Genomic DNA, 243,793 nt, shown 5'->3' with positions numbered 1-243,793 from the left:
CTTGTGTTTTTGGAAAGCATTACAAGCTTGGTGCTATTTCTTGCTTTCTGAGGCTTTGGAAAATCTTATTTACTTTACACTGTTCAGGATTCTCTTTACATTTACAAATGCTATGAAGGGAGTCTGGGTTTTTTCACTGTTCTGAATTCCTTTACCATGTTGAGGTCTGAATTGTTTCCACGCTACATTTCTTGAAACCAAGCTGATCTTTGTCCGTTACATCTTACAGATTTTTTTTTTTTTTCTGTTGCATTAATCTAGTCGGTAGTCAGATGTAGGTAGGTAGATTTTTAAATTTATTTGCTCATATCTTTATTAGTGTGATGATAAAGGTTCCCTCGACATTTAGCCCTTGTCGATTCCATTGATACTTTACACTACTTTAAATAACTTTGAAGTTTCAGTGGCTGGCCGCGGTTCTAGGTGTTTCACTCTGGAACCAAGCAGCTGCTACGGTCGCAGGTTCAAATCCTGCCTCGGGCATGGATGTGTGTGATGTCCTTAGGTTCATCTACATCTACATTTATACTCCGCAAGCCACCCAACGGTGTGTGGCGGAGGGCACTTTACGTGCCACCGTCATTACCTCACTTTCCTGTTCCAGTCGCGTGTGTGTGTGTGTGTGTGTGTGTGTGTGTGTGTGTGTGTGTCTATATATATATATATATATATATATATATATATATATATATATATATATATATATTTTTTTTTTTTTTGTGAAAAGCAATGGTCCCATAACACTCCCCTGTGGCACGCCAGAGGTTACTTTAACGTCTGTAGACGTCTCTCCATTGATAACAACATGCTGTGTTCTGTTTGCTAAAAACTCTTCAATCCAGCCACACAGCTGATATTCCGTAGGCTCTTACTTTGTTTATCAGGCGACAGTGCGGAACTGTATCGAACGCCTTCCGGAAGTCAAGAAAAATAGCACCTACCTGGGAGCCTGTATCTAATATTTTCTGGGTCTCATGAACAAATAAAGCGAGTTGGGTCTCACACGATCGCTGTTTCCGGAATCCATGTTGATTCCTACTTAGTAGATTCTGGGTTTCCAAAAACGAACATGATACTCGAGCAAAAAACATGTTCTAAAATTCTACAACAGATCGACGTCAGAGATATAGGTCTCTAGTTTTGCACATCTGCTCGACGACCCTTCTTGAAGACCGGGACTACCTGTCCTCTTTTCCAATCATTTGGAACCTTCCGTTCCTCTAGACTTGCGGTACACGGCTGTTAGAGAAGGGGGGCAAGTTCTTTCGCGTACTCTGTGTAGAATCGAATTGGTATCCTGTCAGGTCCAGCGGACTTTCCTCTGTTGAGTGATTCTAGTTGCTTTTCTATTCCTTGGACACTTATTTCAATGTCAGCCATTTTTTCGTTTGTGCGAGGATTTAGAGAAGGAACTGCAGTGCGGTCTTCGTCTGTGAAACAGCTTTGGAAAAAGGTGTTTAGTATTTCAGCTTTACGCGTGTCATCCTCTGTGTCAATGCCATCATCATCCCGGAGTGTCTGGATATGCTGTTTCGAGCCACTTACTGATTTAACGTAAGACCAGAACTTCCTAGGATTTTCTGTCAAGTCGGTACATAGAATTTTACTTTCAAATTCACTGAACGCTTCACGCATAGCCCTCTTTATGCTAACTTTGACATCGTTTAGCTTCTGTTTGTCTGAGAGGTTTTGGCTGCGTTTAAACTTAGAGTGAAGCTCTCTTTGCTTTCGCAGTAGTTTCCTAACTTTGTTGTTGTACCATGGTGGGTTTTTCCCGTCCCTCACAGTTTTACTCGGCACATACCTGTCTAAAACGCATTTAGTTAGGTTTAAGTAGTTCTAAGTTCTAGGGGACTGATGACCTCAGAAGGTAAGTCCCATAGTGGTTAGAGCCATTTTTTTGAAGTTTCACTAACTAAAGTTATGCCTCAACTTCATATTTTTGAGCATATATTCTGTGTACCATCCCCTGTGGCATTATTATATCTAATGTTCTCTCATCACATCTGGCCTCTTGTTCCATCTGTTTGCCTTTCAAATTCCTCAAAGATAAAATTTAATTGTTCTTTATACAGGATGTACATTTCCATTACCTGTGGCTGTTTACCAATTTGCATTTTGCTGCTTTGCAATTCCTTTTAATTTCTTCTTTAAGCAACTACCAGTTTCACGTGCGCGTGCACGCGCCCTTGAGTATTTTACACTGAGTTGATTGTATCTATGTACACTCCTCCCCCCCCCCCCCCCCCCTCCAATATTTGTTATTTCCAAGTTTAGTATATTCCACACTTCTACTGAATTACCGCTCATACTTTCATTTGGCCCAGTGATTACTGACAAAGGGAAAAAGGTCTGCGTGAAATCTTTTCTTATTATATGAGTATTCCAGTTCTTCATATGATAACCCGAAATTCAGTTGAAATCTATACAATATACACATCTAATACTTAACTCACTGTGAAAACCTCACATTTTCAAGGTACACCTTTACTTTCAATTTTTTTATTTAGCTAAAAACTCATTTCTTTCCCTACTCAAGTAGTCCTGTCATTGGGTCTTTTCTGTTCTGTAGCACTCCACTGACTGAAGACTATCATATTTAATGAAGTATAATTTTCTAGTATATTCTGTGTGTTTTGTAATCACACACTTGTGACATGCATACATGCAGTCCAGAAGTAGGATATCCTATAACAATGCAAAAAGTGGTAAAAGATTTTTTCATAATTTCGGCTTCCCATTCTTTAGTATAGCTCTAATGAAAATTTATGCTGGTACAGGCTAATAGTCTCCATGCTGGAGATTTTTGTTACTATCTGTCATCTTAAAATAACACATGCAGAACATATACCATACATCAGAAGGTGGCTTTACAACCTGAAAAGTGCCATTATTATGACCATATCGTTGTGGGAAAAAAATATATTTTTGCCCCCATTCTCGTAACCATATGAGCCTAACATAACAGGTTATTCTGCTGTTGCACCTTAAGGTTTAATTGTCACTGATGACAAAAATTAAGATCTAGGTTTTTGTATTGAAGTATAATCCATACACCATCTACACAAGCTAGTTTGCATGGCTGTTTAAGTATTGTTGCTTCCAACAATGTGTTAACATCTCCAAAAGCACATAGTACATAGCCTCAGGAGGCATCTTTTTGGTGCAGGGAGAAATTTGCTCAGTTTCAAAATCTTAAACCTTTTCATCTTTCTTTATACATTTCAATAATAGTTTGTTAAATCTGCTAAAAAAGCAAGAAAAAATGTGCTTCGAAAACAGCTCACCTTCCTTCTTGACATTGTCTCCTTTGAGGGACATACACTTGGTCCAGTGATCCTCCAGCTTTTCCAACCCAACAGAAAAATAGGTTCTGTCAAACTCTGCAACTATCACTTACTTACTTGATGAAAATTTCTTCCCAGTAAGCCAAAGTTTCTAGTTAGGGAACAGGAAGTTCTTGGAGGTAAGTGTGGTTAAAGAGTAGATGAGGTATCTATTCAAAGCCCAATTCATGCACTTTCACCTTTGTTATTGCTGATATGTGAGAGAGAAGATAGTGCAGTACTTTGATGCAAACAGTTTGATTATAAATCTGGAAAAAGCTGTTGCAATTGATATTTTCACCACCCACAATAGGACACTAGCTAATCCACCTGTAGAAATAAGTGGACAAAAAATTGAAAAACAGAGAGAACAAAATTTTTCAGTATGTAGATTCAACAAAACAAGAAATGAGACACACACGTGGACTATATGAACAAAAAACTGAGCAAAAGATGCTTTGTAATGAGAGTAATAAGAAACTGTACATCACATGATAATATCAGGACCATAAATTTTGCTTATTTTCAGTCAATATTGAAATCTGGTGTAGTGTTTTGGGGAAATTGTGGAGCTAGTCAAAAATCACTTAGATTGCAGTAAAAGATCATTAGATTAATAGAAGGGTTAGATCAAAGATCATTACGCAAACCACTATTTAGGAACAATAAAATACTACCACTTTCATGTATTTATGTACTTGAAAATGTAATAATTATAAAAGAAAAACTGAACAGTGGCAGTCCAAGCAACATCCATAATAGATATACACAGCTACCACACAAGACAGATAAATGATGTACATGTACAACAGACAAACAGTGCTGTTACAGAACGGCACTCTTCCCCCTGGCATCAAATTGTACAAATGCGCTACCCAAACCTACAAAAATAATGAACTTAAACAAGTTCAGATCAACTGTGGAGTATTTATTGGCCCAGCACTGTTTCTATACAGTAAGGGAGTACCTAAAAAAAAACTGCTTTACCAATTAAGACTGTTTTTATAAAATGTGTAATGTTTTGTTAAATTTATGTCCGGGGGGGGGGGGGGGGGGATAAAAAAAAATAAATCAAGGAATGTGTATTGTAATTAATGAATGGTCCAGTATCTTTTGTACACTGTACAGTCCTAGATTCACAGGACCAATAAATAAATAATCCTGGTTAAAGGGCACTTTTGGTGTGGAAACCTTGGTCTTTTTTCAGCCAATGCAAGTTTCAAACAATCCAACAAAGAAGTATAACAGCCAACAGTTATGGTTCTGCCATTTTCCAAGAAATCTATGACGAGTATTCCTTTGAAATCACTAAAAATAGAGGGCATCACCTTACCAGATGACAAAACTGTCTTTGGTGCACTTTCACCAGCCTCAGTCCATTGTTCTGACACTTGTGTGTAATGATGGATCCAGGTTTCATCAACTGTCACAAAGCAGCACGAAAAGCATTGTGGATTGTGATTAATCATTGTTAGACATTTGGTTGGAATGTTACACCAGATGCAGTTCCACTTGATTGAGCAATCGTGGCACCCACCTCACACACAGCTTTTTCATATCCAGTTCTCTGGGCAGGATATTATGCACTTCCTCAGTTGAGATGACTACAGGCTCAGCAGTCTCATTACCATATCGTGGATTCTGTCAAACGTTTCCTTTGTGGTGACCTCAGTCGGATGGCCGGAGCACACTTAATCTTCAGTGCTTGTCCAACCATGTTTAAATGCATTAATCCAAATGTAAATGATCTTGAATGATGTTGCAGAGTCCACATGAACTAGAATTCCATTTGTATTTGTGTGGTAGACCAACCCTTCAAAAGAAAATGTTTAATAACAGCACAGAAATCTGTTTTCTCCATTTTCAGTCACAATCGACATACTGATCAATTCAGATGTCTGTCAACAATGAACTGTACACTGTAAATTGATGAAATTCTTTATATGGTCCTTGGAATAATCACGCTTACCAACTATGAAGGGGTGGGAGGAGGGGGGGGGGGGGGGAGAGGAGAAGAAACCTCACGGAAATTTACCAGGCTTATCAAACCACCCATGTATCTATGAGGTTTAGGACATTAAGAAACCAGTTTGTAACTTGTTAAGTGGTGTAGAAGAAAAAATTGTCTCAAAAATCCAAATTTCATATAGGATAATGTACTCTCATCTTGTGCAACATGTTCCATGAAATAATACACTAACTGGCAAAAGGTCAAACTGCACCCTATGAGATCTCCACATACAATGTATGTCTACATTTTGTTGTCCATAATGTTCAATTGAACTGAAGCTTTCATTTTGATCTACATCAAAAACAGCTGATGCAAGTGGGTCCACATAATACGACCTCTGAAGCAGCTCATGAAGAAAATCCGGATTGCTTAAATTGATGCCCAACTGTCACATGATCCAAGGACATCGGTCAAATCAGAGGGCTCCTTGCACAGCAGTTAACAGATATGCAAATTAAGTTTCCATAAATGAAGAAGCTTCTCCATTTGCTCTGTCCTATTTCCTTTTACCTGTTAATCCATCTCCAAGTCTGAAGTACTACATTAGACATCATTTGCAGCTCTCTGCAATACCCAGCCCTTAAACTCCACTGTTGTTTCCTTGAAATGACATCAGACTTGTTACGTGGAACTGTGTGTGTTCCATATTAGAGATCAGAAACAGAGTGAATACAACACAACTAATGTTAAGGGTTGCATATATTAGAAATAAAAAAAAAAATGGCTCTGAGCACTATGGGACATAACTTCTAAGGTCATCAGTCCCCTATAACTTAGAACTACTTAAGACTAACTAACCTAAGGACATCACACACATCCATGCCCGAGGCAGGATTCGAACCTGCGACCGTAGCAGTCGCGCAGTTCCAGACTGTAGCGCCTTTAACCGCTTGGCCACCCCGGCCGGCTTAGAAATCAATGTTTTGCTTTTAAGTCAGTGCTATACTAGATTCTTTCCTTCTCACTACAGTTCTGCAATTACGACAAGCCCAAACGGTTGCACTGTGGCTGGTTCCTGCTCCTTTACTCACTCTCTCTTATCGAAGCATGCAGGAGAGAGAGGCTAGTTCTGACTTCGTACACAACTTGAGCACCCGATCTTGCCACTGACACTCACTCAGAGAATCAGATAGCCTCGAAGGAAGCTAATTTTGTGAGACTGATTGGTGCGAGAAAAATACCCTTCAAAAGTGTAAGAGAGATGCCTGAAGAAAGTTCAATGCTACAGTACGTCCTTCACACAAATACAAAGTTTCTCAGAGAGAGGGAGGGAGGGGGGGGGGGGGGGGAGAGAGAGAGAGAGAGAGAGAGAGAGAGAGAGAGAGAGAGAGAGAGAGAGCGCACAGAGCCAACCTCTTATTGAATTGCTAATTATCTCTTATAGACAACTGGCCAATTGTGGGATTGCACTGTTACCTTGGAATCTGGGTCATTTTCTTGCACAGACTGTAAATTTTTCTTTACTTAGATTGGTGTGGGTGATTTCATCTCAAATCATACAACTCAAGAGTGAATGTGTCATCACTATTTCAAAGTTTTCTGAAAAAAATATATGTTGAAGATCCACATGATACCTCTCCAAAACCACAATATTCTGATTTTCTTATGATTTGTTGAAACACTACAGACCTCTCTAAATGAGAGTATTTTTGAAAATGCCATAACAAAAGGGAAAATTGAAACATTGTAACAAAGAAAGCAAAAGTGAGTGACATCTGAATTTATTTTCAATAAATACTTTGTTCTGAATACTATGATATTAAAACACACACTCAGATAAAAAAAAAAAAAAAAAAAAAAAAAACGAACACACACACACACACACACACACACACACACACACACACACCGAGCTGTTCTCATTTTTCTGGAAAAATAAATATGAAAATTTGTAACTTTTTATGAATTTCAAAATTATGTTTTGAAATATGAATAGTCACAGGATGTTAACTGTCTTAGAAAATGATGATGTGAAGGATGAAGGACTGCTGACTCTCAGCTAGGACATTAATGGATGGAATTCTTAGACTCAAAATATTTGTACATAAAAATGGAAGAATCTGAAATTTTTTGGTTATTTATAAAATTATTTTCTCCAGAACCCCCATCCTAAATGTTCTAAAAATTTCCTAGTATGTTAATAGGTCATGGTACACAGGGTACATACAGCATGTGCAATATTTGTCTGTACAATACGTGAGAAATTTTTTAGCTGGACCTAGCTCCACTCTCAAGATCAAAAGTTCATGGACACTTAGATATTTAAATAGATCGCTGATTTTAACTAAATGTCATGCAAAACTTGTGTGTGTGTGTGTGTGTCACATTTTCTTTTTACAATATTATTCACAAATTATTGTATTCTGCCATGATTTTATTTCATGACTTTCTATGAATTAGAATTGCCTACTGTGAAAACAGTTCATTTGTTTCTTTCATCTGCTGGAGATTAAATCTTGTTGCAAGATGTTTACAGACACATCCTACCCCATCACATGCAGTTTTTCCATGACATGTTGCTGAAAATATCCTTTTTTTATGTTAATTCCTGTACTACAGTATTGACCAAGCTAAAAAGCAGAAAATAGTTTTTAAAATGAGATGCTGCATCCTCAGCCACACACACGTTTAGGAAATGCATGGCCACTAGAAGTTATGTCATCAATTATCGTGCTGACGGCATAGCATGCATGTGCACTGTCATGAATGAGATCATCACTGACAATAGCAAAACAGTGTGATGTTCCAAGGGAGTGAAACCTGTGATGTGTGCCAGTGGTAACTTTGAATTTCGTTCTGCAAAGCAATAGACCAGTGTTCAGCAAAGTCAAAATGAATAGTGTCACTATTCTGGGATGTGGCCAATTTTACTTCTACTATGGCATGTCTCTGAATCCTCCGGCTATGATGGTGAGCTATTCCTTTCATGACCCAATGCCTAACCTCTGTAACATACTTCTCTGGCTCTACTGTCTTCTTTACCAACTTTCCTCCCTTCCACAATGCATAGGTATGGTGTCATTGTCAGTATTGCGAAAGTGTAATGCTTCGACCATCATCACTTCAGCACCAGAACACACTGCACACTCCTGCAACCAACATTTATCTTGCAGCTCTTGACTCTTAAGCAAAAGCATCAGGTCCATCTCTGTGTACTTCTTTCCTACGACACTGCTTATGGCAAAACAAACAAGTTTCAAATTAGTGGAGTAAAGGGCTGGCACTTTACCAGTTTTGGTAGTAAGGAGTAGAATTTTGGGAGACCAATATTAAAATTTGAATTCTTTTTCATTAGGAAATATGCTTCTCTTATTGATCGTCATATATCTTTTTACTTTTTTTACTAACAGAGATGACATCAGCCTGGTTAGGACATCGCCTGTTGCAATCTTAGTCATCACTTGGGTAATATTTCAGAGCAACAATAAGTGTATCATCTTGCAATGGATATCCACATTAAGAATCTAGGCAAGCCAAAATACCATTCTCACACTCTATTTTACGAGCTTTTTAAATTAAATAAAGTGAGGAAGTGGGAAAGTATTTTTGTATCTGCTGTTTTAGAGTAGCTACCTGGTATCAGTGTCAGTAAATGTACCTGTTCCATATACACTCCTGGAAATGGAAAAAAGAACACATTGACACCGGTGTGTCAGACCCACCATACTTGCTCCGGACACTGCGAGAGGGCTGTACAAGCAATGATCACACGCACGGCACAGCGGACACACCAGGAACCGCGGTGTTGGCCGTCGAATGGCGCTAGCTGCGCAGCATTTGTGCACCGCCGCCGTCAGTGTCAGCCAGTTTGCCGTGGCATACGGAGCTCCATCGCAGTCTTTAACACTGGTAGCATGCCGCGACAGCGTGGACGTGAACCGTATGTGCAGTTGACGGACTTTGAGCGAGGGCGTATAGGGGGCATGCGGGAGGCCGGGTGGACGTACCGCCGAATTGCTCAACACGTGGGGCGTGAGGTCTCCACAGTACATCGATGTTGTCGCCAGTGGTCGGCGGAAGGTGCACGTGCCCGTCGACCTGGGACCGGACCGCAGCGACGCACGGATGCACGCCAAGACCGTAGGATCCTACGCAGTGCCGTAGGGGACCGCACCGCCACTTCCCAGCAAATTAGGGACACTGTTGCTCCTGGGGTATCGGCGAGGACCATTCGCAACCATCTCCATGAAGCTGGGCTACGGTCCCGCACACCGTTAGGCCGTCTTCCGCTCACGCCCCAACATCGTGCAGCCCGCCTCCAGTGGTGTCGCGACAGGCGTGAATGGAGGGACGAATGGAGACGTGTCGTCTTCAGCGATGAGAGTCGCTTCTGCCTTGGTGCCAATGATGGTCGTATGCGTGTTTGGCGCTGTGCAGGTGAGCTCCACAATCAGGACTGCATACGACCGAGGCACACAGGGCCAACACCCGGCATCATGGTGTGGGGAGCGATCTCCTACACTGGCCGTACACCACTGGTGATCGTCGAGGGGACACTGAATAGTGCACGGTACATCCAAGCAGTCATCGAACCCATCGTTCTACCATTCCTAGACTGGCAAGGGAACTTGCTGTTGCAACAGGACAATGCACGTCCGCATGTATCCCGTGCCACCCAACGTGCTCTAGAAGGTGTAAGTCAACTACCCTGGCCAGCAAGATCTCCGGATCTGTCCCCCATTGAGCATGTTTGGGACTGGATGAAGCGTCGTCTCACGCGGTCTGCACGTCCAGCACGAACGCTGGTCCAACTGAGGCGCCAGGTGGAAATGGCATGGCAAGCCGTTCCACAGGACTACATCCAGCATCTCTACGATCGTCTCCATGGGAGAATAGCAGCCTGCATTGCTGCGAAAGGTGGATATACACTGTACTAGTGCCGACATTGTGCATGCTCTGTTGCCTGTGTCTATGTGCCTGTGGTTCTGTCAGTGTGATAATGTGATGTATCTGACCCCAGGAATGTGTCAATAAAGTTTCCCCTTCCTGGGACAATGAATTCACGGTGTTCTTATTTCAATTTCCAGGAGTGTAGGAAGCAGCTGAGATAGCAGTATTTAGGTTTTGAAACCTCGCACAACATTTCATGCAAATATCACTATTTTCAGGTTCTGCACTAAGTGCATCTACATTACAAACTTCACAAACTTTTGAAGATGTTGCTTTTATAAAACTTGTTTCAATTTCTTCCACTTTTCTTTTTCCATACTGTTTTCTTCTAGTGCTTATTACTTTTCCTGGACATTTAAGAGGGGATATAGTAGGGAGTACAGCAGAAATGCTAATATTCAATATATTAACAGCTTCTCATTCAGTAATATGAACATCTGCACTGACTACTTCAGTTTCGTATTTGGGTGATGGTGATCTTTCAGGTGGGTTGTCACTCAATTTCTTCTTGTAGTGAGTGTAGCAATTCCTGCACAGTCGATGTGATATTAATAACGTTAATTGAGGACCAAGATATTTCTGCAATACCTCTGATTTCCAACAACTGCGAAGATTTTTTCACTTTTCTTAAACACCATCCTCTTGTCTTTTTACATAGTCCACACACCTCACTCTTTCATTACTGTATTTCCCCACTGACGTCGTTTCTAATACAGATCAAACCAAATGTAAAACTTTATGCGAAATGGTTTACGTGCAAGTTCTCACTCATTTGTTATAAACAGAAGAGTGCTGGAAACAGTGTTGCCAACATGCACATTTTTCACTAGAAATTCACGGATGAGAAGTATGCAGAATGTTGAAACTGACCACTGTGATTGCACCAACTACTAATATATTAACGAAACAATATTTTGTGTAAGTGTCGAAAGTTTTCGGACGTAGGTATTCGAGTATATAATTCGTAGACTCATGAAAGTGCAATTTTTTACATTTTTAGTAATAAATATTTACATAATACAGATAGCTGGAGCAGAAAAGATACTGTTTATAACTGCATCGGTAATACCTGGTAATACGACAAAATATAGCGTTCTGTGACTTTCCAAAATATAGAAAAGAAATTTTTTAAGTAGAAAAATTAACTTAAATTTCGTGTTTTTGTCTTACATTTGTAAGTTAAAGAAAGCCCATTAGCACACAAGAGTCAACTAAATTTCAACACACTAAGAGGGAACTTTAATGCAATACATTCTCCAGGTCTACAGTACTTTTGGTTTATTAAGTTACATTCTTTTGTACCCTACTGTTTTAAGAGTTATTTACGAAATATGTATTTTTCAAAGTGCTGTACCATTTACAAAAATTAAGATAAAACGAAAATATTTTACTTTTTAACACTTATGATATAGACGTCTAATATATATTTTTTCCAGAGAAATTCATGACCACAAGTTGACACAACCTATATGATTTGAGATGAAATCACCTGCGTGTATTTTATACAGGATGGGGCAAATAAATGTGTCCCAGACAACAGAGTTCCAGGGTACAAAGAAACACAGCAGAGGAAAGAAAATACAGTACTAACCTGACCACAGCAGATGCTGAAAGTGCCCACCATTCGTCTCTTGTCACTTTTGGGCCCCAGTCAACAAGTTGTTGTAGGCAGATTGAAGATGGACTGCTGGAATTATGAGTCTCATCCGAAACGTTTTGCTGCAGTTCTTTAAGACTATGAGGGTGGTAGTGGTACACCCTAGACTTGAGGGCTCCCCACACAGTAATCACAAACTGACAAATCACCTGCCCTGGGTGGCCATCTAGGACTGCGACCAAACTGACCTCTTGTCAGGTGTGAAGATTGTTAAAATGTGCTCCAACATTTGGCCAGCTGTATGGGCAGATGCCTCATTTTGTTGGAAGTACCTGTAGATCTATTCCTCCTCTGTTAATACTGCCACAAATGAGTTCAAAATGTTTGCAATGTAACGTGCCAAAGTCGGCACCCAGTGAAAGAGGGTGTGAACAATAATGTGGTGTGCAGACACTGCACACCAAAAGCCAACCTTCTGACCTGCAATGGCGTTTCATGTAAGCAATGGCTTTTCATGTAAGTTATGTGGATTCTCTGCAGCCCAGAACCTGTGATTCTGTGAACTGACATTACCACTCACGTCCAAGCCATTCATTGTTATCTCATTGACCAGCCACTCACAAAACTGGAGGTGCTGAGGAGCATCTGCTAGTTTTAATGTATGAACACCAGACACTCAGTAGGGATACATGTGCAGGTCCAGGTGTAGTACTTGTCCACATGATCGCTGGGATATGACTGTCTCTTGCGACAGGCGTCGGGTATATTTGGAAGGACTCTGAAGAATTTTCTGGTGTGTGTGTGTGTGTGTGTGTGTGTGTGTGTGTGTGTGTGTGTGTGTGTGTGTGTTTTTAGAATGTTTTTTTGTCTTGTTCGGATCAGGTCCTGTCCGATGCCCTTTTCGGACTAAGCGTTGTCTGGCACTCTTTACTGGCACTTTGAAACCATAAAACTTCTCAGCAAACAACAGATTACATCATTTCCATGACTTATCATGTAACTCTCCACAAAAAACATTGACTGCTCCACTCACACTGACACAGCTCGCACTACGCTCTCAACTGGTGTGGCTTATGTGGCAGGCATACATGTGGTGTGCGCATCATAGGGTGCGGTTACATGCAAACATTCACATCTAATTGTATCCACTTGTCCAGACCACTTTAATTTGTCCCATCCTGTATTACTGCCGCTTACTTGGACGTATGACAGCACAGCTTATCACTGCATTAACTGAAGAAATAATAGGTAGAGGCTTGCCAGTGTGAAACAACGGAATGGTGAAAGACAATGTTTTTGTGGCTGGTTTACACAAGTGTGCCTGCTCAAGGGTTGAATGATATGCTGAAAATTATGACTGATGAACTAGCAGTATGAATGAGTTAACATTTAGCTGACCTTACAAGACCACCATAGAGTTACTTGCACCTAAACTGTAACATTAAATAAGTGTGACTTTTAGAGAGCAAAGAGACAAGAAGAAATTCGAACACTTAAGGGCGCAGTACAAGAAAAATTATTATAAATACAAGTTAACACATGGAGAAAAACACCAAATCCAAGCAGAGTGCATGTGTGCAACTCAAGTAGATGAAGTTTATAGGAATCTTAATGAGTAAAAGTCTATGGATGTGTCGGTGAAACACTATTTGGAGATGACATATTTCTACTAATAAAGTTTCATACTCAGCAAATTTATATTTCACCTCCATACTCTTAAAACAAGAATGTCATAAGCAACTTCAAAATTTCTTTTGCAACAGTTTAAGTAACAGGAGAGGTGGACATTCAAAACACTGCAATGGAATGTAAAGAAATTTGATTATTTCCACTTGTACCCACAACAATGACAAAATACAAAACATATTTATATACAATTTCTCGCAGTTCACAGTTGTACAGTATCTTTTCATCTCTGAGCAAGGGTTTATGTATTTCACCAGGCACTTCTACAGCCAGCAGCAAAGTACCAATAAATAATGAATTTTTGATGTTAAATAAAAACTTTAAATTTGTACCAATCAGACTTTTATCCCTAATGTAATGGATCTGAGGTAGTCTTTCAAGAATATTGCTATGCGTAATTTTGTTATAGCATTTTGACTAGTCACATATAGGACCTCAGTCACTTCCATATTTAATGTGAAGGAAGTCATTAATACCACAATATTTTTTATGTGAACTGACTGAAAACACACAACTCACAATAAGATATATTAACAAAATCCTATTAAAAATAACATCTACACACAGTTTGCTAAAAGCTACAGCTCTCAACACATTTTTACTACAAATTCCATTGGATATGCACACTTCCATTCAATATTCTTTAATATCATATTTACTCAATATACAATATGAAAATGATACTTTACACATATCAAGATGCAGGTATCAAAAACAAGTAACCTTTTTTACAAATAATGATCCCACTGTTTTATACACTGATGAATGAGGCGCCTATAAACGATACTGCGTTTTGTATATAAAAGCACTCACTGCATTTTTCTCTTTATCTCTCCCTCTCTGAAACAAAAAACAAACCAACCCCACACACACACACACACACACACACACACACACACACACACACACACACACACAAACTAAGCCACATACATACCAAGGTACAGTGAACAAACAATACATTTATGTATTTTAAAAACAATGTTAACAACAAATATTTGAGATTGCCTTTTTAAGCCTTTTCACAAACAATTACTACCAATGTGGAATATACACTGTAATTCTATATGCCTGTTGCACACTGACATACAGGCAATGAACTCTGTAGCACCACTAAGAGAAATCCTACAGTCTGCTATGTGCAGTTCATGTACCTCTCTATGTACACTTAGGCATGGCAATAATATCAAAGGCATAAATATTCCAATTTTTGGTATCTGCTCAAATTCTTCCACTGCACTGTAACTGAGAACTGGTAGAATTTCTGTTTTCAATATGTGATATTAGCTAATGTATGCACTACTCATAAAACTTCAAATTAAGTATGTTGGCAACACATTCAATGAATTTCACCACAACAGACGGACGCAACTGACTGCTGCTTGCACACTTACAAGGCAACAATATCAACTTTTTATACACAATATAATCCAAACATTGCTTCTGTCTCCATGCTTATGCACCGATTGCTTAATGGTCCCAACTTTGCTTGTTCCTGTGTGTTGTGGACAGGCTATCAAACAATGATTATTGAAACTCATTACATGCAGAACAACACAAAAGTAGAGTTCAACTGAAGCTGAGAAGCTGTTTGTAGTAAATATTGCAGAAAGCAATAGAAATTAAAGATTATAAAATCTCACGCTTTACAATACTCCGTGATTTTGTGTAGTTTCACAGCAACAAATCTACCTCCCTATCAAGTACTATATTTTACACAATCAAATTCATATAATTCTATTGCCATAAATTAGTTGCCAATGTATGTCCAGGATTCGCTGGCTGGCCGAAAGTACTGATGCCCATTGCTGGTGTAGTAGTTGCTGTCATCCCTATTGCAGGTACACCCATTGTAGGTATACTCATGGCTGAAACTGGTTGCATGGGCATGCCCATCATACCTGGAACCTGGGCAGTAACCACTGGAGCACCCAAGTTAAGACGAGCCATCTGTTGTGGAAGCTGTCACCAAAAGCACCTTACATTATTGAACAAGATCAAGACTATTGCTAGATATACATATTAACAGTAATTAGAAACAAAAGCAATACAATTGCTTTGTTATGTGGCCACATTATTTCTCTTCTGACTTAATAACACATTACATCACTTGCATGCTTCTGCAGTATTCATTGACAATGCCTGATTTATGAACACACATTACAAGCTAACACAAGAAACAAAACAGCTGATAAACCTTGTATAATGTTGCAGGTTTCAACCAAATCTATTTGTAATCTCAATAGTGAGTCCATAGTACTTTGTTGCAAAAATAAACATATTATGACAATGTGTGTTTCACATGATTTACTTTAAACTGCATTCTCAACAAACACAAACATCATTAACCCAACAGACAGGGACAGAAGAAAACTATTTTACGAGTTATCCCGGTAATATTTTTATGTGGCTTAATTTTCTTTGTATTTACTTTTGTGTTGTTTTACTGCTTTTTACTGGCATGTTGAAAAGTGTAAGAGACCCAAGTTTAACAGTATATTTACTGTACAATAGGCATCACATTTGTTTACATGAACAAAGGGCATGTAAGTATGGCTACGACCAAGACTTAGCAAAAAGGTCATCTAACCACGAATTGGTTGTCATTTGACAGTAAGAATTTTTCATGTGCCTAACTTTTATTTCTACTACAGAAATTGGAAATATTGTCATTTAAGTTATAGCAGAGATGATTTGATGTTGGTATTTCCATCTTACTGAAGTTCTGCGGAATGTGAACTGACATTCACACTTCTTTTACTGACTGTTATTAATAAGCAAAACTAGAGTACAATCACTTCTGATCAGTGCTCAAATAATTTTTTTCCTTTTTCTAAGAGGAACTAAGGGTCTAACATTTCCTTTCCTCTGAGGTATTAACAGTGTAATTAATAATACAGTGTGCCACAGTTTTATGTTCCCTATTGTGTGAAATTATTGAGTACTTTTTCAACATCAACTACATTCACCACATTTTACAACAAATTTTGAAAACTGCAGCTGACAAAGTAAAACGCCTAAACCAGATTCATAGGAGTTTTAACTGAGAACAGAGTATACGCAAAAATCTTAACACTAAATTGAAAATCACCCTCTTTGCATTGTCATCATTGTCATATTCAGTCAAGCAACTGGTTGGATGAGACTCCTCGTCTCTGTAACCAAGTAACTACTACAACCTACATCCATTTGAAGCTATCTACTATATTGACTTCTTGGTCTCCCTCTACAGTCTTTACCCCTCCACTCTAATACAAAAGTGACATTTCAGAATGTGTCTTATCAACAGATCCCTTCTTTTAGTAAAGTTGTGCCAATAATTTCTGTTCTCCCCTAGTCTATTCAGTACCACCTCATAAGTTATGCAATCCATGTACCTAATTATGGACAGTCTTTTATAGTACCACACTTCAAAAGCTTCTATTCTCTTCCTGTCTTCCTGTCTTAACTGCTTACTATCCATTTTTAACTCCTGAATTGGCTACACTCTAGACAAATACTGTCAAAGCCTTCCTAACACTTAAATCTAAATTCAGTGTTAGCAAATTTATCTTTTCCAGGAACAATTATCTTGCCATTGCCAGTCTATACTTTATGTCCTATCTACTTTAGCCACCATCAGTAAATTTTCTGTCTAAATAACTGAACTCCTACATGAATGAAAATAGTTTCCGAATGAAAATAATCAATTTTGTCTATCACTTACATTATAGTTACAAAACTCATATGCTATTATTAGTGTGCCATTTTTAAATCTAATTCCCTCAATCACCTGATTTAATTTGACTACATTCCACTATCCTTGACTATCTTACATTCCACTTTTAAGAGACTGTCCACTCTATTCAAGCGCACTTCTATGTCCTTTACCACCTCTAACGGTATTACAATGTCACTGGCAAACTTCAAAGTTTTAATTTCTCTACCCTGAACTTTAATTCCCTTTCCAAATTGTTCTTTCCTTCCCTTCACAGACTGCTCAATGTACAGACTGAGCAACGCTGGGGATGTCTCTCACTCTTCTCATCCACTGTTTCCCTTTCGTCGTCTGATCCTTCTAACTGCCGTCTGGTTTCTGTACAAGTTGTAAATAACCTTTTGCTCTTTGTATTTTACTCTTGCTACCTTTAAAATTTTGAAGAGTGTGCTCCACTCAGGAACACCAGACGCTTTCCTCCATGTCTACAAATACTATAAATGTGTTCTTGCCTTTCCTTAAACTATCTTTGATTAGTATTGCCCCTCACATTTCTACATTTCTCTGGAACCCAAACCGATCTTCCCAAGGTTGGCTTCCAACAGTTTTTCCATTTTTCTCTGTAAATAATTTGATTCAGTATTCTGCAAGAATGACTTATGAAACTGATAGACAGGTAATATTCACACCTATCAGCTCCTCCTTTCTGAACGGGAACTGTTCCTTTCTTCTTTGAAGTCCGAGGATATTTCAACTGTCTTGTACAACTTGCACACCATGTGGGATAGTTTGGCCATGGCTGGCTATCCCATGAAATTCAATAGTTCTGAGGCAATGTCTTCTACTCCAAGGGCCTTGTTTCAACTTAAGGCTGTAGTGATACATCCCATTCCTTGAATGAGAGGCATCACGTCCTTAAATACTTATCTCAGAGAAAAGAGGTTTGTGACAGAGTGGTCAGTAAGTGGTGAGCACCCCGCTGTTGGGAGGTGTTTTAAATCATAGGTGCTGATACCAGAGCTAATGGTCCAGTGACTGTATGGAAGTGGATAGCAGTCAGAGCCTACCTGCTGAGGTGAAGATGAGTTCCACAGAGCAGGTGGTGTGGAAGAAAGAGCTCAATGAACTCTAAGAATGTAAAAGTCAAAGATAATAAATGTATTTTAAGTGTTAATCATCAAGTTGAATATCAGGTCTGTTTTGTACATAGTAGAGAGGCAGTATACACGATAGTAGCTGTCCTCATTTATCGTGTAATGAGTTGCAATATTGAAGATAATATAATAATTCCAATCCCAAAGAAAGCAGGTGTTGACAGATGTGAAAATTACCCAACTATCATTTTAATAAGTCACAGCCGCAAAATACTAACACGAATTCTTTACAGATGAATGGAAAAACTAGTAGAAGCCAACCTCGGGGAAGATCAGTTTCGATTCCGTAGAAACACTGGAACACGTGAGGCAATACTGACCTTACGACTTATCTTAGAAGAAAGATTAAGGAAAGGCAAACCTACGTTTCTAGCATTTGTAGACTTAGAGAAAGCTTTTGACAATGTTGACTGGAATACTCTCTTTCAAATTCTAAAGGTGGCAGGGGTAAAATACAGGGAGCGAAAGGCTATTTACAATTTGTACAGAAACCAGATGGCAGTTATAAGAGTCGAGGGGTATGAAAGGGAAGCAGCAGTTGGGAAGGGAGTGAGACAGGGTTGTAGCCTATCCCCAATGTTATTCAATCTGTATATTGAGCAAGCAGTAAAGGAAACAAAAGAAAAATTCGGAGTAGGTATTAAAATTCATGGAGAAGAAATAAAAACTTTGAGGTTCGCCGATGACATTGTAGTTCTGTCAGAGACAGCAAAGGACTTTGAAGAGCAGTTGAATGGAAGTGTCTTGAAAGGTGGTGATGGTTGTTGTTGGGATGTTTAAGGGGGACTAAACAGCTAAGGTCATCAGTCCCCCATTCCAAAAACAGGCGAGACATAAATGCACGAAGCAGGTAAAACCCCAAGGGGAAGGAGACTCCCCCCAGGCCCTAAAAGAACACAAATGCGGTAACGAACACTACAGACACGAAGAGTACAGATGAACACCAGACAAAAGGAAACAGAAGAAAAGAAGATGGCCGGAGACTGGTTGACTGACCACGACAACAAAAAAGGGAAAGAGTCAACCAACCGACTACACACTAAAATCTGCAACCAAATATGAGAGACTCGAGGACAAGAGACACACAAAGGGAAAGGAGCAAAACCTCCCTAAATGGAACCATAAAAAGGACTACCACGAATAAAATTTAAAATGTCATCAGCCATGGAGGCATTGTCGCTTAAAACCAAAGGCAAAGTGTCCGGGAGATTAAAAGACTGCCGGAGGATGCGCAGTCGGGGACACTCCAATAAAATGTGGGCGACCGTCAGCTGGGACCCACACCAACACGGGGGGGGGGGGCGGGGGGGGGGGGGGGGGGAGGGGGGGGGGGGGATCCTCCTGACGCAAAAGATGGCCGTGCATCAGGTATGTATGGCCGATGCGGAGCCGACACAGGATAACAGAGTCCCTGCGAGAAGGCCGCAGGGAGGAGCGCCACACATCGGTCGTCTCCTCAACAGCCCACAGTTTAATCGGGGATGTCATGCCACGCCACTCAGCAGTCCACATCCCAAGCACCTTACGGCGCAACACCAGCTACTGATTGCGAGCCGTGAGGCCGATTTCCAAAGCTGGGGCGTCGATCGCCCCTTTGGCCAGCCTGTCGACACGTTCGTTCCCCGGGATGCCAACGTGACCTGGCGTCCAAATAAAGACCACCGAACGACCAGAGCGGGTAATGGCAGAAACAGACTCCTGAATAGAGGACACCAGAGGAGAAGAGGTATAGCAGCGGTCGATGGCCTGGAGGCCGCTCAGGGAGTCACTGCAGATGACTATGGACGTACCCGAGCAGGAACGCATATGCTAAAGAGCGCGCAATATGACCACCAGCTCTGCAGTAAAAATACTGCAGCCAGCCGGCAAGGAGCGCTGTTCAACATGGGCAGCGCGTGAGCAAAAGTGTAGGCAGTGCGACCATCAACCAGGGAACCATCAGTGAAGACAGTCTCACAGCCCGAAAATGAGGCGAGGAGCGCAAGAAAACGGCGACGGAGGGCCACAGGCGGAACCGAGTCCTTGGGTCCCTGTGCCAAGTCCAGACGGACGGACGGCTGGGGCAAACACCAGGGAAGCGTAGGTGCACGGACCCGGAAGGGAGGCAGAAGAGGGAATGACCCCAGTTCCGACAGCAGGGACTGGACGCGGACAGCTATGGAAAGCCCAGACCTAGGTCGCCGTTCGGGCAGATGGAGGACCACGGCAGGGAAAAGCAGGCGATGATTGGGATGGCCGGGCGAGCAATGCACGTGGACAGCACAGTCGGCGAGCAGTCGATGGCGGCGAATCCGCAGCGGGGGAACCCCGGCCTCCACCAGTAGACTATCCACGGGGCTCGTACGGAAAGCGCCAGTTGCAAGCCGAACCCCATAGTGGTGTATGGGGTCTAACAACTTCAACGCTGACGGTGATGCAGACCCATAGGCCAGGCTCCCATAATCAAGCCGGGACTGCACAAGGGCTCTGTACAATTGCAGCAGCGTGCAGCGATCTGCACCCCAAGACGTGTGGCTAAGGCAGCGGAGGGCGTTGAGGTGCCGCCAGCATTTTTGCTTCAGCTGAGTAAGATGAGGAACCCACGTGAGCCGGGCATCAAACATGAGGCCTAAGAAACAGGAAGTCTCCACCACTTCAAGCAGGTGGCCGTCGAGGTAAAGTTCAGGATGAGGGTGGACCGTCCAACGCCTGCAAAAGTGCATAACTCGAGTCTTGGCTGCAGAGAACTGAAAACCGCGAGTCAGAGCCCATGATGCTGCCTTGCGAACGGCTACCCGCAGATCAAAAAATACAGCAACGAGATGCTGACGTCGGGCAAAGGCCGTACGGACGGCAGATTCCAGCCACACCAAATTGTCCACTGCAGACCGGCCCCGACGGAAGCCACCCTGGGATGGAGCGAGGAAACTGCGCGACTCAAGGACCCAACACAAACGCCGCCGCACAATACGTTCGAGCAATTTGCACAAAACGTTGGTGAGGGTGATGGGACGATAGCTGTCCACCGCCAGTGGGTCCGCACCGGGCTTCAAGACGGGGACAATAACACCCTCTCGCCATGGCGACGGGAACACGTCTTCGCTCCAAATACGGTTAAATATCGCGAGAATGTGTCTCTGGCAGTCCCTGGAGAGATGCGTCAGCATGTGCGCGTGGATGCAGTCTGGTCCTGGTGCTGTATCAGGGCAATCGGCGAGGGCAGTGAGGAATTCCCTCTCGCTGAAAGGAGCCTTGTATTTTTCAGAACGACGCGTGTGGAATGAGAAAGGCGTCCGCTCGGCTCGCTCCTTTAGAGAGCGAAAGGCGGGGGGATAAGATGCAGTCACAGAACTCTTAGCAAAGTGCGCGGCCAAGGATGAGACATACCTCTCCCAGCACTCCTGCTTACGCCGGGCAATAAGACGACGGGCCAAGGCACGGAGCCTCTTAAAGGCGACGAGGGTCTCCAGAGACGGGTGCCGCCTATGACGCTGGAGAGCCCGCCTACGGTTGCGAATAGCCTCAGCAATCTCCGGCGACCACCAGGGAACAGCCTTCCTCTGAGGGAGTCCAGAAGAGCGGGGGATGGCAGCCTCGGCCGCCGAAATGATGGATGTGGTTAAAACACGGGCCACCTCGTCAATGTCACCCTGTGGGGGAGACTCAATGGTTGCAGCAGAAGTAAAAGCTGGCCAGTCAGCCCTGTGGAGAGCCGAACGGGGCAGGCGCGCAGAAGAATGACACTGGGGCAGTGATAAATAGATGGGAAAATGGTCACTACCATACAGGTCAGGATGCACTCTCCAGTGGAGGGATGGGACAAGTCTGGGGCTGCAAAGAGAGATCGATGGCCGAGAAAGAGCCACGGGCCACACTGAAATGCGTGGGAGCACCGGTATTCAAGAGGCTAAGGTCGAGCTGAGCCAACACATGCTCCACGGCCCGACCGCAGTCATCGGAGACAGTCCCACCCCATAGAGGGTTGTGGGCATTGAAATCGCCCAGAAGCAGCAAAGGTGGCGGGAGTTGAGCCAGCAGCGCAGCCAAGACATGTCGGGGGAGCTCCCCATCCGGAGGAATGTAAACAGAGCGAACAGTAATAGCCGGCGAGAGCTCAACCCTGGCAGCGACTGCCTCTAAAGGCGTCAGAAGGGGTACTGGCGAGCTACAGACTGAGTGGTGAACAAAAAGGCAAACCCTACCTGACGCTCGCTGACAGGCAGCGCGGTTCTTACAGTATCCCCGATAACCGCGAAGGGCGGGGGTCCGCATTGCCGGAAACCAAGTTTCCTGCAGAGCAATGCAGAGAACAGGGGAAACACTCAGAAGCACCCGGAGCTCAGGCAGGTGGTGGAAATAACCGCCACAGTTCCACTGGAGAATGGAAGCAGGAAGGGACTGGGAGGGCGTGAATGCGACTAAGAGGCAGACGGCGCCTCAGAGCCAACTGCCGCCACTGGGGGAGAGTCAGCTGAGTCCATAGGAAAGGGCCCCAAGGGTTCCGTGAGGGCGAGATCCGTGGCAGAGGCGAGGATCTCCACCTCATTCCCGGTGCTTCCAGTGCTGGAAGTTGGGGCATATGTCCTCCCGTTGCCCATCCAGCGCTCCCGGAGCCTTGGACTCATTCCGTTCCTTCTTCTCACTTTGGCCCTTAGGGTGAGAGGGCTGGGAGAGCTTCTCTGAAGGAGTGTCGGAGGCTGACGACGGCGCAGAAGCCCTACGACCAGCAGGTGGCGGAACCTTCAGCCACTGGCCGACGTCCGGCTGGGTAGGAGAAGAAACGGAGGAAGGGAGAGCCCCGAGGGACCCCTTCCGCGAGAGAGGAACCGGCAGAGGCAACGCCGGCGGAGAAGGAGGGGGAGGGATCGAGCCCCCCCCCCCCCGGTTTTGGAGGAGATTTCACTCCAGAAGTAAGCGTGGGGGGAGCGACAGAAGAGGGTTTGCCCCCAACTGCTAAGGGGGCAACAGATAAAGGCTTGCCCCCAGGCACGAGGGGGGCAGACAGAGATGCACAGCCCCGAGGGCCCACTGAAGGCGGCACAGATGAGGCGACAACCGTCGCTCGTGTGGGCGACGATAACGTGGCTGCAGCAAAAGATGTTCGAATGGAAGCAGGATACAACCTTTCATATTTCAGTTTTGCCTCTCAATAACTAAGCCGGTTCAGGGTCTTAAATTCCATGATCTTCCGCTCCTTATGAAGAACGGGGAAATCCGGCGAGCATGGAGAGTGGTGCTCCCCACAGTTGACACATACAGGCGGAGGCGCACATGGAGAATCGGGATGAGAGGGGCGTCCGCAATCTCGACATGTAGCGCTGGATGGGCAACGGGAGGACATATGCCCCAACTTCCTACACTGGAAGCACCGCATGGGGGGAGGGACGTATGGCTTGACGTCGCAACGGTAAACCATCACCTTGACTTTCTCGGGCAAGACATCACCCTCGAAGGCCAAGATAAAGGCACCGGTGGCCACCCTGTTAGTCTTGGGTCCTCTATGTACACGACGGAGAAAATGTACACCACGTCGGTCCAAGTCGGCTCTCAGCTCGTCATCGGATTGTAACAAGAGGTCACGATGGTAAATAATCCCCTGGACCATATTTAAGCTACTGTGGGGAGTGACGGTAACAGGGACGCCCCCAGCTTATCACAGAAGAGCAACGCTCATGACTGGGCTGGGGAGGACGTCTTGAGGAGGATGGACCCATTCCTCATTTTAGACAACCACGCCAATTCCCCAAACTTATCCTCCAGGTGTTCCACAAAAAACAGAGGCTTCGTCGTAAGAAAGGAGTCACCATCAGTCCTGCTGCAGACAAGGTATTGCGGTACGTAAGGCTCCCCCTTGGCACTAGATCGGCGTCCCTCCCATTGCGCAGCCAACGAGGGGAACGACTGAGGGTCATATTGCGCAGCATCAAAGTCTACTCTACCTCGCTTAGAGACGCTGGTGGCCGTGCAACCACCAGCTTGGTGTGATTTATTGCGCTTCATTGCGCCACATCCGCCCAGATGCCACCTACTCCGAACGAGGGCTCTCCCCAAGGGCGCCACCCAGCCAAAGCAACGGGTACCTGGCCGATATCCCGTTGCCCGGAGTCCCCGTGCCCCAGACAAGATGGGCACATACTCCTTGGCATGCATGGGGAGGAAACAGCTCTGGCATCTGTAGTGCGACCCCTGCGTGGTAGGGGGCTACCACCAAGAGGGTACATGACGACCCCACCACAACGGACTGGCTACCGTGCTGGATTTTAGGTGTTGAAAGGGTCCACAGTGGTCGTGGGTGCTAAGAATGAGACTGCGCACAAGGCGAGGAGGAGGCAACCCAAAAGACGTTGGGTGTAAATCCCGCCACACGACAATAGGTAACATGCAAGATGGTGGTGCATGATGGACCAATAGAAAAACACCATGTAAGGCGTCCTTCCCCAAATGGCACGCACTAACAACGGAAAAAAAAAGCAGGTCAAACCTAAGAGGGGACCATCACAGAAGGCCGAAACGTTTGAGACTCCTTTTAGTCGCCTCTTACGACAGGCAGGAATAGCGTGGGCCTATTCTTACCCCCGAACCTGCAGGGGGTGTCTTGAAAGGAGGATATAAGATGAACATCAACAAAAGCAAAACAAGGATAATGGAATGTAGTCTAAGTCGGGTGGTGCTGAGGGAATTAGATTAGGAAATGAGGCACTTAAAGTAGTAAAGGAGTTTTGCTATTTGGGGAGCAAAATAACTGATGATGATCGAAGTAGAGAGGATATAAAATGTAGGCTGGCAATGTCAAGGATAGCGTTTCTGAAGAAGAGAAATTTGTTAACATCCAGTATTGATCTAAGTGTCAAGAAGTCGTTTCTGAAAGTATTCGTATGCAGTGTAGCCATGTATGGAAGTGAAACATGGACGATAACTAGTTTGGACAAGAAGAGAATAGAAGCTTTCAAAATGTGGTGCTACAGAAGAATGCTGAAGATTAGATGGGTAGACCACGTAACTAATGAGGAGGTATTGAATAGGATTGGGGAGAAGAGAAGTTTGTGGCACAACTTGACCAGAAGAAGGGATCGGTTGGTAGGACATGTTCTGAGGTATCAAGGAATCACCAATTTAGTATTGGAGGGCAGCGTGGAGGGTAAAAATCGTAGAGGGAGACCAAGAGATGAATACACTAAGCAGATTCAGAAGGATGTAGGTTGCAGTAGGTACTGGGAGATGATTAAGCTTGCACAGGATAGAGTAGCATGGAGAGCTGCATCAAACCAGTCTCAGGACTGAAGACCACAACAACAACATAAGCAGATGAATTGAATCCCACTTCTTATGAGGTGGAATGAATGTGAGGTTAATTTTCAGCAGTTTTATTTGCAGTCTGTATGGAGGCGAAGTCTGAATCAAGTTGGAGGAAGAGGGCACACGGATTCAGGGCACAGACTAGCTGAACCCTGATAAGTAATATTTAATGGCAATGAAGTATTCACTAAGCAACATTCATTGTATATAAATGGAAAGTTCAGGTGGTAATTTACACAAGTGTTTTGTGCATTAGATGAAGTATAAAAAAACCACCACACAGCCAAGCCAGCCTAAAACACTTCAAGGGCTTTCAGTGCTCTGCCAGATTCTTGTTGTAGTGTTTTATCTCCCATCTCATCTTCATCTATCTCCTCACCCATCTCTATAATATAGTAATTTCCTTTGTATAGCCCCTTTAGATACCCATTCCACCTTTCAGCTTTTCCTCCTTTGTTTAGAGCTGTCTTTCCATTTGCACTCCTTGATATTCATATAGCTGCTTCTCTTTTCTCCGAAGGGGTCTAACTTTCTTACCAGCATTATCTATCTTTCCACTACTTACACATGCTCCTATAGCCTTGCCTTTGTCTTCTAGTCATTTCTGCTCAGCCATTTTGCAGTTTCTGTGAATCTCATTTTTTAAATGCCTGTATTCTATTTTGCCTGATTAACTTTTATATTTTGTCCCTTCATCAATTAAATTCAGTATCTCCTGTGATATATGCTGATTTCTACACCACCTTGTCCTTTTATCTGTATGATCCTCTGCTGTCTTCAGTATTTCATATTGCAGAAACATCAAATTATCTTGTATTATATTCCTTTCCTGTGTTTCAATTAATCATTGCTTAATGCTTCCTTAAACTCTGTACAGCCTCTTTCTTTCCACTTTATCCAGGTTCCATCTCAGTAATTTCCTTTTTTTGCAATTTCTTCAATTTTGATCTATGGCTCATAACCATTAAATTGTGGTTCAAGTCCACATCTGCCCCCAGGAGATGTCTTACAGTTTATAATCTGATTCCAAAATCTGCCTCGACAGTAAGTACCAAATCAAACTTTTCAGTGATCCATGCCTCTTCCTCAAATACAACCTTCTTTCACAATTCTTATACTAAATGTTAGTAATACCCCGTGCCAAATTCTACCAAATGGCTTCGTCTTTCACTCCTTTCCTCAGTTTATATTCTCCTACCATTTTTCATTGTCTTTTCTTTTCTACTGTCAAGTTCCAGTTCTCCATCATTAATTTTCCTCTTCCTGTACTATCTGAGTGATTTCTTTTGTCTTATCATACTTACTGTCTCTCTCTCTCTCTCTCTCTCTCTCTCTCTCTCTCTCTCTCTCTCTCTCTCTCTCCCCCCCCCCCCCCCCCCCCCCATAATCTATTGAGTTAGTGGTGGGGGTCGGCTTTGTGTATCTTTGCAAACTAGGGCATGGTTCCAGAAGTGGGGCAGCAGCCTTGCATGGAATTGTCTGACTAATCTGGGCTTGTAACATCAATCGAAATGTCCTTGCTGTGCTGGTACTGTGAACGGCTGAAAGCAAGAGGAAACTACAGCCGTTACATATTCTGAAGACAGGCACCTGTATTGTATAACTTAATTATGAAATCAACTTGGGTAAAATTTTCAGGAAGTGAAATAGTCCCACATTCGGATCCCCATGCAGGGGCTACTGAGGATGATATCATCAGGAAAAACAAATCTTGTCTTCTACAGGTCAGTGTGAGGAATGCTAGAGACCTTAATTGGATAGGTTGGCAGCAAATGTAGAAAGGAAAAATGGAAATGAGCGTTTGGTGTCTTTGGCCGGGAGGCCCCTTGTGTGCCAGGTCCGGCTGCCTTGATGCAGGTCTTATTACACTCGACGCCACATTGGGGGACCTGTGTATTGGATGGGGATGAAATAATTATGAAGACAACACAACACCCAGTCCCTGAGTGGAGAAAATCTCTGACCCAGCCGGGAATCGAACCCAGGTCCGTAGGACGGCAATCCGTCACGCTGACCACTCGGATATCGGGGCGGACATTTAGAAAGGGAAATGGATAGAGTGAAGTTAGATATAGTGGAAATTACTGAAGTTCAGTGGCAGGAAGAACAGGACTATTCGTCAGGTGAGTACAGGTTTATGAATACCAAGCCAAATAGAGGTAATACACAAGTAGCTCTAATAATGAAAAAGAAAATAGGAATGCGGAATGAATAAGAAAACAGACATATGGGTAAGGCACTATGAACAGCACAGTGAACGCATTATGTTGCAAACCACGGATGAAGGGCAACAGGCAGATTCATTTTCCCTAGATTTCCAGAAAGTGTTTTACACACTGCCCCACTGCAGACTGTTAAAAGTACAAGCATACAGAATAGGCTTCAAGAAAAAGTGACTCGAAAAAGTAATAGAACACGATATGTTTTCCTCAAAGGCAAGAACGTGTTCAAGAGTGTCCCAGGGAAGAGTGATAGGACCGCTCTCATTCTCTATACACATACAGGGACACAATTATTAAACTACATGAAATCAAATCATCATAACTTCTGAATATTCACACTGAACCTCTGGCTGCAGGTCATAATGGGAACTAGTATGTGCATGCACGTTTTGATTTAGCAATGAAGCTCACTTTCATTTGGATGAATGGGTTCATCAATAAGCAAAATTGGCACATCTGGCGGACTGAGAATCCGCATTTCATGCTCAAGAAGTCACTTCACTCTGAACGGGTGACTGTGGTGTGCAATGTTCAGTCACGGTGTGATATTCGTTGATGGCACGGTTATTACCGAATGGTACATGAAGGTTTTGAAAGATGCTTTCAGGTCCATTATCCAAAGTGACCCTGATTTCAATAAGATGTGGTTTGTGCAAGACTGAGCTCGACCCCATCGAAGCAGTAGAGTGTTTGATGCCCTGGAGGGGCATTTTGGGGACTGCATTCTGGTTCGGATACCGAGAGGCCAGTTGCATGGGCCTCGATTGGCCGCCATATTCTCCGGATCTGAACAAATGCGACTTTTTTTTGGGGCTATATTAAAGACAAGGTGTACAGCAATAACTTAAAACCATTGCTGAGCTGAAAACAGCCATTCAGGTGGTCATTGACACCATCGTTGTTCCGACACTTCAGCAGTTCGTGCAGAATTTCACTATTCTGTCTGTGCCACATCACTGCCAGGCATACTGAACATGTCATAACCTAAATCCGAATATCTGTAGTAACATTAACATGGTGAATAAAGTGTGTGTATGCCATAGTTTGTAACTAATTTACATTTTATCCATATATTTCCAATAACTGTCACCATGTATATGACGTGATGCACAGCATGAGTAGCAATCTGTGGCCATTTGATGATTATTCCGTGTGTATGGGAAGATATCGTCACTGAGTGGCAGTAAGAGGATACAGGATGACAGACAAAATTTCTAGTTGGCATGATGAACAGCAGCTTGCTTTTAATGTAGGAAAATGTAAGTTAATGCAGGTGAGTAGGAAAAATAATCCTGTAATGTTTAAGTGTGCTGCTCAACACAGTCATGTCGCTTAAATATCTAGATGTAATGCTGGAAAGCAATATGAAAGGGAAGAAGCACGTCAGGATGTTAGTAGTGAAGGCAAATTGTCGATTTCAGTTCAAAGGGAGAATTTTTGGGAAGTGTAGCTCATCTATAAAGGAGACTACATATAAAACAATAGCGCACAACTGATTGAAAATTGATTTTACTGCCACCTACATTTTGCATAAGCACCAAGAAGGTAGTCATATATATATATATATATATATATATATATATATATATATATATATATATATATATATATATATATATATCTCTCTCTCTCTCTCTCTCTCTCTCTCTCTCTCTCTCTCTCTCTCTCTCTCTCTCCCTCTCCCCCCCCCCCCCCATTTTCCCTGATTATTTGTGAGTACATAGAAAAGAAAATGACTAGGAGTGGTAAATGGTACCTACTACCATGCAGTTGTCTGTTGAACATGTATGTAGAAGCAGACCTTCATAGCGATAATAGACCCAAAGCAAACACCCATCACAGTAATGCAAGTTTACATGCCTGCTAGCACATTTTTGCATTATGTTATTAAAAAAACTAACATGTTGTGTTATTTTACATTGGTTTACACATGATATTTTCATTTGTGTGTTAGTAAATTAGAATGTGTCTAAAATTGTCAACGGATTTTTTTTTGTATGTGCACACGCCTGATGTCTCATGATCAATTTTAGTATGCAAGTTGCTGTACACCAGCTGAATGATTCTTCTTTGTTTAGATCATTCACTGGCTCCCCCCCCCCCCCCCCCAAATCCCTTCTAGTACCCCTCCTTTTCTTTCTGTTCATCTTCACTTTCACCCCTCCCTCTTCCTACATCTCTTTTTGCTGTACCCTTTTTGTCTTGCTGTGCAGTCATGAGGTCATGTATCTAAAGACTTGCCTCTTTCTCACTACCACCTCTATGTATCCTTTCCACTCCCCCCTCTCCTCCTCCAATCTCCATCAGCTCAGGCAACAGCCCTCAGTAACCGAGTATCAATAATTAGTCTTCTTGTGGTCCTGCGAGTGCGTCTTTCATTGATTGTTAGTGAATGGGTGGACTTTTGGTAGAAAAAGAGCTAGTGCTCAAAAGTTAGTGTGAATGCAGTTTCCTGTTATGGGTTTTTGTGCTCCATGCATTAATCCATTCTACATTGAGTGGTTGTCTTTCCCTTATTTTATGTATTGCTACATCCAGGAATTTCCATTACTTATAATTTCTCACTATGTACGTGGCGGCCAACGAAATATTTTCACATTACAAAGAGAAAGTTGGTGATCGAGATTTCTTTCATTGCGTGTGAGTGCTTATATATAATTCCCAAGTGTGGAGTTCTTGTATCAGCTTACTCAAAAAGTAAACTAACTGATACACAATCTGACCAGAGGTCTTGCCTTTAATAAGTGACTCTTCAGTTTCCCTACATGGAGGACATTTACTTACAAGTCTGGATTAGAGTTGTGTGTGTGGGCGCGTATACAAAAGAACACAGACACTCTGTTAAAACTAAGTCAAAAGCTGGATGAGGATAGTGAAAAATACAGATGTCTGAAAAGGAAATGACAGGCTGGATTACTTGGGTACATCTCTGTCAATGACTATGTGACTATCATTAAGTAGCATAGCGAAATGCACACTTCTCTCTCTCTCTCCCCCTCTCCCTCAACACACACACACACACACACACACACACACACACACACACACACACACACTTATTATAGCTTTCTCCTCTGTCGTGTCACTCTCACTGCAAAAATTGACAAAATTCTACATTAGTTTTAGTAAGAACCACTTTCATATTTCTAAAAATTTCAGTTTAGCCCTAAATTTCACATCTCACTTACAGACTTGGAAGGTAAGTTGAGGGAATTGATAGTGCCTTGAAAAGATGATTTAAGATGAGCACTGTCAACAGAAGTAAATCAAGGGTAATGATGTGTACCTGAGTAAGGTGATGTTGAGGAAATTCAATTAGGGAATGGGTTACTGAATAAGTAGATGAATTTTGCTGTTTGCATAGTGAAGTAAGGGATGAAGGATGACTGTAAAAGCAGAGGATATAAAATGGAGACTGTCAATAGCAAAGAAAGACTTAGTAAAAGATAGAAATATGATGATAACTTAAGACAAATTTAACTGTTAGCAAGTCTTTTCTGAGTGTATGTCTAAGGTGTAGCTTTAAACGTAAGTGAAATGTGAACATTAAAAAGTATTCATGAGAAGAAAACAGTAGCTTTTGAAATGTGGTGTTACAGATTAGTGCTGAAGATTATATCGGTATTTTGGATAACCAATGAGAGCAACTTGTTTTTTAACAGTCTAGAATATGACAGAGACTTAGCCAGAAAATTTATGATTAATATCAAAATTAAGTTGCAGAGTTCTCACTACTGTTTGTGAAAAAATGAGACTTAACATTAAACTCTGCACACAAACTGTATTCAGCACGAGATTAACACATACTGAACTGGAACTAAACCCTGCACTCCATCTGTTTCTCTCCCCCCCCCCCCCCCCCAATAAACAAAGATCAATTAACCTATGAGAATGGGTGACATAATTCTCAGGTGAGAATTACAGCTCACCATCCATTGAAAACATTCAATCATAACATATGGTTCAGTTTCTTACATACTATTCTGTAAAAATCACCACTAGTAAACTGATGAAAACAGTAAGGTCTGAAACAAAACTTTGGCTTAAATAGAAAGCTCTTTGACTTTAAACAGAATAAAACTAAAGATAGTTGGGAATATGATTCAAACAGACCACAAGCAATGGTACTCATACCAAGAGTCCAATGATTAATATGTTACCTGAACATAATAAGCTAATAATCAGGAGAGAACAACTGTAGATTGGAAAATAACAAAATCTTGTTAGCAGCACATTGGATTACTAATCAGGGTAACTGAAGTAACTGAGAAAGCTGAGGTATAAAATGACACAAAGATCTGCAGTAGACACAAACTGCATTATGCTGTACTGATGGTACTGTATTCCACAACAGCTATGAACAAAAACTACATCAGTAGATATTTCACACATTAAATTTTGTGGCTTGCAATCATGAAACATATATACATCAGTTCCCTCATTAATTACAAATCAGTGAAAAGTGAAGCTCCCATTTGCATAATATTTTGAAACAATAGTAAGGAGTAACTGAATGAAACACCTTCCTAGTAGTGTGTAGCACTCTCTTGTGCCCTGACTGCAATAATTTGATATGGTATGGACCACACCTGGAGCACGTAAGAATGCAATTCTCATATGCGTGTCTCTCGCAGCTTAAAGTTGTGAACTTTTGCACTATAAGAAGCAGTATGTAGGTGCTTTTCTTTTATTGTTTTAGTTCTCATTTCTACCTTTGGCAGCTTGAGATTGAGTAGGAAAGCTCCGTCACAAGAATGTAAGGATTGCACATGAAAAGACAGTGGAATGAATTATTGGAAACTTTAATAGAACAAGAATTTATATGACAAACCATACTGCGCTGATGTCTTAACTGTACTCTTGCAAAAATGTGAAAGAATACGCATGAACTTTGGAACATGTTCACTCATAAAAAGTTAAATGGAAATTTCAGTTTCATGCAGCCACCTACTGAGACTAAGTGAAGACACTACTTTGAAATTCTTGTCTTCTCTTACCTTTGATGATAATATTTCAAAGTCCTATGACTATGAATACAGTAATGGTATCAAACTGAAAATTCACATAAGGAATTATGAGACAGAATGGTTGGCCAGTTCTTATCCTGCCATCCTTGTCAGCTTAACTCAAGTTTTCCACATTGGTTCAATGTCCCTTTTTGTTCTATTACTATTTTGTCTTCATCTTTCTCCCTCTCTCTTTCACATTTGAACCCATTGGACTATTCTTTAATCCATTCCTCTCACTTCTCATTTTTATTACACTTCCTCCATCTTTACATCTCATTCTCTCCTTTCATCACCTTTAGACTTAAGCTGGCACAATGTGTACCAGTGGACATTTCTCACTTCATCTTTGTGACTCCATTTCCTCACAACAGATGGGACACTCATTCTCAGTTTGGGTACAATTTAAAAAAAAAAATGAGTTTATAAACAGCATTTGGAATTTCATTTTTGTAAGATAAGTACTGGCAAGCATAATGTCTCCTAGTAATTTTATTGTAAGCAGTAACTTGATTAAAATCAATACTGCTGCTCTTACAGAATATTATTAAGCAATTTACGATCAACCCATACCTGTACTGGAACAAAAGAGACTGCTGCATTAGGGCTTGCAAAATCTAACATCAAATCAACACCAGAAGATGGAGGCACATTCTCCTACAAAAATATAACAAATTCTACAAAGTGCATAACAAAATGTTTTGTCTACAAACTTCATAATGTTATATTAAAGCTGTGGTGTTTTGCAACTGTTAGCCTGTTAACATTAGAAAAAAGTAACTTACATGCAAGAGACTAATAATTAAAGATGGTTAAGAAATGTGTTATAACTATACAATAAGAAGAGTGAAAGTTTTATGGCAGATATTGAGACTGTTTTTATAGGACATAATGGGAGCGGGTAAAGTGCACCAGCATCACTTCTGGGAGTCCAACAGCTTCCTGAATATCTCTAAATTACAGGCACTGAATGCACAAGACCAAACAAATTTGTAGTGTACGGTACGTCCACTATAAGCAAGAATACAACTGTCTATGAAGTGATATTAAAAATGAACTTAATGATACAAACAAATACATAAGAAAACTACCTGCATACTATATCTAAAAGAACAATATGTACGAACACTCTTGCAGCTACATCCACCAAAAGACAACTATTGTCAATAAGAAATTACAGACAAGTAGCAAACTACTACTGATTGTATTAAATACATACTACACTGCTCTGCAGAACTTCAGGACCAGATAGATAAAGTAACACAACATATTAACTAGGGTGTAAATGAGTGAAAATGCGGGACCATGTTGCCAGGTGTCTCACAGTCATACACAGAAAGCTGGAAGTCACACGGCAAGAGTTCAGCATGACTATGGCACAAAATAGGGCCGACCCCACAGCACAAGGCAGCTGAAAGAACAGGAAAGGATAGTTGTGTTTATCAGTGAGCAGTTATGGTGCACTTTGATGGTGTTCTTTGCTACCAATGCCCGAGAGACAACTCTTAAATGACTTCACAGTGCAAGAATCAATGGGAAACCGTAAGAAGGATGGAGTGCGATGAGTGTAGGCCACGACATACCCTCATTTGCTGAGAGGTGGGAACACACACTGCACCCCGGAACATTCTCTTAATTATTTTGGTGGTCCTTGTGATATGGTGCGGGGAGGCTTGGGTGTAATGACCTCCAGATCTTTTAACACAGTACACTCACTAGTCAACACTATTACACGGTAGTTCCTCATGTGTGTCTTCTCAGATGTCCGTTCAGCCCTTGCTTCATTTTTGTGGAACGGATAAAATGTGCGACCACATAGAACAGCGCAGGTTGAGGAGCTACTAAGAAGATATTTGGTGAATGTATTGACCTGCGTCTCCCCCTCCCCCCAACCTCGCATCTCATGGAACATGTCTGGGATGCACTGGGGAGATGTCCACATGCACAACAGATCATCCCACAGTTGTCAAGCATGATTGTGGAGGAACGGAATGCCCTACCACAAGAACTCCTTACGAACCTTGTGGCGAGCATGGGAGCACGTTACAGAGCGTGCACTGTCACCCATACTATCACACGTCCTGTTAAGAACCACACCCCTCCTTCCGTTATGCCCAGGGGACCATCATATGTTGCAGTGACTTCAGTGTAATTATTTCCTTTGAATAAAAGTGTTATTTCTGTTTGTCTCACTGCTTATTTCTTTCAGTTACCTTCTTCATTATAGTGTAGCAGTGCTTTCTATGTGTGGTCAAAGCTCCATCCAACTATGTTACTTGGTAGTAACACCACGCAAAAGTTCCTTTTGTCCTTGAATTTTGTACACCAGTATATTTACTGTAGAACAAATCTTTTATAACTTTTTAGGAAATCAGGTCTCAAGCACACGAGTACACACCAAATTACAGTCATATTACTGCAATGGCCGATCCTGGATCAAAATTTCAACAGAAAAACTATGTTTTCTGAAAGATTGGTACAAATGGTATTATAGTGTATAACAAGTCTCACTCCTATATTTTTAATATGTTCAAGTTATACAGTACCTGAATTGCTTTAACCTAAATTTTAAACAAAACCCCAGTTTTTGAAGAAAGGAACAAACAAAGAGGACATCAAAAGATCATTTCAACCAACAAAACAAGATTTCTGCATTATTAGAAAGTCCTAAAGCCTTCAGATAATGAGAACTGGCAGAAATGAACAGCAATAGGGCTGAAACTGAATACATGGCAAAAGCAAATTAGAACATAAGAGAAGGTAAACTTTCAAAATGTGGCACAATATGCCACCCACAAAAAGGAGGATTGGGTGGGGTGGGGGTTTGCAACACAGAATGTCTGGGAAGGTAGCAGCTAACGGTAAATTACTAAACTACTCAGGTTCTGTGAATGTGAATGGAATTATTGGAACCTTATTGTTCCATGTCCAATTCATAACTGCTATTGGGAAATTAAATAATCAAACTCACAAAAAAAAACTTTTTACATTTATTTATCTCTATCTTTGTGGAAAGAAGTTTACACAAGGAACTACTTTCAATATAGAAACTGACATGAGCTGCTACACAACAGCACATACAATCAAAGAAATATGTTATTTCCATCCTACACTGGCTTACACGAAGCTATCTAAATCTGAAGAGATAGGTAGGTTAATGTTTAATATTCCATTAATGACTGGCTCATTAGAAATTTATCACATGCTCAGATCAGAAAAGAATGGTAAAGAAACCAGGCTGTGTTCTTTTTGAATGAACCACCCCAGCATCCAGCTTCTGCAATACAGAAATATTGTGAAAAATTAAAATCTGGATGGCTAAACAGGGATTTGAACCAAGAATCTGTTCCCTGTGTGTCACTTGATTTTGTTACATGGCAATACTGAGGGAATATAAAGTCTACATTAAGTTCAATAGCTACTTACTCATAAAAAGTGTTCAGTAGAAGTGTAACTAATACATATTATGACAGTAATATATTATGAATTATACCTGAGATTGAGCACATCTCTTTCTTACTATGATGTTACATATGACAATCTAGAGCCCTGTCCAGAGAGAGGAAGGGACTCAAAAATTGGATATTGAAGTGTGAACAGTGCACAACATTTCTGTGAAGTGGCAAAATTAATATGTACTCGCAGCTGTGATATGAACCACCTTTAGCTGTGTATTAGAAAGACAATGCTATTTTGTGCCGGACTGGGACTTGAACCCAGATTTCTCACTTTTTCGCGAGCGGTCACCTTAACCACTCCGGCTATCCATGCCCAAATCACGGCCAGATTCAAACTTCCATACGTCATTGCCTTTGTGTCACAAACTGCTCTCGTACATTACATATATTCCTGTCGAAGGAGGGCATATTTATTGGGAGCAGAGGTCTCAGTATTGGTGAATAAATATGAAAAAGTAGTGTCTGTGTTGTTAGGTAGTCTGATGTGAGGCTTCTTTGGACATGCACTCACAATAAATAAGCCGTCCCTGGATGGGAATACAGGTAACACTGAGTGCAGATTGTGACAAGGATGATGACATAGGGAAGTTTGGGTCTGCTTGTGATTTGGGCACAGCTGGCCGAAGTAGTTATGGCAACCACGCGCATAAAGCAGAAAATTGGGTTTGAGTCCCAATCCAGCACAAATTTTCATTGCAGTCAGTCTGATATACAGCTGAAGACAATTCATATTCACAAGTGTGAATACATTTCCTGTATTACTCGATGGCTGTACTCACAGCAGTGCCTGTTCCTTTAAACATGCCTGTATGTCCAAATGAACATTGCTTCATATTTTTTAATAACAGCAGCCCTGCTATTTTGTAATATTTAAATATTATACTGTGCAGTGCATTTATATCATTACAAGGGAATAGGTTTGAGAAGTATGTTACTAAGGAAAACCTACCATAAAGGGAGCAAAATAAATACAAATATACACACTTATTCCTTCCTACCAAAAATCTGAAGTAATGAAAAATCAACTAGAGCACAGTAACATTAATACACATCATATTTATTTATCGAAGTACGGAATGTGCAACAGATGATAAATGAGGCAGTTCAACCACTTACAGAGTTGCAAGAATATTGTTAACACATGGCTGTCACTGTTCTCTGGCCATATATCTCCAGCACTCAAATGATGTGAATTCTATGTTATGCAATTAATTCTAATTACATATTTTTGAACTACATGAATTTACTTAAGTTTGTTGAATACAATGCATAGATCTTCTAGAATATTAGACTTGATTATTCCATAATAAGAGGATGCTGTTTTTGGTCTGGCACAAACCTTTACAAAAACGAAGCCAAATATTCGCCTTCCAAATGCAATCCCTTAACTTACCTGCTTGTGAACGCTCTATGCCCTGACTACAGTACGAACTGCCACTGATTATCCTTGGGGTTCCTAATTTCACACAGGTTCTTTAGCTGGCATTTACACGAATATTACCTAACTGGCTCTAGCCTTGACCTACCCTTTTGCAGCCAACAGGTAGGTCAAAATTACTTACCTCTATAATAGGTTTCTCACACCAGTTCTCATACACAGTCATTTTCCACCAATTTCCTTGGTTTCTCCTGAAGGGCATGCTATAGTCATAACAACCTTATTTAAATTCCCACTCAGGCAATTTAAGTGACAGAAAATATATGTTCCTCTCTCCAGCATCATTCAAGTTCCTTTACAATGATTGCAAACTACTGTTAATATTAATTACTTTAAATACAAACAGAGTAACACAGGATTTCAAACCACAGAATCATTCTGTAATCACCAGACAAACTGGAGGAAAAGACCACCCCCCCCCCCCCCCTCAGTAAATGTGTGTTATTAAATACTGTACTCCAAAGGGTAATAGTTTTAGTCTACATAAATATTGCCATGCACATTTTATGAATATCTAAAAACTTTCAAATACCTGTGCAACTGGATAGCCAAGGGTAGCAGCAGGGGCCACATTTGGTGTTGCCATATTGAAGAAAGGATTGGATGCTGCTAAACTTGCTGTAGTAGCCTGAGGTGCCACATTTGGTATGCCACCAAATACTCCATTCTGTTTAAAACAACAACAGCTCAAGAATGGCATGTAAATGCCCCACAGCAAGCTCAATAATATATGATAGTAAAGAACTATAATGATTAATCTATGCTGTTCAATAATTAGTTCGATCATTCTTTTATAAAATGGGTATTGTCTTCAAGCAACCTATTACACACAAGGTTCTCTCACTTCCTGGGTGCACACTACATGAGAATTTGTGTGGTAGTGAAGCATCATTTGAAAGGTGAGTGCACGATACTGTTCTTGTGTTGGGCCGTGTTGCGTGTCAGTGTCCAAACAATGTGGCTGTGGGATATATACTATTTTACACTTAACACTTTCTTGTTCGAATTTTACATATGCCTCCTCCTTTCTCTGGTACACACATTTCATTTGCCAATACATTTTAAAAACTAAAACACATTCAAATTTAAATGTCAACAAAATTACACTCACAGAATATAACTAAGGAATTAAGACACACATCTGATGGGGAACAACAGCAGGAGACAGTGGGCGTTTGTCAAATACGTCAAAATACATTTAACCCAATGGAAGTAGTGAAATGGCGTGATTAATGATGTACACAAAGGAAGTAGTACTTTGTAATCAATAGTATTGGGCATATTTCCTGACACACTGAAATATATTGTAGTAACACTTGTCTATAAACCTGAATATAAACAAACTACTTTTAAGTTGATGCAAAAATGGCCTGTGATATGCCTCTGATTGTGTGGGCCACAAAATTCTACAGACAAGTTAATGACACCTGTCTTGCAAGGACAGAGTCTTACCTACATAACAGAAAACAGAGGGTCTTACTGACAAAATGTGCCATAGGAGCGAAACTAACCTCAAAATGGAGGACCATAAAATGTAAGGTTCCTTAAAGATTAACACCGTGTCTGCTCTTTCTTAATTCACAAAAATGTTTCAATGACTGAAAGAGAGTTCAAGAAATGCAACATCTGCAGATCACAAGCATGTTAATCAAAGATCTCAACTGAACTTTAGCTGATACCTCTCTTAACTGAAAGGGCTCACAACTGGTTCACAGGGAACAGTTAAGAGTTTTACTCTAACAAGTACTAGTATTATGTGACTTCAACAAGCAAAGATGATCTGCTAGCACCACAAACAAGCACAGTAATAAGCTGTATGAAACAGTGCATGTAAAATTCTTTGGGATCCAAAAAGGTATCATGTTAAAATACAGTCAACAAAAAATAATCCAGATCCCCAGTTCACCATGACCTACACACATCTTTACTTCTTGTTGTCTTGTCTTATGGAATAACTGTACTTGCACAAATATAAGCTGCGTGTGAATATAGACTACACCTAAACTTTTGACACGAGAACTGAGTAAAAAGTATATCTCTATATAGGCCGTACAACTAAATTTACCCCCAATTACTAAGTAATACTGCTGCTGTGTGCATGATGCAGACACTAAATTGTTACTAAATAAAAATTGAGAAACTTCAAATTATCAGCTACGTATTAAACAAAGGAACATGGGAATGCTGGACACAGATTTCACATAGTGGAAAAGAATTATCATCAGTAGGTGCAAGTTAAGGGTTGGTTGGTTGGTTTGTTTAAAGGTGGGAGAAGTGACCAAACTAAGAGGTCATCAGTCCTTTGTTCCTAATAAAACAATGCCACAAGTGTGAGAATAAAACGGACGAAAACATTTAACACAAAATGGAAAGAAAGGAAAAGCCACAAGAACGAAGAGAAGGCAATGAACACTAAGAGGAACAAGAAAACAACAGAGATATGCTAGAAACAGAAGAGAGTAAAACATGAAAGCAGGTTACAGTGGCTGGCCAACCATGAGAATATAAAGGGAAAGCCAGCCACTCAGCAAAACATTAAAACCTCCACCCTAAAAGCACTAGGGTGGAGGACACAGAGGGACAAAGGACATGCGCTAAAACCTAAATAGAAGTATAAAACCCACTCTCACAGATAAAACATAAAACTAAAGCTGCTGTTGAGGCATTGTCGCCCAACACCGAAGGTGCTGGTAAAGTTGAAAGTCCGCCACAGAGTGACTAAAGGTGGACAGTCCAGCAAGAGGTGGACGACTGTCATTTGGGAGCCACAGTGATACTGAGGTGGGTCATTGTGACGGAGTAGGTAACCACGCATTAGCCATGTATGGCCAATGTGGAGCCGGCAGAGGACAACTGATTCCCTGCGAGAGGCCTGCATGGAAGACTTCCACACATTCATAGCTTCCTTAATGACACGCAGTTTGTTGTGCGGGCTGTTACGCCATTTCGCCTCCCAAAGCCAAGAAAACCCTACGGTGTAAGACAGAACACAGGTCAGCTTCGGAAATGCCTATCTCCAGAAGCGGTTTCCGTGTCGCCTGTTTGGCCAGCCTGTCGGCAAGTTCATTGCCGGGGATTCCGACGTGTCCTGAGGTCCACACAAACACCATGGAATGGCGGGACTGTTCCAGGGCATAGATGGACTCCTGAATGGACACTACCAGAAGGTGGAGAGGGTAGCACTGGTCAATGGCTTGTAGGCTGCTCAATGAGTTCATACACAGGAGAAATGACTCGCCAGGGCATGATCGGATGTACTCAAAAGCATGAGATATGGCCGCCAACTCTGCAGTGAAAACACTGCAGCCAACTGGCAAGGAGTGCTACTCAATATGTCCTCCATGAACATATGCAAAACCTAAGTGACCGTCAGCCATTGAGCCATCGGTGTAAACCACTTCAGAGCCCTGGAACGAGTCAAGAATCAAGAGGAAGTGACAGCAGAGAGCGGCGGGGTTAACGGAGTCCTTGGGGCCATGCAAAAGGTCCAGACGAAGCTGCGGCCGAGGCGTACACCATGGAGGCGTATGTGAATGGACCACAAGTAGAGGTGGTTAAGGGAAAGACTCCAGTTTGAAGAGAAGGGACCGCACACGAACCCCAATCTGGGCCACTGATGCGGGTGATGGACTGCCGTGGGCGGGAAAAGAACTATGAATGTATGCTGAGTAACTGGCGAGCAGTTGCTCACGTCTGATCTGCAGTGGAGGGACATTAGCCTCCACCAGTATGCTGGTCACCGGACTCGCCCTAAAAGCTCCTGTTGCTAATCGAACCCCACAGTGGTGGATTGGACAAGGGCTCTGTAGAGCTCCAGCAGCGTACAGTGATCTGCACCCCAATTGGTGTTGCTAAGGCAATGGAGGACATTGAGGTGCTGCCAGTACTTCTGCTTAAGCTGACGAATCTGAGGGAGCCAAGTCAATCGAGAGTCGAAAACCAGTCCTAGGAACTGATATGTCTCCACTATAGTGAGTGGATCGTCATTAAGGTAAAGTGCAGGTTCCGGATGAACAGTACAACACCAAAAGAAGTGCACGACGCATGACTGCAGCTGAAAACTGGAAGCCCTGGGCTGGAGCCCATGACTGTGCCTTATTGACGGTTCCTTGGAGGTGCCGCTCAGCAACAACAGTACTGGAGCAGCAGTACCAAATGCAGAAGTCGCCTGCATACACAGGAGGTGAGACGGAGGGCCCAACAACTGCTGCTAGACCGTTTATGGCCACTAAAAATAGAGACACGGAAAGTACGGAGCAAAAGGAAGTTTTTGATAAAAATCGGGAGTGGTCCCCAGAGACCCCACTCATACAATGTGGCAAGGACATGTCGTCAGGTTGTGTCGTATGCTTTACGTAAGTAAAAAAAAAGACAGCAATCAGATGTTGCCGTCTGGAAAATGCTGTTTGGATGGCAGACTCTATAGAGACAAGATTATCAGTGGTAGAGCGACCCTGGCAGAAGTGGCCCTGACATGGAGCCAGCAAGCCACGTGACTCCAGGATCCAGCCCAACCGCCGACATACCATACGTTCCAGCACCTTACAAAGAACGTTCGTGATGCTGATGGGCCGATAGCTATCCACATCAAGCGGGTTTTTACCAGGTCTGAGCACCAGAATGATGGTGCTCTCCCACCATTGCAATGGAAAGATGCCATCGCACCAGACCCAGTTGAAGACGATGAGAAGATGTCACTTGTAAGTAGATGAGAGATGTTTAATCATCTGGCTGTGAATGCGATCAGGCCCAGGAGCTGTGTTGGGACAATGTGCAAGGACACTGAGGAGCTCCCACTCTGAAAATGGGGTGTTATAGGATTCACTGCAGTGTGTAGTGAATTAGAGGATGTTCCCTTCCAGCTGCCGTTTGAGTGTGCGAAAGGCTGGGGGTAATTCTCAGACTCAGAGACTCAAGCAGAGGCTCGAGGAAAGTGCTCAGCAATCGCGTTTGCATCGGTACATAACTTGCCATTTATGGTAACACCGGGGACAGCTGTTGGGGCCAGGTACCCGAGAAGACATTGGATCTTTGCCCAGACTTGGGAAGGTGATGTGCGGCACCCAATGGTGGAGACCTATCTCTCCCAACACTCCTCCTTCCATCGTTTGATAAGGTAGCGAACACGGGCATGGAGCCATTTAAAGGCTATGAGGAGCTCCAGGGAAGGGTGTCACGTATGTCGCAGTAGAGCTCGCCGACACTCCTTAATTGCTTTAGCGACTTCCAGCGACCACCATGGAACTGCCTTACACCTCAGGCACCCTAAAGAGTGAGGGATTGCATTTTCTGCCTCAAAAACAATTGTGCTAGTCACCTGCTCAACCACCACATCGATGTTATCGTGTGGGGGAGATTAAGCGATGACAGCAGAGGTGAAAGTTCCACAGTCCGCCTTGTTCAAAGCCCACCTGGGTAGGCACCTATGTGCCTGACACTGGGCAGTGACAGGAAGAAGGGGAAGTGGTCACCACCACACAGGTCATGTGCTCTCCAGTGGATAGATGGGAGAAGTCCTGGGCTGGGAACTGATAAATCAATGGCTGAGTAACTACCATGAGCCACACTGAAATGTGTGGCAGCCCCAGTATTTAAGAGGCAGAGGTCGAATTGCGGCATTAAAGTTTTTACATCTCTGCCTCGGCCAGTAAGCATGGTACCACCCCGCAAGGGGTTATGGGCATTAAAATCTTCCAGAAGTAAGAAGGGTTTAGGGCTCCAGTTTAGGGAGTTCATCAATCAGTGCAGCTAATACATTCAGTGGTACTGCACCATCTGGAGGGAGATATACATTGCAGACAGTTATTTCCTGCGTTGTCCTTATTCTGACAGCCACAGCTTCAAGAGGGCACATGCTCACTACAAACTGAGTTTAGGACATAAAAGCAAACTCCACCTGACACTCAATTATAGTTGCTACGGTTCCTGTAATACCCCTTATAGCCGCGGAGGGCAGGGGTCCGCATTGCTCTGGGAACCAGGTTTCCTGGAGGGCAATGCAGATAGCAGGTGTAAAGCTTAACAGTTGCCTTACCTCAGCCAGGTGGTGGAAAGAACTGCTGCAATTCCACTGGAGGATATCATGAGTCTGGGAAGACATTGAACATTCAATGAGGCAGTTTACGCCTCAGAGTCACCTGCTGCCACCGAATTTTTGCCTGAGCAGTCTATATCCATTGCGTCTGAGGGTCTGGCGAGATCTAGGTCCTCAGCGAATGCCAAAATCTCCACCCCATCCTCAGCCGCAGAGCTTGTAGGTAGCGATGGTGTGGGTGCCACTGCAATTTCCTTGGTCTTAGGGGTTTTCTTACTTACGCTTTTCTGGCTTAGAAGTTGGGACAGACGTCCCCAATGGTTGGGGGGAGGGGGGGGGGGGTGTTTGCTCCTGAAGTAGGTGGTTCAGGAGCAACAAGCAACACGGAGGGAAATGCCCCTCACCATCAAGGGGGCAGGTGTAGTCTCCCAGCTCTGAGAGGTGATCTGTGTTGGCGGAGCTGATGGTGCCAGAACTGTTGTAGCAGTGCCCTAAGATGATGTCATATGCACAGGATGCAGGCGTTCAAATTTTCTCTTAGCCTCAGTGTAGGTCAGTCGGTCCAGGGTCTTTTACACCATGATTTTCCTTTCTTTCTGGAGAATCCTGCAGTCAGATGAACAAGGCGAATAGTGCTCCCCGCTGCTCAGACAGATGGGAGGCGGGACACATGGAGTATTGGGATGTGATGGGCATCCACAATCTCGGCATGTGACGCTGGAAGTACAGCGGGAAGACATGTGGCCGAACTTCCAGCACTTAAAGCACCGCATCGGGGGAGGGATATAGGGCTTCACATCACATAGGTAGACCATCACCTTGACCTTCTCTGGCAATGTATCACACTCAAAGGCAAAGATGAAGGCACAGGTGGCAACCTGATTACCTTACCCCTCTGACCCCGGTGGACACGCCGGACAAAATGTGGTCTTTGCCACTCTAAATTGGCGCGCAGATAATTGTCGGACTGCAGAAGGAGGTTTCCGTTAAATAAGATACCCTGGACCATATTTAAGGTCTTATGGGGCGTGATGGTTACAGAAACATCCCCCAGCTTGTCACAAGCGAATAACTCCCATGACTGGGCAGAGAATGCTGTTTTGATGAAGACTGACCCAGATCTCATTTTGGGCAAGTTCTCCACCTCCCCGAACTCGTCCTCTAAATGCTAAACAAAAAACTGAGGCTTCGTCATGAAAGAGTCCCCATCAGCTCTCTAACATACAAGGTACTGGGGCGAATAAGATCCGCTGCCATCCTTAGCCTGATGTTCCTTGAGCTCGTGATCGCTTAGAGACTGCTGGTGTTTCACTACCAGTAAGAGATGATGGACTAGGCTGCATCGCGTGTCATCCGCCCTGATGCCACCCACTCCGACCAGGGGTCCTCCCCACGGGCGCCACCCAGACGCAGCAAAGGCCACCTGGCAGTATGGCCATTGCCGAGAGTCTTTATGCCCCAGGGGGATGGGCATCTGCCAATTGGCATATGTGGGGAGTTAACGGCGCAGGCATCAGCAGAGTGATCCCTGTGTGGTCAGGGGGCTACAACCAACAGGGTACATGGCGGCCCCACCACAATGGACTGGCTACAGGGCTGGATATCAGGTGCAAAGAAGTCCATGGTTATCATCGACGCAGAAATCGACACCGCATAGTGCATGGTGGAAAATGCACCCAGGAAGGTGTCCTCGCCCAAGAGATGGAGAATGGGCAGGACTGAAATGCGACGACAAGAAAGTGGGCTAAGATCTCAATGCATGACGGACATGATGCACCTTGCAAGGTGTCTTTGCCCAATTGGCTCGTTCTTCGGGAAAATTTTGAAGAATGGAGGTCAAACCCTACAGGGGACCATCACGTAAAGGCCGAAATGTGTGAAACTTCTTTTAGTTGCCTCGTACAACAGGCAGGAATACCTCGGGCCTATTCTAACCCCGGACCTGTAGGTGGCAAGTTAAGAGGAACTCTTAAATAGTTCAAAAACTTTGTTAATTTCAATGGTAAAGTGCAAGTATCCAGACGGGGAAGAAGACTTGGCTGACTTTTTAGTTCTAAACAGGAAATGTGGATGTGCCACTACAACTGAAATGATTCACATGGAGGCCGCAGATTCCCGGCGGGGTCAGGGATTTTCTCTGCCTCGTGATGACTGGGTGTTGTGTGCTGTCCTTAGGTTAGTTAGGTTTAAGTAGTTCTAAATTCTAGGGGACTGATGACCATAGATGTTAAGTCCCATAGTGCTCAGAGCAATTTGAACCATTTTTGAGGCCGCAAAACAGCACGTAAAATAAACATTTCACCAAAGGAATTTAAAGTTTTGTACAGATAATTTCAGCGATTTATGGAACAAAATCGTGTGTGTGTGTGTGTGTGTGTGTGTGTGTGTGTGTGTGTGTGTGTGTGTGTGTGTGTGTGCGTGTGTGCGTTTTGTGTAACCACAATCACGCTTACAGAACAGTTTGATATTTCTCCAGCATTATGTGATCCGGCTTGGACACAAAAACTTTTATTTACATCCCCAAACAGAAAATGCAGACCATACACTGGTCTATTTTATTATGCTGATCGGCACTACAGTAAATGTTGTAGGAGAACATAATGTGCAAATCTGTACGTGTCATGCTGAAAAGCAGCAGTACAGTTTTTTTTCCTTTTTTCTTTTTTTCCAAGAACAGCTGCTGTATTTGGGTACAAGTACAAATTTTTCCAATATTTTCTACTTACACCTTTGATTTCAGGTTTGTCACAAGTTTCGTCATGGGAAATTCCCTAATTTCCAGGCAAGTTTTAGCATTTTTCCCAACAAATTCTGAGATTGACTGATTGGGTTATAGAGCCAAACAGTGAGATCATCAGTCCCGCAATTGCAAAGTTACTCACAGAAGAAAGAGGGTCAGCTAAAAGTGAACAGAGCCAGTCAGGGGAGTCAAACTATGAAACAAGAAAGTTAAAACACACACAGACCAAATCTAAAAATGGGAAAGTGATCTTTCCATGGAGGACTGGTCATGGGGTTCCAGAGAGAGAGAATGTGAAGAGAGGCCACAACCATCCTGCCTCTGCTCCAGGAGTAAAGCAAAATCTTATATGTGGAAATAACCACTTTCACAGAGGAAACTGAGGACCAATTCAATCATCCATGAATTGTCCGCTAATATTAAAATTAAAAAAAATATATCTAAAAACAAAGATGATGTGACTTACCAAACGAAAGCGCTGGCACGTCGATAGACACACAAACAAACACAAACATACACACAAAATTCTAGCTTTTGCAACCAACGGTTGCCTCGTCAGGAAAGAGGGAAGGAGAGGGAAAGACTAAAGGATTTGGGTTTTAAGGGAGAGGGTAAAGAGTCATTCCAATCCCGGGAGGAAAAAAGGACGGGTATACACTCGCGCGCGCACACACACACATATCCATCCACACATATACAGACACAAGCAGACATATACAGAGACAAAGAGTTTGGGCAGAGATGTCAGTCGAGGCGGAAGTGCAGAGGCAAAGATGTTGTTGAATGACAGGTGAGGTATGAGTGGCGGCAACTTGAAATTAGCGGAGATTGAGGCCTGGTGGATAACGGGAAGTAGAATATTAAAATTAAGGAAGACTATACTTAGCACGAAGGTGACATTCTACCAATATGTGGGATATCATCCGTCTCACTCCACAACTGTATTGTGGCGGTGGTTTGTTACACAGGAGGACACAGTGGGTAAGCCTGGTATGACCAACACGTAGACAGCATAAAGCAGTGGATGACTACCGAGAGGAGCAGAAGGAAGAGCACTGAAGTGCAGCAGTCTCCTTGACTGTGTGGAGTTTATTACTGAGAGCAGTAGCACACCAGATGTCATTCCAGTTTCAGGCAAAGAGAGATTTGACATAGATCTGCATGTCTGGAGCTGGAGTCACAAAAGGGAATGGAGTGCGAGTATTAGCTTATCTAGACAGTCAGCGCGTTCAATCCCTGGGATACCCACATGACTTAGGACTCTGAAAACTGAGCAGGCAGCACGGCCAAGGAAGGAGAGAAGATCATGGAAAGAAGAGACCAAAAGATGACGAGAGTAGCAGGCTACTCAATGAGTCGTTGCATATTAAAAACTGTGGAGGGAGGCCTGAGTAACAAAAAGGAGGGCCTCGGTAACAGCTAGCAGCTCTGCTGTGAACACATTATATGATTCCAGCAATAAACAGTGTTCCAAGCCAGTAAGAGATGTGAAAGTGTATCCCACTTTATCTATCGTCATAGCAGCATCAGTGTAGAAGATCGTAGCACCCTGAAACTCTGCAAGGATGGAATGTACAAGATGCCGAAAGACCATAGGGGAGACACAGTCCTTAGGACACTGGAATAGGTCGGTCCTAATCCATGGTCTAGGCACCATCCAATGGGGTGTGGGAGAGGAAATACACAGCGCACATTTCAGTGAATGGAGAAGGAGATCCCGATGGGGGGAAGTGAGACGCATTGCAACTGGCAATCCCACCTATGGGATCAGGAGGGAGATGTCCCTCACTCACAAATAGGACAGGGTACATGGGATGTTCAGGGAATCTGCAAATGGCAATTGCGTAAGAAACCAGGAGTTGGCTTTATCGTATTTGTAGAGGGAGGGAATCCTCGCTTCTGTGAGGAGACTCAATGGGACTAGCGCAAAAGGCACCGATAGCCAGACAGACCCCACAATAGTGAACAGAATCAAGTATTTTCAGAGTGGAAGGACAGTCTGAGCCATAAACCTGACTTCCATAATCTAGCATGGACAAGACCAGAGCACTGTAAAGATGGAGAGTAGCAGCATGGCCCACACCCCAAGATGTGCAGGCTAGGAGGCAGAGAGCATTAAGCTTCTGCATGCATGTAGTCTCCAGGCAGCAAATATCGGTTAGCCACGTCAGCTTTTTGTCAAAAAACAGACCCAAGAAATGGGACTGTGCTGTAACATCTATAAGCAGGTTGGGTATATAAAGTTCTGGATTAGGGTGTACTATGAATTGACGACAAAAATGCATAATTCACATTTTGGAGGGAGAAAATTGGAAGCCACGGGATACAGCCCATGCAGAGGTCCGTCGGATGGTGCCTTGGAGCCGGCAGCAGAAGCAATTGAGTGGGAGCCACACCAGATGCTAAAATCGTCGGCATACAACGCTGGAGTAACCTGAGAGCCAACACAAGTTACAAGCCCTTTGATGGCTATGAGGAAGATTGTGACACTTAATACAGAACCCCCTGGGATACCATTCTCCTTAATCTGAGGGGTGCTGAGTGAAGTGGCAACTGGAACCTGGAAGAGCTGGTGGGATAAAAAATTATGAATAAAAATCTGAAGGGGGCCGCAAAAGCCCCAGTCACAGAGGGAAACTAAAATGTGATGGCAACAAGCCATGTCACACGCCTTATGTAGGTCAAAGAAGACCATGACAAGGTGCAGACTGTAGGTAAAAGCCAGTCGGATTGCAGTGTCGAATTTGAGTAAATGGTCAACTGGAGATCATCCTTCCCGGAAGTCACATTGATATGGGGAAAAAAGGCCTCTAGATTCGAGTACTCAACATAATCTGAAGCTAACCATCCTCTCAACCAATTTACAAAGTATGTTAATCAGGCTAATTGGGCAGTAGCCGTCAAGAGACGTTTGCTTCTTCCCAGGCTTAAGGGTGGGTATAAATATACTGTCTCGCCACTGTGAGGGGAAGGCATCTGTGAGTCAAATGCGAGTTTATATTGCTTCTGTGTAATGTCCAAGTGTTGGCTCATCTGGTTGTGGATGGAATCTGGGCTTGGGGCTGTCATGTGAAGAGGTAAGAGACAGCAAGAATTCCCATTGAGTGAAGGGTTCATTACAGGGTTCAGCTTGGTGAGGGTTGAAACAGAAGGGGATCTGTTCAACTCTTTCTGCTGGAGGAAGGTGGCAGGATAGGAAGAGGACGCCAATACTGGCACAAAGTGTGTCACGAGGCGTTCAGCAAGGACCAATAGATCAGTACACAGAGCACCTTCGAGGATAATCCCCTGGACAGTTGACTGTCACTGGTGGCCCAGAAGTCTACAGAGCTTGGACCAAACTTGCAATGAAGAGCCATATGTCCCCAGAGAGGAAACATAGTTCTCCTGGCACTCCTTTTTACTCCACTTAATAAGGTAACAAGCCTTAGCACAGAGATGCTTAAAAGCGAGGAGGCTGGTCTGTGAAGGGTGTTGTTTAAATCACTGCAGCACCTGTCGGTGGTCCTGGGCAGCAACTGCTACATTCGTGGTCCACCATGGTACTGGTTGACGATGAGGGGGACCGGTTGATAGGGGGACAGCAGTGCCAGCCGCATGAAGAATAGTGGCAGAAATAACCTGCACAACCACATCAATGCAGATCGAAGGAGAGGTGTTTAAGTGCACAGCAGACTTCTTTAAAGGCCAATTGGCCCTGCAGTACACCCAACGTGGGGCCTATCTGCCTGGCAGCAACAGGGGAATGACAATCACTGGAGAGGGGTCACTGCCACAAAGATCAACAGGGGAATGACAATCACTGGAGAGGGGTCACTGCCACAAAGATCATCACGAGTGACCAATGTAGGCAAGCCATGACAGCAGGGGAGGAGATTGTGATATCAAGAACAGTAAATGTTCCACGAGCACCACTGAAGTAGGTAGGGAAACTGTCACTGAGGAGAGAAACCAAAGTCTGGAGTAAGCTGGTGAAGTAGAAGACACCTACCCAACGAAGTGGTACTCCCCACAGGGGTGGTGTGCATTGGAGTCCACAAGGAGGAAATATGGGGCAGGAATTGCTGTATTAAGGTAGACAGCTCAGCATAAGGAAGTGGCTTACCTGGAGGAAGGTAGACATTGCAAATGGTGATTGCTGCAGTCGCCTGCACTCTTAACTACTATCACATCCAGTTGGTATGAAGGGGGATCCAGTCACTAATGACATCAGTGCAAACCAAAGTGCAGACACCTCCAGAAGCTATCCCAGAGCTGGCACGGTTCCGACAGAATGCTCAATAACACGAAACTTTAGAGAGTGGTCATCACAAAAGCTAGTTTCTTGAAGAGCAAGACAACGAAGAAGAGGAGGAAACAAGGCACTGTATTTCCGGGAGGTCGCAATAATATCCGTTGCAATTCCACTGGATTATCATTTGGTGAGAGTCCAGGTGAGACAAAAAGAAGATGAGGGGAGCTCAAGTCACTGTCGGTGGTCTTCATCAATGAGGATGGGATGACATCCCTAGAAACTGGGTCTGATTTAGGAGGAGGTGGCGGGGTGAAGCACTCTGGGTTGCCGGGGAAGCCTCGTCCTTTGACTTGCGCTACTACTACTTCTCCCTTGGAGGGACAGAGGAGGCGTTATCAGCAAGGGAATAGGTGGCAGTGATGTCAGGATCAGACAGATAGTCAGTGGCTTTGGGGTCCTACAAGTGCAGGTCTCTCCTCTGGCCCGACTAAGGGTGCAAGCTTCCTGTCCTGAGAACACCTAAGAGGAGTGTTCCGAGATGGAGCCCCTTCCCTACAAGGAGCCAGAGGAGAGGACATTTTCCCTGGCTGAGGAAGAGGAGGAGGAGTGGTTCCAGGAGGGGAAGAGACGGGAGCTGCCGAGGGTGAGGAAATGGAAAGGGGACAGTATGGTGGAAAGGGGGAGGGGTGAGGAGGGAAAGGCATAACTGAGGCATAGGTAGAGCAGAGATTTACAGGGTGAAGTCCGAAGAAATTTCTTCGGGGCCTCAAAGTAGCTGAGATGGTCGAGGGTCTTTATTTCCTGAATTATTTCTTGCTTCATGTACAATTAACACTCCGGTGAATGGAGACCAGAGCAGTTTACACAGTTAAGCAGTGGGGTTCAAGGGCTCCCCACAGCAAGAGGGCGACCACAGATGGGAGTGGCATTGCATCACTAAGACATGTGGCCGAAATTGTGGCAATGGAAGCAATGCATGGGAGGTGGAACGTATGGTTTCACATCACATCTGTACACCATTAACTTGACCTACTCAGGCAGGGTGTCTCGTGCAAATGCCATGGTGAAAGCGACAGTGTTTACATGATGGTGCTTAGGACCTTTCTGGACATGTCAGATGAAATGAACGTCGTGTCACTCCAGATTAGCCACAAGTTCTGGAACTTGAGGAAAAGGCCTGTATTGAAAATTATATCCTGTGTCATACTGCGTGACTTGTGAGACGCAATAGCATTGGGATTGTCTCCTAAATGGTCGGATGCACAGAGGGAGGCTGGCTGACTGGCAGAAGTTGTCTTTATAAGGAGAGAGCCAGGGTTCATCTTGCTAAATGACTCAACTTCACGGAACTTTTCTTCAGTATGCTCCACAAAGAAAAGGGGTTTGGCTGTGACAAAAGTCTCCCTGTCAGTCCTGTTACAGACTAGGAACTGTGGAAAGGGTCTCACCCCAAGCCAGCATATCTGGCCCTCATCCCAGGTTGTATCCAAGGAGTATAAGGCTGGAAAGGCAGAAACAGGAACTGAGACAGAGACTGAACTACATTAAGGAAGAGTCATGGCCGCAGTATAGTGGCCAGATAGTTTAACATATTTCATGTGCCAGGATGGGTACTCAGCAGCCCCACCACATGGACTGACTACCAAGCTGGTGACCTAGCAAGGTGGCAAAAGGGCTTTGGAGGGGAAGAGGAAGAGCAGAGGGATCCACACCAAGGACACTATGGAGGGAGTTCTCCCCCGTCTGGCTCACACTACAGATTTCAAATTTAGAGATGGAGGTCAAACACCCGAGGGGGACCAATAAAGAAAAGCCAAAAAGGAGGAGGGAAAGCAACCAACCAAAGTCGCAAGAGAAAGCAAAGTCATGAGGATAGCCAGGCCGACACAAAGATGAACACAAAGAGAAGGCATGGAAGGGGCAAAGGGAAAGCAGCCCAGAAAAGAATAAAGGCTGCAATAGCTCAGAGACCCATGCACACCCCTCACATAACCACGAAAGAGCTGTTGGCCCCTTGGGGGACAAATTGAGATTTCAAGTGTAAGCAAAGACAGAAGTTATGATTAAAAAAAATAAAAATGGAAGGACTTCTGTATCTCTGAACATGTGAGCAAAAATCTTAAGCACTAACAATGACATCTTTTGAAGTGAACTGTTTTTAGATGGAGAAAACAAGTCAAATGTTGTGTGTTTCATGAAGACCGCATATGATTTTTTACTTTGATGAAAACTAAACATTTGGTGACAAAAATACGTATTCCATTGGAATAGCAAGACAGATTTAAGATATCTTCACCAATTTCAGAAATAACCTCTTGAAAGAAGTGTATAAGGCAAGGAAGAACTGCATAAACCAACACGATAAGTGACTCCCCAATGTTGTTCAATCTGTATATTGAGCAAGCGGTAAAGGAAACGAAAGAAAAATTCGGAGTAGGTATTAAAATCCATGGAGAAAAAATAAAAACTTTGAGGTTTGCTGATGACATTGTAATTCTGTCAGAGACAGCAAAGGAACTGGAAGAGCAGTTGAACAGAATGGACAGTGTCTTGAAAGGAGGATATAATAAAGATGAACATCAACAAAAGCAAAACGAGGATAATGGAATGTAGGCGAATTAAATTGGGTGATTCTGAGGGTATTGGATTAGGAAATGAGATGCTTAAAGTAGTAAATGAGTTTTGCTATTTGGGGAGCAAAATAACTAATGATGGTCGAAGTAGAGAGGATATAAAATGTAGACTGGCAATGGCAAGGAAAGCATTCCTGAAGAAGAGAAATTTGTTAACACTGAGTATAGATTTAAGTGTCAGGAAGTTTTTTCTGAAAATATTTGTATGGAGTGTAGCCGTGTATGGAACTGAAATGTGGACGATAAATAGTTTAGACAAAAAGAGAATAGAAGCTTTCGAAATGTGGTGCTACAGAAGGATGCTGAAGATTAGGTGGGTAGATCACATAACTAATGAGGAGGTACTGAACAGAATTGGGGAGAAGAGAAATTTGTGGCATAACTTGACTGGAAGAAGTGATCGATTGATACGACATATTCTGAGGCATCATCAAGGGATCACCAATTTAGTATTGGAGGGCAGAGCGGAGGGTAAAAATCTTAGAGGGAGACCAAGAGATGAATACACTAAACTGATTCAGAAGGATGTAGGTGGCAGTAGGTACTGGGAGATGATGAAGCTTGCACAGGATGGAGTAGCATGGAGAGCTGCATCAAACCAGTCTCTGGACTGAAGACCACCACCACCACCACCACCACCACCACCACAACAACAACAACAAAAACAAAAACACAAAAAAAAAAAAAACTAGTGACTCCAATAAAATGTTTATTCTACTATGTTATTGTCAGTTACTGCTCACTGTGGTATGTCTTATTTTACAGGTATTGTGTGGTTTTTCCTTCAAGAAATATTTGAGTACATAGTGTACAAACTGCCAGTACTTCCACTATTTTCTTTATCTTATCAACCATACTTTCAAATGTATAAACTACTTTCAAAGTGCCAAAATGTACTACAATAAATAAAATGTCTATAAAATGCTGCACTGTACAATGTACTTGCGGTGAGACCGTTGCAATTCCTGAAATCCATTGCCCGTGGCCTCTGGCCTGCGAAGGAGCACCACAGTCCTGAATCCACGGATAAACCACGAAAATCTGCCAGATTACAACACACACAGACAGACCTGGCCTGCAGGCGAATCAGTGGGACTAGATCCGACAGGCAGGGCCTGCACATTAGTGGGAAACAATCGGCTTCAGATTGGCAGGCCTGATCCATTAGATATACCCACAGAAATGGCCTGCAGTTTTGGCCCGTCATGGAAGTACACTGGTGTGGCCAGCTATTTACTTGTCACAGACACCACATTGACGAAATGAGAATGCATTGATCAATTCAGCCAACAGATAACTTGCATGAATACTTTGAAAATCAATACTAATGAGGATAGGTAACAACTCACTGTGAAGATGATCACTGAGTCGCTGACAGGTATGTAGAAAAGACAATCACACTCTCAACAAAATTTTTGGCCAAAGCCTTTGTCAGAACACGAGCGCACACACATTCACACAACCATTCAGACAACTCATGCACACATGACCACTGTGTCTGGCCACTGCATCAACAGTCTCCAGCAGTAAACAAACCATTTCATCTACTCAGACCAAAACTAGATTTTTCCTTGTGTTTATTCAGATTTCTCTGATATTTCCCTGATATGTATGAAATTCCCTGATTTCCAGAACTTGTGGCAACCCTGGGTTTAAAAAAGTAACTGCAGTAACCTGCAACAGTATTAATTTCATAGCACAAGGTAAGTGTGTACCTGTCATTTTGAAATGGATGATTCATGATCTGAGGGGATGAAATCTCTATCATAGGCCACACCATGATTTTTCAAGCCAAAATCTACGAAAAAAGTGTAACCTATATTAGCAAAAATAGGGTATCTCCTGGGTAATGCACCTAAAGTCAATGCTGTAGTTATTAAGCAGAATCTAGCAGTAAGAATATTGTGTGAAGTAAACAGTTCATCTTATAGAGGCCTCTTTAATGATATTTTAATTCTTACACCTACTTCTCAGTACCTTATTCCTTCTTGGTTTTAGTTACTGATAGTAAAAATTAGTTTGAAGTACACAAAAAATGACAAAAATAGTTTTCATGGACACATTGCCTGCTGGTGTGGAGTTCTAAGTGGAGTAGCATACCCTGTTGTAAAAATATTGAACAAGCTACTACTAAACAAAGCATGAAACTAGGACTCCCTACCAATTAAAAAGAAAATTAACACTTAGCATGTGGGTGACATAGAATTACGGCCCATGCAGAAAATGGAAATGGGTGGCAGACACAATGCTATGTCACCCCATTTATGATGATTTTCCACAGTGTCAAACATATTCTTTACAGCTCCTGGAATCTTACGAGTACTGCAGGCTTCGTAGTTTCTGCTATGACCTCTAGATGTTGATAGTGATATCACTGGAAAAATTTATCATTTCTGAAACCTTTATTATCGTGTCTTGCTTCAGAGGTGTTAGGTGACATTTGGGTTCTCTCCATTTAGTGCCTTTGTGTTCAAAATGTGCAGTGAAGAGGTGAGGAGAAACCTTTGGAGAAAATGATTTACAAAAACCTTGAGTCTACGTACGATTACAACCTGGTGTGTGATGACAATTCAGATTAGATGTCTCTGAGAGTTTTAGACTTTTGTTTTAAGATGAGTTGCTGTATACGTTTCTCACATTACTTTCAGAGACTATTGTTATGAACCATTCAGCTGCAGGTACATCATGAAATGAATCTGAACGCATGAGTCTACTGAATGTAATGTTGGAGAGTGTATTTCTCCATTTTTCAATTTTTATCACACTATAATCTACTATGAATGTTAAATTTTGCTTTGTTCTTGTGTTTTGTGTGTTTGTTTACATATAAACTGGCTGCAAAAGAAATTAAAACAGAATGATCATATGTCTGCTGATACATTTGAATGATTCCTTTTCAACTTTTTTCTCTTCCTATAATGATTACTACTGAACTGAATTTTCATATGTGTATTCAGATTCACTACTAGCAATAACAGATTATGTCTTATTTAAATTAAGTATAATAAAACTAAAAAGTCTTGAAATTCCAACTACGTACTTGTACAAATGAGTTATAACTTAAGAAAATTAGCCATCCACAGGTAATGGCAGCTACCTGTGAGACCAGCCCTAGAAGTGCTAAGACCTTTCTCATTTCATATGTCTACGTATTTGATAGCATGCTGAAAAGTAATGCCTCCAAATTAATGTGAAAACAGTTTCTTAAATAAAACAAATGTTAACATCCTACATGTCTAAAAATTTGTGGTTCTCTCCCACTAGAGGGCTCTGAACTTTGTGGCTGAGAAACAGTGTGCTGTAAATGAATTTGTAACTGCAGAAGACTTCGTCCACACAATGAACACCCTGTCCTTCAGCATGACACACGAGCACTGTGACATCTGCAACAACATGGCACCTCTGTTTCACTGTCATCGATCATCCTCCACATAGTCCTGACATCTACATCTACACCATACTCCACAAGCCACCTAATGGTGTGTGTCGGATGGTACTTTTTGTACCACTAACTGAGCCCTCCAATACTATTCCACTTGCAATTGAGTGTGGGAAGAATGACTATTGGTAATCCTCTGTATTCGCTCTAATTTCTTGAATTTTTCTCCTTATGGTCATTATGCCAGACTTGTGGAGGGAAGTAATAAGTTGTCCAACTCCTCCCGGAAAGTGCTATCTTGAAATTTCAATAGTAAATCTCTTTGTGATGCACAATGCCTCCCTTGTAATGTCTGCCAATGCAGTTTGTTGAACACCTCCATAACACCCCCGTGGCAACTAAATGAACCCGTAACAAAACTTACTTTCTCTCTCTCTCTCTCTCTCTCTCTCTCTCTCGCTCTCTCTCTCTCGCTCTCTCTCTCTCTCTCTCGCTCTCTCTCTCTCGCTCTCTCTCTCTCTCTCTCTCGCTCTCTCTCTCTCTCTCTCTCTCGCTCTCTCTCTCTCTCCCCTGATCAGTCCTATCTGGTAGGGATTCAAGGTAGATGAACAATACTGAAGAATCAGTCAAACGAGAGACTCTAGCCATTTCTTTCATGGACGAGTTACATTCCTTAAGGTTCTTCCCATGAATCCGAGTATGTCATCTGCTTTTCCCACTATTTGTTATGCAGTAATTCCTCTTACAATCGCTATGGATAATTGTTCCTAGATATTTTACGGCAGATGCTGTTGCCAGCTGTTTGTCGGCAATAGTTTTGCTATACAGTAGTGGATTTCCTTATTGTATGTATTGCAATATGCTTCATCTATTTATGTTCAGGGTCAACTGCCAGAGCTGGCACCAGTCATCAACTCTCTGGAGGTCATTCAGCAGATTGTTACCATCTTCTGGTGTTGCTACTTTGTTATAGACAAGTGCATCATCTAGGAACAACCTTACAGAGCATTTGACACTTTCTACAAAATCATTTATATATATTGTAAATTGTAACAGTCCAATCACACTTCCTTGGGATATACCAGAAATTGCCTTTACATCTGTTGATTTTGTTCCGTTAAGAGCCACATGTTGAGTTCTGTCTGCAAGGAAGTCTTTAATCCGGTCGCAAATCTGCTCCAATACTCTATCAGCTTTTTTTTTTTTTTTTTCTTTCCACTAAATGTCAGTGCGGGGCAGTGCCAAATGCCTTCCTGAAGTCGAGGAACACAGCACCAACATGAGTGCCATTGTCTTATGGTGCTGTGGATCTCATGAAGGAACAGAGCGAGCTGAGTTTTGCAGGATCTCTGTTCATTGAATCTACATTGATTTTTATAGAGGGGATTCTCCTCCTACAAGAATGTCAATTCTTGAGCATAAAACGTGTTCCATAATTTTACAACAGGTTTATAGGTGTGTGCATCTGTCCTATGGCCCTTCTCAAAAACCGGTATGCCTGTGCTTTCTTCCAGTCACTAGGTACCCATGGTTGCCCAAGTAATATACAATAAATTACTGCTATAATGGGAGCAAGTTCTTTTGTGTAATCTTTGTAGAATCGTATAGGTATTTCATGTGGTCCCAATGCCTTGCCATCACTATGCGATTGTAGGTGTTTTTGTATTCTGAGATTGGTTATCTCAATATCTGCCTCCTAGACTTTCATATGATGACAAAGGAGGGACTCTTATGATCTGTGGCGAAACAATTTCGGAAGACTTAATTCAGTATTTCAGACCTTTCACTGTTAACTTATGTTTCGGTGCCAGTACGGTCACTGAGTAAATGACTAGATGATTTGGACCCACTTACTAATTTTACATACAACCAAAACCTCTTAGGGTTTTTACTCAGATAGGTTGACAAAGTTCTATGTTTAAAGTCACTGAATGCTTCTCTCATTTCTCTCCTTATATCCATTTTCACTTTGTATGGCTTTTGTTTGTCAGCGAGGGTTTTACTCGTCAGCGAGGTTTCTACTTCTCCTGAATATGAGATATAATTCTCTTTGTTTAAGTAGTAATATCCACACGGCTATTAAACCATGGTGAGTCTTTCCCATCTCTTAAGACTTTATTTGGAACATACTTTTCTAGGGCATATTACACGATTCCTTTGAATTTTTTCCATTCGTATTTCCAAATCATTGTCCTTATCACTGAATACTTGATGCTGACTGCTCAGACACTCAGGTTTGTATAATGTCATTCATGCTAAACAAAAATATTCTCCTACTTTCCTTAACATATTTTGTCAGACCCTTTGTCGTAGACACTATAACAGCATTATGATCACTGATACCTTCCTCTGTGTTAACCGATTCGATAAGTTCGGGTCTGTCAGTCACCAGGATGTCTAAGACATTACTCTTTTGAGTTGATTCTTTAACTACCTGCTCTGAGTAATTTTTGGACAAGACATCCAGAACAATGTCACCCGAATCCCTATCTCTACCACCAGTTTTGACAGCATGACACTCCCAATCTATATCTGGCACATTGAAGCACCCCTATTACAACAGTATTTTTAACAATATTCTGCAAGTCCTGTCTGAGGCGTTCTACCACTAGGGCTCCAGATTCAGGTGGTCTATAGAATCATCCATACTATTTTTGACCATCTTTGATACCTAACTTCACCCAGATTAATTCACAATCTGAAACTGTGATAACCTCAGTAGATTTTATCGAATTCTTTACTGTATAAACATGCCACCACCACTGGTGACTAATCTATCCTTACAATAAATATTCCAATCTGAACTTAGTATTGGGAATGGAAAGTTGGTTGAAACCAGACGTTAATGACAATGAAATCCTATCTGTGCATTATGACCTTCAGAGAGCAATATGAATTCTGGGACCTTTCCCTGGATGCTACAGCACTTTAATAAAATCATATTAACCTCTTCTGCCTCTGCTCTGTGACAATGCAAGTTCTCTGAGCACATTGTGGCTAATTTATCAGGCAAATCATCTTTGATCCAAGGGAAGGTTTCTATAACCTAAAAAAGCCCCATGTGCAGACCATGTGTACTCCACTACCTCAGTAGCCACTTCCTGCGTGTAGTGCACACCTGACCTGTGAGGGGGAACACTGCGATTCTGTAATCGATAGTGGTGGTCAAGAAATTCACATCCAATACCATCGCAGAGTCGTCCAAACCTCTGGTTTAGACTTTCCACTATTCTTCAAAGCAAAGGACTGTGATAAACCCTGGGTACGATGCTACAAATAAACAGCTGGCCTGCACCTTGCATGCGATTCTAGTTTAGTAGTAATTTACAGGCAGCTGTATTTATATTACTAAGTATAGATTTAATTTTCTTGTGTCTTACAGTAAGTGACACCGACAGCAAAAAGATGATTCACCTGCATTGGTGCTGCTGGTATGGCTGCTCCTGGCATCATACCATTTGGGACAGCAGCTGCAGCAGGAACCGCATAAGGCACAGCTGCTGCAACTTGCGGGAATGCTGTAGTGGGCTGAGTAAATGCACCACCTGTGAGCAAAAAGTAGTCTTACTCTTTATGAACGATATGTTTTATCGGTATTAAAATATTTGCAGTAGTTTCTCTGATAAGTATGAATACCAGTTTTACATTTCCAAGTAAGTTGGTTTGAGTTATCAGTGAAATATGCTGTGAAATTCTGCTTCTTATAAAGAATAAACATTTCAGATAATATTTTTTCACATATTATCTCATCCACGAAAAACCTGCAAAGCTTTTACGATTCTAGAAATTTTACATTGTTTAAATTACAGTTAAATTTTGTAATTCTGACTGGTAAGAACTAATAATTTTATTTTAGTCCAATACCGCAGAGTAACACTGCAGCAATGAAACATAAATGAGATACCACCACCAAGATAAAACTTTAGTTGAAAGAAAATGCGCCATTTACAGCAAAAATGCACAGTGCACACGTGTCTGCCGACAGCAAAATGTGTCAAAGGTCTTAGGACAAAGACTAAGCAAACAATGAACTGCTCTTCATAACCGTGACGTCACAACTGTTCACATTTCTAACTGGCATAAAAATATAAATATTGTAAATGACATTCTGAGAAGTGTTACTTTCAAAGTACACTTCCTTTTATGCAAGATGAATTGAGCTACTTGTGAGAATGTGCAATGAGTTTTTAAATCACAGAGCATATGACTCATCGAGAACTTAACACCTTGAGGACCAGCCACTTCGAAAAATTTTGGGGCCACAAGACCAGCCACCTATGTGATTATTTACAATTTTATTAGCCCATTTGTGTACGATGAATCTTAAAGGGTAACACATGAAGAAAGACCAAGCTTCATGGTTAGTTTTTCATATTGATTTTAGTTCCTTCATAGATGACAAATTATACATTAACAATGGCAAGAAATATGAGTATTCCTGAAAAAAGTACAAAATGAGTTCTTTGGTCGTTTCACACATAATTGGTTTATCTATGGAAAAGTCCAAGTATTCTGGCATTCAAAGAGGTATATTGGGATCAGAGCATTACCAGTTTGCTTCTTTTCTGCTTGTTTTGCCAGTAAATTGCTTCACTTTGTCCAAACCACACTGCAAAGAGAATGCACTTTTTTTTTTGTTGGTTTCAGTTTCCTGAAGTGCTGGGAAGTTCTACACCAATGCATAAAGCTTTGCCATTCAAAGGACTGGTAAGATTTACAACTCCAAGGAGAAGCACAAGGGCTATTCAGAAAGTAGGGAACGTTCTGGCATTAAAAAAACTAAGTATAAGAAATACATTTTATTATATACATCTGAAAGGGCAATTCACATACTTCTTTTCCACATAGTCACCAAACACATAGAGGAACTTATAGCGGTGGACAAGCTTTGAAAGACCTTCGTCGTAAAATTCTGCCGCCTGAGACTTCAGCCAGTGAGTCACATCCGCCTGGAGTTCTGCATCGTTATCGAAGTGCTGCATTGCAAGCCAGTTCTTCATCTTGGGAAGCAAGTGAAAGTCGCTTGGTGTAAGATCGGGGCTGTAGGGTGGATGAGGGAAAAAATTCCCATTTGAATGAATTAAGGAGTTCTTATGTGTGATTTGCCATATGAGGTCGAGTGTTGTCATGCAAAAACAAAATTTTTGACGTCAGCTTTCCTAGGCGTTTGTTTTGAACTGTTCTTCTAAGGCTGTGCAAAGTATGACAGTAGCGGGCAGAATTTATGGTTGCTCCACGTTTGAGAAAATCAATAAGAAGCACACCCTGCCTATCCCAAAACACTGTCGCCATCAACTTCCTTGATCACAAGGTTTGCAATCATCACCTTGGTTTTTTTTTTTTTTTTTTTTTTTTTTTTTTTTTTTTTTTTTTTTTTTTTTTTTTTTTTTTTTTGGGGGGGGGGGAGAACCTCATGTGCCGCCCCCCCCCCCCCCCCCCACTCCATGGACTGTAATTATGACTCCCAATTGACGTGTTTCACCCAAGTATCGTCACCGGTTACAATTCGATCCAGTAACGAACCACCACGTTTGTGGTAGGCCTCCAGAAATATCAACATTGTCCCCATTTGTTGTTTACGGTGCTCTGTAAGCATTTTGGGCACCCATCGTGCACAAAACTTGTGGTAGCCTAGCTTTTGAGTGACAATTTCAAACAACAAAGTCCATGAAACTTGTGGAAAAGAAAGCACAAGCTCCGTTATTGTGAAGCGAGGGTTTTCACGAATCGTTTCATCAACTTTGGCAACAAGATCATCAGTCACAATGCTCAGGTGTCCACTTCTTTTCTTCATGAATGTTGGTCCAGCCAGTTTTAAACTGAATGCACCATTTCTGGAAGGAACAGTCACTCATTATGTTGTTTCCGTATACTCCACACAGTTCACGTTAAATTTCTATAGGTTTTAGATTTTTTGCCAACAAAAACTTTATCACAGACTGCACCTCACAACTGGCAGGATTTTCAATTGCAGTGCACATTTCAAATTCGAACATCGACAAAAACCAGACTCTCAGAGACGTTCCTGCTGTCACAAATGGATACCGAATGAGCTGCCAAGTATGCACATACCAAAATATACACGATCGGCACGCACCTAGGGGTGTCAGACGGAAATGTTCCCTACTTTCTAAATAACCCTTGTATGTTGTCACTTAACACTGAAAAAATGTACTTTCACTGAGAGGAAAAGTGAATTTTCACCCAATCCACCCAGGGAAAAGCGAATTTTTCACCAGGGAAATTCGAAGGATTTTTTCCCCTTTGGCCACATATACACCCTGGATAATGTAAATATTTCCGGCAGTGTGCATATAAAATGATTACTGAAAGCATGTAAAATGGCGAAAACCGTTTATCCACACACTTACAATGTGACAGGCATATTATTCACTCATTTTTGGTTGATTCTTATAGTTAAGGTTAACATACTGATATTTGAGATTATTATTTTTAGATCTTTATTGAAGTGTCATTGTTCCACAACATATGAAACTCTGGCTGGGAATGTAATAAACTGCTGGGAAGAGACGGTGTAAGAGAACACAGATGATTCAGAATTTGGAGGAGACTCAGAAGTGCAGATGCAGCACGTAAGGCAGACTGTTTACCTGTGCTTTAAGTGTTTCATGAACATTGTGCAACTGACAGATACTGATGTGGCTGCAAATTGAATTTACATGCATAGTCTGAAGTTTGAGATCTGAAGTGGTTGTGAACCCCAGTCCTCTGTGAAATTTCTTCCTCCTGAGGGGATATGTTGACTAACAGAAGTTGACTTTGCACATTTCCTGCAGACATTGAGCATTTTATTGATTACGACTTACAAAGAGATCACACTGACATGTATTTCATTATTGCACTGGATAAAACCATTTTTGACTCTTATAGGGTTCAAATAAATCTTACACTTAGTCACAATATTATAAAAAGGACAGTTGCTAATCACCACACAGTGGAGATGCTGAGTCACAGATAGGCACAACAAAAAGATTGTCACGAATAAGCTTTTGGTCAACAAGGCCTTTGTCAAAAAATAGATGACACACACATGCGGCTGTGGTCTCTGGCAGCTGAAGCCACACTTATACTTAGGGATATGCTTACACACACTCTCACTCTCAGTGGAGGAGAAAGGGAAAAATCCCACAAAAAATGTGCTTGGACATCTGTTTATTTAATAATTGTGAGAATGTCTTGGAAACGTGCATGCAACTCCTGCGACAGACACTGCAATGATGACATGTAATGATAGTGGCGATTAAGCAATTTTTGCAATGAACTGGAAGGTCACTTGTATAGTATAGATATAGATGTCCCTGCTTTGTTTCCTATAGGAATGACATGGAGCTGAAGAGATGCAACATGGGGAAAACAAGTTTCAAAATGAGCATTATGCAACTATTGAAAAAAGTGGAAAGGAATGCAATTAAAGATGACTGGGTAGCTATGTGAAATGAAACTGTGATGGCAGCAGAGGATCAAACAGGCAAAAAGACAAGGCCCAGTAGAAACCTTTGGTTACACATGGGAGACTGTATTTAACAGACAGAAGCAAAAAAATGCAACAAATGAAGCAGGCAAAAAGGAATATCAGCTTCTATACAATGAGATGGGCAAGAAGTCCAAAACATCAAAGCAGGAAGAAATGCAAAGCTGTGGAAGTGTGTATGCCACTGGGAAAGATAGATGCTGCATACAGAAAAATAAAAATTTGGAGGAAAGGAAAGCAGCTTTCTAAACATCACGCTCAGACTTAGTACAAGCTAGTACTAAGTGAAAAGGGAATGCTGAAAGGAGGAAGGAATTTTTAGATACCTACACAAGGGAAATAAACTACAAGGCAACATTATAGACAGGGAAGAGAAAGTAAATAAAGTTAAAATATGACACTGCAAGAAAAATTTGATAGTTGACTGGAAAAAACTCTAGTCCAAACAAGGTATTTGGAATACCTATTTAGTCTGCTAAGATTATGTGTAGACTCAACATGCCTGCTTGTGTCACTTGCAGGTTGTATTCCAATTTTTACATAAAACTGCTACAATTTTATTATTACACACTGCCTGTACTGTATTTATATATGTTGGTTTGATGCTGTTGTAAAAATGTTATACATCCATGTTTTGAAGATGGTCATAATCACAGACCAAAATTAATTACCTAGCATGAAATATTGTGATCTATTACCAGAATATACATAAAAGAAACTACCTTGAGTAAAAAAACACTTCCTAAGAATTATTGTGATCCTTGAGAAAATCTGCCTTGACATATCTAATCCGCTTGGTATGTAGGGTATATGATAGACAAAATACCCTCAGACTTCAAGAGGAATGTGGTAATCCAAATACTACAGGACACAGATGGCTGACAGGTCTGAATACTATCAAACAATCATTTCAGCAAGTCATGGTTGCAAAATAACAATACAAATTATTCACAGAAGAATTGAAAATCTGTAGAAGCTGGCCGTGGGGATAAATAAGATTGTGTTCTGAAGAAATGTACGAACACTGGAGGCAAAAGTGGAGCCTAAGCCTTCTCTTAAAGCACACACTGAAGAAAGGCAAACCTACATTTATAGCAATTTCAGATTTGAAAAAGGCACTTGGCAACATTAACTGGAACACACTTTGAAATTCTGAAGTTAGAGGGAATAAACTACACTAGAAAAAAATTACCCACAACTTTTACAGTAATGGGACTATAATTATTTAAGTTTAATGATACGAAAGGGAGGCAAAAGTAGCTAACAGTGAGGTGAGGCTGCAGCCTTGCCCCATGTCTTTCCACGAGTACACATGAACATGCAATAAGGTAAACAAGAAGTAGTTCAGACACAGAATTAAAGTTTGGAACATACAATGTCTTTAAGAGGATATAATATGAACATCAATGAAACTAAAATAAGGATATAATTAATTCAGGTGATGTTGAAGGCAGTGGTTTAGGAAATGAGACATTAGGAGTAGAAGTTGTTTGTTGTTTCTGCAGCGAGATTAGAATGGAAAATGCAGGCTGGCAATAGAAGTAACATAATTTATAAAGAAGATAAATAACTGTAACAAAAAATAAGAACTTAAGTGTTGTGGTTGTCTGAAGTGTAGCCTTATATGGAAGTGAAACATGGACTATAAGCATTACAGACAAAAATTATGACAGTTTTTGAGCTGAATTACCAGGAAAAATGCTGAAGATTACTGCTGACGGGTATACTAAATAACTAATGATGGATTAAACAGAGTTGGGGAGAAAATAACTTTGGGGTACAATTTGACAAAAAGAAGGGGTCTGTTGATAGGACACAGCCTGACACACATCAACGACTAGTCAATGTTGTTATAGGCGAAAACCCAGGAATTGAAAATTGCAGAGGAAGACCACAACTCAACTACAGTAAGTTAATTTCCCATTGATATAGTCTGACATACTTATGCAGAGATTAAGAGGCTGGCATAAGACAGATTAGCAAGTGGAACTTCTTCACACCAGTCTTCAGACTGAAGAACCACCATCGCCACCAAAAGTGTAAACATTTGTCACTTTTCTGGGTATATCTATATTACATCTAAGTCAGCCACTACAGAATGTGAATGAAGTGAATTTAGTTACATATCATACAAAAGAAACTGGACGAGTTTAGGATACACTTGCATTCAGAAAAAAAGAGCACGCCTTGAACAACTAGAGATAGGACGTTCATATTAACAGTATATGTACATTAGCATATTCTGCAGAAATGAGTCGCATTTCAACCATGTAGGCCTGTAGGTTCAAGGTCAACATTGATATCATGGTTTAACAGCACCTATCAGTATTAATTGCTATAAACCGGAGGCAATGGATCAGTGTGACTTTAGCAGACATGCAGGATGCCTTCTGGACACATGAGCGAACTGTACCGTCAAATCAGAGTTTGAAAGAAGGCGCATTGTTGGCATGAGAGAATGTGATGCATCCATCTAGGAAGTTGCTGCCTATGTGGGATGAAGTGTTTTGGCAGTGAAGTGGGTGTTTGCAGATTGGTTCATGGAAGGCCGTAGAACACAATGAGATGGGAGAGGTCACACCACCCAGACCACTTCCCGAGAAGATTGACACTTCATCCAAATGACAAGGACAGATCTGCATCTTCATAGGCTCTGGTGCAATGGGCCATGAAGCATGGAACTAGTTATAAGGGCCCATGTTGGACCCTGTGCCTACTGGGCAACAGGACACACACTGAACTGAGAAGACTGATATGCTAATCATTTCTGCAGAAAATACTAATGTACACATCCTGTGAATATGAACGTCCTATCTCTAGTCATTCAAAGTGTTCTGTTTCTTTTTTTCTGAACATGAGCGTCTTTTACTGTATTTTCTGAACAGCTAAAACATGCTGATTGCTGTTTTTATCTACCTGTTGAGTTCAGCAACTCACTTTCCCAGTCCCAGATAGTGGCACCTTGCAAACTCAACAGGTCAGCTTGCCCAGTATAATCTGCACCCCTACTGGAAATTTTGTAATCTCGGGCACACGTAACAGAGGCTTCCAGGTTCTTTGTGCATGCAAGTACTGCTGAGCGGCTGCAGAGAATGGATACAGCAGGCAGACACAGTAACGTTTAAAGTATGTAGGTGAGAATCAGCTGCCTGGAATTGCTATGATGTATGGTGAATTTGATGTACGACTGAATGCTAGTGGGCCTGGGGCTCAGCGCATGCTGCAGCATCCGCTCCATACCTGCAAGGGATGAAGACTAACAGTGTAGCTGGATATGGGAAAATCCCAAGAGGGGAGAAGGACAATAGTAGCTTGCTTAGCAGAATGTGGAACTATCAAGCAATGGTGGACTTTGAGACAAGCTGAAAGATGGCTTCTTACAGCTCTTTGGGAGTCTCTAATAATTTACAACCAAATATTAAAGCAAATCTGAGTACATCTGCAGTCTTAGAAAAATGAGGCACATGCAATGACAACAATATTTCAATATTTTTAAAACAACAAAAGTTAATAATGTACAGTGACTACATACTTTCACAATGAAACTCTGCACTAAAAATTTTTAAATATTGTACACAATTTCAACATATAATATCTCACATGACATCATTGCATTTCAGCTATCTGCACTGAAAGCTACATATCTATCTATTTCGTGTGTGGCTTCAGCTGCTAGAAACTGCACTTGTGTGTGTGCGTGCGTGCGTGTGCGCACTGTTTTTGATGAAGGCCTTACTGGCCGGAAGCTTATTTGTGACGGTCTTTTTGTTGTGCCTACCTGCGACTCAGCATCTCTGCTATATGTTGAATGGCAGATTTCCTTTTCATAATACTGTTACATTCCATCCTGGATTTTCCACTGTTTGATCTATTTTATTTCTTTATTTATTACATTTGTTATATCTTTCCATCATGTAAAAGTATATCAGAACATCGTATTCTCCGAATTTACACAGCAAATGAACATAGCATCAATACTTCATATTGCGCCATAATTTTTGTCTTATTTAGTGAACAGTTTACTATTTTGCCAGTTAACTTAAATGTTGACTTGCAAGTGCTTTGAAAAAAATTTTGCCAATTTAAATGTGGTTTGGTTTTGATTTTGTTTTGCTACAGGGCACAAAAAACAAGTGCCATCATAAGCGCCCAAGTCAAAACTATAGAACACGAAGACAGAGGAGTTAAAAAACGACTGTGTGTCAGTCCCAATTGACATAATAGAAGACTGCTAAGACAAAAATGTGGAAAAAGGGCTAAAATAGGCACCATAAAAAAAACGAAGGTACAAAACTAAAAATTAAATGGCCTTCGCCATATTGCTTTGGCAGATGAAAAGTAAAATGTTGCCGACAGCCTGCGCTTCATTTGCTAAAATGACCGATAACTCAGACAGCAAACCCAACCAGGAACGTAAATGGTAAATAAATGGACTTCCCGTCAGGAAGTGGTGGACAGTTAAAACTTGGGCACAATGTGTACAAAGTGGTGGGGTAGTGCCACTTATCAAATGAAGATGGCTAAAAAGGTGGTGGTGGTGGTTGGGATGTTTAAGGGGGACTAAACAGCAAAGGTCATCAGTCCCCCAGGCTAAGAAGGCAGTGCCCAATACGCAGCGTAGTTAAAATGACCTCCTCCCAGTGGGAGGGCTGAGAGGAGGTCGTCCAAGCCGCTGGGAGAAGCTTAATAAGCCAGAGCTTATTCCCGTGAAGGGAGGACCATTGGTGATGACAAAGGGACACCACTTCTTGACAGACAGCAACACAGACATCATCAGAAGGAATATAGGACCTGGCCGGCTGAGGTACGATGACTGCAGCCTTGGCAGCAGCGCCAGCAGCCTCGTTTCCCGGCAGACCCACGTGACCAAAAATACCACATGAACATCACAGTGGTTCCACCAAGACTGAGCAAGTGACAGTTTTCCTAGATCCGCTGCACTAAGGGATGGGCGCTGTACAGGGCATTGAGCGAGTCTGAGCAGAGGACACAGTTGAAAAGGTTGTGTTGCTGAATGTACTCCTTGGCCTGGTACAGGGCGAAGAGCTCTGCTATAAATACTGAGCAGTGTGCCAGAAGCCAATACCGTAAGTCATGGGTGCCAACGATTAAGGCACACCCGACCCCATGATCAGTCTGAGTAATCAGTGTATACAAAGATACTACTGCGAAGTTCCATGCAAAGGTCATGAAACTGAAGGCGATAGGCGAAGGATGGAGTAGTGTCCTTATGAAGCAAATGAAGGCAAAGATTAACAAGGGCCACTTCATGAACCCACAGTGAGGGTTCACGCAAACTGGGAAAGCTGCAGGTAGAGTGAAGTTAAGCCGGCCTGGCCGGCTGAGGTACGATGACTGCAGCCTTGGCAGCAGCACCAGCAGCCTCGTTTCCCGGCAGACCCACGTGACCAAAAATACCACATGAACATCACAGTGGTTCCACCAAGACTGAGCAAGTGACAGTTTTCCTAGATCCGCTGCACTAAGGGATGGGCGCTGTACAGGGCATTGAGCGAGTCTGAGCAGAGGACACAGTTGAAAAGGTTGTGTTGCTGAATGTACTCCTTGGCCTGGTACAGGGCGAAGAGCTCTGCTATAAATACTGAGCAGTGTGCCAGAAGCCAATACCGTAAGTCATGGGTGCCAACGATTAAGGCACACCCGACCCCATGATAAGTCTGAGTAATCAGTGTATACAAAGATACTACTGCGAAGTTCCATGCAAAGGTCATGAAACTGAAGGCGATAGGCGAAGGATGGAGTAGTGTCCTTATGAAGCAAATGAAGGCAAAGATTAACAAGGGCCACTTCATGAACCCACAGTGAGGGTTCACGCAAACTGGGAAAGCTGCAGGTAGAGTGAAGTTAAGCCGCTGCATCAAGTGCCAAAAGCAGACTCCAGGAGGTAACACAAGAGGGACACACCCCATACTGGTGATCAAAGGAATCAACGAAGAAGGTGGCATAGGACGGGTGGCCGTGCATTGCAGACAAACGGCACGCATACCTGCTGAGGAGAAAGTCACGGCAGTATGACAGTGATAGTTCAGCAGCTTCAGCATACAGACTCTCAGCTGGGCTCGTGTAAAAGGCACCAGTGGGCAAACAGATACCACAATGGTGGATAGTGTTGAGACGGCTTAAGAGGGATGGGTGTGCAGACGCATGAACACAGCACCCATAGTCAAGTTTCAAGCTGATAAGGGACCGGTACAAATGGAGGAGGGTAGTTCGATTGGCACCCCAGAAAGTACCATCGAGGACACGTAAGATGCTGAGGAACCGAGTACAGCAGGCTGCAAGGTGAGACTCATGGGAGGACCAAGCGTGTTTCCTATCAAGCTTAAGCCCCAGGAATTTCGTAGTTTCAACTAGCGGAAGGGCAACTGGCCCAAGATGGTGGCAGAAAACTATTAAGTCACCAGAAATTCATACAGACAGTTTTGTCAGTCGAAAAATGAAAGCCATTGTCGATGCTCCAGGAGTAAAGACGATCACGACATCGCTCAAGATGCCGCTCAGTGAGACAGGTCTGTGGAGAACAGCAATACACGGCAAAATCAACAACAAAAAGGGAGCCGAAGATGCCCAGTGGGAGAGAGGCTATTATAGGGTTAATGGCGATAGCAAAGAGGACAATACTCAGGACGGAACCCTGAGGCACACCGTTTTCCTGGATAAATGTGTCCTACAATGCAGAACCCACACACATCTCGAAAACTTAGTCTTTTAAAAATGGCTGAAGGAAACAGGGCAGGCGACCACAGAAGCCCCACGTGTAAAGAGTATGGAGGATAATAGTTCTCCAATAGGTATCTTAAGCCTTCTCCAAATCGAAAAACACAGCCACAGTCTGGGAATTCCACACAAAACTATTCATGATGTGAGTGGACAAAGTAACGAGATGATCAACTGCAGAAAGCCGCACTCTAAATCCACACTGTGCATCCGTCAGTAAATTGCGAGGCTCTAGCCACCATACCAGAAGGACATGAATCATACATTCCATCACCTTGCAAACACCGCTGGTAAGAGAGATGGCGCAGTAGCTAGAAGGAATGTTTTTGTCCTTACAGGGCTTAGGTATGGGTATGATGGTGAGTTCATGCCAGGATTTGGGAAATGTGCCCTCTGCCCAAATGCGGTTGTACGTGTTAAGCAGGAAGTGCTTGCCCGCAGGAGAAAGGTGCAGCAACATATGAATGTGGATGGCATCTGGCCTTGGGGTGGAAGAATGGGATGAACTACTGAAAGCACGATCTAGCTCCCTCATAGTAAAGGCAGCATTGTATCGCACATGATTCGGGGAAGAGAAGGGTATCGCCCGAGCCTCCTCTGCTTGTTTCCGATGGAGGAAGGTAAAGTAATAGTGGGAAGAGCTCTAAATGGTGACCCAAGGTGTTGGAGATAGCAATTGGGACCACGATGCCATCGTCTGCTACTGTCAGGCTGGAAATTGGGGAATGGATCTTGGTCCCAAAGAGCCGTCAGAGGTTGGCCTACATTACATAAGAACGGGTGGAACTGATGAAACAACTAATGAACGAAATCCTGCTAGGACTTTTGCTATCCCTAAGAACACTTTGCACGCATCTGTTTATAATGAATGCAGTTTGCCATTGTAGGATGACTGTTGAAAATGCGAAGTCATGTCTGTTTGTGAAATGCGTCGTGGCATGCCTCAGTCCACCAAGGGACTGGGACATGACGTGGTAAAGATGAGGTGCAAGGAATGGAATGTTCTGTGGCAGTAAGGATAACGCTTGTGAGATATTCCACCTGGTCATCACAACTGGAGAAATCTTGTTCTTTGAAGGTCGCCAGGGAGAAGTAAAGCTGCTAGTCAGCCTTAGTAAACTGCCATTTGGGTGTGCATGCAGGTGGGCTAGGAGTCAGGAAATGGATAGCACATGGGAAATAGTCGCTCGAGCAGGTGTCGGAAAGAATGGACCACTCAAGATGATGGGCAAGCTGGGCAGTGCAGAAGGTTGGTTGGTTGGTTTATGTGATTGAACGGACCAGACTGCTAGGGCCGTTGGTCCCTTTTTCCAAAAACTTCAAACACCCACAAAGAATAAAAACCAAAAATGGAGATTACAAGAGAAGACACAGGACAAGAAAGACTCAGACTGAGACCAGACAAAAGGAATTAAAAATCTCAGAGTGGCCGGCCGGAGTGGGCGAGTGGTTCTAGCCACTACAGTCTGGAACCCCGCACCCGCTACGGTCGCAGGTTCGAATCCTGCCTTGGGCATGGTTGTGTGTGATGTTCTTAGGTTAGTTAGGTTTAAGTAGTTCTAAGTTCTAGGGGACTGATGACCTCAGCAGTTAAGTCCCATAGTGCTCAGAGCCATTTGAACCACACAGAGTGTGACAGTGGTTGGCCGACCAGAGAGACAAAAAAGGAAAAGCCAACCACCAAGAAACACACTAAAATCCCAGTCTAAAATCGTAGGCTAAAGCACAGACTTAAAAAAAAAAGGGGACAAACACTTAGATCAAGTGATAAAGGCCCCCTGCCCAAATAAAACGCAAAATTAAGCCTGCCATGGCAGTGTCATCTGTTAAAAGGGCAGGGGGCATATCTTGCAGTGCAAACGTTTACCTGAGTGCAGTTAAAAGGGGACAGGCCAACAGAATATGGACCACCGTCAAAACGGATCCGCGGCGACATAGAGGTGGGTCCTCATGGCGCGATAAGTGGGTGTGCGTCATCCGGGTGTGCCCAATGTGCAGCCGGCAGTTATGTCATCAAGGAGCAGCGCCATGCACCAGTAGCCTCCTTGATGACCCGAAGTTGGTTGGGTGAAGGCATGGAGCACCATTCTTCACCCCAGGTGCGAAGTAACTTTTGCTACAAATCGGATCTGAGGTCACTCGTCAAAAGGCCAATCGATAAGGCTGGTGCACTGACAGCCTGTTTGGCCAGCACATCAACATGTTCATTTCCTGGGATGCCGATATGACCTGGTGTCCACACAAAGACCACAGAGCAGCCGCAACGGGCAGGAGTAAGGACTGACTCCCGGATAGCCATCACCAGGTGAGAGCGAGGGAAACACTGGTCGATAGCTTGTAAACCGCTCAGGGAGTCACTAAAGATAATGGAGGACTCACCCGAGCAGGAACGGATGTACTCTAGGGCACGAAAGATGGCGACCAGCTCGGCAGTGAAATACTGCAGCCAGCCAGCAATGAGTATTGTTCGTAATGATCCTCTAGAGTGAGAGCATAACCGACATGACCAGCAACCATCGAACTGTCAGTACAGACCACGTCATGCCATGAAATGTGGCAAGGACTGAAAAAAGGGAGACCGCAGGAGGGACCGAGTCCTCCGGGCCCTGTACCAAATCGAGCCGAAGGCATGGGTAGGGCACACACCACGGTGGTGTACGTAGAGGGGCCCGGAAAAGAAGTGGAAGAGGGAAAAACCCAACCCCAGGGAGAAGAGCTCTGACGTGAACTGTGATCATACAACCCGACCGAGGCTGGCATTCTGAGAGATGGACGACAGACTGAGGGAACAGGAGATGATAACTGGAATGCCCAAGCAAGCTACAAACGAGTGTAGTATAAGCAGCCAGTAAACGTTGGCACCGGAACCGCAGTGGAGGGACACCTGCCCCCACAAGTATGCTGTTCACAGGGCTTGTCTGAAAAGCTCCTGTGGCAAGTCAGGTCCCACTGTGAACGATAAGGTCCAGCACCCGCAACGCGGAAGGGGATGCTGAACCATAAGCCAGGCTTCCATAATCCAGACGGGACTGAATTAACACCTGGTAGAGCCGTAAGAGGGTAGACCGATCGGCTCCCCAGCTGGTGTGGCTCAAGCAACGCAGAGCATTAAGATGCCGCCCACACATCTGTTTAAGCAGCCGAATATGAGGGAGCCAAGTCAACCGGGCATCAAAAACCACACCCAAAAACTGGTGTCTCCACCACAGCAAGAGGTTTGCCATCAAGATAAAGCTGTGGCTAAGAGTGAACAGTGCATCACCGGCAGAAATGCATAATGCAGGTCTTGGCAGCCGAAAACTGGAAGCCATGTGCTACAGCTCAAGACTGCACCTTGCGGATAGCGCCCTGCAGCTGCCGTTCAGCAGCCACAATGCCAGTGGAGCTATATTATAGGCAGAAGTCGTCAGCATACAAGGAAACAGACAGACACTCCCACCGCCGCAGCAAGCCCATTGATTGCAATTAAAAAGAGGCACACACTTAAGACAGATCCTTGTGGGACCCCATTCTCCTGAACTCTGGAGGAGCTATAGGAGGCCGCAACTTGCACTCGGAAGGAACGAAGCCACAAAAAATTGTGAATGAAAATTGGGAGTGGACCCCGAAGACCCCAACCATGAAGCATAGAGAGGATGTGATGTCGCCATGTTGTATCATACGCCTTCCTCATGTCGAAGAAGACAGCGACCAGGTGATGACGGCGCGCAAAGGCCATACGGATGGCAGACTCCAGGCACACAAGATTATCGGGGGCAGAGTGGCCCTTACGGAACTCACCCTGAGACAGAGCCAGAAGGCCCCGAGACTCAAGTAGCCAACTCAACCACCGGCTCATCATGCGTTCGAGCTACTTGCGAAGAACATTGGTGAGGCTAATGGGGCGTTAGCTGTCCTCCTCCAGTGGGTTCTTGCCAGGTTGCATAACGGGGATTACAGTGCTGTCCTGCCATTGCGACGGGAACTCACCCCCAACCCAGATACGGTTGTAAAAGTCTAGGAAGCGTCACTGGTAGTCCGAGAGGTGTTTGAGCATCTGACAGTGGACGCAATCTGGCCTGGGAGCCGTATCAGGGCAAGTGGCTAGGGCACTTTGGAATTCTCACTCACTGAACGGAGCACTGTACGATTCAGGGTGGCGCACGTGAAATAAAAGGCGCCGAGGTTCCAACCGCTCTCTCATGGAGCGGAAGGCCAATGGATAATTCGCAGAAGCGGAACTCTGAGCAAAATGCTCTGCTAAGTGGTTTGCAATTGTGTCAGAGTTACTACAAACTGCTCCATTTAGTGAAAGCGCAGAGACGCTGACGCGGGACCGATACCCGTAGAGTTGCCTAATCTTGGCCCAAACCTGTGATGTAGAGATATGGAGGCCAATGGTGGAGACTACCTTTCCCAGCACTCCTGCTTATGTTGGCGAATGATGCGGCGGGCCCGCGCATGATGCCGTTTAAAGGCGATGAGGTGTTCCAATGAGGGATGCCGCTTGTGACACTGGAGATCCTGCCTGCCATCTTTAAATGCCTCAGTGATCTCAGGTGACCACCAAGGCACAGTACTCTGCCGAGGGGCCCCAGAAGAACAGGGAATGGCAGATTTTGTGGCAGTGATGATGCCGGTGGTGACCGAGTGAACCACCGCTTCAATGGCGTCATTGGAAAGAGGCTCAAAAGTGACAATGGAGGAGAACAAGTCCCAGTCAGCCTTATTCATAGCCCACCTGCAGGTGCACCCAGAAGAGCGACGCTGTGGCAGCGGCAGAGAGATCGGAAAGTGGTCACTACTACACAAGTCGTCATGCACACTCCATTGGACAGATGCGAAGAGGCTAGCGCTGCAGATCGAAAGGTCGATGACTGAGTACGTGCCATGCGCCACACTGAAATGTGTGAAGGCACCATCATTTAAAAGGGAAAGGTCGAGCTGTGCCACTACATGCTCAACGGTGGCGCCTCTGCCTGTAGCCACTGATCCACCCCACAGAGGGTTATGGGCGTTGAAGTCGCCCAGTAGCAGAAAAGGTGGTGGCAATTGGGCTATCAGCGAAGCCAGGACATGCTGTGGGACATCACCATCCGGTGGAAGATAGATCCTGCAGACAGTAACAGCCTGAGGCGTCCACACCTGAACAGCAACAGCCTCTAAAGGTGTTTGTAGAGGGACAGACTTGCTATGAAGGGAGTGAAGGACGTAAATGCAGACACCACCAAATACCCTTTCATAAGCTGCCCGGTTCCTATAATAACCCCGATAGCCACGGAGGGTGGGGGTTCAAATTGCCGGAAACCAAGTTTCTTGAAGAGCAATGCAGAGGAAAGGGTGAAGGCTGAGAAGTTGTCGGAGCTCAGCAAGGTGGAGGAAGAAACCACTGCCGTTCCACTGGAGGAGGACATTGTCCATGGCTGAGAAAGGCGTGAAGGGACTGGGGAGGCAGATTACACCGCTGGATCACCTGCTGCCACTGACTGAGTACCTGCGCGAGTAACATCCATGGTGTCCGAGGGTCCGGCGAGATCTAGGTCCTCAGCGGATGCCAGTATATCTACCTCCTCCTCAGACTCTGAGCTTGTAGGAAGCAGTGGGATGGGTGCCACCGCATTGTCTGGATTCTCGGGAGCCTTCTTTTTCTGGTTTTCATGCTGTGCCTTCAGTGGTTCTGGCTGGGAGGGCATCACTGGGTAAGTCTCAGGGACGCACGAGGACCGTGAAGCCCTATGACCAGCGACCTGTGGTTGCTTCGGCCACTGGCGGGTGTCTGCTTTTCCACTGGTCAGAACCTGGGAAGGGAGGGCCCCAAGGGACCCCTTCCTGGTGAGAGGAGCCGACGAAGACTTACGCTTCTCCGGCTGGGAAGTGGGAACTGACATCCCCAATGGTTGTGGGGGTGTTGCTCCTGAAGTAGATGGAGCAGGAGCGACAGGGAGAGAAGTGCCCCCACCATCAAGGGAGCAGGTGGATTCTGATGGATCAGAGGGCCAACTGTACGCGACGAAGCAGGAGACTGTAGAACCATTGCCGCAGCAGCGGTGTAGGTGGATGTCATTGGCACAGGATGGAGTGTCTCATATTTCAGTTTAGCCTCAGTGTAGGTCAGGAGGTCCAGGGTCTAATATTCCATTATCTTCTGTTCTTTCTGGAAAATCCTACAGTCCGGAGAGCAATGGGAATGGTGTTCTCTGCAGTTAACACAGATGGGATGCGGCGCACGTGGAGTATTGGGATGCAAAAGACGCCCACAATCTCAACACTTGACACCGGAAGTACAGCGGGATGATATATGCCCAAACTTCCAGCATTTAAAAACTGCATTGGAGGTAAACCATCACCTTGACTTTTACGGGTAAGGCGTCACCCTTGAAGGCCAAGATGAAGGCACCGGTGACTACCTGATTATCCCTCGGACCCCGATGGATGCACCGGACGAAGTGAACACCTTGTCGTTCTAGGTTGGTGCGCAGTTCATCGTCTGACTGCAAAAGAAGATCCCTGAGGAGTATAATACCCTGGACCATGTTTAAACTCTTATGGGGCGTGATGGTAACTGAAACATCCCCCAACTTGTCGCAAGCGAGCAAATTCCATGATTGGGCAGAGGAGTCTGTTTTGATTAGAAATGACCCAGAGCGCATTTTGGACAAGCCCTCCACCTTCCCGAACTTGTCCTCTAAATGCTCCACAAAAAACTGAGGCTTCGTCGACATAAATCATTCACCATCAACTTGCGTACACACGAGGTACTGGGGGGAATAAACTTCACTGCCTTATTTAGCCATACATTCCTTCCATGGAGTGGCCAGGGAGGGAAATGCTCTCTGATCGTATTTCTTGCCATTGAGGATAGACCTCGGTCGCTTAGAGACTGCTGGTGAAGGCCCACCAGTGAGAGATGATGTACCATGCTTCACTGCGGGTCATCCGCCCTGATGCCACCCACTCCGACCAGGGGCTCTCCCCATGGGCGCCACCCAGCCACAGCAAAGAGCACCTGGCAGGATGGCCTTTGCCGGGAGTCCTGATGCCCCAGAGAGATAGGCATCTACTTCTCGGCATACATGGGGAGGTAGCAACTCAGGCACAGTGCAGAAGGATAGGTCCAAATGGGAACAGGCGAGCAAGGAGTCTGAAAGGAAAGTTGGTGCCTTAGTGTTATGGCAGAAGAGGTTGAGTTTGTTAAGGCCAGCCAAGAGGGTACCTCCGACAGGTCCTGGGAGAACCTGAAAGGGGAAGATGCACATTAAAGTCACCGAGTAGCAAAAATGGGGGAGGTAGCTTTCCAATAAGCTGAAGGAAGTCTGCCCTGGTGACATCAAACGATGGAGAGACATTAATGGTACAGAGAGAAAAAGTCAAGTGGGGAAGGAAAAGGGGAGGTGCAACAGCTTGAAGATGAGTAGTCAGGGAGATGGGTTGACTATGAAAGTCACCCCGTATGAGCAGCATGAGGCCCCCACGAGATGGAATGCCAACCTCAGGGGGGAGGTCAAAATGAACCGGGAAGAAATGTGGATGCTCAAACTGGTCGTGAGGGCGCAATTTCGTTTTCTGAAGGCAGAGTACAAGGGGACGTTGCGATGCTAAAAGCTGTCGTAACTCCTCTATGTGGGACCAAAGGCCATAAACGTTCCATTGCAGGAGACTAGCCAGTAACTTGCGAGCGACTGGGTAAAGCACTTTTTCCTCTACCTGGATCTCTTTGACAACTCGCTCATCAAGATACATGGGACAATCCCGAGAGGTGGCAGCAGGGCCACCATCGCAGTTGATACAGTGGGTAGAAGGAGGTGGACAATGTCCTCGTGCGCATCCCCACTACAGATTACACATTAGGCTGGGTGTCGACAAGACATTCTAGCATTGTTGAAACAATGCCACTGGTAGCAGTGCATCGGGTTCAGAATGTACGGCCAGACTGTGAATTTCATGAACTGCTTTGATCTTGGACAGAAGAACCACTCTACCAAAGGTGAGACAAAGAGTGTGGGTGGGCACTAAGGAGGCATCTACCTTTTTCATTACATGATGGATGGCAACGTCACCCTGATCAGAGGGTAAGATTTGATTTTGGACTTGGGCAGACTGTCAAGCAGCCTACCGTAAATAACACCACGGGAAGAACTCAACAGTTTTATGGGTCTAGACACGAACAGGGTAGCCATGGAGAAGCGGGGCAGCAAGCAGTAGTTGTGTTTGAGAATCAGAAGTATTCTCCAAAAGCAAAGTGCCATTCTGTAAATGAGAGCAGGATTTCACAGAGCCGGCAACTGCAACAACACCTTTCTGAATAATGAACAGATTTACCGTGGGGAAGGACTGACCGTCTTCAGTATGTGAGACCACGAGGAACCATGGCGCAGTGTGAAGGGTCTTTCAATCAGCCTCATGACGTTTATGTTTTGTAGACGTTGACTATGAAGGAGATTGGCTCATTGCGAGAAAATCCCCCATGTTTGCCAGCATCTCCGATGGTGCACTCCTTCCAACTGGGCGGGGAGGGGGGGTGGGGGTTCACAAGGGGGTGATTGTTCACACCACCCGAACACCTGACAGAGGGACCAATGAGCGATTTGGGAAGGTTGCAGCTCAGGCAATTACCCCTTCCTGGTCCTGGCCTGTACCAGGAGGTACGTGCGAACCCTACCTGTCGACCTGGGGCTGGGAATTGCGTGTTACTCAGTCACCTGCCACTCGTCAGACGCCAAAGTGGAGGAACGAGAGGAGGACGAAAACAGAAAGGAAGAGAGAGCAAAAAACAAAGGTGACACTGTTCTTGCATCAGCAACAGACAATGCAGAACATTCCCAGTAACACCCCTAACATGTTCCCCAAGGGAGGGGAGAAATATCAAGACAACAGACATGCAGAACGGAAGGGAAAAAATGCTGCAAAGGCTGGGGCCCTGTGGTAGCCAAGCACGAGCCTGCCAAAGAGTGGCAGCCCCCTGGGGGGAATTTGAATGTGGTCAAGGTAAATGTATGAATGCAGTGCGAGAGGCCTGAAAGTGGATTGGGTACACCATCCTTCACATAATAACATTCAGTAATTGCAGCCCTATGGTAATGAAAGGTTCAGTATATCACTTGCAAATGTAGAAACCCACCTTAAAGAGAAGACAGACAAATATACAGTGTACAATGAGTAACACCAAATGGCAATTTTTACCTTAACATATGATGGTCGAGTAACTTCCATGTACAATTACTTTACTTGGTTCTACAGAACAGAGTATAACTGGTAGAGGCCAACCTCAAGGAAGATCAGTTTGGTTTCCTGAGAAATGTACGACAACGAGCGGCAATACTGACCCTGCAACGTCTTTTAGAACATAGGTTAAAGAAAAGCAAACCTACACTTACAGCGTTTGTAGAGTTGGAGAAAGTTTTTGACTATGTTGACTGGAATACATCTTTGGAATTCTGAAGGTAGCAAGGATAAAACAGATGGAGTGAAAGGTTATCTAGAACCTGTACAGAAACCTTCTGGGAGTTAGAGTCGAAGGACATGAAAGGAAAGCAGTGGTTGAGAAGGGAGTGAGGCAGGGTTGGAGCCTATCCCCAATGTTATTTGACCTGTCCATTGAAAATACAGTAAAGGAGACCATAGGAAATTCTGGAGAAGAAACCAACTTTCAGGGACAAAAATAGAAACAGATCTGCCGATGACACTATAAATTTTCCCTGAGACATGTGATTCTTATTTTTATCTATGATAATGATGGAAACAAGAAATGAATCAAAATTTGTGCCACAGCCAAGACTTGAACCCGGGTCTCCTTGCTTACTAGCCATTACGACACCACAGCAGTATAGTGAACACAGCTGCATGGACTACCGTAGTCCAATGCCCTTCCTAACACAAACTTCAAATAACACCTTCAGCTTGTTTTTTCCCTCCTTAGATCGTCACTAAGAAGCTGAAGAGGGGAACTGAAGTTTGTGTTAGAGATGGCGTTGGACTAGGGTAGTCTACGCAGCTGTGTCACCTATACTGCTGCAGTGGTGAAATGGCTAGCACATCTGTCTAGTAAGCAAGGAGAGCTGGATTGAAGTCCCAGCTGTGGCTCAAATTTTAATTAATTTCTTCAGCTTCCATCATTATTGTAGACATTGTAATTGTGTCAGAGACACCAAATAACTTGAAAAAGCAGTTGAATAGAAAGAGCAATGTCTTGGAAGGAGGATGTATGATAAACATCAACAAAAGCAAAACAAAGATAATGGAATGTAATGAAATCAAACCATGCAATGCTGAGGAAATTAGATTAGGAAATGAGAAACTTATCTATACTATTGCATAAAGACAAATTTTAGTTTAAAGTTGTTACTAAGAATCTCGAGAAGTTCTTGACCAGTTTACTTCAAATTTTCAAATGATACTCTAACACTCAGACAAAGGCTATATATTTTTTTAATCAACAATGAACATGTTTCCAGTTAGAACCAACTGTGAGAAAGAAAACTGATGCTGTGAAAAATGTGTAGTTTTGTTTTCTTTCTTCCAAATATATTCTTCCTTTTTATATGTATCTAAAAATAATTGCAGGTCGATAGACACACAAACAAACACAAACATACACACAAAATTCAAGCTTTCGCAACAAACTGTTGCCTCATCAGGAAAGAGGGAAGGAGAGGGGAAGACGAAAGGAAGTGGGTTTTAAGGGAGAGGGTAAGGAGTCATTCCAATCCCGGGATTGGATTTTAGTCAGTTTTTAAATAACACAGAAGTTGTATTTATGGCTTATGAGAAGAATACTACCATGGAATATGACGCTGCAACAACAATAAATGAGACTCATGTTTCGAGGGGGGGGGGGGGGGGAGAGGAGTTGGACAGAGGTGGTGTGGAGACACACACACACACACACACACACACACACACACACACACACACACACACAGACAGACAGACAGAGAGAGAGAGAGAGAGAGAGAGAGAGAGAGAGAGAGAGAGAGAGAGAGAGAGAGTGTTACAGGTAGGTAGGTAGGAGGAGACAGAAGGCAGAAGAGGTGATGGACAGAGAGTGGGGGGAGGATGAAGAGCAGGTGTGGAGGAGATGGACAGAGAAGGGGAAGAAGTAGAAACCCAATATACCACTGTTTGTGTTCTTTTTAGCATGTCACAGAAACAGAAAGTATCTTCTTTCTCATGTGACTGTGGAGTACCTAAAGGATCAATCAGGGGATGGATGATAACAGAGAATAAACTTAGAAGTTTTGTAAGTGTAGCTGAATGTGCTGTGGGAATGGACAGAAAAAGGATTAAACTAGGAAAAGAGTGAAGTTAAAAGCATTCATGTGTGTTTTTTAATAAAGAGAATTAAAGGTGTGCCTATTTCCAAGCAAATTGAAAAATTTAACTGATTTACATGGCTGTTTACTTGCAAAGATCTTGATCAAAGTGGCAAAGTCTGCAAAATTGGGAGAGAATAATTTTCGATGTTACCATTTGCAGAAAATAATTCTTTTCTTTTATTGGACTCTTGGCCTGAACATAATGGCCCCTCGATCTTTATAATGACAAAAAGATTTAATGTAATTCATATTTCACACAGAACTAATGCACAATGCTTGACAACAGTGCAAATGATTTCACCAGTGTAAATGGTACCACATTCATGGTACATGATACACGCTAGAAACACTTAAGACCCATGTTGCCTTCAATGGGCGGTAACCTTTCTCGTCTTCGAGATGGGCTGTAACATTGGTCTCAGTCTACGCCTCTTCAGCACGCGTCCTCTCTTGCTAATACTTGCTTCACAGTATGGAAAGAATGCAGCTGGCTTTGTCTCTTCTGCCAATTTAGGAGGCGTCTTCTGCAGGGGCACTTTAATACTTAAGCAACTTCTCTTTTACTGTAACAGTTTTCTCTGAACATACACTTCAAACACGGAAATTCAGACTCCAGACAGTTGTCAGCAATAATCTTTGCACTCTGTTCTAATGTGTTCAGTACCACTTTCTTGTGTACAGGGTTGTGAAAACAGTTGGCATTTAAGTGCCAGCCAGTGTGCATAGATTTTCTATACACTGAATGACCAAGCCGGCCTCCTGTCTTCTGTTCAACTAAAACATCCAAGAATGGAAACTACGCACCCCTCTCTGCCTCGACAGTAAATTTAATGTCGGGATGATCACAGTTGATGTGGCCAATGAACTACTGCAGTGCATTTTCACCATGAGGCCATACTGAGAAGGTGTTATCAACATACTGTAGGAAGCAAGATGGTTGCAGAGTTCTGAGCTTGCTACTCAAAGTGCTCCATGAAAAAGTTCATGATGGCCAGAGACAGGGGAGATACCACGGCTGTGCCATCCATCGTCTCATAAAATCCATTGCAGTACAGAAAGGTATAGCGGAACAGCTTGATGATCTCAGATGGAAACTGTTGGGCCAAAAGATTGATCATCATGCCTTTAGCTCACACTCTCATAAAAAGTGATAATGTCCAGATAGCCATTAGGCCATTTTGGCCTCCTTTTTTTCCTGTGGGTCTAGATGAATCACTGTGCATTAACAATGTGATGTTTGCAGTGTCCCAGTTTGGCTGATAATGACCCTGGCAGATGTTTTGCCAGTCTGTACGTGGGTGAACTGTTGCACTAATTATAGGCCCCAGAGGAACTTTTTTCTTATGTATCTTCAGCAATCCATAGAGACTGGGAGGTCTGACAGCAAATGGCATTAATTTCTTTGTCACTTCTTCTGGCATACTGGATTCCTTTGTTCACTTCCTTGTCTTTCTAATGATGGTCCGTGTTGGATCACGACTAAGATTCTGATATGAATCGTCATCTGATAAATGCAGCACCTTCAGGTGGTAATCTGCAGTGTACAAGATTGCATTGGCACAGCTGGCAAGACAACCAAGTCCTCTAAATGCAAGCCATGTAGTTCCTCCTGGCTAATATTGGATTTCAGTGCCTTAGTTTTCGTTAGAATACAGCTAGCAGTTAGTCTCACATCCTCAGCTGTGTCATATGAGATGCCTAACGCACTGCTTTATTCCTCTAACAATATCCAGTATCGACAGATGTGGTGCTGGAGAAAAGTTAAGGCCTTTACTCAGTACTGCCACAGTGCCATCATCTGATTCTTGGCTGGAGAGATTAACAAAAGTTCTGTGGGTCTCCACACTGTCAGTTTGCATTACCACATTTTACAAATTTGATCAACTATGTCGTGTAAACAGCAGAATCTGCTGAACAAAGACCATGAACGTTTCTTACTCCATTCTAGTTTAGTCTAAATAAATCAAGTACTTATTGTAAAGTGCCAACATATATTGTTTCTTTTGTCAGGTAAGCATGGTGTAAGGAAAAGGTTTGTTTGTCATCCAATAGGCATTTAGCATTTTTATGATGACTACAGGGAACAAACAAGGAACTGTTTCACTGTCAGAAAAATGTATATTATTCAAAAATTATCATAAGAACTGCACTACAGGAAGTATTACAAAATATTTCTTGTCAGTAAGTTGAAGTCCCAATTGATGGAGGTCCTCTGTAATGCAAGATAATGCACTGCCTTGATTTTTTTCTCAGCTAGTCACTTATGTAACAATTGAATCTGCAGTGGTTTAAGTTATTCAAAAAGCTAATGACATGAGAACATTTATGGTATGGTTTAAGTGCTTAAAATTGCAATGTGTGCACTCTGGACTTGGCTCTACATCCCCTTGTTCCTGCTGTGTCTGCTTATTTGTTGGCACGATGGGTTGTGTATGTCACTGTTATAAGTGGTTCTTTATGTAACAGTTTTTTTTTTTTTTTTAATATATTGGTGTCCAAAATTAGAGTAACAAATGGAAAATTGCAAAATTATGATTATTTTGTCACCAAACAGCATAACCAGGCGATACTAAAGAACAAACAATGTGAAAAATGCAGAATGCATTCGACTACAATATGCACAATGGTAGACAAAAATGTTCTTTATTTTTTCCAACTTAACGGATTACACACACATTCTGACAACTTGTTAATGTGCTCAGTATGGGGTGTGACCAAATCTGGCATCAAACAGGCCTGACTATGATGGGACATGCTGTGAATGAGGTCTTCAATTTAATGTTGAGGCAATAAGGCCCGTTCTTCCTGCAGAGCTGCTCACAAGTCTTTGAGAGTAGTTGGTGGATGCTTACCTGATGCAACCTGTCTCCTTAATGCATCCCTGACATGCTTTATGGGATTCAAATTGGGAGAGCAAGCAGGCCATGCCACGCATGCAATATTTTCTGTTTCCAAAAAGCATCAACCACCCATGCTCTAAGAGGTCGAGCTTTATAGTCCATCAATACTAAGTCTGGGCCCACAGCACCTCGCAACAACCGCGCATGAAATCCCAAGATCTTCTCACAGTACCTAACAGCACTTAAATCTCGCCAACTCATCTGTACCATTTCATGAAGAGCTGTTCAAATGGTCAACATAGTCCCTGCCCACACCATTAGGACTGGTCTCTCTTCACAATGTTTGGGTCCTGAAATCGTGTTCCATGTGCCCTCCAGATGCGAATCCATCGAGAATCACTCTCCCAGACCAAATCACGACTCATCTCCAAAAAGAACATGGGCCCACTGGTTGACAGTCTGGCATGTTGAATGCTCCAGTCTAGATGTTTCTTCAGTGAAGACATGCCAGAGGTAAACAGACAGCAGGTCTCCAACAATAAAAGCCATTCAGCTGAAGCCTTCTTTACACTGTTTACCTCGATACAACATGGCCAGGGGATGCTGCGAGCTCAGTTGCTAGTTGCAGTGCAGTAATAAGACGGTACCATCGTGCCCTTACAGCCAAATAATGGTCCAATCATTCTGATGTGACAAGTGGTTGGTCCTGTCCTGGTCTCCGGGATACTGTTTTCGTCTCTCTAAACTGTCGCTTCATTCGAGAAACACCACAAAGATTCACATTAAACCATCAGGCTACATCAGTTTGTGACTCTCCTACTTCCTTTCTTCCTATGACCCACCATAGCAGATAGTCTGTAGGTGTCTTCTCTATGCCATACTTCGCCCACTGTGACTGTGTACACAGTGACTGAATGTGAAGGTGGACTACCCTGCAAACACTACTCTGTTTGATAGGTGCCCTGACATCATTGCTGGTGTCGTCCATTGATCAGAATGCCATCTTACATGCAGAACACGATCTTAAGGACATCTGTTGACAGTTTGTATTTTTATATCATGAATTAGAGACAGGACAGGGAAATAGTTCGCTGCTTTAATTTTACAGCAGTGTACTTTCAGTATACCTTAGCAGCTAAAATTTGACAGTGCATTTCTTCTAGTGTATTTTACCTACTTGAAAAATTACAGGGAAAGTTTTGATGTATCGGATTGGACAACTCCTTAGACAGTTATGACATTTCCACCTATAATTTGTTTCTACTGTTTTATTTTTTCCTGTCCCACTGCCTCTCCAGTTACCTAAGAGTCCTGTCTAATCACTGAACAAGTCTTTCCTCCTCTCCTCTTTCATTCTTTTTATTGGCCAAAAAAGCTGCTCGATTCTGAAAGACACCAGGAAATTCATGACAGAAGTAGAAAGGAATCTTTTTCCTGTCTGTCTTCACTATGCTGGGGGTGGGGATCTTTTCCTACGCAGACTTAAGCAAGCTACACGCTGATATGCAACACCCAGTAAACATGGCAAAACCGAAGAAGTAATGTAACATAAGCCTAGTATCAACTCACCAGGAATGGAAAATTGTTGAGAAGGAACTGTTCCATAGAGTGCTAAAATAGAGTCCTTCGTGAGTTGCCGTTTCTCCTGTGTTCCTGCAGCAGGCTGATTGAAGAAGCTCTCTTCTTCAGCTGAGCGACCACCCTCTTGCCGTGACACTGCAGGTTTTGATGCATCAGAGTTATCAACTGTGGAGCTGCTAGCCACTGTTGTTGGTGGTGGAGCTGGTGCACTCAGGAAGCCCGTGAAAGCATCTTCTGCTGTACTACCAGGAGGAGCACCACCAACTGGTGTATCTGAAACAATTTGTTAACAGTCATTTAAAAAAACAATGTAATGATTGCTTTTCTCCTTGGTGCTAAACAATGTATCTGAAAATTAGCAAAATTTTTCTGTTCCAAGCTACAAGGTATACTTAGTCATTTGTGATGACTTAAATATTAAATTTATTACGAAGTTACCTCTTTATTGAGTATTATTTCAGGAGACTACTCAATAAAAAACAGAAACAGTGGATTCGTGGTAGGCACACACGAAAGGAAGAAAACTTGCTAGTTTTTGGGGTTATCCTTTGATGAGCTAGAGTAACGAACACACACACGCACACACACAAGGTAATAGCCTTGTTAATATCTCTAATTTTAATGCATTCATTCACAATTCTGACTTTTAAGAGTTCAAATACTTATGAAATTACCTGCTTTTATGTATACCATGGCATGAGACTTTTATGCTTTAACAAATTTCTTTGGAATGTTATAGTATGGCCAGTCACCGAATGAACTTACTTAGTAAGGTAGGCAGACTGCGCATCCTGTTCTGGTGACAGAGGCCTGCTCCTTGTTGTGCTACCCGAGCTCCAGTTTACGTACATTTTTTAGGTGCCCATTTGGCATGAAGTTTATCTTGTCGTAAGCATCTTGGCATTTTGTTGATGCAATTTGATTCTGTTTTAAGTAATGGCTTAAGAAAATAAAATAATTGTGTTTTTGGAATAAATATTTTCTTGGTCTGGCAACTACCGCTGCCTGCTCCTCGATCTCAACATTTCAGTGGTAGTGGTGGTGTTATCGATATTGATATTGTGGGAAATGCAGAACTGAATTTGGATATTACAACCAATTGCAATGGTTTTACACACTGCCCATGGCCAAAGAGAATATGCTGCATGCACACAACTATCAGCAGCAACATAGCTTCCCATGTTGAAGGTTTGTGATGCTATCCCTCTGCCTGAGGTTAGTTAATTATTCATGGCAGAAACTGCACCTGCATTAATTGAATGAAATATGGTTGCCAGATTAATGTTGCTCAATAAATACTCTGAAGAACTAGCCACACCCATTAATTGAAACAGAAATCCTCTGGACTGAAGCGCCTCAGTTTGATCCTACTTTCAAGATTAGAAAGCAATATTGCGACTGGATTGATTCCAGAGCAGCAAGGTGGTTGAGAGTAGCAACATATCCTATTTTTTGGCTGTGTATGCAAAAAATGTGTAAACATATATTCTATATGCACTTTCAATGATCAAGTTATAATTACAAAAATGCACTTTAATTTGTTAAGTGTGCAAGAAAACACAGGAACAATTGCATAAGGGTTTTGCTCTGAATGGACAGTGTGCCTGCATACTGCAACATGGTTTGCTGTGGTCACAGTAACATCAGTGATGCATTGACCCACTGTCTGATAAAACATATCCATCCTGCATTGAGAGCACTGCATAGTTTGTGTGTGGTCCTGCCCACTTGTCTTGTATAGGAAGCCTATAGGATGCTGCGTTCTCGGAATGCTATGCAACAATTCAAGCAAGTAACATTAGTAGTTTTATTTCAATAAAGCAGATTGACAATACTTAACTTTGAAACAACAATGGTGTTGCAAGCGATGGGCAACATGCAACATAAATCCGAGTCCTTTCCAAGTTTGACACACAGTTTGTGGATCACTACTAACTGCTATCGTAGCACTCTCTGCTAGGCCGTGCTAATACTCTGCAAATACTGTCCCAATACTGAGCGGCCGAGGCTGGCAGGAGTGCTTATATTCTCCTCTTGTAGACGTCACTCCTGTACTGGTGCGGTCCTAACCAGCACACCACTGGCTGACGTCATTTCACCGCCTTATCTTTCCTAGTGTCATTCCGGCACTTGTGGTTATGACAGAACAGTATATCTTGTCTCTAGTCCTGTCTGCAAATCAACTCTTATCACCTCGCACCCTGCAAAATCACCCAACACACAACTTCAGGCTGTGTGTATCCAAATCAGCTCCATTCTGCATCTCTCTCTTTTTTTTCCCCTAATGATGTACGAGTGGTAGAGTTGCCATGCTTCAGTGTGTGTTTTTACTACTGTAGTTTTAGGGTATTTACAGTTATTGTTTTGGCCATCCTTAGGTTGTTTTGCTTTGTTTTAGGGCACAAGACAACTAGGGTCATACATGCCCACGTCAAAACTGTAGAACACTAAGATGGAGAGAGGAGTTAAAAACGACTACACATCAATCCCCTTTGATGGAACAGAAGACAGGGAGATGGAGGAATCTCTTTAAAATACACCATAGAGAAATGGAAGTCATGAACTAAAAATTGAATGGTCTTCGCCATGCTGCTACGATGAATAAAAAGTAAAACTGGGTTGATAGCCAGTGCGTCATTCGCTAAAATGGCCGATAACTCTGACAGCAAACAAACGCAAACATAGGCAGTTAAAAAATGGCATTCCGTCAGGAAATGGCAGACAGTCAAAAGTTGAGCGAAATGTGAACAAAGTGTCGCTGGATGTACTGCGTGGCATCATACAATGTGAAGAGTTCTGCAGTAAATAATAAGCAGTGTTCCAGAAGCGATACTGATAAATATCAGCGCCAATGGTGAAGGCAGAGCTGACACCACCGTCAGCCCGAGAGCCATCAGCGTATGGAAATGTACTATCGCAAAGTTTCATGTGAAGGTCATGAAACTGAAGGCAATATAGCGAGGCTGGAGTAGTGTCCTTATGAAGTGAATGAAGGCCAAGGTGAACACGGACCGCTGCACGAAGGTGAAGGTTTCACACCCACCAGGAAAGTTGCAGGTAGTGTGAAGGTAAGCTGCCAGAGCAAGAGCCGAAAGCCAAATCCAGGAGGTAACACAGAAGAGGGACGCAAGGATGAAAGGAGTCCCCAAAGGAGGCGGCATAGGATGGCTGGCCACGCATGGCAGAAAAATGGCATACGTATCTGCTGAGGAAAAAGTCACGGAGGTAGGATAGAGGTAGTTCAGCTCCTCCTGCATACAGAGTCTCAACTGGGTTAGTGTAATAGGTGTGTATAGTTTCGAACAGACAAGGGACTTGTACAAATGGAGGAGGGCGCTATGATCTTCTCTCCAGGAGATATCATTGAAGACACACAGGACATTGAGGGACCACATACAGCAGGCTTCCAGGTAAGACACATGGGAGGACCAAAAAAGTTTTCTATTGAGCACGAGCCCCAGGAATTTTGTAATTTCAATGAACAGAAGAGCAACAGGCCACCAGAAATTCATACATCGGTTTTGTCAGTGGAGAAACAAAAGCCACTGTCGATGTTCCGTTAGTAAAGACATTGCTGAAGATGCTGCTCAATGAGACAAGTCTGTGGAGAACTGAAATAGATGGCAAAATCGTTAACAAAAGGGAGCCAGAGATGCCCAACAAGAGACAGGCTATTATAGGGAGGTCAAAACAGACCGGGAAGAAATGTGAGAGCTTGAAGTGGTCCTGAGGACGTAATTTTGTTTCCTGAAGGCAGAGAACAAGCGTATGCTGCAGTTCTAAGAGCAGCCATATGCTATGCTCTTTGTTGGACAGAAGGCTGCGAACATTGCACTGGAGGAGTGTCACAACAAGGAGCAAATGAATGGGTTTGGGGGTGTCATTTCAGCAGCTTCCGAGTGCCAGCTGTCAACGACCTGCTGCTATGGGGCACAGAGGCGGAGGATCCTGTTCCATGATGTCTATAGGAGCATTAACATTCTTCTGCTGTTGGCCTGTGGAGTCCAGTGCAGAAAAATAGTGGGTGAGTGAGATGTAACAAAAACAGTACTGTAGGTGCCACATGGTAGAATGCAGGTTTGTGACTAGTCAACAACTTGCTGGGCGAGGAGATCACCTGGCGACACTGTCTAAGAGGATCTTCGAGTCAGCGAAGGAGACCATTTGCCTTTGTTTGACTTCTTTGAGCCTTTCCGGTAAGCAGAGGAAGACTTGTGTCGCTTGGCTGGAGGGACGTAGGAAGTCTTCACAGAAGTATTCCTTCTGTCCTTTCTGGCCTGCCGGTTGTGTAGCTGATGACTTCGCTTTGTGAGACGAAAGTTTCACGGCGTGTTGCTCAGCTGGAGGAGGAGACAGGGGTGCTGCCATGATTCTGGGCAATTTCACAACTGTGGTGGTGAATTTGAGGTCACATGTCTGCGTGGCCATGTCCTTTGAGAGTGAGATGTAACAAGAACAGTACTGTAGGTGCCAGATGGTAGAATGCAGGTTTGCAACTAGCCAACAACTTGCGAGCGACCGGGTAAGGCACTTTTGCCTCTACCCGGATCTCCTCGACACCCTGCTCATCGAGACACACTCGACAATCGCGGGAGAAGGCAGCATGGTCACTACTGCGGTTGGTGCAGCATGGAAAAGGAGGTAGACAATCACCATAGTGAGATTCCCAACCACAGGGTACACATTTTTATGAGCGTCAATAGGACTCTCGAGTGTGGTTATAACGCTGACACTGGTGGCAGTGCATCGGGTTTGGAATCTACAGTCTGACTGTGATAACTTCATAACCTGCTTTGATCTTTGATGGAAGAACCACTCTACCGAAAGTGAGAAAGAGAGCGGGTGTGAGCACTAAGGAAGCATCTACTTTTTTCAACACAAGATGGATGGCAATGACACTGTAGTGTCCTGTGGTCAGCAGGAAAGAACAAACAATCAAGTTTGTACACACTTTATTTAACTAAAACACCACCTTGATGTGCACTAATTTCCAAACTCAAGAACAAGAAGAGCACTAATTCTTGTGGTGACAAAAGCCAGATAAAAGTTACAAGACAATCAAAAGAAATAATAACCAAAATACTATGCTACACAATTCCAAAGAGGCGTTATTTACATGTCGAGTTCCAGAGGACCAAATTGAGGAGCAAATCTCCAAGGTCATGGAACATGTCAGTATATGAAATTTCAAAATAAAAATATTTACAATAAAACCTTTATGAACCCAAAGAAGACAATCCATAAGTTTAAGTAAACACAGTCAACAATACAACAAGAATCAGCTTTATTTTTCAAAGAACTCCTCGACAGAATAGGTATGACCCATGAGGAAACTCTTCAGTTTTGATTTGAAAGCACATGGATTACTGCTAAAATTTTTGAATTATTGTGGTAGCTTATTGAAAGTGAACACAGCAGTATACTGCACACCTTTCTGCACAAGAGTTAAGGAAGTCCGACCCAAATGTGGGTTTGATTTCTGGTGCGTATTAACTGAGTGAAAGCTGCTTATTCTTGGGAATAAGCTAATATTGTTAACAAGAAATGACAGTAAGGAATATAAATCTCGAGAGGCCAATGTCAAAAGAGGCTTGGACATGACTTCGTAGCCTAGTATTTTCTAGGTGCTATATTGCTCTCATACCATTCTGATAAGCTACTATTGCTCTTTGCATAATCTATGGGCGATTTTTAATACATCTGTTTTTGTGATTTAGTTACTGTAGCAGATTTTCTAATTAACATTGTGTTACACCTAGTTTTCCCTTAAAAAGAAGTAGCGCTGCAAACTATTTGCATTTATTGTAAATTTATTCTGTTTTCGAGTTTGCTAACAACTATAATTAACCTTAAAAGCTTTCAGGAAACTAGTAATTTTTACCACAGGTTTTTGTGTTGCCTTAATAGGAATCTCGTTTTGTGTATTTGCTTCAAATTTTACAGGGTTAGCAACTATTTAGCTCAACAGATTAAAGATAATCAGCAGGTTCAATTTAAAGTAATTTGTTCACACTGCTTTGTAATACATTGCACCAGCCAAAATGCAGCACCACTGTGAATGCTGTTCTCAAACATGGAATGAATTGGTTGACATAAGCAGCTGGAAATCACCCTGACTACTGTCAAACAATTGGCAGTTGCTGCAAATGTGTGTTGGAAGAGCTCCTGAGAAGGTGTACCAATAATGTCAGTACCAGAGGTACTTTAAGTACTATCCTCTCCTACGCAACCTCACCTCTGCAAAAAGTATACAGGATATTATTATTATTATTATTATTATTATTATTATTATTAGGGTTGAGGGGGTGCTCGACATCATGGTCATCAGTGCCCTGACAAAGTCAACATGAAATCTCATGGGTGGGGACGAAGGCTGTCCCCACATGCAGAGCAGTTTATAATGTATTAAGTCTGCCGCCCTTCCCCGCCAGTTTAGGGATGAGACCTGATAGTTCACAAAATTTCACCACTCTTAACACTCTTATCTGCGAGGATGGTGGGCAGATCTCCAGCGAGACCAAGGGCTTTCCTAATATCAGTACACAGGACACACACAGCCACAATAGGCCGAACTGAAAGCGGCACGCCACAAACTTCACAGAAAGGTAGATCCTCCCCCCGGAGCAGGAGGTGGTCCTGTGTGAAACGGCTATGCCTGATGCGCAGTCTGGTAAGCAAAACAACCTTCCAGCGGTGAGACTGACACATAGTCCACCAAGCTTTTGTGGTCTGTTTGAGCGACCGCAGTTTTTTGTCCGACACCTGCAACCATTCAGTTTCCCACTGACGCATGATGCATCTGTCAAAATGAGATAGTGGCGTGCAATGGGATGGGACACTGATGGGCACCACTATCCCAACATGCTTCCCTGGCAGCTTTATCAGCCAAGTTGTTACCCTGTATCCCAACGTGACCAGGTACGCAGCAAAAGATCACCTCCTTGCCATGGCGTTGGAACCGCTGTAAGCAGTCATGGATGAGCTGAATCAGCGGGTCTACCAGATACACTTGGTGAAGCACTTGCAGCGCACTAAGAGTCGGAACAGACAAGAAAACTCTTACGGTGATGTCTGTGAACCCTCTCCAGTGCCATTAAAATACCATATAACTCCACATCATAATTTGTACATTGTTCTGGACGACGCACTTTAAAAACCCTACCAGGGAAGACTCAGGATGTTGGACCAGTCCCCCTAACCAACAAGTTTGAGGTGCTGTCTCTCACTGAAACTGAAACTTGAGCAGTGGGACTCACTTCAGCTGTTCTGGGGAAACCTGTTTTGTCCGGTGTCAAGAGGCGGCAAATGCAAAATGGTGGGGGTCTATCAAACATCGGCAGTTCAAACGTACGGCGTAAGTCTAGGACTGGGTGCCAAGATCTTGGAAAAAAGTACAGGTCACACCTGTCTACAAGAAGGGTAGTAGAAGTGACCCCACAAAACTACCATCTGATATCCTTGACATTGATTTGTTGTAGGATCTAAGAACATATTCTGAGCTCAAACATAATGAGGTTTCTAGAGCAGACTGACCTCCTCAGTACCAAGCAGCATGGATTCTGAAAATATCCATTGTGTGAAACTCAACTCGCACTTTTCTCCTGTGACATACATGACTGAGGCAGTCATGTAGATGCAATATTTCTTCATTTCCAGAAAGCTTGCTTATTGTGGAAAGTATGATCAGATGTGGTACAACATGAAATTTGTGACTGGACTGAAGGCTTTTTGGTAGCAAGGATGCAGAATGTTATACTGGATGAAGATAGAAGTAACTGAATTATACACTTTACATAGATTAAAGCTCATACAGGCATATTTTATAGAATGGCCAACTGGCAGACCAGCTGCAGCACAGGCAACAGTGTGAGTGACAGCCATGTGTCTTCTCGGCAAAGCAGTGAAGGGGACGTGACGACAGCTATGAAATACTTACTGATTTTAAGAAAACTATTCAGTGAAAAAATTTGATTCCTCCACATCTTATAGCTTGATATCTTTTCTCGATAAAGGTCTGAATGTATTTTCGTTATTCGTCATAGTAACTGTGCTGCACAGAACAGAGTACATGGCTGCATGAAATTTAAGAATTTGCTGAAGTAAAATCACATTGCGTAGACTTTCCCTATAGTTGATTTAAGGCCATATATTATTGCTTATGAAATGTGATCAATATTTTTAAATTGTATTTAAAGTCAAGACTTGAATGACCTCTCTTCATTCTTGAGATATTGGTGGTTGTTTCAGTGGACAGGCTGCTTGCGGTGATCCAATTCCTTTCCTGTGCATCGGGAATCAAGTGGTTCCAAATATCGAAATAACTTTTTTTGGAAATTACAGCATGCATAAAGGACTATTTTATAATGTTATTAACACTCATTTCATTTTTGTAAACATGTGAGCAGAGAGAAAACAAGACTCACTATAAATCACACCATGAGGTTTTGACCGAATTGTAATAGCCAAACAAAGTGAGAGAAACAGGCACACGGGGTATCAAAGTGATCAGCACGAGGTCTAATTTTACATTAAAATATTTAACTGCTTGAAAGTAATCAGGGTAATTAATTAAAGCTTAATTAATGAGTTGAGGAAAAATTGAAATATTCTACAAAAAGCTGCTGCCAAGCTCTATAAATGAAGCGTCAAAAAGTTCATCTGTTCAAGGCCTAGCCATTTTGCACATAAAAAGATACACTGGTGATGTATTTAAATGTCAAAAAGGCTTCCTTCAAATTAAGTAAAAAAGTTAGGATTTTCGAGAACGGAGGACGTTAGGAAGGCAAACAAGGAGTCTGTAAGACAATTCTTTCTGAATAAAACTTGAATAAGAAATGAAAGAAATCGTCAAATATTTTGTGAAATGATTTGTGTTAAAGAAATAAATAGATCAAAGAAACTTTGAGCGTGCTCTTGCACAATCCTAGACATCCAGAATAGAAAATGACGTGCATCAAATGTTTCCCTAATATTTTTTATTTCATATTGTACGACAAATCATTTCACAAAACATTTGACTTTCTTTACAAAAATGTTGTGTGCTTTACTTTTACAGACTATTTAGATTGACAGAAACACTTGGCCTTAACACTAACTGCTGATGAATTACATTTGCATGACCATTGTAATTTATTAGGAATTTAATGTGAGTGATACTGGGATTGGTGTGTATACACTTAGAGATTAAGTACTTTGGCAAGACGTTAAAAATGTGCTTAGTGATGCAATGTAATCAGTATACATAAAAATTAATATACAGAACTGTAGTTAGTCAGTTAAAATATAGGACAGGGCTGGGATCGAACCCAGGACCTTTCTGTCACTGCTAAAAAACCGGGAACACTACCGTTACACCCCCGTTAGCTGTTGTTTATTGTGGATGTCCTTTGTATTTAAGGTAGTCAGTCATTCTACTGCAACTATCAACTGTTAAAAGTTCTTTATTATGTAAAAAACATTTGTCTTTAATTTATTGATTAGATAGTCAAATGCTCCTCTGCTCATTCATGTGTATTTGAAAATTTGTCCTTTTAGCTGATGATATAAATTGTGAAATTCTCCCTAAAGGTACCTCCCTTTGTAAATTTCATGCACAGCATCCTTTTCACTTAATTTTCCTAAGTAAAGCTAATTTTGTAGCCTCATTCTCCAGCTACAGTATTCTACAGTTTAGAGTACCATTTTATATGAACAGCTGGTCGGCTCTAAGCAGCCCACCTTGTAGCACAAGATGGTCACTCGCATGCAGGACACCCGAGCTTTTCACCCGATGCTGCTGCTTGTTGCTACAGTGTCGTGTATCCAGACGTTGCTCGCTGTCAGTCACTTCTGACGCTTATGTAGGACACGACCTAACTGTTTGGTAACTGTTAATGGATCTTGGTAGTTTTGCCTGGTAAAAGGACGGTGATGATAGTATTAATTCTCCACTATGAAGAGAAACCTCGAAATATAAAAGAAGACCCTGGGTAGATGGAGCTTGAGCGTCACATTCAGATGTTTAATCATCTAATTAGAAATCAAATCAGTGTCTCGGGCAATACCCTGCGACAAGTCAAAAGCCGGAAGCAGGTCCCCATCAGTGAATGGTTCAACACATAATTCAGGCTTATTTGGGATCCAGTAGGGCTGTAGACAAAATATCACTATATCAATACTTTTTCCAAAAAATATTGATAAATATTGTTGAAATTTTTTTCATTGATATATCGATATGGCAATACCAGGCACTGATATTTTTATTTTGTATATTTCTGAGGGAATTAGATTAGGAAATGAGATACTTAAAGTAGTAAAGGAGTTTTGCTATTTGTGGAGCAAAATAACTGATGATGGTCGAAGTAGAGAGCATATAAAATTTAGACTGGCAATGGCAAGGAAAGCGTTTCTGAAAAAGAAAAAATTTGTTAACATCGAATATAAATTTAAATGTCAAGAAGTTGTTTCTGAAAGTATTTGTATGGAGTGTAGCCATGTATGGAAGTGAAACGTGGACGATAAATAGTTTAGACAAGACGAGAATAGAAGCTTTAGAAATGTGGTGCTACAGAAGAATGCTGAAGATTAGATGGGTAGATCACATAACTAATGAGAAGGTATTGAATAGAATTGGGGAGAAGAGGAGCTTGTGGCACAACTTGACCAGAAGAAGGGATCGGTTGGTAGGACATGTTCCGAGACATCGAGGGATGACCAATTTAGTATTGGAGGGCAGCGTGGAGGGTAAAAATCGTAGAGGGAGACCAAGAGATGAATACACTAAGTAGATTCAGAAGGATGTAGGCGGCAGTAGGTACTGGGAGATGATTAAGCTTGCACAGGATAGAGTAGCATGGAGAGCTGCATCAAACCAGTCTCAGGACTGAAGCTCACAACAACAACAACAACAACAACAACATATTTCTTCACAATTTCTGGTAAATATTTAAAATGGTTCTTTTGAAATTGTTGTAGAACATAATTTAATTTTCCCTGTGTGAAGAAATCTTACTACTTTTTTGAGCTTTCATCACGTACAATCTTTCTCCAACAATGTGAAGCAAGTGACGGTGACAAGTCCGACTGCACTGAGGGGAGAGGAATTTGAATGGAATAACAAGATTTCTGATATTTATGATGTGAAGAAATGGCACACCAGTTTCGTTAATAAAAAATTTTCGATGCATCTAGTGTGCTGTTTCTTCTCATCGGCATTCTCCAAGAACAGCTGCTGAAAATACTGAACAAAAATCTAAATGATAAGATTGGTCTTTGCCGTGGGGAAGAATGTGTGGGGAAAATGACGACGGCATCAGCACTTGGCGCTACCAACAGAAACCGCAACATTTAACTTCACCACGCAATTTTGACACTACAGCTGCTAGGTCGCTGGTGCTTGCAGGAATGAAAAAAACAGCAAAGTTGACAAAGTGTTCTGGACATATTTTATTGTGTCACTTACATGCAGTTACCATTGCTAGCAAAGTGGTTACCCCCCCAAGTTTGAATGCACATTGTTTTCCTTTCAATTCTTGCTCTAATGGGATAAACAGGCTGCTAACTTGCTGACATGCAGAATATCCAATAAAAAATCTGTACTTAAATATACAGCTCTAAAACCAGCACACATTTACAATGTGCAGTCGATATTTTTATAGGCCAGTATATTGATATTTTTTTCGTTGATATGTCAATACTTTTTTTCAATATAACAAGTGCCGATAATGATTTTTTTTTTTTTTTTTTAAATATTGACATATTGAATTCAAGATATTTGTAGACACAACATTCCTACAGTACAGGTAAGGTAAATGTCCGATTTGTTTTTTATGCATTCAACCCCTAGCTATGTAAGAAGAGGAAGCACCTGTTGTTGCTAATTAGGTCGTGGGTCGCAAGGTGTTCAGCAAGAACTGACGTGTTGGTAGAAATACCACAATGAAGCGGTAGAACCAGACAAGTTCTAGATCTTTAAGAATCCAGTATACTATGAAGCTTGGCCCAGACCTGTGATGAACAGGTGTAAGTTACCAAGGAGGAGACACAGTGCTCCAGCATTCCTTCTTACCTCATTTAATTGCGTAGTGTGCCTTTGCATGCAACCACTTAAAAGTGAAAGAGGGTAGCCTGTGGATGATGAGAAGATGTGGCAGGGTCCACCAACAGCCCTGAATAGCTATTGCAATGTCTTTGGTCCACCATGGTACTAGCTGCTGGAGGAGGGAAGGAGGGATGGGAGGGGGGGCAGTAGAAAGAGAGAGACAAGTTACAGCAGCACTGATTGCATGTGATATGTCTCCGATAAAGTCATCAACACAGATTGATGGGGAGAGGATGAAAATGACAGCAGAGGTCTGTAACTGCCAATTGCCCCTGCAGATAGCCCAATGTGGCAATGGTGCCACATGTGGTGACATGGAAGTGACACTACCACCAGAAAGTGACGACTGTTGCAAATATTACTGTATTGTAGCAAAGCCACAAGACTGGGAAAACATACTGTAAGGTGCCATGGGAAACAATGGAGTGGGTAGGGATACCGTCACTGAGAACACACAAATTGAGACTGTAAAGAAGTTGCTCAATCAGAAGGTCCCTACTAGATGGCTTGGTACTTCGCCACAGGTATGTGTCTACTGAAGTTCCCATTAGGAGAAAAGGGAGGACTGAAGTTATTGGATTTAAGTGGCCGTCTCAAGATACAAGGGTTAGACAAAAATATGGAAACAACACAAGAAATACATGTGTGAACATAAATGCAGATGCTAGCCAAACCTGCAGATTATGCTGTTGCATTTGACCATGAACAGGATCTGGGCAATATCATCAATACGTTGCAAGTATCATTCGTGGTCAGAATAGTGTTGTGTGTAACTGTGAGTGCACTGTATCAGAGCTAAATAAATTTGAATGTGGGCAAGTTATTGGTGCTCATATAGAAATGCTGCTGTAACCAAGGGAGCTGAAGTGTTTAAAGTTTCAAGAGGCACTGTAATAAAGATTTATGCTTGAAGCAGAGGAAGCGACAGATCATCATCAGGTAAGTCACAATTTGGATAAAAGAATGAGTGATCATGACAAATGGTCATTGAAGATGATTGTCATGAAAAATAAGATGCCAACATCTGTAGAAGTTACTGCAGAACTGAATGTCGAACTTGCAAATACGGCCAGCACCAAAACAACATTAACAGAGCTCCATAAACAGGAACTACAGGACATGCTGGAATTCTACACACACTCTTCAATGATGAAATGTCCGTAACAGAAAAACATAGTGCCAAAGCCACAAAACCTCGACTATGGAACAATGGGACAATGTCATTTGGTCAAATGAGTCATCTTTCAAATTTCAAACTTCTGGAGTAGTTTACGACCATAAAGTGAAACGTGGCAAGAGTTCAGTGGGCATTTGGGCAGCCATATCATAGTATTCCCTGGGCTCCATGGTTACTCTGCGGGGTTACATTCCTACCAAAGATTATTATACATTATCATTTTAGCTGTTCAGGTCCATTCGAAGGTACAATGTTTGCTCGCCAATAGTGATGCTGTGTTCCGAGACAACAGGGGCGCTGTTCATATGCTCACATTGTCCTAGTTTGGTTTGTGAGCATGAAGATGAATTGTCACTTCTACCCTGACCATCATAGCCACAAGATCTCAATATTATTGAACCTTTGTAGTCTACTTTGGAGATGAGTGCACGATCACTATCCACCTCCATCATCGTTAGCTGAAGTTGTCACTATTTTGCAGGAAGAATGCCACAAGAATCCATCAAAAAACATACTGGAGTTTTAGTTATCCATTCCTGGGCAACTGAAAGCTGTTCTGGACCCCAGCATGTTTTCTACACCATATTAGGCAGGGTTATATTGTGTTTTTGGCATTTCCACATTTTTGTCCATATCCTGCAAGAAAGACCCCAGTGAGGGGTAAATAGACAGCAAATGGTGATCACTGGGCTATTTCAAGCTCACTGCTATCCCTTCTGATATGATAAGGAGGGTTTCCCACTCACTGACAACACCTTCGCAAACTTATGTACAGATCCGTCCAGATAGGACCCATCCGCTTCCAATAGAACGAACAGTAAACTACAAGGACTGGAGAATGGTCATCAGTGAAATGCATGTCTTGGAAAGCAACAGGAGCACATTAGCTGTAGTTCTGGCAGGTGAAAGTAACACCCGCTGCAGATCCATTAAATTATCACATTAAGTGCATCCTCGTAAAGTGTGAAGATGTCTGGGTGACAGGTGATGGCCCACTATCACTCTCTCTCTTGGAGATAGAATATCGACAGTTTTCGATGCGACAGGGGGATACAATGCCTCCAAGGTAACTGGAGTGATCTTCTCCCATGATTTCTTCTTTATCTTTTTAAATACTTTAGATAGTTGGCATTCTTGCTTGGGGTTATTTGCTGTGGAGACAAGAGCAGAAGACCAACAATCTGTGGTTCTGTCAACACTGCCTGGTGTTGGTGGTGGTGGTGGTGGTGGTGGTGGTGGTGGTGGTGGTTGTTGGGATGTTGAAGGGGGACTAAACAGCGAAGGTCATCAGTCCCCCATTCCAAAATCAGGGGAGACAAAGTCGCAGCACAGAGAAAACCCCAAGGGGAAGGAGACTCCCCCCCAGGCCCTAAAAGAACACCAGGGAGGCGTAGGTGCACGGACCCGGAAGGGAGGCAGAAGAGGGAATGACCCCAGTTCCGACAGCAGGGACTGGACGCGGACAGCTACGGAAAGCCCAGACCTAGAACGCCGTTCGGGCAGATGGAGGACCATGGCAGGGAAAAGCAGGCGACGATTGGGATGGCCTGGCGAGCAATGCACGTGGACAGCATAGTCGGCGACCAGTCGATGGCGGCGGATCTGCAGCGGGGGAACCCCGGCCTCCACCAGTAGACTATACACGGGGCTGGTACGAAAAGCGCCAGTTGCAAGCCGAACCCCACAGTGGTCAATGGGGTCTAACAACTTCAACACTGAGGGTGATGCAGACCCATAGGCCAGGCTCCCATAATCAAGCCGGGACTGCACAAGGGCTCTGTACAATTGCAGCAGCGTGCAGCAATCTGCACCCCAAGACGTGTGGCTAAGGCAGCGGAGGGCGTTGAGGTGCCGCCAGCATTTTGCTTCAGCTGAGTAAGATGAGGAACCCACGTGAGCCGGGCATCAAACACGAGTCCCAAGAAGCGGCAAGTGTCCACCACTTCAAGCAGGTGGCCGTCGAGGTAAAGTTCAGGATGAGGGTGGACTGTCCGACGCCTGCAGAAGTGCGTAACTCGAGTCTTGGCGGCAGAGAACTGAAACCCATGAGTCAGAGCCCATGATGCTGCCTTGCGAACGGCGACTTGCAGCCTGCGTTCGGCGACTCCCGTAGTCGTGGAGCTAAATGAGATGCAGAAGTCATCGGCATACAAAGAAGGAGACACCAACGACCCCACGGCTGCAGCCAGACCATTAATGGCCACTAGAAATAAGGAGACGCTCAACACCGAGCCCTGCGGGACCCCATTGTCCTGTATATAAGATGACCTAGAGGCGGCACCCACTTGCACCCGGAAAGAGCGGCGCAACAAGAAGGTTTGAAGAAAAGCAGGGAGCCGACCACGAAGACCCCACTCATACAACGTGGCGAGGATGTGATGCCTCCATGTGGTGTCATACGCCTTCCGCAGATCGAAAAATACAGCAACGAGATGCTGACGTCGGGCAAAGGCCGTACGGATAGCAGATTCCAGCCGCACCAAATTGTCCGCTGCAGACCGGCCCCGACGGAAGCCACCCTGGGATGGAGTGAGGAGACCGCGCGACTCAAGGACCCAACACAAACGCCGCCCCACCATACGTTCGAGCAATTTGCACAAAACGTTGGTGAGGGTAATGGGACGATAGCTGTCCACCGCCAGTGGGTCCGCACCAGGCTTCAAGATGGGGACGGTAACACCCTATTGCCATTGCGACGGGAACACGCCTTCGCTCCAAATGCGATTAAATATTGCGAGCATGTGTCTCTGGCAGTCCCTGGAGAGATGCTTCAGCATCTGCGCGTGGATGCAGTCTGGTCCTGGTGCTGTATCAGGGCAATCGGCGAGGGCAGCGAGGAATTCCCTCTGGCTAAAAGGAGCATTGTATTTTTCAGAACGACGCGTGTGGAAAGAGAACGGCGTCTGCTCGGCTCGCTCCTTTAGAGAGCGAAAGGCGAGGGGATAAGATGCAGTCGCAGAGCTCTGAGCAAAGTGTGCGGCAAGCCGTTCAGCAATGGCGGCAGCGTCCGTGCAGACAGCGCCGTCCAAGGAGAGCCCAGGGACACCCATATCCATAAATCCGCCGGATCCGGGACCACATGAGCGAGGGGGAGACATGGGAAGCCAAGGATGAGACATACCTCTCCCAGCACTCCTGCTTACGCCGTGCAATAAGACGACGGGCCAAGGCACGGAGCCTCTTAAAGGCGATGAGGGTCTCTAGAGACGGGTGCCGCCGATGATGCTGGAGAGCCCGCCGACAGTCGCGAATAGCCGCAGCAATCGTAAAATGCGTTTTAGACAGGTACGTGCCGAGTAAAACTGTGAGGGACGGGAAAAACCCACCGTGGTACAACAACAAAGTTAGGAAACTACTGCGAAAGCAAAGAGAGCTCCACTCCAAGTTTAAACGCAGCCAAAACCTCTCAGACAAACAGAAGCTAAACGATGTCAACGTTAGCGTAAGGAGGGCTATGCGTGAAGCGTTCATTGAATTCGAAAGTAAAATTCTATGTACCGACTTGACAGAAAATCCTAGGAAGTTCTGGTCTTACGTTAAATCAGTAAGTGGCTCGAAACAGCATATCCAGACACTACGGGATGATGATGGCATTGAAACAGAGGATGACACGCATAAAGCTGAAATACTAAACACCTTTTTCCAAAGCTGTTTCACAGAGGAAGACCGCACTGCAGTTCCTTCTCTAAATCCTCGCACAAGCGAAAAAATGGCTGACATTGAAATAAGTGTCCAAGGAATAGAAAAGCAACTGGAATCACTCAACAGAGGAAAGTCCGCTGGACCTGACGGGATACCAATTCAATTCTACACAGAGTACGCGAAAGAACTTGCCCCCCTTCTAACAGCCGTGTACCGCAAGTCTCTAAAGGAACGGAGGGTTCCAAATGATTGGAAAAGAGCACAGATAGTCCCAGTCTTCAAGAAGGGTCGTCGAGCAGATGCGCAAAACTATAGACCTATATCTCTGACGTCGATCTCTTGTAGAATTTTAGAATATGTTTTTTGCTCGAGTATCATGTCGTTTCTGGAAACCCAGAATCTACTATGTAGGAATCAACATGGATTCTGGAAACAGCGATCGTGAGAGACCCAACTCACTTTATTTGTTCATGAGACCCAGAAAATATTAGATACAGGCTCCCAGGTAGATGCTATTTTTCTTGACTTCCGGAAGGCGTTCGATACAGTTCCGCACTGTCGCCTGATAAACAAAGTAAGAGCCTATGGAATATCAGACCAGCTGTGTGGCTGGATTGAAGAGTTTTTAGCAAACAGAACACAGCATGTTGTTATCAATGGAGAGACATCTACAGACGTTAAAGTAACCTCTGGCGTGCCACAGGGGAGTGTTATGGGACCATTGCTTTTCACAATATATATAAATGACCTAGTAGATAGTGTCGGAAGTTCCATGCGGCTTTTTGCGGATGATGCTGTAGTATACAGAGAAGTTGCAGCATTAGAAAATTGTAGCGAAATGCAGGAAGATCTGCAGCGGATAGGCACTTGGTGCAGGGAGTGGCAACTGACCCTTAACATAGACAAATGTAATGTATTGCGAATACATAGAAAGAAGGATCCTTTATTGTATGATTATATGATAGCGGAACAAACACTGGTAGCAGTTACTTCTGTAAAATATCTGGGAGTATGCGTGCGGAACGATTTGAAGTGGAATGATCATATAAAATTAATTGTTGGTAAGGCGGGTACCAGGTTGAGATTCATTGGGAGAGTGCTTAGAAAATGTAGTCCATCAACAAAGGAGGTGGCTTACAAAACACTCGTTCGACCTATACTTGAGTATTGCTCATCAGTGTGGGATCCGTACCAGATCGGTCTGACGGAGGAAATAGAGAAGATCCGAAGAAGAGCGGCGTGTTTCGTCACAGGGTTATTTGGTAACCGTGATAGCGTTATGGAGATGTTTAATAAACTCAAGTGGCAGACTCTGCAAGAGAGGCGCTCTGCATCGCGGTGTAGCTTGCTCGCCAGGTTTCGAGAGGGTGCGTTTCTGAATGAGGTATCTAATATATTGCTTCCCCCTACTTATACCTCCCGAGGAGATCACGAATGTAAAATTAGAGAGATTAGAGCGCGCACGGAGGCTTTCAGACAGTCGTTCTTCCCGCGAACCATACGCGACTGGAACAGGAAAGGGAGGTAATGACAGTGGCACGTAAAGTGCGCTCCGCCACACACTGTTGGATGGCTTGCGGAGTATCAATGTAGATGTAGATGTAGAATCTCCGGCGACCACCAGGGAACAGCCTTCCTCCGAGGGAGGCCAGAAGAGCGGGGGATGGCCGCCGAAATAATTGACGTGGTTAAGATGCGGACCACCTCGTCAATGTCACCCTGTGGGGGAGACTCAATGGTTGCAGCGGAAGTAAAAGCCGCCCAGTCAGCCCTATGGAGAGCCCAGCGGGGCAGGCGCCCAGAAGAATGACACTGGGGCAGTGACAGATGAGAAAATGGTCACTACCGCACAGGTCAGGGTGCACCCTCCAGTGGAGGGATGGGACAAGTCCGGGGCTGCAAAGAGAGAGATCGATGGCCGAGAACGAGCCATGGGCCACACTGAAATGTGTGGGAGCACCGGTGTTCAAGAGGCTAAGGTCGAGCTGAGCCAACAAATGCTCCACGGCCCGACCGCGGTCATCAGAGACAGTCCCACCCCATAGAGGGTTGTGGGCATTGAAATCGCCCAGAAGCAGCAATGGTGGCGGGAGTTGAGCCAGCAGCGCAGCCAAGACATGTCGGGGGAGCTCCCCATCCGGAGGAATGTAAACAGAGCGAACAGTAATAGCCGGCGAGAGCTCAACCCTGGCAGCAACTGCCTCTAAAGGCATCTGAAGGGGTACTGGCGAGCCACAGACAGAGTGGTGAACAAAGAGGCAAACCCCACCTGACGCTCGTTGACAGGCAGCATGGTTCTTATAGTATCCCCGAAAACCGCGAAAGGCGGGGGTCCGCATTGCAGGAAACCAAGTTTCCTGCAGAGCAATGCAGAGAACAGGGGAAACACTCAGAAGCATCCGGAGCTCAGGCAGGTGGCGGAAATAACCGCCGCAGTTCCACTGGAGAATGGAAGCAGGAAGGGACTGGGAGGGCATGAATGCGACTAAGAGGCAGACAGCGCCTCAGAGCCAACTGCCGCCACCAGGGGAGAGTCAGCTGAGGCCATAGGAGAGGCCCCCCAAAGGTTCCGTGAGGGCGAGATCCACGGCAGAGGCGAGGATCTCCACCTCATCCCCGGAGCCAGGACTATGTACAGCAGGCGGTGCTGAAACCGCCGGAACGTCCTTCTTCTTGGACACATGCCGTTCCTTCTTCTCACGTCGGCCCTTAGGGTGAGAGGGCTGGGAGAGCTTCTCTGAAGGAGCGTCGGAGGCTGACGACGACGCAGAAGCCCTACGACCAGCAGGTGGTGGAACCTTCAGCCACTGGCTGACATCCGGCTGGGTAGGAGAAGAAACGGAGGAAGGGAGAGCCCCGAGGGACCCCTTCCGCGAGAGAGGAACTGGCGGAGGCAACGCCGGCGAAGGCAACGCCGGCGGAGAAGGAGGGGGAGGGATCGAGCCTCCCGGTTGTGGAGCAGATTTCACTCCCGAAGTAACCATGGGGGGAGCGACAGAAGAGGGTTTGCCCCCGACTGCTAAGGGGGCAACAGAGGAAGGCTTGCCCCCAAACACGAGGGGGGCGGACAGAGATACACGGCCCCGAGGGCCCACTGAAGGCGGCACAGATGAGGCGACAACCGTTGCTCGAGTGGGCGACGATAACGTGGCTGCAGCGTAAGATGTTCTAATGGAAGCAGGATACAACCTTTCATATTTCAGTTTTGCCTCTCGATAAGTAAGCCGGTCCAGAGTCTTAAATTCCATGATCTTCTGCTCCTTATGAAGAATGGGGCAATCCGGCGAGCATGGAGAGTGGTGCTCCCCAAGTTGACACATACAGGCGGAGGCGCACATGGAGAATCGGGATGAGAGGGGCGTCCGCAATCGCGACATGTAACGCTGGATGGGCAACGGGAGGACATATGCCCAAACTTCCAGCACTGGAAGCACCGCATCGGGGGAGGGATGTATGGCTTGACGTCGCAACGGTAAACCATCACCTTGACTTTCTCGGGCAAGACATCACCCTCGAAGGCCAAGATAAAGGCACCGGTGGCCACCCTGTTAGTCTTGGGTCCTCTATGTACACGACGGAGAAAATGTACACCACGTCGGTCCAAGTCGGCTCTCAGCTCGTCATCGGATTGTAACAAGAGGTCACGATGGTAAATAATCCCCTGGACCATATTTAAGCTACTGTGGGGAGTGACGGTAACAGGGACGCCCCCAGCTTATCACAGAAGAGCAACGCTCATGACTGGGCTGGGGAGGACGTCTTGAGGAGGATGGACCCATTCCTCATTTTAGACAACCACGCCAATTCCCCAAACTTATCCTCCAGGTGTTCCACAAAAAACAGAGGCTTCGTCGTAAGAAAGGAGTCACCATCAGTCCTGCTGCAGACACGGTATTGCGGTACGTAAGGCTCCCCCTTGGCACTAGATCGGCGTCCCTCCCATTGCGCAGCCAACGAGGGGAACGACTGAGGGTCATATTGCGCAGCATCAAAGTCTACTCTACCTCGCTTAGAGACGCTGGTGGCCGTGCAACCACCAGCTTGGTGTGATTTATTGCGCTTCATTGCGCCACATCCGCCCAGATGCCACCTACTCCGAACGAGGGCTCTCCCCAAGGGCGCCACCCAGCCAAAGCAACGGGTACCTGGCCGATATCCCGTTGCCCGGAGTCCCCGTGCCCCAGACAAGATGGGCACATACTCCTTGGCATGCATGGGGAGGAAACAGCTCTGGCATCTGTAGTGCGATCCCTGCGTGGTCAGGGGGCTACCACCAAGAGGGTACATGACGACCCCACCACAACGGATTGGCTACCGTGCTGGATTTTAGGTGTTGAAAGGGTCCACAGTTGTCGTGGGCGCGAAGAAGAAGAGTGCGCACAAGGCGAGAAGGAGACAACCCAGAGGATGTTGGGCGTAGTCAGCTTCAGGTTTCCACATCCAATAGATATAGTATCTAAACCGTAATGCAGAAACATTTAACTGTTTGCACAATCACATCAAAATGGATTCTCTCTGTCTCTCTCTCTCTCTATTTTTAAAAAACTACCACCTCCAAATGCGAAGGGTAACAGATTGTATTCAGTGTTACCCTTTAAAGGAACAGTCACAGAGTTCAACAGCATTTATTATGGATAAAATTCAATGTATGTTTTAAATCAATATTATGAAGCTGGCCAGTTTAATAATGACAAATTTTGTTATCATAGATAAATCATATGTACTCGACTAAAGGAGTTTCACTAGTAATGGTAGTAATCTCCAAATAATGAGTAACTTTTAGAACAGTCTTTAATAAAATTACATTTCTGCCAGTTAATTTTATTCAGTCTTTGCAGAAAGCACTTCCTTGATAGACTGAACATTTTTCGTAACTTTTGGTGATAACTTACTAATAACCAATGAGAAAAGAAGAAGGATAATTTGCTACTAACCATAAAGATGACACGTTAAGTAGCTGAGAGGCACAACAAAAGACTGTTACACATTTAGCTACTTCATCATCATCATCATAATCTTCAGCACACACACACACACACACACACACACACACACACACACACACACACACAGAAAAGAGAGACAGAGATTCATACACACACACAAACAAACAACCTCACACACACAACTGCCTCCTCTGGCAGCTCAGTCCAGTCCGAGCAGACAGGCATGTGTGCATGAGATATGCTTGGTACGTGTGTGTAGGGTGACCAGACGTTTGGATTAATACGGACATGTCCTTTTTAGCCCTTTGTCCGGGGTCCGGGCGGATTTTTACAGTGTCTGGCTTTTTTGCAAAGTTGAGCGTAATACAGTTAAATTTACAATTCGTCCTGTTCTATTGCTCTTTTCTTAAATACTTTAATTATTGGCACAGCCTTCGTGATAAACATGCACGAAGGCAGTGTTAGTAGGTGACACCAGGACCGTCGATGTTATCGTTGATCTACCAATAAGCGAATGCAAATATCAATTATTTAAAATTTTCTTTTCGTATCTTCGCTCTGTATTGGCTTGGCTTCCTGTAGTACACGTGTGATTTGTGAGTGTAATTTTTAACCAAGCGAGTTACGTAAAATGTTTGGCTATGCCTAAATGAAAGTGTACATTTTCTGATGTCCTTTCCTGCAAATATCCAGCTTTAAGAAAGGGAGAAATAAGTTTGAAGCAGAATGTAAGATATGTCCAGCTGGAACGTACGTCTCAGTGGCCAATAAAGGTAAGAAATAACTCGACAGATTAACTGCCATGGTTTTATTTCATTGTTTCATAGTCATTCAGTTTATCTATATTCGGAAGGTTAAAGTGTAGTTTACATGTCGTCAGCTGCTATTTGAATTGTAGATGTTGGTAGCTGTGCATCGAATGAAGGGAGGTTAGTGGTCTTACGTTTTTCGCTTTGTTAACAATTCCGTGTTGTTGACATAACAAAACAATTGACACCACACTGTCACCACAATCAATGTTTTTAATTTTTTATATATATTGCTCAGTTAACCACCAGCTGACCATCAGTAACAATCAACTACTAGTGTTACCGGTAATTCCGGCAGTCACGTGACTTGTCCAAAGCTGACAGGTGGTATCCGCAGCCGTTTGATGTGTCCTCTTTTTTTCTTCCTTTGTCCTCCTTTTTGAAGCTGTTTGTCCTCATTTTTAAACAATTGCATCTGGTCACCCTACGTGTGTGTGTGCCTTTTTTGAAGAAGGTTTTGACCAACAGCTAAATTGTTTAACAGTCTTTTCGTTGTGCCTATCTGTAGCTCAATGTGTCATCTTTATGGTGAGTAGCAACCATTCCTTTTCCTTCTATTGTTAATATTCCAACCCACGGTATCCACTGACCAATAACTGTAACTTAAAATGTGAACATTAGTAATACAATCCACAAACTTCCAGTGGAGTTTGCACAACATCATTTGCAAATTCATGAATTGAAGAATTTGCTTTTTCAATTTGAGAAGAACTACAAAAAGAACTTACAACGCATTTAAATATCCTGTATCTACTCCTCACTAAACACTGGTTACTGAAGAAGAAGATAATACACAACTGCTGAAAGCATGTCAATACAAAGCAATAAAATTAGGTCATTACTGAAATGTCCATCTATGAATTAGTGCAAATAACCAACAGAAAACACAATTGCTAGAATAGTTATCAGATAGAATTACACAGCAAATGGGAGCATGGTGAGGACGACAGCTACAAAATTACAATAAGATAAATGCTGTTGTCAACATGTGAAAATTTTGCCTTTTCTACTTTATCACACTAAAAGTTGACTAATACGACCATTTCCAGGCAAGGAAAAGGCTTTAAAAATATTAATATTAAAACTATTTCCCTTACTGTAATAATATCATTGCAACTCTAATCTGTCTGTCATACATTTGAGCCATTTTCCCATACATACTCACAGTTTGCAGTTTTTGCCCCTTTCATTTATACCTCACCACATTTTAAACACTATAACTGCCTTATCGAATGGAAACTTGTGCAAAGTTATACCAATGTGCTACAATATGGTGGCCTACAACCTTCTGACTTACAAGGGTAGTGATCTTAACTAAACTGAATATATTAATTTTACATATATAAATTGAACATATATTGAAATTTCATCATTACAGTTTAATACAGTGAGGGGAGAAAAAGAAAAAAATAGGATCAGTAGGAGCCAAACCCAGGTCGGCGAGCTGCCTGGCTGGATTTGACACCAGTCACCCGCAGAGCAGCCACAACAGCAGAGCTTTAAAAATACCTCACACTATATGATTGCACAATATCCTACACAAAAAAAGAAAAAAATTCAGACCTTTTGATTTCAGTAATCTGAGGCAAATGATTGGATTGACTTCTATTTAATATTTTTTCAGAACATGCTCTGCCTTCTTCAAACCATCTTGGTATTCACATAAATTGCTTTCCAGTATTGTTTCTTCTCTAATTAGTGTGAGGGCTACTCAGAAAGTAGGGAACATTTTGGCATTAAAAAAACGAAGTACAAGAAATATGTTTCATTACACTACTGGCCATTAAAATTGCTACACCACGAAGATGACGTGCTACAGATGCGAAATTTAACGGACAGGAAGAAGATGCTGTGATATGCAAATGATAAGCTTCTCAGAGCATTCACAAAAGGTTGGCACCAGTGGCGACACCTACAATGTGCTGACATGAGGAAAGTTTACAACCAATTTCTCATACACAAACAGCTGTTGACCAGCGTCGCCTGGTGAAACGTCGTCGTGATGCCTCGTGTAAGGAGGAGAAATGCGTACCATCACGCTTCCAACTTTGATAAAGGTCGGATTGCAGCTTACCGTGATTGTGGTTTATAGTATCGCGACATTGCTGCTCACGATCCAATGACTATCAGCAGAATATGGAATCTGTGAGTTCAGGAGGGTAATACAGAACGCCGTGCTGGATCCCAACGGCTTCGTATCACTAGTAGTCGAGATGATAGGCATCTTATCTGCATGGCTGTAACAGATCGTGCAGCCACGTCTCTATCCCTGTGTCAACAGATGGGGACATTTGCAAGACGACAACCATCTGCACGAACAGTTTGAAAATGTTTGCAGCAGTATGGACTATCAGCTCAGAAACCATGGATGCGGTTACCCCTGATGCTGCATCACAGACAAGAGCGCCTGCGATGATGTACTCAATGACGAACCTGGGTGCACGAATGGCAAAACGTCAGTTTTTCGGATGAATCCAGGTTCTGTTTACAGCATCATGATGGTCACATCTGTGTTTGGCGACATCGCGGTGAACGCATATTGGAAGTGTGCATTCATCATCGCCATACTGGCATATCACCCGGCGTGATGTATGGGGTGCCATTGGTTACATGTCTCTGTAACCTCTTGTTCGCACTGACGGCACTTTGAACAGTAGACGTTACATTTCAGATGTGTTACAACCCGTGGCTCTACCCTTCATCCGATCCCTGCGAAACCCTACATTTCAGCAGGATAATGCACGGCCGCATGTTGCAGGTCCTGTACGGGCCTTTCTGGATACAGAAAATGTTCGACTGTTAGCCATGGCCAGCACATTCTCCAGATCTCTCACCAATTGAAAACGTCTGGTCAATGGTGGCCAAGCAACTGGCTCGTCACAATACGCCAGTCACTACTCTTGATGAACTGTGGTATCGTGTTGAAGCTGCATGGGCAGCTGTACCTATACACGCCATCCAAGCTCTGTTTGACTCAATGCCCAGGCGTATCAAGGCCGTTATTACGGCCAGAGGTGGTTATTCTGGGTACTGATTACTCAGGATCTATGCACCCAAATTGCATGAAAATGTAGTCACATGTCAGTTGTAGTATAATATATTTGTCCAATGAATACCTGTTTATCATCTGCATTTCTTCTTGGTGTAGCAATTTTAATGGCCAGTGGTGTATATACATCTGAAAGGGCAACTAATGTACTAGTTTCCCACAGTCACCAAACACATTGAGGAACTTCTAGTGGTGGACAAGCTTTGAAAGACCTTAGCCGTAAAATTCTGCTGCCTCAGACTTCACCCAGTTGGTCACACCCACCTGGAGTTCCGCCTCGTCATCAAAGTGCTGCATTGCAAGCCAGTTCTTCATCTTGGGAAACAAATGGAAGTCACTTGGTGCAAGATCGGGGCTGTAGGGCAGATGAGGGAAAAATCTCCCATTTGAAGGAATTAAGGAGTTCTTTAGTGCAGTTTGCCATGTGAGGTCAGGCACTGTTGTGCAAAAACAAAATTTTGGATGTCAGCTTTCCTCAGCGTTTGTTTTGAACTGCTCTTTTAAGGCTGTGCAAAGTTTGACAGTACCAGGCAGAATTTATGGTTGCTCTACATTTGAGAAAATTAATAAGAAGCACACCTTGCCTATCCCAAAACACTGTCGCCATCTGCTTCCTTGCTGACAAGGTTTGCAAACATTTTCTTGGTTTCTGGGGGGGGGGGGGGGGTAAGGGGGGGGGGGGCCTTGTGTGCCCCCACTCGATGGAGTGTAATTTTGTCTCCCAATTGACATGTTTCACCGAGTCGCCACTGGTTATGATTCGATCCAGTAATGAATCACCATGTTTGTGGTAGGCCTCCAGTAATGTCAACATTGCCCCCATTTGCTGTACTTTATGGTTCTCCATAACCATTTTGGGCACCATTGTGCACAAAATTTGTGGTAGCCTAGCTTCTGAGTGACAATTTCAAATAACAAAGTCCATGAAACTTGTGGAAAAGAAATCAAAAGCTCCATTATTGTGAAGCGATGATTTTCACAAATCGTTTCATCAACTTTAGCACCAAGATCATAAGTCACAACACGCAGAGACATTCCCGCTATCACAGATGGATGCCGACTGAGCTGTCCAGCACGCACATACCGAAATTATGTGATTGGCGCGCGACTAGCGGCATCAAATGGAAACGTTCCCTACTTTCTGAATAGCCCTCGTATAATCTTTGAGAATACGTTACACGCTACTGGTTGCAAAGAAATTCCTCTGCAGTTAGTAACATCCTTTTTATTGCCTTTCTCATATAGGTTATGTATAAAGACCACCTTCCAATCTCCTGGGAGTTTCTATTTTCAAGGAGTCTAAGATTAATTTCAGCTCATTTTTTATTTTTGGTAGAGCATTTCCAAACTACTTCTGCAAGAGTGTCTTCTTCACTAGCTACATAAAGTTTTAATAATTTCTTCAATTTCTTCGATAGTTAGGGGTAAATATTATTCCACATTTTTATGAGTGTGTGATTATCTAAGCTTGTGTACTGGTTCTGGGAAATTAAAAACCTTATCAAAATATTTTGTAAGTGTTTCAATATTTTCGGCATTACTTATGCCGAATTTGTGAGCATTGTCCTAATCCCCTCTGCTGTTAGATTTACATTTGAAGTACATCTATCTGACTCTTTAAATCTCAATTTCTTCTATAAAGATCTACTAGAAAAGGGCCTCTTTAGCAGTCTCTGTAGAAGAAGCTCCTTCATACTACATTTCCCTGTAAAGTCACTTGTTTTAGCACCATGTAGCCTTTTGACTTGCAAGGGTAGTAATCTGAACAATTTTAATACAATTTTAACTGTGTAAAAATATTTAAATTTACTAATTACTAGTTTAACAATGTGAAAAAAAATGGTGACAGCAGGAATTTAAATCAAAGTCAGGTTGGCAAATTACCAGTTGAGACAATTCGGCCACGGTGCCATCACGACAGTAACACTTTATAAATCCCTTGCACTGTATGACTACACAATGTGGTACACACAGTTTCAAGGAAGAACACTGACCTGGTGCTGTGAGCAATGTTGCACTCTTAGTGACATAACATCAGAGCATGTGCAGTGGGAAACAGACTGTTGTGTCACTTCTCTAAGTTGATCACAGCACAGCTGACTACTTCTGCAGTTTACACTTCTTTCTAATTATTACAGTGAGACTGCTAGAGAGCACATTTTAATCTGTTTCATTTGAATATAAGCAAGCATTTTAAGAGAAATTGTGTGATAGTGTGATTTTTGGCTTGCATCCAAAGATAAATGGTGCAATCTTGGTGCAATTTCGGGTTCATATTCAAAGCAAAATTAAATAATTTCAGTGTGATATTTACATCACACTGTAGCATATTTACACATGATAACAGCCACCACTGGTCTTATTAGATGTAACCACAGTTTTGATTATTAAAATGTAACTGCCAAATTCCCGAACTTCTTTCTTATGTGCAGCCAGCAGACATACAAGATATGTATGCAATGAAACAACTGACAACACTTGCATTGACTTTGGGATTAGTGTCATTGATATTGTTAATTAGGAAATTAATTTGAAATTTGTTTACCAAGACCAAGGAGATCCTGTGTGGTTTGCTTCTGCTGCTTGGCAGCCTCAGGATTTGGCCGGCCAGGTTTGGGGCTAGTTGATCCTTTAGGTTTTGGGAGTAACTGAGGCACTGTTACTTCTGTTAATGATCCTGTCGATTTTCGGGTCTGCTGCTGCTTTGCTTCCTTCTTACGCTTCCTCTGCCGTTCTGCTTCCTCTTCCAGTTCCTTGTCCCAATTGACCTAAAATAATAAGCGAGTTCTGTAATAATACATAGAAGTAAATGTGAACAAATGAATACATTTAATAAATGAAAGCTACGTATCACGAGTCACTCAAAAACTATAATCCATTTCGTACTGAACGACCCCTGACAGCCTATATTCTGGTTACACAGCGTGACTAACTTGTGTGTGTCGACCCTTGCCGGAATTGTGGAAATGCCACTTTATGGTATGTGAACATTACATGTTAGTTAAAGGGGGTGACATGCGATAATATGTAAAAGAAATCATGCTTTGTTGAGTCATAGAACCATACCATAATCATGTGAACAATTTATTTTGCAGAGTTTAAAAATACAGTCTTTTTCTATTTGCAGGCAGATTTTAATTATTATCTGATTAGTCATTTCCACTGTTATAATGTGAAAGTCAAGAAGCTACGACTGAGTTTACCATTGTCACTGCTGTGGCAGAGGAAGTCAACTGTTGTCATTACTTGGTGGACAAAGCACAGGCGTAGAGCTTTAACTTTTATTGGTTACACTGTATGTCATTACTACTGAATGCTCCCCATGATCGTCAGCTAAATAGCTTATTAAGCAGTTGCGTTAGTAGCTAAAATCCATATGACACTGTGGTGGAACGAGCTGTCACGTCAGTACCCTGCTATTGTTGCAATATGTGAAAGCACCTATTCACCAGTGAAGGATGGCAACTTTGTGTGAGCACTGCAATACAGCATTGCCAAGTTCAGTTGTTGCAAATAAAGGGCAATAAAACAGGGTACTATGAATGAATGCTTTATATACAAGCATCTCGCAAATTAACAGTGAAAGGTACCATATATTTTAACTGCAAGCGAAAATCTATTAACTCAGATTCAGTGGGAAAGAAATAGGGAACACTTTTCCGATGATAAAGACATGAAGTTTCTCTCTGTGCTCTGAAAATTCACTTTCATTAATACCAAGACATTCAGAAGTTCTCTTGGCTGGCTGATGTGGAATTGCTTGTGCCCTGTTCTTTTTTGGCCTCAAAGCAAGCATGTGCACTGACCAACATGACTTTTCGTAACTCCATAAATGAAGCACGTTTTCATGTAACTAATTGTATCATGGCAAGTATCTCACGTAAGCACACAAAAACTTGTGAAAGTGAGCCTGCAGCATCTAATGACATAAAAGCAACTACATTAAAAACATGATGTTAGCACTTTATGTAGATGTATGTGCATAAAAATATAACTGTTGTTAAGGGCAACAACTTTGTCTTGCTCATACACATCACAACTAGGATGATTGCGGCAACCTACATCCACCATCACAAAGAAACAAATGACTACTCGGAAAGTGACGAAAATCCACCTCTAACGAGGGAACCTCCCCATCGCACCCCCCTCAGATTTAGTTATAAGTTGGCACAGTGGATAGACCTTGAAAAACTGAACACAGATCAATCGAGAAAACAGGAAGAAGTTGTGTGGAACCGTGATAAAAATTAGTAAGATATACAAACTGATTAGTCCATGTGCAAGATAGGCAACATCAAGGAGAATGTGAGCTCAAGAGCGCCGTGGTCCCGTGGTTAGCGTGAGTAACTGCAGAACTACAGGTCCTTGGTTCAAGTTTTCCCTCGACTGAAAATTTTACTTTCTTTATTTTCGCAAAGTTATGATCTGTCCGTTCGTTCATTGAGGTCTCTGTTCACTGCAATAAGTTTAGTGTGTGTGTTTTGCTACCGCACCGCAAAACCGTGCGATTAGTAGACGAAAGGACGTGCCTCTCCAATGCGAACTGAAAACATTTGATCGCAAGGTCATAGGTCAACCGATTCTCCCACAGGAAAACATGTCTGATATATTCTATACGACACTGGTGACGGCATGTGCGTCACATGACAGGAATATGTTGTCGACACACCTAACTTGTACACTTGGCGAATGGGTAAAAAGATTCTTCTACCTTGCCCAATTTAGGTTTTCTTGTGGATATGATAATCACTCCCAAAAAAGTGATGAAAACACAAGAGTTTGTCACATAAACTGAAAATAAAAATTAAACTTTTCGCTCGAGGGAAGACTTGAACCTAGGACCTCTCGTTCCGTAGCTGCTCTCGCTAACCACGGGACCACGGCGCTCCTTGGCTGACAGTCTTCTTGATGTTGCCTATCTTGGCATGGACTACTCAGTTTGTATATTTTACTAATTTTTTTCATAGTTCCACACAACTTCTTCCTGTTTTCTCGATTGATCTGTGTTCAGTTTTTCAAGGCCTATTCCGTGTGCCAACTTATAACTAAATCTGAGGGGGGTGCGACGGGGAGGTTCCCTTGTAAGTACAAAATGGTTGTACTTTAAACGGTGCAAACGAAATTTTTAAGGTAATTGCTTCTGCAACTCTCGCAAACTTTACACTCGCAAAATACACTCAAAAGAGCACACTTCCTCAAATATTACTGTGCATGCCCTCCCCTTTTCAACTAAAATGTAATATTCATGCACTGAATAAGAGTGGACATTTCTAAAATTCTAGCAAAGTACAACACATTTTTGTACATCATGTGATGCAACCAGAATGCAAGCTCAAAGTCAGTGGTAAATCATCATGAACTGGATAACAGTACTAATAGATCTGTAAACAGTCCCAAGGTTGGTTGGATGTCAAGAAGTTGTATACTAAGGTGACTAAAGTCATGGGATACCTATTAATATCATGTTGGACCACCTTAATGCAGCAACTTGCCATCACATAGATTCAACAAGTCGTCGGAAGTCCCCTGCAGAAATACTGAGCCATGCTGCCCCTATAGCCGCCCCCCCCCCCCCTCCAATAACTGAACGTGTTGCCATCACAGGTTGTCACACAAACTGACCTCTCAATTATGCCCCATAAATGTTTGGTGGGATTCATGTCAAGCAATCTGGGTGGCTAAATATTCGTGCAAACTGTTGAGAATGTTCTTCAAACCAATCGCAAACAATTGTGGCTCGGTGACATAGTATAGCGCACTGTTGTCCATAAATTCCATTGTTGTTTGGAAATATTAATGGCTGCAAATGGTCTCCAAGCAGCCGAATATAACCATTTCCAGTAAATGACTGAGGACCCAGTCCATTTCATGTAAATACAGCTCACATTATGGAGCCACCACTACCTTTAACAGTGCCTTGCTGACAACTTGGGTCCATGGCTTTGTGGGTCTGCACTACACTAGCCCTACCATCAGCTCTTATCAACTGAAATTGGCAATCATCTGACCTGGCCATGTTTTCCAGTCATACACAATCCAAGTGATATGGTCACAAGGCCAGGGGAGGTGCTGAAGGTGATGTGCTGCAAGCGAAAGCACTCATTGGTCGTCTGCTGCCATGGCACTTTAATGCCGAATTTTGCCACACTGTCCTAACGGATACATATGTCATATGTCCCACACTGATTTCTATGGTTATTTCACACAGTGTTGCTTGCCTGTTAGCATTGACAACACCTACGATAATGCCAGTGCTCTGTCATTAAGTGAAGCCAGTCTGCCACTGGGCTGTCTGTAGTGAGAGAATGCCTGAAATTTGGTATTCTCTGCACACTCTTGACACTGCAGGTCTCTTCATGTTTAACTCCTTAACAATTTCTGAAATTTAATGTCTCCTGTGCCTAGCTCCAACTACCATTCTGTATTCAGAAGTCTTTAAACAAATTCACAGAACATAAAAGGGATTGAAGCATGAACCTTTATAGTTTCACACCCAACCAGAAGGCAAGCTATACACACTATTGATTAATGAGACATTTGGTTCCTGTAATGGCATAGGTGTGAGAAGCACTATGAAAAGGCCAAGCAGTACTGCCTAGAGCATCTCACAATAACTTCAGTATGAAAACAGTTCAAAGCACTAATGAATTTGTTATATTACAAACAAGAAATCAATTTCCAAAAACAACATCTGTATCCATACCTCACGATCAACAGGCGCACGTACCAGAGGATACTTCCCATTGTACCACACTAAAACTACTACTTGCTGCAGTCACGTAATGATTATAAGTAGTATGACTTCTTAAATGCCTCATATGAAATTGCCCAGATAAAGGTAGCGAAATAGCAAGCACCAATGTAACAACATTGCAGTTCTGCTTTTTATCATAGCTGGCAAAAGTATTATAAAACCAAAAGACCAGTTTAATAAAATGCAGTTATGATTTAACTTTCTCCTAACGCCTTAAATCCTGTGCACCAAGACAATTCCGTCCAACTGATCCAGGCCACTACTTCACATTATTAAACAAATGAGATTTTTTTTCATGGAGTGATTCAAATGCTTTAAAGTCAGTCTCTTCTCTCTCGCTCTCTCCTTCCAGTAAAGAGTTGAGTACACCACAATGAGCAAAAATTTTAAGATAGATTTTAGCAATCTGCTCTATGTCTCTAGACATGGAGTACTAACTGTTAGTGAAAAAAATGTGGAGGATGTTAAGAGTGTCATTACAAAACAAATTCCTCCTATTTGTTTGTGTTGACCAAAAGTCTGAGCCAGATTGTGTTGTTACAGGACTTTTTTTTTATCTTTTTGTCCTGTTGGTTTTATTATCCTCAACTGACAGCAGCAGCAGCAGCAGCAGCAGCAGCAACCAGGATGCATTCCAAAATCGCATCTGACAAAATGCATATAATACATGAATGTATCATTGAATACCTCACTACTGAAGAAATTGTGCTATTGACACTAGTTGAAAGTGTATGGAGACGATACAGTAGATGTGAATAGTGTGAGATGCTGGGGATTGCGCTTTAGTGGTGAAAAGGGACTGTATGAAAATCCACACCCAAGTAAACCTTGCTCAGTTGCCACACCCCCAAAAAGCGCAGTCTTGATAAAATAATTCGCGATGATTGGTGGATTACAAAAAAGAAATTTTGTGAACCTCAGTTCCTTCTGTAATGCCTTAGACAATATATTACATAACTTTGGTTATCACAAAGTTTGTGAAAGATGAGAGGCTCCTACAAAATATTTAAAAATCATTGAATGGAACTGTCAGGACCTGCTGGACCAGTAGGACACTGAAGGTTGTAGCCTACCCGACTTTACTGCACAGATGTCCTTGGTAGCCAGCACTACTGCTGACATCTGGCTGAAAAGCTGGTGGTGAAAGTACGCTATTGTCAATAATTTATTCCACATAAAAACTAAGTTCAAACACTTGAACAGCACTTCGATATTGAACTCTCTTTCATGGTCAGTTCATGTCTCATACCTTCAGTTTAATACAGATAAATTGGTAGCCACATGCTACACTTGCATGATGTTCTACAACACAGCTCAAGTGCAGTATGCTAACACCAATGTAATCAATCAGAAATGTTCAAGTGTGGCAAATAATGTATCAACAAATCATGAAATAAATCTCTCTAGAATACTAACACAGTTTAAACAAGATACCACACTGTTCTCTCACTTGAATAGTATTATTAATGTTTGTTTGAAGTGCACAGTTATACTCCATTCTTTATCAACACTGCCAATAAAAGTCAAACAATGCCATTGCAAGTATTTGTTAGAAGTGAATACCGACAATGTTATAACATATAAGCCCACAGTAAAATTAATTATCAAGAACCGCGAATGAATTATTGAGATGAAGCTGTCAGATACAAATATTACTTAGGCATGGTTCATTCTTCAGTTCTATAGTTTTAGTAAGTGTACAACAGAGACATGTTGCGTAGACCCAGCCTTTTCCATGCATACTGGCAAACATGTTCACACTGTAATATCTGGCCACAGGCTAACAATTTCATGGTATGGATGGGTATTACAAAGAGTGGAGTAAGAATAAATTGTTATTTCCACAACTACATAATCTTTTACATTTCAGCTAGAATTTCAAATGTTGCCACTCACCTTATAGTGGAGATGCTGAGTCACAGTAGTTATGCCTATCTGCAACCCAGCATCTCCACTATATGGTGCGTGGCAACTTTCCTTCTCATAATGTTGTTACATCCCATCCTGGATTTTCAACTGTAATTTCAAATGCTTTACATGGACTGCAAACTGCGACTGGAAATTATCAATTTTTGGTTCAATAATAACAACTGCATGTTATCTGATGAAGAAAAATTCAGTCAGCAGAAGCATGTAAACCAAGTTAGGAATCTTACAACAGTTGTGCCAAAGATCTGAAGTGCCAGCCTCTCTGAACTTCAAACTCAGTTAACACAAAAGATAATCAAGACAAATAAAATGGGTTGCTGTAAAGTCAGATATTACACTTTACAATAATAAATGCCCTTACAACAAAAAAGCACATTACTATAACACACCTAACAAACTGTGTGGAATTTGCAATGAATATTTCTTAATGTGCTTTTCTGGCGAACTAACTATATCACTGTACTGTTGTGGAATTTGCAATGAATATTTCTTAATATGGTTTTCTGGCAAACCAACTATATCACTGTAGCCAGGATATCCAAACAAATGTAAAGGATAATAAAGTTAAGCTGAATTAATGCAACTTTTAGGTACTTGGTACATGTTATGAAAATGGAAGTATCTAAGATAGCAGAAAAAACCTCTTAAGGGGGATAACAGAACAGATGGGGAGTACACAACTTGCCATGTCCCAAGACAACCAATTTTTTAACTATCACCAGAAGTGAGGCGTCATGTCACCACTATGAGCAAGATTCTGAAGGACAGATCACAGAGTAATAACACGTAAACTCTCCAACAAAGAAACAGTTCACCTGCAGTCTTCTGGGACAGATTTCTACGAGAACTGTTACTTCATAATGCTGCTCAAGACAACACAAATTAGGTTGAAATAATCTAATTTCTTGAGCCAGGAGAGGGGAGGAGACAAATGTCCACCTTGCAACACAATAATGTCATGTCGACTAGTTTTGTGACAAATTTGGCTCCACTGTCCTACCACATCCACTATACACTGCTGCTTCAGAACCTTCAGACTTCTAGCTCTTTGAGCCTATGAAAACTCGATAAATTCAAGCAAGCCTTTATTCATGATTGACAGAAGTGCATAATGAATGGTAGTGACTGCAGAAGAAGGACAGCCTGTATCCAAAATCTCTTTCTATTTGCTGTGTCACTGGTTTTTTTGTATCTGTTTTGCTTTCCATGAAAATAAATGGGAGGCATTAATTTTGGAATAATCATCTTAGATGTGTTGTTGAAACTATTGCTCTGGTATTCACCTGCAGTGATTTAGGAAAATTATAAAATCTCCAATAAGGATGGATAGTGGTTACCAAAACCCAACTACTCCTGAATGACTCCAATACCTTAACCACTGTAGTACATCATTTCATCAATTTAATGTGGCCTTGCAGACAGGCCTACAAATTAAGTAAATCACCAACTCTGGGCATCCTCTACTATCGCTTGGTAAAGTAATAAACTCCTCAGTGATGAATTATTGACCTTAATGGGAAGTATATTTGAGGCCTGTGTTGCCTGCTCAAATTCAGAGTCATATATTGTTGATAGATGAACACTGTGTCTCAAACCAGGAATTTTAACCAGATTGTTGCCTTTTACAGTCAGTGTCCTACCAAAGCTTGGAAAGTAACTAGCCCTTTAATGGTTAAAATTTACTTTGCATATATTTGAAAAATATGATGAAAACTCTTCTGCCATTACAAGCAAACGAAAATTTTATTTATACTGACCGATTTTGAAAATCAGTCTAGTGGGGCACACATGTTCCATGAACCTAGTTAGGTCATATTTTCATACAAACTTATGATTTTCAAAGTTAAATATTTGTTTTAACTGTGATTTATCAGGATGGCAAATGCAGGAAAACTATAACAATTGAGTACTATAAAATTTATTCTCAAGACAATAAAAAACATGACATATCATCCTAATTCTCAACACAAAATTTAAACATGGCTTTGACATATCACATACCAAAGTTTTCTAGAGTCTATGACTTTTCTGGGGCATCTATACCCCACCAAATACAAATCATGTACAAGCCAGTTCCTCTACTGAGTAGTTTAGTGGTATTTTAGAAACTGTGTATGATGTACAAGAAAACACAGTTACTTCAGATATTCTTGAAATTAAGAAGATGGTGATTTGACGCAAATATGCGGACTGAAGCATCAAATGAAAATATGTACCAGACCGGGATTCGCACAACTAAAAGGACTACTCTAACATCTCCCTCCTCAATCCAAATTCCCATTCATGCCTCAGCCCACATGGTATTCTAGCTGAACTCTAACAGCAGTTGTGCAGAGTCATTGTGCCAAGGCAGACTAGTGGTTAGTACATCTGCCTACTGAGCAAGAGCTCTGGGCTCAAATTCAGCGTTGGTACAAATTTTCATTCGACACTTCAGTCTGCATATATACATCATAGATGTTTGAGACTTGAGAAGGTTTCTGGAAAAATAGTTTCATTTGATTAAAGCATCTATGCCTCAGTTTCAGGACAGCCAACACTTCAGCCTATGGCCTGAGGACAGTTTCTCCCATAATATACACGGCACAGTGTTCTGTTCTGCTTTGCTTTGGGGTGCAAAAAACAACTGGCATCATACATGCCCAAGTCAAAACTATAGAACATGAAGATAGAGAGGAGCTAGAAAACGACTATACATCAGTCCCAAGTGACATTATAGACGACAGCTAAAAACAGGGATGTGGAGAAAGGGCGAATAAGACACCATACAGAAAAGAAGGCCTAAAACTAAAAATTAAATGGCCTTCCCCATATTGCTTTGAGGATAAGAAGTAAAATAATGTTGCCAGCCCGCATGTCATTTGTTAACATGGCCAATAACTCAGACAGCAAACAACCAGAAACATAAATGGTAAAAAAGAATGGACATTCCATCAGGAAGTGTGACAGTTAAAACTAGGGTGCAAACTCTACGAAGTGTTAGGGTAGCACCACTTATCAAATGATGATGGCTAAAAAGGCAGTGCCCAATATGCAGCCTAGTTAAAATGACCTCCTCCCAGTGGGAGGGCCAAGAGGAGGTTGTCCAAGCTGCTGGGAGAGGCTTAATAAGCCGGAGGTTATTCCCATGAAGGGAGGACCATTTGCGATGCCACAGGGACACTACTTCTTGACAGACGGCAACACAGAGATCATCAGAGGGAATATAGGAACTAGTGGGCTGAGGTACGACAACTGCAGCCTTGGCAGCAGCATCAGCAGCCTCGTTTCCTGGCAGACCGACATGACCAAAAACCCATATACACATCACAGTGGTTCCACCAAGACTGAGCAAGTGACAGTTTTCCAGTACCCACTGCACTAAGGGATGTGTGGTGTCAGTGCACCTAGGCTTTGAAGGGCACTGACTGAGTGAGCAGAAGACAATTGAAAAGGCTGTGTCACAGGATGTACTTCATGGCCTGATAGAGGGCAAAGAGCTCTGATGTAAGTAGTTAGCAGCATGCCGGAAGCCGATATCGAAAGACATGGGTGCCAATGACGAAGGCAACCCAACCCCACTAACAGTCCAAGAGAAATGAGTGTACAGAAAGGTACTATCGCGAAGTTCCATGGGAAGGTCATGAAATTGAATGAGATAGACCGAGGCTGAGGTAGTGTCCTTCGGAAGCAAATGAAGGCCAATGTTCACACGGGACTCTACACGAAGCCAAGGTGGTGAAGAGTTCACACCCACCAGGAAAGTTGCATGGAGCATGAAGTTAAGCTGCCAGAGCAAGAGCCAAAAGCGAAATCCAGAAGGTAACAGAAGAGGGATGCATCCCGTATTGGTGATCAAGGGAATCATTGAAGGAGGTGGCATAGGATGGGTAGTCATGCATGGTATACAAACGGATGCATACATGCTGAGGAGAAAGTTACAGCAGTAGGACCATTCAGCAGCTTCAGCATATAGTCTCTCAACTGGGCTAGTGTAAAAAGTGTCAGTGGGCAAACGGATACCACGATGGTGGATAGTGATGAGACAGCTTAAGAGGGATGGGCATGCAGACACATAAAGCACCCATAGTCTAGTTTCAAATGGACAAAGGACCGATACAAATGGAGAAGGGTTGTTCGAACGGCACCACAGGATACCATTGAGGACATGTAGGACACTGAGGAACCACTTACAGTGGGCTGCAAGGTAATACACATGGGAGGACCAAGAGTGCTTCCTGTCTAGCATGAGACCCAGGAATTTCGTAGTTTCAATAAACAGAAGGGCAACAGGCCCAAGATGTAAAGATGGTGCCAGAAACCATTTGTACTGCCAGACACTCTTACAGACAGTTTTACCAGTGGAAAAACTAAAGCCACTGTCGATGCTCCAGGAGCAGAGGTGATCAAGACATTGCTGAAGACCCCGCTCAGTGAGACAGGTCTGTGGAAAATTGCAATATATGGCAAAATCGTCAACAAAAAGGGAACCAGAGATGCCCAGCGGGAGACAGGCTATTATAGGATTAATGGCAATAGCAAAGAGGACGAAGTTCAGGACAGAACCCTGAGGCACACCGTTTTCCTGGATAAAGGTGTCCGACAAGGCAGAACCCACACGTACCTTGGAAACTCCGTCTTTTAAAAATTCCTGAAGGAAACAGGCCAGGCGGCCACAGAATCAACATGTGTAAAGAGTACGGAGGATACCAGTTCTCCAGCAGGTATCGTATGCCTTCTCCAAATCGAAAAACACGGCCACAGACTGGGTTTTCCACAGAAAACCATTCAGGACATGGGTGGACAAAGTAATGAGATGGTCAAATGCAGAACACTGCCCTCAAAATCCACACTGTGCATTCATTAGTAAATTGCGCGACTCGAGCCACCATACCAGCCAGGCATGACTCATATATTACATCACCTTGCAAACGCAGCTGTTGAGTGAGAAGGGGCGGTAACTAGAAGGAAGGTTTTTGACCTTACTGGGCTTAGGTATGGGTATGACGGTGGCTTCACTCCAAAGTCCGGGAAATGTGCCCTCTGCCCACATGCAGTTCTATGTGTTTAGCAGAAAGTGCTTGCCGACATGAGAACGATGCTGCAACATCTGAATGTGGATAGTGTCTGGCCCTGGGGCGGAGGATCGGGATCAACTAAGAGGATGATCTAGCTCCCTCATATTATAGGTGGCATTGCAGCACTCACAATTCTGAGAAGAGAAGCGTATCGCCCGAGCATCCTCTGCTCACTTCCGATGGAGGAAGGTAGGGTTATAGTGGGAGAGCTCGAAACTTCCACAAAATTGTGGCCAAAGGTGTTGAATATGGCATTAGGGTCCACGATAACATTATCTGCTGCTATCAGGCTGGAAACTGGCGAATGGATCTTGGTCCAGAGAGCCGTCGGAGGTTGGCCCTCACGACAGAGGAAGGGCTGGAACTGTTAGAAGAACTAGTGAATGAAATCCAGCTAGCTTTTTTGCTATCCCGAAGAATGCGGCAACACTTTCACACATCTGTTTATAATGAAGTCAGGTGGAAAAAGAAAAGGCGAACTGCAACAGCTTGAAGATGGGTAGTCAAGGAGATGGTGGTGTGTTGGTGCTTATGGGCACCAACACACCACCATCTCCTTGACTACGAATGTCATCATGTATGAGCAGCATGACGCCCCCACGAGATGGAATGCCGACCTCAGAGGAAAGGTCAAAACGAACTGGGAAGAAATGTAGAAGCTCAAACTGGTCATGAGGGCACAATTTTGTTTCCTGAAGGCAGAGTACAAGGGGATGCTGCGATGCTAAAAGCAGCCATAGATCCTCTCTGTGGAATCGAAGGCCGCGAACGTTCCATTGGAAGAAAGTCACAATAATGAAGAGATGTAGCGGTGTCACCTCGGCGGCTGCCAAGTGACAGCCTGTGAAGAGTCGCTACTACAGGGCACAGAAGGACGAGGATCCTGCTCCACTGGGTCCACAGAACCATTGGCTTGCTTGAGCAGTCGGTCTGTGGAGTTCAATGGTGGTGCACACCGGCGACACAGATGCCAGCCTGACTAAGGTATCATGTGGCGACACCGTTTAAGAGGATCTTCGAGTCACTGAAGGAGAAGACCATTTGCCTTTGGTGGACTTCACGCCTTTCCGATCAGGGAAGACTTGGGTGTTGGTTGGCAGGAGGGACGTAGGAAGTCTTCACCAGAGTACTACTTCTGTCCTGGCCTACCGGTTGTGTAGCTGGTGGCTTCACTCCTTAAGGAGTTTGATGGCTTGTTGCACAGTTGGCTCTGGGTTGGCAATGCTACCTTGACACTGGGCGATTTCACAACCTCAGAGCTGAATTGGAGGTCACATGTCTGCATGGCCATGTCCTTCATGGAGTGAGGGGCAACAAGAACAGAATTATATGTGCCAGAAAGGAGAATGCAGGGTTTGCAATTAGCGAATAACTTGCAATCGACTGGGTAGGGCACTTTTTCGTTATCCCGGATCCCTTTGACAGCCCGCTCATCAAGATACACAGGACAATCCAGAGAGGTGGTGGCATGGCCACCATTGCAGTTGATATAGCGGGTAGGAGGCAGACAATCTCCCTCGTGCGCATCCCCACCACAGGTTACACATTTGGCTGGGTGTCGACAAGATGATGATGTGTGGTTGAAATGACGACACTGGTAGCAGTGCATCAGGTTCAGAATGTACGGCCAGACTGATAATTTCATAGCCTGCTTTGATATTGGACAGAAACACCACTCTATCAAAGGTGAGAAAAAAAGTGCGGGTGGGCACTAAGGAGGAATCTAACTGTTTCATTCCCCAGTGGATGGCAATGGCATTCTGATCAGAGAAGTAAGACTGGATTTTGGCCTTGGGCAGACCGTTGAGCAACCTACTACCATAAATAACACCACGGGAAGAACTCAACAGTTCTATAGGCCTCGACACAAACAGGGTAGCTGTGGAGAAGCGAGGTGGCAAGCAGTAGTTGTGCTCGAGAATCAGAAGTCATCTCCAAAAGCAAAGTGCCATTCCGTAAACGAGAGCAGGATTTCACAGGGCCGGCAATTGCATTAACACCTTTCTGAATAATAAATAGATTTACTGTGGTGAAGGACTGACCGACTTCAGTACATGAGACTACGAGGAACTGTGGTGCAGCAGGAAGGGTCTTTGAATAGCTAGCTTCATTATGTTTATATTTCATAGACGCTGAATGTGCAGATGATTGACTCATTGGGAGGAAATCCCCCACAATTGCCAGCGTCTTCGATGGCAAGCTCCTTCCAACTGGGGGCCCCCGTCACAAGAGGTTGCACCCATCTTAGGTGATTGTTCACACCTCATGTCACACCTCTCAAACACCTGACAGAGGGATCAATCGGCAATTTGGGAAGGTTGCAGTTCAGGCAATCACCCCTCCCTGGGCCCGGCATGTACCATGGGGTACATGCAAACACTACCTGTCGAACTGGGGCTCGGAATTACGTGTTACCCAGTCACCTGTTACATGTCAGAAGCGTTTTGTCAGTCTTCAGGAGCGCACAGGGAGGAAGAAGAAGACTAGACTAATCTCTAACGCCGAAGCGGAAAAATGAGAGGAAAAAGGAAAGAAAGAAAGGAAAAGGGAAAGACAGACGGTGGTGAGACTGTTCTTCCATCAGCGACAGACAATGCAGAATATTCCCAGTAATACCCCACCAGACACGTTCCCAAGGGAGAGGGAAAAACAATAGCAAGAGGATAAGACATGCAGCGTGGAAGGGAAAAGATGATGCAATGGTTGACATTTCACACATTGTATCTGGTTTCCTCCATTCAAAGTGCTCAACACCATGCCCAAACCTTTTGCTGTTGCCATAACAATTAATTCGAAGTAGTTCACTTCCAACGCATTGTTCAGTTTTCTTCCTTTGTGTGTTTGGATCCTGAATCCTTGGTCTGATTTTTTTTTCTTTCATATTTCGTAACATGATAACCACACCAAACCACTGTCAACCACTGTCCCCCCAAAACACAAACACACGAAACAATGCAGGTGAAGATTAAGTACACTCCTTTCATATACAGCATTGATCAAACACTACTGGATCCTTCCACACAAGATCCAATTTGCCATACATCAGCTTACATCGAGTAAGCTCTGCACGACATTGCATGAAACTGAATTTGTGAAGACTGTATCACTGCGACTGGGACGCTAGTCCAACAACATTTTGCAGTGCACTGGCATAGCGTAGCAGTTAGCATATAAACCTGATGTATTGAAGATCGAAGTTTTAAATCTCGTCAAATGTAGCTAATTTTTTTGTTTTTCTAAGTCTAAACAAAATATCATTTTTAGTCAATTAATTGGTTTATTTTTATTTTTTTAATTCTAATATGTTGCCATGTTATTTTTATCATCTAATTGACTATTTTATTTGCTCTTATTTCTCTGTTATTCGTTTTCATTTGGAATCTGCTTATGTCCTCCATAATCTGCAACCAGGTGCCAACCTGGACTGCTCATTGATTGGTAATGGGGCATCCCGTGTAGTTAGTGTGAGGACAGTTTCGGGTAACGAATGACAGCGAGAAATTAGTTTGCTTTTACCACTAAAACTGAAATTTTGCTATGTAAGATGGCTATGCAAACAAACACATTATGAAATTTTTGTCTTGCGTTTGCTCATAGAGGTTAGTCTTAAATGTCATGAACAAAGCGATCATAATTGCAGTTCTTCCACAGGTTGTTAGTCACCATTTTCTCATGTGCATTGCACAATGTGAGGTTTTGCTTAGATTAGGACACAAGTTAAATTAGGGTTACAAAACAGTCAGCTGCCACAGTTCAGTCACTCATCACTTAAAATCATCTGTCGACCCAGCATTTCGATTTCTGTCATACGAGGTTTTGGCTGCTTCCAAAATTGCTCCGTGTTACACATTAACAGCGTTTGTGAAGTGGCCTGCTATATTTGTGTGTCACCTATAACCGAGTGGTATCCGGCAACACTGTAGCAAGAAGGGAGAGAAGTCAACTATCAAGTAATTTTGATTGGACTAAAGCGTTCTATATGCTGTGTCCTATATAGGTGAGCTACATTTTCCCCAAAATAATTCTCTCAATAAACTCAAGTCTAGCATTCACCTTCCCTACTACCAATCTGACATGTTCGTTACATTTCGTATAGCTTTGTGATGTTAACACCTAGATATTTCATATATGTAACTGTTGTAGGGAAGCAGCCTACTCACGACTTATAAAATTCACATCAGTCTTTCCATTGTGTGCCAGCCAGTCTGCTGTAACTAGCTCTGACGTCATTAATGTTGCGCAATACTTTAAAAATCAAGTAAATAACCTGAAACGTTTCTAGCATGTCAGGAGTAATACTAAATCAATATGTGTTGAATATCAGTTCAATAACTTTAACGATTTTCGAAATTTGGACGTTTTTCTGTAAAAATCATTGGTGCAACAGAAAAGAGCTAGAAACTTAAAAATTTATATTTAGATTCCTTTTGCATAATAATTTAGTAGAAGCAGTATTCTGGATCTCACAAATTAAAATTTTAGTTGAAATTCATGATTTTCTGGTTTTTGTCTTAAAAATTAAGGAAGCAAGATAGATTAAGTAGGCAAATAAATAAAGCTAGGATGTTTAAATTTAAGTAGAAGGGAGATCTGCTATAATCATAAAGATGTGAGAAGTTTCAACTGAATAACTATAAAACTATAGCGATAGCATATCTCCAAAGGGCAAGTTCAGAGCTCGTCTACTGCGTGTAGTGTAATTAAATTAATTCTCTCGCCCAAAATATTTGACTTAGCCACGTCAGACTTTTATTATGATTACTTACCTGTGTGCCGATTGCACATTTAAACTGAGAGCTTCATCAGCCATCAGCAAAGGAAGCAATGATTTATTCCATAACCTACAGTGGTGCATTACTAGCCCAGCGGCTAGTCGGGAGAGCAAATTTGATCAGGCGTTCCCTTAGCCGTCCGCACCGCGGCTTTATATATAAAAACGCTGCGTGAGAGAAAAAGGCCCCAGTTCTCTCCAGACGCTGATTAGCATACCACCTGTGCCGGGAGTCACGTCGTTTCGGTATCATTGCTATAAACAGCCTCGGATGCCGTAATAAGTTACTTGGGATACGCGTAACCATGAAATCTTTTTCGAGTGAAGTGTTAATTCTGGGATGACTTTAATGATCTATCTTCAGTTTGCGTATGTCGTATTCTCACGTGCCGCCGCGAGACAGACATTCTACCATTATTTAGCGTGGCGTTTGATGAACATTATCATCAAATTATGGCGAGCATTCACTTAAACATTTAATTTGAACAGCTATAGTTGCATCAGCGCATTAGATTCTGAACTGCTCTGGTAGTTTGATTGTGTGGATTCTTTTTGGTCTGTGACTTTCAGAATATAGTGAACATTTTAGAGAGAATGGTTTTTGATTATGAATCCCAGACAACCTCCTAATTACTCTGGAGCTATAAGCTGTAGCTATAAATGTATTTCTCAGATGAAGTGGGCACTAGGAATTCTAATTACAGGCTTCACGTTTTGCTAATCACTTTCTGGTTGCCAATATTGTAGTTAGAGAGCCAGTGTTGAGAACGGCAAACAACAGCATTAAATAAATAATAGGAACACATTCATTAACAATTAATCCACCCGCCGCCCCACACTGTGTCAAGCAGCTCACTACTAATACTGTATTTGAACATTACGGGATTGTTTTTCCTACTCATTAACATTAAGTTAAGAACACATGGCCACCGTCTCCGTCTGATGTGTCTACAGTCTCTGAGAATGAGATTCAAACAAACCATTCCTCACATCTCCTTGCCTCTCGTCAGCAGCTGCTAGGCTAGTGGCTAGAAGTGGTGGGAAGCTGAGGGAAGTGGTAGGAAGGGGAGAAGCAGTAAGAATGAGGGAGTAGGGAAGCAGTGCATGTACTCAGATGCTTCCAGCCAGTGACGATGCATGAAGTCTTGGTCAACAAGCCGTTTCATCTACCGAGACAAAAACGCGATTTTTCCAGTGTTTTTTTCAAATTTCCCTTACATATTTGAAATTCCCTGATTCCAGAACTTGTGGTAACCCTGATTTTTTTAAAAAAAAAAAAAAAAAAAAAAAAAAAAAAAAAAAAAACACGAGCTTTAACAACTAGTTCGACAACCAACACATTGGAAACATTTTAGGCCTGACCTTATCAACAGTGTTACTATAGAGACATGGACTAGTAACCATGATGATACACAGATCATTACTAAAGTCAATCATCAACCAAGAAGGCAAGGTGAGTGTTTATGCTAGAAAAAGCAGATAAATAATTGTTAGCATCCCACTTAGACAAAGGATGGACATTATTTAGTTCCAGCATGATTGGCACAGAGAAACTTTGGGCAAAGTTTAAAGTGGCTGTAAATCACACACTGTAGACGTATCAAATAAGTGGATTAAGAATGGAAAATACCCTCTGTGGTTTTATAGTCAAATTCGTAAAATGTTGAGGAAACAGATTGTTGCACTCTCAGATAAAAAAAGAATGCATAAATGTCGACAAGCAAGAGTTAGTCTAAATTCATGTGTCTGTAATAAGATCAATGTACGAAGCATAAAACAACTTCCATGTCACCTTGGTGGAAGATCTTTCCGAGAACTCAAGAAAATTCTAGTCATATGAAAAACCTCTAGGCAGATTGGAGACTTCTATCCAGTCACCCGTCATCAAATCTGGTGCGGCAATAGAAGACAGCAAAAGGAAACCCGAAATTTTTAATTTCACACTTAAGAAATCATTCATGCAGGAGGATCATAGAAACATACTGTCGTCTGACTGTCGCACTTTGAGGGCACAGAAATTGGCATCCCTAGTGCACAGAAACAGAAATAGTTAAAAACAAATTAAGTCGGATTCAAATGGAATCCCAGTTCAGTTTTGCAGGGAGTACTCTGCAGCACTGGTCCCTTATTTAGCTTGCATTTACTGCTAATCTCTCACCCAGTGCAAGATGGTCTGCGAACAGGTATTCTGGAAAGGCACTGATAAGAATACTGAGCATATGCTCGCAACTTTCCAACAGCATCAGGGTCATCAAGAAGCTTCAGTACATAAATACTTCCTGTGGCCTGCAGCAATGAAACCGTGGTCCAGGCTCCATCTTGACTTTGCAGGCCCATTTCTGGGATCACCTGGCAACAGTCTACTTCATCCCGATATCCTGACAGTTTTTTAAATCTAAGACATTCAACTTGCGCTAACAGCCCCATTCCATCCGGCATCCAGTAGAAGGAGGAGACATTTCATTCACACTTTAAAATAACAAATGATGAAATTATTACAGACCATAACATTGACAGTGTGCTCACACTCTTCTTGGCGTCATACTGTTGTTCTCCGCAGGCTGGGGCCAACCCAGCAGAGAGGCTGCATGGCCAACCTCAGCCCTTACAGCCTGCTATTGTGAAATCCCATAGTCTCCGAATTAGTCTCTCCCAAGTCCACGCCGCTATCACTATAGGATTCATGAGAAGGTGTGGACAATGCTTCTTTTCAAGGGGAAAGCACTGCCGGGCCTCAGCATATCACCCATCTTCTCAGTACAGTTATGGTGTAGATCCAGCTGCAGGACCACAAACAGACCCTTAAAAAAAAAATCAAACAACTGTACCCACAGAGGCTCTCTGATGTTTCAAATTGTGACTCCGCCATGGTTTTTGTTACACATACCCCATGGCCCATGTTCAAGCTCTACCAACCGCGATGGCTGCAGCATTGCCCACACAAACAGGAGTCAGACAGTCACCAGGATACCAGTGCCCACAAAAGAGCTCTAACTGCTGCTGGCACTCCCTTGCCCGTGGACATTGACACTCTAGGATTTCAAGCCAATCAACCCTTTCTCTTCCCAAGGAGGGTGAGGGGAGTGATGCTGCGTAAGAACATTTAGTCGTCCTGCATTACAGGACAGTGAATCAGGTGAATGAAGGGCAGCCCTTTAAGTGTCACAGTATCGTAAAGCAAAAACAAACAGTTCTGAAGACTGAGAAGAACAGTTTGTCATATGGAACTGACAGCCACCACCAAGATCTGAGGTGCCCACCTTGCCAACAGGCAGCATCCTCGTCACCTTAAGAAGGTGTGGCTATCACAGCCTTACTTGCGACCGCAACGTCACATGGCCGTAAGTAATGCAGATTGTACCCTTCTGTCGCAACTGCATTTAGGGCCCGACACAGCTACAGCTGACTCAGTTAAAGCCCAAAGATCATGGATCACTGTCTGCAGAGCCCTCACGTGCGGCCAGCAGTCAACCAAGAGCAATGCTCTGTGAACTTTGCCTCATTGACTAGGACCTAATATTCAGCAGTCTTAGAATTTTCTGCTGTTGCAAATTCTGGCAGCTGTCAAAACCATGGTCCTTCTGGACACAGAGCTTACTGGTAGGTTCAGTTATAGTGTTTCACTAAGAACCTACAACATTCCGACCTGACAGTGATTATACAGGTATAAACAGTCTGACATTCAGACTTGGCCAAGAAGTCTTCCTGTGTTCAGTGACTTTATTAACTGCTACTACTGTGATTGACTGAGAAATGTGTTTAAATGATACTGTTATTGAAGTGTTTATGGTTAATTGTCTACCTGGGGGCTTGTTCTTGCCTACTGAGCCCTTAGAGAGAGAGAGAGAGAGAGAGAGAGAGAGAGAGAGAGAGAGAGAGAGAGAGAGAGAGAGACCCGTCTCAATTCAGTGTGTTTAATTTAGGTTTTCGTAATTTCTGTTAGTTACTCCATGCAAATTTTCAAATGTCAATCCTAAGGGCCCAGGTTTGATTCCTGGCTGGGCCGGAGATTTTCTCTGCTCAGGGACTGGGTGTTGTCCTGTCCTAATCATCATCATTTCATCCCCATTGATGCGCAAGTCGCCGACGTGGCTTCAAATCTAAAGACTTTCACCAGGCGAATGGTCTACCCGACGGGAGGCTCTAGTCACACGACATTATTATTATTATTATTATTATTATTTATTCAAATTTAGTTTCTTAAGTGAGCCACTAGTTCTGGTAGTAACTTTGCTTTCACTTCCTACAACACAGCGTGTATGTGAGAAATACCACAGCATTCTTACGCTTTGTGTTGAACTGACTGCGACAATCAGTCCAAATCAGGAAGGGGAATCCATACTATCTCCAGCAACTTAACGAAGAACTTCAGAACTCTCACTAAATTTTGGTTTATTGCCTGCTTTATTCTAGTTGTTTAATGATGTTTATTCTAATTCTAAATAGCTGACAGATTTGTTAATGCAGGACTCAAAGCAATACATACCTTTGGTATTGGTGGTGGAACCCATTCTCGTGCAATATATTTCTTCTGCTCATATTTTGCACGAACAAAAGCTTCCAGTGAAGAATCTGTCTGTGGTCGCCTGAAGTTATCAGGTAGATTGGCCTCATAAACAGCTCTCGCACGGCTGTTGCCCATTTGTTGTAGGCTCTGTAATAAAAAATTGTGAAACTGTCACAGGAGTAAAACTGTACATATACCATCATATAAAAAATATCAAAGTCTATAAGTAATTCTATATTTATCTTTTTTATGAACATAAAGAACATAGGTGCCATAGGGGAATATGTGGCAGAGCTGAAGATCCTTGCCAGAAATCTAGTGCACCAGCTAAGATATCTGAGGACCTAAGCTCTGCATGAGAGCAACACAAAATTTGTAAGTCAACTTTTCACTTACGTGGGAAAATGTTGCACACTATAAACAGCATATTCAAAGGACTAAGAAGATATGTTTGTCCAAATAGTTAATATCAGTAAATCTCCAACTGTTTAAAGAAACACACTCCCATGTATAAAACAGCTTGAAATACCTCATTACTTTACAAATGAGATATGTCAAGTATTTGACATTAAGCAGATAATGGAGAAAAATTACAGGAAAAGTCTGAAATTATGCTTGAAGTTTGTGGGAAGTTTTTAAGTGCTCTCATTATTACACACTGGACTAATATAGTGCAAGCAAAAGCTAGTTTTTCAGGAATTTCATTGTGTGTCGTACGATGATATAATTTTGCAGGTACATTCAGTGATATATGTGGATACTGTCTGCAAACTATGTTGTGAATAGAGTTGACAGTAATAAATTAAAATGTCATGTCTGATGCTGTAGTTTTACTGCATGAAAAACGAACATGTTGTAACCATTGTACATTTTCCCTTTTCATGATTTCATTGGAGGGACGGGGGGTGCCAGCAAGAAAAAGTTTCGTAAAACATTTGAAATTATGTGTGACATTTGTTGGAAGTTGCCAAGTGCTCTCACTCTCAAATAATGGATGAATAAAGTTGTGCACTTGTGCACCATCACTTACACTGCCGTAAGACAAGCACACAGTTTGTAACTGTAATACTGATCTTATTGTGTTAAACTTTTAATACAAAATTTTATCTCTTAATGAGTAGATTATGGCAGCATTTTTGAGTTTTAAATTCCATCAATAATCACGCAAAGAAGTGAAAATCAAATTTTTGACCCCCTGAAAGCCATTTGATACCTGCAACTGGTATTGGTTTCCAGGACAGTCACTTGATAATACAAAAAGTTTGTTTAACAAAAAAGGATGTACACAATTACAGTAAATGAATTAATAATCTCTCAGCAGTTGTTCACCTGTAAATAAAAATGTGTTTAGACTGCCAGTCACCATTAAATGAGAAATACTGGGCACCATCCTATTCCAACCTATTCATGGGCCGTCTAGACGAGTCCTTTATAACCAGAATCCTAAGCGACTCACCTAGTTCAGATTCACTGACAATATCTCTGTGATCTGGATCAAGGGTGGGGGGCACCCTACCTATATTCCTCCAGAGCCTCAACACCTTCTCCCCTATCCGCTTCACCTGTCATCCTCAACCTAACAAGCCACCTTCCTCGATGCTGACCATCTCGCAGATGACTACATCAGTACCTCTATTGATAGCAAAACTACCGCCACCAGCATCAGCCTCCCATTTCATACCAAAAAGTCCCTTTCATACCATTTCATACCAAGAAGTCCCTTCCATACAACCTACCCACCCATGGCCGTCTCATCTGTAGTGATGAGCAGTCCCTCTCCAAATATACAAAGGGTCTCACTGAGCCCTTCACAGACCAAAATTATCTTCCCAACTTTGTACAGAAACAAATCTCCTGCACCTTGTCTCTCCAGTCAGTTACAACCTCCCACATTTCCACTGTCCAACCACAAGAAGCACTCCATTACTCAAAACCTCCCAGGACTGGGGCACCTGAATCAAATTCTTCGCTAGGGTTTCAACTAGCTCCAGTCGTACCCTGAAATGAGGAGGAATATCAAATATTCACTATACTTCCACCCCTACTACAGTGGAATTCTGCTGCCCATCAAACCTATGCAATATCCTTGCCCATACCTACTGCATACTTGTTCCCAGCCCCTTGCCTCATAGCTCATATTTCTGTAATATGGCCTAGTTACAAGATCTGTCACATACATCCTCTCTCCCCCCCCCCCCCCCCCTCTAGTCCAGTCGCAGGCATCACCTATCCATGAACGGCAGGGCTGTCTGAAAACAGTCATGTGACCTACAAAGTAAGCTGCAACAACTGTGCTGCATTTTACATAGGAATGACAATCAACAAGTCGTCTATCCATAGGAATGGCCACCAACAAACTGTGGTCTAGATATAGCTGGACCTCCCAGTTGCTGAATATGCTACCCAACACATCTTGCTTCACTTCAATGACTGGTTCAGAGCCTGTGCCATCTGGATCCTTCCCACTGACACCAGTTTTCCTTAATTGTGCAGGTATGAACCACTCCCCCTCTACTTCTCTCCTTTTCTGCTTCTCATCTCCCATCTCCCCCCCAAACCTCCCAACTACACCTACGAACCCTACCATGTCCCCACCATGTTCCTACATTATCCCAAAATTCGCAGTACACCCTCCCCACCCCTACCCTGCTATCCTTCAACATCCCCATCCCAGCAGCTCCTTCCTCCAACACCCAGACTGCTTTTTTCCATCATGCACAGTTGCTCACAGTCTAGCCTCTGCAGCAGAGGCAGAGGGCCTTTTGGCCAAAAGCTCCATGTAAAGCAGTCTGTGTGCCTGCCTGTGACTCAGCATTTTCTCTACATGGTGAGGAGCAATTTATCCTTTTCATAACATTCTAATTATGCCATTCTGGATTTTCCATCGCTTAATTATTGGACTTTGTATCTTTCATTAATATTCCAGACACAGAGGGTCAAGAGATGGCAAACAGTTGCATTTCAGATTTCCTATCAATTGTAACTAAGTAAGGCTATATAGTCTTTTGTGGCGGAGTTCTTTGGTAAAAAGTTCCCTGTTAACTTACCATGTAAAATTCAGATATAATCCTAAGCTTTATATGGTTGCCTCCATCATTGTTGTAGGGGGTGTGTCCAACTTGTGAAACTAGCGAGGCTTCCACTTTTATACCCATAGGATGGGGTTATGTCACGGTATCATGGAAATAGCATAGTAAGTTTTTTTTTGACACAATTTAAACTGTTTCCTTGATCACAGGGTCCCAATAGTTTGATGCATGAGCATGAATTGTTTTGTTCAAACAAATTCTTGAGTTTATTTAACAGGTTGTGTTCATCCATCATAGATTTTTCACAATTCCTGTATTTAAGGTGACACTGATTCACATGGTGATCGGCAACAGCCCGTGTAGAGTGGCCTCCCACGACTTTTTCCATATCCACAAGGATTACACTACATTTCCTATTCCTCAGGCTGTCATTACCTTTAACGATTCACAATGTTTCTGTAACATTTCTGGGTGATTGGAAAACTGGTCCGATTCCTTGCCTATTTTACTAGTGGTTGCACCACAGAATGGAAGCCCCATTACGTGTTGGTCCTCCTGGTTGCCTCAAGATGCATGCTGTTCAACCAAGCCAGGAGAATAATAAAAAATGTGGCTTATATTTTGCTGTGCAACAGCTAATAAGATAGGTGCATTCAACTTCTTTTACATAAGTAATTTAAATTTTATACTGGGCCATGGTAGCTGCTTGCTCCAATGCCCTGAGGGTACCTTGGTATCTGTTAAGCCGTTGGCGCACGGACCGTGTTGTTTAACGTCAATGTTGAGCATACCACTAAACGCTCAGGAACAATGCAACTTGTGCATATGGTACATGGGCTCCAATGTGGTATACACTATCACAATGCGCTCTGGTGGCAGTTGCGGGATGTTTCTAGCTCGTAAATCACATTGTTTACCAAACGGTCGCACGTAAAATTCCCATGTTAATTCTTAAAATGCGTATTTCCTCCATTGTCCATATGCTAGTCGTGTTGTTCTATGTGTAATATACACTGATGAAAGCTTAAATATGCATGTACATGTTTTAGGACGAAAAGGAAAGTACCATGTCCGATAAGTAAGGTCACAAGCTTATAAAACTTATTACAAACAGTGCTATACAAATTTGCAATAATTCTGCACATGAGATAAGCATTACTTCATTGTTCCAACATTTTAGTAAAACCCCAAGGTCATTTTTACTTTATCACTGTTCCTACCCAGTAGCATAATCTTTGCAACATGTGAATTATGGAATGTAAAAGAGAAAGGAGCAAAATATCTTTGTACAAGTAGCGCAAGCTGTCCTGTAGATTAAGCCTATCTAACAAACTCACTTCTCAAAAAAGGTGAACCTATATTTACATAACATCAAATACTACAGTATATACTTATATTAAACAAACTAATCATAAATCATCAGAACCTGTTACGCGAATGTCAGGGGAAAAAAAGTTAGATGTGATGAGACGCAAACCACCACCATTCCATGCATTTCATTAGGAATCAGTAACACTACCCACTATGCTAAACCGACAACATACCTCTGTCCGCCAATCCTACCATGTTGCCACTTGCTAGAAGCTTTAATCGCAGCTATGTTACCAACTGAAATTTAATTATAACAAATTGTACCAAGAACAGTGCCTTTTTGGTGGATCCTCAGTGTGTTGTTACCTTTAAATGGCATACTCTCATAACACGCAAGTTACAATAATACTTTTGCCACAAATAAGATATTTCTCATTTTATTGCAACAAATCTTACAGTGAACAATGGGTTTTCAAGCGATTATCTATTTGCTGGTGCTCAGAAATGACATATATACATATAGGTTTGAAATAAATGCCAATATGGTGCCTCACAACTCTGAGCCGAAGGGAGATGGCGTGCAAGTGACGTGCTATTCCACGCTACGTCAGAAATTCGGCACGCTCAACGCTCAGATGCATGGTCCGTATGCCGACGGCTTTATGTAATTCTGTACTGCAATCTGCTTCACTCTGGATCTCCAATACCTTGTGACTAATAGGCAATTCAGGAATAGTCACTTGGCTGGAGAGTAAGCAACGATAGATACTTTAGACTCACTGGGCCACTTAACTTCAAAGACATGTTGCATGATCAGCAGATCCCTTTGGATATACATATAGGGGTGGCTATCTCTGAGCCTAGAGACTGGGCTATTTCTAGACTGAAGCGCCTAGAACCGCTTGGCCACAGCGGCTGGCATATAGGCTAAAAAAGGAACAGACAAATGCTTCATAAAATTGTTGTAGATGCATCTGCCTGCATCCCACATCTGGCACAGAGACACTTTAATAAGTCTAATGCTTTAAATGCTCTTACTTTAAGATTGCAGAATGTTGGTAACTGTGAGCTCTTAAGTGTCAACTGTACTTTGAGTCGTGGATGCAAGATAGGAGGAAGAGCAGTAGATCATAAAACTGTCTACAATATAAGTCTTCAATGGGCTCTTTACTATGTTTATTAGTGGCTTACAACAATGAAAAAGAGGGTGGCCTTTGAAATGCACCCTTGAGGAACACTGTTCTCTCATAAAATTGTGTAAGATGATGCCTCTTACTTGATAACAGAATGGCCGGCATACAAGGGACGATTTCCATAAAACTGGTTACCTACCACAGAAGCCCAGTTGCAAAGCTGACAATGTGATTTACTTTGTTGCTGGGTCATATAGTTATTCAATATATAGAATATCCATACAAGGTAGTGTCTACATAGGAAAGCTTCCTGTGTCACCTTAATCAGGCAGGGTAAGTTTATTTTGGGTACAATTATATTTTCTACATCCACATTTGAAGTGGGTAAAGAGTATCTTCCTCCCAAATTTTACTGTCAGTTCAAGGCTACTTCTTTCATAGCTTTTGAGATTAACACTTGGGTGACTGCGTGTGGAGGTATCATCCTTCGTTGATTTTAAGAGGTGTATAGCAACGGATACTCTACGTGATTATGTATAGACTGTACTGCATGCAGTTGAAAATATCAAGGACAATTTCTTTTGATTCTACATACTATGTGTGATACATTATAGCATCTAGTCGTGGGACTGTTTCTTTGTTAGTGAGCTGATCGTTAGAAATGACAGCAATTAAACTACTCCAGGTCTGCTGAGATTGGGAGTACACAATAGCAGTAAATCTGCCAACAATGCCTATAGAAATTTGTTAATACGGGAGAACATATTGGGCACTAGGAAAGGTTTTATGATTTTTTCAGAGGTGTTTTATGAGCACAGAAGGGCACCTAAAAAGTGACTGCGACCCAGAAAGTAAGTCCTTGGTATTTGAGAGCTCAGTGAATCAGTGCCAGTGGACTACTTTTAGATTCTCGGAATGAGAGGTAGTTGCGAATTTAAATAAGGAGCTTCATTATAAAGTATCATGAGGAACTTGCTGTAGTAGTATTATGGGCGTTCATTGTATATTTTGAGGATGAAGGCTGTGTTACGATGATCTAATGGATTGTTTCACTACAGTCTTATGAGTCTTCTATCAATACAACTGAGAATGTGACAATAGTAATGCTGCCACTGACACTAGTTTTGTAAATAGTTTTCATGATTTGTTAAATAACAAGACAGTATGAACTCAGATTAATGTCAACGAGTCTTAGGGGTCACATAGTGCCCTTTTTTTATATTAGCACCAAAAAGTGCATAGCAAAATTTGTATAGATTGCAGTAAGTGTGGCAACACTACATATGAAAATCTGATTCCGTTTAACAGAGATATATGATGTATTTAATATGGGAATAGGGGAGACATGAATTTTAGCATGTGAATGTTAATTGGGAGACTAGAGAGATTACACTAATGGGATGCCTACCTAATTCATCATCCTCTTCCCATGTTGTGAGATGGCACTGTGGCTACCAGTGACTCAATCTCAGAGAATTAAGTAAAGTTGTGAAAAAGAACAAATAGAGAGAGAAAGCGCCTACAAACTAGGTTTGGAGCATCACAAGAGTGAGACTGTGTACAAAATGTAATATAAAAAGAAAACACCCCAAGGGGAAAAGTTATGCAAGGAGGATTTACTCCAAATTCATGCAGCAGAATGTAAAGTGTAAAAACAATGATAGATATATCTGTGTCATTAGCAGATAGAATCAAACAGAATCCAGTGGGCCAGATTAACCAAAGGAGAGAAGGAAATGTTAAGGCATAAAACTGCCACCACAGTTCAGAGCCGTAACCAGACCGTCATCGCCAGCAGCAGCCGCAGTCAGTGATCTGCTGACGGTGCAACCCTCCACTGTAAGCCTGCTTCTGCATCGGCCTCCTTTCAACATGACAACACCCACACCTAGAACATTGGTCCCATTCGAGATTTTTCGATGTAACTCGAAAACACAACTCCCTAATGGTCAGTGCTGGACAGCTGCATCTCAATCCCAGCCCAGCCAAATAGGTCAAGACTGGCCAGCAGGCACATGGATGGCACCAGCCTTGTGTCAGTCATTGCCACGAGTTAGTTCTTCTGCCACCTTAACTATGTTGCCACCACCACAGCCATAGCTGGGCCACGAATCATGAGCTACTGCCTGACTGCTCCTGGCAGCTAATGCTCCACTGCTGCAGCAGGGCTTCGTTTACTACTTGGCAGTCGCTAGCAACTCAGCCCTATGGCATGCCTACAACACTAGCTCAGTTTGCCACCACTTGTACACCACATTTCACGTCTGCCTCACCTGCTGCTGCCAGTGGAAATATTACGAGCCAACACCTAACGGTGTCAAAGTTGAGGACACAATGAAATGGCTATCCATATTTACTGGATTAATAAAGAACTGTTTGTATTCATCATTTGTTTTTCTCCAAATGCCTGTATTATCACTCCTGTCTCACAGGCCATCAAAAGAACCTACAACCCCCCAGCTGGGAGTCTAGCACCTCATGACAATACAGCTCCCACCGACCAGTAACAGTCTTCTACCATTTAGTGTAACTGCTAAATATGAACTGGACAGATCATTTTGACGTAGTTCCAGCATTTTTCTACGTTGACTTACAAGAGGAAATTTATGTTAAAATTCTCATGGCTACCAAAGTGATGGAAACAATACATGGTGAAAGCACTAAAACACTTACAAAAGTAGTCTACAGGCTACAACAGCAATGTAACTTGTGAAATACAAAACTACACAACCCATTACTAAATTTAAATCTCAGCAGGTTCTCAGCTGAACCCTGCATTCAGCAGAAAAATTAAGGAAGAGACATTTACCCTAGCAGTTTATGTAAAAGATATGCTGATTTTTTACAACAACCTGCAGCAAAAAATGGTCCTCACATAGAAATTAATGAAACCATTTATCTGAAGGGCCTTCAAATACCTATTTAGAATCTGACATTCACACAATTATAGCTTTATAGCTTTCAGCCATTAGGGCCTTTGTCAGTAGTAACACACACACACACACACACACACACACACACACACACACACACACACACACACACACACGTCTGCAGTCTCAGAACTGAAATCACAAGGTGAGCAGCAACACCAGTGCATGATGGGAGTGGCAACTGGGTGGGGGTAAGGAGGAGGCTGGGGTGGGGTAGGGATAGTACGGTGGAAGTGGCAAACAGTAAAGTAACAGTTTAGACGGAGGGCAGGAGAGAAGGTGCAGAGGGGGGAGGGGGTAAGTAGTGGAAAGGAGAGAAATAAAAATAATTAAAAGACTGAGTGTGGCGGTGAAATGACGGCTGTGTAGTACTGGAATGGGAACAGGGAGGGGGCCGGATGGGTGAGGACAGTGACTAACAAAGGTTGAGGCCAGGAGGGTTACGGGAACAAAGGATGTATTGCAGGGAAAGTTCCCACATGCGCAATTCAGAAAAGCTGGTGTTGGTGGGAAGGATCCATATGGCACAGGCTGTGAAACAGTCATTGAGATGAGGGATATCATGTTTGGCAGCACATTTAGGAACAGTGTGGGCCACAGCTTGTGGCCATTCATGTGGACAGACAGCTTGTTGGTTGTCATGCCTACATAGAATGCAGCACAGTGGTTGCAGCTTAGCTTGTAAATCACATGACTGGTTTCAGAGGTGGCCCTGCCTTTGATGAGATAGGTGATGTTAGTGGCTGGACTGGAGTAGGTGGTGGCAGGAGGATGTATGGGACAGTTCTTGCATCTAGGTCTATTACAGGAGTATGAGCCATGAGGTAAGGGATTGGGAGCAGAGTTTGTGTAAGGATGGACGAGTATTGCAGATGTGACGACCACGGGTAGCTAGGCTGTAAGGAAGGGACTTCTTGGTATGGAATGGGTGGCAGCTGTTAAAGTGGAGGTATTGCTGGTGGTTAGTAGGTTTGATATGTATGGAGGTACTGATGTAGCCATCTCTTAGGTGGAGGTCAACATCTAGGAAGGTGGCTTGTTGGTTTGAGTAGGACCAGGTGAAGCAAATGGGGGAGAAGTAGTTGAGGTTCTAGAAGAATGTGAATAAGGTGTCCTCACCTTCAGTCAGGATAGCAAAAATATCAATGAATCTGAACCAGGCGAGCAGTTTAGGATTCTGGATTTTTAGGAAGGATTCCTTGAGATGGCCCATGAATAGGTTAGCATAGAATGGTGCCATGCGGGTGCCCATAGCCGTAGGTAATGCCTTCAAAGGAGAAGTAATTGTGGGTGAGGATATAGTTGGTCTTGGAGACTAGGAAGGAGGTGGTTGTTTTGGAATCAATAGGGCATCTGGAAAGGTAGTGTTTGATAGCAGTAAGGCCATGGGCATTAGGAATGTTAGTGTTCAAGGAGGTGGCATTAATAGTGACAAGCAGGGCACCGTGTGGTAATGGGACAGGAACTGTGGAGAGTCGGTCGAGGAAATAGTTGGTATCTTTCATAATGGAGGATAGGTTCCAGGTAATAGGTTGAAGGGGCTGGTCTACAAGAGCAGAGATTCTCACAGTGAAGGGCACAGTAACTGGCCACAATGGGGTGTCATGGATTGTTGGGTTTATGGGCTTTAGGGAGCACGTACAAGGTTGGATTGCGGGCAGTGGTAGGGGTAAGTAGAGAGATGGACTCTGGGGAGAGGTTCTGGGATGGGCCTAAGGATTTGAGTAGTGACTGGAGATCCTGCTGGATTACTGGAATGCGATCACTGTGGCATGGTTTGTAGGTGGAAACATCTGACAGAGTCCTTCTGCCACCTAATCCTTGCAGTTCAAAACAATGGTGGTGGAGCCTTTGTCTGCAGGTATTCAGATTCATCACCCAGCCTGAGTACTGACATGGAGGATAGCTCAGAGGTACTTGGGCTCATAATCAAGCTGTAGATTGTTCCCACGTGATGCACCATCACGGTATAGAGCAATCTACTGATGAGGGACTGGCTGCAAGTACTATTACCTGGAACTTGCTAGGCACTCTCTTGCTGCCCTTTGAAGCCTTTTGTTATGCACCATCTAACAGTGGAATTTTGACCTTGCCTGTTTTATGTCTCTGAATTGCTCCATGAACTACTGGATATGTCGAAGATAGCTTTGCTACGCTCTCTACTTGTTTTTGAATAAGCAATCCTATGCAGCATGGGCTGTGACTTTCAATGTTTGGCACACTACTGTACTTTTTCCTGTAAACAATGTGGCACATCAAATGCAAAGTCTTTAATTCATGAAATTCTGTGTCTTGCTCCTGACAGAGAAGTTAGTATGAAGACTTTAGACTCATCTGATCCAACCCAAAGCAAAAATTACCAAAGGTTACGAAGCACCAGCATCATTGCAAGCTGCACTGAAGAGCCAAAGAAACTAGTACATCTGCCTAATATTGTATGTAGAACCCCTGTGGACACGCAGAAGTGCCGCAATACAATGTGGCATGGAGTCTATTAATGTCTGAAGAAGTGCTGGCGAGAATGGACACCATGAATCCTGCAGGGCTGTCCATAAATCTGTAAGATTATGAGAGGGTGGAGATCTCTTCTGCACAGCACGTTGCAAGGTATCCCAGATACGCTCAACATGTCTGGGAAGTTTGGTGGCCAGTGGTAGTGATTGAACTCTGAAGAGAGTTCCTGGAGCCACTCTGTAGCAGCTCTGGACATGTTGGGTGTCACATAGTCTCGCTGGAATTTCCCAAATCTGTTGGAATGCAGAATGGACATGAATGGATGCAGCTGATTAGACAGGATGCTTATGTATGTGTCACCTGTCAGAGTCTTATCTGGATGTACCAGAGATCTCACATCACTCCAACTGCACATACTCCACACCATTACAGAGCCTCCACAAGCTTGAACAGTCCCCTGCTGGTATGTCTCCATACCTGTACACGTCCATCCTCTCGATACAATCTGAAATGAGACTTGTCCAACCAGGCAACATGTTTCCAGTCATCAACAAACAGTCCATTGTCGTGTTGACGGGCCCAGGTGAGGTGTAAAGCTTTGTGCCGTGTCGTCATCAAGGGTACATGAGTGGGCCTTCGGCTCTGAAAGCCCATATCGATGATGTTCCGTTGAATGGTTCACACGCTGACACTTGTTCATGGACCAGCAATGAAATCTGCAGCAATATGCTGAAGGGTTGCACTTCTGTCACTTGAACGATTCTCTTCAGTCATCGTCTATCCCGTTCTTACAGGGTCGTACCAGACAACAAAGGCCATCGCTCTGTGCGCAACCGGCTTCATGATGCACAACATCACTCCCGACGTCCATGGTGAGGTCCATCTTTGCAACCACGACACCATTCAGTGGGGTACAGAAGGGCCCCAACAACATGCCAAATGGACCGCTCAGAATTGGCATCACGTTCTGCTAACCAATGAATGGCGCATATGCCTTCAACCAGACAATCATGGGAAGCGTGTTTGGAGACAACACGGTCAGGCTAAACACCTTACACACATTGTCCAGCGAGTGCAGAAAGGTAGAGGTTCCCTGCTGCTTTGGGGTGGCATTATGCGGTGCCGACGTATGCCGCTGGTGGTCACAGAAGGCGCCGTAACGGCTGTACAATACGTGAATACCAGTCTCCGACTGATAGTGTAACCATATTGGTAGCATCTTGGCGAGGCAGTCATCTTCATGGACAACAATTCACGCCCCCATTGTGCACATCTTGTGAATGACTTCCTTTGGGACAACGACATAGCTCAACTAGAGTGGCCAGCATGTTCTCCAAACATGAACCCTATCAAACATGCCTGGGATAGATTGAAAAGGGCTGTTTATGGACGACATGGCCCACCAACCACTCTGAGGGATCTACGCCGAATAGCCGTTGAGGAGTGGGACAATATGGACCAACAGTGCCTTGATGAACTTTGAGATGGTATGCTACCAAGAATACAGGCACATATCAATGCGAGATGGCGTGCTACTGGGTATTGGAGGTACCGGTGCGTACAGCAATCTGGACCACCACCTCTAAAGGTCTCGCCGTATGGTGGTGCAACATACGTGTGGTTTTTATGAGCAATAAAAAGGGCAGGAATGATGTTTTTGTTGATCTCTATTCCAATTTTCTGTACAGGGTCCGGAACTCTCTGAACAAAGGTTATGCAAAACTTATTTTGATGAATGTACATTAAGGGCACAGACAATGTAGTTGCTGATGCTTTGTCTAGGCTACCTTTAGGGAGTGAATCATCCAACAACTTTGGAGAAGGAGAGGAAAAGACTTTAAAATTATGTACCTGAGAGGTGTGAAACACGAAAGAGAGATCCCGAAAATTTGCAGACATCCGCAGGTATCAAAACCATGATAAAAATTGGAAATTGGTTAAGAGCATGTTGGGTAAGAAAGGAGGAGAAAAAACAGAACAGTATTGTAAGGTACACAAGGGTATTTTATTCACGGGACATAAGACTGAATCGGAGGTTTGGAAACTATGTTAGCCGGAACAATGTATTGATACTTTAATTACTTATACACATGAGAGTTTTGGTCATTGTGGGTCAACCAAATGCACACAAAACATCTATATTTATAACACACGAAGGAGAGGCAAGAAGAAGATGGCAAGCTGTGACAGATGTCAGAGTGAAGATAAGTAACCAAACAAGTAGAGGCCAAATGCAAAATAACTGCCCAATAGTAATCTGTGGATGTTTATGGACCCTCAACGAAGTCTAAGAATGGATTTTGTTGTTTTTGTGGTGGCTGATGTATTTTCCAAGTTCATTAAGCTGTTTCCTCTTAAAGCTACCAGTAAGCAAATCGTGTCGAAGTTTGAAAACACGTTCATGTGGGTATTCCTAAAATAATTTTATCTGATAATGGTTCACAGTTTACATCACAAGCTTGGAAAGATTTTGTTGATCAATAAGGCATATTCTAACCTCTGTGTACCATCCTTCGAGTAACCCTGCAGAAAGGTATGTGAGAGAGATTGGAGGACTGTTCGGAACTTGTTATAGTAAGAATAATACCAGTTGGATAGATTATGCCAGTGATTTTGAGGATAATATGAACAGCTTACAACATTCTTCAACAGGTTTTTCGCCATTTGAAGTCATATTTAACCGCAGACCAGCTAACCTTATTTCTGAAAAAGTTGAGTTTCCAACATGTAAAATTCTGTCACAACAAGAGAGGGAAGAATGTGTTAGGGAGATGATGATGAAACAGGGGCATACGAGAAAGCAGACACATGATGGTAAAGGTAGATTTTGTAAGTTTGAGGTAGGAGATCTTGTGTTGGTAAAAGCCAAAGAGAAATCGGGAGTGTTGACATCTGAGAAAGAAATTTTTCTGTATTTACATTGGACCATTCGAAATTCCAGAAATTCCACATCCTAATGCATACAAGTTTTTGTATTCTAAATTAAGAAGTTGTTTGGATTATGCAGTATCACTGAACTGAAAGCGTATAGACATGATCCAGAAGTATCTGATTTTTGTTTGTTCTTTTTCCATTGTCATGAATGTACTGTGTAAGAGGATGTAATTTTTAAAGTTCTTCCTTATCCATTGACAGGGTTTAAATCTATCTGTAGATTTATAAGACTATGTAAATGTATTTTGTTTATCATGAATTCAGTATGTAAGATAATGTGATTTTTGAGGTTCTGTCTTATCTAATGATTGAGTTTAAATCTATAATACACTATATAATTATGTTCTGTAACAAGTTCGTGCTTTAGAATTTGATACATGTATGACATAATACTAAATTAGTGTAACCTTTTACAATTTTGAAATGGGACAATGTTCATAATTTGTACTGCAAAAATTAGGAATAGTAGCTTAGTATATCTGTGTGCATCGCCTTGTTAGTTCATTTTTTATTGCATTTAGCTCTGTTTATTAATGTTTCATATTTGAACACTTTACTTTCACCTGACAAATACCACATAATTGAATTTGAAAAATTTATAGGAAGAGCATATCTCGCGTGATGTAAAAAAGGTACTGAACAGCATATTTAGTTTAGTAGTAGTTCAGGATTTGATGTGAATGCTAGACATTCTGCATGATGCACAACTTCAGACCTGTCATGGGGTCCACACAAACACCACTGAACGACGGGACCATTCCAGGGCATAGACAGACTCCTGAATGGACACTACCAGTGGATGGCGAGAGTAGCACTGGTCGAAAGCTTGCAGGCTGCTCAAGAAGAAATGACTTGCCAGAGCAAGAGTGGATGCGCTCAAGACACGAGATATGGCCGCCAGCTCTGCAGTTAAAACAGTGCAGCCCTCTGGCAAGGAGTGTTGTTCAGTATGTCCTCCACGAACATACTCAAAGCCTACGTGACCATCAGCCATCGGCGTAAACCAGTTTATGGCTCTGGTGCATGTTGAGAATCTAGAGAAAGTGAAAGTGGAGAGCTGCAGGGTTAATGGAGTCCTTAGGGCCATGCAAAAGGTCCAGAAGAATCTGCAGCCTAAGTGCCCACCATGCAGATGTACGTAAATGGACCTAGAGGAGAGGTGGTAAAGGGAAAAACTCCAGTTCAGACAGAAGGGACTGGATGTAATCGTAATCACTGACCTGGGCCACGATGCAGGAGATGAAATGACGCGATTGGAAAAGGAGACGGTAATTCGGATGCGCAGGAGAACTACAAATATGTGCAACGTAACTGGCAAGCAGTTGTGCACACCTCACCTTCAATGGAGGGACTCCAGCCTCCACCAGGACACTGGTCACTGGACTCGTTCTAAAAGCTCCCATTGCTAGGCGAACACCACAGTCGTGCACTGGGTCGAGTAAACGCAACACTGAGAGCATCGCCGAATTGTAAACCAGACTCGCATAGTCTAAGCGGGATTGTACAGTGACTCTTGTAGAGCTGCAGCAGCATAAAGCAATCTGCACCCCAGTTGGTGTTGCTCAGGCAGCAGAGGGCATTGAGGTGCACCCAGCACTTCCGCTGAAGCTGACGAAGGTGAGGCACCCAAGTGAACTGGGCGTCAAAAACTAGTCCTAAGAATTGATATGTCTCCACTACAGTGAGTGGATAGTCATTAAAGTAAATTTCTGGTTCTGGATGAATGGAGCAACGTCAACAGAAATGCGACTTCGCAGCTGAAAACTGGTAGCTGTGGGCTAGAGCCCATGACTGCACCTTGTGAATGGCTCCCTGTAGGCACCGCTCAGCAGCACCAGTACTGGAGGAGCAGTACGAAACGCAGAAGTCATCTACATATGGAGAAGATGAGACCGATGGCCCTACAGATGCTGCTAGACCGTTAATAGCCACTAAAAATACAGAGATACTCAATAAAGAGCCCTGTGGAATGCTATTCTCCTGAAAATGGGGCAATCATGGGAGGCACAGAAAGTAGAGCGACAGAAAGTTTTGGATCAAAATAGGGAGCGAGCCTCAGAGACCCCCTTCGTACAATGTGGCAAGGATCTGATGTCGGCAGGTTGTGTCGTACGCTTTACGTAAGTCAAAAAAGATGGCAACCAGGTGTTGGCATCTGGAAAAGGCTATTTGGATGGCAGACTTGACGGACACAAGACTATCAGTGGTACAGCGACCCTGGCCGAAGCAACCCTGACAGAGCCAGTAAGCCACACGCCGACACACCATACATTCCAGCAGCTTACGGAGAATGTTGATGAGGCTGATGTGTCAATTGCTATCCACATCAAGCGGATTTTTACCAGGTTTTAGCACCGGAATGATGGTACTCTTCTGCCATTGCGATGGAAAGACGCCATCCCAACAGAACCGGTTGAAGAAGATGAGATGTCGCTTGTAGTCAGACGAGAGATGTTTAATCATCTGACAGTGTATCCGATCTGGCAAACGAGCTGTGTCGGGGCAATGTTCAAGCGCACTGAGGCGCTCCCACTCTGTAAATGGGGCGTTGTAGGGTTCACTGTGGTGTGTAGTGAACAAGAGGACTTTCCTTTCCACCCACTGTTTGAGGGTGCGAAAGGCTGGGGTGCAGTTCTCTGACGCAGAGGCTTGAGCACCGTGCTCAGCAAAGTACTCGGCAATCACATTTGCATCGGTAGATAACACACCATTTATGTTAATGGCGGGGACACCTGTTCAGGTTTGGTACCCAAAAAGACGTCTGATCTTTGCCCAGACTCGGGAATGTGACTTATGACAACCAATGAACACGTACCTCTGCCAACACTCCTGTTTCCGTCATTTTATAAGCGGGCGAACGCAGGCAAGGAGCTGCTTAAAGGGTATCAGGTGCTCTAGGAAAGGGTGGTGTTTAGGTCACTGTAGAGCTCGTCTATGCTCTGTAATTGCCTGAGCAACTTCCGGCGACCACGAAGGGACTGTCTTTCGCCGGGAGCACCCTAGAGAATGAGGGATCGCATTTTCCGCTGCAGAAATTATCGTTTTAGTGACTTGCTCAATCACCACGTGGGGGAGATTCAACGTTGACAGCAGAGGTGAAGACTACCCAGACTCCTAGTTTAAAGCCTATCTGGGTAGGTGTCCGTGGGCATGACAACCAGGGGTGGAGGCGGGGGAGTGACAGGAAGATGGGGAAGTGGTCAATACCACACAGGTCGTCGTGTGTTCTCCAGTGGATGGATGGAAAAAAGCCAGGATTGCAAACCGAGCGATAAATGGCTGAATATGTGCCATGTGCCACACTAAAATGTGTGGGGGCACCTGTATTTAAGAGGCAGAGGTTGAGTTGCGACAGTTAAATTTCGACCTCCCTATCTCGGCCAGTAAGCATGGCGCCACCCCACAAGGGGTTATGCGAGTTAAAATCTCGCAAAAGTAGGTTGGGCTCAACAAAATATTTTCGCATTCGGAAGAGAAAGTTGGTGACTGAAATTTCATAAATAGATCTCGCCGCGACGAAAAACGTCTTTGCTTTAATGATTTCCATCCCAACTCATGTACATCTGCCACACTCTCTCCCCTATTACGTGATAATACAAAACAAGCTGCCCTTTTTTTGCACCCTTTCGATGTCCTCCATCAATCCCACCTGGTAAGGATCCCACACCGCACAGCAATATTCTAACAGGACGAACAAGTGTAGTGTAAGCTGTCTCTTTAGTGGACTTGTTGCATCTTTTAAGTGTCCTGCCAATGAAAAGCAACCTTTGGCTTGCCTTCCCCACAATATTATCTACGTGGTCTTTCCAAATGAAGTTGTTCGTAATTTTAACACCCAGGTACTTAGTTGAATTGACAGCCTTGAGAATTTTACTATTTATCGAGTAATCGAATTCCAACGGATTTCTTTTGGAACTCATGTGGATCACCTCACACTTTTCGTTATTTAGCGTCAACTGCCACCTGCCACACCATACAGCAATCTTTTCTAAATCGCTTTGCAACTGATACTGGTCTTCAGATGACCTTACTAGACGGTAAATTACAACATCAACTGTGAACAACCTAAGAGAACTGCTCAGATTGTCACCCAGGTCATTTATATAGATCAGGAACAGCACGGGTCCCAGGACACTTCCCTGGGGAACACCTGATATCACTTCAGTTTTACTCGATGATTTGCCATCTATTACTACGAACTGCGACACTCCTGACAGGAAATCACGAATCCAGTCGCACAACTGAGACAGTACCCCATAGGCCCGCAGCTTGGGGATGTAGCCTCTCATATTTTCTCAGTGTAGGTCAGTCAGTCCAGGCTCTTTTATTCCATTATTTTTCTTACTTTCTGGAGAATCCTGCACTGTGGCGAGCAACACAAATGCTGCTCTCTGCAGTCGACACAGATGGGAGCCGGGGCACAGGGAGTATTGGGATGTGAAGGATGTCCACAATCTTGACAGGTGCCACTGGAAATACAGTGGGAAGACATATGGCCAAACTTCCAGCACTTAAAGCAATGCCTCGGAGGGATATATGGCTTTACCTCACAGCGGTAGAATATCACCTTGACCTTCTCAGGTAATGTGTCACCCTCTAAGGCCAAGATGAAGGCACGGGTGGCAAACTGATTAGCCCTCTGATGCCAGTGGACGTGCTGGATGAAATGGACACTTTGCCACTCTAAACTGGCGTGCAACTCATTGTCAGACTGCAAAAGAATGTCATTGTGAAATATAATACCCTGGACCATATTTAAGGTCTTATGGAACATGATGGAAACAAACATCCCCAGTTTGTCACAGGCGAGTAGTGGCCGTGACTGGGCAGAGGATGCTGTTTTGATCAAGACCAACACTGACCGCACTTTGGACAAGCCCTCCACCTCTCCAAACTTGTCCTCTAAATGCTCCACAAAAAACTGAGGTTTCATTGACAAGAAAGCTTCCCCAACAATTCTCGTACATACGAGGTAACGGGGTGAATAAGGTTCGCTGCCATTCTTAGCCTGGCGTTCCTCCCTTGGTGTGGCCAGGGGGGTGGGGAAAGGGGGTCGATTTGAGGTCGTATTTCTTAGCAGTGAAGTTAAGACCTTGATCGCTTAGAGACTGCTGGTGTTTGACCACCAGTAAGAGATGACATATCATGCTTCATAGTGTGTCATCCACCCTGATGCCACCTACTCCGACAAGGCGCACTCCCCACAGGCGCCACCCACCTGCAGCAAAGGCTACCAGGCAGGATGGCCATTGCCGGGAGTCCCGCTGCCACAGGGTGACAAGCGTCTACTCCTTGGCGTACATGGAGATTTAACAGCACAGGCATCAGCAGAGCAATCCCTATGTGGTCAGGGAACTATAACCAACAGGTTACACGGCAGCCCCACCACAACGGACTGGCTACCGTGCTGGACATCAGGTGCAAATGTTCCACTACCACACACTAGCCATTATCTGTAATAGTCGTTGAACACCAGTAACACTATTATCGCATGGTATTACAGATTCTGAACACAATTATAATGAACACGAAAGAGTGTTATTGGCTGCAGATAATGCAATAGTTACTGCTGCATTAATTCATAACATGTAAAATAGGATACAGGAGGAATATTCGATATAGACCATTGGCTTTTGCTAGTGACATAGGAAACAAACTGCTACAAACTCTTTAAACAACATGGCAACTGTAACACAGCAGGGATGGTTTTTTTTAAATGGTCTGAGTTACAGAACAGGCTATCACCACAACCAAATTTATTTTTTACTTTCACATTTGTTGGCTTTGCCAGCTCACAACCAAACTGTTACCTTTTAATCCAACCTGGACCTTACACTAAGCTAAAGATCAGTCTGTCAGCACAACATATTTTGGTTTCACATTTGAGGGCTTCAACAACAGAACTGTGAATTCACGTACCAAATGGTGATGTCACAGCAGCCATTAACATTACATCAATGGTCAACTGCTGCAACATCTGCTTTGTAACAAAGAGCAAGTTAAATGCTGCTCTCCTTTGTTAGATGATGCACCTGTCAATCAGTTACACTTTCCATACCTACATTTGTTATCTGCAAGCCACTATATAGTGAGCAGTGGAGGACAGTACTGTGTAACATGTCAATTTTTTGAAAGCCATCTCTTCTGTGGCTGAATCAGGCTTGCTCACAATTCTTCCCCTTCAGTCAGACACTATACTTATTTTACAGTCTCTGCCAGTCTATTTGTAACAAGACACTCTGAATACACCAATGTGGTAGGTCTCTACTGCTTACTTTATCAACTGATCAATGTTATTTTAAAATGATTTCTAGAGCTAAAATGTTGCACAAGGCATGTTTCACTACAAATTTTCACCATAAAAAATATCAATATGCAAATATGTTCACATGATCTGAATAATTTATTATATAATGGAAAGTAATTTATCACTTTATTTGGTATTAAGCCTATATGACTAACCAGTTGTAATTTCAGCATATTCAACGCAGCCTTCAATAGCACTTTTCTTTGGCCTTTTAATTTTAATTTGTTATTTACAGACGTAGCCCTAATACTTTAAGTAGTAAAATACAGCAAGATTGGAAACACTATGGTAACTGTGTCTGGAAAATAAACGCTTTCATGGAAGTTAATAACCCAATCCTCTTCTACTTTTGCAAATAGGAAATTCCGTTACAGCATTTCAATATAATCCATTCTTTCAACTCAAGTTGACAATTTTTCGACCTTATTACACACACACACACACACACACACACACACACACACAATTTGACATTAAAAAAAAAATGTTCAAATTATTGCGAAACTTACAACAACTTGCTCCGGCGTCCAAGTGTCTAAATTAACAGATTTCACTTTGGAAATGTGGACACCTAGGTTTCTGTGTATACCGGCGCATCTTATACACAGAAATATACCTAAATTCCATGACGCCCATCTCGGTCCTAAAATTGTTTGGAAAGAAATTTCAAATACATAGATTTCAACTATCAAATAAGTGGGATATAACAACATTAGTATGTTAATTTTAATGTTTTGTTACATCTTCAGAAACATCTAGCGATGCACTCACTCAAATAACATACAGAAATACCTTTAGCATCACAGTCAACACAATACTTATTGTCTTCATCTCTCAACATCTGTGCCAATAGAGCTTGACACCTATCTTGGATTTGTTTTTGGCGGTCTTTTTCTGCTTTAGAGGTCATATTTATTTCAGCTTTGCGCTGTCACAATTCTAAATCACGAAATTTACTTTCAAAACCACTTATTTGACGGATCGCCCCCTTAACTGGAATATGGCGACAACCCACGTTTGCTGTCAGATGGGAAAAGTCAGTGATAGAAATTTCACTACTAGTCAGTCACAGATGCAATTGATCCATGCTTACAATCTCATGTAAAAAGCTGGTTTCGAGATACCACCCTTCTATCTTATTTATTATGTTTATCGTTTTAAGCAATACAATCAACGCTAATAATTCCATATGTGTCCCTAGAACTTTTTACCTGTGAAGATTATTTTTCGCATGAAATTAATAGAAAAATATTATGATACCGTTTTTCTGGAGAATCTGTACGTGATTACGAACTAACAATGTACAAACTGTTGCGACCTCACCAATCATTTTGAAAATTTAGCTTTAAAATAAACTCATCACTGATTTAGTTTATTAATGATATTAAATTATTTAAGTTAATGTGGCGTACTTTTCTCATTTGTAATTTCTTGCCATTTGTCTTTTTGTATAGTTCCCTTCTTTGAATACGAGATAGGCCCCGATAAAAAAAGTGTGCGAAACCTTCCAACGACATCATTTAACGGATGTGCAACAAAACAAGTAGTTCCTACGCATGCCGAGAGGTAGCAGTGTTTAAGTAAGTGTCATGTTGTTTCGGATTGTTTTGGCGAATTGGAAGGTGGTTTAACAATCAGTCATTGCTGTCAGCAGTACGGTGCCTGGTATTGTAATGACTAGAATTGTTTTTTTGTAACTGTTACCCAGTTTGTAAATTATTGCATTTATTTTTCGTCTAGAAGCATATGCTTAAAACACAAGTATTGTTGGGTTGACTATCTTATAATTGTCTATTTACATTCATCATATTTGAAGGAATGAATTTTTGGAATAAACTGATGTTTATGTTGTCCTGTTTCGTGTTAAATGTATTAGACTCGTAAAATTTCCGTTCGTAACACTTAATCAGAATATTTCTAACAGAAATTTTCAGGTTAATTTTTATCCTCCAGAGTTCGAGTAAGTAAAGCCGAAAAATGTCGGACCAACAACAGTTTTTCCTTAAATGGAATGATTTCCAGTCGAATATGGTGTCATCATTTAAGCATCTTAGAGATGAGAAGAGCTTTACAGATGTTACTCTTGCGTGTGAAGGACAGACTTGTAAAGCCCATAAAATGGTTTTATCTGCGTGTAGTCCTTACTTCAAATCGTTATTGGAGGTAAATGTTTTGTAATTTTTTAAAATTCTTTACGTAGGTCCATAGTGTATTCTATAGATTACTTTTGTCTTCATTGATCATTAGACTACTTTGTGTGTGTGTGTGTGTGTGTGTGTGTGTGTGTGTGTGTGTGTGTGTGTGTGTGTGTGTGTGTGTTTTAATCATGTTAAAGCATTTGTGTTTTATTATAATGCTTGTTATCTGCTACATGTGAATTTTGAAGTTAGGTGCCAGATGAATGAAAGCTTGTATTGTACTGTTACACATAGTTATTTCTTCCCTTCATAGAACAGGCATAACAGGTGTTTTATGAGCTAATTATAGTGACAAGAGCTCCTGCACTTTGCATAATATTAACAGACGTAGGAGTTACTTGGCACTTGCTATACACACGAATGTTCGAAATATCTCTTTGAGATAGGAGAAAAAATACTAACAAATTTGCCATTAATGCTAACAACGTGGAAGTAAGTGTGGAGATAGGCCTATGTAGTTAAACTTGACTTCTAACTGTCAAACTTACAGATGCCTATTTTCTATTTTTGTCGTTTCTCCAAATACGGGATCTAATAATGAAGAAAGGATTTTTGCTGAAACTTTCCATTTAAATGTTGCTGACACTTGTCAACTAGATCATAGCAATTGTCCCACTCAGACTGTATGATTAATTGTTAGTACTATTTAATTTGCTAATGACCGTAGCAGTTTTGCACCCTAAAACCATAACTATTTAATTCTCTTTGTCACTAGATGCCTATGAAAGGCTGTGTGTCTAGTTTCAAGCTTCTACTAGGTTTTAGTCTACAAAAACTACTTAAGTTACTAGCTGTCATTATTTCTTCTGAAAGAAGATATTCCGCTGTTTTGTTTACTCCTGTTACACCCATATTTTAGTGATTCATGTTTAGGCATTATATTATGCAACTGCTTTCACCATTTCTCCTCCTCCTTCTCCTCCTATCTGACTGTCTGGCTTCGCTAAGCTTCGTTCACAAATTTGATGACTGTGTAATATTTGGCAATTATCTATTTTCCATTTTATCCATGTCTGTTTTCTGTTAAGATCATCAAAAATTGATGTCAAAATTGATGTGCCGATGTAGGGTATTCAAACCATTTGACTATTCATTTAAAGAAGATAGGTTCATTACAGTTGGGATATTTAGGAGTTGTTATAAAGGTAATTTGGATATTTCATTGCTGTTCATGTCTTCTAGTTGTGAAAAGATGGGAGATAATTTTGATGTGGAATTATTGTACATAGATTTGCTAAAAAATCTAGGACCTGGATGAGTGCTTTCCAGACAGAATGGCTGTTTATAGATTATGGCTGGCATAAAATTCATTAAAAGATACAGGTTTTCAAAGAGTATAGTATTAAGTCTTGAAGAAATAGTAAATAGTCTAGCATGCCCTGCTAATTGAAACAGGCCATCAAGTCAAATATTGCAGTTGCTTCTAGTTCTGCCTTTGTATGCCACTGGATATTCTCAAAAGGTAACAGCAGACTTAAATGGGGATTGTAAATAAACTCTCTCTCAATATCGAGAAGGTTTCAGAAGCAACAACTTCACTGAGAAAATCCCGCAAGGTGGTGAAGCTCATTAATGTATTAAAGACTCCTACATGATTAGCGACTTCCCTGGAGCAATTGGAGGTATTGACTGTGCTCGTATAATAACTGTCTCATAGTGGTTATAATGCAGAAGTGTTTCGCAGTAGGTCGTCATGTCTGTTAACCCTAGGACACCCAAGCCTTTTTTTCTAACTTGGATGCCTGGGGTGGGGGGGGGGGGGGTGGGGGGGGGTTCGGCAAGCCCACAGGTATTAAATAAGTTTACTGACGAAAAATTACAACTTTCAAAATGGTTTATGTATTTTAAATAAGGCATTGGTTTATAAATGTTGTTAATTGTTATAAATATTGGATTGAGTGAATAAAAAATTGGCATACTGCAATACAAAATACAGATGTGTTCATATACAATAGACTACTCTGAGTCCTCAACTTCAAGGTAAGAGACACACTTCACAATTTTTTCTGAATGTGTGTACACACGTTTGACACTGTCCACAATACTGTTTTGGTTTACTTAGATTGTTGTACTTCTGCTTCTTTTTTAGCTTTTCTTACACAAATATGGCACCGACCTTTCCCTGCAGTAGGCTGACATGCTTCCATTGTCACTTCTTTGATTTTCTTTTTTAGCATAGTCTACATTGATTGAACAATTTGGTTAGATTTCTAGCATTTGTAGACTTATAGAAAGCTTTTGACAATGTTGACTGGAATACTCTCTTTCAAATTCTGAAGGTGGCAGTGGTAAAATACAGGGAGCGAAAGGCTATTTACAATTTGTACAGAAAACAGATGGCAGTTATGAGAGTCGAGGGACATGAAAGGGAAGCAGTGGTTGGGAAGGGAGTGAGACAGGGTTGTAGCCTCTCCCCGATGTTATTCAATCTGTATATTGAGCAAGCAGTAAAGGAAACAAAAGAAAAATTTGTAGTAGGAATTAAAATCCCAGGAGAAGAAATAAAAACTTTGAGGTTTGCCGATGACATTGTAATTCTGTCAGAGACAGCAAAGGACTTGGAAGAGCAGTTGAATGGAATGGACAGCGTCTTCAAAGGAGGATATAAGATGAACATCAACAAAAGCAAAACGAGGATAATGGAATGTAGTCGAATTAAGTCGGGTGATGCTGAGGGAATTAGATTAGGAAATGAGACACTTAAAGTAGTAAAGGAGTTTTGCTATTTGGGGAGCAAAATAACTGATGATGGTCGAAGTAGAGAGGATATAAAATGTAGACTGGCAATGGCAAGGAAAGCGTTTCTGAAGAAGAGAAATTTGTTAACATCGAGTATAGATTTAAGCGTCAGGAAGTCGTTTCTGAAAGTATTTGTATGGAGTGTAGCCATGTATGGAAGTGAAACATGGACGATAAATAGTTTAGACAAGAAGAGAATAGAAGCTTTCGAAATGTGGTGCTACAGAAGAATGCTGAAGATTAGATGGGTAGATCACATAACTAACGAGGAGGTATTGAATAGGATTGGGGAGAAGAGAAGTTTGTGGCACAACTTGACTAGAAGAAGGGATCGGTTGGTAGGACATGACCTGAGGCATCAAGGGATCACCAATTTAGCATTGGAGGCCAGCGTGGAGGGTAAAAATCGTAGAGGGAGGCCAAGAGATGAATACACTAAGCAGATTCAGAAGGATGTAGGTTGCAGTAGGTACTGGGAGATGGAGCTTCCACAGGATAGATTAGCAAGGAGAGCTGCATCAAACCAGTCTCAGGACTGAAGACCACAACAACAACAACAACAACAACAGCCCTCTTGCATTGGCACTTCTTTCTTCTACCTGCAATTTCACTAGTTCCATCCCAGCTTGCAGAAGATAAAGTTTCCGTTTGTTGTGTTTCTTTTCATTCCATCTTGGATGTTGCTGGATGTATATGATGGTTGCATTGATAACACAAATGTCGATGAGAGAGTAAAATACAGATAGAGGCCATCTCTTTGTTCCCCTCTTGCAGGTGTACATACGCGCCATTTGATCAATGGTATCAATTCCGCCTTTAGTGGAATTGTAATATGCATTTATCTCGGTGTTATTCTTCTCTCCTCCAACTGTGCCTTTATCTTGGTGCACTACTGCCAAACATCAGTAAGTTTTTACTTGGTTTCGTTTTTGCTGTGTAGGACACCAAAGTTACTGGAGGCCTATGTGTTGGGAACTGCACTAACTCACTGCAAGTTTACAAGATAAATAACAACTGACTGACATCAACAATCACTTCCTCTGAAAGTAAACTGATTGTTGTGAATATCAAGAATACCAACCCACAAGAAACTAACTTGCATTGTTGTAGAGATGAGAAGTATGAAATCCTACTAAGGGAAATTTTCTATAGCATGGAAGCCTAAGAGGGGGGGGGGGGTTTGTTGGACCCATAATAAGTTTATTTTTTCTTTCAAAGCAGGAATTTTCTGTAAAATATATTGACACTAACGTTTCATAAAATAGCCAACAAACAGTAACTCAAAGGGAATATATAGTATGAAAGTTACTTGGGCAAAAGCAGGGGACATAAAAAAAATGACCCCCCCCCCAGGATTCCTAGGGTTAATGTGTAGACAGTTTACAATGCTGCCCTGCTAGTTAGGAATGTAGTAGCTCATTGGACAGGGTCAGATCATGACATCTTTATTGAAACGGGAAGAATTCAAGGTTATTTGTTAGAGGGTAATGGATACAGACATAACACTGTTCTTTCTAACGCTATTCTTAAATTCAGGAAATCAAGGAGAAGAAAATTTCAATAGAGGGCACATTAATACCAGAAGCACTGTTGAATGATAATATGTAGTTTGGAAAGGGGATTCCTGGCCTTATCATTGAGATAAAATACATGAGTAACAACACTGCTAATTGTTATAGTGGTTACTTCTGTGTTTTACAACTTTGCTGTACAAACAAAGGAAGAAGAGAATTCAGAATTTGATGAACTCCATCACTACCATTGAGAAGAAATGGCGAATTAATATAAATTATTTACTGTTTGAGGAAACACATCTACATGGTGTTGCAGTTCCATGTGATGGACCTGCAGTTGCTAATGGAAACATAATACTTGAAAACACATTTCATTTAAGAAAAAGTGTAATAAAATGTGGTGAATACATAAACACTTAATGAAGTCTTAATATATTGTAAACAAACTCTCACATTTTATTATATTCTGGTAGTAAATTAAGGGAAAGGGCTGTTTTCATCGAGCTATAAACTTTTTGCTGGAAGATCCATGGACTGTGATGGTTTGAGGTCCGCAGAAGAAACTATCTTTTGTGACAGTAATTTATTTTACGTACTTAAGTGTACTTGGGAATAAACGAAGCAATATTAGACTGTCACTCGTCGGTAACTATGAACAAAAAAAGCAATATCAGTGATCCATAGAACAGTAATAAAAATAAACCCATTACTTGCTGAAAAATATTATTTTTAGTTTATTATTATAACCATTTTTCAAAAATGAACATAAAGATAATAGAACATCAGTTTTTGCTTATGTTCACACTTCTGGTTAACTTTCAAATAAAGAAATTCACTTTGCATTTGTATAACACAAAAGCTTTGTGTGTAGCACAGGTATCTTCAGCTTTTCTTTAGCGTGCTTCATTCTTACTGTTTCCCTTTTCATCCGTAGTGGTTCACAGCCTTCTTTGTGCTTTTTAAGAAGCAAATCTAATTCTTAGTTACATATATTTCTTCTTGCTTCTGGCAGTTCCAGTATTTTTTCATGGGCTCTTGTAGCTGCAGGTTTTTTCCTACTAGGGATGCTTATTTGTAGCTTTCTTCAACCTCTCTTTTGTTGGTGTTGATGATGGACGTTCAGAAATTTTGTTACTGGTATCACCATGCTTCTTATTCTGTATGTACTGATACCTGTATTTCTCTCTGCATATCTAAGGCAGCTTCCTCTGTAATCAAGACTGTGCTATTCTGAGTATTGAAACCACATCATGTAATTGCTGATAAGTATCAGATGAAAGTGTTGCATGGGCAGAATTGCAGTCAACATAGTTGGGACAGGGATTTACTGAATCATTGATTATATGCAGTAGCTGCAAAGATGTCTCACCTGCTGGTGAAGTTGTAGCAACAGCACTTCCTGTCTTAAACATTAGTCTTGGCTTCTTTTTTTGTTTTTCCCTTTCTATGAAATTGTCAGCAAACAATTTCTGTTGCTTTACTCTTCTTTTCTATACAGGTTCATTTGAATTGAAACGGTTTGCAAGATTTTCCCACCCCTTGTCTTTTTCATGCATTGTTGTACCGTCCACACTTTTTTTCAATTACTTCTTTAATTTTGGAAATGAGGCCCAGAAACAAACTTTCCTTATCAAAAAATATGGATCCTCTATCCTTTGTTTCAATAGTATTTTCCATTTCCTTTGCGTTGATTAGAAGAGATAAAATAGCTTTACTGAGTTATATATAGATAAAAAAAATTCATTTGTTCGGTCGGGGAAAAAAAATGAAAATAAACTCTGACTCAATAGTGTTGATTTAGTACATAAGACATTTTCGTGATCTACTGCCAAACACTGTTTTGAATAGAGTGTTTGTCAAAATAAATGCATTGTTAATTCATAAAATGCCATACCTTTTGATGATGTGTCAGAAACGAATGAGTTGTTGAACCTGACATCTGTGTAGCATATTTAGTTGAAGATTGGTGATACCGGGCATAAATCTGTTTACCTGTACAGCCTACAGTATACAACTTGGTTACATTCATTTGGGAGGACACTTTGTTACATGTTCTACCAATTCTTAACAAATGGTCTGTGTTTTTTGTATGACTTCCAGTTGTGTGTTGTTTGATTTAGCTAAGTTGTTAATAATTTATTGTCTTCTGGTCATCCATATATTGATGCAGTATAATTATTTTGTAGTGGTTAGTCACTATCTGACAATTTTGGAGCTTGCCTTCACATTTAAATCTCTCTTTTAGGGGCAAATTACCAGAGTCTGTTATTCATTTGTTTCTGCTATAAATTTCATCTTCTTAATCGTCAGCTATTCGGCATACATAGCTGCGTCATGTCTTCCTTGAGGCTTGGACATCTGCTGCTAAATAAATGTGTGTTGAATAATGGCATTGCTAATAAGTCACCTTCCATTTATTAGAACTGTTCAGTTAATCACATTTGAAATATTTGCAAATTTGTTCAGTTATCAAGTGATGGAGGTTCCACATGAAATCTTGATTGTGGTTACAGACTGGCAATTTCATAAAACTTGTAATACATAATAGACAAATCTCGCAAACATTATGGTACATGTATCATACATCAGCTATGCAAATTATAAGGGTTTTTACTGATTGGGGTTTTTTGCTAGAAGGCTGTTGATCATAGCATGCTAATTGCGTTGATACATGCTATCCTATTCACTGTTTCTGCTTTCTTGTGGAGTGACATGTCCTGCCAGGCTAAAGGAAAGCAAATTAGTACTGCAAATATTTAATGTATACAAAATGAGAGGCACATCTCCAACATGTTGGGTCAACAATGTATATTGACCATTGCCATCAACAAAGCAGGGAGAATTAATAAAAAGAGCGCAAATCAAATGACAAATGTAAATATGTGATTAAATAGTGAAAACTGCACTAAAGCTGTAGCTTGTAAGTAGATAGCATGTTCAGAACAGTGTGTGATACGTTCACTAGGTGGTAACATCATGGTCATGTACAGAAACTAGAATAGTAACTGTGTGAAGATAGCCACCTCACTAGCAGCTTTGCAGCAGAGATAACTAACTCTCTGTGCCGTGAAAGTGTGAAGTCTTATTGGTATTCTTAGTTGATGTAAGGTCCAGTATGATGGTTGTCTGACACTGTAGAAAGTTTATGAATATATGGTTGATTCTCCTTGTCTGGGTAATGTCCAACATGGTGTTTCCAGAAAACACTGCAGTCGTTGACTAGATTAATAAAATTGGCACTAAGCATCATTGTGCGCAATTGTAAACATTATTGATGGTTAAGAACACTGTTGTGCATGATCTGTTTAAATTTTACAAAGTGAATGAAAGATGGCCTCTCAAATTTTCTTGCCGCAGCAACTTGACATCATCTGCGGCATGTTGCACAAGGATGGTAGGCATTCTGCAAAGAATCGTGGTGGAGGATGAATCTGGATCTTAAATCACCAATAAAAAACAATGAGAGTAAAGTAGGAATGGTACCATCCCTAATGACCAAAAGCCTTGTAATTTGGCCTACCATTAAAGTGAACTGATGGGGATGGAAGCTTTCAGACTTTCTGCTGAAATACGCCAATGCATCTTGCCACACTGACTGTATAATAACTGTGAAATTGCAAACATGAAGTAATTTGAGTGTGCATGTTTTTTGTCTTGGTTAATGAGTGCTGGGCAACAAGAAGGTATTTTCCGATAAACTGTTATACTCATATTGCTCAAGTGTTTCATCAATTCTTTTCTGTGAAGTGCACCTGAACTTGCATTGAATACGTGGTAGTTATGTTGCCATGACTAAAAAATATTAGGAAAGTAACTTATGTTCAGTTGATTCACACACAAAAATTCTTGTGTTATTGACAACTACGAATCTGCATTCATAACAGATGGGATGGAAGTCTCTTCGCCATCCAGTATAAACGAACTTGGCCGTCTGACCATATTCACATGTGATATCTGCAGTATCAGGCACACTTTCAAATGTGCGCTCCACCAATTTCCATGTTTCCTACAGCTGCCATCGTGGCATGAGGGTGCTGCCACAAACAATTACGCTGCTGCCAATAAGATGAAAGCGTCCCCCCACTGGAAGCAGGAGGTAGAACTTTCATGCACTGAGCCAATTTTTTGTGTTTCCCAGTACATTTACTGACTTCCATGGTGGTCAGGCCCCAATGTCTTCTGAATAGGCATTGTACTGAAGCATGACAGGTTTATAAATTATTGGTTTTTTTGTATATTTCTACATTCAGATCTACTGTTAGCAACTGGTGCTGCAAATTCAGCACCAAAGTTATGTATTATTTTTACTATTTGGTATTAAATATAGAATAAATTAATATCTGAATTCGCTATTCATGAACTACATCTGTTCCTCATTCATGTATCTACTTAAGAACCACACAGGAAGACAGGAAAATTTCATACCCTAGGTAACTGCTTTGCCCATCTACATCTACACAAATGCTCTGCAAATCATATTTAAGTGTGTGGCAGAGGTTTCATCGAACCACCTTCACAATTATTTTCTGTTATTCCAATCCCGTACAGCGTGTGGAAAAAATGAACACCTATATCTTTCTGTGCGAGCTCTAATTTCCCTTATTTTATTATAATGATTGTTTCTCCCTATGTGAGTTGGTGTCAACAACATATTTTCGCTTTTGGAGGAGAATTTGGTGATTGGAATTTTATGAGAAGATTCTGCCACAAAGAAAAACGCCATTGTTCTAATTATGTCCACCCCAAATCCTGTGTCATTTCAGTGACCCTCTCTCTCATATTTCACAATAATACAAAACATGCTGCCCTTCTTTGAACTTTCTTTATGTACTCCGGCAATCCTGAAGTTTCCCACTTAGGTTTTACCCTTTGTCAGGGGAAATCCTACAAAGAATCTTTTTCTAAATGAAAACTGCTGGCCCTGTCCTCCCACGATTCAGCCACTGGCCCTTATTCCATCCGTAACCAATTGCTTCAACCCCCCCCCCCCCCCCCCCCCCCCCAAAAACTCTTTTGTGGATACGTGCGTAGCAGGCACAGGACCCCGAGCTAATGTGGCCCTCCTTCCTTTCCGGGCTGCATACCTTCCTTTTCCGCATCCTTCCCCATCCCCCATCTTGCCGCCCCCCCCCCCCCCCCCCCACCCCCACCTCCGCCTCTTTCCTTCCCTTTCTCCCCCTCTGGGAGTATGTTTTGTGCCTGTGTCCTGAGACGGACGCTCGAAAATGTAACACATTCTTCGCTTTCTCTGCTTGCAAGTCTTTGTCCTTCTCTTTTCCTTACCTCTTCTCTTTACCCTTTCTCCACTGCGGCGTTTTAGACCTCTCTTCTTTCCTTTCCCTTTCTTTATTTTTCCCTTTCTCTTTTTTCCTCCCTGTGCATGTCTGAAGGCCGACCCATGCATTTCCATGCATAACCGGTGACGGGGTAACGTGTAATTCCCCACCCCGGGTAGACAGGCAGGACACGTACGTACTCCCCTGGTAACGGCCAGGCCCAGGAAGGGATGATTACCCGAGCTGATACCTTCCGAAAGTGCCGATTGGTCCCTCCGTCCGTTTGTCGGGAGGTGTGACCTGAGGTGTGAAAAATCACCTAAGGCAGGACTGCCCTCAGAGAGGGCCCCCACAAGGGAGGAGCGCGCCATCGGAGACACCGGTAATCATGGGGGATACTTCCGCAATGGTTTCCTCATCTTCTACTATGTCTGCTCACAAGCGTAAGTTCAATGAGTCTCAGCCACAGACAGTTCTTCCATCGTTGCCACAGTTCCTTGTTGTTTCTCAGTCTGACGAAGGTCACGACTTCTCCACGGTCAATTCTTTCATTATTCAGAAAGGTGTTGACGCAATTGCAGGTCCTGTAAAGACTTGTTCCAGATTACGAAATGGCACCTTGTTGTTGGAAACAGTCAGTGCCCTCCAGGCCCAAAAACTGCTGCGTAGTTCACTGCTACACACCTTCCCTGTCCGGGTGGAAGCGCACCGCACTTTAAATTCCTCACGTGGGGTCGTTTATACACACTCCCTTGATGGATTGTCCGACGAGGAAATTCAACACTACCTGTCTGACCAGGGCGTGACGGCTGTTCATAGTCATGAAAAGGGTTGACATGAACATCGTTCCTACCCGTACTGTCTTCTTGACATTTGACAGAGTTCAACTCCCATCGAACATCAAAGCGGGCTATGAGATAATTTCCGTTCGCCCTTACATCCCAAATCCTACGCGTTGCTATCGGTGTCAGCGGTTCAATCATACCAGCCAGTCCTGTTCCAATCCGGCCAAATGTGTTACGTGTGGCAAGGATGCCAATGAGGGTGCTTGCCCACCTCCATCCCCTCGTTGCATCAACTGTATGGGTGACCACGCTGCATTCCTCTTGAGATTGCCCCATTTTTAAAGACTAAAAGCTCATTCAGGAAATCAGTGAAGGAAAAGATGTCGACCTCTGCTGCTCGAAAATTATTCGCCAGTCGAAAGCCCACTCTGCCTCAGACAGGTAAATACAGCACTGTCCTTGCCTCTCCTCGGCCAACAAAGGAGGCAGCCACGCAGACTTGTGATCTCACCTTTAGTGCCACAGTCGTCAGATCGGCCAGTGCAAAGATCGCCCGTTCAACCTCCCCATTTTAGCCTGCTCACTCTAAGGCTCACCCTTCATCGGGTTCTGCTAAATCTCGAGCCCAAAAGTCAGACACCCGGACTTCCAAAAAAGAGCCTACATGTGAAGGTTTTTTACGTATCCCAAATTCACAACCATCAGTTCCTCCTCCATCTAAACATCCTATTTCCAAGAAGGCTAATAAGAAACCCAGTTCCTCTCCTTCTCCGCCACAGTGTGTCTCATCTACAGCACCACCTGGCGGTAGCCACCCTCGGCCGATCGCTGGTGGCAGGAGCTGCTCCTGAACAACCTATGGATCAGGATCTTCTGCCTTCAGCTGACTGCCGTTCCACGCTGTCAGTTGCAAGCTCTGAGCTGTCGTTGAGTTGAGGGCAACCTTGGTCACACTCTTCCATTTTCTGTCCATCCTATGTCCATTATCCATTGGAATATACGCGGCATTCGAGCCAATCGGGATGAATTGTCGATCCTCTTATGATCCTACTTGCCGGTCGTCTTCTGTCTTCAGGAAACAAAGCTGCGTCTCCACGACCGCTTTGTTTTCCCCCATTTTCAGTCATTCCGATTTGATCTCCCCTCTGATGAAGGTACTCCAGCAAATGGAGGACTCGTGATTCTTCTCCATGATACTCTCCATTATCACCCAATCCCCTTAAACACTTCCTTCCAAGCTGTCGCTGTCCGTCTTTCCCTTTCTGGATACACCTTCTCTCTTTGTACTGCATACATTCCATCGTCCACACCAATGGCACGAGCTGATCTCCTTCATCTTCTTGGTCAACTTCCACCCCCCTATTTGCTGGTTGGGGACTTCAATGCCCACCACCCGCTTTGGGGATCTCCACATTCTTGTCTGCGAGGCTCACTATTGATAGACGTCTTCCACCAAGCGGATCTTTTTGCCTCAACACTGGGGACCCTACATTTTTGTGTGCCTCCACGACAAATTTCTCTCATTTGGACCTTTCGGTCGGTACTGTTCCCCTAGCTCAGCGCTTAGAGTGGTTCGCCCTTGCTGATACACACTCGAGTGACCACTTTCCATGTGTCCTTCGATTGCAGCCACACCTGCCATATATGCGCCCGCGACACTGGAAGTTTTCCCAAGCCGATTGGACACTTTTTTCGTCTCTAGTGACATTCGATGACCGTCACTTTCCTAGCATCGACAATGAGGTCACTCATATTACAGACGTTATTCTTTCAGCTGCGGAACGTTCAATACCTCGCACCTCCGAATTGCCCCGGCGCCCCCCAGTTCCTTGGTGGAACGAGGCATGCCGTGACGCAATACGTGAGCGGCGGCGTGCTCTTTGCGTTTTCAGACGCCATCCTACATTGGCCAACTGTATCCGCTATAAGCAGTTCAGTGCGCGATGCCGTCGCGTCATCTGCAATAGCAAGAAGGCAAGCTGGGACTTCTTTACTAGCTCATTTAACACCTCCACTCCCTCCTCGGAAGTTTGGAGTCAGATTTGACGGTTATCTGGCGCATCTATTTTCTCCCAGGTCTCTGGGCTCACTGTCACGCATGATATGTTAGTGGACCCCGTCGCAATTTCTAACTCATTGGGTCAACACTTTGCTGAGATTTCGAGATCTTCAAATTACCCGCCAGCGTTTCTCCCGAAGAAACACGCTGCGGAAATGCAACCTCTTGCCTTCTCCTCTCACAATCGCGAAAGCTACAACACTGTTCTCTCCATGCGGGAACTCCAACATGCACTCTCTTCTTCTCGTTATTCCGCCCCAGGATCGGATGGTATCCACATCCAAATGTTGCTGCATTTACCATACCATAGTCTGCGTTACCTCCTTCGCCTTTATAATCGAGTTTGGACCGACAGTACTTTTCCCAGATGGTGGCGGGAAGCTATTGTCGTTCCTGTTCCGAAACCTGGAAAGGACAAACATCTCACCTCTAGCTATTGCCCCATTTCTCTCACGAGTAGTGTATGTAAGGTTTTGGAGGGTATGGTGAATTGCCGTTTAGCCTGGTGGCTGGAGTCCCGCAGTCTTTTAACACTTGCCCAGTGCGGTTTCAGAAAGCATCGTTCTGCAGTTGACCATCTTGTTGCCCTCTTCACTTACATCATGAACAATTTTCTCTGGAAACGCCAAACGGTAGCAATATTTTTTGATCTGGAGAGAGCATACGATACCTGTTGGAGGACAGGCATCCTCTGCACACTGTTCTCTTGGGGCTTTCGAGGTCGGCTGCCCCTTTTTCTTCGTGAATTTATGGCAGAGTGCACATTTAGAGTGCGGGTGAACACTACTCTCTCCCGTGCTTTCTCCCAAGAAAACGGGGTACCCCAGGGCTCTGTGCTAAGTGTTGTACTGTTTGCCATTGCCATAAATCCCATTATGGATTGTCTCCTTCCTGATGTCTCGGGCTCCCTCTTTGTGGACGATTTTGCGATCTACTACAGCTCTCAACGGACCAGCCTTCTTGAACGACGTCTTCAAGGATGTCTCGATCGCCTCCACTCTCGGAGCATCGAAACAGGCTTCCGCTTTTCTCCTAGTAAGACCGTTTGTGTTAATTTTTGGTGTTGTACGGAGTTTCTTCCACCTTCCTTACATCTAGGACCTGTCAACCTTCCGTTTTCGGATGTCGCTAAATTCTTGGGTCTTATGTTTGACAGAAAACTGTGCTGGTCCTCCCATGTTTCCTATCTTTCGGCTCGCTGCCTGCGATCCCTCAACACCCTCCGTGTCCTGAATGTTACCTCCTGGGGAGCGGACCGAGCGGTCCTTCTCCGCCTCTATCGCGCCTTAGTGCGCTCGAAATTGGACTATGGAAGCATAGTCTACTCCTCTGCTCGGCCGTCTATTCTTCGGCGTCTCGACTCTATCCACCACCGTGGATTACGTTTAGTGTCTGGAGCTTTTTACACCAGCCCTGTGGGAAGCCTTTATGCTGAGACTGCTGAACCTCCGCTGTCCAATCGGCGAGCTGTCCTTCTGAGTCGTTATGCTAGCCATCTGTCTTCCATGTCTGCAAATCCAGCCCATGACATTTTTTTCGACGGCTCCTTGGATTTAGGGTATGCAGGCCCCCTTCCTCCCTACTATCACCGGGAGTCCACTTCCGTCAACTGCTCCATTCTCTTTCCTTCCACTTTCCTAAAACTTTCTTGGCAACTTGGGGTACAGCACCGCCTTGGCTCCGTCCCCGGACCTGCCTGCTCCGTGACCTTTGTCAGTTTCCCAAGGATGGTACCCCTTCACTTGTTTATCGTCGGTCATTTGCAGCTCTATGGGCACAAATGAAGGATGCCACATTTATTTACACTGATGGCTTAAAAACGTCGTCAGGTGTAGGGAGTTCCTATATTGTTGGCGACACTCCAAATTGATTTCGGCTTCCCGACCAGTGTTCGGTTTATACTGCGGAGCTTTACTCTGTTCTCCAGGCTGTCCAATACATCTGTTGCCATCAGCGGATACAGTATGTTATCTGTTCAGACTCTCTCAGCACTCTCCTCAGTCTCCAAGCTCTCTTCCCTGTCCACCCTCTGGTCCACCGGATTCAGGACTGCCCCCACTTGCTCCACTTGGGGGGTGTCTCTGTGGCATTCCTCTGGCTCCCAGGACATGTTGGTATCTGTGGAAATGAGGCGGCAGATATAGCGGCCAAGGCAGCAGTCTCTCTTCTTCGGCCAGCTATTTGCATGATTCCTTTCGCCGATCTACGGAGTGTTTTATGTCGTCGTGTTGCTTTTTTATGGCACGCACATTGGTCGACACTTCCCAATAATAAATTGCGGGACGCGAAAGCTCTTCCCTGTGCTTGGACCTCTTCCTCCCAAACGTGTCATCGGGAGGAGATAATTTTAACTAGACCTCGGATAGGGCACTGTCTTTTTAGCCATCGACATCTTTTAAGTGGCGATTCTCCCCCACTCTGTCCCCATTGCTCTCAGCTGTGGACGGTAAGACACCTTTTAATTGAGTGCCCCTATTTTACTCTGTTACGCGCCCGTCTACAGCTGTCGCCTGATATATCTTCCATTTTAGCAGATGACATGCGCTCAGCCGATCACGTTCTTGAGTTTATTAGTGCCAGTGAGATGACGTTAGTCATTTGAAGCTCTTTTTGGGGCAACCAACCCCCTTCTATAGTGGTTTTTTAAAACTTTCCTTCTGTTTTTAGTTTCTCCAATTTTTTGAGTTTTGTTCTCATTGCTGGTGGTTTCCAGTTTCGTTTTTTACCTTTTCCTAAGTCACAGACCGGGTGCTAATGACCGTAGCAGTTTTGCGCCCTAAAACCATACAGAAAAAAAAAAAAAATCCTCAGTCCTCCACAACTACTGTATCTCCTCTGGGTGGTAAACTGTATTTTACTCCAAGGTACATCTACATCCATACTCCACAAGCCACCGGATGGTGTGTGGCGGAGGGTACCTTGAGTACCGCTATCGGTTCTTCCCTCTCAATGGAGGGTTAGTATTGTGGTTTCTGTCCTTAAGCCCTTGATAGTTACCCTCCAATTAGTCTGACCAACATCCCCTTCAAGCTATTTGAACATACGAAGGCTTGACTGTGTTGGGTCTTTGAATCTCTGAACCTTCAGTCCCCTTACTGGTGCATCTTTTGGGAGGGATGGTCACAAGTCATCTCCCCCCCCCCCTCTCCCAGTTGGAAATTGCAGTTCAGCAGGTCTTTTGCATCATTGCCATTATGTTGCAGTTTGCTTAGATCCTTGTTAAGGCCTACAATACGGCTTGGCAGACACCTTATGCCATTCTATGTGAACCCTCTGGGGCCAGATTTCCAGTTTCACATCAAATTCGTTTTCACTCAGTTGTTGGCCAACTCTTTGCTAAGGGGTTGGGGTGTGGGGGGGTTTGCTGCAGCCATGAGGTAAGTGATTTATTCTCCCAGATTTGAGTACCCAAATTTTCTTTCAGAATTGGGGTTCCCTTTCAGTTAGCGTTGTCAGTTTAAGATGCCTTAGGCTTTGGCTCCACAGCTGGTTGGTGTTCCCTTTATGTTAAAATTGTGGTATGGTGCACCTCCTCCTCCTCCTCCCCATTCCCCTCCGTGCCCTCCCCCCTTTGGGTCCGGGGGTTAGAATAGGCCCGAGGTATTCCTGCTTGTTGTAAGAGGCGGCTAAAAGGAGTCTCACACTTTTCCGGCCCTGTGAGTTCAGGTTCCATTCTATTGTTTGACCTGCCACTTTCAAAATTCTACAGAAGTGTGGGCCATATGGGAAAGGATGCCTTACATGGTGCACGAGTTATTCATAGTGCCCTTATATTTGATCTCCTGAATCTCTTGTCATGGCTTTGCATCTCCACCTGCAATTCATCTATTTGGGCGAGGACACTTTTCGGGGTACATCACCTTTTTCCTTTGTCTCCTGTCCTCTTTCGTCCCCATGACAATATTGAATTTCTCTGCGCCCAATATCCAGCACAGTAGCCAGTCCGTTGTGTTGGGCCATCATGTACCCATTTGGTGGTAGCCCCCTTCCTGGGGCATCAGGACTCCCGGCAACGGCCGTCATGCCAGGTGGCCTTTGCTGTGGCTGGGTGGTGCCCGTGGGGAGATCCCCTGATCAGAGTGGGTGGCATCAGGGCGGATGACCCGCAATGAAGCAGGCTGTCATCTCAGAAGGGCAATATCAAATACAATGACGACAGGTATGACCCTAAATCGTTTCCCTCCCTCGCTACACCATGGGAGAGAGCCATATTCGCCTCGGTTTTTAGTCTGTAGCGGAACTGATGGGGACTCCTTTCTACCTCCGAAGCCTCAGTTTTACGTTGAACACCTTGAGGATAAGTTGGGAGAAGTGACAGCGATGTCCAAGGTGCAAAACAGCCCAGTCTTGATTCAGACAGCATCCCCAGCCCGATCCTGAGCGTTACTCACCTGTGACAAGCCAGGTGATATTCCTGTTTCCATCACTCCCCATAAAAGCCTCAACATGGTCCAAGGGATCATTTTCCATCGTGATATCTTCTTGCAGTCTGACAACGAGCTCCGCGCCAATTTAGAACGGCCGGGTGTTCATTTCATCCGGTGCATTTACAGGGGACCCAAAGGCAACACGGCTGCTACCGGTGCCTTCATCTCGGCCCTTGAGGGTGATTCTTTCTCTGTAAAGGTCAAGGTGATGGTTTACCACTGTGATGTTAAACAGTATTTTGACTGGTAAGAACCAATACTCTAACAAAGGATATTACTGTATCCTGCTACTGCAGAATAATACTGCAGCAATAAAACATGAATGAGAGAAAAAATAAAACTTAAATTGCAGAGGAAATGCGCCGTATACAACTACAAAACACAGTGCTCATACAAGCGTCTGCCAGTAAAAAAATGTCAGAGGCTTTAGGAAGACTATGGAATGCTTCGTAACAACAAATTGCCTCCGATGAGCATGACGTCACAACTGTTAACAGTAGATTTGTTTTAGCAGTTACGAATGGGATCATGCGCATGCACAATTGAGTAGTATCTTCTTCCGCTTCTGGCTGCAGAAATGTAGCTGTTCGCTGTGAAAGCAGTCGCAGCAAGCTGCCAGGTTCATGGATGCGCAGCAGCCCTGGATCTTAGTGAGGGTGGTGCAAATTCATATTCTTGAGGGGGGAAAAATCTTTATTTTACAAAGCGCCTAGCATCCAACGCACATTGGTCCATCGATTATTCGTATGACTTTGAAACGTGTCCCTGTCAGTTTTTGAACATTGTTGAACACATTCTAAGTTGATTTCTGAATGAATCATAAGTTGATTTGTGAATGTGTGCATAGTGTACGTGATGTCTCTGTCAGTGGAATCCTCGTCACATCTAGACATAAACTCTCCTGCAGAAAAAAGGGGCTGTATGAGCTGAGCGGAGTATAGCCGAACGAAAGAAAGCCAACCACTGTGTGATTAGGTGGTTGATTGGGTTTGTGAATGATGTGCGTTGTTATGATTACCAGTGAAATGCATAGATTCAGACTACCAGAGTACGAATAAACGACTATCAGGAAGAACAGGTAAGAATGATTACGTATTATCTTCTCGGTGTACCCAAGAAAATGAAATATTGACAGAAAATTTTTGGCCAGGTCGCTATACTAGTAAGGGCCAGTTGTACAGTCTCCAGCTAGCAGCCGCTTTAAGGTCTATTCTGGGAGTAGCATGGAAAACGTGTTGTACGAACATGTAGCAGTGCCTAACAGGAGAATAAGCAAGGGATAACTAAACTGATGATTCTGGCAGAGTTAGTGAAGTTTCCGTTGAATAAGTTTTGACATTGGTAGGAATACATACAGAATTAGTGATGACAAGACTGTTTGTTAGAATGAGGAAGGCGAAGAAATGGGGACATCACTTAAATTATGGAAGAATATGACGATTCCAAATTTATATAAAAATTTCGCACTACTACTTTTTGATCTCGTGCTTGGAAAAACAGGAGCATATGAATGAAGTGTAAAACTATTTCCTAACGTAAAGCTTTTTGATTGTAGTAGGCATTTGATATTGTTACTTTGTGAATTATTTTCTGCCGTGTTATAAAAATGACCATTTGTGCCAAAACAGTCTCATTTGTTTGGTGTGTGTCACAATTGCTGCCGTCTTAGAAAGGCCTATTTTGTTTTATCTAGCAGACAGTGACAAAATGCACATAATCAGGTCGAGAAACCACACCAGTCTAGGTTCCTATTTGTATTAACAGCTTTTTCAGTATTAAACGACGACATTTCGATTTTTCATGTCGCAAAACATTTGACGAACTTTGATGAGGTAACAGATTCTTTCGCAGGAAGGAAAGCACGCCATGTAAAGCTGTAGCAAGATTAGAGAGAAAAAAATTCTAGGAGCTAAGGATTGAAGAAATGTGTACTGTCTTCACTGGTTTTATGTATCCTGTACTTAATTTTATGTCACACAAAGCAGCAAGTTGTTAGCTAATAAGGAATAGAGGCAAATTATCTGAACAATTTAAAAAGGGGGCGGGGGCAGTATGTCAAACCAGCCAACTGGAAGCAGGAGAGGCACTATAGGACATTTTAATTTCCACTGTCATGAATATAGTGTGATGGCATCCATTACAAATTATACACGTTTAAATTCCACAGACCGAAATACAGCGACGTGCGATAGAAGAATGCTGTGCGCAGAGGTGTGGCACTGCACTTTGGCACACTTAAGATCAAATGACATGTCCCACAATTCCTCGGACACACATGTTTTATGTATCAGACTCTTCAGAAAGATGTGCGCTGCAAAATGAACAAATTTTTGAAAATTCGATTTTTTTTAATTTTTTTTTTTTTTTTAACTCAATCGCTCGAGGGACACCACTATCTACTATTGCCCCGTTTTGGAAATATTGTAGATACAGGGCTGATGCACAAAGGAATCTGAGTTGTTATAGGGAAGTGGGTCGTCTCCATGTGCCCAGTTTCCGTTTAGTGATTTTGCTGTTTCCTCTTTGTCTACAGCACTCATGTCAAATGAAAACAAAATTGATTTCTTGGAAAACTTAATATCAGGTTGAGGCCTACTTCACTGGGAATCTGGAACTCATTTAAAAATCAGCTCTTTGATGACGAGCTAGTTATAAGAATTGAGAGGTCAGAAGATCACACATTTGTCATTATTAAAAAATGTACTGTCACATTTGTGTGATATATCTTAAAATGTAATACGCGCATAAAAGACCAATATTATATATGAAAGCTTTGCTTTTCTTGTAACAACATTATATATGTTAATTTAAACTATTGACTTTTCCTGTTCGTGTGTTCGCACTACTTAACAGTGATGTTGCTGTTGGCTGACTACACCACGTGTCCGAAGCTCCGAATATCCGCTGTCATCGGCTGTCGAGATCACATGACATGAGCTATGACTGGCTTACAAATACACATCGCAGTCTCGATTTCAATGCTTTGGAAAGTAACATGCGGTGTTTGGTGGAATTCGAATTTATACTTTCGTAATACAAAAATACGCAGCGTACATGTTGCTGCACATCAAACATCTTTCCAAAAAGTGTTTTTTCCCCTGAGTTTCGTTTTCTAAACATACACGCGTCCGGTCAGCCACTGTCCACTTTCTGTGTTGTCCGGAAATTCTACGCCCGTGTACAAGACCATAACCATTCAAAGGATTGATAAGTTATACAGTTCCAAGAGAAAATATACTCTGGTTTAAAAGAGAAAAATTGTTTCCACCCGGGAGAAAGTGTATTTTTAACCGGGAAATCTGGGAATTTTTTTTCCTTGTCCGCGTATACACCCTGTTTACTTGCTAGAAGTTCGAGCACGTCTTTCCGCTGTACTTCCAGTGCCACATGTTGAGACTGCGGACGTCCACTGCACCAGGATACTCCATGTGCGCCACCTCCCACTTGCATCAACTGTGGAGAGCACCACTCCCCTGCTCGCCAGTCTGCCCGGTACTCCAAAAGCAGCGGAAAATAATGAAGTAAAAGACTCTGGCCCGGTTGACTTACACAGAGGCTAAATGTAAATTTGAAAGATTACGCCTCATTTGGTTGACGTTGACATATGCTGCAGCCACGTTGCTAACACTGTCCCAGGTGCCAGTGGTCCCTCACTTTGTGCCATGAACAGTTGGCCCTCCGGGCCATCAGGATACATCCGCCCGGTGGTAGGGGCAAATGTTCCTCCGTGGCTCCCAAAGCACCTACTTCGGAAGCAAGGCCACCTCAAATGCAGGGGACATCGGTCCCCTTCCCCCTGCCGGAGAAGAAACAGCCTCCTCCGGCTCCTCTCGTGCAGAAGGGGTCCCTTGGAGCGCTCTCTCCCAAGGTCTCCACTAATGCCACAGTGGACACTTGCCAGTGGCTCAAGGAGCCAAAAGCTCCTGGAGCCAAAAGCTCCTGGACGAAGAGCTTCATGATTTTCCTCTGTGCCAGAAGCTGTTTCGGAGAAATCTTCTCAGCAAACCTCTAAAGAGAACCCCCCTGTGGACCCAGGGGTTAGAGTAGGCCCGAGGTGTTCCTGCGTGTTGTGAGAGGCGACTAAAAGGAGTCTCGCACATTTTGGCCTTTATGTGATGGTCCCCTGTAGGATTTGACCACCATTTTTCACAATTTCCCCGAAGAGCGAGCCAATTGGGGAAGGGCGACTTACATGGTGCATTGTGCCCATCGTGCATTGAGATCTTTTAGCCCACTCTCTCGTTGTAGCATTGCAGTCCCCCTCATCCTACATCTTGTGAGCGAGGTCACCTTCCTGCGTGTTTTCTTCCACCCTCTATGCAGTGTCGTTTTGTGCTGACGATGACCATGGAATTATTTGCATCTCATATCCAGCACAGTAACCAGTCCTTTGTGGTGTGGGGCCGCCGTGTACCCTGTTGGTTGTAGCCCCCTGACTACACTGGGATTGCTCTGCTGATGCCTGTGCCACAAGAAGTAGAAGATGCCTGTCACCCTGGTGCATCGGGACTCCCGGCAATGGCCATCCTGCCAGGTGGCCTTTGCTGCGGCCGGATGTCGCCCATGAGGAGGGCCCCTGGTCAGAGTGGTTGACATCAGGGCGGAACGCGCGATGAAGTGTGATCAAATGCCAACAGTCTCTAAGCGTTCAAAGTCTCAGTACAGTGCAAGGAAGTATGATTGTAAATCGTTACCTTCCCTGGCACACCATGGGAGGAATACAAGGCTAAGGATGGCAGTGAACCTTATTCGCCCCAGTACCTTGTATGTACGAGAGCTGATGGGGACTCCTTTGTCGTAATGAAGCCTCAGTTTTTTGCGGAGCATTTAGAGGACAAGTTCAGGGAGGTGGAGTGCATGTCCAAAATGCACTCTGGGTCATTCCTGATAAAAACGGCATCCTCTGCCCAGTCACGGGCATTACTCGCTTGTGACAAGCTGGGGGATGTTTCCGATAACGTCATGTCTCGTAAGAGCTTAATTATGGTCCAGGGTATTATATTCCACAGGGACCTTCTTTTGCTGTCTGACGATGAGCTGCGCGCCAACTTAGAGCGACGAGGAGTTCGTTTCATCCAGCGCATCCATCGGGGTCTGAGGGATAACCAGGTGGCCACCGGTGCCTTCATCTTGGCCTTTGGGGGTGACACATTACCCGAGAAGGTCAAGCTGATGATCTACCCCTGTAATGTCAAGCCATATATCCCTCACCCAATACGATGCATTAAGTGCTGGAAGTTCGGCCATATGTCTTCCTGCTGTACTTCCAGCATCACATGTAGCGATTGTGGATGTCATTCCCATCCCAATACTCCATGTGTCCTGCCTCCCATCTGTGTAAGCTGTGGAGAGCATCATTGCCCTTGCTCACCAGACTGGAGGATTTTACAGCAAGAAAGGAAAATCGTGGAATTCAAGACCCTGGACCAACTGATCTACACTGAGGCCAAGAGGAAATTTGACCGTTTACATCCTGTAGCTATGACCTCCTCTTATGCCGCTGCTACAAGAACAGTTGTAGCCTCATCAGTTCCGCAAGTTCCAGCCGGCTCTCTTGCTAGGAAGGGGTCCGTTGGGGTCTCTCCCTTTCCAGGTTTCTGCTAGTGGGAAAGATGACACCCACCAGTGGTTGAAGCGCCCCAAAGCAGCTGGTCATAGGGATTCACTATCATCCTCAGTCCCGGAGAATTAGTGAAGCCCTCCCAGGCAGAGAAACCCAAGCATCAGCAAGAGAAATCCAGAAAGAAGACCCCCAACACCAAGGGTATTGCTGTGGCGCACACACACCACCACCGCCTACAAGCTCTGCGCCTGAGGATGAGGTGAAGATTCTGGCGTCCACTGATGACCTAGGTCTTGCCAGGCCCTCAGACACAATGGATATACCTTGGTCAGGAAATAAGTCGGTGGCAGCAGGTGACCCTGTGGTGTAGACTGCCTCATTGAGTGTTTCATGCCTCCCCAGTCTCACGATCACTTCATCCTCCAGTGGAATTGCAGCAGTTTTTTCCACCACCTGGCTGAGCTATGGCAACTGTTAATCTTTGCACCTGCTTTCTGCATTGCCCTCCAGGAAACCTGGTCCCCGGCAATGCGGACCCCTGCCCTTTGTGGCTACAGGGAATATTACAAGAACCGTAGCGACTATAACAGTGTGTCAGGTGGAGTTTGCATGTATGTCCTGAACTTGGTATGTAGTGAACCTGTGCCCCTTCAAACTCCTCTTGAAGCTGTGGCTGTCAGGATACGGATGACGCAGGAAATAACTGTCTGTAACGTATAGCTCCCTCCAGATGGTGCGGTACCCCTGAACGTATTGGCTGCACTGATTGATCATCTCGCTAAACCTTTCCTACTTTTGGGAGATTTTAGCGTGCATGACCCCTTGCGGAGTGGTGCCAAGCTTACTGGCCGTGGCAGAGATCTCGAAAATTTACTGTCTCATTTGTCTCCGCCTCTTAAATTCTGGGGCGCCACACATTTCAGTGTGGCTCATGGTACTTACACGGCCATTGATTTTTGCAGGCCAGGACTTCTCCCATCTATCCACTGGAGAGCACACGACAACCTGTGTGGTAGTGACCACTTCCCCATCTTCCTGTCACTCCCCCACCTCCACTCCCGGCGTCATGCCCTACCCAGATGGGCCTTAAACAAGGCAGACTGGGTAGCCTTCACCCCTGCTGTCAACGTCACCCCTGCTGTCAACGTAGTGGCGCATGGTGATTGGGCAGGTCACTACAACGATAATTTCTGTGGCGGAAAAATCGATGCTCGAGCCTCTGCGTCGGAGAACTACCCCCCAGCCTTTCGCACGCTCAAACGGTGGGTGGAAAGGAAAGTCCTCTTGTTCACTACATGCCACAGTGAACCCTAGAACGCCTCATTTGCAGAGTGGGAGCTCCTCAGCTCCCTTGCACATTGCCCCGACACAGCTCCTGGTCCGGAATGGATCCACAGTCAGATGATTAAACATCTCTTGTCTGAATACAAGTGACATCTCGTTGCCATCTTCAACTGGATCTGGTGCGATAGTGTCCTTCCATTGCAATGGCGGGAGAGCACCACCATTCCAGTGCTAAAACCTGGTAAAAATCTGCTTGATATGGATAGCAATGAGCCCATCAGCCTCACCAACGTTCTCTGTAAGCTGCTGGAATGTATGGTGTGTGTGGGTTGATTCGGGTCCTGGAGTCATGTGGTTTACTGGCTCCATGTCAGGGTTGCTTCGGCCAGGTTTGCTGTACCACTGATAATCCCTTGAGTCTGCCATCCGAACAGCATTTTCCAGATGCCAACAGCTGTTTGCTATCTTTTTGTACTTGTGTAAAGCATACATGACATGGTGACGTCATATCCTTGCCACATTGTTTGAGTGGGGTCCGGACCCGCTCCCGATTTTTATCCAGAACCTCCCGTCGTTCCGTACTTCCCATGTCCCCATCGGTACCTTGCGTAGTTGCCCCCATATTCAGGAGAATGGCCCTCCACCAGGTTCTGTATTGAATGTATCTCTATTTTTAGTGGCCATTAACGGCATAGCAGCAGCTGGAGGGCTGTCAGTCTCCCCTTCTCTGCATGCGGATGACTTCTGCAGTTCATATTGCTCCTCTAGTACTGGAGTTGGTGAGTGGCGCCTACAGGGAGCCATTCACAAGGCGCAGTCATGGGCTTTTGCCCACAGCTTCCAGTTTTCAGCTGTGAAGACATATGATGCACTTCTATTGGAGTCATACCGTTCACCTGGAAACTGATCTTCATCTTAATGACAATCCACTCACTGTAGTGGAGACATATTGACTTGGCTACCTCACCTTCATCAGCTTAAGCAGATATGCTGGCAGCACTTCAATGTCCTCCGCTGCCTGAGCAACACCAACTGGGGTGCAGATCGCTCTACGAAGCTGCAGCTCTACAGAGTTCTTGTTCAATCCCGCCTTGACTATGGTAGTCTGGTTTACGGTTCGGGCGCCCTCAGCGTTGCGTTTACTCGACTCAGTGCACCACTGTGGCGTTCGCCTGACAAGGGGAGCTTTGAGAAAGAGTCCAGTGACCAGTGTTCTGGTGGAGGACTGAGTCCCTCCATTGCGGATCCGATGTGCCCAACTGCTCGCCAGTTATGTTGCACACATTTTTAGTTCTCCGGAGTGTCCGAATTACTGTCTCCTTTTCCCACCCACCGCAGTTCATCTCCCACATTGGCAGCCCACGTCAGGGCTCACGATTTCGGTTCATGTGCGATCCCTTTTCTCCGAACTGGAGTCCATCCCTTTACTACCTTTCCTTGAGGTCAATTCACATACACCTCCATGATGTACACCTTGGCTGAAGCTTCAATTGGACCTTTTGCGTGGCCCTATGGACTCCATTAACCCCACCACTCTCTGCTGTCACTTCTTGACGTGTTCCAGGGCTCTGAAGTTGTTTACACAAACGGCTCGATGGCAGATAGCCATGTTGTTTCGCCTATGTCCACATAGGCCATATTCAACAGCATTCCTTGCCCGCTGGCTGCAGTGTATTCACTGCAGAGCTTGTGGCCATATCTCGTGCACTTCAGTACATCCGTTCCTGTTCTGATGCGTCGTTCCTTCTCTCTTCTGACTCCCTGAGCAGCTTACAAGCTGTCGACCAGTACTACCCTCGCCATCCTATGGTAGCAATTATCCAGGAGTCCATCTGTGCCCTGGAACAGTCCAGTCATTCGGTGGTGTTTGTGTGGGCCCCAGGACATGTCAGAATTCCACGCAACAAAATTGCCGACAGGCTGGCCAAACACGGTGCGAAACCGTTCCTGAAGATGGGCATCTCTGAAACTGACCTGCATTCTGTCTAACAGCGCAAGGCTTTTTGATATTGGGATGCGGAGTGGCAAAACATTATGCACAACAAACTGCGTGTCATTAAGGAGACTGCAGATGTGTGGAAGTCTTCCCTGCAGGCTTCTTGCAGGGAATCAGTTGTCCTTTGTTGGCTCCACATTGGCCATATGTGGCGCACACACATGGTTACCTCCTCCGTCGCGAAGACCCCCCCTCAGTGTCGCTGTGGCTCCCAAATGACAGTCGTCCACCTCTTGCTGGACTGCCCACTTTTAGCTACTCTGCGGTGGACTTTTAACTCTCACAGCACCCTACCTTCGGTGTTGGGTGATGGTGCCTCAACAGCAGCTTTAGTTTTATGTTTTAATCATGAGGATGGGTTTTATCATTTGAGCTGAGCTATAGCGGATGTCCTCTGTCCCTCTGTGTCCTCCACCCTAGGACTTTTAGTGTGGCCGGCTTCTCCTTTTTTATTCTCATGGTCAGCAAGCCATGGTAATCTGCTTTCTTGTTTTTAATCTCTTCTCCCTGTTCCTTGTGTCTCTCTCTGTGGTTTTCTTGCCCAATTTTGTCCATTTTAGTGTTTGTTGTCCTTACGTCGTTCTTCCGGTTCTTCCTTTCTCCTGTTATTGTGCCATACGTCTTCTTTCCCTTGGGTAATTGTTCTACTGTGAACAAGGGACCGATTATCTCGCAGTTTGGTCCTTCCCTCCCCCCCTTTAAACAAACCAACGAACAGAAGAGCATTCTCCTCATGATTCAGTACAACCCAGGACTGGAGGAACTTAATCACATTCTCTGCCAGTGTTTCGACTGCTTCTTATTGTGCCCTGAAATGAGAAATGTCCTACCCTCTACCTTTACCACCCCTCCAACAGTGGTATTTCTTCACCCACTGAACCTACGCTGTATCCGTGTACATCCCTACACAACTCTCACTCCCACCCCTTGCCTCGTGGCTCATACACCTGTAAAAGACATGTTCCATACATCCTCCCACCACCATTTACTCCACTCCGGTCACAAACATTACCTATCCTGTCAAAGGCAGGGCTACCTGCGAAACCAATCATCTGATCTACAAGCTAAGATGCAACCACTGTGCTGCTTTCTATGTGGGTGTGACCACCAAAAAGCTGTCTGTTCACATGAATGGCCACCGACAAACTGTGGCGAGCAAACAGCTGGAGCACTCCATTGCTGAGAACACTGCACAACTCGATGTTCTTAATTTCAATGACTGCTTCACAGCCTTTGCCATCTGGATCCTCCCCACCAACACCAGCTTTCCTGAAATGTGCAGGTGGGAACTCTCCCTGCAATATACTCTATGTTCTTGTAACCCTTCTGGTGTCAACCTTTGTTAGTCATTATCCTTATCCATATCCATCTATCCCCTTCCCTGTTCCCATTTCAGCACTACACAGCCCTCTATTCCACCAATGCACCCACAGTCTTTTTACTTCTCTCCTTTTCTGCAAACCAACCCCCCTCCCCCCTCATTCGCCCTCCTCAGTCTGATCTCCTGATTGAACCTAGCTGTGCTACCCTCACCAGAGACTGTGTGTGTGTGTGTGTGTGTGTGTGTGTGTGTGTGTGTGCGGGCTTTCTGCTGCGTGGTGAGTAGCAAGTATCTTTTTCATAATATTGTAACTGATGCAGTATTTTATTATTTAAATCATATATGACAGTCTCGTACAGTAACCTACTTTGAAAAATATTCCGACAATCACTTGTATCTCAATCAGAACTGAAATGTCAGTTTCCGAAATTATCATTAAGCCTTGTTGTTAAATTTATAGTGCCTGTATATGAGCAAGCATGTGCAACAGTTCTACTGTCTCAGTATCTCATGAGGAACATAAGAATAAGTGAGATTAGGATGCATACTAGCAAAACTGATAATTTTTTGCATTTTTCATTCCATTAATATTGGTGCAAGGCACCTTCCACTGTGCACTAAACTATCAGTTATTGTGTTTGTTGACAGATATAAATTATATTTTGTATTTCTTACAATTTATTTTCAGAATTGCTTTCAAACTGCATCTATTAAGTTGTTTAATTATTTTATGTACACTAGAGACATATGCCAATGTCATCCATAAAATGAAGATGTTTCAGATCTGATACATTGACACATTCATTTTCCGAGTTTACGGATCTGAAAACACTCCATGGTTGCTGAGAATAGTTATGGTGAAATTAAATCTCCTAGTGTGTTATTCTGCTTTAGAGTCTGGATTTCTTATTTCTGGTGATGTTTGAGGGTTGGTGTATATATTCTTAATTATGTTAGTAAAAGTTCATTAGTGACATGTTTCTCAAGGGGTTGTTTGTGCTGATTTTGTTGAAACTGTCAAAAGCTGTGAACTTGGACAGTATGATATTCATATTCTTTACTCCATTCTACAGTTTTGTTTGTGTCTTGCAAGGGTTCATTATGCCAGTTTGTTCCTTTTCCTTGAATAAGAATATAATGCTCAGAGTTTGTAAACTGGTGTGACATCATTCACATTATGAATAGGACACACACGACTACAGAAGAATGCTGAAGATTGGATGGGTAGATCACGTAACTAATGAGGATGTATTGAATAGGATTGGGGAGAAGAGGAGTTTGTGGCACTACTTGACAAGAAGAAGGGATCGGTTGGTAGGACATGGTCTGAGCATCAAGGGATCACCAATTTAGTATTGGAGGGCAGCGTGGAGGGTAAAAATCATAGAGGGAGACCAAGAGATGAATACACTAAACAGATACAGAAGGATGTAGGCTGCAGTACATATTGGGAGATGAAGCAGCTTGCACAGGATAGAGTAGCATGGAGAGCTGCATCAAACCAGTCTCAGGACTGAAGACCACAACAACAACACACAACTATAGGTTTTTTATCCAACATTTCTGTTGTAACATTTTCCCCGGGCAGCATTACTTTCTTACATTTGGTAGCATTATATTCTTTTTTTGACGTTACTTCTGGAATGTCATAATCTTCATATTTAACTTTCTGTGCCTCACTCATACTTTTGAACTGAACAAAAGTTAATAAAAATTTTGTAATAACAGTAGAATATTTTCTCTGTCATGTGCCATTGTCCACACTAACAGATGAAATGTGATACGTTTGTTTGTGTCCATTTGAGACACTGATTTTTGAGAACACCGATTAATTAAAAAAAAAAAGGGTAACCAGTATCAGAATGCAGCTCTAAATAGACACCACTATGATTGCTGTGTTGGTAGTAGTGCTTTACAAACTTGTGCATGCTCTTTGCACAAAAATCTGTTAATAGTGTACATATATCTCCTAGTATCCTGGATTTCTTAATTTTTGTTAACTTCTTTTCTGCTAACCACAGGTGACAAAACAGGTTAGTTACTTTGGACAAAGTTTATGCAAGAGGCAGATCATTAAGCTACTATCTAAATGTTTGAAGCACTTGCTGATTTGATTCACAGACTGCAGAGCTGCTTTTTTTAATGGTTGTTGCCTCACCTCATGATATTATTCTTCTTTCTTTGTTTTGTATTGGATCCTAGAGGTAGTAATGTGTGGATACATGGTTCATTCCCAGTGGTCCAAGAATCCATAAAATTGACAAATATTAGTCCTTGTTTGGCTCTTAATCACTTTGGTTCTGACATCCATGAAGAGGAAAGTGCATGTAGTCAGTTTTGATTTGCTTGGAGAAGGGCTGTGAATAGGATGTGCTGCTGTATGCTCACCACTGCTTCTATGGAAAAGTGTCAAGATTTCGTAAACTTTATTTGTTTTCTCTTTTAAGTTGTAATATGTTTGAGAACAATGCTATTTCTTCTCTAATTCATTTATGATTACTGCAAATTAGTTAATCTTATTTTTCTGTTCCTTACAGGAAAACCCTTCAAAGCATCCAATAATAATCCTGAAAGACGTTCCATACAGCCACCTACAGGCCATCTTGGAATTCATGTATGCTGGTGAAGTAAATGTATCACAGGACCAGTTGCCAGCATTTTTGAAGACTGCTGATCGCCTAAAGGTCAAAGGTTTGGCTGAAGCACCGCCTTCAATAAAACGAGAAGGATAGGGGACCATATCTCAAGCTGCATAGGTAAAAATCTTTTGAGAGTTCCTTGGACCATTTTAGTCAGTAATTTGCTGGTCATCTTTGTTGATAACTGCATGCTTCATTCCTTCCAAATTGCCCATTATCTTTCCATTCATTCTGATCTTTTCTGTGTCTTTCTCATCTGTAAATACCCTATTCACCATGTACTGTTTGTCTATTTTTGGTTTGAATCTTATTTTCTTGTTTTCCGGTTTATTCAGATTTTCTGTTTTGTTTTTCATATCATCCAGGATTATTTTTTAGCTCTCCCATATACTCTTGAAGTTCCTTGATCCATCTTACTTGTTGCTCAGAAGTCCAGAGTTTCTCAATTTTTTGTGTTACTCTGGTTTCTGGTGTCATCTCGATGTGGCAAGAAGAAAGAAACAGTTTTCTTACTTGTAGTATCTGTAATGGGTTCCAGTTTTCTGTACACCACTTAATTTGGCACTATCCTTTTGTGTCCCTCTTTTTGAACTTTTGTATGCATGTTCTAGCTATTCTTCTCTCTACCTTCAGGGTTTTGTCAGTTCTGTTTTGCTGAGTGAAATGAAAAAGTTTCAATTCTGTGTGTTACCCCCGACTGAACTGCTGTTCTGTGTTTTAATTTTGTTTCAAGATATAATCATTTCTTATTATGTGTAGACCTTATTAGTTTTGAGTCTTCATCATTTTATTACTTCTTTCTTGTCAAGCATGTTTTTCATTAAAGTTTTATGTTATTCATGCCTTGAAAGTATTTCAATTGTCACTCTCTACTTTTTGGATGTGTGTGGTTGATTACTAGTAGGTCCATTAACATCATCCCAGTCTTTTTGAATCATATTGGGAGTCATATTTTTGTGTGTTATGTTTTGTAGGCTTATTTGATTTACTCACTTTGTCAGAAAAGTTAGAGGACAGGCTCTTTTATTTCCGAGTTTGCGATACTAAAAAGGAACAGATGTTTTTTTTATGTTACCTTATGTGCGTGTGCCCTTGAAATGATGTTGGCCATGTTTCTGCACAAACTTGGTAGGTACCAGGGCTGTGCGTTGAAACTCACAGCTTGGGTTCTTGGCACATTAGTTACGGTGACGCAGTAGATTGTGAACAAAGAGTGAACATTGTTCTGGATTAAGCTCAAGAAAATCCAAAGTGGAACATAGATAATGATAAGCTAGCATATGCAGGCAAGGCACTTGAAAGAAGTCGTGTTTTTTAGTCGTGTGGAAGATTTCATGAAGGCAGAGATTCAGTGCAGGACAATTCAAAGCTTGTCGCCCATCAACAACACATACTGATGCAAATGTGGAGCATGTAAGGCAGTTATTGCAGGAAGACGATTATGTAACTGTGAGCGCGATATCAGAACAACTTCATTTGAATTGTGGTGTGTGTTATAAGATTTTACATGAAGGCTAGGGAAACGAAAACTTAATGTAAACCCCTCACACACTAACAAGAGGAAAGATGGAGAATTTCTGCTGAAGTACTGGTTAGAGCCAGACGATATCCCACACTTCTGATATTATTCCTGAAATTGTTGAATGGCAGAGTCCTGGATCACCAGCCTCCAAAAAAAAATCAAACAACCACCTTTGAGAGCAAAGACAATATTGATGGCATTCTTTGATAGAGTTAGTGCACCATGAGTGTGTTCCCCCAGGTGAATCAAACTCTTGGTTGTAACATGCAGTTTGATGTTGCCACCTGATTTGTGGCATTCTCAGGACTCGTTATTACTGCGTGACAATGCAAGACCTCATACCATTTAATCTGTTACCAAGTATCTGGACAGACATTCGGTTCTTGGCATCCTACATCTGCGATAATCGCTTGCCCTCTTTCCTTGCCAATTTGTCATGTTTCCTTGAGTGAAAAGATGACTGAGAGGAAAGCTTCATCAAGATATCACAGACATCCAACAGGCTATGAGAAACGAGCTCAAAAGCATCACAATTGAAAATTTCCCTACTTGCTTCCAAGACATCCAGAAACATTGGAAACTGTGTAGAGATAGCAGAAGGGACATTTTAGGATTTTTCTAGTGCTATTCTCTCATTTCAGAGCACAGTTGAAGAGCATTATTGATAGACTAACACCCTGTTTTTATCATAAACGGCTCCGAGATAGTTCTCCTCTGAATTTTACTATGCATTAGATCGTTGTGTTGGTTAATTTTACCATTTTTATCAATTCGGGAAGAAGTCCTTCATATGTCCAACATTGCAGAGCTGGGATACAGTCGTAACCTTTTTTGAAATCTTATAAAGGTTGTGATTGTTATTTGCTGCTTCTTTTGTAGATATCCATTACTAATGTTACAGTATTCCCCCCCACAGCTTCTCCAGGGTCTAAATTCTCAGTGGTAATGCACCATATTTTTTTCCCCCCCCACCCAATTTGATCATCACAACGAATACAGATCTCTGAATTCTGTGGAAGACTTAATAAGAGCATACCAAGAGGGGAAATCCCTCAGTCATGTAGATTTCCTTTTTTGTGTATTGGATGTATTGGAACTGTAGTCCAGTATTCTGGTAGTTCTTTTTTCTTCCAGATTTCAACCGTGTGTTTCTGTAGTGTCATGTTTGTGTTTCTTTCACTGTTCATCATCCCACCATTGATGCTTTTTTCTTTGGGTTTATTGGGGCTACTTGTTCAGCTATTTATTTCAGCCCCCCCCTCCCCCGTTTTAGAGTCATAGGTTCTCTAATTTTTGGCTGGAAATTTTTTGTCAATGGCGTGAATTTAATTTTTATTTCAATCAACCAATGATTTGAACTGGTGACTGTTCTTCTTAGGACTTTAAAGTTGTAAATCTTTGTGTAATAGTTCTTATCCATGCAGACTTGATGCAGCTACCATTCTCCCTTTTCCCAGTCTCTATTTCCAGGTTTTGACTTAATTTGGTTTTCTCATGAAGTATGTTGACTGAGAGATAGTCATAGATTATGCAGAATTCCTCTAGTCCTACGCCATTCGTTCGTTCTTCGTTGTGCTGACCATTTACCTATAATACCCATTTTTCTTTTTTATGTCTAGAGTGAGTATTAGCCTCAAAAAAAAAAAAAAAATGGGTTATAATTATTGCTGATGTTTGTTGCTACCTGATCCAAAATCTGTGAACATCTTGTGTGTTTCTTCCTATTATTTTCATCGTTGGTTGGGGCATGGGCATTTATTATTGGGTGTATTCTGTTTGCGGCATTTATAAGCATTGTCAAAAACTTAGGGGTTGTCAGAATTAGATTTTCACTCTGCAGCGGAGTGCTAGTTCTGCAGGGTTCGCAGGAGAGCTTCTGTAAAGTTTGGAAGGTAGGAGACGAGATACTGGCAGAAGTAAAGCTGTGAGTACCGGGCGTGAGTCGTCCTTCGGTAGCTCAGATGGTAGAGCACTTGCCCGCGAAAGGCAAAGGTCCCGAGTTCGAGTCTCGGTCGGGCACACAGCCCCCCTGCGGGTTCGGGGGTAAGAATAGGCCCGCGGTATTCCTGCCTGTCGTACGAGGCGACTAAAAGGAGTCTCAAACGTTTCGGCCTTGTGTGATGGTCCCCTCTCGGGTTTGACCTCCATCTATCTAAATTATTCCGAAGAGCGAGCCAATTGGGGAAGGGCGCCTTACATGGTGCACTGTATCCTTCGTGCAATTAGACCTTTAGCCGTCTTTCTCGTCGTTGCAATGGTGTCCCGCTCGTTTTCGATCTCTTGGGCGATTACCACGCTGCACTCTGCAGTGTTTCTTTTAACTGTGCAACGACCTTGGCCATTTTTGCACCTAAGATCCAGCACGGTAGCCAGTCCGTTGTGGTGGGGCCGCCATGTACCCTCTTGGTTGTAGCCCCCTGACAACACAGGGATCGCTCTACTGATGCCTGCGCCGTTAACTCCCCACGTATGCCAAGGAGTAGATGCCCATCGCCCTGGGGCATCGGGACTCCCGGCAATGGCCATCCTGCCAGGTGGCCTTTGCTGTGGCTGGGTGGCGCCCGTGGGGAGGGCCCTTGGTCGGAGTAGGTGGCATCAGGGCGGATGACCCGCAATGAAGCGTGGTACATCATCTCTTGCTGGCGGCCAGCCGTCAGCAGTCTCTAAGCATTCCAAAGCTCAATTCAAGGCTAATGTGTATGACCCCAAATCGTTCCCCTCCCTGGCCACACCATGGGAGGAACGAAGGGCTATGAATGAGAGCGAAAGATACTCGCCCCGGTATCTCGTCTGTACCAGAGCTGACGGGGAATCTTTTATGTCCGTGAAGCCTCAGTTCTTTGTAGAGCATTTAGAGGACAAGTTTGGGGAGGTGGAGGGCTTGTCCAAGATGCGGTCCGGATCGGTGTTGATAAAAACGGCATCCTCCGCCCAGTCGCGGGCCTTGCCCGCTTGTACTAAGCTGGGGGATGTCTCTGTCACTATCACGCCCCATAAGAGTCTGAACATGGTCCAGGGCATTATCTTTCACAGGGATCTGCTTTTACAGTCCGACGACGAGCTGCGCGCCAACTTGGAGCGCCGGGGTGTCCATTTCGTCCGGCGCGTCCACCGGGGTCCGAGGGATCGTCAAGTTGCCACCGGTGCCTTCATCTTGGCCTTCGAGGGTGACACGTTACCTGAGAAGGTCAAGGTGATGGTGTACTGTTGTGATGTCAAGCCGTATATCCCTCCCCCGATGCGGTGCTTCAAGTGTTGGAAGTTCGGCCACATGTCTTCACGCTGTGTGTCCGACCTCGTCTGTCGCGATTGCGGTCGACCTTCCCATCCTGATCATCCCTGTGCGCCGCCTCCAATCTGTGTGAACTGTGGTGCGCACCATCCGCCTTGCTCGCCAGACTGTCCGATTCTGCAGAAGGAGCGGAAGATCATGGAAATAAAGACTCTCGACCGTCTGACGTACACTGAGGCGAAGCGGAAATATGATCGGCTTCATCCGGTGCGCATGACAGCTTCCTATGCCGCAACTGTCACACCTTCTACAATTCCATCCGCTCCAGTCAGCTCTCAGAGTCGAAGTCCCACACCTGCCCCCTTGATGGTGGGGGGCACTAAACCTCCTGTTGCTCCTGCTCCATCTACTTCAGGAGCAACACCCCCCCAACCATCGGGGACATCAGTCCCCCCTTCCCAGCCGGAGAAGCGTAAGACTTCTTCGGCTACTCTCGTAAGGAAGGGGTCCCTTGGGGACCTCCCTTCCCAGGTTCCGTCCGGTACAAAGGCCGACAGCCGCAAGTGGCTTAAACAACCGCCGGTCCCTGGTCGTAGGGACACACGGTCGTCGTCTGTCCCTGAGACCGACCCAGTTGGGCCCTCCCAGCCTGCGCCACCAAAGGCACAGCGCGAGAAGCAGCAGAAGAAGAAACTCCCCAAGGCTACCGACATTGCGGTGGCACCCATTCCACCGCTTCCTACAAGCTCTGCGTCTGAGGATGAGGTGGAGATTCTGGCGTCCGCTGAGGACATGGATCTCGCCAGTCCCTCGGATGCAGTAAATGGCTGTTGTCCAGGTGGTGACTCCGTAGCAGCAGGGGCCCCGGAGGCATAATCTGCCTCCCCAGTCCCTTCACGCCTTTCCCATCCATGGCTAATAACATCCTCCAGTGGAACTGCAGCGGTTTCTTCCACCATCTAGCTGAGCTCCGCCACCTTATCAGCCGTCATCCTTTCCTTTGCATTGCTCTGCAGGAAACTTGGTTTCCAGCAATGCGAACCCCCGCCCTCCGTGGCTATCGGGGTTATTTTAAGAACCGGGCAGCTTATGCAAGGGTGTCTGGTGGCGTCTGCATATATGTCCTGAACTCTCTTCACAGCGAGTTTGTGCCTCTACAAACAGCTTTAGAGGCTGTCGCTGTTCGGGTGTGGACGCCCCAGGCCATTACCGTCTGCAGTATTTACCTTCCACCTGATGGTACTGTCGCGCAGCATGTCCTGGCTGCTCTGATAGCACAACTGCCGCCACCTTTTTTGCTGCTGGGCGATTTCAATGCCCACAACCCTCTCTGGGGTGGGACTGTCTCCGATGATCGTGGTCGGGCCGTGGAGCATGTGTTGGCTCAGCTCGACCTTAGCCTCTTAAACACCGGTGCTCCCACGCATTTCAGTGTGGCCCATGGCTCGTTCTCGGCCATCGATCTCTCTATTTGCAGCCCTGGACTTGTCCCATCCCTCCGCTGGAGGGTGCATCCTGACCTGTGTGGTAGTGACCATTTTCCCATCTATTTGTCACTGCCACAGTGTCATTCTTCTGGGCGCTTGCCCCGCTGGGCTCTCCACAGGGCTGACTGGCCAGCTTTTACTTCCGCTGTAACCATTGCGTCTCCCCCACAAGGTGACATTGACGAGGTGGTCCGTGTTATAACCACGTCCATCATTTCAGCGGCCGCGGCTACCATCCCCCGTTCCTCTGGCCTCCCTCGGCGGAAGGCTGTCCCCTGGTGGTCGCCGGAGATTGCTGAGGCTATTCGCGACCGTAGGCGGGCTCTCCAACGTCATAGGCGGCACCCGTCTCTGGAGACCCTCATCGCCTTTAAGAGGCTCCGTGCCTTCGCCCGTCGTCTTATTGCACGGCGTAAGCAGGAGTGCTGGGAGAGGTACGTCTCCTCCCTGGGCTCCCGTGTCTCGTCCTCGCACGTGTGGTCCCGGATCCGGCGGATTTATGGCTCCCAGACCCCTGTGGGTGTCCCTGGGCTCTCCTTGGACGGCGCTGTCTGCACGGACGCTGCCGCCATTGCTGAACGGCTAGCCGCGCACTTTGCTCAGAGCTCTGCGACTGCTTCCTATCCCCCCGCCTTTCGCTCTCTAAAGGAGCGAGCCGAGCGGACGCCGTTCTCGTTCCACACGCGTCATTATGAAACTCACAATGCTCCTTTCAGCGAGAGGGAACTCCTCGCTGCCCTCGCCGATTGCCCTGATACTGCACCAGGACCGGACTGCATCCACGCGCAGATGCTGAAGCATCTCTCCAGGGCCTGCCAGAGACACATCCTCACCATCTTTAACCGGATTTGGAGCGAGGGCGTGTTCCCGTCGCAATGGCGAGAGGGTCTTATTGTCCCCATCGTGAAGCCCGGTGCGGACCCACTGGCGGTGGACAGCTATCGTCCCATTACCCTCACCAACGTTTTGTGCAAATTGCTCGAACGTATGGTGGGGCGGCGTTTGTGTTGGGTCCTTGAGTCGCGCGGTCTCCTCACTCCATCCCAGGGTGGCTTCCGTCGGGGCCGGTCTGCAGCGGACAATTTGGTGCGGCTGGAATCTGCTGTCCGTACGGCTTTTGCCCGACGTCAGCACCTTGTTGCAGTATTTTTCGATCTGCGGAAGGCGTATGACACCACATGGAGGCATCACATCCTCGCCACGTTGCATGGGTGGGGTCTTCGTGGTCGGCTCCCGGCTTTTCTTCAAAGCTTTTTATTGCGCCGCTCTTTCCGGGTGCAAGTCGGTGCCACCTCTAGTTCCTCTTATATACAGGAAAATGGGGTCCCGCAGGGCTCGGTGTTGAGCGTCTCGTTATTTCTAGTGGCCATTAATGGTCTGGCTGCAGCAGTGGGGTCGTCGGTGTCTCCTTCTTTGTATGCCGACGACTTCTGCATCTCATTTAGCTCCACGACTACGGGAGTCGCCGAACGCAGGCTGCAAGTCGCCGTTCGCAAGGCAGCATCATGGGCTCTGGCTCATGGTTTTCAGTTCTCTGCTGCCAAGACTCGGGTTATGCACTTCTGCAGGCGTCGGACGGTCCACCCTCATCCTGCACTTTACCTCGATGGCCACCTGCTTGAAGTGGTGGACACTTGCCGCTTCTTGGGACTCGTGTTTGATGCCTGGCTCACATGGGTTCCTCATGTTACTCAGCTGAAGCAAAAATGCTGGCGGCACCTCAACGCCCTCCGCTGCCTTAGCCACACGTCTTGGGGTGCAGATCGCTGCACGCTGCTGCGGTTGTACAGAGCCCTTGTGCAGTCTCGGCTTGATTATGGGAGCCTGGCCTATGGGTCTGCATCACCCTCAGTGTTGAAGTTGTTAGACCCCATACACCACTGTGGGGTCCGGCTTGCAACTGGCGCTTTTCGTACGAGCCCTGTGGATAGTCTACTGGTGGAGGCCGGGGTTCCCCCGCTGCGGATTCGCCGCCATCGTCTGCTCGCCGACTATGCTGTTCACGTGCATTGCTCGCCAGGCCATCCCAATCGTCGCCTGCTTTTCCCTGCCATGGTCCTCCATCTGCCTGAACGGCGACCTAGGTCTGGGCTTTCCGTCGCTGTCCGCGTTCAGTCCCTGCTGTCGGAATTGGGTTCATTCCCTCTTCCGCCTCCCTTCCGGGTCCGTGCACCTACGCCTCCCTGGTGTTTGTCCCGGCCGTCCATCCGTCTGGACTTGGCACAGGGAGCCAAGGACTCGGTTCCGCCTGTGGCCCTCCGTCGCCGTTTTCTTGCGCTCCTCGAATCATTTCCGGGCTGTGAGCCTGTCTACACTGATGGTTCCCTGGTTGATGGTCGCACTGCCTACGCCTTTGCTCACTCTGACCATGTTGAGCAACGCTCCTTGCCGGCTGGCTGCAGTATTTTTACTGCAGAGCTGGTGGCCATATTGCGTGCTCTTGAGCATATGCGTTTCTGCTCAGGTAGGTCCGTCGTCATCTGCAGTGACTCCCTGAGCAGCCTTCAGGCCATCGACCGCTGCTATCCCTCCTCTCCTCTGGTGTCCTCCATTCAGGAGGCTGTTTCCGCCATTGCCCGTTCTGGTGGTTCAGTGGTCCTGGTTTGGACGCCCGGTCATGTTGGCATCCCAGGGAACGAACGTGTAGACAGGCTGGCCAAAGGGGCGATCGACGCCCCGGCTTTGGAGATCGGCCTTACGGCTCGCGACCAGCAGCTGGTGTTGCGCCGTAAGCTGATTGGGATGTGGGCTGCTGAGTGGCGTGGCATGACAGCCCCGAATAAACTGCGGGCTGTCAAGGAGACGACCAATGTGTGGCGTTCCTCCCTGCGGGCTTCTCGCAGGGACTCGGTAGTCCCGTGTCGGCTGCGCATCGGCCATACATACCTGACGCACGGCCATCTGTTGCGTCAGGAGGATCCCCCCTTGTGTCGGTGTGGGTCCCGGCTGGCGGTCGGCCACATTTTGCTGGAGTGTCCTCGACTGCGCACACTCCGGCAATCTTTTAATCTCCCGGGCACTTTGGCTTTGGTTTTATCCGACGATGCCTCCATGGCTGACACTGTTTTACATTTTATCCGTAGTAGTCCTTTTTATGGTTCGATTTAGGGAAGTCCTGCGCCTTTCCCTTTCTGTGTCTTTTGTCCTTGTGTCTGTTGCTGTTCTGGTGTGCCATTAGATGGTTGACTCTTTCCCTTTTTTTCTCATGGTCAGTCAACCAGTCTCCGGCCTTCCTCCTTTCTTCTGTTTCTTTCTGTCTGGTGTTCCTCTGTCCTGTTCTTGTCTGTAGTGTTTCTTGCTGCATTTGTGTTCTTTTATCGCCTGGGGGGACGTCTCCTCCCCCTTTGGTTTTTGTCTGCTCCTTAGATTTTCGGCTCGCCTGATTTTGGAATGGGGGACTGATGACCTTCGCTGTTTAGTCCCCCTTAAACATACCAACAACCAACCAACCGGGCACACAGTTTTAATGTGCCAGGAAGTTTCATGTTGGGGGTTGTCCTTTGAATTCAGTTATCAACTCTCATTATTTTAAGGTTGACCATAAATCATGTTCCAAATTGTGAACATGGATTCATTTCTTTTTTTTCCTTGATATTGCCTTGTAAATTCTATGTCCTTGTGATTCAGTCACTTCCTGATCAGTGTTCCTCATTTTTTGGAGTCAAGTTATCAGAATCCCTTGTCAGTCCATTTTGTTTGTCAAAATTTTAGAATTCCCTTATTGGGTAGGGGAATTTATAGGGTATTGCTATTTTGTTTATCTGTCCAGTCTTTTTTCCTAAAATTTAGTCATTTGTCAGTCTTCGGTATTTTCATATGCTCAGATTCACCCAAATTATTTTGCAAGTGGATGCCCAGTCTTCCCTGGCTATTGCTGGTGGGTGGGATTAAAGATTTCTTTCGATATTTGACTTTCAGTGGTAATCAGCCCTTGTGGAGCAAACTCAGACTTACCTTTATGGTTACTAACTGTAGGGATTTTTGTTCTTTGTATGGTCCATGAGAGCTAATTTATTTTGCTCAAGTCTGCTGGCAACCTGGTGAGAACTCCCCTCTCTGCCACCAGAAACACACCAGGTTGGAGTATAATCTCTCCACATGCGTGTCAGGTGTGCTGTGAAATTTAATTAGTGTTTATTTTACTAGCTGTTCATTATTATTTTAAACTTTTTGTTACGCGTAAATGAAATTATCTAACAAGATGGTCTTCATTAACGAGGGGTGCTTGAATAAAATAATGAAATTGCCCAGAATCTGAGATGGAATATTTTTAGGACCTACTATTTAAATGCATTCATGTTCTGAAAACTTTAGTACTGTGTTGCATAAAAATGAATTATGTTGGCAGATTATAAAATATGTTCAACACCACATATTAGTCATGTAAGGCAACAGGTTTTCATTTTTTAGTTAAATCTGAAATCACCTACTCATGTCTTGATTTGAAGAAAGATAATGCTACAAGACTGTTAAATTGTTGTACGGTTGTAAGGAGATACAGAATGGCATGCAGCTGTGTCAAGTGAAAGGTATTGGTCATAACACAGAACGAGAACCTTACACTGTGTGATTGAGATTATAGTGGCAAATTTCTGGATCCATGTACATTGTTTAAATATTTAGGTGTAACACTACACTGCAGAAGATGACTTTAGTAAAGTCATCCTCACACCGGATGAGGCAGCTAAAGTTGATGTGAAAGTGGATGGAATATCTGCCTCAGGGAAAGCACTGTCAGCCACACAGAATGAGTTGGTTAACGTGTTTTGCGCTCTCCAGTGGCCATTGTCGGCTTTATTTGGCTCACAAACCACACAGTTTCGTTACAAAAATGGATGCACATAAAATAGTTGCATTATGTCTGTTAGAAATTGTTGAAGAACAGTGAAGAAAATTCTGAACTTGTCAGTGGTATGAACAGCAAATTTTTGTCAGAGGAACACTACATAATGCTGCACAACAATGTGGGATACTTAGTAATAGAAGTTATTTGTTAACTCAGTTGGATTTTTATCCCATTTCCAGTTTTAAGTGTAATTTAGTTAAGGAAGAAAGAGACAGAATATTTTAGAAAATGAGATGAAAAGAAATTTTTGAAAGTGGTGAACTCTAATCTGCTACCTATTTCTACGTAATTTGGAACTCTCAATGCTATTAATTGTGTTACAGTTTCGACATAGCAACTAGGCCTCTGTGTATGGCATACACTGTCTAAAGACTGTATTTACAAATATCAGTATTTGATATTTAACAAGCAAATTGTACCAGAAAGACTCACTTTTGATAGATCATTGTACCATAACATCAAATTTATATTTTGTAGCACACGAGTTATAACACTAAAAATGTTAATTACAGGAAACCTTTATCTACTGATATGTAGTTTCTGTCACTTTATTATAACAAATCGTAGCTGACATGTGTTTTTGAGAGATCCTCAGTTTGCTGATGTCTTGAAAAAGCTTACATTCATACTGCATACTTGATGAGAGAGAAAACTCACCAAATATGATGTTTAACACCATACAGTATGGCAGCTCCTGTGTTCTGCTTGTGACTTAAAATGATTTCATCTCATCTTGTGCCATATTCTTTATTTCACACTTTAACAGTGTAGTGGAATGCGGAGAATTCCATGCTGTGATGTCACTAGCTCCTTATGTGTTTTCAAGCCCCATGAAAGGACCGCTTTAAGCTGGAATGAGAGTCCTTAGTAACATCTTAAGGATTAATGGGATTATCTAAGGTAGATTGCCATGCCCAAATCCAGATGATCATTCTGAACAGCTGTGAGTACCCATAAGGTAACACTATTCATCACTCCGCACTGCAGATAGTGTGGACATTAGAGGTCCTCATTTCTTCTTGACTGGAATCCTATGAGCCACCTTAGTGACTTCGTGGTAAATAACAAAATGGGCTTCAAAGCTCAGGGCTCTGCTGGCATGTGATCAGCACTTGAGCTGGTTGTGTTAATCCAAGTTTCAAATCTTAGAAGCATTGAAATCTGTGCTGAGATTGCTGTGGCCATTACTATGCTGTTGCTTCATGATGATTTGCCAAACTTGTTGAAGCAGTTCAGATGCTAGATTTGTAACTGGTAGTTTTGGTAAATATACTAGTAAGTTTAGAGAAATGGCATTTGTGGCCGACTGCCAACAGATTCTACTGCATCCAATGAACATAAATGACAGCAAAGACAGGGCTCATACAAAGGCAGTCGTTTTTCCTTCACTCCATTTGAGTGGAACATCAAAGGGACTGATTAGTGGTACAAGGTGCCCTCGGCCATGCACCAAAGGGTGGTTTCAAGAATATGTATGTGGATGAAATTCACCGGGCTCAAGCTTGCTCTTCCACCGTGTGTTATTTCCCGGGTCTTAGTTACATTGGTGTGTGAGAAAGAACATTGTTAGTATACCTGAATCAGAATAACAAAGTGACTGAAGGCTTGTTGTTTACAAGACAGCTACCATAGTAACTGTACTTCACTGCAAGAGTTTGGTCATATCCTCTGTACTGTGCATAATTGTCGTATCGCTCTGCTATCTCAGCTGCTTGTACGTCAGCTGTGGGGAAACAACTGTAATCAGTAACATAATTGTTATTCTTTATTCTTAATGTGCTTTATTTCTGCGGGCAGTATGTTTCTTTTAACAAAAGTGTGAAGCGAACTGTGAAACTGCTTAGGATAGTAGTAAGACTATCTGGACCCTCCAAAGCGAACCCAAAACTGCATTAAAATCTTGAATGTGGAAGGGCTACGTGTGGAAGTTGTGGAGGCTCAGCTCACGAATCGAGCAATTCTTGTACACTTCCTCCAAAATGTATAAACTGTTCTGGGGATCACCCAGTGTGGTGTAAAAAGTGAGGTTTACATTGAGAAAAGGAAAATTCAGGAGTCAAAAGATGAGAGACACACAACTTATGGTGAAGCTAAAAACACTTTCAAAGCTGTGTAACCCCTCGTTTTTGCTACTTCTTTTGCATCGGCCCTTAAGAAGCCAAGTGTGATATCTTCACACATCCAGACCACAGATTAAACACAAGCACATGCACTTGTCAGTGTACCTGTGGGGGGGAAATGGTACTCTTGAATCATAAATGATTCAGAAGCCATCAACGATGGGCTTACCACCTAAGCCACATACCACTGCCCTCACATAAGTAAGGAAAAGGTCCTTCAAAAAGTAGTTAAAATTGAAATAAGTGGCAGTTAAATTTTTGCATCTGCAAAATCTCTCCCTCTCAGATGGGGACTGTGCTCTTGATGATGTCAAATTCCAGTTGGGGGAAACAGAGCCGGGAACCAGTAAATCACCGCCTCAGAGGGAGAAAGGCAAAGCCAACCATCGCCAATCAATGGCTCTCTCAGGGACTTCTGTATTACAGTAGAATTTGAATGGATATCGATCACATTTGGAAGAATTAGAGCTCCTGGCCCAGGAGAAACTGTTCTGCATCTGCTTGCATGAAACTCATTTTAGAGTCACAGACACACCTGCATTACGGGGTTATCATCCCTACAGGAAGGATGATATTACTGGAGACAGGGCTAAAGGTGGAGTGGCTGTTTTCATTGATGATAGATAAAACTCCTCTCATGTCCCTCCTACCATGGTCATGCAAGCAGTTGGCATTGAAGTTATAGCACCATTTAACACCACAATGTTTCTTTATCTCTTTCACCTCATGATGCTTTGGATGCAGACTCACTGACAGAAATCTTCTGGGCACTCCCATGACCATTCCTCCTTGAGGGGGACTTAAATGCACTCAATGTTCTATGGGGCTCTGCAACTACTTGTTTCAGGGGTCTAATGATCGAGCAACTCGTCCACTCTGAGAATATCTGCCTTATGAGCTCAGGTTAGATGACACACTTTTCCACAACTACAGGGTCTTTTTCAGCCATTGATCTTTGTTTTTGCTCCCCAGCTATTACAGACTCAGTTCAGTGGGAAGTGGCTACAAATTTACATTCTAGTGACCATTTCCCAGCATGGAACTGTCTGTTGACTTGGGCGGTGGCCAACAGGACACCATGAAGATGCATGATTCAAAGGGCAAATTGGTTGCAGTACCGTCAACAGGCTATTTTTGAATAAAAGGTTTGTGCGCAGGAGACAGTGGCCCATATCACTTGTGAGATCCAACGGGCTGTTGCAGAGTCCATCCCCTGGTCTAGTAACTACCTCAGACGATGGCCTGTACCTTGGTGCAATGACGACTGTCACTCGGCAATCAGAACCAGACTAACAGCTCTGCGAAACTGCAAACCCCATCCAACTACACAAAATCTTCATGCCTTCAGATCTGCGAGAGTGCTTGCGAGGCAAGTGATAAAAGAACAGAAGAAGGAATTCACGACTTCCATTAATCAATCCCTTTTGACTGTGCAAGTTAGGGAATCAATAAGCCAGATTTCAGGCAAAGGCAGAACATGTCCCCTTATGGACTTGTCAAGAAATGGGGTTCCGGTGGATGTGTCAGAAGACATGGCTCAGGTTTGATCTGAACACTCTTTTTACTGTCACTGTATCATCCAGACAAGCTTGTGCTTTTCAAGTTTTCCACAGGACTGTGAAGATGAGAGAACTCCATTTCTTCTCAGGTAATGAGGAAGTCTGTAACCTTCCATTCTCCGTGTGAGAACTGGAATCCGCTCTGTCTGTGGCAGAGACACTGCTCCAGGACCCGATGCCCATCCATTATGCCATGCTTAGTCATCAGTGCCCTGAAGTGAAAGGACAGCTTCTCTCTTGTTTCAGTCAGATCTGGTTTGATGCATGGTACCTCACAAGGAGGCAATATTAATTCCAGTCTGGAAACCAGACAAGGTCCATAGTGCCCCTAACAGTTACTGGAGCCCTTACCAGTTGCATGGGTAAGACTCTTGAATGCATTGTCAACCACCACCACCTCCTCTGGCTGCTTGAATCCCAAAGTAACCTGAGCCGCCTCCAGTGCAGTTTCAGGCACTACCATTCCATCCTTGACAAATTAATTCTACCGGATATGGCAATACAGGGTTCCTTCTTATGCCAAAATCATTTAGTTTGTGTGTTTTTGTCCTCCAAAAAGCATACGATACTACTTGGAAGTACAATGATCTTCACCAATTTCATGAATGGGGACTACATGGACTATCTGCCACTTCTTATCAAATAGTTTCTCAAGGACTGGCGTTTTTTATATAGTGTTGGCAATGCATTTTCTGAATGCTATCTGTGTTCAAGAGAATGGGGTTCCCCAAGGCAGTGTACTCAGTGTCTCATTATTTGCCACTTCTACCTGTGGCATTTCCTCCGTAGTCAGGAGCCTTGTCAAGTGCTCTTTGTTTGTGGATGTCTTCGCAATCTTCTATTCTTCTTCCGGTCTTAGAGTGATGACGAGGCAACTCCAGCTGACCATTAAGGAGGCTGGAAAACTGGGCCAGGACAACTAGTTTTCTGTTCTGACCAGAGAAGACACACACATGTGCTCGTTGAAGTCTTAATCAGTGCTCAAAATGGGGAACTGTATTTTTTAAGTTTTCAAGGAACTGGCTTAAAATTAACTAGACTCCCACACCTGAAAGACCTACGAGCAAAAGGCTTCCAGTGATTGAGCTGCCTTGGTGGAAAAGCGTGGGGGGCTGACCGGTCCACCTCCTGCTGTTTTATAGGGCATTTGTTTAATTATGTTATGGTCTGTTTCCTACCTCAAGATGTTAGACACTGTCCACCATGAGGGCATTCGGATATTGACTGGAGCCTTTTGAATCAGCCCAGTTGAGTCTGTGTGCAGAGGAGTCTGTGTGCAGAGGTTGATGAATCACCGCTCTGGATTCGGTGACCCATTGTAGGGAAGCAGACTACTCATGCCTTATAAAATTCACATCAGTCTTTCCATTGTGTGCCAGCCAGTCAGCTGTAACTAGCTCTGACGTCATAAATGTTGCACAATACTTTAAAAATCAAGTAAATGACCTGAAACGTTTCTAGCATGTCAGGAGTAATACTAAATGAATATGTGTTGAATATCAATATAATAGAGGGAAACATCCCACGCAGGAAAAATATATCTGAAAACAAAGATGATGTGACTTACCACACCAAAGTGCTGGCAGGTCGATAGACACACAAACAAACACAATCATACACACAAAATTCTAGCTTTCGCAACCAACGGTTGCTTCATCAGGAAAGACGGAAGGAGAGGGAAAGATGAAAGGATGTGGGTTTTAAGGGAAAGGGTAAGGAGTCATTCCAATCCCGGGAGCGGAAAGACTTACCTTAGGGGGAAAACAGGACAGGTATACACTCGCGCGCGCACACACCCATATCCGGGATATGGGTGTGTGTGCGATTTTATATCTGTCCTTTTTTTCCCCCTAAGGTGAGTCTTTCCGCTCCCGGGATTGGAATGACTCCTTACCCTCTCCCTTAAAACCCACATCCTTTCGTCTTTCCCTCTCCTTCCGTCTTTCCTGATGAAGCAACCGTTGGTTGCGAAAGCTAGAATTTTGTGTGTATGATTGTGTTTGTTTGTGTGTCTATCGACCTGCCAGCGCTTTCGTGTGGTAAGTCACATCGTCTTTGTTTTTAGATGTATTTTTCCTGTGTTGAATATCAGTTCAATAACTTTAACGATTTTCGAAATTTGGACATTTTTCTGTAAAAATCATTGGCGCAACAGAAAAGAGCTAGAAACTTAAAAATTTATATTTAGATTCCTTTTGCATAATAATTTAGTAGAAACAGTATTCTGGATCTCACAAATTAAAATTTTAGTTGAAATTCATGATTTTCTTGTTTTTGTCTTAAAAATTAAGGAAGCAAGATAGATTAAGTAGGCAAATAAATAAAGCTAGGGTGTTTAAATTTAAGTAGAAGGGAGATCTGCTATAATCATAAAGATGTGAGAAGTTTCAACTGAATAACTATAAAACTATAGCGATAGCGTATCTCCAAAGGGCAAGTTCAGAGCTCGTCTACTGCGTGTAGTGTAATTAAATTAAACTCTCGCCCAAAATATTTGACTTAGCCACGTCAGACTTTTATTATGATTACTTGCCTGTGTGCTGATTGCACATTTAAATTGAGAGCTTCATCGGCCATCAGCAAAGGAAGCAATGATTTATTCGATAACTTAAAGTGGTGAATTACTAGCCCAGCGGCTAGTCGGGAGAGCAAATTTGATCAGGCGTTCCCTTAGCCATTCGCACCGCGACTTTATATATAAGAACGCTGCACGAGAGAAAAAGGCCCCAGTTCTCTCCAGACGCTGATTAGCACACCACCTGTGCCGGGAGTCGCGTTGCTTCGGTATCGTTGCTATAAACAGCCTCGGATGCCGTAATACGTTACTCGGGATACGCGTAACCATGAAATCTTTTTCGAGTAAAGTGTTAATTCTGGGATGACTTTAATGATCTATCTTCAATTTGCGTATGTCGTATTTTCACGTGCCGCCACGAAACAGACATTCTACCATTATTTAGCGTGGCGTTTGATGAACATTATCATCAAATTATGGCGATCATTCACTTAAACATTTAATTTGAACAGCTATAGTTGCATCAGCGCATTAGACTCTGAACTGCTCTGGTAGTTTGATTGTGTGGATTCTTTTTGGTCTGTGACTTTCAGAATATAGTGAACATTTTAGAGAGAATGGTTTTTGATTATGAATCCCAGACAATCTCCTAATTCCTCAGGAGCTATAAGCTGTAGCTATAAATGTATTTCTCAGATGAAGTGGGCACTAGGAATTCTAATTACAGGCTTCACGTTTTGCTAATCACTTTCTGTTTGCCAATATTGTAGTTAGAGAGCCAGTGTTGAGAACAGCAAACAGCATCAAATAAATAATAGGAACACATTCATTAACAATTATTCCACCCGCTGCCCCACACCATCCTTTTGGCTCGATAGGCAATGAAAATCTCAGTGTTGCCTCAGTCATTAACATTTAGTGAAGTGGTTCAACCCAACTCGAACGGTTGTTCAGGACCCCATGCAACCAAACCATTCGGGGTACGTGCTACTGACTGTCTCAAGGATCTGGATGTATCAGACCTCCAAATACAGAGCCAGGGATAGAACACGGTGCTGCCTTGGTGTCTTCAGAACCTCAAAGTATTTTATACTTGACACTGTACATTGAAACATTTTTCAACTTTGTTTTCTCCCATTTAAGTACGTAGCGCAGCTTTATCATTGTTTACACAGATGGATAGCAGCAAGACAAAGTCCTCAGTTGTTTCACTGTTTTCCCTGATACAGTTTTCAAAGTGCATCTTCTGGAATAATTTACAAATTATGATGCAGTGTTATATGGAATAATGATGGCACTGGAGAGGATTCACAGACACACCATACAAGGTTTCTTGGCTGTTCAGACTCGCATAGTGCACTACAAGCACTTCACCAAATGTATCCAGTAGACTAGATGATTCTGCTCATCCATGCCTCCTTTCAGTGGCTCCAACACCGTGGCGAGATGGTGATCTTTTACTGGGTACCTGGTCACATCAGGATACAAGGAAATGACATGGTCAACAAAGCAGCCAAGGACACACATCAGGGTGGTGCTTTTTGTTAATGTCCCACTCCGTTGCATGCCATCATCTCATTCTCTGTTAAGCACATCGTGCATCAGTGGGATACTGAATGGTTGCAGGTGACAGAAAATATGGTTGCTCAGTTCAACCACACAGGCATTGGACTTCATGTCAGCCTCACCTCTGGAAGCAGGTTCTCCTTACCAGGCTGGGCATCAGACAAAGCCCTTTGACATGTGGCTTCCTTTTGCGGAGGGAGGAACCACCACTCTGTGAAGTTTGTGGTGTGCCACTTTCAGTTCAGCATATTTTGGCAACGTGTGTCCTATGTACTGACATTATGGCAGCCCTCAATCTAGATGGAGATCTGCCCACGATCCTCACCGATACTGATTCCAATGTTACGTGGGGTGAAGTTTGTGAGTCCTCATCCCCAAATTGGTGGGAAAAGGAGGCAGACTTCAATGCATTATAAACTGCCCTGCATATGGAGACAGCCTTTGTCCCCACCAATGTGACTGGCATGCTGACTTTCGGTCAGGGTGTTGACCATGATACTGAACACCCCTCACCCCAAATCCATCATCATCATCATCATCATCATCACCATCACCATCATCACCGCCATCACCATCTCCTTTACTCGTAAATCATTTAAACTCTACCAGAACTTTCAGACTATATTTACTTTAATAAGGGTATACCAGGTGCATCCAGGAAGTGTTTAAATCAGAGTGTGTGAAGCTAGCAGTTTGGATAGCTACTGTTATGATCATCTTGACTAGGTCATCCCATATCAAAATAGTTTACAAGAAGATTAAATTATCTATTTAGTGATGGCTTTCCAATTTTTCATTTTTGGAAGACATCAAAGAAGATTGATTTACATGATTGTCATCCGTTGTTTTATATGACTTGCAGCATTCAGATGGTGTATTTACAAAGAATGTTTAGTAGGACACTCACAGTGCTGTAAGTGATCTGTCTCTTCAAACTAAAGTCACCTTTACTCTTGCCCACCATTCACTTGAGGTACAGAAAGAGAACCAAAGTGCCAATAAAACTTCGCAGTTTTATACCACACTTCACATAAAAAGTCAGTCACTAAATGACGTCATGTTTGTACACCATCTATTATAAAAGAATAGCCCAGAAACTCGTAGCAGGTGCTTTCTGGGGATAAAAGTGTTCTTTTTTTCCAAGCCAGTTGTAGATCTGATGTGTGTTGTAAAACTAAAAAGATAGTGGGGGACAGTTCAGACTGAACAGTGATACCTATTCTCATCCAGCCTTGTGCGTCTAATGTCCCACCACTCGTGTGATGTGGAGATAGATTTGTATGGCTTATAGTTCTGGCTTTGATAGCCACTAGCCAAGAGATCACAAAAACACTTGTGGATGGCTATTACTGGAAATATATACCTAGTACAGCAGGTGCACTGGGCAGCTTAAATTTTATTATTGAAGCCACAGTTATGATGGCTCTCAAGTATAGCTGTTACATGTTTCCTGGACTTCTGTTGGATTGTGTGGTGTTGAAAAGATGCTTCTGGCTTTTATTTGTTGGGATTGATTTGTTCTAAAATTATTGGCTGTTGTAAAATTCATATTAGCTTTTGACAGTATAGCTAAGTTAATGAAGACCAGATAAGGTCAAATAGAGGAAAAAATTCCTATATCTATAAATTTTTATACATTGATATGAGGGAGTAGCTTGAACAATATACTAAATATCTTGACCATTAGTGTGTGTGCTTGGTAGCAGAAGAGGGTGGGTGTATTTAAAGGTCACTTTGTCTTGAACATCTCAAAAATTGTAGGTGCAAAAATGTTTCCCAGTACAAAATCAAACTTTGCAGAAACAGACATAATGTCTGATAGGATAGCCGCAATCAGTGATTTTACAATGTTACTTATAATCCGTCTTGATTGCAAAATGTTTACTCATATGACTGGTTTCGGTTAATCTAGAACCATCTTCAGATCTGTAACGATAATGATACTAATTTACTATTTCATGAATGCAAATCTTTTTCATCCTATCTAATCAACATCAAATGTACCAGAATTTACCTGATATTTCGGTTACAGGAGTAACCCGTCCAAATACAGCAACTTTCACATGCTGCGTCACATAAAATTGGTTGGCAGAATGCACGTCATTTATATTAATTATAACACTATTACCAACAGGTGGCCCTGGTACATTTGTTACATTACACATGCACATACTGTATTCTGTAGATTTTTGTGATTAACTTTTATCTCCAAAAATACTTAATTAAAATCTGTAGATGTCAAGGTTAAAATCTGTACTTATCAAAATTAAAAACACAGTAAAATTATCATTTTTATACGATCTAAAAACATAGGGAGATTTCTATATTATGGCGCTGGTGAAAACAAGTCTACACAAGCGCCATAGATATAGAAATCACCCCATGTTTTTAGATCATGTAAAAATGATAATTTTACTGTGTTTTTTAATTTTGAGAAGTAAAGATTTTAACATTGACATCTAGATATAGTTAAGTATTTTTTGGAGATAAAAATTAATCACAAAAATCTACCGAATACAGTATATGCATATGTAATGTAACAGATGCTACCTGTTAGTAATAGCGTTATAATTAATATAAATGATGTGCATTCTGCCAACCAATTTTATGTGACGCAGCATGTGAAAGTTGCTGTATTTGGATGGGTTACCCCTGTAACCGAAATGTCGGGTACGTTCTGGTACATTTGATGTTGATTAGATAGGATAAAAAAGATCTGCATTTGTGAAATAGTAAATTAGTATCATTATCGTTACAGATCTGAAGATGGTTCTAGATGAACCGAAACCGGTCATATGAATAAACATTTTGCAATCAAGACGGATTATAAGTTACATTACAAAATCAGACTACACAAAATTTTCTAGGACTAATAATTTTCACACTGCAGGGTATGAAAAACTGCAGAGTATTAAAAACACTGTAGCATTTTAATAGTTTCAAATTGTTTGTTAAATGATATGGGTTAAGAACTGTATTAAGGATAACTTGTGTTCCAGGGGGTGTGTTGGTCTGAAAAGGGGGGGGGGGGGGCGGCATGTTGAAGGGTAGATTTGTGGGTGGGTCCCAAATTGTGACTTTGTGCTTCATTCTTCAATGAGCCTACAAATTGAAGAGCAGGTGCTTTCTCAGCCTTTGTGATGCACGTCACAAGAAGCAACTACAGTTACACCAACCCTTGACCCTTCTACCCTCCTGCAGCTCGTCTTGTGAACCACTGACGATGCGACATGCAGGTACACCAGGTGAGGTGTTTTATTTTCCGTGTTGACTACAGATATTTGTTACCAGTAATATTAATGAAAGAAATGCATCTGGACAAATTCCACAGGATTCTTAGTCATCCTATATGGTGGCTGTAGTATTCTTCTGGGAGAAGAGATTTCCCCCACTACAAGCTCACCTTGCTTTTCAGTTTGACATACTATACAACCCCAGCATTTCCTTTCCTGTTCATTTGAGTAGACAAAAGGCAACATGCTACTATTGCAGAGGGAGACAATTTAGGTGTCTGGGCATCTTCAGATTTTGAGAGAGTTGGGGCAAGGGTTACGCATTCATTACTCCTGATGCTGTGAAAAGTATTCAGCCACTGATAGTGGAGACAATGAAATTGACATTTTTGAATACATAACGGCACATTACACTAGGTGCAGTCACTTTGGTGTAGGACATAGTTGACATCCCCACCTGTTGAACGTTTTACAACTCATTCATAAACTGCAAATAAGTATTCACTTGATAAACTGCAAATAACTCGTGATAGGAGTCCTCACCTTTCCTGGAAGAATGCTACAGCTGCCTTGAGGATGACTAAGAATAAATTGCCCCACTAGCAGTGTAGAGTAGTGTGCAGAGATACATGTAGACTCTCCATTTGCACTTCTTGCATTAGTGTTTTAGTAGCTCATGTCTTTGTTCCATGCACTGTTAACACAATTTGTGGAAAATAACATTCCACACCCACTTCCGGACATGCAAGTGATTCATAAGGTGCCCTGCAGAAGGGTAGATATAACTTTGTAAAGCACCCTGTAGTTGCTTCTTGTGACGTACTGGAGTAGTCAGTAGGTAATTGGCCTGCTTACTGTTCAGTTTGCTAGGTCTCTGAAGGGGGAAGTGGCAGTCTACCTTTCTTAAAGGTTCCATCCTCCTCCACCCCCACCCCGCCCCTCCACCTTGTTACATCCCAAGAACACAGTTTATCCTTTAATACAGATAACTGCACTTAGATGTGGTACACACATTGAATATTTGTTCTCAACCCACTTCATTTAACAATCAACATTATGTTTAATAAATTGTGATTCCCCCCCCCCCCCAACCCAACCCTCAGCAGTGCATAAACTATTAATCCTAGAGTAAAAATGAATAGTACCTTTTTTAGGGAATATAATGGTTTTTTCTCAATACAAAATTAAGTGTTCTCACTAGAAGCTGTAGTACAAGAGTTATTAAAGAAAAACAAAAGTGACTTTTAAACACCCTCTCCATGCTCATTCAACGTAGGACAGAATTTTTAGAGTGTTGTTCATGGCACTCCCTCTTATCATTGTATAAAAATCTAGGACTACACGATGTTTCTCTCCTAATTTTCATTTGTTAGTTGGACTAATCGACATTGCATTTGTTTTGATTTTTACAAGATATGTGATTATTAGCAGTGATCTCTTTAGTGTCATGTTATGTCATTTAAGTGCTAATACTCTACAGAGATGGACCTAATTTTAAATGATGAAAGAAGTAAACATAACCTCTCACTGTATAGTTCCATTACTGAGAAGTTAATGTCACCACTCTTTGTCCTCAGACATTCCATTCTCAGATCTCATTGTGCGAGCATACACAATTTGAGCAGTTTTAAGAAATTTCATAGAGAGGGGTAACACAGCAGATACTGTTCTGGCCTCTCCTTCAGAAGTGGTGGTATCTGTCACCAAACGGAGACACATGTTCAGCTTTTCCATTGTTTCAAAAATTATTTAATGCAGATGTAGAGATGTTCCATGGAAGTTAACGGGGCCTGTTTCCTTCCTTAAAACTCTTAAATCCAAGCTTGTTATTAGAGATACTGACCGCTGTGTTAATGGGATATTAAAGCTTAATCTTTCTTCCTTCTATCCTTTGTTCTAGTTTTGGAAATTCAAGCATCAGTCTTACAATTCAGAACTAGCCCCTCCTGATGGCCTTTTAAAGAAACTTTTTGGAATTGAAACTGTCGAACTACTCAGGTTACCACTTTGTGTGTCTTTGATCTAATGGTAGAGCAATTTAAAGTAGATACAGAGAAAAATTTTACACAGTATTACAGATGTTTTAATTTATATTGTCTAAATGGAAGCTACAAACATGTGAAATAATTTTTGTTCTTAACTGCCAATTGTGGATTTTAAAAAATTTGTGGCACTACATTCTGGCTGTTCATCATAGGATTACTTAGTAGATCCATAGTGTTTTTGAGTACATATGGTATTTGGAAATATCTAGTGTTGAGTGAAAAGCCTGTAAAACTATGGTTTGGTTTCAGATGGCAGCGACAGCAACTATGGAGAGTTTTGTAAAGAGGACTTAAAATTGTAAAAGAAGATTGACTGATGGTAGTGTGTGCGCGTGTGTGTGTGGCTTTGCATCAGTGGGCATCTGCACAATCCATCACAGGTGTTAGTGAAAGCAGAAAGCAATATGACTGTTATTTTCCAAAGTTAATTTTTTCATCTTTTTTTTTTTTAATTTTTTTTTTTTTTTTTTTTTTTTTTATTATATGTTCTTGTTTTCAGTCTTGATTGATTAGTAGTAGTTACTTGTGCTCACAGCATTGTTTTTTATTATGTAGTAACGGTAATTCATTATACCTTCTGTTCCCTCTCCGATATTTGTACATTTTAATATTTATGTGTAGCCAAATGTTTCAAGTGGTAAAAAAAAAAGACCTGACTGAATGTAAATACCCATAAAAGTTACCTTGTAAATCCCAGAAATGTTTTATTAATATTTTATTTTGTATGTATTTTCCTTTTCATGTACACTATGGAGAAATGTTATTATCTTGCTGAATCTGATTTTACTTGTTTCTATTTATTCCATGCAAACTTGTTTAAAATAGAATCAACAGGGTAATATGAAAACAATCTGAGTGTCTTTCGCCCAGTAACATAAGAAGAAGAAAAGAAGACTGTCCAATGTTCTAATAAACTGGGCAAGGTAGCTTGACCCAAACAGATTTCCTGTATCTGGAACCTCACATTTGTCTCTGGGTTTGGTGTATAATGTGGAATATTGAGTTGTACTATTTTGATTTGATGCTTAGTTACTGTGTGATTTTGTTAGACTGGATTTTATGGTTTTTCTATTAATTCAAAGAATAATACAGCACTTGTGGTCTTTTAGTCAGAAAACACACTTGCACTACGATTTTTGAAGTGCAGTAAAATCACTCTACAGCGTGGCTCATAGGATATAATATTGATATAAAAGTTTGAAAATATTTTTGTGAAATATTTCATGTAATAACTATGCCAAACACCATTACTTATTTTACCTGAAATAAGTGCATACTAGAGTAATAAGTTCCTGTGAAATGTGTTAAGAATTTCATCTGGAGCTGATCTTTTCTTTGTTGTTTTTTCTGTTACTTTGGCAAATGTTGTTCATACTTTTAGAACAGTACCATTATAAATGCAGATGGGGTGGATCTGCCTGTGTAAGTACATGCATCAAAATAAAATTATCATTTTTGTTGTTCTTGTTTACATAGTGTTTCATTTGTGAATGGAGAAAATGCTATGCAAATCAGTCCTAACTAACACACTTAAAATTGCAGACTCAACAAGCTGCCAGTGATTAGAAATGGGATATTGCAATCTCTACATTCCATTGTGTGTTACATTTCAGAACTTAATAGTGTGTATTGGAGGTTTTAAAAATATACATAATCAAATAGGGGTAATGCAGGAGTAGGTTTAATAATGAATAAAAAAAAATAGGAGTGCTTAAGCTACTACAAACAGCGTAGTGAATGCATTATTGTAGACAAGACACACGAAGCCCACGCCTACCACAGTAGTAAAAGTTTATATGCCAACTAGATCCGCAGATGACGAAGAGATTGATGAAATGTATGATAAGATAAAAAGAAATTACTCATACAGTGAAGGGAGACGAAAATTAATAGCCACGGGTGACAGGAATTATATAGTAGGAAAAGGAAGAGAAGGAAATGTAGTAGGTGAATATGGAATGGGGGTAAGAAATGAAGGAGGAAGCCGCCTGGTAGAATTTTGCACAGAACACAATGTAATCATAGCTAACACTTGGTTCAAGAATAATGAAAGAAGGTTGTATACATGGAAGAGGCCTGGAGATACTGGAAGGTTTCAGATTATATAATGATAAGACAGATTTAGGAACCAGGTTTTAAATTGTAAGACATTTCCAGGGCAGATATGGACTCTGAAAACAATCTGTGGGGTATGAATTGTAGATTAAAACTGAAGAAACTGCAAAAAGGTGGGAATTTAAAGAGATGGGACCTGAATAAACTGACAGAACCAGAGGTTGTAGAGAGTTTCAGGGAGAGCATTAGGGAACGATTGACAGGAATGGGGGGAAAGAAATACAATAGAAGAAGAATGGGTAGCTTTGAGGGATAAAATAGTGAAAGCAGCAGAGGACCAAGTAGGTAAAAAGATCAAGGCTAGTAGAAAGCCTTGGGTAACAGGAGATATATTGAATTTAATTGATGAAAGGAGAAAATATAATAATGCAGTAAATGAAGCAGGAAAAAAGGAATACAAACATTTCAAAAATGAGATCGACGGGAAGTGCAAAATGGCTAAGTAGGGATGGCTAGAGGACAAATGTAATGATGTAGAGGCTTATCTCACTAGGAGTAAGATAGGGATAATGCCTACAGTAAAATTAAAGAGACCTTTGGAGAAAAGAGAACCACTTGGATGATATCAAGAGCTCAGATGGAAACCCAGTTCTAAGCAAAGAAGGGAAAGCAGAAAGGTGGAAGGAGTATATAGAGGGTCTATACAAGGGTGATGCACTTGAGGACAATATTATGGAAATGGAAGAGGATGTAGATAAAGATGAAATGGGGGATATGATACCACGTGACGAGTTTGACAGTGCACTGAAAGACCTAAGTTGAAACAAGTCCCCGGGAGTAGACAACATTCCATTATAACTACCGACAGCCTTTGGAGAGCCAGCCCTGATGAAACTCTACCATCTGGTGAGCAAGATGTATGAGACAGGCAAAACACCCTCAGACCTGAAGAAGAATATAATAATTCTAGTCCCAAAGAAAGCAGGTGTTGAAAGATGTGAAAATTACCAAACTATCAGTTTAATAAGTCACAGCTGCAAAATACTAACACGAATTCTTTACAGGCGAATGGAAAAACTAGTAGAAGCCAACCTCGGGGAAGATCAGTTTGGATCCCATAGAAATGTTGGAACACGTGAGGCAATACTGACCCTACGACTAATCTTAGAAGATTAAGAAAAGGCAAACCTACGTTTCTAGCATTTGTAGACTTGGAGAAAGCTTTTGACAATGTTGAGTGGAATACGCTCTTTCAAATTCTGAAGGTGGCAGGGGTAAAATACAGGGAGCGAAAGGCTATTTACAATTTGTACAGAAACCAGATGGCAGTTATAAGAGTCTAGGGGTATGAAAGGGAAGCAGTGGTTGGGAAGGGAGTGAGACAGGGTTGTAGTCTCTGCCCGATGTTGTTCAATCTGTATATTGAGCAAGCAATAAAGGAAACAAAAGAAAAATTTGTAGTTGGAATTAAAATCCATGGAGAAGAAATAAAAACTTTGAGGTTCGCCGATGACATTGTAATTCTGTCAGAGACAGCAAAGAACCTGGAAGAGCAGTTGAATGGAATAGACAGTGTCTTGAAAGGAGGATATAAGATGAACATCAACAAAAGCAAAACGAGGATAATGGAATGTAGTTGAATTATCTCGTTTGATGCTGAGGGAATTAGATTAGGAAATGACACTTATAAGTAGTAAATAAGTTTTACTATTTGGGGAGCAAAATAAATGATGGTTGAAGTAGAGGGGGTTTAAAATGTAGAGTGGCATTGGCAAGAAAAGCGTTTCTGAAGAAGAGAAATTTGTTAACAGAGAGTATAGATTTAAGTGTCAGGAAGTCATTTCTGAAAGTATTTGTAGTGGCAGACCAAGAGATGAATACACTAAGCAGATTCTGAAGGATGTAGGTTGCAGTAGGTACAGGATATAGTAGCATGGAGAGCTGCATCAAACAAGTCTCTGGACTGAAGACCACAACAAAAAAAAACAAGAGGTTTTAATGTCTTTTGTTTTGACAACTGATGCACCATACAATCTCGGGATAAATGCCCTATATCTTGGGTCACAGTTGTATTGTGTTCACTTTTGCATACATTACATGTCATAAGAAGTGAAAGGGATTAGTGTTGTGTTGGAAAGATGATGATTGTATCATCTGGTTGCTACCTTATATGGCTCTTGGTTGTGCCATGTGGTGCAATGTGTTTCAGTAGTTGAACACTGCTGGTTGACTAGTCATTGACTCGTAGTCCTGGAAGTAAAAAAAAAAAAAAAAAAAAAAAAAAAATTTATATGCTTGAGTTAATGAGCAACTGCATAGTTTAAAATGGTTTTGAATATATGTGGCAGACTTGATAAAATGGTTGTTACAATGGTTCAGTTGGAACCTGGATAACTTTGTGTATAAAATGCCTATTTTCTGCCCCTAATGCTGTACCATGTCGTTAAATATCATCAGCTTTTGGTGAGGAGTTAAATTTGTTTCTGTAAATGTCTGCTTGTTTTTATTTTTTTATTTTATTTTATTTTTTTGCCATCCGTGTACTAACATGTTGCTTATGATTTGCAATTATGCTTTTGGAGTGGCGGATTTAGTGGTTATTACTTCGTGCCTTCGGAAGGAAGTGGCACAGTTTCACAGGTTGTAATTTACACAGCAGCTCTTCTCAAGATGGGTATTGTTATTTTAAGCCAGGAATGATTTTTATTTATTTTTTATCTTTTGTAAAACATTGGTTTCATTACTTCACCATTTTTGCAACTGAGATCACTTTTATGATACATTGTTTTCATTCATTCGGTTTCCCTGCGGTCTGTTAATCTTCCTGTAATTTGCCATTTGCATCGTAGTCTTGCTCCAGTTTCTGTCATCCTCATAGTCATTCTTGTGCTAACATTGATACTTACATGTTTGTATTCACCTTTATTGGTATTCCGAAAGGTCGCTAACATCTCAAAATTACTTCGCTATTTTTCTGGTCGGTGTACCTTAGGGCCAGTGGTTAAAAAAACCCACCTAAAACATTTTCCACATGATGAAGCCTTACACGTTTCTGCAGATGAGTCCTGTCCATTTTTCTACTATATACTGTGCTATATTTGAACATTATGAACAATGTAATTGTCCTTTATCGAACAATGGGAAATCCAGGATGGAATGTAACAATATTATGACAAGGAAAGTTACTGTTCAAACAAATTTCGGGCTTGTAGCCGGTCGTCGTTAAATACTTCGCACGATATTTCAACTGGGCACCTGCCAGTCATCTTCAGGTGAGCCGTCGCAGACTGGTGAAAACGTTCTCCGTTCCGCAAAATATAGCATACTGTAACTATTCTGCGCATGCGTCAAAAACTTGATAGATGAACCACAATGCCCGCCGGCAGCACCCTCGCTGGTGGAATAGCAGAACTCAGTTGCCCTCTGCGTTGCTGTTTTCCACGGCTGTCGACGCACTCTGTCATCTTCGATTTGAGCAAATCGTGGAGATGATGGGATTCCATGCACTGTCCAGCTTTAGCCGCTGTCACGGTTTAACAGATTTTCCGCCAGTCGTATTTCTATGGATTCTTTAATAATGGAGTCCCAGAAATACGTTGCTGTGGACAAAATAATTGTTTTCTCATACTCCATTGAATGTCCAGTAGAAATACAATGTTCAGCAACAGCGGACTTGCTTGGTTGAAAAGGCGGGTGTAACGTTGATGTTCAGTGCAGCGTTCTTTTGTGGTGCGTGTGGTTTGACCTATGTAAGCCATACTACATTGGCACGATATCTTGTAAATTCCGGCCTTTCATAGTAACAGATTGTCCTTAACTGATCCCACAAGGTCCGCAATCTTCGACGGTGGGTGGAAAACCACTTTTACCCGAAATTTTCGGAGGATTCTTGCTAATTTAAATGAAGTGTTTCCAATGAAAGGAAGAAAAGCTAAAGATTGTTCCGGCATGTTCTCCTCTTTATTCACTTCCTGCTTCTTAGTTTTAACTGTTAGTGCCCTGTTAATCTGCCGGATGGAATACCCGTTTTCGCTGAATATTGTCTTTAGATGGGCGAGTTCTTGAGGTAAGCTATCTAGATCTGAGACAGTATGAGCTCTATGAACAAGTGTTTTAAGCAAACTCATGGTTTGCGATGGGTGATGGCAACTCGATGCTTGCAGGTACAAATCAGTATGAGTGGGTTTCCGGTAAATTGAATGCCCTAGAGAACCATCATTCTTCCTTTGAACCAGGACATCCAAGAAAGGCAAACCTCCATCTTTCTCTATTTCCATGGTGAACCGGATGTTTCTATGAATGGAGTTGAGGTGATGTAGAAACTCCATTAATTTGTCTTCTCCATGAGGCCACACTATGAAAGTGTCATCCACATACCGCCAAAAAACTGTTGGTTTCAGGGCAGCTGATTCAAGCACTCTCTCTTCAAAATCCTCCATAAAAAGGTTGGCCGCCAAAGGAGACAGGGGGCTACCCCTGGCGACACTGTCAGTCTGTTCAAAATATTCTTGATTAAACGTAAAATAAGTTGAGGAAAGAGCGTGGCTGAACAAAGCAGTGATATCACCAGGAAACACATTACCAATCAGTGTCGAAGAATCTGCAGGAGGAACTTTTGTAAAAAGTGAGACCACATCAAAACTTACTAGAAGGTCTACACTGCTAAGACGATGAGCCCCCAGTCTATTGATAAAATCAGCTGAGTTTTGTATGTGATATGAGCACTTGCCTACGAAAGGTCTCAGTAAGGAAGCGAGGTGTTTAGCTAAATCATATGTAGGAGCTCCAATGTTGCTCAGTAGTGGACACAGAGGAAGACCCTCTTTATGAATCTTTGGAAGGCCATACAGTCTTGGAGGTACACAATCATGTGGTCTTAACCTCTTGATTGTCTCTTTTTATAGTGCTGAAGTTTTCCGTTGGACACGTCCTGTAGGATTGTAATCAATCCTCCTATAGGTAGAGTCACTTAGTAGACCATACATCTTATCTTTATACACACCACGAGGTAACAAAACAGTTGCATTACCTTTGTCAGCTTTCAGTACCACTATGTCAGGGTCCTCGCACAGATTTCGTAATGCAGCCCTTTCTGCAGAGGTTAAAATACTGCGTTGAGTAGGAGCCTTCAACAGAGCGTGGCAAGTTTCCCTTCTTATTTCGTCTGCAGCATCCAAAGGAAGACATCGTACAGCTTCTTCAACACCACTCAAAATACTTACTAATGGCGGTGCTGTAGGTGTAGGTGCAAAATTGAGTTCCTTGCTTAATACAGACAGCATTGCGTCATCCAAATTCTTCTCCGTGAGATTGACAACGGAACGTCGTATCATTATCATTGTCCACAGCAACGTCTTTCTGGGACTCCATTATTAAAGAATCCATAGAAATATGACTGGTGGAAAATCTGTTAGACCGTGACAGTGGCTACCAGATGGACAGTTCATGGATTCCCATCATCTCCACGATTTGCTCAAATCGAAGACGACAGAGTGCATCGATGGCCGCGGCAAACAGCAATGCAGAGGGCGACTGAGTTCCGCTATTCCACCAGCGAGGGCGCTGCCGGCGGGCTGTGTGGTTCATCTATCAAGTTTTTGACGCATGCGCAGAATAGTTACAGTACGCTATATATTGCGGAACGGAGGACGTTTTCGCCAATCTGTGACAGCTCACCTGAAAATGACTGGCAGGCGCCCAGTTGAAATACCGTGCGAAGTATTGTACGATGACCGGCTGCAAGCCCGAAATTTGTTTGAACAGTTAATTTGCCGGGAAAATTTTAAAATTCACAAGGAAAGTTGCTACCCACCATATAGCAGAGATGCTGATGAGGCTCACGGGCTTCGCTATCTGGTGAGTAGCAACTTTTTTCTTATATTGTTGTAGCTGTCTTTCATGATTTAAATAATGAAAAACTTCATCAGTTACTTATTTTTTAATGCTTAGTACAATGTATTTTGAGAATTTCTCATCTTCAAGTCCATTTGCTTACATAAATATTTTTGTGCTGTTTGAATGTCCAATTTCTGCTTGTCTTGCACTGTAGGCGCCTTTTTGAAGTTAATACTGCAATCGTAAAATCAGACTAGGAATCTTGGAATGTTTTTATATACCAGTGTTGGAGATAGTATTATTGTTTTTCTGTTTACAAGTATTGTGCCTCCTCCATTCCACAGTATTTCATACACATGCAAATCGTCAATTACACTGTTTGTTTTTGTAATCAAAACATGCTACAGAAGGAGTTCTTCAGTGTGGTTTCACAAAGAGTTTGTATACAGCCAGAAGTATTACATTTTCTGGGTTTACATTATATACATAAAGCTATCAGTTACAAAATTTATTTTACCGTTATCTGACTATCATTTATGTTTCTGTTTTGTTGTATATGCTGAGTAGTCTGTTAGGTAATGTACACTATGTGATTAGAAATATCCAGACACCTGGCTGAAAATGACTTATAAGTTCGTGGTGCCCTCCAGTGGTATTGCTGGAATTCAGTATGGTGTTGGCCCATCCTTAGCCTTGGTGACAGCTTCCTCTTTCGCAGGCATATGTACAGTCAGGTGCTGGAAGGTTTCTTGGAGAATGGCAGCCCATTCTTCATGGAGTGGTGCATTGAGGAGAGGTATTGATGTCGTTCGGCACGAAGTTGGCATTCCAAAGCATCCCAAAGGTGTTCTGTAGGATTCAAGTCGTGTAACCACTCCTCCGCAGGCCATGCCTTATGAACAGGTGCTGGATCGTGTTGAAAGATACAAATGTCATCCCTGAATTGGTCTTCAACGGTGGGAAGCGAGAAGGTGCTTAAAACATCAATGTAGGCCTGTGCTGTGATAGTGCCATGCAAAACAACAAGGGGTGCAAGTCCCCTCCATGAAAGACATGACTACACCATAACACCACCACCTTCCAATTTTACAGTTGACATTACACACGCTGGGAGATGATGCCGTACCCACATCGTGCCCCGGATCACCACATTCTGTACCATGATTTGTCACTCCACACAATCTTTTTCCACTGTTCAATTGTCCAATGTTTCCGCTCCTTACACCAAGTGAGGCGTCATTTGGCATTTACCAGCATGATGCGACTTATGAGCAGCTGTTCGACTGTGAAATCCAAGTTCTCTCACCTCCCGCCTAACCGTCATAGTACTTGCTGTGGATCCTGAAGAAGTTTGGAATTCCTGTGTGATGGTCTTGATAGATGTCTGCCCATTCCACATTACGGCCCTCTTCTATTGTCAGCTGACTCTGTCAGTCAACAGAGGAAATCCACTTGTACACTTTTGTGCTGTACGTGTTTCTTCACGTTTCCACTTCACTATCACATCGATGGACCTGGGGATGTTTAGGAGTGTGGATATCTTGCATACAGATGTATGACACAAGTGACACCCAATCACCTAACCACATTCGAAGTCCATGAGTTCCCTGGAGTGCCCCATTCTGCTCTCACACGAAGTCTAATGACTACTGAGATCACTGATATAGAGTACCTGGCAGTAGGTGGCAGCACAATGCACCTAATACGAAAAATGAATGTTTTTGGACGTGTCTGGATACTTTTGATCACATATTTATGGAAATTGCTTCAGTTAGGATATGCAAGAGAATCATTTCAAAAATTGACTGGTTCACTATCTCGTTTGTCAATGAGAATTTTTTATTCTTGTTTTTTGTGGAGTACAAGAATTTCCATCTCTTCCATTAAATCTAGTGTATGCGATTTCTGGAAGTGGTGGTATATTTTAAGACCATTCTTTGATTTCGAATGGATGTCCACTGTTCTGTATGTGTTGCTATTCCTAATTTTGTAAATTGGTTATGCATTTATGATAACTGTAGTAATTCTTGAAATGCTACCTGTAGTAATTCTTGAAATGCTAACTGGTGCAGTTTGTTTAAAGTGCCTGTACAATATGCCATGAAGGACGTGCTTGTTGTGACTGGGGCACGGAGACTCCTAGCAATAGAGTACTGACCAGGTAGCTTGATGGCACCCGAGGGGAGAGCCCCTCTTCGGAGTGAGTGACACCATGGCGTATTGTTCCTACATGAAGCTGGTGGTCACACAGCTCCAACACTCTGTTCAAATAGAAAGACCTCGTACAATGCAACAAAGTACAATCCTAGAGTGTTCCCTTCCCTTGCCACACCATGGGAGCAACGCAGAACTAAACAAGGTGCAAAATTCTCCTCCTCAGTACCTGGCCTGTACCAGGACCAATGGGGACACACTTTTTGGCCACAAAGCCTTTACTACATTGAACCAAACATGGAGACAAATATGGGGGAGCTGCAGCCATCTCTAAGGTGAAGAGCAGTATCCTCCTAATTAAAACATCATCTCCTGCTCCGTCACAGGCACAGGTCTCTTATGAAAAGTTGGGTGACGTCCCTGTGACTGTCATTTCCTACAAGTATCTCAATATGGTCCAGGATGTCATCTTCACCATAATCTTCTTTTGCAATCTTTTGATGAACTGCAGCCCAACCTAGAATGACAGGGTGTGCACTTCGTCTGTAATGTACATAGAGGACGAACAGAAAAGATTCGTCTTGGCTTTCGAGTGTGATACATTGCCTGAGGAGGTCAAGGTGATGATATAACGGTGTGATGTGATATGCTATGTTCCTTCTCCTGTGATATGCTTCAGGTATATGAAGTTTGGACATAGGTCTTCCCCTTGCACTGCTGCCCCTGTCTGCAGAGATTGTGCATGTCTGCTGCATGCGAACATTCCATGTGGCCCTCCCCCACACCTGTGATACCTGTGTAAACTGCGGTGAGCTCCACTCTCCCTGCTCATCAGATTGATACATTTCTAAGCATGAGAAGAAAATCCAGGAGTGTAAGATCGTAGACAAGCTCACATAGCAAGAGGCCAGAAGTAAATATGAGGGTCTTAATGCCAGACAAATGATACTGTCTTAATGCTACAGCTGCAATGTCAATGACTTCTCTGTCAGAGGTGCCTTCTTCTGTTGCGCCTCTTACAGTAGGCCCTCAGTCGCCTGCTGATACCTGTCCCCAAAATGACACCGATCCTGATCTTCCGGCCGTAGGCACCTCATCCTTCTCTAGCTAGGAAGAGGTCCCTCAGGACTCTACATTCCACAGCTCCTGCTGGTCCATAGCCAGATACTGAAGGCTGCTGTCTGTTAGTCTCGTTGTCCTTCCTCTGTCCCCGAAACCAGTTCAGGGAATCCTTCTCAGTCCTCGTCATCTAAGGACAAGGAGGACAAAAAGAAGTCCTCTAAGACGAAAGAAACAAGACTCTGCATGTATTCCATCTGTGCCCAAGGTGGAGATCCCAGTGGCTCCAGAGACAACAGATCTCTGCAGGCAATGTGCCCTAGAACCTATGACAGTGGATCACCTGACATCTCAACTGGTGGCAGTACATGACCCTGGGTCATAACCTGCCTTTTCCACCTTTTTATTCACTTTCTTCTTTTTTATTTCTTTGTTTTAACACCTTGTCTGCTTCATTTTATAACAACTTGACTGTGCTGTCTTTTTTCTGAGCTCTTATCTCTGTTTTTATTGTGTTACGCTTAGGCATTCCAGGATTTGCTTATGCCTCCTGCAATGCCCTTTACAAATGAAGGGACTGATGACCTTGCAGTTTAGTCCCATTCACTCAAAACCAACCAAACGAATATCACCCCTCTCTCCCCCATCTCCCCCCTCTCTCCCCCATCTCCCCCCTCTCTCCCCCATCTCCCCCCTCTCTCCCCCATCTCCCCCCTCTCTCCCCCATCTCCACACCCTCTCGCCCATCTCCCCCATAAACCCCCATCTCCCCCCATCTCCCCCCATCTCCACACCCTCTCGCCCATCTCCCCCCATAAACCCCCATCTCCCCCCATAAACCCCCATCTCCCCCCATAAACCCCCATCTCCCCCCATAAACCCCCATCTCCCCCCATAAACCCCCATCTCCCCCCCATAAACCCCCATCTCCCTCTCCCCCTTCTCACCCCCCATAAACCCCCATCTCCCTCTCCACCCCCTCTCCCCCCTTCTCACACCCTCTCCCCCCATCACTGCCCCCCATCACTGCCCCCCCCATCACTGCCCCCCCCCCATCACTGCCCCCCCCCATCACTGCCCCCCCCATCACTGCCCCCCCATCACTGCCCCCCCATCACTGCCCCCCCCATCACTGCCCCCCCATCACTGCCCCCCCATCACTGCCCCCCCCCATCACTGCCCCCCCCCCAATCACTGCCCCCCCCCATCACTGCCCCCCCCCATCACTGCCCCCCCCCATCACTGCCCCCCCATCACTGCCCCCCCATCACTGCCCCCCCCATCACTGCCCCCCCTCATCACTGCCCCCCCCATCACTGCCCCCCCCATCACTGCCCCCCCCCATCACTGCCCCCCCCATCACTTGCCCCCCCCATCACTGCCCCCCCCCATCACTGCCCCCCCCCCCATCACCGCCCCCCCCCATCACTGCCCCCCCCATCACTGCCCCCCCCCCCATCACTGCCCCCCCCATCACTGCCCCCCCCCATCACCTGCCCCCCCCCATCACTGCCCCCCCCATCACTGCCCCCCCCCCATCACTGCCCCCCCCCCCATCACTGCCCCCCCCCAATCACTGCCCCCCCATCACTGCCCCCCCCCATCACTGCCCCCCCCCCATCACTGCCCCCTCCATCACTGCCCCCATCCATCACTGCACCCCATCCATCACTGCCCCCATCCATCACTGCCCCCATCCATCACTGCCCCCATCCATCACTGCCCCCATCCATCACTGCCCCCATCCATCACTGCCCCCATCCATCACTGCCCCCATCCATCACTGCCCCCATCCATCACTGCCCCCATCCATCACTGCCCCCATCCATCACTGCCCCCCATCCACTCACTGCCCCCCCCACTCCCCCCCATCACTGCCCCCCCCATCACTGCCCCCCCATCACTGCCCCCCCATCACTGCCCCCCCCATCACTGCCCCCCCCATCACTGCCCCCCCCCATCACTGCCCCCCCCCAATCTCCTGCGCCCCCATCCACTGCCCCCCCCATCACTGCCCCCCCCATCACTGCCCCCCCCCAATCTCCTGCGCCCCCAATCTCCTGCCGCCCCCCATCACTGCCGCCCCCCATCACTGCCGCCCCCCCAATCTCCTGCCAGCCCCCCCATCACTGCCGCCCCCCAATCTCCTGCCGCCCCCATCACTGCCGCCCCCCATCACTGCCGCCCCCAATCTCCTGCCGCCCCCCATCCACTGCCGCCCCCCCAATCTCCTGCCGCCCCCCCATCACTGCCCCCCCATCACTGCCCCCCCATCACTGCCCCCCCATCACTGCCCCCCATCACTGCCCCCCATCAATGCCCCCCCCCATCACTGCCCCCCCCCATCACTGCCCCCCCCATCACTGCCCCCCCCCAATCTCCTGCCGCCCCCATCACTGCCCCCCCATCACTGCCCCCCCCCATCACTGCCCCCCAATCTCCTGCCGCCCCCACTCACTGCCCCCCCATCACTGCCCCCCCCCATCACTGCCCCCCCCCATCACTGCCCCCCCCCAATCTCCTGCCGCCCCCCATCACTGCCGCCCCCCAATCTCCTGCCCCGCCCCCCCTCTCTCTCTACCGCCCCCCTCTCTCTCTCTACCGCCCCCCCTCTCTCCTCTCTACCGCCCCCCCCTCTCTCTCTCTACCGCCCCCCCTCTCTCTCTAACCGCCCCCCCCTCTCTCTCTCTCTCTCTCTCTCTCTACCGCCCCCCCCTCTCTCTCTCTCTCTCTCTCTCTCTCTCTCTCTACCGCCCCCCCCCCCCCTCTCTCTCTCTCTCTCTCTCTCTCTCTCTCTCTCTCTCTCTCTCTCTCTCTCTCTCTCTCTCTCTACCGCCCCCCCCCTCTCTCTCTCTCTCTCTCTCTCTCTCTCTCTCTCTCTCTCTACCGCCCCCCCCTCTCTCTCTCTCTCTCTCTCTCTCTCTCTCTCTCTCCTCTCTCTCTCTCTCCTCTCTCTCCCCCCCCTCCCTTCTCCCCCCCTCTCTCTCCCCACCTTCATGTTTTGTCTGTCAAAATTTTCCTTCGTTTTCTATTGCTGTTTTATCTTCTAACTTGTTCCCTTCTTACTGGCTGGTGTGTTTTCAGCTTCACACAGTTGACATTTAGTTTATTAGCAATGTCAGTAATTTATGTTAACCTAAAAGAAACTTTGAAACCAGGGATGTTTAATGACTTACGAGGACCGCTACGTACATACATTAAAGCAATTGCACATTGATGTGTAAACTATTATAGGAGAATTTATTTTTAGGAAACCTTATACAGTCAAAAGAATCCCAAGACTGTAGTGAGACATTTTTAAGTGTAGTGAAAACTTGAACGGAAGATGTGCGAGAAACCTAAGATAGTAATGATGGAGAAGAATGGAAAGACCCAAGAGAAAAGAAGAACAGTCAGAGTATTACATCAGCTAACTTTAGCAGTCGAAATTCACCGAAATGCCATGGCGCTTTAACTCTGTCTGTCTCCATATACTGGAGAAGCAGAAGGTGTGTTTTTCATGTTCTGTTTTTCCACCAATAAGCTATTTACCCGATGCATTTTCTTCTGGTTGTTTAGAGTATCCCCTCATTTTGCTGCAATCACTGATTTCTTCCCCAAGATAGCCACATATTTGGTCTTAATAGTTTTTCATGTATTTTTGCCACACCAGTTGATTAATACGTATAATTTGTTTAGGCCCCATCCTCCATACTGGATTGAATTCAATGCAAACACCTGTTTTATTCAATGATGTATCGCCTTTTCCTAGTGTTCTATTTTGACGGACAATGAATGCTGGGTACCTAATTCTGAGCATTTTAGCTCTAATATTTCAGTTATGTGAGTGCAAATATTTTTATATTCTTATGTGAAAGTTTTTAAAAGGTTTTAACTTTTTTTATTCTTAAAATATTTTTGAAGATGTGGCTCCTAGTGCCACGAAACTGGAAGTGACCAAAAGATGGACTAAAAACAGCTGAAGCGGTTTATTAATATCTCAAATGATTACTTATAACTGTGGTTGGCCTATCTACAAGGTTGTCTGCAAATCAACACCAACTACTGCAGTTTAGGTGTACATGCCTATCTAATTTGCGGATGACAAGACAGAGTGTATGAAAGTGAACTAAAAGTGTAACTCGGCATGTAAATGGAGATGAAATATAATTATCGGGTGGGATTGGCATACTGTGGTAGGAGAAGGAGTAGATGCCACTTACTTGAGTATCTACATCTACATCTACATTGATACTCCGCAAGCCACCCAACGGTGTGTGGCGGAGGGCACTTTACGTGCCACTGTCATTACCTCCCTTTCCTGTTCCAGTCGCGTATGGTTCGCAGGAAGAACGACTGTCTGAAAGCCTCCGTGCGCGCTCTAATCTCTCTAATTTTACATTCGTGATCTCCTCGGGAGGTATAAGTAGGGGGAAGCAATATATTCGATACCTCATCCAGAAACGTACCCTCTCGAAACCTGGCGAGCAAGCTACACCGCGATGCAGAGCGCCTCTCTTGCAGAGTCTGCCACTTGAGTTTATTAAACATCTCCGTAACGCTATCACGGTTACCAAATAACCCTGTGACGAAACGCGCCGCTCTTCTTTGGATCTTCTCTATCTCCTCCGTCAGGCCGATCTGGTACGGATCCCACACTGATGAGCAATACTCAAGTATAGGTCGAACGAGTGTTTTGTAAGCCACCTCCTTTGTTGATGAACTACATTTTCTAAGCACTCTCCCAATGAATCTCAACCTGGTACCCGCCTTACCAACAATTAATTTTATATGATCATTCCACTTCAAATCGTTCCGCACGCATACTCCCAGATATTTTACAGAAGTAACTGCTACCAGTGTTTGTTCCGCTATCATATAATCATACAATAAAGGATCCTTCTTTCTATGTATTCGCAATACATTACATTTGTCTATGTTAAGGGTCAGTTGCCACTCCCTGCACCAAGTGCCTATCCGCTGCAGATCTTCCTGCATTTCGCTACAATTTTCTAATGCTGCAACTTCTCTGTATACTACAGCATCACCCGCGAAAAGCCGCATGGAACTTCCGACACTATCTACTAGGTCATTTATATATATTGTGAAAAGCAATGGTCCCATAACACTCCCCTGTGGCACGCCAGAGGTTACTTTAACGACTGTAGACGTCTTTCCATTGATAACAACATGCTGTGTTCTGTTTGCTAAAAACTCTTCAATCCAGCCACACAGCTGGTCTGATATTCCGTAGGCTCTTACTTTGTTTATCAGGCGACAGTGCGGAACTGTATCGAACGCCTTCCGGAAGTCAAGAAAAATAGCATCTACCTGGGAGCCTGTATCTAATATTTTCTGGGTTTCATGAACAAATAAAGCGAGTTGGGTCTCACACGATCGCTGTTTCCAGACTCCATGTTGATTCCTACATAGTAGATTCTGGGTTTCCAGAAATGACATGATACGCGAGCAAAAAACATGTTCTAAAATTCTACAAGAGATCGACGTCAGACATATAGGTCTATAGTTTTGCGCATCTGCTCGACGACCCTTCTTGAAGACTGGGACTATCTGTGCTCTTTTCCAATCATTAGGAACCCTCCGTTCCTCTATAGACTTGCTGTACACGGCTGTTAGAAGGGGGGCAAGTTCTTTCGCGTACTCTGTGTAGAATCGAATTGGTATCCCGTCAGGTCCAGTGGACTTTCCTCTATTGAGTGATTCCAGTTGCTTTTCTATTCCTTGGACACTTATTTCGATGTCAGCCATTTTTTCGTTTGTGCGAGGATTTAGAGAAGGAACTGCAGTGCGGTCTTCCTCTGTGAAACAGCTTTGGAAAAAGGTGTTTAGTATTTCAGCTTTACGCGTGTCATCCTCTGTTTCAATGCCATCATCATCCCGTAGTGTCTGGATATGCTGTTTCGAGCCACTTACTGATTTAACATAAGACCAGAACTTCCTAGGATTTTCTGTCAAGTCGGTACATAGAATTTTACTTTCGAATTCAATGAACGCTTCACGCATAGCCCTCCTTACGCTAACGTTGACATCGTTTAGCTTCTGTTTGTCTGAGAGGTTTCGGCTGTGTTTAAACTTGGAGTGGAGCTCTCTTTGCTTTCGCAGTAGTTTCCTAACTTTGTTGTTGTACCACAGTGGGTTTTTCCCGTCCCTCACAGTTTTACTCGGCACGTACCTGTCTACAACGCATTTTACGGTTGCCTTGAACTTTTTCCATAAACACTCAACAATGTCAGTGTCGGAACAGAAATTTTCATTTTGATCTGTTAGGTAGTCTGAAATCTGCCTTCAATTACTCTTGCTAAACAGATAAACCTTCCTCCCTTTTTTTTATATTCCTATTAACTTCCATATTCAGGGATGCTGCAACGGCCTTATGATCACTGATTCCCTGTTCTGTACATACAGAGTCGAAAAGTTCGGGTCTGTTTGTTATCAGTAGGTCCAAGATGTTATCTCCACGAGTCGGTTCTCTGTTTAATTGCTTGAGGTAATTTTCGGATAGTGCACTCAGTATAATGTCACTCGATGCTCTGTCCCTACCACCCGCCCTAAACATCTGAGTGTCCCAGTCTATATCTGGTAAATTGAATTCTCCACCTAAGACTATAACATGCTGAGAAAATTTATGTGAAATGTATTCCAAATTTTCTCTCAGTTGTTCTGCCACTAATGCTGCTGAGTCGGGAGGTCGCTAAAAGGAGCCAATTATTAACCTAGTTCGGTTGCTTAGTGTAACCTCCACCCATAATAATTCACAGGAACTATCCACTTCTACTTCACTACAGGATAAACTACTACTAACAGCGGCGAACACTCCACCACCGGTTGCATGCAATCTATCCTTTCTAAACACCGTCTGTACCTTTGTAAAAATTTCGGCAGAATTTATCTCTGGCTTAAGCCGGCTTTCTGTACCTATAATAGGGCCCTGTAATTGATACGAGAAACGTGAAAGACTCCATGAGGTCTGCGTAGTTGCAGATAGTACTACAAAATACACTATTGCAGATAGTAAAACGAAATACACTATTCAAAGATCATGAGGTGGTTGTAAATTTGGAAAAGGCATGGAGGCATGAGAAGATTCCAGTTGGAATACATCATAATCAGACAGATTCTGAAATCTGATATTCAGTTGTATTGTGTAACCAGTAGCAGATGCGACACAGATCACAATTTAGAATGAGGAGGAGCAGCAGGCTGAAGTAGAAGAGAACTGTCAGGAACAGTTGACACAATGAAGTGAGATACTGACGCAATGAGAAATGATTGCCATTCAAAGTCCACTGACTGCTCTGGGGGCTCATGACCTTATCCAAGAAGGTGCGTGGCAACCACAAGACCCCAAGCTGTTGCAGCACCTACTTCCTTTCTTGTATTGCAGTCTCTTATCTCTGGCTGTTCTTCCTCTCTTACTCTTTCTCTTCGTGGCAGCGTTTGATGTCTACCTGACCATACCCTTGGTTCTGCTTTCCTTTCTCATAATATTCATTCATGTACTTTACATCACCTTTTGGCTGAAGTAATTTTTGGTCCACTTCTTTCTATAGTGTGGACCAAGTGGAGAGGAACACTTTAAGTAGCATCTAATGCATGCAGTGTTGTGCACACAATTTCTGCATAGACTCGCATGCAATTTAAAGCAAATTCGTAACCAGTCTGACATGGTGGGTTCCTTCTGTACCCTTTCAGTTGAGCCTCGACAATTCAGGGACCACACTGTTGATGTGTGAGTTGCTAGCTCCCCAAGTATGTCAGGAGTAGATGTCTGTTTTGCTGGGGCATCTGGACTCCCGGCAATGGCCGTTGTGCCAGATGGCCTTTGTTGCAGCTGATTGGCATCCATGGGGAGTGCCTTTGATCAGAGTAGGTAGCATCAGAGCGGATATTTTGCACACAAAACTATTAAATTACACTTACAACCCTGCTGCTACCCTACCCTGATTACTCTATGGAAAGAGGGACAGGCCAGATGCCAGGGAGTGAAGTAATTTATCCAATACTTAGTACATACTTGAACTGAGGGGTTATTTTTACTGAAATAAAGCAGTTATTTTTGTGGAACATATTGAAGATAAGTTTGGAGAAGCCAAGTCTTTTTTGGGAAAGTGCACAATGGATTGTTGTTGATTAAAGCCTCCTCTGCTACTTAATCTACAGCTGTTAAAGCAACTGATCATCTGGGTGACTTACCAGTGATTATTGCTCCACACACTGCTGTGAATGTGGTCCAAGCTCTCATCTTCCACAGGGACCTTACACTCCAGGCGAGAGGCTACAGGCTAATCTCTAGCGGAAAGGTGTACATTTTGTCGAATGCATTCAAAAACTTCCCAAAGATAGTCAAACAGATAAATGTGCCTTTATCTTAGCCTTTGAAGGGAATATCCTTTCAGAAAAAGTTCATCGTGGTGTACAGGTGTGATGTGAATCGTTAGATCCCACCACCCGTGAAGTCCTTGTGATGCTTACGGTTTGGTCGTAAGTCATCCTGCACAGTGGACCCAAAATGTGGCAACTGCAGATGATCGCCATGAAGGTAGTCCTTGTGAACAATCATCTTTGTATGTCAGTTGCACAGAACACCATCCTCTACATTTATTGGTTTGCCCAGTCTTCAAGAAAGAAAAGAAAATATAGGAATGTAAATCTATTGACCGTATATTGTATACTTAGGCACTAAAAAAAATATGAACGCCTACATCATCTTGATACGATGGCCAATTATGAGTAAGTAGCAGCCATCACCCCCCACTACCTCAATATGCTCCAAACTAGTTCTCCCACAACCCTCGTCTCTTCTCTTGTGGTCTCCACAGCACCATCTTTGGGAACGTCTTCCTGTATCTGCCTGGAGAAGCGGCTTCCTCCTTCAGCATCTACTGGTGACGGGACTCCTCCTTGGGACCCCTCGCCCTGGAAATCCAAAGATCAGAGGCCCAATGGCTGAAGGAACCAAGGCGTTTGGGTCCCAGAGATGCCCACACTAATTATGGTAGGCTTTGCAAAAACCTCAGTCACCAAAGGCTAAGAAGAAGAAAAAGAACAACAAGAATAGGGACAAGGCTACTCCACTGATGCAGGAGGCGCCATATACCCCACACACTCCGATTCTAAATCGGTGCTCATTGATGTTATTCCATTGCCACCAGTGACAGGAAGTGAACGTGGGACACGACTGATTCTCCTGGCTCCTTCAGCCTAACCAGGGCACCTGTAACATGATCATTCAGTGAAAATGTAAGGGATTCTGTCGTCTACCAGAACTACACCACCTTATTTGCTCTGGAGCCATGCTTGCCCCAGAGGACATCTGATGGGAGTTCGTACATTGATTTGCACAGATGTAGTTGATGAGTGGCTCCCCCTTTGTGCCACACTGGAAGCAATAGCAGTGTAGGTGCAGATGACCTCAGTGGTCGCCACTTGCAGTGTTTATCTCCAGCCAGGGCACTTACTTCCCTTGAGTTGACTACCTTAATCCAACAATGTCCACCTTTCTCCTATACTGGAACCTCAATGTGCACCACTCCCTGTGGAGGAGCCTTCTTATGACCAGCTTCTTACCAACCATGATCTCTCTCCCCTTAATGATGGTACTCCTGCCTGTTTCAGTGCTGCCCTTGCATCTTTTCAGTTGTTGACCTAATAATCTCTTCCTCCAGCCTTGTTGTTTGACTGCATTGGTCACTACATGACAGTCTTCATGACAATGATCACTTCCTTGCCACTGCCAGATGGGCTGGCTACCGTGTTGGGTGCATTGAAGAGCTAACTGGCAGTTGTATGCCTCTGCCTTATGTTTACCCCTTCCCCAATGCGTTCAGTTGAAACAGCTGTTCTCCTTTCTACACGTCTCATACATTGCCAGCCAGTGCTATGGAGGACCGGACAAATTGCAATAGCTATTCAGAGCCACTGAAGAACCTTGCAATGTTTCCATCAACATCCTTCACAGACCAACCCAATAACTTTTGAGTGATTTCTTGTTAAGGCTCACCATATAATAGACACAGGAAGAAGGAATGCCGGGGTGTGGGTACGTATGGCTCTTCGTCCCAGGTGTGCGCCCAGCTCCGTAATCTTCTGGACTGCCAAAGATCCATATCTGTACTGGGTCTCTTCCTTCAGGATGGTCGCTATACTGACACATTAGCTCTTGCTGGATATCTTGCAACTCACTTTGTGATGGCATCAGCATCCTGTTATTATGTGGCTGTCTTCCAGATATGTAAGTGATGAACTGAAGACATTCCTCTGACCACCTTCCCTCAGCATGTTAAATTATGTAATGAGCCATTCACTGACTGAGAATTGCTCCCTTGTCTCACTTTATGATATGGCCCCAGGTGCTGACTATATCTGATAATACGACATCTGGCTGTTACTCAACAGCTCCATCTCCTCAGGGTCATCACTCATATTTGGCTCAACATTGTCTTCCCTTTGTAATGGCAAGGTAGTATCATTGCTCCAATCCTTCACCTGGGCGTAAAACCCAACATCTTTCCTCACCTTTGTGCTCTGCAAACTACTTGAAAGGATGGTTGCCCACCGATTGTATGGGGTTCTCAAATCTTGGGACCTTTTTTCCGCTATCAGTATGTTTCTGGAAGGGATTATCCACAATGACCACCTGGTTTCGTTGGAAATGGAGGTCTGATAGGCTTTTCTAAATGACTCCCCCTCACTGCAGTCTCTTCTTTTTTTTACCTGCATAAGGCTTATGATACCACCTGTTGCACAGTCCTGATCTTTTGGAGTGTCTCTTTGACAAGAAACCGACTTGGTTGGCCCATATTCGTTAGCTAAAGACTAACTGCATGTGAAACCTTAGCACTATCTGCTTCCTGGCCCATACCTCTCAGGATGCAGATCGTGGTACTCTCCTTCATATCTTCCAGGCTTTGGTCCAATCTCAGACTATGCATGCCAGGTTTAGGCTCAGTGGTACCTTCGTCTTTGAAATTGCTAGACCCAGTCCATCATCGTAGAATTCGATGAATCAGTGGCTCATTTCAGACTAGTTCCATAGACAGTCTCCTTACTGATCAGGGACATTCCCTCTTCAGTCCCGACAGTACCATCTCCTGCTTACCTATGCAATCGCCATTTGAGTTTTCTGGTTATCCACATATTCTGTTCTTTCTGCATATGAGAGGTACAACCCCTGACACGCCTTGGATGCTATTAGCAGTTGTAATACACCATGAAGCACTCTGCCAGGATCTCTGCTTATCCTCCTCAGAATGTACTCCGCGTGTTACGAATTACAACTGATCTATTTTGAGGACCTAAAGTCTCAGTCCCTCCCCCCGCCTATAATCTTCCAGTGGCTGTTCCTTAGAGTTCTTTAGAAATATCAGGGTACTGCTGTCTTTTACAATGAAAGCTCTATAACAATGGATAGGATGAAAGCTATATAACAGTGGATAGGATGAGTTATGCTTTTATTTCTCCCACACCATTCTTTGTCGGGTATGTGTAGTGTCTTTCAGTGGAACTGATGGCTATGAAGAGAGCCCTCTGTTTTATTAAACAGGCCTGCCGTGAGTGCATTTTAACATGTAGTGACTCAGTGAGCAGTTTCCAGGACATTTACTGGTGTTTCTCCTCTCACCCTGTGATATCTGCTATTTGTGAACTTACGCTGAACTTAGTCGTACTTTCTGCTCCGTTGTCTGTGTGGATCCCAAGTTATGTGGGTATACTAGGGAATGAACTGGCTAATTGTCTGGCTGGAGACACGATTACTTTCCCTCCTCCATTGCCTTGATGATCCCAGGTGTGGATTTGGAATTGCATTAAAGCCTCTCTTCACTCAGAGATGGAATCTCACAATCAAAGATACTGGTCCTGTGCTGCTTTCTTTCTTCCTTCCTTCCTTCCTTCCTTCCTTCCCTCCTAGAAGGAATACACAGTCATACATCACCTCAGCATCGATCATACCAGACTGACAAATAGTATTATTTTACATAATGAGCCACCCATACATTGTGGTTATGGAGCCTTACTGACAGTTGCTCATGTCCTGGTGGAGTGCCCCCTCCTGGCTCTCCATGCTAAGCATGGTCTTCCATATTCTTTGCCTCTCACATTGGTGGACAACTCATAGACAATTAAATTGGTTCTCCATTTTCTGTGGTAGTGGCTATTATTCTCAGAGGTGACGTTTTGAGCTACCATTTGGGAGGTGCAGGGCAGTTGGAGTTGGTGGTGTCTGCTACTGCGTGCTGGGTTGGGGGGACTCTCAACCTCGCCTCCTTTGCCTGCTGCATCTGTCATCCATCCTATCCTCTGTTTTAGTGGGTTTTAGACAGTTTTGCCTCTCTTTTCCTGCCACACTTGTTTTTTAATTTAGGAGTAACACACTGTTGATTAGTATATGCTATCCTCCTCTTTAATTCTTTGTCTGTGATGGATCGAGGGTGGGACAGATATCAAAGGGCATACTCCCTTCACATGCAGAGCAGTGGCGGATGTCCATATATGCCCTTAACCATTTCTTTCCTCTTGTTTTATTATTGATTTACTTTGTAGCCTTTTCCCTTTTACTGTTCTAGATCTTTTAACTAGAAGGCATTCTTTACCCTGTAGCTGTCTTTGCCCTTAATTGTGTTGGTGGGGTCAGATGCAAGTGGGGTTTCATTCACCATGGGTGAGCGCTTTGAGACCACTTATTTGCTCTATCCTTCATAACAGTCCAATCCATGTACTTTTACCTTCCCTTATATTGATTCAGCTTTCTCATTAGTTTGCCTTCAGTATCTTCCTTTTACCAAACCTATGTATTTTTCTAATCTGAGCATGCTTCTGGTGGACATCACCACCTCTGGATGAACATAACCTTGATTGATGGACTGATGACCTCCAACAAACCAGTCACCAAAGTTCACTGAGGTTGTGGATACTATGTTACTGAATTTTGTAGGTAGTTCAGTTGAGGATGAAGAGAGATTTTAAAAAATGGTAATCACAGGTGTTGGACAGATAAATGTGAAGATATTATGTATAAAAGAAATGCTTCAATTGATTGATCAAAGAAGGGTAAACAAAAATGTTCAGGAAGAGAAAGGAATACAACGATATATGTCACTGAGTCACGAAATCACTAATAACCACAAGGAAACAACAGTGGAATGGCTGCAGAAAAATGAAATTGAAAATGGGACAGTTGTTTGAAGGAGAGATTCAGCATATTGGAAAGTCCAGCTAACTCAGAATTTAAAAGTAAAGATGTCAACATTAAAGGTGCAATAGGAATTGCACTGTTAAATGCAGAGGAGATAGCATTTGACAGAAGAAGTAATCTGAGGATGTCTTACGAAAGGGAGATACTGTCTGCTGATGCACGATCTGTGCCCTTCAGGTGCAATTATAAAAACAAAGGAGGAACTAGATAGGTTGAAGAGTGTAAAGGGTGCTGGGGAATGGTAACTGGTAGTTGGTAAGAATGCAGCTAGGAGGAGGAGATATTCAGACAGTTGTGCTTTGCATATAACTAATAGATCTGACCAACTGTCAGAGTTTAGTGAAGAGGAGCGTCTTGTAGGTGTAGAAAACATGCAGCAGTTAGGAAGCCTATGTCAGTTACAATTTTTAACAGAAAGAAGGGTCTGCTGCTAGGTAGCTTGCATGCCAAGGTGTGGGCCAGCAGTTGCGGGAAGTGTTGGGGAGTGAGTACCAGATCACCAGCATTATGAAGCCTAGTGCAGGGTTGGCTCAGGTCACTGTTAACATGGGGGAGTTAAGTAGGAATTTTACGGAGGGGGATCCGGTAGTAATTGTGGGTGGAGCTGGGAACAGTCGTGATAGAATGATAGGTGGTGACCTAGGAAAGATAGCCACTCAAATTGGTGGCACTAATGTGCACCTCGTGCAACTGCTTCAGTGTCATGATCGGCCTCATCTTAATGCTGCTGTTAGGCATGTTAATGTGGGGCTGGAGAAGTTGGTCATGGCGGAGGGCATGGCTCACATTGCAGTGGTGCCAGTTTAGTCTATCAGTAGTTCGGGTTTCACTAGGCATGACCTGCACCTCAATAGGTATGGGAAGGGGAGACTGGCAAAACTTATGTGACAGTGTAGTGGATGGTGGTGGGATCACCCCTGGAAAAATACCTGCAATAGTTGGTGTTAGAGCTGCACCTTTTTTTAGGTAAAGTTGGCTGATAGGTATCCCTGCTTAAAGGAAATCCTTCTAACAAAGAAATCATCTTCAAATGAGGCAATATATCCAAGAGTGAAGGAATTAGCATATTTCATCAAAATACAAGAGGTATTAGAGGTGAAGTTGTGAACTGAAGCGCTTACAGATGTTGTTTCTGACATTATTGGTATATCGGAGCACCATAATTTGACAGTTCAGAGGCTTACTTTAACAGGATACAGAGTACCCGGCTGTTTTTCAAGGAGTTCTTTGCAGAGTGGGGGAGAACCCATGTGCATAAAAACAGTATTCCGTTTGACTCCATAGATGTATCTCAACACTGCACTGAACAGATATTTGAATGTTGTGCAGGGACAGTTGAATGGAATGAAACTAAACTTCTAATTGTTGTTGTTTATAGGTCCCCTAACTCTGAGTTCGGAGCATTTCTGCTCAAGGTAGAGAGGGTTCTTGGTTCACTTTGTAGGAAGTACCAAAAATTAGTTATATGTGATGACTTCAACATTAATTTTGTATGTTACTGTTTGCAAGAAAAAGGATGTTGGACGATCTCCTGAATTCATATGATCTGATGTAGATACCCTTTTTTTCCCCCAGACAGGGTGTACGGGAACAGTAGCACAGCCATAGACAGTATTTTTATTCACTCTTCATTACTAGATGGGCATTCTGTTAGTAGTGGGTGGACGGCCTTTCAGGCCATGATACATAAATTTTTAACACTAACAGGTTTTTTTTTGTACTCAAACAACTGTGATACATAATTACAAACTATGTAGGAAAGCTAATCCAATGGCAACAGTGAGTCTTATAAACCTCGTTAAGGAACAAGAATGGCAGGATGTTTATAGTGCCGATAATGTAGATGACAAATATAATGCTTTACTTAACACATTTCTCATGCTCTTGAGAGTTCCTTTCCATTAGAACATTCTAAACAGGGTATTAGCAGTAAAAGGTAGCCTGGGGGCAGACTGGTGGGAGGAGGATATCGTGTAGAACGAAGTGGGAATTATATCAAAATGTTAGAAGTAGTGACAATGAAGCTACAGTAGCCCATTATAAACAGTATTGTAAGGTGCTTAAAAATGTTGTTAGGAAGGCAGAGTATGTAGTATGCAAATAGAATAGCTAATTCACAGGATAAAGTTAAAACCACATGTCAGTTGTGGAGGAAGTGTCTGGTTAGCAGCACAAGGTGGACGATACAGGTCAGTTCCAAGTAAAAATATTTCTGTTACTGATAAGTCAGATATATGTACAGCATTTGCCAATCACTTTCTGAGAATTGTCAGTGAATTAAATAAAAACTTAGTTTCTAGAGGGAATCACACACCGAAGTGCCAAAAAAACTGGTAAACGCATGCGTGTTCAAATACAGAGATATGTAAACGGGCAGAATACAGCACTGCATTCGGCAACGCCTATGTGACACAAGTGTCTGGTGCAGTTCTTAGATAGGTTACTGATGCTACAATGGCAGGTTATCAAGATTTAAGTCAGTTCGAACGTGGTGTTATGTTGGCGCATGAGTGACGGGATGCAGCATCTCCGAGGTAGCAATGAAGTGGGGATCTTCCTGCATGATCATTTCACGAGTGTGTACTATGAATATCAGGAATGCAGTAAAACATCAAATCTCCAACATCGCTGCAGCCAGAAAGAGATTGTACAGAAATGGGATCAACGATGACTGAATAGAATTGCTCAACATGACGGAAGTGCAACCCTTCTGCAAATTGCTGCAGATTTCAGTGCTGGGCCATCAGCAAGTGTCAGTGTGAGAGCAATTCAATGAAACATCATTGATATGGGCTTTCGGAGCCACACTTCTGAGTTTAAACACTTCTGCAGGCCACAAAACCTCCCCAGACATAAATATTATTGAGCATATCTGAAATGCCTTGCAAAGTGCTAGTCAGAAGAGATCTCCAACCCCTTCTACTTTTATGGATTTATGGACAGTCCTGCAGGCTTCATGTTATCAGTTCCCTCCAGCACTACCTCAGCCATTAGTAGTCCATACCACATTGTGTTGCGGCACTTCTGCATCCTTGCAGGAGCCCTACATTAGGCAGTTGTACCAGTTTCTTTGGCTCTTCAGTGTATTACTGTCTTGGAAAATGCCTTTCCGAGACTGGTGTCTGTAATACTCCTCTAAGATGCTAACAAGGGGGGTGGGGATTGAGTCAGTAATTGAATCACTGAAGACTAAGGACTCACATGAATACGATGGAGTACCTAACATAATGTTCAAGTACTGCACTGCACATGTTAGACCTGTACTTACCCAGATTTGTAATTTTTCCTTCAATAATAGTCAGTTTCCTGAACAATTAAGGTACTCAGTAATAAAGCCATTATATAAAAAGGGATAAGGTAGACAGTTTTAGACCTATTTCTATGCTGTCAGTGTTCCCTAAAGTTATTGAAAAGGCTGTGTATGTAAGGATAATGGATCATTTTATTTCACTTAATTTGCTATCAAATGTACAGTTCGGCTTTAGAAGTGATTTAACAACTGAAAATGTTATATTCTCTGTTTCTCTGTGAGGCACAGGATGGATTAAACAAAAGGTTTCGAATGCTAGGCACCATTTTTTATTTAATGAAAGCATTTGATCATGTAAGTGACAAAATATTGCCTCAGAAATTGGACAATTATGGGATTCGGTAAATAGCTCACAATTGGTTCACCTCTTGCTTTAACAACAGACAGCATAAGGTCACTATCCACTGTGTTGAGAATGGCTGTGATGATGTACGCTCTGAGTGGGGCACAGTGAAATGGGGCCTTTCCTGTTCCTTATTTACAATAATGATATGCCCTCTAGTATTAAAGCTGATTCTAAAATATTTCTGTTTGCTGATGACACTAGCTTGATAGTAAAGGACATTGTGTGCAACACTAGCACTGTTTCAAATAGTGCAGTTCATGACTTAAGTTCATGGCTTGTAGAAAATAAATTAATGCTAAATCACAGTAAGACTCAGTTTTTAGATTTTCTAACATACAATTCAATAAAACCTGACGTTTTAATTTCACAGAATGGGCATATGATTAGTGATGGGGTTTAGATAGATAGTAAACTGTCATGGAAAGCCCCTTTCAGGATCTTTTTCAAAGACTTAATGCTGCTATTTTTACTATTCAAAAGGTGTCTGAAGTAAGTGATAGTTCGACACAAAAAGTAGTCTACTTTGCTTATCTTCATTCGCTTATGACGTAAGGTGTTATATTTTGGGGTATAATTTTCCATTCTCAAAGGATATTATTGGCTCAGAAACAGGTGGTTTGAGCAATAAGTGGTGTAAATTCACAAACCTCTTGTTGGCTCCTGTTCATTAGTCTGGGTATTCTGACATTGGCTTCTATATATATATATATATATATATATATATATATATATATATATATATATATATATAAAAACAAAGATGATGTGACTTACCAAACAAAAGCACTGGCACGTCGATAGACAAACGAACATACAAACAAAATTCTAGCTTTCGCAACCAACGGTTGCCTCGTCAGGAAAGAGGGAAGGAGAGGGAAAGACGAAAGGATTTGGGTTTTAAGGGAGAGGGTGAGGAGTCATTCCAATCCCAGGAGCGGAAAGACTTACCTCAGGGGGAAAAAAGGACCGGTATACACCTGCGCGCGCCCGCGCGCGCGCACACACACACACACACACCCACACACACACACACACACACACACACACACACACACACACACATATCCATCCAACAATATACAGACACAAGCAGACATATACAGAGGCAAAGAGTTTGGGCAGAGATGTCAGTCGAGGCGGAAGTGCAGAAGCAAAGATGTTGAATGACAGATGAGGTATGAGTGGCGGCAACTTGAAATTAGCAGAGATTGAGGCCTGGCGGATAACGGGAAGAGAGGATATATTGAAGAGCAAGTTCCCATCTCCGGAGTTCGGATAGGTTGGTGTTAGTGGGAAGTATCCAAATAACCCGGACGGTGTAACACTGTGCCAAGATGTGCTGGCCGTGCACCAAGGCATGTTTCGCCACAGGGTGATCCTCATTACCAACAAACACTGTCTGCCTGTGTCCATTCATGCGAATGGACAGTTTGTTGCTGGTCATTCCCACATAGAATGCGTCACAGTGTAGGCAGGTCAGTTGGTAAATCACGTGGGTGCTTTCACACGTGGCTCTGCCTTTGATCGTGTACACCTTCCGGGTTACAGGACTGGAGTAGGTGGTGGTGGGAGGGTGCATGGGACAGGTTTTACACCGGGGGCGGTTACAAGGGAGGAGCCAGAGGGTAGGGAAGGTGGTTTGGGGATTTCATAGGGATGAACTAAGAGGTTACGAAGGTTAGGTGGACGGCGGAAAGACACTCTTGGTGGAGTGGGGAGGATTTCATGAAGGATGGATCTCATTTCAGGGCAGGATTTGAGGAAGTCGTATCCCTGCTGGAGAGCCACATTCAGAGTCTGATCCAGTCCCGGAAAGTATCCTGTCACAAGTGGGGCACTTTTGTGGTTCTTCTGTGGGAGGTTCTGGATTTGAGAGGATGAGGAAGTGGCTCTGGTTATTTGCTTCTGTACCAGGTCGGGAGGGTAGTTGCGGGATGCGAAAGCTGTTGTCAGGCTGTTGGTGTAATGATTCAGGGATTCCGGACTGGAGCAGATTCGTTTGCCACGAAGACCTAGACTGTAGGGAAGGGACCGTTTGATGTGGAATGGGTGGCAGCTGTCGTAATGGAGGTACTGTTGCTTGTTGGTGGGTTTGATGTGGACGGACGTGTGAAGCTGGCCATTGGACAGGTGGAGGTCAACATCAAGGAAAGTGGCATGGGATTTGGATTAGGACCAGGTGAATCTGATGGAACCAAAGGAGTTGAGGTTGGAGAGGAAATTCTGGAGTTATTCTTCACTGAGAGTCCAGATCATGAAGATGTCATCAATAAATCTGTACCAAACTTTGGGTTGGCAGGCCTGGGTAACCAAGAAGGCTTCCTCTAAGCGACCCATGAATAGGTTGGTGTACGAAGGGGCCATCCTGGTACTCATGGCTGTTCCCTTTAATTGTTGGTATGTCTGGTCTTCAAAAGTGAAGAAGTTGTGGGTCAGGATGAAGCTGGCTAAGGTAATGAGGAAAGAGGTTTTAGGTAGGGTGGCAGGTGATCGGCGTGAAAGGAAATGCTCCATCGCAGCGAGGCCCAGGATGTGCGGGATATTTGTGTATAAGGAAGTGGCATCAATGGTTACAAGGATGGTTTCCGGGGGTAACGTATTGTGTAAGGATTCCAGGCGTTCGAGAAAGTGGTTGGTGTGTTTGATGAAGGATGGGAGACTGCATGTAATGGGTTGAAGGTGTTGATCTACATAGGCAGAGATACGTTCTGTGGGGGCTTGGTAACCAGCTACAATGGGGCGGCTGGGATGATTGGGTTTGTGAATTTTAGGAAGAAGGTAGAAGGTAGGTGTGCAGGGTGTCGGTGGGGTCAGGAGGTTGATGGAGTCAGGTGAAAGGTTTTGTAGGGGGCCTAAGGTTCTGAGGATTCCTTGAAGCTCCGCCTGGACATCAGGAATGGGATTACCTTGGCAAACTTTGTATGTGGTGTTGTCTGAAAGCTGATGCAGTCCCTCAGCCACATACTCCCGACGATTAAGTACCACGGTCATGGAACCCTTGTCCGCCGGAAGAATGACAATGGACCGGTCAGCCTTCAGATCACGGATTGCCTGGGCTTCAGCAGTGGTGATGTTGGGAGTAGGATTAAGGTTTTTTAAGAAGGATTGAGAGGCAAGGCTGGAAGTCAGAAGTTCCTGGAAGGTTTGGAGAGGGTGATTTTGAGGAAGAGGAGGTGGGTCCCGCTGTGACGGAGGACGGAACTGTTCCAGGCAGGGTTCAATTTGGATAGTGTCTTGGGGAGCTGGATCATTAGGGGTAGGATTAGGATATTAAAAGGAGTGGTTTTGTGGTGGTAGATAATGAAAATGAGGCAAACAATTGTCTGGCGAAGAAATAATGACGTTAAAACCCGTGGGAAGCGGCTAAAAATTATCAGTGATGTGCGAAAAACGGAAATGGAAATAAAGCGAAAGTTGACAGCGGTTTATTTTATTTTATTTTTTTTTTGGTTTGGAAGTGGGTGACGTATTGGTGTATATATAGGCGGGATAAAATTGTATAGTAGATTACGGTAAAAAGGAGAAGGTGAATACAAAGTGAAACTACTGGCAAAAACAAAAAGAGAAAATAAGACGACAGAAGATATTTCGAAATGCAACAGTGACAACAACAAACGTAATTGTTGGGTTCAAATTAATGATATGAATATAATAGAAGGAAACATTTTTTTCCGCTTTCAACACTACCGCTGCTATAAAATCCACCATTTCTAGTCCACAAACAGTTCCTTTCACCTATTAAACAACCATTTCGTCTAGTTCCGATAACTTTCGCTTTATTTCCGTTTTTCGCACATCACTGATAATTTTTAGCCGCTTCCCACGGGTTTTAACGTCATTATTTCTTCGCCAGACAATTGTTTGCCTCATTTTCATTATCTGCCACCACAAAACCACTCCTTTTAATACATTTACACGCAGTTTTTTCGAAATTTTCCCGAATTTCCCCATCCTTTAACGTGTTTTGGCGGCAACACAACCACCTAATCGTTGTCTACCAATCCAAGTTCACCACAGGATCAACATCGCCCAGCTTTAACCAACACTTTTTCGCCTTTTTTTCACAACAGATCTCCAATTACTTTCAACAGTTATTTTCATTTTCATTTCAACCTCATGTTACACTTTCCACCTTCTAATACCATGTCACCCTCACAACACCCCCACAACCACCCAATAAGTTTTATTTACATTCCCTCCGCAAACATGCCTTCACCCTAGCCAGATTACGCTCGCATATTTTATTTTCTCAGGCTTGTCTGACATTGGCATTACCCCCAAAGGCCTCACACTTAAAGTTCCCATCTCTGGCTGCAACCCTTCTTTCCATCAGTCCTTATACCAGTTCCAAACTGAACAATCCATTGCCCTCA

General features: G+C 43.3%; 1 protein-coding gene across 2 annotated transcripts; it reads right to left on the bottom strand.

Moving 5' to 3' along the window:
* Window positions 1–13,626: 13,626 nt before the first annotated feature.
* Window positions 13,627–156,596, bottom strand: LOC126416145 (stromal membrane-associated protein 1). Of its 2 annotated transcripts, XM_050083693.1 has the most exons (9): window positions 156,336–156,596; window positions 156,053–156,186; window positions 135,422–135,589; window positions 114,970–115,192; window positions 86,711–86,995; window positions 60,195–60,325; window positions 38,293–38,427; window positions 33,438–33,521; window positions 13,627–15,472 (listed from the first exon to the last, which is right to left on the bottom strand). In XM_050083693.1, exons 1-9 carry the CDS (start codon window positions 156,451–156,453, stop codon window positions 15,248–15,250), a joined length of 1,503 nt encoding a protein of 500 aa, XP_049939650.1. In that variant the 5' UTR covers window positions 156,454–156,596; the 3' UTR covers window positions 13,627–15,247. The 2 variants fall into 2 exon arrangements, with proteins under 2 accessions (XP_049939650.1, XP_049939651.1); XM_050083694.1 differs by lacking the exon at window positions 33,438–33,521.
* Between the last annotated feature and the right edge of the window lie 87,197 nt (window positions 156,597–243,793).

This window comes from Schistocerca serialis, chromosome 8 (genome assembly GCF_023864345.2).
Source record: "Schistocerca serialis cubense isolate TAMUIC-IGC-003099 chromosome 8, iqSchSeri2.2, whole genome shotgun sequence".
In the NCBI taxonomy this organism is placed as follows: domain Eukaryota; kingdom Metazoa; phylum Arthropoda; class Insecta; order Orthoptera; family Acrididae; genus Schistocerca; species Schistocerca serialis.
This window is presented reverse-complemented; position numbering and strand designations above follow the sequence as displayed.

What these genes read in the sequence shown, in the direction of transcription:
- LOC126416145 (XM_050083693.1), bottom strand. Translation starts at nt 156,453, where the DNA reads ATGACCTCTAAAGCAGAAAAAGACCGCCAAAAACAAATCCAAGATAGG. An exon ending in GGACGCCGGAGCAAGTTGTT is followed by an intron (nt 135,590 to 156,052) that starts GTAAGTTTCGCA and finishes TTTTTATTACAG; the next exon opens with AGCCTACAACAAATGGGCAA. An exon ending in TCAACAATTTTCCATTCCTG is followed by an intron (nt 60,326 to 86,710) that starts GTGAGTTGATAC and finishes TTTTGCTCACAG; the next exon opens with GTGGTGCATTTACTCAGCCC.